The sequence below is a fragment of the Mchenga conophoros genome, linkage group LG2, assembly GCF_057382185.1.
Source record: "Mchenga conophoros isolate Kocher_MC1m ecotype Shallow Benthic linkage group LG2, M_conophoros_male_GT1.1, whole genome shotgun sequence".
Taxonomy (NCBI): domain Eukaryota; kingdom Metazoa; phylum Chordata; class Actinopteri; order Cichliformes; family Cichlidae; genus Mchenga; species Mchenga conophoros.
The window spans coordinates 34,252,540-34,516,446 of record NC_140527.1 but is presented as its reverse complement, the minus strand read 5'-3'; the positions used below and the strand labels follow the sequence as shown (position 1 = coordinate 34,516,446).

General features: G+C 40.8%; 12 protein-coding genes and 4 non-coding genes across 25 annotated transcripts; 7 read left to right on the top strand and 9 right to left on the bottom strand.

Annotated features, from left to right (window-relative positions):
- Positions 1-5,849: 5,849 nt before the first annotated feature.
- On the bottom strand, positions 5,850-15,994 carry tgfb5 (transforming growth factor, beta 5). Its single transcript, XM_085297216.1, has 7 exons — positions 14,492-15,994; positions 12,335-12,498; positions 12,057-12,189; positions 11,855-11,965; positions 10,106-10,286; positions 9,565-9,718; positions 5,850-7,034 (listed from the first exon to the last, which is right to left on the bottom strand). The coding sequence occupies exons 1-7, from the start codon at positions 14,850-14,852 to the stop codon at positions 6,876-6,878; spliced, it is 1,263 nt and encodes a 420-aa protein (XP_085153342.1). The 5' UTR covers positions 14,853-15,994; the 3' UTR covers positions 5,850-6,875.
- A 2,624-nt stretch (positions 15,995-18,618) lies between these two features.
- Positions 18,619-21,843, bottom strand: trmt112 (tRNA methyltransferase activator subunit 11-2). Its single transcript, XM_085297204.1, has 4 exons — positions 21,665-21,843; positions 19,774-19,875; positions 19,149-19,241; positions 18,619-19,040 (listed from the first exon to the last, which is right to left on the bottom strand). The coding sequence occupies exons 1-4, from the start codon at positions 21,737-21,739 to the stop codon at positions 18,939-18,941; spliced, it is 372 nt and encodes a 123-aa protein (XP_085153330.1). The 5' UTR covers positions 21,740-21,843; the 3' UTR covers positions 18,619-18,938.
- A 1,173-nt stretch (positions 21,844-23,016) lies between these two features.
- atg2a (autophagy related 2A) lies at positions 23,017-51,588 on the bottom strand. The gene is made up of 42 exons (XM_085297191.1): positions 51,055-51,588; positions 50,511-50,673; positions 49,918-50,067; positions 46,067-46,169; positions 43,785-43,929; positions 43,077-43,283; positions 42,882-42,981; positions 42,207-42,371; positions 41,662-41,798; positions 41,239-41,317; positions 40,250-40,502; positions 39,794-39,935; positions 39,310-39,408; positions 38,228-38,383; positions 37,581-37,854; positions 37,098-37,170; positions 36,480-36,654; positions 36,237-36,379; positions 35,460-35,581; positions 35,116-35,273; positions 34,676-34,808; positions 34,395-34,579; positions 34,232-34,312; positions 32,190-32,296; positions 31,998-32,090; positions 31,811-31,881; positions 30,903-30,979; positions 29,002-29,172; positions 28,775-28,901; positions 28,262-28,476; positions 27,927-28,156; positions 27,590-27,725; positions 27,242-27,469; positions 26,939-27,040; positions 26,594-26,678; positions 26,227-26,389; positions 25,930-25,999; positions 25,758-25,840; positions 25,530-25,651; positions 25,279-25,433; positions 25,003-25,161; positions 23,017-24,774 (listed from the first exon to the last, which is right to left on the bottom strand). Exons 1-42 carry the CDS (start codon positions 51,223-51,225, stop codon positions 24,538-24,540), a joined length of 6,045 nt encoding a protein of 2,014 aa, XP_085153317.1. The 5' UTR covers positions 51,226-51,588; the 3' UTR covers positions 23,017-24,537.
- A 1,030-nt stretch (positions 51,589-52,618) lies between these two features.
- On the bottom strand, positions 52,619-65,446 carry nxf1a (nuclear RNA export factor 1a). 4 transcript variants are annotated; one of them, XM_085297151.1, is made up of 22 exons: positions 64,989-65,446; positions 63,280-63,339; positions 62,648-62,855; positions 60,903-61,062; positions 60,729-60,812; positions 60,364-60,468; positions 60,060-60,140; positions 58,869-58,938; positions 58,466-58,554; positions 58,243-58,350; positions 57,999-58,108; positions 55,402-55,438; positions 55,003-55,071; positions 54,835-54,890; positions 54,534-54,641; positions 54,308-54,366; positions 54,105-54,220; positions 53,973-54,015; positions 53,798-53,876; positions 53,236-53,418; positions 53,092-53,152; positions 52,619-52,979 (listed from the first exon to the last, which is right to left on the bottom strand). In XM_085297151.1, exons 1-22 carry the CDS (start codon positions 65,041-65,043, stop codon positions 52,941-52,943), a joined length of 1,980 nt encoding a protein of 659 aa, XP_085153277.1. In that variant the 5' UTR covers positions 65,044-65,446; the 3' UTR covers positions 52,619-52,940. The 4 variants fall into 4 exon arrangements, with proteins under 4 accessions (XP_085153277.1, XP_085153295.1, XP_085153286.1 ...); XM_085297169.1 differs by lacking the exon at positions 64,989-65,446 and adding an exon at positions 63,801-63,998; XM_085297160.1 differs by lacking the exon at positions 63,280-63,339 and having other exon boundaries at positions 64,989-65,445.
- A 2,058-nt stretch (positions 65,447-67,504) lies between these two features.
- LOC146582447 (inositol-trisphosphate 3-kinase A-like) lies at positions 67,505-73,707 on the bottom strand. Its single transcript, XM_085248392.1, has 8 exons — positions 73,682-73,707; positions 72,614-73,533; positions 71,335-71,419; positions 70,602-70,815; positions 69,845-70,049; positions 69,651-69,752; positions 68,499-68,570; positions 67,505-68,390 (listed from the first exon to the last, which is right to left on the bottom strand). Exons 2-8 carry the CDS (start codon positions 73,484-73,486, stop codon positions 68,142-68,144), a joined length of 1,800 nt encoding a protein of 599 aa, XP_085104518.1. The 5' UTR covers positions 73,487-73,533; positions 73,682-73,707; the 3' UTR covers positions 67,505-68,141.
- Positions 73,708-73,951: 244 nt separating this feature from the next.
- LOC146582446 (seipin-like) lies at positions 73,952-82,032 on the bottom strand. The gene is made up of 10 exons (XM_085297135.1): positions 80,735-82,032; positions 79,527-79,782; positions 79,372-79,450; positions 78,934-79,077; positions 78,788-78,823; positions 78,103-78,237; positions 77,855-77,952; positions 76,347-76,470; positions 76,177-76,237; positions 73,952-76,079 (listed from the first exon to the last, which is right to left on the bottom strand). Exons 2-10 carry the CDS (start codon positions 79,775-79,777, stop codon positions 75,934-75,936), a joined length of 1,074 nt encoding a protein of 357 aa, XP_085153261.1. The 5' UTR covers positions 79,778-79,782; positions 80,735-82,032; the 3' UTR covers positions 73,952-75,933.
- A 913-nt stretch (positions 82,033-82,945) lies between these two features.
- On the top strand, positions 82,946-85,763 carry rnaseh2c (ribonuclease H2, subunit C). The gene is made up of 5 exons (XM_085297121.1): positions 82,946-83,031; positions 83,746-83,900; positions 84,705-84,817; positions 84,912-85,031; positions 85,532-85,763. Exons 2-5 carry the CDS (start codon positions 83,747-83,749, stop codon positions 85,553-85,555), a joined length of 411 nt encoding a protein of 136 aa, XP_085153247.1. The 5' UTR covers positions 82,946-83,031; position 83,746; the 3' UTR covers positions 85,556-85,763.
- Positions 85,760-91,436, bottom strand: zbtb3 (zinc finger and BTB domain containing 3). Of its 2 annotated transcripts, none has more exons than XM_085297043.1 (3): positions 91,307-91,436; positions 89,665-90,491; positions 85,760-89,319 (listed from the first exon to the last, which is right to left on the bottom strand). In XM_085297043.1, exons 1-3 carry the CDS (start codon positions 91,391-91,393, stop codon positions 88,251-88,253), a joined length of 1,983 nt encoding a protein of 660 aa, XP_085153169.1. In that variant the 5' UTR covers positions 91,394-91,436; the 3' UTR covers positions 85,760-88,250. The 2 variants fall into 2 exon arrangements, with proteins under 2 accessions (XP_085153169.1, XP_085153178.1); XM_085297052.1 differs by having other exon boundaries at positions 85,760-89,316.
- Positions 91,437-91,841: 405 nt separating this feature from the next.
- On the top strand, positions 91,842-96,986 carry trpt1 (tRNA phosphotransferase 1). The gene is made up of 7 exons (XM_085297109.1): positions 91,842-92,159; positions 92,353-92,434; positions 94,951-95,120; positions 96,028-96,205; positions 96,284-96,340; positions 96,433-96,543; positions 96,648-96,986. Exons 1-7 carry the CDS (start codon positions 92,088-92,090, stop codon positions 96,668-96,670), a joined length of 693 nt encoding a protein of 230 aa, XP_085153235.1. The 5' UTR covers positions 91,842-92,087; the 3' UTR covers positions 96,671-96,986.
- Positions 96,987-97,212: 226 nt separating this feature from the next.
- fermt3b (FERM domain containing kindlin 3b) lies at positions 97,213-113,082 on the bottom strand. Its single transcript, XM_085297066.1, has 15 exons — positions 112,896-113,082; positions 111,521-111,645; positions 108,168-108,401; positions 106,016-106,132; positions 105,681-105,849; positions 103,600-103,702; positions 103,380-103,487; positions 103,048-103,182; positions 102,484-102,530; positions 102,205-102,329; positions 100,008-100,114; positions 99,626-99,844; positions 99,277-99,401; positions 98,687-98,828; positions 97,213-98,006 (listed from the first exon to the last, which is right to left on the bottom strand). The coding sequence occupies exons 2-15, from the start codon at positions 111,642-111,644 to the stop codon at positions 97,827-97,829; spliced, it is 1,935 nt and encodes a 644-aa protein (XP_085153192.1). The 5' UTR covers position 111,645; positions 112,896-113,082; the 3' UTR covers positions 97,213-97,826.
- On the top strand, positions 106,249-106,320 carry trnaw-cca (transfer RNA tryptophan (anticodon CCA)). Its single transcript has one exon. It is a non-coding gene; the product is annotated as a tRNA-Trp (tRNA).
- Positions 107,168-107,239, top strand: trnaw-cca (transfer RNA tryptophan (anticodon CCA)). Its single transcript has one exon. It is a non-coding gene; the product is annotated as a tRNA-Trp (tRNA).
- On the top strand, positions 109,607-109,678 carry trnaw-cca (transfer RNA tryptophan (anticodon CCA)). The gene has a single exon. It is a non-coding gene; the product is annotated as a tRNA-Trp (tRNA).
- trnaw-cca (transfer RNA tryptophan (anticodon CCA)) lies at positions 110,272-110,343 on the top strand. Its single transcript has one exon. It is a non-coding gene; the product is annotated as a tRNA-Trp (tRNA).
- An 894-nt stretch (positions 113,083-113,976) lies between the features above and the next one.
- On the top strand, positions 113,977-261,394 carry macrod1 (mono-ADP ribosylhydrolase 1). Of its 3 annotated transcripts, XM_085297086.1 has the most exons (11): positions 113,978-114,534; positions 115,853-115,951; positions 117,170-117,277; positions 196,190-196,219; positions 212,062-212,178; positions 240,732-240,853; positions 244,441-244,471; positions 249,278-249,351; positions 253,364-253,445; positions 256,278-256,307; positions 260,890-261,394. In XM_085297086.1, the coding sequence occupies exons 1-10, from the start codon at positions 114,114-114,116 to the stop codon at positions 256,280-256,282; spliced, it is 1,089 nt and encodes a 362-aa protein (XP_085153212.1). In that variant the 5' UTR covers positions 113,978-114,113; the 3' UTR covers positions 256,283-256,307; positions 260,890-261,394. The 3 variants fall into 3 exon arrangements, with proteins under 3 accessions (XP_085153221.1, XP_085153212.1, XP_085153204.1); XM_085297078.1 differs by lacking the exon at positions 256,278-256,307 and having other exon boundaries at positions 113,979-114,534; XM_085297095.1 differs by lacking the exons at positions 253,364-253,445; positions 256,278-256,307; positions 260,890-261,394 and adding an exon at positions 253,089-253,295 and having other exon boundaries at positions 113,977-114,534.
- On the bottom strand, positions 145,980-186,529 carry flrt1b (fibronectin leucine rich transmembrane protein 1b). Of its 4 annotated transcripts, none has more exons than XM_085297022.1 (3): positions 186,431-186,529; positions 154,207-155,289; positions 145,980-151,490 (listed from the first exon to the last, which is right to left on the bottom strand). In XM_085297022.1, the coding sequence occupies exon 3, from the start codon at positions 151,473-151,475 to the stop codon at positions 149,274-149,276; it is 2,202 nt and encodes a 733-aa protein (XP_085153148.1). In that variant the 5' UTR covers positions 151,476-151,490; positions 154,207-155,289; positions 186,431-186,529; the 3' UTR covers positions 145,980-149,273. The 4 variants fall into 4 exon arrangements, with proteins under 4 accessions (XP_085153148.1, XP_085153130.1, XP_085153138.1 ...); XM_085297004.1 differs by lacking the exon at positions 186,431-186,529 and adding an exon at positions 177,475-178,179; XM_085297012.1 differs by lacking the exon at positions 186,431-186,529 and adding an exon at positions 177,804-178,179.
- Positions 261,395-263,907: the final 2,513 nt, after the last annotated feature.

Genomic DNA, 263,907 nt, shown 5'->3' with positions numbered 1-263,907 from the left:
GCAGACAGAATAAGACGGGCACACAGTTGGCGCACTGTGCAGCAGCAGATGTGAAATGACCTGACCTGAAAGTCCTGAATGAACTCAGCTTTGGGTGAATGTGGGATAAATTGCCTCTTCCTGCTTACTCAGAAGCAGGAACTACTACACGAGGCTATCATGGCATTTTGCCCTCCACCAGTGCCAAAATAAGTAACGGACAGAGTCTACACTCAAATTCAGGCTCCTACATATTCTGTCACTTGTTGACAGAAAGCTGGAAGTAGATGGCTCATAGTGGTGCGCTGACTATGAGCCATCAGCAGTAATGTCATTATGAGTCCTGAGTGAGGACGGATGCTTTTTTAAATTATTTATTACTTTTTCTTTTTGTACAATAAAATGAAGGTGGACAGCAAGGATATTATTGGGCTTTATGCTAAATATGTACATAACTAAACATTAATTATGCACAGCATTGTGCAAAAGCCTTGAACTATCCCTTTTTTCTTTATATTTTGCTTCCAAGGGCCTGACCATTTTCAGAGAATAATTGTTTTTTAAGGTACTTGGTGTTTTTCTGACAGGCTGCTATTAACATACTTTCTTCCCATGCCTCCAGCTGAGTTTATTAGAAATGCCAAAGATAACACAATTCGACAGGCGTAAGATGGGATTGTTACACCAGCAAGGTGATTCCAAAATATATCTCAGCAGTTTATCTTTGAGGAAAGAAAAAAGATTTTTCTATCTACAGCCGATAAACAGTATCTGAACGCCATATTCTTAAGAAACAAAAACAAACAAAAAAACTGGCACAGGACAAGCAAGGTGTAGCTGGACCTTCAGTTGATCCATCTACTGGTCACTGAAGCCTCATCAGAAATGGTATCAGTGGAAGGATGGGCATCACATCTTCAAACATCTTTTTAAAAAACAAAACCCACAGGAAAGATAACATATTTTTTTTAAAGATCAACTTTTGCATATAAATACTTGAAAAATAAATTTCAACTACATTTAAAAACAAAAAACAAAACACACAGCTAAAAGCCTGTTAAAGGCTGTATTTTCGTATGTGATTTAACCCTGTTTTTAAAAATTAGTCTTAGCCTAAGCCTAGTTTTAGACTAAATACTTTTTAATTGTAAGTCTTTGTATTAGTTGAGGATTTGTTTTAATCCAAGGGTGATAAAGTGTTGTGAAAGCTGTAGATTTAGTGATTACTTACAAGGGGAAAAAATAGCTACTAAATCTTTTCTTCTGTTTTATAAAATGTGGCCCACTTCACAAAAAACTCCTGTTGTAATAAATATGACTCCCACAGTCAACACCAGACAAACTGAAAGTCGAACTGAGCCACCCTGCTGTGCAGTTATTGAAAGAAAGCACAGAAACGACGCCCTCGTCTGTTAAAAACCAGAACAGCCAGGCCTCTGTGGGTTTGGCCTTACAGCTGTTTTGTCCCAGCAGGGCCTCAAGTACAGCTCTGCTCTCCAAGTTTGACTGCTCGACGAATATGGCTTCAATAACGCCGAGGCCACAGATCGGTATCTTCTGTTTACTCCTGTGTCTCGTTGCCGCTCTGCTGCTTGTATAACTCTATATTTTGTGTTTATGGTGCCCTGTTGCCCCGAGAGCTGCGTTTTAATTTAACTGGCAGGAATAAATAGGAATGACTTCAATCTAAAGTCTCGTCCAGACCTGTCATGTGAGCTCAGACCATAAGGTGCTTGTGTGAATGAATTACTTTTTTAACAGGCTCTCTTACTTTTTGGTCAGCACGCGGAGGGTGAGCGAGCGTTTCCAGAGGCAGAACCATTAATCATGGCATATTTTGCTGCACGGAGGCAAAAATAGCAGAATATATGAATGTAGGGGTGTGCTGCACTCACACTCTTTTTCTATAGGTCAAAGGCAGGGTGTGTGTGTGTGTGTGCGTGTGTGTCTGTGGGTGTGTGTGGGCAGGGGTCGACATCCACAACAGACGTCCTTCTCAAGGACAGAGGGACTCAATGTGAGACGGAGCAAGGCGCTCTACCGTGGGATAAGTACAGGTTGGATTTAGCAAGGGGTAGTTAAGTGGAAAAGACTAACAGATGCTGGGGCTAGTTTACTCAGGGGGGAGGGAGGCTCACCACAGCTCGAGGACTGACACCCCAACACACACACACACACACACACACACACACACACACACACACACACACACACACACACAGCGAAGCTGTTTCTCACTGCTGCTCAGAAAAACAATTTTATTGTAATCCTCTAGAACAGTTTGTATCTCTTTAAGCTACTTTCACAGCTGGGATTTAAACCACACTGCATTAAAGGACATTAAAGGATCAGTTCACCAAAAACAGCTCCGTGCAGCAGCATCCAGCCATGCAGGCAGTTTTGGGTTTTAGATGCTTGCTTTTGAGAAACTGGATGAATCAAGGGCCTTTGACTGTGCGATAATTCATTTCTTACACTATATATCTATATTTATAAAGTGTAAATAAAAAAGCCAACTTCAGTTGGTTATTTTTTTTAATCTGATTAAACAGACTTCCAGCCTCTAGACAAATAAACAGCCTACTGAGCCAGAGAGTTGTGTGGGAGTAATGACACAAATTATAAATATAGCCTATATGTAGGCTAATAAACACATGGATGAATACACAGATTAAAGGAAAAAGCATTAGTGCTGTCAATGCTATTAATGCCTAACATTTAAACACATACAAAAAAAAAACCAGACTTTTTAATTTATTTTTGCTCAAAAATATATTCTAATAAATTCTAATAAGAATGATTTCATTTTATTTTTCTTTATACTGTGAAGAGAGCAAATTAGCAAATCATTACAAGGACTGCTGCTGGGGAATTAATTATTAGGAAACTTCACCATTTTTTATGTTTTTTTTTTTCATTGTGGCATTGAGCCTCTTACTTTTAACCCTATAACACCAAGTATGTCATATTTGATGAGATTTAGTAAGTTTTTCAGATGTCTGTATCATCAGTGTTATTCCCCCCTGAATAGAAACAAATTAAATAGCACAATAAATCTTTAATTACACAAAAAGTAGCAAATATTATACAAATGATATATATGTAAGTTAATATTTAATTTTTAATCAGACAGTTAAAAAATTAGAATTTTCTGGCAATTATTTCACAGGTCAGGCTTTAGAGGGTTATCGCTCACCACCCAAATGTCATGAAGATGCCACCTGACGACCTCCTCTGTACTCTTAATGATGCGTACAAATATACCTCACTATATATCAATAAAGATGAGGTTTGGCGACTATTAGAACAGGCTCTGGGTTTTCACTAACTTTTGATGCACACCTAGTCATTTTGTTCTGGAAACGGCCTGAAATATGACAGAAACCGTTCTGTTCAGGAACAAGAAACAAGGGTTAGCCCGGGTGTTTTAGGGGAATTTAAAGTAGATTTCACGTTATACAAAACGGTCACATTCATACTCTTGATGTGTGATACCATTGATTTCCTTTCCAAACCGATACCAAGTAAAATTCATTGTGGCATCGACGATACTGATCTGATACTTTGTACAAAAAGTTAAAGTTAAAAAGTTAATTATAACTTCAAAATATTTACAGGACATCAGAATACTTGTTCTTATTGTTTAATTATAAAGAGTTATCATATAGAAATAAAAAACCTGACGTTGTGTGTTAATTGATGCTGTTTAAACACATAGATCTTGACATTAAACATGTATATACTTGCCTGGACATTTCAACAAAAACATTCAACATTCACACTTCCCCTCATTCACAGTAGTCCTGTGCCACATCACAAATTTTGGTATCAGTCCAATACCAAATAAATACAGGGCCAGAATTGCAGATATCAGTACCAATAATTTTAAGTTATTCAGGCAGTTTATTGGGGGAGAGTAGTGTGCCATGACTTATGAGATGAATTCTCAATTTGCAAATTCTGAACACATTTTAATCAGTGCTATATCACTGTGATTGTTACTTTCCACAATAATTAGTTAACACAACACACCAGCTTTTCATGTGTTTTGAAACTGGGTTTTTGGAGACCTGGGATGTAAAATAACTAACACAGTTCAGTGGGCTACATACTAAACTTGAAAGAAGCAAAGTATTGTTACAGTCATGCTAGTATCGTTTCAATACCAGAACCAGTGTTGGTATCGTTACTATCGATATTTGGATCGATCCACCCACCTCTAATTCTTACAGTTCACTCAAAAGACTCTGAAAACAGCTCACTTTGCTGTTTTAAGAAAATTTAAGGGGACCTGTTATGCTTATACTCCTTATATCTCCTTATTATTTGTCATTTACACAGTTAAAGTGCTGGATGCTCACATCCAGAGTTTAAAACAGTGAGGTCAGAGTAGACTATATGAATAAAAATAGTGGGCCACACCTCTTAATCTTTGAGTTTACATGTACAAAATCCAGCACATAGATACGCAGTCTGCCTTTATTAACATTCAGGGGAAAATGGGTCGCTCTAAAGAGGTCACTGAATTCCAGCGTGGTGCTGTAATTGGATGCCACCTCTAAAACGAGTCAAGTTTGTGAAATTTCTTCCCTCCAGCATTTTCCATGATCAACCGTAAGCGGTGTTACTGCAAACTGGAAACGTTTCGAAACCACAGCAGTTCAGCTATGAAGTTACAGACCACGCAAAGATCCAGACCGGGGTCAGCAAATGCTGAACCACCAACGTTTTGCTGACTCAATAACTGCAGAGCTCCAAACCTCCTCTGACATTATCACTGGCACAAAAAAATTGTGCACCGGAAGTTTCTTGGCATTGATTTCCACGGCCGAGCAGCTCGTGTAGGTGTAATGTGTCGGTGGCTCAGTGCTTCTGTCCATATATCTATGTGCAAGTAATCGCTGTGAGCTAAAAGCCCAGCTTCACACTGCACTAAAAACCAAGTTCCAGACATTTTTTTTCTCATTTTGACTCTGCGTGATGTCACTGTGATAGAAGGGACAGTTCACTGCTGTAGGCACAGAAGCCCCACCCCTTTCCTGTTTAAACCCTCTATTCATGAGGGACAGCCAATCAGAAGACAGCTGTCTTAAAACAGCTTGTTTCATGCAAAATAAAGTTAGACCCAGTGTCAAATAAATATGGATTATTGTTAACTGAGACTTATGCAAAGCTACTCTAGTAAAAGTGTAAAGCTGGGAATGAGCACAATGTGTAAACTTTGAAGTAAATAAATGGATTCGTTGAATAAAGCGTCGAAGAAAAAGCACTTAAGCCAACCTGGGGAGAGAAGTTTCATTTAATCCACCTGAAGTGAAACATTCAGATATCTATAAGCTGTCGTGTATACTTTTTTTCTTTCTTTTGTTTTTTACAACAGCACATCCTCAAAGTGTTGACCAGAATATTGTTTGAAGTATCCAGTTACACGATTTTATTGCAGGCGATATTTCCTGTGGAGTAACACCAGTGAGAGTATAAAAACCACTGGCCCGCTTAATACTTCTATAACTGATGTTGTTGTCACAGCCTCATACCTACTGGGACTGGACTGCTTCCTATTCAGCTAAAACTTTACTGTCAAGCAGGTTTTCAAAACACATGCATGCATACATTTAAGAAAAGTCACAGAGAGAAGATCTGCTGCAGATGGAGCTTTTTTGTTGTTGTTTTCAGACACAATCACAATAAAATTCACAATAAAACCTCAGGAATGACTTCTGTGCTATCACGCATGACCTCACTAGCTACATTCACACACAAACAGTGCAGACGTGCACACACACACGCGCCCAGTCGCTGTCTGTCTCGCTCTCACACACAAACCACCGGCATACCAGAGAGTCTATATTTAAAATGAGCCCTGGGGATGTTTTTTTTATTTTATTTTATTTTCAGCTTTTAGACATTCTATCAAAAGTGGTCAACGTGAATACTCGGCTGTAGAGAGAGAGTGAGAGACTCTGAGCGATGATAAACATAGGTATGACAAAATACAACCTCAGCAATGAGTCAACAGCTTTTTACATAAAGATAATGAAGGCACATTCAGCAGAGGAGCATGAGAGTGCGATTATGAAATGTTTGAGCCAGACCCGAATAGTTACAAATTTGCTAAGGCTGCAAAATACCACCTTCCAAACTTGCAGCTTTTCCAAATACAGCCCTATCATCCCACGTCTCATTTTCAAAGCCTCTCTTTTCTCCCTCTCTCCTCCCACCACAAATCCCAGAACTTTGAGCACCAGAGAGAGAGGGAGAGAGAGAGAGCGCAACAGCGGAGATGAGGGGAGCGTTTAAATCTGGCGTTCCGTGAGTGGTCGGGTCGGTGTCTGGAAATCTTTCACATCCTGTTTACGGCAGGCAGATTTCAGCCCGGGACCGCAGAGAGCTGGCGGGTGCCTCTGCCTGGACACAGCTCCTCTCTCTCTTTTCTATCTGTTCCTGGCCTCCTTCGCCTAAAGATCTCAGTCAGCCTGCAAACCTTTCCACACCGCCTCCCTCTCATCAACACCTTCAAACCTAAAGCAAACACGTCAGCTTTGCCCCCGCTGCCCGCGGCCGCAGGAGAACGACAGAGGGGGAATCAAACTCCTGATAAAAAGAATCCTTTTCATGCAGCAGGCGCACAGCAACCCCCATTTCATTTTAATATCAAAGTACGGGTTTAATAGAGCTGAGTTGCCGTATTTACAGTGTTCCAGTCAAACAGAAAGTTCCAGAGCATGAAGAGCAGAAGTTTGGAAGCAAAATCCTGATACTGGAGTCATGTAGCATTAAAAAAATAACATCTCATGAGTCTGAGGTGCGAAGCTTAATGAACAGAGGATCAGTGTGTTCCCCCCTGAGAGAAGCAGTTTGTAGCTTTGGTCCTGAAATCAGTCCGTCTGCCTCCCTCAGCGGCACTTGCAGGATTTCACAACCATGTTGGAGAGCTGCTCAACACGCGGTGTGCGGCCTATGAAGTACATGATAGTGAGGGGCTCCAGGTCCTGAGGAACGCAGCAGGGTGTGGCGGAGGCCTCGGGGTTCAGCTTGTTGTAGAGGGGCAGAATCTGACCCGGGAACAGAAATGAGCAGATGTTAGAGCGATTTATCCAAAGTTTAGTGCTGCGAGTGATGAATGAACATGCTGAAAAGTGTGAAGTTCAGCCCAAGTTTAAGCAGGGCTGAAAAATGAAGCCAATGTGGTAAGTGCCAGAAACGGCAGTCCATCTAATGGCCACAAACGAGCCAATCCCCACAGACTCTCAAGCTGTTTAGGTCTCTTTAAATAATTTACCTTTTTTAACATCTGCGTGGACATGATTTTTTTTCATAACTGACCTGTTTCATTGTATTAAGGATTGCAGTTCCAGGTCTGAGTGACCAGTTAGTGCCTACTTAGCCTTACCTCTGCTAACTTGTTGGTGCCTTTTGGAGCATTTTTAATGCAAATAACTGACAAATAATATGAGTCTAATAAGAGTAATAAGTTTGTGCTCCAGTTTTAGGGAGTAAAATTCTACAACACTATTATTTTTTTAGCGCCAATTAGCATCTCTCTAGTATCTGTGTCTGAGTGCACCCATACAGTCTTTGAATGCACTTAAATGATGTTTGCTGGCATAAGCGACTAACACTCGGGTTAAAGATTGTGGTGGCCATCATGCTAAACCCAAAGCTTCAAATGTCCCAGTGGCTACCTCTATCTTTTAAATGCAGTCTGTCGTCATTTTGCATGATTATTTTGGTACTTTTTAAAAATGTGTTGGCAAATCTGAAATGTTAGTTTGACATTTTGGGAAATTTGCTTATTTAGAGTTAGATGAGAGGTTCAATGGCACTCCTAATATCAGCATCTGGTTAGTTTAGCTAAACATAACAAAAGGTTGACTGATTCTGTTTACTGGTAAAAATGATATAAACAGCACGTATAAAACTAAATCAAGATAATTCAAAACTTCCTGTTTTATTCCAGTTTAAAAATAACTTTTAATGGTTGTTTTCCAGAGTCTCTACATTTCCCTCACTTATCCAACTTTTCAAGTTTAATTCCTACCAGGTCCGTTTTTTAGCTTTAAATCTTCATATTCAGACGTTAAAATGTAGCTTTCTGTGCATTTTATGTGGGGGAGCTCTAAGTAAATCTATAGCAATCAAATCAATTTTGACTTCTTTAAGTACATCCTGTCAGTTTCTCCAAAATACATGCACAGCAAAAGCAGCCAAACTGCCTTAAACTAAAGCCACATTTTGACAGCAGCAAAATGTGTAATTGCTGCAAACTTAAGTTAAAATAAATGTGAAATTCTACACATCTATATTAAAGTGAAGTACAAGAAAGGTGAGAGTCAGTGAGGCTACAGGCCAAGCCCTTCGCTGAGTGAGACGGGCCAGCTGGGTTGCATAAACCTATGTGCTCTTTAACAGGCTTCTGTGAGGTGTCAGCCCATTTATGATGCTGGGGTTAACCAGTGGTGTTTAGCTGCCGCAAACAGCGCGCTCAGGGCTCACTTACGGGAAAATGTCGCCTGCATTTCAGACTTTCTGTACGTTAACGTCAAGCCGAGCGTTGATTGGAGTTCGGTCCAAACCAGAGTGTTTTAGCAGACGGGCTGAGGAGGAGCTGCTCAGATTTTTCTGACAATCACAGATGTTTTCTGTTTATATAATTTGGCCGTGTCTCAGCAGCGAGAAGTCTGTCACTGTTTCCATTCAAAATATTCAGCACTAAAGGTCATGAATCTCCAAATTGGAAAGAAATATATGTTGAAAAAAAGAACACATTTGTCCTACTGGAGAAGGTAATCCAAGTTATTAGTCTGAACTAGGATCTCATGAGATATGGGAAGCTGCTAATATCGAGGTATCCACACATGGACTCGGCTAATTAGTAACAAGCCCAAAAACTGCCTATACCAATTCTGTTCTATTAAGGGCACAGATTAAGTTTAATTCCAGCTACTATGCACTAGTGTAGCTTTGCATGATTCCCACTTCAAAATAATCCTTATTTACCTCATGCTGGGCCTCGGTGCAGCCGCTCCCAGCTGTTTTTGCTGTTCTCCCTTTAGGCCAGTGGTTCTCAAACTTTTCCTGGCATGCGCCTCTTTAACTTCACTCCACACACCCACATTGTTTTTCATTAATCATTAACAATAAATAAAAATGCGAGTTGAAAATAACAATCCCACCTGCAGTGGCTCTGTGCCCCCGGGTGTGGCCTGTCCCACAGTTTGAGAACCACCACTTTAACCCAGCTTTCTTCTGATTGGCTGTCCCTTGCAAACAGAAGCTTTAAACTGCAGGTGGGTGGGGCTTCTGTGCTTACATCCATAGCTGTATATTAGGAGTATCCCCTATATTTTGGTTCACAGAGATTACCTGCACATATACTGATCTTATTATCCAATTATTATTCATAATTTAACAGACATAAAGACATTTTTTCTTAGCAAAAGCAAAACATGTCAAATGACAGCTGTTAACTAACCACAATTATTGATTATTAAAAGTCTTTATGGCAAAATTTATAAGAAAGAACAACAAAGATTAAACAGATTTGGTTAGTAGCCAGGTGACCTTTTGACCCCTGAGGCTCACCATGTTGTAGTGGTTGTTGGCGCTCCAGAGGTAAGGACAGTTGCCGGCACAGAAGTTGGCTTTGTAACCTTTTGGCTCGTGGATCCACTTCCAGTTGAGGTCACGCCTGAAGTCGATGTAGAGCGAGCGCAGGCAGCAGCCCTGGTCCGAGCCACTGAGACACACACACACACACACAATATGTAGTTCAGCTCCCACCCTTCTCTTCAGTGTCATGGGAAAATTACCACAGGTCACCATCGAAGAACCAACCATCACATGGTAATAACTATGCAGGGCTGCCAGAGTTTTCCCCTGCAGCGTGAGGTAGTCTAAATAAAACGCTGCATGCCCGCTGGCCTGCAGTCTAAACACAGGGTCAGCGCTGTTAGTTTTGCCGCGCAATTGTCTGCAAAGTGGGTCACGAGGAAAAAAACAAAATGAAACCGAGTGCTCCCCACAACTAGATTTCAGAATTACAAAACTACAAATCTTGGAGGAGTGTCAGCGCTGTCAGTCAGTCGCACTAAACCACCACACGAGCGGCTGGTCGGCGGCCTACCGGGAGCAGGTTGAGGTGTCGATGGCGGCCGCCCTCTTCTTGCGGTTCTTCCTGGCCGGGTTATCCACTCTGTCGCTGGGCAGCAGGGTGAGGATGAGGTGCGGCGTCTTGGTGCTGAAGTCTGCCTGTCCTTTCACCTGACCAGGCTTCCTCATCTGACGGAGCCGCTCATCATCCACGCCTACAGAAGGAGGAATTTTTATTTATTTTTTTAGGATGAAAAACTAAAACTTTCTGTCTTCCACCAGAGTCTGTGGGCGGACGTCGCTTTGTTTCAAAGCTAATGTGATTTAATTCCTATGGTTTGTGCAATACTCTAAGCATGGGAAATGCTTTCATTTTGCAGCAGCGACTGCTGCCCCTCCCAAAACTCCACGCTGTCTTTCTGCCAGGCCGAGGCATTTAGTTCACACTTTTTTTAAGCATATCTTTTCAATCCAAATATATTTAAATTCCAAGTAAATGCACTGTTAAAAATGCAGAAGATTGTGTGCATGATGTTTTTAAAGTTAGTCAGCCAGCCCCGGTGTGAGTGCCAGAAAAAGTGTTTTTTCATACGCAGCAATAACTACTGAATCTGTCCGTGAAAGGCGCCGTCACCTCTTTGATTCTTACCCTCTAAAGACTCTGTTTTTCTAAGAAGGCAGCAGAAGTAATGTTCTTGTGCACATTTTGAATGTCATTGAACAAATATGACAGAAGTAATATGTAAACCAGATGTTTCCTACAGCAGAAACGATGGTCTGACTCTTTGTCTGACTTCATGGATCGTTTTTTTTGCTTCACTCTTTCTGAGCTACAGGAGCCAGAGCGCTCAAAACAAGCCCCTGCTTGTCTTACATCAGTATCGCAAGTTGAATTTCTTTTCCCCCACGTGTGCAAAAACCTGACTTGGCTCAGTTGAGAGTAAGTCCTGAGGAAAGCGCCATAATTTGGGGGCCTAAATGAAGCAACACAGACAGTCTGGTATTCAGTAGTATCACTGTGTGGAGGAACAGTTTTTCCATTATTCCTGTAAGATAGTGTGTGAGTGATTCATAAATCATTTTTGTTATTTATGTTCACTTTTTTGTGACCTGCTGGATTTTTTTTTAATCTTGTTTTTTTTTTGCTGCGCTCATAAATCTTCAACTCTTCCAAATCTGTGAACTTTGCATTTCGCAACTCAAAAGACTGCCAAGACACAACTGAAGTTTCTTAAGTCTTGCTGGCACGCTGGCTGTCTTGCTTAGTTGTTCTTGCGAAAAACAATCTCACGTAGCTGCAGTACAACTAACGATGAATCCCAAACAGCCATCTAAAAACGAGCATCTGCGCAAAGAGGCTGATTGTGCTGATTTTAAGGACATAATCAGTAACAAAATGAAGCAAACATATGAAACAAGCCATTTTGGCTCTTCTCCTCCTCCTGATTCGCTGCCCCTCAGAAACAGTTGAACAGGGGTGGGTGGGGCTTCTGTGTGGCTCAGAGGACCATATCAGGGACAGCATGTCTCATTGACGTCACTCAGAGGCATAAGTAGCAAAACTGAAACATTTAAATTAGACTGAAGCCTAAAATGTAGTCTCACATGGACTACGTCTGCATCTACCTTTTTAACAATTTATATGACAGAATAAGGAGCATCATCATCATCACTGGGTCCCATCACTGGGTCAGTTCCTGGACTAGAGTGCTTTTAGCGGCATCTGCAGTGCACATAAATGCATGATTATAAAGTCTTTCTATCATAAAAGACTGCAACAGACCAGCAAACAGGGCCTCCAGCTCCTCGCTCTTGTTGGGAACGATGTTGTTGGTGGATGGGACGAAGGTGCAGCAGGGACAGTGGACGCCCAGCTTCAGGCCAAGATTATTCTCTATGGGAGGGAAGAAGGGAAAGAGAAGTGCAAACACTGATGTATGGATCGCAGTGCAAGCTGGTAACGACTCGCTGGTGCTGAAGCTCACCTGGCTCTGACACCCAGTCCTTTACAGTCTCTGTGACCTCCGTAGAGATCCAGGCTCCTTTTGCTTTTGGCTGAACAGTGCGCGAGTCGATGTAACGCTGAGTGGATGTGCTGTCTTCATCCGGCTTTAGCAGCTGAGACAACAAACACACAGAAGGAGCTAGATCCCCATCTCATCGATACATAAGAGATGTTTTTGTGTTGGGTTGAATTATAAATAACAATCTTCTGACTTTAAGATCAAATCAGACTGTCGCTCACTGAGAATAATGGATATACCTGATAGAGCTCCACTCTCTGCTCCGAGGCCCGAGCCTGTGGGTTGGGGGCTCTGAAGATCCTGAACTCAGCCTTGACCAGAGTGCTGTTAGTCAGGTCGACTCCGCTGACGTCAAAGTGGACGACTCTGTAGTGGGGGCTGGGTGCTGTTGGCTGCACCGCATCTTGAGGGAGCAAAACAAAGCACTGTGGATGACTAATGCTCCAACAACATCTCGTGCCTTCACACAATGCTGTATTTATACTATGGGTTAAAACTGCACTGTGGGACTGATTGTCTCGGACGTAATTATAGGTTTTGGTAAAGAGGCTAAATGTGTCGGGCTTATGTTTAATATATGGCTGATTGTTGTGCTCATGGGTTTCCTGTGTGAAACATCCCCAAACACCTAGACAGTTATACAATTATGCACCATGTAATATCAGCAGCACCATTAATCTTCAAATCTTCCAAATAAGATCCATCAACACACCGAGTTTTCTTTCCACAGCTGGTGGATCGACTCCATGAAAGTGCTCTGATGGGGCAGGAAAGCAGAGTGCATTACTGAGGGGCACATCTGGGGTAGTTTTTAGTTTTTAGAAGATGGGATGTGCAGTAGTACAGTGTCTCACAGCAGTAGCTACGATTTAAAACAGCCAGAAACTTCTTACTGACTACTACTACTAACGCTTCTCCTTTTAGGTCCCCCTACTAAGCATGTGGTTTACAGCAGACTACAGAGTAGTTATTCTGTTGTATTTATCAAGAAATATAAATGTTACTTTGTTACTACCAACCTGACACAAAAATACATCGTTTAAATTTATAAAACATAACACAGTTTAACAGGCATAAAATAGCATTTTCGCAACAACAAGATGCTTTTCCAAAGAGCTATTAGTTGGCCTATCTCAGCAAGCTGTGCAGCGTGTCCTTGAAAAACTGAGGAAATTGGACAAGTGGAAGACAAAAGACAGCAGGTCTACAATCTGTCTGCAGGACAGGAAAAAATCCAGCCTGACGTAGGACCTGAGAAACGGACCTGGACCTTCGGTTGATCCATCTGCTGTTCACTGTAGACTGATTAGAAATAGTCTCAGTGGAAGGGTGGCTGTCAGGAAGTGATTTAAAGGAAGGGAAACATGGAAAAAAGGCTGAGTTGTACAAAATTATGAAAGAACTGGACTGAAATTCAGTGGCAACAGGTCTCATGGAGTGATGGATCCAGATCAGACCTCAGCATAATTGAAGCAGCGTGGGATCATCCCAACAGACAACGGAGCAAAAGACAGCCAACATCCAAACACGATCTTCGAATGTCTTTCAAGGAGCCCTGAGAAGCTTACCTGAAGACTGCTTAAATAAATAAAAAGAAAGCTTGACGAAAAGAGTTAAGAATAAAGTAGTCATACCAAATATTGATTTTCAAGCACATTAGAATAAATACTTTTTTTCCCCAAGTACGGTAAAATATAAGGAACTGAAGGGTGGCTCAGGACTTTTGCACAGCACTATGGGTTACAGTAGTTGCCAAAATATATATATTAATTAAAAATGTCACACTTGCTGCTTTCAGCTCTTTTTGTGTTAGAATTTATTACAAATATTTATATAAACTGATAATAAATGGTGCACAGAGAACCTGCTATATACGTAGTTAAAGTTGATAAAAGCAGGTAGTTTATAAAGCTTAGTTAGGAGACTGAACTATTAAACCAAACAGGTTAATCAAAGACAGACTCACAAAATCAGATACAATATTCAAGAACTACTAATCCATCAGCAGTCAGAGAATCGTTTTGTTTTTTAACTTAGATAATTATCAGTCACTGCTGCTATGATATGGGTGGAGGGACTGTTCAGTCTGTTCAGGATGCAGGACCTGAGGAGGTTCAAATAAATCTCTCATGAGGGGAAAACATGCACCTGATTTGCTATTTAAGAGTTAAAAAAAATGAAAATAAAACATGGCAACATTGTTACTTTTTCGCTGTAATTCACTGAGATTCAATTACATAATTAATGCTCAACAACAGCGAATAGAGGCCTCTGTGTTTGTTTTACCCGGATGGGATTGGATATTCAGACGTTTCAAACTAGTACATACTTTCATTCTTCTAAAGTGACCACTGGGGACCCCGGGCCACACATTGAGAACCCCTGTCAGGACTCACTTGTGTCGGTGCGGGGGGGCAGCATGTCGATCCTCTGCACCTCTTTGGCGTAGTAGTCCTCCTCGCTGCTTTCGCGCTCGCACGCGGACTCGGCCTGGCGCGCGCGCTCCTTCAGCAGCTCCCGCGTGCTGTTGTACAGCAGCAAGACCTCCGGGGGCACCGAGCTCGGTGGTGGCACGTCGTCGTCGTCATCTGGAGGGCTGCGGATGCGGAGCTTGCTGAGGATCTGACCGCGCACCGCCTCGATGCGTCGAGACTTCTGCGCGTCCAGGTTGATGGACTGGCAGGTGTTGAAGCCCTCCACCAGGAATACACCGGAGAACCGGAGCAGCAGCACCAGCGCGAGACGGGGAAGCCACATTGTCCGGGGAGGTGCGAGGACGGAGATAATTCAGCGCAGTGGGCTCTGACCAACAAGCTGCGTCTCCAAGCCAAGCGCGCAGAAACGTGTGCGTAAAATGATTTAAACTGCGAGACTGAGGGTGAAAACCGAGCCTTTCTAACTTAGATCAATAAACTATTTTGAAAAATCCAGCTCTAATGTGTTAATTTGGTCAAAACCGCGTCATGTAAAAAAGGAAAACCGCATCTGCTGATTTCACACTTCTGATTTTGTAGTTTTATAACATTTTCATAGATGCGCCAAGCACCAAACACACAAGGACGCATTATTTATTCTTTAAAATCTACATTTAACTTACTGCATCTAAGAATAAACGGCTGTTTTAATTTAAAAAGAAAAATATAAAACTGCAACAAAACACTGTAAAAATGTAAAAATGAAGTGATTGGAAATTTCTCGTGACTCTTCAGGTCCAGTCTGGTGCGCTCGGAGAGCTCTGGTGTCCCTTGCCGCCGTGCGCGCTCTCTCTTCGTGTATAAGTGGCGTTTTTTAACGAAAGTCTGTCCGGAAAGTTAAAACGTTATCTCCGTTTTCCGCCGTCCATCCTCGGATACGCGAACAGCTTTCAGGAGAACAGAGTCGTCACAAGAGCTCAGCCCATGTCGCAAATCCTTCAAACAACAACCTGAGCGGAGCAGTTTACCGAAAGCAACAGAGCTCCCGTGCCTTCACCCCCGAAACACCCATGTGTGGAGCAAAAGACTGTCCCATATCCGCTTCCAGAGAATCTAGCTACAACTTGGAAAACCTAGTGAGGTCCTCCCATTCCCCGTTATAGGTAAACAGTGAGCGGGCTGTACTGAAACGTAGAAAAAAATGTGATTTATGTTGGAAAAAACACGGTGGGCCTGTTAAACCCCTCATATAAACATCTAAACACGGAAAAAGTCAGACGACGTAAAAATACATGACGCAGAAAACATAAGAAAGAAGTCCTTGTGCTGTGAGTTTAAAAAAAAGAGAGGAAACTTTACAGTGACCTGCAGATCCCAAATTAAATGAGCTCCAGCCTGGTGAACGCTGGGCTGAAAGCTCTGCTGAAGACACACAGACCTGCTGCAGGATGTTACTCCATTATTCTGCAGATCCTCTGTGAGAAACTCTGAGACTGAGACAGAGAGAGAAGGAGGCTGGAAGGGAGGGAGGGATGGTGGTGGTGGTGATGGTGGGGCGGGATGCCACCAGAGTGAATGCAGTGTATTATTATGTAGGTAAAAACCATCTTCCTCCCTCCAGAGGAGGCACACACACATAGCTGCACATTTTGCAATTATTTTCTCCACAAAAATTCACCACCCTCTCCCCGCAACTAAACCGCTCCAGAGGAGTAGCTCGGCATTTGAGGAACTAAATCTTTACATTACCTTTGCTTAATATGTGTAAAATAGCCAAATTATACATGTTTATAGTGTACACCTGCCACTTTGTTAGATACACGGTGTTAGTACCATGCTAGACCACCTTTTGTCTGCAGAGCTGCCTTAATTCTTCGGGGCAAAGATTCAACAAGGTGCCGGAAACCTTATTCAGAGATTTTGGTCCATGTTGACGTGACAGCATCACACAGTTGCTGTTGATTTGTCAGTTGCACATCCATAATATGAATCCTGTTCCAGGACATCCCAAAAGTGCTGTGTTGGATTGAGATCTGGTGACCGGGGAGGGAATTTGAGTACAGAGAAGTCGTCAAGAAAACAGTTTGTGATCCTTCTGGAAGCAGCCATCAGAAGATGGGTTGTAAACAGATGGACATGGTCAGAAACAATACTCAGGTATGCTGTAATGTCTACATAACATTCAAAGTGCCCAAAGTGTGTCAATAGAATACCCTCAACACTATTACACCAGCAGCAGCAGCCTAAACTGTTGATACACAGCAGGATGGATCCATGCTTTCACATCGTCTCCAACAAAGTCTGACCCTTTCATCCAAAGGTTGCAGCAGAAATGAGACCTATCAGAGCAAACGTTTTTCTCCATCTTCCATTGTCCAATTTTTTTGAACTCATTTTATTCATAGTTTAATTTTTCTGTTTATAGATGCTCCCTTGCATACCTGGGTTGTAATGAGTAGTTATTTGGGTTTTTGTTGCCTTTCTGTCAGCTCGAAGGAGTATGGCTATATTCTTCTGACATCAACAAGGTGTTCTCACCCACAGAACTACTGCTCATTGGATATTTTCTCTTTTTAAGATCATTCTGTGTAAACTCTGGAGGTGGTTGTTTGTTTGGAGAAAATCCCAGCAGATCCAAAGTTTCTGAAATACTCAGACCAGCCCTAAAACCAAGCCATGTTCAAAGCCACTTAAATCACCTTTCTTCCTCATTCTTTCATATTAAATGAATTGTATTTCTGTGATTCACTAAATAACTATTTGCATTAACAAACAGCTGAACAGGTGTACCTAAAGACGTGAGTGCATGCAAGGAGCTAAATGTCAGTATTACATCTGTGACTCCCACAGAGTGAAACATCACTGGGCTCTGACGCCTTCAATCAATTATTCCTAAAAACCTGTGAAAATGCAGTAAAGTCAAGAAGCCCTGCGTACAGCAGTATCAAAAATACTAAAAGGGAAATGCAAAGTTTAGATTAGAAAAGCGGTGATCAACCACTTCAGTACTCTCAAGCTACGTCTCTAGAAACCCACAGATCCCGACAATCACTAATCCAACAATAAAAACTGTAAATTTAAGAGTTTCAGCGCTCCTGTAGATGGCCATTTGTCACCTGCCAGTAGAGCCAGATGAGAGTGGTATCGATTTCTGCTAAAAGGCCCATTTCCCAAAATGTGAAACCTCTTTTAAATATTTATGCAACATGAAAATGCTGATTTCAAAATGCAGCTTTAGGCTAGGTGTGATTTCAGGCTTTGACTTGTTCATGCAGACTTTAGAGGCTTACTCCGAATTTTATTAAATCACTCCAAAGGCAGTCGATCCCCCGCTTTAAAAAAAATCTTTATCTCTTTAAGCTTTCAATCTAGCGCCTTACATTTCTCTCTGTTCCTCTTCGGTCTTATTGTTAATTACAGCTCCTAACTCAGAGAGGACTATTAATCTGTCAGGGGTGGCTTTTATTGCTGCTCTGCTGCCATCCCATTATACCGTTATTATAGTTGCGGGTAGAGGCCTGTAATTGCTGTAAGTAGAAGGGAAAGGTAGGAGAGACTCAGGCTGCCTTTAGGCTTCTGGTCAGGGCAACCTCCCCCTTCGTCGTCTGTCCTGGCAGTGTTTCTAAAAATGATAACAGCGCCTTCGAACAAACAGGCTCCTGCTCTAACTTGACTGCTTGCCGCTTCACATCAGAAAGAAGACGATGAAAGACGCCCAATTAGTCAACACGGCGCTCAAATCCTCCTGTCAGCGATCTTACAAAGATCAGACATATCACGGACCATCTCAGATCAGAGGAGCATGCCCAGGTGGGGTGTTTTCTCTGTCTGTGTCTGACTCTGTGTGTGTGCGTGCGTGCATGAGAGCTGTAATATGTGGCTTCAAGGACAAAAAAAAAAAAAAAAAAAATAGAAAGACTTCCTCAAAAACAACCTCCAGCCTGCCTGCCTGCCATTTCTGCCTCTTTTTCCTCAAAGCCAAATATAGACAAGCCACTGCCACGTCATCTGGCCCTTAGCAGAAGGCAGGATGGGGTTCAGAGCCAGCCTCTCAGGGTTATATTTTAGCATATAACTGAATCCATATTTCCCACTAATGACTCTGGCTGTCATGAAAATCTGGACAGTTTTATTGAAAAAGGAAAAGAAAAAAGAAAAGACAAGTAAAAACAAGAAAGGAGTCAAAACAGTTACAAAAATAAATACAAATAAAAGCACTGGGGGTTACTCTCAGGGAACGTTTCCATCTGTTAATCGTCAAATCTTCTCCACTGGCAGAATCGGCTGTTCAGATGCCACAACTACAACCAAACCAGTGGCCCGTTTTCCAACTCTGGCCAGAGTCCAGCCTGTCTCTGAATGCACGCAGTCCAGAGTCAGAAACACAGTTTAGGGGTGAGAAGGTGAATGGGAACCGCCGCGGTGCCATCTACACCTCGTCTTCATTCAGCAGCATGTTGGGGATTCCTTTGGAGATCGGGAACTCCCGTCCTGATTCAGGGCACTGCAGACAGCCCTCTATCACCTCCACCTACAACGCAACAGACAAGAAGTCACCACTAGGTGGCACCATAGTGCAAATTCCGCACACATTATCGCGCTCTTAAAAATTTTAAATTGGCATCTTGGAGCCATTTACCTCTAACAGCACTCGGTGCACTTTCTTCAGGAAGTCTTCGTTTTTCTCGTAGTCCTGCACCAGCTCGCCTGGCAGGTCCTGCCGATGACCCAGCTGCAGAGAGAAAAAGGATTGCATCGGGTGTTTACGTTACAACATGCACCCCAGTGAAAGTTTACTGTGGAGCATTTTTTATAAACACAAAGTCCTGTGACGCTTTATGGATCAATTAGATTGATGCAGTATCGCCAGGTTGACAACAACCTCATACATAAAAGCCAGAGTCATAAAAAATAACCTTATTCAGCCTGTGGTCACATGAAGAGGGAGAAGAAATCCACACACACTCAAAACAACCTCCCTTATTATTCATCTTAAGAAGCAAGCGTGCCGAGCACTGATGCTACTTTTAAGGCAAAGGGTGCTCACTGAATATTAGTTCTCCTTTTCTTTTTATGCCACTTTGAATCATTTTCTTAACCACTCATCCAGCTCAGGTTCACTGGAGCCCATCCCAACAAACAGAGTGAGGGGCAGGACACAACCTGAACAGGTAACCAGTCCATTAAACATTCATTCGTTCACACTCGCACCCCACTACAGCCAGTTTAGCATCAACAATGAAAGTCGGTGATGTCTGACTCACCTCCTCCGCTGCCTGGACCAGAGCGCCCCACTCCAGTTTGGGGATCATCCGGCTGACAAACTGAGGGTTAAACTCCACCTCGTTCACCTTCACCTCAGTGGCCTGCACAACAGAGAACGCACGAGTTTAAAATGTTCAGTAACATTTTATTAACACTCATTCAAAACACGCACGCGTGATGTCACACAAGACCAGATGTGCATATTTGGTTTGGGTTTAAATGCAACCCATTAATAATTATAGATGAGAAACATTTTAATGTTTGCCGCAATTATATACTTGTTTTCAATGAAATGTTACACAGCTGATGTACAATGTGACCATCTTCAACATTCCCCTGAGATAATATCCAAATTTCTGTTGTGCTTTTTTACATTTAACTGTATATGAAAAGAAAGAAATAAAAATAAAAGATGTTTATGGGGGAAACAGCAGCAGTAACTATCAGCCACTCTGTCGTGTGTACCAGGAAAAGAATATTTTTAATTAATCGTTACTACTTAAAATCTTACACTGGATTTCACAAGAATAAAATTGGAATTAAGCTTTATTGTCACTGAAGCAGAGGTTAGTGACATTAGGAGTGCTGCCCTGCCATCTGCTGCATAAAAATGTAGATACAGTCACACACGATTCACATAAGCAGAAATCAGACAACGTGATAAAATGCTCAGTGTAAAGTGCATTTCAGTGATTCAGCAACTGTTACAGCGTGTAATGGCAATTTTATTTGTACAGCACATTTCATTTTATATATAAAGATAAAAACATAAAACCTGCGTAGGCTTACAAAGGCTTAACGCCAATTAAGTGTAAACTCGTGTGAACAAAATAAAATTTGTGTATGTATGTACCTGTAACTGATCTCAGATCAGCTGATGTAAAAGTACGAAGGCTCTGCAAAAGAAACTCATTGAGTCTGGATGTGTGGTGATGAAGCTGCAGTATCAACTATAAAAACTTAAATAACAGACTTCATTTCGTGCCAATACTTCTGACTGTAGAAGACCCAGTAGTGATCTTATAGTGCCATTTCATCCCATGCCAGCACCTGGCTCTCAGAGCGCAGGCTGACTTCCGGTTCCTGGAGTTTGCAGAAGAAAAAACGGCAGAGCCTTCAGCACTATACTGACTACCTTTACGATTAGGGCTTCAAACCTCTCATCATCATGAAGATTATAGCTGGAGCTGGATCAGGTTATGCTGCAATAGGCTCAGATTATTTCCACTCTACACACATTTTATCCCACTAATTGATGCCATTAAGTTTTGTTTTCTCTCTCTGATAGTGTGGGTTTTGTCCTCGTCTCTCTGTACTCTCCCTTTATTACTCTCCTCTTACTCCTGACCCTGCTAACGCTTCCTGGATTCGTGTTGGTAATTAAACTGTTCTTAATTTTTGACTTATAACAATATCAAGCCTTAGCAAGCCTATCAAGTTACTTTTCCATATTCTTATCGAGGTAAAAGCGCTCCCTGAGTCTGACATTAAAAATGTCTTTTTTTAATAAGACATTTCTTTATTTTATATATGTCCCCTTCATAAATTATGTTGATTAGAGCCTATTTACCAAAATAGCAAAGATATGAGCCATAAAAACCGCAGAGAAACAACAGATGGCTTCTCTTCCCTGAGCCTGGATCTCCCAACTAAAAGGGAGTTCTTCCTTCCCACTGTTGCCAAATGCAGCTCAGAGGGAAACAGCTGATTGTTTGGGTTTCTCTCTAATCCTTCAGGTCTTAGCCTTACAGTAAAAAGCGAACTGTTAACTGCTGCTGCATAAATCAACCCTAAACACTAGAATTCGGCGTTAGCAGAAACGTGTGTCGCGATAAGCTCGGTGAGCTCTGGTGTTTTAGAATTAGCTTCTGTCCAGGTGTTCGCGGTTACCTTGATGAGCAGTGGGTATCCCTTGGTGACCCCTTTCACGTGAGACGTCAACATGTTGTGCGTGAGGAGCTTCATGTTTACAAACAGGCGCTAAAAAGCCAGAAAACTGCAAACACTCTGACAGCTACACGTAAACCACGCTGCGGAGTTTACATGTGCACCGGAAGTGATGGCGGTACGTCGCATAAAAGATTCCCAAAGCTTCCGTTGATTCCTAGTGTCTTTTAATTTATTATTAGGGGTAAATTTTTTTATAAAGGCACATTTTCCGTACCACAAAAATACTAAAACAAATATTTGTCGTATAAATTGCACAAAAATGTTTCCAAAATATGTAATATATAAAGTAGCTTCTGAACACCCCTCTTTTTTGTTTTTTTTCTCTTGTTCCTACTTCTGCAGTAACAAACTGCAGGTCAAATTACAAAGTAAGTTATAAATCCACCTTTTCTTTTCTTTTTTCTTTTTTTCCATGTTTGTTGTAATGATCCAACCAGTTTAACGTGTTTACATAATATTAACGTATTTTAATATATATACATATATATTGCATAACAGTAATTTTGCACTGCAAGTTTCTGGAAAATCCGTTTTTGGCAGCGAAATTTATATATCCTTTATTTTGTAGATTTCGGTAACACCCATTTAGCCCGGGACAGGAGGAGACAAAGCAGAGAGATGACCAAGAGGAAGAGACATGAACACCATGGGTAGAAGGTCTACACATGGTGACCTTTGGTCTACTTCCACTTCCACAGTTTCAAACCGTTTGTGTGTTTTTCTTAAACACATAGTAGAAAATTACAAAGTTTCTCTGTCTTTTGTTCTTTTGTAATTTCTGAAGTCTAAATTTTCCTCCAAATATAGAATCACCCATTATTATGTATTTAGTGTAAAAATTAAAAAGTGTGATTTTTTTTTGTAATAGCCGTTACCTCACGCAACATGCACAACAATTATCAGAGAAAGAAGTAATAAAAGAGATTAAAAAGTTAAAAAAGTAAATAAATATATGTAAATACACTATTCTCAGTATATTTTATAAAAATATTATCAATACTCAGGATGTGCAATATAATTATTGATGCACCAGTACATACTTACAGGTTTTATTACTGCACCAGCTCACGATTGAGTTACTTTCAGTCTTAACTTTTTTAAACAAGTGAAGATACAATACCGGCCATCATTTTGGATGCAAGTAATTACAAGTAAGTTCCTGAAATGCCACAGTATACAAACTGTACAGCAACAACACTGCTTAAATTACCAATAGATACAATAAATAAATAATAATAACAATAATAAGAATCATAATAATTAAAAATACAATAAATAAAGGCAGACAGCTGTTCGGTTTTTATACTCAAATTTTTTTAATTTTTCTATTAATTTTGTATAATCCTCATCTTTGTATTATACAGATCATTCATACAGTTTATGATATAGTAAATAGTAATTACACGCAAGAGGTGTAACAAGCATCAACCTGTCACCTTCACAGACGTGCATCATGCGCGCAAACACATTTTCTCATCCTCACACATTCACAGACAGACAGACACACACACACACGCACACACAGAGACAGGGACACGCGTCCCTCACACTGATTAAAAACAAACAAAAAAAGAAAATGTAAAACATTTTTAACCCTAATTTTTCTATCCTCCATTTTCACCAGATTCACATACCTCCTTACTCTTACTCTGAAAACAAATATGACAATACTTATGCTTTAACAAAATAATAATAATAATATTAAAAAAAAACTAAGAAGAAGAGACAATTACAAAATCAATGCAGAAAGGCAACTAAAGATGTGGGCAGAGGACTTCTGAGGACATAGTGGGCTAATTGAGATCCAAGGATCTGACATTTAACAGGAGAGCTGCAGTGACGTCAGCTTGGAAAAACGTTCATCTTCGTGAAGCTCGAGCAGAATCCAATATGCTACAAAATTTAGAGACTTCATGTGACCCGTTGTTTCTGTTCAGTCAGGTATGCCACTGTATGTGCTGAGCTTTGAGTAGGGGATGAGGTACAGATCCGAGGAAGGCAACACAAACTAGTTAAAAAGGACACTGTAAGGTTTATGGCACGAATAACAGCACTGAGGGTAGCGGGTGCATAGTGGGAGTCACAGCTAAACCAATCACACAGCTTTGTACCATCTGCAAGGGTGTTAAGCAAAGGACACTTGATCAAAATATTTTCAGTTTCCATTATGAGCACAAAGAGAGCAAAACTAACACATGGCAACCCCCCTCCAAAGACAGGTACCCCCCACTCATCTGCAGAAAGCTCATTAAAGTGAAACTGCTCTCAGTTATAAACATCCCTTCTCAGCGCTCCGTGCAACTCGTGCTTGAAATCGCTGCTTCAAATTACAAACAGCTTCAAGCATCACAGTTCAGAGCACACAAATGAGTGAAGAAACACAGAGCGTGATAATCTTACCTGCCCCCTCTGCCCGGGTCACACTGAAAATGAAGCCGGCAGAAAGTGACGGCGATATGTTTGCACTGACGTTAAGAAGAAAAACACTAGTGTGTTACAGAGAGCGGGAAAACGAGCGAATGCCGAACAGAAAAATGAAGTCTTGCACGTCTATGTATGTGGGAGCAACATTAAACACTGTGCGTCAGGAACTGCAGCAGTAGTTAGTCATTTTTTTTTTAATTTCTTCTTCTTTCCTTTTCTCTTTTTTGCATTGGAGCACACGCTGACTCTTTTTAGACACAACACACATGCAGCTACTCACACAACCCATGGATTCCCACAGAATAGACTTTCCCAGATCATAATCTCATACTCTCGTATACACGTACGCACACACACTTCCCCTCACACACAGACACAAAAAGCTGTCCTCATTCTTGGCCGTCCTCTGTGCGCCACTTGAGGAAATCTTCTTTCCGGGCGTCCGGTTTGATCTGGTTTCTCATGCCACCCAGCAGATTGGAGGTGGCTTCAGAGGCCACTATTAAAGGTCGGACTACAGTGGGCGGGATCTGCCGCAGGACGCCGCCCACGGCTCCGGGGAGACCTTTCTGTTCGTGGCCGCGGGATGCTACATCGCACAACTGTTGGGCCGTGTCAATCACTCCCTGGAGAGCAAAGAGAGCAGACAGTTTAGTCTAAAAATTTTGGGTTTCAACCCCCTTTGCATTCTTGCATGTGGAAGTTTCTACAAGGCCTTTTAACATATAGTTAACCTCTTCTACCAACATAGATGTAGCTGCAGATATTTTCTTTTCATCCTCAGCCCTGGTTAACCCTGGCCTCTAACCCACGAACTCTTTCTACATTTTAAGAGCGTCTATTTGGGCACGTACCTCTCTGACGGTGTCGTAGGCCTTGGCCACTCCTTCCCTAAGGTCTGCAGGCTGGGCGACTCTTCGAGGTCGACTAGAGATGGCCCGGCCCTCGGTGATGGCGTAGCGATTCAGAGGAGGTGTTGGAGACAGGATGTCGTACACGGTCTCTGCTGTAGCCTGTCACAGAGGTACACAGACACCAGAAGAGTTATTGGCATATTAGGAATGTGTGTGCTTTACCTTCAGGCTTTTAACGTCTTTGTAACTAAGAGTCATGATCTGCACTCAGAGTACCTGGATAGCCTGCACCAGCCTGTTGCTAAGCTCCAGAGCAGCAGATGCTGTGGAGGTACCAAAGGACGCTGCCCCCCTCTGGAGACCTCGAATGATGCGTCCATCCTTCCTGTACTGCTCTATAGGCAGCCAGAACAAATCCCTCACTCCGTGGACTGGACAGGATGAAGGAGAGAGGAAGTATGAACCACAATCCAAGCAATAATGGAAAGCAGCTGTAAAAATGTTTGCAGAAAACAAAAGCAACTTACACAGCTGGACGACTGAGTGCATGGGTCCGACACCTCCCAGGATGCCGGGCAGCTGATTCTTCCTGATGTCCGTCAGCCACTCCGTGACGGCGTACTGAATCACTTTGTCGACCCCGAGGAGACTGGAACATGCAGAAAGTCTCAGAAAGTCAAACTACTAACAGCAAATTTAGGGCAAATTACTGAAAAATAACTGAAATGTTTGCTTGTTGGTTCGTTTGTTTTTACCCGTGTCTGCAGCAGAGCCTCTTCAGTTTCAGCTCGGAGCAGTTTAATTGGGCCAGACCGATCAGAATCCCCGCAAACGTCCCCTGAGGAACAACAAGTGTGAAAACGCATCATTTAAACCCTTCAGCTTTTTGTTTGAATTAGTAGACAGGATCTCTGAATGACCACTCACTTGTTCAATGACAACATGCTTGCCATGATAGTCGAGCCAAATAGGCACTTCAGATGTGAAACGAAACTCCCTGAAAAGGGTGGAGACAAGAAGCGGGAAACTTTATCAATCATTGAAACTTTTAGTCTTTGAGTTACTCTATTTAAGCTAATTTGTTAGAGGTGATTTTTCTTTTTTGGAATCTGTAACATAGGAGTTTCCTAGCTAGTAACTTACATCGTCTTTACAGTATTCTCTGCTCTTTCTTTTTTATTCTGTTTCTCTAGATTTCTCACTCTCTTTTCAGTCACTACATACCGGAAGTAGATTGGCTGGTCAGAGGAGGCGCTGGAGCCGGCAGAAGAGGAACTCTGCTCACTGTAGGTAGTTTCCACAGAAGCTGTGAGGTCGGGTCCAAGACTACCTGCAGCAGCAGCCATCTCTAGATCCTCAGACCCCTTCTGGGAGAAATCTGCCTTCACTGAAAACAGAGAAATTACAACAGGTCACAAATCTAGCATGCTAAAAATTCACCTCAGTCATCATTTAAATGTACTCTGTAGCTAATTAAAATTCATCGTGCCACAACGATGAACAAGAAAAAGGCTACAACTCCATAAAAATCAGCTCGGCAGATCTGACATCAAAGAAATGAATGATAGAAAGAAGACCTGGCAGAGCTCACCTTCAGCTGCAGGATCCACAGGCAGGTAAGGATTAACAGAGGAAGCTAGATTACTAAAAAAGTCTTTCAGGAAAAACAGTGCGTCCTACACAACAAACAGAAAAAAATAAGAAAAGACGTGAAGACTTTATGGGAGCAGTACAAACAGCAGAATGAATGGTACTGAATGAATTTTGAGCTACAAAGAAACATCTGTGGAGTGTGAAACGGCTCATTTATGATGATCAAACAGATTTAATACACCTGTACTCAAAATAATTTCTGCAGTAAGAGTTGTTTTGTTTGTGCCACCACCTCATGGACGAGGTTCAAGAGCAGCTCTCAGTATTCAGTCCCAAAAGTTACCTGGTCGATGTTGAGTCTCAGCGGCAGCAGGCTGACCCGGAGACAGCACTCTGGCCCCCCGAGGCCAGACTCAGGACACACCTGCAGGGCCTTCACAGTCAACTACAAAAATGACACACCACATGAGTACTATCATTCAAAGTCTGTTCATCGTGTCCCTAACTGCATAAAGGCTAAGCTAAATAGAAAGTGCACAAAGTAAGTAAAGATTTACAACATCAGGATGGTTTGACTCCAAGTCAGATGCTGTGCACGACAGAAAACTCAGTTTCTAATCAAAGACCCTCCGTCTCTCTGTCTCACCATGTTGGAGTGGGCTCGGCGGGGCATGCTCTCACTAGTGTAGAGGTAGAGGAATTTGTTGATTTGTGAGGAGGCCAGTCGGTCTCGAACTTCCAGCTCCTGGACGATGAACACCTGCCTGGAGAGCGGCTGCTCACCACCGGGACCGACCCCGACCACAGGTGCTGCTGACCCCTCCCCATCCTGCCCCGCTACTGCCACCGGGTAGGACTCATGCTGGAACGACACCTGGAGGACAAAACAGGAGACACATGTTGAGACAGAGGTACAGTGATATATGTCTGTATGCCAATATGTATTTAAAAAAACGTACATTTTCAAACCAGTGATATCAGTGCATTAGTGTACCTTGGTGAGCTGTATCTCCATCAGCAGGCTGTGCTGACGGCCGACGCCTCCAGCCGAGCGCCAAGAGTTCTGCGGTCGAGAGGAGGGGGCGGAGCGAGAAGGTGACCCACGGACGCCAGCGGGCACTGAACGACCTCTGCAGAGAGGTGCACCCACACACACAGGAGAACAAAAACAAAAACTATAAATCTGACAAACTATGTACACAAAAGTTTCAAAAACCTTGTATGGACTGGACCAATCACCATACTAATGTTTCAGTTATTTAATATTTATATAATTAATTATATGATAACCATGGGTGTCTGTGCATGAAAGAATTCATGTGCATTGTTACCTGTTGACGTTCTGAGCATGCAGAGACATAGGCCTGCCTCCAAAGTCCTTTCCCCCGTAAAGGTGCCAGACCACAGAGATCTCCCGTAAAACTACCCTACTCTGAGGCACTGGGAAGCGACTCGGGGCTCGGAGCAGGTCTGAGCTGCCACGTGGCCGGGAAAAATGGCTGTCCTTCACTCTAATGGGCCCCTCGCACAGCACTGTTACCGTGGGCTCCCCATCCCGGGGCTGTAATAAACACACATGTAGACATTTTGTGAGTGAGCGCAGAGTCTGAAATGGGTTCATGAATGAGAGGTGACAGGGAAGTGAAAGCTAAGAGGGGACCCTCACAGGGATGCCCATGCCGGGAGCCTCCAGGATACAGAAGTCGTCATTGTCGGTGGAGCCCTCGGAGCCTTCCTCTGACATCATATCTGCCTGCGCCTCTGTCGCTGTGGCAACCAGCCCGTCAAGCTCCCCCTGAAGGACAGAGGGGCCGTGCTTTGAGGCTTCATCGGGGAACAGGTAGACGGAGACGGGGGAGCTTCTCGGCATTGAAGGTGAACCTGGATGAAAGCAGACAGAATCAGTTGTAAATATTTAGCAAACTGGTACTCTATACAGACCATAATACCTCCTGTTATACAAAGAATGCCACTGTTCCCACTAAAGAATTTTTGGGGTTTTCAGACACTCAAACAATATCATTTTAAAAAAAAAAAAAAAGGAACTGAATTAAGTTTTTAAGTTATCTCCTGTGTGTAAAGTGAAGCATGTCTACACACATGGGAACAGGATAATTTTACCTAACTATAGTCTGTCAGGATGATCCCAGGGGTTATAAACAGAGCAACTCTGCAGTACCTGGTTCTAAACTTTCTTCTCTGTGGCTCTTCTCCGTGTCGATTAAGGCGTCAGCCAGGTCGTACTGGTTGATCTCGGCGGTTTCAGCGGGAGGACAGGGCAGCATAGACGCTGGACTTTCTGACAGCTAATAACACAACATAACAACACAACAACATTGGTATGTTGGACCAATTTATCACATCTTTAAAGTAAACATCATACACTCCACATTTCACCAGCCTTACTGGTAATTTCTGTCCAGCGATTTCAGTGGGCGAGGTGTGCCGTGGCGGCGGGTGCAGGTCGCCCTGAGAGACCAGGTACTGCAGCAGATTGACGAGGGCAGCACAGGAATCTGCACAGGTGTGCAGATGGACCACATTGTTGGAACAACGGAGCTCAAAGAGCGGCTGGGACTGCAGAATAAAGAGAGGACAATGGCAGTGGGAACACAAGAGGGAAGATCATAAGAGAGATGAGAGAACTTTTGTCAAAAATGTTAACAAAATGTGTAATGGTACAGAAATAAAGAGTTTTATTGTGGGCAGAGTTTATTCAGAAACTTCATTAAATCAAATCCTCTTAACCTCTAACATCTTTTAATCCTTAAAATGTATAATTTTTTTATTTACGTATTAACTTAATTTTTCATTGTGAAACCTCAATCTATACATAGAAGAGAAAAAAAATCACAACTTTTAAAAGTCATGTTTATAGAAATACTATAAAGGGGAAAAGGATAGGTGGGGTATAAGAAATGCATATATTTGTATGCATTAGAAATAGTTTATTTCTAATTTATTACCAGATATTAATGTTGTACATATCTACTTTTTTTGTGTATCTCATTTTAAATTTATAGTAAATTAATACAAGAAAGAAAATAAAAGAGATTCCTTTTCATGACATATTTTCTACTTCACATTTTCTCAAATACATCATCCATATCCCCATCCTTCATTTTACTTTCTGGGTGTTTTCCTATAAATGTATCTACTAATTCTATTATTTACATCAGAGGGATTTAGGTTTTTTTTCTGCCGTTCGATATGTTCTTCAGTGAGTCAATAATTCTCAATTAAGACTGAAGGGAGTTTTCTTCCCCAATATAATTTCATTGTGCCTTTAAATATTCTACAAACTTAAAAACTTCTAGTCAAAAATCTATTTAAAAATGTATACTGCATGCAATTTCTCCAGCACAGAAAACCTGAGCTTGGCATAATCAAGAACATGGACAGGTACTTGTATATATAACTTTTCTATTCTAACTAAGCACTCAATGCACTTCCTTACTACCAGCCTCATTCACACACACACACACACACACACACACACGCTTTTGTAAACCGATCATTCACACACACTCCTGGATGCTTCATGGAGACTAAAGAAAACTGAAGATCAAGCTACCGACCTTCTGATTGGTAGACGACCCGGTCTACCCTCCTGAGCCACAGCCGCTGCTGATGAGGTTGTTTGTTTTTTATAGCTGCATTATTATGCTTTGTTGATGCCTTGTTTATCTGAATATTTAACTTACTTGTAATGACTCTTATCCATCTTTTTTTTTCTTGTTCTTTCTTTCTTTCGTTTGTTTGTCTGTATTGCCTGGGGATCTAAACATTTTTTTGTCTAATTACAGCCCATAAAAACTTTAAAACCTTAATAAAAAGGAAAACAATAATTAAAAAAGGGCAAACAGAGCAAATACACCCAAATAAAGACTGAGAATAGACATTTAGAGCATTTTTTAATTGATTTTAAACAGACATTTTTCATATTATACCCTGAATATGTCCTCACTGACCTGGTTATAGGACAATTGCATCGGTGAGGAGGGAGGCCCTGTTTACTGTGGCTGGTTTTGGTTTCCTGCCCAGCTGAAATGGATTATAGTCCTAAATTGCTACCTGGAGCTTTTTATCGTATTTAAACTTCATTATAACAAACAAAATATTTATAAACATGTAGCCTGTGCTTGTTAGTGGTTTGTGAAGATAATTGCGCTAAATTGTGATGTTTTATTTATGCTCACATATTTTGCTGGCAGCAGTAATCTTTTTCTCTTTTTTTTTCTTGCTGTGGTTCACGGCTGCTGAGGGTGAAGGAGACAAAGGTAAGTAAACACACGGTGGGCACTCACCAGCTTTCCCGTATCACTGCCTTTCCATGTGGTGATGGCGAGCTCCAGCAGGTCAATGTCCAGGACACACACGTAGTCTGTGTGACACAAACACGCGGCGGTTTTATTAGGAAACTGCTTATTTTGTAGTCATTTCAACACATTTTTTTGTTTATTTTACTAACAATAACTGCGGGACAGGCCCTTAAACTGGCAAACCAGTTTTCAGAATGCCTGTTTTTGGAAAAAGTACATATTAAGTAACCTTTCTATTGGCCATTCAGCTTCCCAATATTATAGTGGATGTAGCTGTTCTTTTCAGCATAAAGATGACCTTTTAGGCCCAGTTCAAGTCATATTTTTATTTTCTATTCTTGGACCCTACTGGAGCATAATTAACAGTTCAAAATCTTAATCTTTATGTTAAACTGAGCTTCAATAAAGAAACAAACCATTTTAACCCCCTTTTCCACCCTTCAAGATTACTTTCTTCTGATTGGCTGAGGGTACTACCTCCCTTTAACATCATACAGAGCTCACACATACTCTTTTGTGATCCACCACTTTAAAGGCCAAAACCATTCAGAGGGTGGTAAATTACTCTTAAACAGCTCTAATATCAGTCTCACAGGCCTCATGTTAAAAATACTAGACCGCCAAACTTGGGATAACCATTTTCACTGTTCAGTCATCTGTCATTCTGAACAGCATGGCCAATGATTCGGTCCCCTGTTAGTTTCTGATATCGCAAGACACTGATTAGTTTAATGCATGCAAGATAAGAAAAGAAAATGCTACTTCTCATCTAAGCTTCACTGGAGTTCCTCAGCACACAGTCCTGAATAACTCTAACAGATAAAATCCAAAAAGGAAACCCAAACCAAACCCCTGTTTTTACACAGCTCCAAAAGGCATCTGAAGTACCTTACCTCTCCTCAAGTCCACTGTTTCAGTCTCACATTTGTCAGAGAGGTAGAGAGCAGAATCATCCAGGATGAATCTGACCGCAACATAACAAAAATGAACAAAGGTCTCCCAACGATTCATACACTGTGACAAAAACTGACAGCGACGTTTTTGATTATCGTTTTAATGGACAATCTTTATGTCGAGTACCTGAGGTGGAAGGTGGCAGTGTCAACAATGATATTACTGGACAGAGAGAAGGACTCCGCTGTGAATAACACTCGCAGGGGCAGATACAGGGGTCTGAGAAACAAGATATGAAACAAGGGTGTAAAACGAGAAAAAACAAAAACAAAATCCATGCCCACATTATTTTACAAAACCTCTCTTTTGGGTGTATACCTATAGTCAACAGCACAGGTAGCGAGGTGCGTGTGGAGGACAGTGATGACGGCCGGCGCGGTGTATCCCAGAATAGGATCGTCGATGACATCCAGGAAGTCAACCAGCTGGAACAGTTTGCAGGTCATGAAGTAAATTTAGACTTTATCCACTTTATTTGACTTCTTTGTGTAGAGTGTGCTTTTTATTTTTCTCTTCAGTCCAAATGGTTTAACTACCGGTTTAATTACCACATTTACACGTTCTGCAGGATAAAGCTCATTATAGTTATGTAATTTTCCATCTTAAATCATATTTTTTTCCTGTCTACGGTGTAACAACATATACTTATTTATTATTTCTGGGAGCAAAAAGTTGTTTTTGGCAGAGCCGGTAATAGACTAATAGCAGCTGCCAGCACACTCGCAGCCGTTTTCAGGTGTCTGGATCTTTTATTCATTTCCTGTACAGAAACATTTGCAGTGCAATTAATCTGACCTGTATAATCAATCTGTGAAGTCCAAGTTTTTTTTTTCTTTCCCCCACACATCTCCTCTAAACCACATCTACATCAGTGATTACAGCACTTTCTAAATCGCCTGCAACCTCCCTGATGCAGCAATTTAAACGTTTTTTCTTAATGTATAATCGTGAATTATATGTTAACTGCACAAGATAGTGGCTATAAAATAATAACAGCATCAGTGTTTAGACTGATGGTGCAGAAAATGAAGAAAATGAGGGCTTAATTGTGCTTCCAAAACTAGAGTAAGACAGAGCCTGTGTTTTCCTGGTAGCTATTTTCAGCCATTTTCACACAGATTAGAGAAATGCTGGATGCTGGGAGAACCAGAGTAACTGTGGAAACTCAACACAGCAAAAGAAGCGTCCTGTTGTTGTAAGAGCCAATAAAAGCAAAGAGGGAGAGTGATAGAAGAATAAAACTCTTTCACGATGGAAGGAGCTCTGGGACTATAGCAGAGTCTAAACTGACATTTAGCTGGCATTATTTCTACTCAAGAAAGAAAAACTTGCAGTCTGAGCAGGGAATGTTTTTAGAACTGAAAGCAGTCATTTCTTTATGATAGTGTCCCAGAGGGGAGGGCAGGAGAGAAGGTGTTTACTCCAAGTACTTGGAAAAATGTCTCACTAAAAAAATAAATACAATAATAATGTGTTAGTCTAGTTTCTATTCAGTCCTTTTTAACCAGTTCAAAAAAAAAGAAAAAAGAAATCTGTACAGATTTCTTTTTGTAGAATGTAGAATGCCAAAAACCAGCAGTGTAGGAAGAAAAAGATATTTCCTGAATTGCAAAACAGCAAATCTGACATTTTTTCTCTATGACAGCTGAAATTTCTAATCCAAATACTTCAAAATTGAATAGCAAAAACATCCATTCATTTTCTTAACGAAATGTCCAATTCAGGATTCAGGGTTGCAGCAGTGCTGGAGCCTGTCCTGCTGTCAAAGGGGTGAGATGCAGGTAGACCCTGGTCAGGTCGCCAGTCCATGGCAGGGCTAACCCAGAGAACAAGAAGACAAATTCATGCTCATTTTCACACCTGTTGCCATTTTAGAATCACCAATTAGCCTCACATGCATGTCTTTGGACTGCAAAAGGAAGCCGCACGACCTGGAGAGAACTTATTAAGGCATGCAGAGAGCATGGAAACTCCACACAAAAAGCCTACAGAAGCTTGTTTCCCCCCACAGAAAAATATATATTTTTTGCCATCCGCAAGTCAAAATTCTGACTTCCTCAGAAGTTTTTTTTTAAACATTTTAGTTTGATTTAGACAGAAAAAGATAGACAGGAAAGAGACTGGGAGGGGTAACAACACATAAAGAGCCGCAGCAAAGGCTGCTGCATGGATATGGGATATGGTCGCCTGCTTAACCAGTGAGCTAGCTCTCTAGATTTCAAATTCAGCAAAATGCTATTTTGTTTTCAGTGGCTTCCATATCAGCTAGCTGGTGGATTCAGACTGAGGACCTTTTTGCTGTTAGGAGACAAACCATTGCACCGCTGTGCCTCTTTAGCGCGATTCATTCAGCTTCTTACCTGCTCGTGCCAACTGTGGTTAGTCTGCGTCATGTAATGTCGCATGGTGGCACCTTGAAGGCGAAAGGCAACGAGGAACTCCTGTGAAGAGAACAAGAAATAAAAAACCAAAACAACAACAATAACAATCATCATCATCACTATCAGGTATATGAGGACATGCCTTGACATTTCTCTGAGGGTCCAGTGTGATTTTGATGGCTGTGGATAACATCTGCACCTCTCCCTCCCTGCCGCTCACACTGCTCACTCCCACCTCTGTGGGGTAGATGGTGAGGTCCAGGTGCTTTGGGGGCATGAAGCTGGGCATTTCCAACCGCTGCGGGATGGGGGTGTCCTTCAAGACAGCTGTGTTTGTGTGGCATATGAAAAAGTTAACTGCATACTTAGTGCATAACACACACCATGCTGAAACTAAATGTCTTTAAATAACACAATGCGCACCTCGATGGTAGAGCTCCACTCGTCTGCTCTCCAGACACAGGAAACTGAGATTGGGGTCATTTTGGTGCTGCGCTACACTGAATATCTTCCCCCCTTCCAGATCAAGCACGAGCTCTCCGTGACTCTGGTCCTCCTGAATCAATAACATCAGTGTCAGCAGAACAATACATGACGGATACACAGTTAACAATGGAAAAGCATTTTACACATCTTCATGATAATGGTAACTATGAATAGATTTCGATAAATACATTCATTAACATGTGGTTGGATATCTGATTACAACTACTTTATAGTCATTAAATCTTCATCTCCTGACTTGAAAGGCTAAAAATAAGAAGTTCCAACACATTGTAGTTTAAGAGAAACAATCTTGGAAGGTTTTAATAATTAGTATCTGATGCAGTTAAAATTCACAAAATTCACTGTCTTCTGGCCACCTTCTTGTCTGTCCTGGCTTGGAGGCGACCCTTCCCGATAATCACAGTGAGGGAGAGAAGGCTCAGATTGTGGTTGGGACGAGGAGCCATCGGATGCGACTTTCCAGATGATTCACTGGCCAAGTAGTACTGACACTCGTCCTCTTCTGAGTCAGAGTCTACAGCAGAGAGAGAGCATGAGAGAAGACGAAGGAAAAAACATTTTGTCTGTTTAATTTTAGTCATCAGTGAAGGAAAAATTCTCCAAACATAATAAAATACTTAATATAAGATGACCTGAGAGGTTATTATGTCTAATAAATCTACAATATGTTCAAGTTTTCCATCAAATGAGCCAAACTTACCCAGTCTAAAGGCCGACTTGCAGAGCTGGAACTCGTCCTGGTGATGGCGACTGTGGTCGGGGCTGTGGGCTGAGGGGGGAGGAGGCGGGGGAGGCTCCCACATCAACAGATCATTATTGATCCTTGTGGACAGAGGGACGGGTGAGGGGAAATTACTTTTAGTTCTGAGGCAGGATTTAAGACCAAAATAAGGATGAAAATAGGAACAAAGCTGGAAGAGGTATTAATATAACGAGCAAAGTCCGTTTGACACGAGCACCTCAAAGACGGAGAATTGCGTTAACAGTACAGCTCCGAGACGCTCAGAGGGAAATGAAGGAGCTCGTTCTGGGTTATGTGGTGGAAGAAATACTAGCAGTATGAACTCGCTACACAATCAGCTAAAGTCAGTACACTCGGGCTGGACTCCCTCTGCACATATAACCAGCGCTCATGAGCAAACTGTAGGAGCAAGTTTATCTCTGGTGATGCAAAACTTTAATGAGTTACGTTCATCTATAAGTAATGATGCAACATAATTTTTTATCAGCAGTAATATGTTATGTATTAAGTTACTTTTAAATGTATCCAGCACTGGACACTATTAACACCTAAAGCCAGCAGAATCTTTTGTGTGTCAAGACAGGTAGAGTGCATCTGTAAGACTTTATAAGAGTCGTTTGTATTTTGAATATTAAACTTAAGAGTTTAAAAAAGTAGAGTCCATATTTTTTAAGGACACCTGGATTATTCTAAACTGGGAGGGCAAGCAGTGGTCTTGTGATACTTTTTACATACCTGTTATAGATGCTCTGGAAGGCCTGTTTGCTGGGGAGCAGGATATAAGCTAGTGGCATGCTGATGTCCACAGCACACTGACACTGAGCGACACACTGCTCCTGAAACTGACGCATCTCCTCTGGGTCGGCTGGAATCACCATCTAAAACACACAGGGAGGAGAGGTGAGGCGAGGAGGAACATGGATGGCTGAGATGGTTTATAAACTGGGATGTGTCATGTTTTTGTGTGTGTCAGCACACCTCCTCAGTCTCAAACATGGTGCGGTTGGAGGAAAAAGGAGAGCTCGTTTTGTCGTTGAATTCACAGTGACTTTCAAAGAAGGCGGCACCAAGATCCCTGATGAGGCCCGGGTTCATGCCACTCAGACCAGCTGCTGGGCCCTGAGCCTCACCTCCACGCACACGCACTGATATCCTGTTCACAAAGACGTGAGGAAAGCTGACTATGAGTGATGAGAAAGAATAATGAAGAAAATCAGCTTTGCCTTCAGTTGTCTCACGAGTGTTGCTACTCCTCATGGTACTGAAAGAACCAGACTCCTGAACAGTGAAGTTAAAATTAAAACATGTAGTTCAGCATCTCAAATTTCGTGAATTACACATATTGTCTTTTGGCTTCTGTATCTGAAAAAAGGGCTGGTGAATATTTGAAGAGAAGACAATTTGGTCACAGCCTCAAAAGGAGGAAATGCTAATTCAGTTTATTAAAGATCTTGACATTTTTATTATATTTTATAATCTTCCCATAGCTGAAAACACATTTATTGTGTTCTTCTGATGGTCTTCTTGAGCATCATAAGATGGAGTCTGTGACTCCTTTTATGAATCACTGATCCACTGATGATCAGAAGGACTAACCTGGGCAGAGTGTCCCGGTTCTTCCTCACTCTGATACAAGGGAAAGAGCCTCCCTCCCAGCCCTCATATGACCCTGGTGAGACACAAGACATTGGGAAATTAAACTGAGTTCTAAATATCAGACTAAAGGAATTATTAACTAAACTATAATCTTAGAAACCAAGCCGGTAAAAACACAACTTGGATGGGTACATCAATATAAAACGCCAGATATGAAAATGTCTGCATTCATTATAAAAGACACTTGTATATAACATAACTTTATGTACAGAAAGACACGGGTCTCTTTTTTTTAATATAGCGCTAATTTAAAATTAAAGTTACAGTTTATTGTTTCCAGAAGTCCCTAATAACTAAATTTAACACTAAAAGTACATCGGACTGTCTTTGCTAAACAGTGGTCAGTAATCTAGTCATCTAGCTTTGGTTCCTCCTGTCATGAATCTTCACTGAGAGGCAACAACTACTTGTGTGTGTTCCCACCGTGCAGGTCGGTGAAGGAGGCCTCCAGCAGCTGGGTGAGGCAGGGGGCCCACGGCTGTCCCGGTGTAGTCTGCTCACTTTGCAGGTCTGGGGCCTCCTGGTGCTTCAGCTCAAACTCTGTCATCTCCAACACCAAGGTTTCCTGCCGCACCGCCCTCTGAGTTGGAGGCCGACGCTTTGGGAGGGGCTGCAGATCAGGTATGGGGAAACGAAGTCTGAGGACGGCGTGAGGCGACAGGAGGGTGAAGGAGGAGCTGAGCTCGGTGCTGTGAGTCTAAGAGGACAGTAGGAGGAAAAACATGTGAACATGGATTTTAGGAAGCATTTCAACCATAGAGCTTCAGAAAGTAAAAAGTTATGACTCTGAACAAAGCTGCTAATGTTATGTTTTATCTGAATGCTTTTCTGCTCACAGTCTTTTGGAGGCTGAGCCTCAGTGGCTTGTATTACCAACATATTACTATAATTATAAACTCTATAGCCTTTAATGATGTCAAGATTAAGTATCCCCTCAGATCCAGTAACCATGAGGGATTTTTTTAACAGCAGGTCTCTCTGTATGGTCTGGACCTAAGACACGATACACAGTTCGTACTCTCTGGGTGACCTCATTTATTTTTTTCACAGAATAAATCTATTCCACTGACCTGTACGAGTCCTGGTCCAGGCGTCTGATTGGGACAGTAGCTGAAGGCTTTGCTGAGGCTCTCCAGGCGGCTGAGGATGTCCAAATCCAGTTCGGCACTAAGCTCAGCCAGCTCCACTCGCACAACGCTGCTCCGCCGCAACACCTGCTGCTTTCCCTGCAGAAACACATGAACACACAACAGGTTAAAGAAAAAAGAAATTGTTGCTATTCTCACATCAGTTTTTGACATAATGTTTGGTTGATTACGCATGTTTATGTTTGAATAGCTAAAGTAAACTGTAAGGCTTTTAGCGGTCAATCCTTCTGAAGAGCTTCACAAAAATCTGCATATATAAATACTGGAATTGTTACAGTACAGATTTTTCAGGATACAGCTATTAAATATTTAAAAAATTACTTGAACTTTTGAATATTTTAAGACATAAAAAGTTAAAGGGTAAAGTTTTGTTTTGTCACAAATATCTAATTTTATTTAATATGACATGGAAAAAAAAATAAAAGAGGGAAAATCTTTCTTAATAAAACTGTAAGAAACGCATACTTAATGCTTTTCTTTTTAAGCTATCAAAATGTCCTTCCTGGAGTTCACATTTTCATGCAACTGCTTCTTGTCCCGTGTATGATCTCCATTGCAAACACTAATTTCGGCTATGACTCTGAGTCAAACCTATACTGTTTTAACCTCAGCTGGCATTGGGAAAAATACATAGAAATCATTTTGGTGCCAATCTCTAACCATAAATATAACTTATATTTGTTTACAGTAAAACTCATTACGGAACCATTAAACCATTTCTGAAAATATTTCTGAGCACACTGTGGTTTGGTAATTAAAAGGTGAATTGCACTTTATTATCAGAAGATATACTTTTAACTTTTACTTTACCTGATACACTGCTTTTAAAATGTATATTTTGTAAACGATGATGGGTGAACAGAACAGGAAGTCTTGAACTGAATAACCACCATCAGGGTATCCTGGCTCCAATGTGAACCCAGAATAATTTGCAATTTGAGAGGCTAAGTCAGCGGACTACTCGATGGCTAAAAAGACTGGGCCGTGTGTTTAGAAACGCTTACCTTACGCAGGCGTTTTTCAGTGAGGCTGTAGTGTAACTGGGCACACGGTCTGGCTGCAGCTCCAACTGTGAACAGACCAGCTTTCTGGAACTGAAGCAGCTGAAAAGAGAAACCCACAGGAGAGTTAAGACTGGATTTGTAGTTTTTCCCTTGGGGTGGTAAAGAAGCAACAAACGTACCACTTCCAGACAATAGGGAAAGGTCATCTTAAATGTGAAGTTCTTATCTGACATTTTCAACTCTAATTTAAGTCACTTTTCCTTTATTTTACAATAACTTTAGTCTGAACAGCCATTTCTCAAAACCTTAAATATTGATGTTTGTTAAGTATTTGGATGCTCTTATGAAATAACTTACTCTGGACTGTGCAAACACTGACTTTAATGTGAATGCTTCACAAAATTAAATTCTTAGCACGGACACAAGTGTGAACACTGCCTGTTTTTGTTTAAAAGCTCGACAGACTGACAGAGAGATGATCTACCTCACAGTACTCCGGCTTTCCGTCCTCCCAGAGGCACTCTAACATCTCCAGTCTGCTGAAGGAAAGGTCAGAGGTCACAGCCCTGTTTTGGCGTCTCCCACTCCGCATCTCACAGGCGACCTGCACCGCTGCTCCTGTTAATCTGCAGTGAGAACGATAAAGAGAAACAAACTCTTGGTCTCAGTGGGAAAACTTGACCAACTGTGTGTGAATGCAATTTGAGAGAGAGGACGGAAGCAGGACCAACAAAAAGTCGGAAAGAAGGAGAAAAAAAACCCTCCCAAAACATCTGCATCCTCCTCAATACCTACAGACTAACTTCATTAATGTTTGTAGTACTTAAGAAATATATAACTACCATCTAATGATCAATCACAAGCACCTGGTTATGAAAGTGTATTTTTCGTTGTCCTTCCATACAAAACCACAATAAAGACGATGTGTGCATTTTTTAACCTGAGATTTGAGCGTGGGCAGGCTTTGGCGAATCCGCCTCTCAGTTGATGGAAGTCTCTTTCACTGAACATGCTGTCCTTGAAGGCGGTCAGCTCCTTGAAAAACACCTTAGACACCTGAGCCAATGACGAGGCTCCGTCAGCACTGGAGGGTTGTGGATCCTCCAGCAGAAGGGTTAGAGTGAGTCCGCCAAGGGTCAGTCGCAGCAACGCGTCAGGCTTCAGCTGCTCTGCCTGGCCGCTGTGTGATCGTCCTGCAAAGATGAGAGTTCAGCATAGAGACAAAGCATGGCCAGGCTTTCTTGCTTAATATAAGGATATAAGTAAATTTAATTTGCTTTACATTTAGTTGTCATAGTGTTAAGGCACTGCTTCTATTACTAAGTGTAATCATGACACTTGTTATATTAGACCTCCTGATTCTTCTATAGGCACAAATGCCAGGACTCCCTTATTTTAACACCATCTTCTGGCACCCTTCTCTTTTGCTGTTTCTCCCAGAAAAGTCCAGCAACTTTCTTGAAAATCTAACTTTTTTTAATGTGTACATATATATATATCAGACATGCAAGCTTTTTGTGGTCATCTAAAGTTGCAAGACTGCCCATTAAACACAGCCTACATGCAAACTTGTCAACCCAATTCAGGGTGTATGTCTGCAGGTAGACCAATTAGATGCTCCCTGACTTAGTTATTTTTACTTCACCACTTCAGCTCCTTTTATAGCAAAGGCAAAATGAAGAGTAAGACTTGAAAATACTGAAAAATCAATAACTTTGTGGCTTTTGTGAAGCTGAAAAGATTCGAGCTTCCTGAATTAATAGCAGCACATTTTTTCTGAAGTATTCAGGTAGAGCGTGAGCTTCAACCAAACTGTTCAGTCCTCTGGCCGGACAATGTACAACTGTGTACTTTCACCAAAATCATTTTACACATATCCCACCCGTCCCTCTTCCCAACATAAACCCATTACTTAGCACTCCACATTACCTCTACTGCGGCCGCTGGCCTGGGGTAGACTAGATAGACAGCCAGCAACAGGATATCTCCTGGGACAATTCATGACGCCCTGGCAGGAAAAGTCAAAGTGAGAACAAGATTTACAAATTCCTGTTTAATGCATGCTATTCTTCAACATACATAACTTTGTGCTTGCAATTGGTGCTAAAACACATTTTTGCATTTGTTAACAACTGTGAAACGCCCAAAATAAAATAAATGAAATAATTGTTTAAAAAATAAAATAAAATAAAAAAATCATACTAGATATTTTTATACTTTTCATGGCATGAGCACACAATACAAATACAGATCAACCAGAAATTTATTCTGACAGTTTTTGGACCTTAGAACAATCAGGCATCTGTTAGAAATTTAAATATGCGCGCGCACGCACACACACACACTGTGTACCTGTGCAGACAGCGGCTGTGCGAAGCTGGCTAGACTGTGTGTGGAAGACTCCATGTCGCTGTCTGACAGCTCACTGCCGGAGCGGACAGATGTCACACTGCTCGTCATCCCAGCAGGACCCATAGAGTAAAACATTTCTGCAGGAAGACACATACAGACACACCGAGTGATTAATTACTGAAATGTAAACAAACACTTCTTCACGTCATGTTCCTGTAAGAAAAGGAGCAGCAGTTTTACACACCTTCAGGAATAGGACATAAAATTAAAATACCAGACTACTCTCTGTGGCTCACACAATCAAACACCAGACTGGTGTCCTGTATCTTTTTTAAATGACACTATCAAAGGAAACTGTGTATTAATTGCGAGCTAAGATATTGGGAACAAACACCATTTACTATCCCAAAATAAATCAACTCATGCTTCACAATTTACTTGGCTTTTTCTTTTTAATTAAATATGCAGATTCTTAACAGTCCTCCTGATGTTAGGATGCATTTGAAGCAGACACAGTATAAGAGGTCTTGTACTGATCCGTGTACCTCCATTCTCCATGCCGGTGACAAACGACTCGAGGTCAGGCTCAGTTTCCCACTCATCGTCTCTGGGACTGGAGCCGAGCTGCTTACCGAGGTCTTCCTCAATCATTCGCATGTCATCCGAGTCTAACGGACGACTGTGCACTCTGCCGCACTTGGTCTCTGGCTCTGGGTAATAGAGGAGCGAATATCTGATTAAAATGGTTCAAAAGAAAACAGACCATGTGTATAACCTCACATTTAGGAGGCGTTTAAAAATATCTGTGACATTATTGTTTAGCTCCAGGCTGCAGCAGGAGAAGCCAGACTAGTGTAGGTGTTTAAGGACAGAGACGTTATCACATTATGGGGCTGTACAATGTACTGCTTGAATTTGTGAGCCCGTACTACTTTATGGATCATACATTTCAGGTGCAATATTATGAGCGAGGGCAATACTTTTTAACCTACATGACCATAAAGGGGAAACAGAGAAAACTTTAATTTTAAAATCATTTATTTATGTTACTATACCCCCAATTACCTAACTATGCTTCAACCAGTCTTCTGCTTTCACCTAGAGTCAGCTGACAAAAATGGCATTCTTTAACTTATAAAGGTACAGACTATTTTAGGTCATGGCATAATCATAAAACTGGCCATGAATTAGTTTATATCACACTGCCCGTTTTTCTGTACCAGTGTCTATACAGAGGGCTGCCAGCAGGTCTGTCAGATGGGTTATTTGATCAGGAGACAGCAGCATGTGGACACAGCCCACTTTCCCATCCAACTCCAGCTAAGAATCGGAGAGAAAGAAAAGAGAGAGAAGTCAGCCTGAGACAGTAGTTGTGTTTTTGCATTTCTTGGTGTGCATGAGAGAGCTTCGTGCACCTTTGGTCCGGGCAGCATGTCGTTTTGTTTGATCTTGACGGTGGTCTCAATGAAACCGGAGGAGCTTCCTATAAGGAGCGGCTGAGATAGAGGGGCAACTTGTGGCTTGGCCTTCTCCTCTTCCTCCTCCTTCTTATCATCGTCGCCTTCACCTTCCTCTCCCTCACTAGCCATGGCTGAATCTGTGTGTTCCTCCTCAGGAGTACCCTGTCAAATGAAGACAGAGATGAAAGTCAGGAACATTTTCTTCTTCACACAATGCCACTTGTAAATTATAATTCAGTTCTAAAGAAAAAGCAGATCCACACCACTTTGTCCTCCCTAGGTATCACATACCATTATTATGGAAGTTGTACTTTAATACATTATTTTCTGACAACACTTCACATAAGAAAAGACAAATCATCCTGTTTGTAAAGCTGTAACCTAAAAAGTATCCTTCTGAAGTCAGACATTTTTAAAAAGCTGCAGACTTTCTCCAGTCAGATTGTCTGAACTGATCTTATAGTCTCAGTTTAAACATCAGCAGATCATGTCTGTGTCATATCTGCAACGTGTCCCCAAAGCTGTCCACATTTGTTAGTCTGATTACTTGTATTCCAAATGAAAACTAAAAATGTTGCAAAAAAAAAAAATCTAAAGGTAAAAGAAATAAAGAAAATAAAATAGAAAAGATACAGAAATCTGAGGCAGCGTGGTCTCCATCACCTGTACTATGCCATTGCTATCATAGAACAGCTGAACAGCGCTCAGCTGGAGGATCTTGTGCAGGAAGGCGGGTGGCTGGTGGATGTCGACAGGCACGGCAGTCTGGCTGGCTGGATCGCGCACTGCCTCGTCGAAATACTCCAGCCTGGAACAACATGGCAAAATCAGAAATGTACACCATTTATTGCTAACAGCAAATTTAAGTGAGAAGAAAATAACGGTGGAAACAGAGGAAGACATTACACCTGCAAACTGGTTTCAATGTGACAAAACACCAGTCGTGTAATTAATGATATGCTGATAACCAACGTAATATTCTGACCAGAAATACACACTTACACGATCAGTGCCTTCAGCACCAGGACAGCTGAAGCAGAAGCTCCTGTTTAACAAACACTGCATGTGTAACATGCCTCACTTGACCTGAATCAGTTCTGCCCTTGTGGCCTCTGATCACAGATCAGCAAAACTCAACCTGTGCAGCTTTGTCAATATGCCAGGACAACAGAGAGTCATCAGTCTCACAGCAAAATGCCAATAACGTCGTGACATATGAGGGACACAGAAAGACGTGTGCAGGGCATTGAGGTTTAAAAAAAATGAGCATACTGTAATCCAAGTCTATTTAAAGTAATCTTTACCTTCCTTTTCAGATAATAACTTGCGATTGTCAAAAAAATATTAGCAACTATAGTTTAAATAATTTAAAAAGTATCCTGATGCATTCTCAATCATCCAGGAAAGTAAATCTCCAAAAGTTGAATCTATTCATCTGGACGTAGCGTTGTCGAGACTGAAGAAGTCACTTGGATGAGTGACGAAACGTTTCTCCCACAAAAACGCTACGTCCAGATGAACAGATTCAACTTTTGGAAATTTAAAAAGTACTGTGATTTATCCCATTTAAAGTCCAGCCAGCCTAAAAGTAGCCTGAGAGCTAAAAACACTTTCTTGATTATGACAACTTACATCCTCTCCTGTCTTCTTAGGCTTGGATTAAGGATTTTTTAAAGTTATAAGATCTATCTGAAAATAAAAAATTGGGGGTCATTTGTAATAATAAAACAGAAAGAGTATTTTATGCTTTAAACTAGGTTTAGTGCATTTTATTTAACCATGCTTGACTACTGCAGTTGGAAATGGTTCCAATGTTATGTCAACAATGCAGCACGAATACATCAAACTATTAGGAACAGCTCTCTCTATATATAATTCTGGTGTTTCATACGCAGCATCAGTGACTCATTAGTGTCCATAGTCATCAATGAATGTCACGGTCACAGACACTCTATTATTGACAACACCTCAAGCACAGGCTGCAGTTATCTGTAGCCACTGTTCAGCCGAATACTGGTAATGTTACAGTTAGATAGAAGGTTAAAATATGACACTATTGGTGAACACATTTGGAGCTTTCTTGAAGCTGCGGATTACGATCATAGGGCCTGATTTCTGACTTCTGTGGGGAATCTTTGTAGAACCTACGACGTAACTCTGGAAGCGGCCGACGCTGTTGCCACCACTTATCCTTGTGCTGGTGCACTATGTGTTAATAACCTTGTGATTGTGTCCCAGTCTTTCATGTGCCTGGGCATACGCTCTTTGTTGTGGTCAGTTTTGTCCGTCAAGTTTTGCTTGTTCATTCCTCCACATCCATTCTGACCATTTCAGCTATCACCTTCTGTGAAATTGCTGACATTTTTGAGTCCTTAAACTGGTGCTATGATTATTATTCTGTCACTGATAAATGCAAATCTAGGGAAAAAGTCGCCAGAAGTGCACAGGAGGTATCAACAGTACTGAACAGACCAATCACACCGGCTGTGTTGTACCGACACACATCAAAGTGCACGCCAGGTTACAACGTAGGGTTTCAGAGGGGTTTGCAGCTACAGCATAGCTACGGCTTAATTTTCCACTTAAGCATCAATTCCAAGTAAGCCTACTATTATTTCATTTGCAAATTTCAGGAATTTCTAGTGAACGTAAATGTAGAAAAATAAACACACAAACACATATTGCTCCCTTTAATACACTGAATGAAGACAATGTGACTCTAAAAGGCAAGTAAAGTTACTGTCAGGTGAACTACTGAAGCACAAGTTATACATTTATGTGTTTAAAAGTGTTTCCATTACTACTGGAAATGTTGTTACTACTCTAACTGTAGTATCAATGAGGCTGTAACTGTAAGTATGTAAAATAACCTTCAGTGAAAACCAGGTCTAGTTTTTCCTGTTTGCAGCTCATATTCCGTTAGGAAAAAGGAAGCAGGAACTCACCTTTTAATGTGCACTTCTAAGGCAACGCCTGTTTCCAGGTCCAAGGGCTGGTGCTCGATGCGGACGATAGTGTCTAGAAAGGTGACTTTAATGCGACGAAGGACTGAAAAACAGACGACAAAACAGATATGCAAAGATTCATTAGCACCGATCTCTTACATGAGTTCTGCTTTGCTCTGAATGGTGGGATCTAATATGTACATTAACAGTGTCTCTACTGTCTCCCTGAAGCACATCTGCTTAATCAAAGCTGAATGAAGGTAAATTCTGATTTGTCAAAGTCAGAGCTAACCGTTGTAAACAAGAGGCTCTAATTCACCTCCCTTTAAAACAGTGGATATCAAACTATGGTGGAGGCCCCAGTGGTGGGGAATAAAGCCAATTCAGATGGGGCATGAACAACCATGGAAAAATGTGAAGTGTAACAAAGTTGAACTGACATGTTTTCCTGTAAGGAAATTAAAAGTTTTGGAAGCAAAAGATTTGAAGAGCAGCTTGGTGGAATTACAGAGCTGTGTGCCCAAGATGACAATATTAAGGATATGACCTCTCATTGGCATCAAAGCCAAGAGCCAAGTAAGGAACAGAAAGTACTGCCTGAAACTGATCAAACAGAGAAAGAATTACCTGTGCAAACAACAGCCTCCTTATCTGAAACATCAATCATATTTAATATGAGCAGTCACCATTGTAACAGTAAAGTAGATTATGAAAAAGAAGTAGAAGTATAATGGGGGCACTGTAAAGTTACTGTGAAATTAAAAAAAAAAAAAAAAAATCCATGACCAAACATTAATGCTGTTTGATAGCACATTATAAATGTCAAACAACTCACTTGTACTGTGTAACACTATATGTATATGTATGAAGTGTTGTTCAATTATAAAAAAATAAATTAAAAAACAGAGTAATGGTCTTGAGCCACCTTTAATGTCTATGCTTCCAAGGAGCCAGAATTTCCTCTAATTATTAAAGTGGTCTTGAGCAATAGTTCTCCAGGCCTTCTAAATGCTTGTTACTAGCAGCCTGCTTCAAAAGCACATAATTTTGAACAACACAAGAACTTGACTGTCACTAGAATCAGTAACGAGTCTTACAGAGTAATTTTCAATTCACTGTCAGTATATCCGGAAGAGATCAGGAGAGCGGTACTAATTTAAATGTTTACAGCAGGGGTGGGGAACTCCATGCCTCAAGGGCCTAGGTCAACACCCCTGAATCAAATGATTAGTTCATTACCAGGCCTCTGGAGAACTTCAAGACATGTTGAAGAGGTAATTTAGCCATTTAAATCAGCCGTGTTGGATCAAGGACGCATCTAAAACCTGTAGGACACCAGCCCTTGAGGCCTGGAGTTCCCCACCCGTGGTTTATCGCCATCACAGTTGAGAGTCATGGTTTGGGGTGCATTTGAGCTGGTGGTGTTGGAGATCTTTTCAGAATTGATGAAATTTTGAATTCAGAAAAGTACTGTGAGATTTTCATTCACCATGCAATACTATCTGGAACGCATCTGATTGGCAATAGCTTGATTTTTCATCATGACAGTGATGCCAAACATACTGACCATGTAGTAACGGCATACCTGGATAGAACCCCCCCCATCAAATATAATCAATGAGCAAGGGTCTTGAACTCCAGGCCTCGAGGGCCGGTATCCTGCAGGTTTTAGATGTGTCCTTGATCCAACACAGCTGATTTAAATGGCTAAATGACCTCCTCAACATGTCTTGAAGTTCTCCAGAGGCCTGGAAATGAACTAATAATTTGATTCAGGTGTGTTGACCCAGGGTGCTATCTAAAACCTGCAGGACAGGTTTTAGATAGCTGACGGTATCCTTGAGGCCTGGAGTTCGAGACCCCTGCCCTAGAGCATCGACCTCAACATTATTGAAGCAGTGTGGGGTCGTCTTAAGAGAGAACAGAGCAAAAAGCCAGCCAAAGAATCACTTTGAATGTCCTTTAAGAACCCTAGACAACTATTCCTGAAGATTACTTAAAGAAATTATCAGAAAGCTTGCCTGAGAGAGTTCAGGGTGTGATGAAGAAGGTGTTCAAACCTAATATTAACTTTCAAACTAATTATTAATGTATTTTCCTTATATACTTTATTTTCACATATGTTTGGACGTGTTTCAATAAATAGTAGCAACTAGCATCTCACTTTCCTCACAGAATAAAAAATGAGGCGTGGCTCACTGGCCTTTTGGACAGTACTATAGGCCAAAAGAATACTTATCAGTAATGGAGTAAAGGGTAACTACATGAACAAACAACTAAATAAACATAAAAAAGAACCGCACCAATGTGGAGAAATTGTAAATTAAGGTGGCCAACTGTGAGCAGATCACAGGTTTTTAAATCTGTTCCATTTCAAATTTACCCAATATTTTTTTTTCTCATTAGTTACACAAACCTATAAGCATGCTGGATGCAAATGAACAGATTCCCCATCTCTCACAATAATATAATCTCCTGAGTCCAGTCTGCAGGAAGCCAGAGGACGTCACTTAGCAGGGATGGGCCGCCCAGAATAGATAGAACAAGTGTGCAGTGAAACTGTTGACCTGTAGCATGCCCTATATTATATTTATGTAAACCTCCAGAATCCTGTTTTCTTTTTCTTTTCTTTTTCCAAAGAAACATCTACATCGCTGAGGAGCCTCTGATTTAGGTAACATCAGGAGGTTTGGTAAAGATGAACAAAAGCCCCTTTCAACCCCCAAAGTAGGAAATGAACCGTGGGATGATGGGTAACAGCCAGGAGTAACTGAGTAATGATAATATACAGAAGAAGGCTGTCACAGAGATGGCTTTCTATTTGGAATGAGGTGGAGGGATAATCGGGGAGATAGATCATAAATGGTTAAAAATACATAGTTTAAACTATAATTCGTTGAAATGTCAAAGCTGAGACATGTCAACACCACCATGAGGCCAGCAATGATGATTTCCCTTTTTCTTACAGAAAACAATACAAAACAACAACAAGAACTTTGGCTAGTTTTATGGTTCTTTTCCATGCAAAATAAAATATGAGAGTATCAATAAGTGTTATGTGTTTTGAAACAAAGTGAGCGTTAAAGTTCATCCCTCTGTGTGTTTATGTTGGTCACTGAACCATCTGATACACACAGTATCTGGTACACATGAAGTACAGCTTATTGTAAGTTGCAGTCAACCTACCTTAATTTCTCCCCGTCTGGCCTCGGGTGATATGTGTCACTGTTTCTTCATCTGCAAGTGTGCTAGGGTCAACTTGTGTCTGGGTTGCGTTAAGTGTATCAACAGACAATGAGCGAGACGCTTCATGCAAAAAATCTGCATGCCTGCCTTTTTTATGGACTCGACCCAACTACGCATGCGCCCTTCAGAGGACTATTACAGGAATAAGCACTGGTCAGTGGTGTCTGCACCTGTCTGTGTCTGCAACAAAGACTAATCCCCACCTTACTGCACTCGGTTTTGTTTGATGCCCCTCTCACACACACAGTGACAACAGGGGAGATAAGGGTGATGAGAGAAACGAGTGTGACTTTAAATACATGTAACACATGAAACACTCAAAGCAAAAAAGAGCAGATAAATTAGGTCAATAAAGTAAATATAATTTTATGACTTTATATTTTTATTTGTACGTTTTTATCACTTTGGTTTCTTGGGGGAAGAGGTTTCCTGGGGAATGGATGGAAAGTACTGTACTCCAAAGTGATCATAACTGTGATGGTTTGTGGGAGTTCTTGAGAACGCTTGACTTTTCCTCCGTTGCTGTGGAAGTTCTTTTGTCTGCACGCCAACTATCACATTTAGACAAGTGACAATCTGCATGCAGACAAACTGCTTTCACTCACCCGTCTCAATAGTCTGTGCAAACATCTCAAGCCCCTCCAGTGGAGCAGGGGGCTCCTCTGAAGCCTCAGGGGGGTCCTTTAGGCACTCCTGAGCCAGCTGCATGCTGGAGGTCATGCTGGACGACCAACCTTGCGAGTCCCAGCCCCCACCTGATGGCAAAAGAGGGAGCACTGAGTGATTTCTGTACTTTAGCTATTTCAGCATTGGCTATTTACCATTCTTTTAATTTCTTTTTTTTTAGTGAGATGATGTCTAAGTTACACATATGAGACAAGATTTAGCCTGAGCTAGATGTGGACCTGAAAGGATTCACAAATTAGCATCATTAGTTTAATATCTGTCAGACTCAAACATATGAAAGTATATGGCAGAATTATTGCAGTCCTTGTTCACATAAATAGTACCAAATGAATGTTTTCTTATCCTGTTTACATCTTCTGCAGTGTCCTTGAAGATAAATGATGCAATCTTAATAATTATACTGATTTTGTCAAACTGGGTTTGCACGTTAAGAAATGATAAGAACATGAGTTGCTGGCTGAGGCGTGTTCGGTGTCTCAATGAAAAGAACATATACTTTAAGCGAACTTACTGGTCCGGTACTTGGGTCGGCATGTTATCTGAAGACCAGAAACCTCTAAGGTGCAGTGATCAGTCAAGAGAGCCTGCCAAGGGATGGTCACCGTTATGCTGCTCACAAAGCCATCTACTATCTCCAGAGGGGCCCCCAGGGACTCCAAAAGCTCATTGACCGCCTGTTGTAAAGAGGAGGCAGTTAGTAAGCAGCTGCTAAGAAGTAAAAGTAAAAGAAAAAATTGAAATATGCGGTTTCACATTTGCCTCATCACTCTGGGTGTCATATAAAGCTGAGGAAGTGCATAGTTAGTGTACCATGGGCATATATATTTATGCTGAATGCAGACAGAGGTAAACCTAAACTCGTGAGCTAGTGGTGCGTTTCCTGAGAGTGGATTTCCTCGAAGAAATGTGACCTAGGCTGGGAGCCCGACGCTGGAGATTGTTGTTGAATTCAAGCGCAGTTGCGAAATAGTCGAGGGAGCACGAGTCCGACAAAAACACTTGATGGCTGCTGCTCGCGTGCCAAGATCACCTTCTCCTCACGGTTAAAAACTCACCCAAACATCGAGGTTGATATCCTTGATGACACCGCTGCCGTTGTACAAGTCCAAGCCCAGCTGATCGAGGCTCAATCGCTCCTGCAAAAAGTGACCGAGGTAGTGCTGTAAAAGGTACCGACAGGCCCGCTTCTTGATTGAGCCCGACCAGGGGAAAAACCAGCGAGACATAGGGCCAGAGAGAGCGGGGAGAGGGAGCGAAGAGGTGGTGGAGGAGAACGAGTGCGAGTACAGTCCCCTGGAAACTGCATAACAGACTAAAACAAAGTGTGCAAAAACAAGGAATGAGCCACAGCTAGCTACAAGGGGCTAAGGAAGGGGTATACCGTAACTCTAGTTCTCCCTACACAAAAACTACAAAATCCTTTGTGTCAGGACCCAAGAAGCTCCCACGATACTTTTCGAGACTTTACTCCAGCTGACGGTATCCGTCTCAACTCATATTTTCGCCAGCTTTGTGTCGAATCGCAGCGATAAGTCCTCTTCGCGTATCCCTTGTTTCGGGGTTGTTTATTGTTATCATTCGCCAACTGATGGAACGTCCGTGCGTAACTCGTCACACTGACGTAGACAAAAACCGGAAAAGGAACGTATCTATCCAGGCGCCATTTTTAGAAGGTCAGCGTTTTTATTGTAAAACACTGATTTTATATTTTTTCTTCCAGAGTTTTGAACATTTACATATAACTGTATGGAAGGCAAGGCGATATGGACGATCAGAAATCACAAATCTTATCCTTTTATAAAATGTGATATTTTTTAAATTCCGCTTCAGTGTGTACCTTTGTATGTAAAAAATAATAAAATTGAAAAAAAGATCATTTGTGCGTTCTCCCCGATTGTCTCCATTTATTTTTCTTGCAGATCGTTTTCACTTGTTCTTTAACCTTAAAATTTGTTTTGGTTAATTAAACTGGTTGTATCTAACAAGAGTTCTGTAACTCCAAACTTATTTTTTTATAAAACTTTGTGGTTTTATCTTAACTATATTTAATATAATAAACATCACAAGTCTTAGTATCATAGGTAAGGCAAATGTACAGCATATATTAAATCTACCACCCTAAAGCAAATACAAACTTAAGGCCAGCTTCCCTCAGCTGCTCCCTTCAATAACACTTTGTCTAAACCATCTGCTCTCCCTCCATTTCACATGCTCCCACATCAGACTACTCTGTCTCCAAACTGCTCAACCCGAGCTGTCTCTGATATACAAGAAAAATAATAAATTTAAATTAGCCCAAACTTCAATCTGGACAGCCATAAAGATGTAGGAACTAAAGCAGCACTGTAAAAAGTTCCATACTATATTTTTTATGTCAACTTTTCCCACACATTTATATTTGCTTGGATAAAACTTTCTGATAAAAGTCATCCATGAGCAGCACCATTGATCTATTTTTTTACCCCAATGAAACTTAACAATTTTACATCTTTCAATAAGTCACCGTTTCTCAGTTATTTAAAATATTTTGACATTTTTGCTGTAAACTGAAATGTAGTCAAATTATTGGGCATTTCCCCCTCACTTTTCCACTCTTTTCTAATGTAACCTTGAAGAAAATTTATCAGTTGTGACAAAATATATTTTATTGTTAAACATAAACAAACAAAATCAAGATGAGCACATGAATACAATGGACCAATGGCCATATGTCTTTATTCCTATAAAAACTGTGTAGTGATATCTATACAAATGACCAAAAACTAAGGTTACAATAACCAAAAACAGTAGCAGAATGACATTTGGCTGTTAAAACAGTTAACACAAGTAGACTTGATCTACTTCATTCATAATTAAACAAAAGTGAGCGAATAAAAGAACAAAAGCCATAAATAAAAGTAACTGCGCTTTAGTTTATTTCACAGATATTTGATTCCACTCTTTATTTTATGAAAGCTACGTCAGGAATCTTTCCTTCAGCCTGGAAAGAGAAAACAAAAAGGAGATATTTCAAAGCCATGGCCTCACAATAGTGTTTCTATGTTGATTTATAGACAGAACAATTATCATTATTATTATACAATTTAAGTTACCTTCAACTGAGTAAAGATCTGCGCTGCTCTGCTGAAGTCCCATTCATTGTCTTGTAGACACCTGTTAAAGATGTATGTTTAGATGTTTAAATACACAATCATACACAAGACCACAAAAAGATATGTGCAGGAAACAAAACGCACTTCTGTGACCACTCCAGGTTCATGCCAGACTTCTGTGAGAAAGCTGTGAGCATCTCTTGCTGCTGTGCAGTGAGGGTGGGGACAGGGCTGGAAGATGGAGTCGGGGCAGGAGCCACGAAGGCTCGGCGGATCTCCTCTGTTGTGGCCATTCGAATGAAAAGCTGGTCGTTGACAATGCACAACCTGTCACAAAAGAACCACACACAGAAAACATAAGGATATCTGGATGTTTCTGTTATACACAGGAGAAGCTAAACGTCCTTTTTGTTTGTTGGTACAATTTCTGATTAGGTTCATCTGCAATACAGTCTGCTGTCAGGCTCTAGCAGGAGACGCACGCATGTAATATGTTTGATATATTTAACTTGACCGTTATGACTCTCTGGCTCTAACACAGCGTGTTACCAATTTCATGAAATACACATTTTTCTCTAGTGATTGGTGGGTGCCAAGTTGTTGCAGACTGGTCTCAAGACGCAGACTGAAGCATAACAATAAACAAACACTTCGTTATGCACCACAGGAAGATCATATAAACCGCCGGGAGCTCAGTAAAACTCACCCAGAATTTCCTGCTGGGACTGTGATGAAAACTCGAGAGAAGGCCATTGTGGATTCTCGCGATTTCCCATCAACAACAACTGAAACAGACAACAGACAGACAAATTAGTAAAGAAATCAACAGGTATGCCCCTTTGTTCAGGACCAATTCTAAAACTCTGACTAAAACAGCTCACCTTCTTTAAAGACTCCACTCACTGTGAATGACAGTAGTGTATTCTGTAAACGGAAAACATGTTTTGAGAGAATTAGAACAATAAATTGCTTCAGAGGAAAACGTCAAGGTGGATGACAGAATGAAAACCCACCGTGTAGGTGTTCACATCAATCGTAAAGGAGGCGATGTCGTGCTGAGTCTTTGGTAGCTCGTTGAGGAAAGCCACCACGTTCAGTCGTGTATGCTTCAGCAGTCGAAAGCGTATCGCTAAAGAAGTCAAAATTTCGAGAGGGAAAACATGAGGAGACGTCTCAAATCCCGACAACCTCAATTTAGACAGTGAAAGATACTCACTGGAGTCTTTGACTCTCTTCAGGTTTCGACTGTCTTTGTAATACTCTCCCAGACTGCTCCTAAACAGCAGAGGGACAAACAGACTCAATGTTAGGGGAGGACACAGAAAGAGCAACCCATGCAAACATCTTGTCAATGAAAAGCTTAATTCTGCTTTGTTGATGAAAACACCCAAAATATATTAATCAGAGTAGTAAGTTATCTACAAATGTGCTTGTGTCCTCACCTGGAGGGGTTCTGGGTGGAGTAAGGTGTTGTGATTGATAATGATGCTCCATCATGATAGGCATCCAGGAGCGGCTGTCTATCCCCCGAATCATAGATACTGTAGTACCTGCAACACAGTCACAAGCCATGAAGTTAGTTTCTGTGTTTGTCCTTTTCCCCAAAAAATTATTTCCTTAAAAGCTAATTAAAATTAACAAATAAAAACATTAATTGTTCAGTGGGCACATTATCAGTGCACCAACTCTAAAAAAAATTTCAGGGTTTTCCTCATTACTAAAAAAGGAAAAGGAGAAACTTACTGTTGCAAGAACCGAAGGATGTGCGCCTTGATCTCATCGGAGCCAAAACAGCTGCCCTGGAAAGTCACACAGGAAAACATTTGTACAACGCAGATTAAACTAATTCAGTTAACAGTAATATAGACACAATGCTGAATATCAGTGAGTAAAACTATACATTCAGCTAACCTTGCAGGGGGGAATAGTGGTGGGCGTTTCCACATCAAATCCAATCGGTGGAGGGAGGTCATGACCATCCTGAAGTGAAACACACAAAATTATCGTAAAAGTTTGGTTTAACATCAATAAAGCAATACAAAAACTAAAATATGGAGATGTGCGTATCATATGAAAGATAATGACCATTTTAGGGTTTCCCAGGGAACACATGAAACAAAACTACTCTGATCATTTTTCCCATTTTGGCCAAAAACAATAGAAATCAAGAACACCAACAGATTCTTCAGAACATGACATTTATTGGAGTATTCAAAAGGATTTTATAGCATCTTTAGGTAAAAGAACAACTAAATAAAGGAGAATGACTTCAAAGATAGTGAATTTTGAGATATAAATGTGGGAACCTACCAGTCTGAGAAGCCGGGGAAACCTCTGGCGCACAGCACTGGTATGGGAACAAAAACCAAGAGCAGGAACGTTATCGTCACAATCCATACCCATACACACACAAATAATGTTCATTACTGTGGGTATAACTGACAGTCACACCTGCTGATCCACTTAATGTCATTTTGTGCCTTTCAGTTGAATTTTTAGGACACTACACTTTGAGGATGAAATTAAAATGTTTCATTACAACCAGTGTCACAAAGGATTTAATCTTCTGTGTGTACAAGGAAATCCACAAATCAACTTAGCGTTTTCGTCCTTCTCATATTTTTTGCTGTGCTCTTTTGAAGTTTCCCGCACTGAAGTGTACTTACCAGCTGGTATACTCACCCTCTCCCCCATTTTGGTGACATACACAGATCTGACATGGAGCAGCAACACAAGCACACTTTTCTAGGAGCGCACACATACTAACATGCAAAGTCCCATGATTTACGAGACCACACCAGGATCCAGCAAACACATTCATTCTGAAGTATTAAAATAAAGAGATTATGCATTGCTGGGAGAGAGGTGGTTACAAAATCTCTGGCCAAGATGTTGGGGAACAGATGAGTCTACGTCACCAAGAAAACAAAACAGGTGAAGTACAGTTCAGTGACATACTAGCACAAGTAGCCTAACATTCAGAAGACAGTCACTATTCATCATTTGGGTGATTTTCATCAGCGTCTGTGCCCACGATTATCAGCAATTAAAGCAGACCTGAGAAGAGAGCCGAACGGCAACGACAGCAGGTCTCTAAGAGAGCTTAGCCTAGCAGTCCCGCCGCTCATTCTGTACCCATCCCCTGCTGCTAAAGTACGAAATTTACCAGCTAACTTTCTCACTCTGAAGAGTAAATAAACTTTCTCTAAGCTTTTTTTTTTTTTTCCAAGTAAAATTTGGGACCAAACCTCTGGTTAAAGAGGCGTAATCATGACGTAGAGTGATAATCATCTAATAATAATTGAGCTTTTTCGTACTGGTCACAGCCATCAGAAACTGGAAGAGGAAGTGTTTTCATGTTGGGTTTTTTTCTGAACTGATTTCCAGTTCAGAACATATTTTCTTCAGACGTTTTGTCAGGGATATTTGCCAAACTCTCCACTTCATTCACAGACAATCAGAGGCCCATTTTAGGCAAAAGAGATCAGACTTAGTGGGAGTGTTTTCTCTCTTTGGCTCATCACTGGTCATTGATAATGACATTTCCCCCTCCGCCTCATCCCAGCGGCTTTACCCTTGAAGTCCCGTCTTCTTCACTTCATCTCATCAGTGAGTCTGAGCTCACAGGGACTGAGGCCGAGTAATCGTGACTGTGCCTGCCTTAGGTTGTCCCAGGGTTTCGAGGTGGGATCTTACCCGTCATGGGCTATCCAGCCTTCCATACTCGCCTGATACGGGGGCCAAGTGGGCAGGGGTGCTATGAGGGGAGGGGACACACTGGCTGTGGAAATTTTCTTTGTTTCATCCAAAATTTGTCGAGATGAAAATGGCTTGCCCACTCTCCAACAGAGAGTCTACACTTTTACAGTACTGCTCAAAATCTCATTATGGATCCCTGTTTTTGAAATAAATCAATGTGAAATGCTCACTTTTTTTTGCTTTTTGTTTTGTTTTTGTTTTGTTTTTTAAATTAGCATGCTTCTTATCATCTGCAGTGTGACAGTATTTTTACAGCAGCTTATGGGATAAGTAACCACAATGTCAGCAGGGGAATACTAGGCAGAGCGCCGCCTAGAGTGACAACACACAAAGATGAGACCAAAGCTTGAAAGGAAGTGCCACAGAGAAGCTGAACAACCGTCAGAAAGAAGAAGTAGTGCTGTTCACACTGCAGAGGGTTTAAGCAAGCTGAAAGGAAAATAAATTTTAACACTGTGCAAATTTACTGTGGTCAGATGTCCTCTCAGCAACTTTTGAAAGTAAGAAATGATTAGTTTGCAGTGCGAAAAAGAAACGTTAATCATTGAGTGGGAAAAACACGTTCAAACCCCACCCCCCCTCAAAAAAAGCAACGACAACAAAAAACCCCCAAAACATTTAAATACCCACAGATCCTTGATTATTTAACGCACAGCACATAGCTGAATACTTGTGTATGTCACTACAAGTGTATAGGTATAGGCACAACTGCATGGATATTTAAAAGTCTGTATGCAAGTAAATCTGTACATAAATGACAAATATTAATCAGTTATCATTTCCATTTAGGGCGTTTTTAATATTCCTCAACACAGTGACAAGATCAGAAAGCTTATGGTGTATTTAAGTCAACTGGTACGTCTCCTTCAACTTAAAAAAAAAAAAAAAAGATAATATCTGCGAGTTACAGTGTTTCACTCACAGAAAACACAAGTTGTTAAAGTTTTTATGAGTTGGCTCTGCTTGGTCCAAGCGTTCATCCTCAACTCCTGAGCAAAATGGTTTGTTACTTTACAGCCATCTTAAACACAAACACAGGTAACTGATCTTGTTTTGTAGCATCCTGCATCATACTCAGACAGCCACACGCAGTCACTGAATTATTTCTGTAAGAATTACTTTTTCAATCTCGTGAATCGCTGACTGACCTAATGTATGAGGCCTGGTCCTTGAAGACGTCACACAGAGGGTTTCGAGTTAGCCACAGCTCCACCAGCTTCAGGCCTTTCACCTTGTCCAGCTCCCGATCAGACTTTAGCTGGAGAACCACACAGAATCAGGATTTTTTTTTTATTTTATTTTTTTAAATTGCACAAACATACACACGCAACGTGCAAAGGACCACTAGGTCATGTCTGTTTATACTTCTACAAACTGAGTAGTCAGTCTCACCTCATTTTGGGAAAGATTGAGCGTTTTCAAATTGGGCACCTTGGTAACCAATTCAGCTAGTTCATCCAGTTTGTGAATACGGTTGTTACTCAGGTTTAAGGACGTCAGCTGGCAAAATGAGACACAAAATGATAATGAGCACACTTAAATGTGTTCCATTACTTTATAGCAGCTACAGTAGATTATAGAAGTGCCTGTGCTTCTGTCACTGCACTAATGTTACCTCAGGAATGTTTTCTTCAATGATCTTGATGACAGCTTCCATGTTAGTCTTCCTGTTCAGGATCACTTCAATGTTTTGGGACACCAGGTCTGTCATGCAAGATAAAATTAGCAATAAAACACTACACAAACATGTTAAAGTGTTGTTTTACATGGCAGTAAATAAAGTTCTGCAAGGTACAGTTTCACAGGAGGATTGATTTGACTCTTGGTGTAAAACATCACAGGAAGCCATTTAGAACAGGCATTCAATCGCCATTTTGCAGAGATGCAAGTATTGTAATAACAATAATAATCATCATCATTTCTGTAAGGCTGGTCAGAAACTTACTTATAAGTATGAACCGTGTGATCCTGGTAGCAAATGTATGTAAAAAATTTTTTTAAAAGATGCGTATAATCACCTGGGTCTGTTCGAATGTTGTTCAAGTCGAGTGCTTGCTGGGAGGCATCGAAACGTTTTGCCATGCATTGCTGTCAGATAAAAACAAGAATCAACACATTAGCCTCCAAAACACCACAAATGGTCACAATGGCAAAATAATTCTCCTCTGAACTCTCTCCACCACTCAGGTCAGATCACTTCTGTTGAATCAAATGCAAAAAGAGTTTACCAATTTAATAAAATGAATGCAGCGAAGCAGCCACCACTTTACCCGTTTGCTCAATGCGTCCAAATATAACAACACAAATAATAAACTTATGGTACAGTCATATAAAAATTTCAAAAATTTATAAATATTTTATTAAGGTTCTACTAACGCTCCTAATCACTCCCCATAGTTGCAGCTTTACTCTGAAAAACACCTGACTGGGACAATACACATTTACAGTTATTATAAGTAGGGTTTGGCTAGAATATAGCAGCTATTGGTAGTTCAGTGGTCTGCTTGCTTGAGAATTTGACATGTATTTCCCAAAAACACCAGAAGGTGGTGCTTTCTTCCTTTTTGTTGTGTTGAGTGGATAGCTGTACACTCATCAGTGAGTCATTTTATTGTTGATGTTAAGTTCATCATAACAAAGTCCTGAACATTGTGCTTGGTTAGTTTGGGGCGCTTTGCCTTTATGGTTGTGAAACTGAGATGTCGTCATTTTAAATCATACTGCCTTACTACATTTAGCAGTAACGGGTGAAATGTGTATTTAGTCAACTTTGTTTTCTGCAATTTCATTCTAAAAATGTCTCTACAAACAAGACAAGCGCATACTTGGCATTTTTTGACAGGGAGTCAGGTTGAGACGATCGGTTAAAAATGCAGGCTAAAGGCCACCTGTCTCCAACTTCTTAGAGATATGACAAACTTTCACTTTCACTCATGACATGTGCATCACTAAAATGAAAATGCTTTGCTTTGAGGTTCTATAATTCTGTGACCTAAACTGGTAAACTGCATTTAAACGAACGTGCTATTAACATCACTAATAAACAGTTAATATATGTAAGAACGACACTTTAACAGTGTACTTAGTACTAGAACACCATTAGTTTGAGCAACAGACTCTCACAATGATTAGAGAAACTCAAAGACATTTTGAACATTACTTATGAGGCTTTTAGCCACAATCACTGCCCCCACTCAGGTGCTTCCTACCTTCAGGTGCTCCAGGTGTTCAGGCTTCAGGTCAGAGAGGAGGAATGACGGTGGAGCACTTTTGTTGACGTGCACTTCGACCTTGGAGAAACACAGATGGAAAATGACAAATCAATAACTTAAGATTAAGATTGTTTGATTAATGGTTATTCATTATCTTGTTTTCACATTCAAGTAGGTGGATAAACACTCAGTAGCAGCACACCAATGATCTGTGACCTTAAGGCAACAGCACAGCAGAGTACAATAGGCGTGAACAGTACACATGACACAAAAACCTATCGATATTATTACACCAACATACCTTATAACCATCGGTGTCTGTGATCTTATGTGAACACTTGTGTAAAGCACTGGCAACAGAGGAGTCATCCACATAGAAATGGACCCTGTTATGGTCCACATGGTACTGGATAAAGAGGGCAAGACAAGAAAGAAAAAGATAATACAATTAAAATCGCCTTAGACTTACCTTACAAATTTTACTACATGGGTACTGCAGATATTTTCTGAATAATTGTATAGGCATAAAGAATTACATCATTTATTTTATCAGAACACAACATACAGAAACTTAAAAAAGCTTACTCATACATTTGCTACTTCAAGAAATATATAAAAAGGTATTAAATCTGTTTATAACTAGTAATTATAAGTGCTTAAATGCACCTGTATAGGGTGGTACGGAACGGAACAAATGTTCTGGAGAGCTGGGAGTAGCCACTTCTTGTCATATTTTCTTCCATGTGGAATCTGCCAAACATACAAGAAACAAAATATAATTTCTTTATAGATTACAAAGTGGTTTCTTTGACTTCCTGGGGTGACCGTAATGATACACACCGTTACTTTGTACCAGCCCGATTGGTTTTTCCCTCCTCCGCCACCTCGTTCTCCTCCTCTGAAGGGACCACCCCCTCCACCTCTGCCTCCACCTTTGCCTTGTCGCCTGTCTCTGTCAAACCGTCCATCTAATTTCCTAAAAGGTCTTCCGTATGGGTTACTAGGGAGAACACAACAAGGCAGTATATATTCAGGCATATGGCCACACAGGGAAAAGAATCAACGCAATTTTTAAGTTCTATTTCTCAGTATTCTGTCTTTGTACAAGCAGTTTATTTATCTATTATCATCATTGCAAATCATGCCATCTGCCAAAGATTAAGTCACAATTCTGGCATGTGAGGCGCTTTGATAAACTACCAGTTTGTTGTGCCTATCTAGATTTTTGCAATCTGGTGTGTGCAGAGCAGAAGGGCTAAAGGTACCAGTAGGTCGGTCTCAACGTGACTCATCAATCATATATCTCGAGATAGCAATAAGGAGATTCCTGATAAAAACCTCTGTAATTGCGTTGTTTGCCATTCTGACTTGTGTTCTGATTCTAGTTCAAAACCATTTCCATCATTTAGGGGTAGACTGCAGCAAGTGTGGTTATGATATGCACAAGCAATCACCAGTGTGCCAACCACAATCATTACAGGACTTTGCATCAGGTCGACAGGAGTCAGGTTTCAAAATTACACGGATAAATGCTCTGTATTTTTCCTTACATTCAGTGTTGCTTTAACCTTTTGTCAAGGCTCAACACAGCTTTCACACTCGCAGTTCTTATTGTAGTAATGGTAATGGCCTGCATTTGTATAGCGCTTTTCTAGTCCATAGGACCCCAAAGCGCTTTACACTACATTCAGTCATTCACCCATTCACACACACATTCACACACTGGCAATGGCAAGCTACATTGTAGCCACAGCTGCCCTGGGGCGCACTGACAGAGGCGAGGCTGCCGGACACAGGCGCCACCGGGCCCTCTGACCACCACCAGTAGGCAAACATGGGGTTAGTATCTTGCCCAAGGATATTTGACATGCAGCCAGGATGCAGCCTGGGATCGAACCACTGACCTTCTGATTAGTGGCTGACCTGCTCTGCCACCTGAGCTACAGCCACCCCTAGTAGACTTAAAATAAATAAAGAAATAATTACCCTACCCCAGTGTTTGTGAAATAGTCACACGCATGTACTGGCAGAGCATGAGACACAGACAGGCAAACTTATTAAAACACTGCTTTACAGTGGCCTCCCTTTTTATTATCTGGAATATTCTCCTTCATCAACCAGTTTTTCATTCAAGATGTGGAAACTAGAAAAAAAAAGTCACACTGGATGCAGGACACGAGCTGATATTTTAATAATTTCATGTTATAATTTTTAGCTGACTAACAAAATCACTTATTTTTTCTCAGTTCACTTTTACCGTTTCAGTCCTGTTCACTTTTCCTGTGGTATTATTCATGTCAGCAAAGGAACAGAAGTGAAAATGGTCTGGTGCTCTACTTTCTCATCCTGTGCAGGCTATTCAAGATGCAACACCTTTCCTACAGCTTCACATGAAATCCACATCAAACACCTAAGACCTTGCTGTTTATGTGTTACTCACCTTACAAGAAAATTATACATTGTGCAAATGTTCTTTTCAGTTTAAAGCCATTAATTGTTTACTTAGACTAAAGTATTACTGTGAGAAGTTTATCAGACAAACTCTAGCAAATGCATTCAATGAAAGTGTAACTTATTACACTTACAATCTGTTCTGGGAGCTGCTGTCCTGACAGCCATCACTCATAGTTACATCTCCATCAGTATCTTCAAGCCTCGACCGTGGTCCAGGACCTCCAAACCCTCCTGAGTGGTTTCCACGCTGGCGGTCTCTGCGAGACCTGTCATACCGACCCTTGTGAGGGCCTCTGCCTTTACGGTTGCGAAACTGTGGTGCGGTTCTGTCATCATGCTCTGTAACGGAGAAAGTAAGTTAGCTCACAACCTAAATATCACATCTCAGCTACAAAATACAAGCAATAATAACCCCCCAAAAGGCATAGGTTATGAGTTAAATTAAATCAGCTACTGTACATGGACTAGATAAGACTGAAAAGAGCTCAAATGACTGTTACAGATTGCAATGTAAACATTAAAGGAAGCTTACAATTTTAAATACGCACTCTGTAGCAGATTTTAATTAAGCCTACACTTTTGCAAATTATGCACATTTTAAAAATTCCTTTAAATATCCAAGACAAGCCCTGGTCTTGTTGATCTCTGCAGTAACTCTCTGGACTCATTTTACCAGCGAAATAATACAAATATTCATGGCGTGGTACTGGGTAAACATGTGTCACAAAATGACACCTCCGAAATGCCTTCGACATATTTTTACCTCCGTGAACCATGAAATCGGTTCTTCTGACCTCTCTCCTCACCATAAAGTCTCCAAGATCTGTGGAAAGGTCGTTAAAAGTGCAGTAAGTTTAAACCTGCAGTGAACGTGGCTTCTTACCGTTGTAGTAATGCCCGCCGTCCGCCATATTTCTCCAATAGTGTTGGATAACAGCCACAACCCAGAGTAAAACAAAAAACAACAATGCTACTAGTGGTGGTTTCTTTTCTTTGTTTCACGGCACTCAAAGCCAAGGCTGTCGGAGAAACTCCAACATTCCGAGTGGACCAGCGGAAACAAAGGCGACCCCGACGTGACTGTCGGCTCGTAATTAGCAGCTTAGCTTAGCTTCCCCTGCCGAGCCCAAACGAAAAGACAAAGCCGGAAACACAACTGGGTTCTCTTCCGGGGCAAGAAAAGGGAGCGGACAGTTGAAACAAACTACGGTGGGATTATGGTCAAGTAAAAAAAAAAAAAAACAATGTACAAATCAGGTTTTGCTAGCGTTAGCTTCGACTTACTTTTGCGTATATATGCGCAAAACCTATAGCGCGAAGCTTGATGTGGGATATCCGACCACTTAAATCACACACGAACCTCTTTAAAAGGCTCACCAACTTCTGTATTTCCACAAAGATGAGGGATAAAACACAGACAGCTGTCTTTTAAGTTAGCCAACGGGCCGGTCTGTTGTTTTTTCAAAGCTGCGCCAGTATGCAAATGTATTTTTAAAAAAAACTACAGCGGTTTCAAAGGGTATACAAAATGGGGTTGTCTCGTTTAGCAACACTTCTAAAAACTATATTGTTTGAATTTGAAAATAATAATTTCAACATCATGTAACACTGAGACCTTTGATAAAAACAGAATCACATAAGATTCATTTAGATGTGTCATTTCCTAAACCTACAGAAGTTTTTATTCTAATTTCAGCGCTGCACAAATCATATCTCAGTATGTTGTTTTGACCAGCTGTCAGTAATCCTCCAAATAACTGTAAAGTTCCCGTGACATGTGCACAAAAGACTGATTTTTAAAAGTAAGAAAAAAACCCCAGGTTATATTAATGACTCACTTCTATTGTTTGTGCCACTGAAGCATAAAACCAGGAGCACTTTCAATGCAGGAAGGTGCAGCTGGAAGCAATAACAATAATGATGTCCCAATAAGCCCTGACAGTGAACCAGCACGGTTTAATACTAGCAGAAATATCACAAAATGTCATAATAAGCTCTTAATATTTTATTCTGGAATTGTCCAGAGGTGCTTTTTTTTTGTACAAACAGTGCACTTTAATATGGCCTATCAGGATTTAAAAAGGAGTATAATTTGATAATATTTCGCTCAAAGAAACTTTAGGATAGGGTCAGCTGTACAAACTGTGTTTTATCGCAAATCGTGACGATCCTGGTTCTTAGTAACCAAACTGCAACTGAATATATATTTAATTAATATAAAAACATATGCATTTAAAATATTAGCCTGAAGGCTTCCGTTAGCATCACACCATTTAATTCTCTGACCAGGTAAACAATAGCTACACCTTCCTCCTCGGTAGCATGCTTATTTATTTTGTAAATTTTCAATGTTAAGGCAATATCATTCACAATGTCTGTTTAAAACACGAAGCATAAGCAGGTGTAAGCGATTAGACGGTAATGTAAACCCGGGCTAAACGAAGCCGAGAGAATAATAGGAGTCAGACTTACCATCATTCACCACATGTGTCACTACGGCCAGGTTGCGGTAGTTCCTCTGAAACATGATCACTTGGTCCTCTCAAGACCACTTAAACTCCCAGAAAAAACTTACTTTCTCCTTGAAAAACTCCTTTTCAAAACAGCACCAGATTCTTTGTCAGCCTTCTTGAGCGAAATTTGAAGTTTATGCTTTTTTTCTTTTTGGGCAACTTTGTGAGCAGAAGCTAAGGTTAGCTTGCAGCTAGCAGTATCGTTCACGTTGGCTGCCCAGGACCAGTTTCAACATTTACCACTAATTTCTTTTTTTCTTTTTTTACCACCTTATTGGTTTTTCCCCCCATAAAAGTACCGAAAACGTGTCGTTTTAGCTCCTGTCAGTCGGTCTCTCCCGCTCACTTGTCTCCTGAAGCGCCAACAACATGGCGCCACCTGGCGAAACGAAGCTCTAACGTCTAATTACTGCAGCCTGAGCGCTTAAACTGCCACAGTATTAGCATACTTTAAAAAAATATATTTAGGCAAATGTAAAATTTTGTATTTTTATGGCATTTTTTTTAAAATAGATATTTGGCTTAAATAGTTTTATTATTAACAAAGTAATTAACTTAATGTAATTCAGGCATCTATTTGTCAATCAAACACAAATTATTATTAGGTTGTTAAACAATAACAAAAGGGGAAAAATTTAATTTTTCTGCTGTATTTCCTGTTGTTAACTAAAAAAAAAAATACAAAATTAAGTCATTGTCATTTTTAACAATAGTCCGTAATAACAGCTCCAAAACATTATTGCAAACTTCTGCATCATAATTTGTGGTCTCTGTTTTAGACTTGTCACATTTTAATGCCAAATGTGTTTTCAATAGATGGAGCCTTTAATTACTAAAACTATACATTTTCATCTTGACAGTCTACAACCACTAAAATGCTAATTATGATGTCTTAATGTTGGGGGAATATTGTCTCTTGGGCCAGATATTTCTATTTTTCTAAACTTTTGAACACAAAAATGTACTTGAATTTAGCTGAAGTACATAAATCTGTTGAAACCCTAACCCTAGCTCTGAGTCGTAACACTTTGCAGAAAAAAGGAATTTAACAAGTAAAGTTAGTCTGATTATTTTGTTATCCTCTGTTTCTCAATGTCAGTGAGAAACAAAAACACATTGTTATAGCCTAGAGTTCAGATCACCGATGATGTGTTAGACCTCACAGGGTTAATAATTGTAATTGTTTTACTGCTTACTTTTCAGTTATTATTATTTGCCTTACTTTAAATTAAACACTCAGCATTATGTTAACAATACTTCAGATTTGCACAAATCATATCTTTCAGTCTTCTTCTTTCGGCTGCTCCCTTTAGGGATTCCCACTGTGGAAATCTGTCTCCATCTCACTCAACCCTTTGCGTCCTCATCTGTCACACCAACCCTCCTCCATTAATATTTTCCTCCTATTTTTTTCCACTATCCCTCCTCTGCACATGTCCAAACCATGTCAGCCCTGCCTCTATAACTTTGTCTCTCTGATGTGCTCATTTCTAATCCTGTCCATCCTTCAGCTCTGCCACCTCTAGCTGCACCTCCTGTATTTTTGTCAGTGCTAGTGTCTCACTCCCATCTTGTAAACCTTCCTTTTCACTCTCACTGTTCTCTTTCTGTCACAAATCACCCCTGATACTCTTCTCCACTCACTCCACGCTGCCTGGACTCTCTCCTCTCTTGTGCCCCATCTGTTGCTTTGGATGGTTGACCCAAGATATTTAAACATCCACCTTCACCACCTCTGTTCCTTGCAGCTTCACTTTTAGATGTGTTTTCACCTCTCCATGCTCTCTTCAGCCTGCCTCCTTCTCTCACTTCAGATCATAATGTGTAAGAGGTCAGGCAGGAGTCTCTGTGGACTCCTGCCTGACCTCATCAGTCCACCTGCCCATCACCACATCAAATAAGAAGGGGCTCAGAGCCGGTCCTTCCCCACCTTAAACTCATCCGTCACTTCAGCTGAACACTTCACCACTGCCTCATGCAGTGTAATACATATATGTACATTCTGCACATTCACTACTGCACATTACCCAATGTATATACTATATATATATATAATGTTCATCCTCTACCCCCCCCCCCCCCATTTTTGCACACGTCGAGGAGTGTGTCAGGTTACATTTCACTGTGTGTTATACTTGTATAACTATGTATGTGACAAATAAAGAACCTTGAACCGTGACATATATGCTTTTTGGCTGCACCAATCCAGCTCACTGAAATATTTCACTCAACCTGCTTTTTGCAATGATCGAATGGATTTGACTGCCCTGAGATTTCAGCTGTTAAACTCTCACTGCCATTTAGCATTTTATTTATTTATCTACTTTTTTGCATATCACTTGGATGTCTGCAACTCATTGATCATTTTATATAAGATGATGATAATAGTGACATGGATATATAAAAACCCAACAGAAAGAAGCATTCTTATTTTAATTTTATATATATATATATGTGAGGTTATTTATAGCCTATAAAACTGTGAAAAACATTTCAGCTGCATCATGTGTAAGTAATCTAAATACAAACAATATAATAATACAATACAAACATTGTGGCTGTGTTTTCTTCATTGGTATAGCTTAATCTGTACTTAACCCATGTTTTTTACACATACTGTCTTAAAAAAAAGATAGAGCACGAGGCTGTTCAGTCGATGTGCGCATTATGAGATACCTTAAATGAGCTTATGTTGCAACAAAGGTAAGCTGTTTTAGGTTATGCAGACCAACCACATTAAAACAAACAAGACAGGAGCATTTGTAAACAGATCTCCAGCAGAGTCATTCCCAACCCATGCCTCTTCACTGGGCAAGCCCCTGATCTGTAGATGTTCCTTGGATTGTCCGTCTTTTGCAAATGATAAAACAAAAAGGTCTTTGTAACATAGTAGTTTTAACTGTCAGAGTATGTACATACCGGATGCACAACCACATATCTATGGATTTTCAGTACACTGAAGTCCCTTTTTCCTCCTCCTTAGCCCCTGAAGACACAATCTCCATTAACAAATCAAGTCTCTTCCAGTGAATGAAACCATTCCGATGTAACACCAGTCGATTTGTCCATCTCATCCACTTACAATTGTGTAACGACTGTCAAAAATGCACATTCACAGGCTTATTTGCTCCTCCTCACAGCTCTCCTCCTGCTGCCAGGAGGCCACACTGATGGCCTGGGCTAAAGATGCGACGAGAGAGGACAGACCGATGAGGTAGCCGTCCTCCCTGCTACCCTCAGACCACGGGACGTTGTGTCGGAGCTCCTGCGAGTCAGGCAGAGGCGTCGTCTTTCCGAAGTCTATCATCCATACACTGGCCTTGCTGTGGTCGTGGACAAAGAGAAGCGAGCTGCCAATCACCTGATCGATTAAAAAACATAAAGGTATTGTAAGAGTGGCTATGATGAATTCATGTGTTTTTTATTTATCGTACAATTGAACAAGATTCATCTCTACATGTAGACTAACCTCATGAGTTCTGAAAAATGGCGAATTCTTTAGTGCGTCACTCAGGGCCAGGAGTCTGGAGTGGTACGCTCTCTGAGAACACACATGGGTGGAAATGTTTAGCAACAGAAAATGGTGAAGCTATGATAACTAAAACAAATGGGATCTATTATGCTTTTCCTTGTTTTCAGTGTTACAACAGTGGATGCTCATCTTAGACATGGCCAAAGCTTTCAGATAACCAGGTCAGTGTATGTGCAGCCAATTGGGCTGTAGGCTGCACTCAGTGTCACTATCCCTGGGTCTCTTCACGGTTCTGAGTTTTTAGAGTTTTAGTTTCATTTTGGGTTTAAGTATGCTTTAGGTTTGAGTTGTTTCTCATTTTGCTTGAGTAACTTTGTGTGCCTGTTTACGAGATTTTCAAGTTTACTTATTTTGCGTTTTGACTTTTTATTAGAGTCCTAGTTCAGCTGGGTCTCCTCGCTGCCCCAAATACCCCTGTGTGACAATTGTTTCTGTCTCCTTGTCCTCGTGTGTTTTCCAAGTTTTATGTTTGTGTATTTTCAGTTATATTTTGGACTTTGTGGGGGTTTTTTTCCTTTTGTGGATTATCTGCCAACATCTTTAATAAACGGATCATTTTTAGCTCATTCCTGCCTGCATTTGGGCCCACATTCGACAAGTCACGATGACACTTTTTCACTCTTATTTGTAAAAGAAAGACGATGCTTTTAATATGGTCACAGCTCTGCCAGAAAATGCAGGTCTGCTTTCTCCAAAAATTAAGAATGAGAGATGTGAATGAGCAGAAAATCCAAAAGTAATTTTACATTTTCTGATCATTTTGTAAAGTGGTTGGTGTTGGATTATTCTTTCAAAATAGTTTGGTCTGGTAAGTGTCTTTAGGTATACACTGCAAGAACTTTGCACTTCTCTACACTTTTCCCTACGACCATGACAGGTCACAGCAGATGTAAGTCCTCACCAGGTTTAGCTCCACTTAGGGTTTCTTTATCCTCACTTTTTCCACTTGCTTGCTCATTAAGGATTGCATTCATTATCAGTTTTGAAGTTGCCAGTTCTGTTTTCTGTTATCAAACAATTTTTTTCTTACTATGACATGATTCCAGTGCGTTTTCTAAAGGAAAAGTTTTACATGTTAGCAGAACTGACCAGAGTGTGCAGCTGGCTCCTGGTGAAGTAAAGCAGTGCCTCAGTGACCTGAGCTAAAGTCTGAATCTTCCTGAAGTCTCGCTGGATGCTACCATCCTCCATCTGACTCACAGAGACAGAAACAGATACTTTATCAGATGGATACTTTTAATAAACATAAACAGTGCAGTTCCTTCCCTGGCCTTCACTCCTACCATAATGCCCTCTATCCTGAAGCCCAGCGTGGACGTAGAACTGATTGAATCCCTCCACTGAAGGTAGCGCCATTTGGTGACTCCCTTCTGTGCATGTTCCTCTGCTGACGGAGCAGAAGGGTCCATTTTCACCATCTTCTGGTACATATCGCTTCGCAGAGGAGCTTTGACACGAGCTTTGACTAATTCATCCTCTTGGTAGGTTCTAGCAAAGAAAATGTAGATATTTAGTTTTGACAAAGGGGTCATTCAAACAAAAACACCAATATCAGACTGGAAATAATGGTGTGATATACCACAGTGAGTGACATTCAAGGGGAGGTTTAATTCCTGGCCCTGAGCAGAAAGTGTGGTGTTTAGATGCTGAGGTCTCATAAGGTAAGACTCAATTCATTCCTTGTGGACACAAAGACGTATCTGAACCATTCAAAACGACAGTTCCCGTATCCGTCGCTCTTAATGACTATAAGCTCAGGACCAGGTACAAACTGGATGTTCACGTTTTAATGTTTTGTCATTTTTTCGGGATTCGATATAAAAATAACCTTCCATGAGTTAGTCATCATAGCAAGAACATGATATAAACAATTTATTCCCAAATACCCTTTCTATACATTAAAACCAGTGTAGCGTATTATTCATAAAATCTGAAATCTTGACATTTTCTCTCCTAGAAAACTCACTAAGCCCTTCACGTAGCTGAATGTTAATATTCTGCAATCAAGACTTGATGAGTCACCTGTGAGGGACGCCTTACCTGACTCCCATCTTGCAGTCCATGATGACGGGCCTCTTCAGGCCACTTAGCAGATCCTCCAGGCGGATATAGCAGAGCTCCCCTCTTGTTACCAAGCCATGATACTGTGGGACAAAGGGTCTCAGCGGGTCTCTCATCAGGCAATCCAGGCAGTTTGCTTCCACTTCACTGTATAGTTTCAGCACCTCACCTCCTTTACTGACCTGGAAGTTACCTGATGACATCAGCAAACATCAAGAAGAGATGAAATTATTGTTCCCATACAATCAATAAGGCAATAAGTGAAGGAAGCAGAGTGATGGGTACTGCCTAAGTTCAGCATAGTAAACTTTTTCAAGACTGACACCTCAGTAAAGGTAATACTGAGCTTCACTGTCTCCTGGTTTTAACCATCCACTGTTCAATGACTAGCCCACGTCCTAATAATCTTTTGAAACACAAACTAAAACAATGACTAAGTCCATGAAGAGCTGACATAATGTGCAGTCACATCGATATTTACATATGAGTCAATGTGAGTTAATGCCGGCAAGCAGTGGTGATGACATACAGTACATCCTATAGTGACTTCAGTTCATATTTACAAGTCAAAAATGTCCTCTTGGAAAGCTTTGCAATCATGTAAACATCAATGTGTTGGACAGCATCATAGCTAGCATCATTTGGAAATGTGTTCACGCTGATTTCTGAAAGCCTGCACGTGTCTGTGTGGAAGAAACTGTAACACACATGCCTTGATGTCCAGCCAGCTGGACCCAGGAGCTCTGCCGGCTCATAGACCAGTGCATCATGGTCAGGAAGGTTTTCCAGGAGCGGCACTGAGGCATAAAAAGAAAAGCATGTTACGTGAGAGGAGCATTCCTGTCTAGTAGTTATCCAACAACTATTATCTCTAAGGCCAGTTCAGGGTGTGGAGAATACCTTCCATTTCTTTGTTAATAGGTAGGTTACCTATGTGTAAAGGACAAAGACAAACACCTGCAGGGAGTTTGGAGTGCCGAATTTACCTACAACAGGAATAGCAGCATGCATGCAAAAAGAAGCAGGGTAAGCCGGTTTGTTAGTGTGAAGGGCTAAACTTGCTTTGTCACAGTAGGAAAAACAGAGATGTCATTAATAAAATTAACAGAAACTGGTTTGTTTTAAGCGGCAAGTACGTGTGTTTTTACGCACGTTTGCTACCGTGAAATGTCAAAACATTCACAGTGAAATCATAGCTATGGACGCACGTTGAACTTTAATTCTCTGTAATTTGGAAATGGTTCATTTGTACATTTCTTTTGACAAAAGCATAAAATGACTACATAAAATTCTTTGATTTCCCACTTCGGGGAGCCATGTAGTCACGTGGCCTTAACAAACTCTGAAAAATGTACTCCAACAAACAGAACATTCCTCAGCAGTTACGCTCTACTTTGTATATACACAAAACAGTCTCTAACAGACACAGAGGTAGCCAATGAAAAACCTAAACCCAAAAGCAGCTGAAGCTGAGCCAAGCATGTTCAGTAGTGCACTGTTACAAAATGACAGGCTTGCAGTTTGGAGGAAATGTCTCTATTACATCATATTTAAGCTCTTCCAATCATACACGCTTCCATATTAAACGTTACCATGCTGGTTTAAAATGTTTTGTAGGCCTGCTACAGCCGACTGTCTGCTATTCAGTGTCTGACAATGCAAACACACTGTGTTTAGAGCGTGCTTCCTATCATCCTCCCTCTGTTCGCTCTTTACTCTCATATCTGCAGCAGCAGCAGCAGCCAGGCATGCAAACACCATTCAAATCTGACTTTGTCAAAGTCCTCTTTCAAGCCCATGCAAATCAGTAGGACCACAGGTGCACAGAACAGTTGAGAAACATGGTTTTACTTTACTTCCATGGAAAACCAGAGCAGCCAGACACATGAGCCAATGCTAGTGTATCAGCCAGGACCCCCCTCCCCCCAAAAAATGAGAACATACTTTAAAGCTGCATCTGTGTATAATGTGTTGTTCTCAGATATTCTCACCTTCCTGAATGTCTTCCTCTTTGACCCAGCATCCTCTCCTTCACTGAAGACCTCGTCGCTCTCTGCGGAGGAAAGGTTGAGGGAAGAGGAGGAGGAGGTGGAGGAGTGCAGAAGCTTGGAGAGGATAGGATGTGGGGAGGACCACTGTTGTGTTGTGGACCCCTCTGTCACTCCTGGCAGTTCCTCCTCATCATTCCTTTTTGGGGTCTCCCTGCTGCTCTTTGTATCTCCTTCTACTGCTGAAATAGTCGATCTCCCATCTTCGTCTTCCTCCTCTTCTTTCCTCACTTTCTCAAAGCTGGAGTTTCTACCTCTCCAGTGTTTTCCCTCAGCATTTGCACACCCTTCATCATCATCATCATCATCATCATTAAATTCCTCTTTTTTTTCAGTCTCCTCCACCCTTCTTTTCCCACTCCACCTTCCTCTCTCGCAGCTGTCTGCGTCGACCTCAAAGCTTCCCCCCGACCTCTCCTTCCTCCTAAGTTTCCATTTTGCCTTTAACCAGTCCCTTGGAGATCTTGTAGTCAGCTCTTCGTTTCGTTCTGTGCTTTGAAGTTCTTCTGTTTTGTCTTCCTTCACATTTGTGGCATTTGACTGGCAAGCCATGTCTGAATTGTGCTGATCATCCGAGTCCTCGTCCTCTCCCAGTCCACCTATGCACTGACTATAAGGGGGGAAGCTTTTTGTTGACTGGAGACTGGGTCTGGATCTTAATCTGACCACCCTGCAGCTGCTCGACGGTCTTTCACTGATCAACAGATGTTGATGCGTTTTATCCGATAAGGTGGAAAAGCAGTCATTCTCTACAATTTGCTGATTCTCTATCTCCATCTTTATCCCCTCTGTGTGGTTGTCATCTGTAGTGTCCATCTTTGTGTCGGATGTGAGCCCAACATGTGCTTGTACAACAGCAAAATCTTTACAACAGATGCACAGTTTTGAACACGTTTGAGGAAAAGCATTCAAAGAGTCTAAAAATCACTAGAACGACAACATTTTTTTAAAATGACAGAAATTGAAAAAAAAGAAGAAGCAGCATTAAATGCTCACGTGTATCTAACTTACCTAACCCGTGTCCTCCACCTGCAAGTTTTCAGTTACACAAAGCTGTGTGCCTGTCAGTGAGCCACATCCCGTTCTCATTCTCTCTGCTGGTGCCAAATTTTGCATGCAGTGACGCTGTTAAGTTTCCAGAGCTTTATTCAGGGACAGCTGCTGGAATTTGGCCAAGAGTGCCACTGGCAAGAGGACATCCAGGAATACGGTGTCCTCCCTCCAATAATGAATGTGTTTTACAGTGTTTTACTTAAATAGTTACACAGCATTCGAGTGAATAAATGCAAAAAAAGTGTTATTTGTGTAATAAGAAAAAGATGCAAATTTTGCTTTGTTGCTTTTCAGAATTTCTTTTCATCATACAACAAAAGAAACAGCTCCACAGTCCAACATTTCACAGCTTAATGAAAACAGAAATTCTAGACAGTTATTATGTAGAATAGATTTCATGTATATTGTTATAAGTACATATTACTTTGAAATAAACCCATTGACTACTTTGTTAGGAAAGCCTCAACTGCTCATTTTCACAATTATCTAATCAGCCAATCACATAGCAACAACTCAGTGCATTTATGCATGGTAAGGGATGGTCAACATAACCTGCTGAAGTTCACACACTGGTAATTTCTGCTTCAGACTTGCTTAAAATGCCACACCCTATAGAGCATTGTTGCTGACCATATTGACCCATTTGTGACCATAGTATACCCATCTTCTGATCATTGCTTCCAGCAGGATAGCGCGCCGTATCACAAAGATCACATAATCTTAAAATAGTTTCTTGGACATAACAATGAATTCACTGTACTCAAAAGGCCTCCACAGTGACTAAACCTCAATCCAATTAAGTATATTTGGGATGTGCTGGAGCGGGAGATTTACAACTGTGTGATGCTAGCATGTCAATAAAGCACAAAATCTCAGAAGGATGTGTACGATATCTCGTTGGATTAAGGCAGCTCTGAAAAGAGATCCAATCTGGAACTAGCAAAGTGTAACCAATAAACTTTCCAATAAGTGCGTGTTGATGGATGTAATTGTCCCAAGCTAAGGAGACACGGTGTGGCTTTTTTTTTTTTTGCAACTATTGCTTAAAAAACTTGCAGTGGGGTAACCGTTTGGCTCACTGTGTTGAGCAGACAACCAATATTCTGAAAGGCTACTGCAGGAGCTGGGGTTTGAGTCTGTCTTGGGCCATTTCTGGCCCCCAGCTTCGTGCTGCTGATGTTTCTGCTGTTTTATGTGTGGATGTTCTGTTTTAAACGTATTTGTCTTCATACTCAGTTGTCCGCTGGAGTTTCCCCACATTGTTTCGATTCTGGTTAGAGCCAGTTCAGGCTGTTATGTGAAAGGAGTAGCAAACACCAGTGTATAAAAGCATCACTGATTTTGATTTTCGCATTAAATAGTCCTCATTTCTTAGAACAAGAATGCTCAGTTTGAAAAAAAAGGTCGTTTTTTTTTATGGTAATGCTTCATGCAGTCAACCAGCTAAATGAATTACTTGTATTTAAAACCCCTCCCAAAACCAAAAGCAGCTTTCAGCTGATGTATTTGGAAAAGATTTTATCTAAGTGTAAATTAACATAGAAATCTTGGATTAATATGCCACTGAAACACAGAAGTGTGTTTCAGTGGCATGGGAAGTTACCTACACAGCTGTGTAGGTAACTTCTTTTTCTTCTTTCAGCCACGTTCAGTTTCTACCTTTGGAGGTTGCCTCAGGGCGTCATCTGCCTCCACCTCAAACTATCCCTCTGCATGCACCCATTCACTACATCCATAAACCTCCTCCTAGATCTTTCTCTTTTCTTCCTGCTTGGCACCTCCATCTTTGTCCAGTATATCCACTATTCCTCCTCTGCACATCTCCAAACCATCCCGACCCCTCTTACTTTGTCTCCAGACTTTGTCTGTATGATTAGTGTTAACCAGCAACTACAACATTTATGATCATTGTAATTATGTTTTATTTTATATCAGAGCAAATGTCTTTTTGTTTTGATTATAAAGACATTTGCAAGTGACTTATTTGTGGTGCCTATAAATACTCAAACAAATAAAACCATATATATTTTTTTCAGTCTAACATATTCCCAAGAAATGTTTTTCTCATAATGACAGGGTTTCTTTGCGGCTTTTATGTAAAATTGATTTTCTTCATCATTTTCAACCAGATATTGGCCTTAAATATTCATCTTTACATCACATTATCATGGTTGTTCTCTGCACATTTTCCTCCTCCTTTATCAGTTGCCTCAGGCTGCTTCTGTTTCGTTTATTTCTCCCTGACCAATTGTATCTCTGTTTTGCTGCTCTGTGCCATTTCCAACGTGAAAATGTGGTTCCTCCTGTCTCACGTCTGTGGGGTTTTGATGGAAGGGACCCAGCATTTCTGCAGTGCCTGTCAAAGAATTTGTTCCAGCAGTCAAACACAGTAAATCACACTCTTGAACTGATCCAGTTAGTTTAAACATGCATGAACATAAATAATAATGTACCTGCAGGGACAGCTCTTTCCTCCCCTTGCTGGTTGTTCTCCTCTGTCCAATTCATTCTGAACTGTAGGCAACAAGGAACTCAGTGACAGGTAAGCATGACCAGGAAGGAAAAATCTGATAATTCAAGTTTAGAGCCCTGTCTGTTTGCAGTCATGGGTCTCTCTTCTCACCCGCTGTGGTTTCACTTGAAACAGCAGCCTCATGTAGCTGAAGATGAAGATGAAACTGAGGAAGATGAAGTTGCTGGAGACGCCCACAATGGCTGATATGATGGGGAAGTAGTACAGCAAGTATCTGGTGAGGCAACAGGTAAATATTATATAAATCTCAGGAAAAAGTGTCCTGAATGTGTAGTGCAGACTAAACAAAGACCAAAACACAAAAAGCAACAGAAAAACGTCTCTTTACAGAAGCATAAACTGGGAATAAATACTAGGGAAATGTAGCACAGGACCTGGGATATGTTAGGGGGAAGTGAACTGAGGCTCTGACAAGGACAATGAGGAAGACAGCAACTACATAGGAAGCAACAACTCAAAGCAACAAGCAAGGAACACAAACTCCCAAAATAAGATAACTACATGGGGAAAATGCAGACACATAAATATGAGGGACAACGAAGAGTGAAATGATGAAGCTACTTAGAAACTAGGAACAAAACTAAATACAAGAATACATGAAGTGAATATAAACATCAAACAAACCGGGGATCACAAAGAAGAAATAAATCAATACAACTTCAAAACTTCAAAGGTCCAAGAAACTCTGGGTAACCTGAGCCAGAACCATGACAAAAAGTACTCAAACTGTCTGCCAGAGACACCCCTCAAAGACTTAGCAGTAATGCATCTCAAAGTCTGCATGTCTCTGAGTGTGGTCACTGAGACTGGGCCAAAGTCTACACAGTGTCGGGACCTGGGGTCATTGAGTTTGGCAGCTGATTAACAAAGATGAGGATCACTGCTACCTGAATTCAAGTTTTTCAGAGCCACTTCTGAGAAACGTGTGTCCCTTTCACGTCCACATCATATTTCTATTCTATTTATTGTGGCGTTATTGAGCTGAATGTAAGTTCTGCTTCATTCCTCATAAACCACGAGTGAAAGCAGAGCCACTGGTGCCTTGGCTTATCATTGTTATATCTCTGTCAAGTAACCAACCCATGATTTTGAGGAAGATCTCACAAAATGCCATATTCTGACAGTTGGTCACAGAAAAAAAATAAAAAATTTATATTCCATAAATAATCAAACGTGTATTTAATGAGCCATTCAAAATTTTGCCTTCATACTACAAACATTTTCCTGGAAGAAGCCCTCGAGGTACATATGAATGGATCGAAAACTTCTTTTGGGTAAACTTTTGAGCGTCTTTATTCCCACGCAGTATTTCTGGTCGAAACCAATCGCAGCACATGAAAGCTCTCCTTTTTGCCTACATTTCAGTTCCAGGGTAATCTGGTATGATTCCTTCTGGTCGAAGCAATTTTCTAAAATAGTGACATTTTATCATTTGTGCTCCATATGATAGTTTGGATACATCACAGTCATCAAATAGCTTTAGACTGTGAAGAGAACCCTGCAATCTGAGTACACAGAGGGGCCTGGAGGAGGTTTAAACGTTACAACACGTTCTTCTTTTTTCAAGCAAATGTGTGCATTATGTGGGTAATTCTCACCTTATGCCAGTGAAATGAGCATGAATGTAGAGGTCAGATGAATATATCTGCACCTTGCTGGACATGATCTCGATGACAGCCGTGACTGAGGGAGCATACTGAACAGAGAGGGAAAATAAACTTGTTAATTAGGTGTCAGTTAAATATTGACCTGCTGTTTCCGTATTAACATGTGTTCCCCTGTATCCCTGTCCTGCTTATTGCTCCCTACTCCCTTTTTATCTAACATCTATATATGCAGGACTCACTGGGTTGTCTGTGAAGTCTGAGAAGAGCTCCACCTCCAGCACTTGTTTCTGCTCGGCTGCTCCAGTCAAAAAGGCCGGGAGGAACAGCAGCGTTCCCAGCGTCCTCAGCAGGTCTGAGCGGTATCGCAGTATGCTCTGACCACAACAGCACAGCACAATATCTTTCACTTACAGTGCACATATTATTATCCAGACTCTGGGATGAATTCATTTTGCTCTTTTGTTACAAATGTGCAAGTCGGTGCAAAAGGTCTTTAGTGATGAAATTTAAAGAAAGGATTACAGATGCAGGCTCAGACGCTCATGAGTTTATACTACACCCATGAACCAATAGGCTGTTCATGGTGGTTGTGGATTCACTTACCAGGGTTTTTGTAAATTAGACACATGCATCTAAAAAGTATGGAGATGTGTAAACAATTAAAACAAAACTCATATAATTTATTTCTGCTAAATTAAAAAAAAAATGCTTTAGAGTTTGAGTATCGGTGCTGAATCAAACAGTCCATGTCACATATTCATCTTGTATTTCTAAGCTATCATGTCACATCTCTGTCCTGTCATCTCATTAACTTTAGCACTGGGGTGACCTGACACAGTGGAAGACCTGCCATAAGCAGCTCTAATCTGGCTCTGAGCAGGCTGTGTGATTAAAAGGGTTAGCATGCATCAGCACTGTACTCACAAAGCGAGAGCTGGAGGCAGACAGCTGATGTTTTCCCTGGGAAACACACAGCAGTGCAGCAGTGAATCACTGGAGTAGCTGTTAAAAGTACACTATTTGATTGCATGTAGACGCGCTGGTGCTGAGTGAGTATGAGTGCAGCTTACAGAGCGAGCAGAGGAGGCCACTTGCTCTCCATCCTGAGAGAAACAGGTTGTTTTAATCATAAACATCCCCAGCTCCCGATTGGTTGGGGAATCCGGCATCTCCAGCTGCAAAGACATCCGATAGGGCTGGCCGAATGTCAGCGCCTCGATATATATTACAAAAAACATATGAGTATTCTTGGAATGCATATAAATATATACATATATATAATATGAATGAATGTCTATAGGGGAACAATTATGCTTATTTCCAGCCATATATTTTTATTTTTAGAGTCTACTAGTGAGGCTTTGCATGATTCACTGTTTAAAATTAATTTACTGTCTGAAACAAGCCCTTTTTTGTTCCTCCGCACTCCGCTCCCCATTAAGGACCACTTTCTTCCTCTAAAGAAAAGCCTAATAAGTCCCCTGCATGGAGTAAACTGATGAACTTACATGTTTTTTATTTCTGATCAGAGAGATGTTGGCCATAGGGTAAGAGCACAAAAACGAAGCTGGAGATTCACAGTCTGTCCTGGAGATTAAAACATGAATAAATGAGAAAGAATGGACCACAAAAACAGAAGCTGGATGGGACTTGACATACACACCTGTAGTAGTAGTTCACAGGTGCAGAAAAAGTCGCCTGGGGCATGTAAGAGTAGTAGAAAGTCCCGTACAGAAATGCAGCGATCCACAGGAGGAGGAAGACAAATGAGAACACAATTGAGAGCTGTACGAGTCTCTGCCGGGCCCGTGACATCGCAACGAATACAGCGTACTGGAGCTTCACCAGCGCCCAACCAATAAGGACTGATGGTTCTGCATCATCTTGTGAGTGCAAGTTGCTTTGTCGCTCCATTAAATCTAAAAACCAAACAAGTAGTGAAGGTTAATAAAACACATCGATAAAGGTTATTTTATGGAAATAAGGACTCATATGGACTCAGCTAAAGCAGGTTAAGATCCACATTTGTGAGTCTGAAAATGTTTCAGTGTTATCTAAGACGTCATCTGCTTCACATTTTCCTGAAATACAGACACACTGAGCATTTGATTCACTCCCAGACCCTCAGTGTGGCTGATGATGTTATGATGTTTCGGCACAAGCCTTCACATTCATGTTACCGAGATCTGCAAAACCGCTGAATCCAATCACAGTCACATGCAGAGTTCTTTCATATCAGATGACTTCAAACTGTGTCAGCAGTCAACTGCCAGACTGATAATATTCAGCGGTGAATCAAAGTCTGATGGTACTTTTCTGTGTTCATAATGTCATCAGTTTTGATAAGATCTCCAAAACCACTGACTGAAATGCAGCCCAAACCATGATAGAGCCTCCACTGTGATTTACAGATGGCTGTACACACAGTTCTTGTGTAATTTGGCATTCCTCAGCATGTTCCCAATATTTCCCTTCCTTAAGAATGGCTTTTTCTCTCAGATCCACTGTAGTTTTATTTTTTAGGAATGACATTTCTTCTTTTGTCCTCCACTTGTCCAGTTTCCTCAAATTTTTAAGGAGACACTGCACACCATGATGAGATATGGCAGGCTTTTAGCTAACAGCTCTTTGAAAACCCCTTTGTTGTTGCAAAAAAAAAAAATGTCTATGGAACTGTTATTTTTGACATTTTTATAGATGATAAATATAAATGAGGGGTAGCTCAAGAATTTTACACAACACTGTAAATCATAAAAGAAGAAGGGAGTTGAGACTTTCTCTTCACGTGAATCCTGATAAAGCATTCAAGAAAAAAGTAGGATCCCATACAACATGCCTGCAACAGTTATCTGTCCTGCTATAAAAACTCACCTCTTGCTTGCGCTGGCTAATTGTGAGCAGCTGGGAAACGTCTTCTTCTTCCCCTGAAGTCCCCTCAGTGGAGGCTTGACACAGATTTTATGCAATATGAGCAAAACTCCCCCAGGAAACTTCTCCTTAGTGGCTCTCGGACTCACATTGGACAGGATTTAGTCCATCCCACACTAAGACAGATGCTGCTGCCAACTGTAGCAGAGTTCTCAGAACTGAGCAAGACTGAAGTAACACTGCGACACACGTCATCAAAATACTCCGAATGTGCGAGACATTTCAAAGTGTACTATGACATGTGAGATTATTTAGTGATGGTGCTTGAAATAATGCCTACAATATCACATATTCAGTGTTTGAATCCATAGCGTAACAAATGCTAACTCATGATCTAATGCTGCATGAGGTCTAATATTCTGAACTGTGTATTGGTTTTATGTCCAGCAGAAACTGATAATCATATCAAACTGTTTGCTGAACTGATCATTTATTGTTGATCTATTTTGTTTTATCTCGTGGTCCATCGTCCCCAGGGGTTTTTTGTTTCAGTTTTGTGTTCTGCTTCATGTCTTTTTTAATAGCATTATTACTGGTAGTGATAATAGTCTCCCCAGTGTTTCTATCTGTATCATCCTCTGTCTATTTTCTGTTTTAATGCTTTGTTCCCCCTTTTGTTCCTTTGCCTCTGATATCCAGTTATGTGTTAGTATTCATGTTTCCAGCAAGACCAGACTGACCATGGATGGAGGGTTTCACCCCAAGTCCAGCACCCTGAGGCTGTACGCTAAGCAGAAGGAAGGGGGCTGGGGACTGGTGAGTGTCAGCACCACAGTCCAGGATGAGACAACGTACATCCAAGAATACATTGGGAAGATGGCCCCAACTGACCGAGTGCTCAGTGAATACCTCAGGCAGCAGAAACCCAAGAAAGAGGAGGGAGACGAGGAACCATCATGGAAGGACAGGCCCCTGCACGGTATGTACCACCGGCAGATAGAGGAGGTGGCTGATATCCAGAAATCCTACCAGTGGCTGGACAAAGCTGGACTGAAAGACAGCACAGAGGCACTAATCATGGCAGCACAAGAACAAGCTCTGAGTACAAGATCCATAGAGGCTGGGGTCTATCACACCAGGCAAGACCCCAGGTGCAGGCTGTGTAAAGATGCCCCAGAGACAATCCAGCACATAACAGCAGGGTGCAAGATGCTAGCAGGCAAGGCATACATGGAACGCCATAACCAAGTGGCCGGCATAGTGTACAGGAACATCTGTGCCGAGTATAACCTGGAAGCCCCGAGGTCAAAATGGGAGATGCCCCCAAGGGTGGTGGAGAATGACCGAGCTAAGATCCTGTGGGACTTCCAGATACAGACGGACAAAATGGTGGTGGCTAACCAACCGGACATAGTGGTGGTAGACAAACAGAAGAAGACGGCCGTAGTGATCGATGTAGCGGTTCCGAATGACAGCAATATCAGGAAGAAGGAACACGAGAAGCTGGAGAAATACCAAGGGCTCAGAGAAGAGCTCGAGAGGATGTGGAGGGTGAAGGTAACGGTGGTCCCTGTGGTAATCGGAGCACTAGGTGCGGTGACTCCCAAGCTAGGCGAGTGGCTCCAGCAGATCCCGGGAACAACATCGGAGATCTCTGTCCAGAAGAGCGCAGTCCTGGGAACAGCTAAGATACTGCGCAGGACCCTCAAGCTCCCAGGCCTCTGGTAGAGGACCCGAGCTTGAAGGATAAACCGCCCGCAGCACATAACAGTACTTGTTATGTGCTACTTATGTGCTACTCAAAATGTATTTATTTATGTTAATAATTATGTAATAATTACTTTATTATGTTATATATGATATTATGCAGACATATAATATATGTATATATACGTACATAATAAAATACAAAGACTTATATTAAATGAAAACTGGGAATGAACGTGTTTTTAAAAAAAAACAAAACCTTTAAAATCGAAGCAATTGAGTTGGCCGCTAATTTCACTTCAAATAGAAAGCAAAATTACAAAGACAGGTGTTTAACCCCCCACCAAATAAATAAATAAATAAAAAGGATACGCTAACTATCTCATATCTAGAGGTGCGAGTGTGAGTCACAGTTCAAGGGCGAAAACATCGAGCTTCACCGGGAGGAGGCGCTATTCTGGGGCTGAGCAGAAAAAAACCGCCAAAATATCTTCTGGCGTAGAAGAAGAAGGTTTTGTCCAATCACAAGCTGTGTTTGTTGTTTACCGGAAAAGATCCAGTTTAACGTTTCACGTTTGGAAAACTGCAGAAAGGTAAGGGTGGAGATATATGTCTTTTAAATAAATGTAAGACTTTTATTGCATGTTGTATGTTATTTAATAGGAATTATTTTTTTCTCTGGGATTCTTTGGAAAACATGCATGTGCTCACTTTGAGTATGTCGTATTCTGTGTATGAAAAATGGAGAACAACAAATAACTATTCTTATCGAAAGCCAGAAAAAAAATATTGTTTTAAAGTAAGTATTACTTTTGGCTGCTCTCAGATACTCAGGCAGACTGAAAGCTGTCCACCAAAAAGTTTCATTCTGTGCTGTGATGCATGGATTACATAGCTGAAGGTCTGACAGACAGTTATGGTTGACAGGCAATCAGACAAGTAGGCTGGCAGAACAACAGAAAAAGCTGTAAACAGGTGGAGTAACATTAAAGTCACCATGAGTTCTGAATCAACTGCAGATGATTCATTGTTTGTTTTATTTTTGAGTACACTAGTGTGCTGGACATAAGAGCTAAAAAAAAAAAACCCTACTATTGTGAACCTTGTATTGTGACATCTGCAGTTGAAAAATTATTTTAATTGCAGAAAAACACTCAGATTAAAGGCTGAACTTTGTGGCTCAGTTTGTCTCACATACAATTTTTTCCCCTTTTTTTGTAGTCTGTGACTGTGTTTGATAAAAGAGACTGAGGTTAAATTAAAAACTAAAAATGTACTTTCTTTTTTCTTCTGTCTCCTGGCTGCAGGATGTCCTGTAATTCCAGTGTTATTCGACTTTGTACATCATCAGTGGGACAGGCACCGCAAGCTCCAGTCCACCTCATGCCATGTGAGATTGAACACAATGGGCCAGCACAGGTCAACCAATACTTCACTGCTACCACCAAAGATCAGAAACAAGGTAAACACAAAATCTTTTGATATCTGCTAATATGGATGAATCCACAGTGGACAGATAAAAATGTAGAGATAAAAGATCACTAAATGTGTAAATAAAGCAAACAGCTGCCAGTATCCTGGTTTTAAACTATTTTTACTGCTTTTTTAATAACTGCTGTTTCTGATATGATTAATTTGTTTTGGGGGTAAAAGTGGAATGGTTTTTAAGAATTCTTGGGAATTTTTAGTTAAAGTGAGTTGCTATTTAACACTTAAGTAAGTAATAAAAATGTAGCTTTATTGTCCTTTTTGAGACAGAAAACACTAACAAAGCGCAAAAACCAGCATATGCTAAAGCAAAGTGGACACATATGAACACTACCCGAATGTCTGTCTGAACAGATGAGTTTTAAGCTTCATTATAATGGATGCCACAGAGTAAAGGGTGTGTGTAGAAAGTGGTAAACTATTCCCTAGTTCTGGAGGTTTGGAAGTCACTATCATATTTAGTTTTCAAATGGGTTTGCAGAATCACAAGAAGACCCCTACCTAAGGACTTGAGAACACAAGTGGAGTAGTTTGACAAAATATGTGGGTACCTCAACCTGTAAGGTCATAAAAGTGAGACCCAAGATTTTAAACAATTCAAAAACTTTAAAAGTGGGATGTTATGCGAAGACTTATGAGAGTGAGTTAAAGCCTTACAGGATCAGTTTAGACAGACTGGAGGCGACAAGTAGGTGCTTTAGGAAAGAAAACTGCGCATTACACAGCACACATCAAGAATCCTCAATGCTTTGTTTTGTTTTTTCCTTTCACATTGCAGATAAGTCAGTGTCATTCAGGGGACGTGGGTTAAAGGGGCAGGAGATCAGCTGTCCGCAGGGCTACACGGGGCTGGTACTGAAAGAGATCAACAAACCCGGCTCAGACCAGGAGGTAAATACCACTGGAGTTGTGGGTCCAAGAACTATTTCATAAAATCAGATGCGTAGATGAGGTTTTTGTAACTTGTGTTTATGTGTGTTTTCAGGACAGGACAGTGAAAGTATCTTCTGTATTTGACAAAATGACCTACTGGAACCTGGAAACACCTCCTAATTCAGACGATACTATTGTGATGGCAATGGATTGGCCTGATTTGGCTGAGGCAGTGAGTTGTTTTTTCCCCCTCTTGGATCCATTAATCCAAGATCAAACCAAACTTTGTCTCCTAGTAATTAATATTTAATACATTTAACATAAATAATGTGTGTTTTTTTGGTGAAATATGACCCAAACAATCTTGGGATACCCTTGGCTGTATTTTGGAGCAGGTTCATATACTATTCAGTCACCTTTAATCACATCCTACAAAAAATTAAGCATGTAATACCAGTTGTTGCTTGAAGCTGCTGTTCTGAGTTAATTACCAGTTATTTCCTGGATCTATATTACATTTCCATCTGTGGCTATTCAGTACATGTTCACCGGGTTTCATAAATATAACGTTTTCTTGTAAACTCAAATTACACTGCACTGAAAACCTCAGTTGAGGCTCATTCTCTTTGGTGGAGGAACTGTGTTTAATTCAACTGATGAAAATGCAAAAGACACAGACAGAAATATTTTCAGATATTTGCAGGTTTGTCCTGATATTTTGTCTCTTCACAGATCCACGCTCCAGTAGATGACTGAAGAGGCCGCCTGATGTCTCCTCAGCATTTTACATATGAAATGCGCCGCTTGCTGGTTATTCATGATAACTGGTGGAAAGGCTTAAGAAATATTTTCAGTAAGTGTTGCTTTTGCAGAGCAATAAGTTACACAACCTTTGTATATATCTTTAATGACATGTTTTTTTTCTAGTGAACAAAAAATAAATAAATAAAAGTCACTGACCAAAGTGTGCAATGTTTTATTCACTGAAAAAACTACCATGTTCATGTGGCACGTTCTACTCAACACTGTTTATTCACAAGGGCACATTTAGATTCTGTAGACTGGCTACTATAAAACCCTCTAATATGTATTAACTGCAATTATGATATGATAACCGTATGGTAATAACGACACACAGCAGCTGTCATACAAATACACTTAAGGTGGTGCAGAATGAAAGAGTGTTTAACATTAACTTAAAGTTTAAACAGAAGGCAGAAAACTGCATGTGTTCAAGTGTGTCGATACTGTGGTGGTTCTCAGTCATGGTAGTTTCAAGTGCTTGAAAACTATTCATTGCAAATGCGTAAATGACCCTCAGGTCCACCTCCAAGGATACAGTCCCCACTAAGACTCTCAGACAGCTGATGAAGCCGCTTGGATGAGAGGCAAGAAGAACATAAAGAAGTCCAGCTGCCTTCTTTTCAAGCACTTGAGACGATATGCTGTTCTGTCAAATTACAGAAGTAAAACTGGTATGAGATTAATCAACCTGTTAGCTAATCAAGAAATGTTGGCCAGGAGCGTTCAGGGTTTTGTCTCCTTGACAACATTTGATTGTATCTAATGAACAATGTCAAACAAAGTCTGAAATGTGTGGTGATAAGACACAGACGTTACGACCGGACATGCACAGAGCTGGGAGCATAACTTGCAGTAAACTACAATGTAAAATCCAATCCTGTGCAGGTCACTGGAAATAAAAAAGTTAATTTAACACCTTTATCCATTTCCATTATTTTCAGATGCAACTTCAGTATTTCTGGATCAGTTACTTTATGTTCCTCATTTGACACTTACTGCATTGGAGATAAAGAGGAAGGAAATGAAAACGAGAAAGAAACAAGGCAGGTATTGACAAAGTGACTTCAAAACAGTTCGAGCTCACATTTGGGGGTTTAAAATGGCACAAAAATCAACTTTCTGGCACTGAAAGAGCAGTCATACAAATTTAACAAATAAAAAAATAAAACCTTTGTGTTTGTTTTGAGTTAATAAAGCATAAGTGGTATAGTATGTCACATGACTAATATTTTTAGACATCTTTTTCATCTCTGATAATTTTAACAAACATACGTCTTTGATGCAACAATGATGAAGGTATTTAAAATTACAAACTTGGGTGCGAGGTGTCACTTAATATTACAAAGAGTACACAATAGTACAGCTATCAAATCTGTTCCAGGGCTCCAGTAGACAACAGTGAACATTAAACAGATTAGATTTGTGAATAAAAGAAGTACCAATATGTGTGGGTAAGATTGGGATCAAATTTCCAGAAAGGAAAGTTGGGGTATCTGTGGAGCGTTTTTAAAGTGAGAGATATAAAAGTCAGTCAGTGGCAGGGGTGGGAAATTTTCTCTCAGCCACTCAAACATTTAACCAGCCACGATTTTTATTTTTTGTGTGTAACATTTGCAATGTTGCGTTATATTTACTCCAGAAATATAACGCCACATTGCAAATGTTACTGATCGATTTTTCCTCCCTCTTCTAGATCCCCCTTTTCCATTAGTACCTACTCGGATTGATTTGCCACGGGAGTCAACTCAGATCGACTGGTTCTCCATTACAAATCAGTACTACCTAACCTGCGTGGTTGTCATCACAGCAATGCGTCAGAAAACCCTGCAACTTTATTAATATGCGACATGAACACTACAAAAAAAGGTGGACGTTGAGGCAAGAATATACCTGCTGCTCGGTCTGTGGCCTTTCGTCAGACTTGGGGACCACAGAGTTATTTTTGTAGCCATTTCCCCTGCTGCTGGGTTTAAAAAATGGTGGTTTCAATTTTCACGAACATATGTAACGAAATATGTGCAGCAGGCTAAGCGTAATTTATGGTCCCAAAAATGTGTTTGTCAGCGTACATCTTTCCATTCGGGGTGAAAAATACAGAACAGGCAGTGGCTGCAGTTGACAACTTTTTACTGTTTTAACACTCTGCTTCACTTCAGCTCTTTTGTATGTCATATATGCTGTATGTATGCTGATGGATCAACAACAGCACAAGCAAAAGTGGCTCACAGACCGGTTGCACCACATACTTTGTACACTGCCTCCATATGACAACGGAGCTCTCTGCAGGTATACGGGCAACCCCAAAACTGCCAGCGGACAGCAAACATGCTCTCTCTGTTGGATCATAAACTCAGCTTTAGAGTGATTAAGGACAAAGAGAGATGGAAACATACTGATGAATGAAACGTGTGGTGAGCAGATGGAAGGAGTACTTTAAGGAGCTGATGAATTAAAAAATCAGAGAAGAGGACAGACAAAAGATAGTGAATCAGGAAATGCAGAGGATTAGTAAGGAGGAAGTGAAGGCAGCTATGAAGAGAATAAAGAGAGGAAAGGTGGTTGGTCCAGATTACATACTGAACAGTATGGAGTCTTTGAGAAAATGTACATACTGTACATTTTGTTGTGGAATTGAAAGGTGTCTGTGTTAGCTAAGAGGTGGAGGTGGTGGTGGTGGCTGCGCTGGCAGAGAGGACTCTGTGTCTACTTTGCTGCGTTTGGCTGGCAGTGTGTGGTCATGCGCTTTGCGAATGTGTCGGTACAGATCGCCCGATTGTGTGTAGCTTCGGTAGCAGTAGCGACACTCATACGGCCGCTCCCGTGTGTGCACAATGGCGTGGCGTCTCAGGGTGTAGGTGCACGAGAAAGTTTTTCCACAGACACCACACGTTGGTACGTCCTCTACGAAGTTTCCTACAGAGTCCTGGAGCTCCTGGAAATATGCAACAGGGTCGGAGTGCTGCTGAGATGTGGATGGAGGAATGAGGGATGCAGTGAAAGAGGAAGCATCCTGGGAGGAAGGTCCAGCCCCAGAGGAGGAGGAGGAGGGAGAGAGGGGGAAGGAGTAATCATTTGTTTGGGAGGTCAATTGTAAGAAGCCCTGTGGGTGAGAAGAGAGAAACTGAGGGCTGTTCAGATCTTCTTCCTGGATGTCATCTTCAAAGTCATCATCAACTTCCATCACGGGTTCTCTCTCTTTGCTTTCCTCTTTCTCATCCTCTAGCTCTTCATCTGATATAACAATGGCCTCCACTTTGACTTTCACATTCTCTCCATCATTGCCTCTCCTATCTGTTCCCATTAGAGGGTGATTTTTAGTATTAGATGAAGCTCCAGTGCCCCCCTCAGGTCCTTTAAGCATTTGTCTCTGAGGAGGAGGAGCAGCAGCGAGGGATTCTGAGCTCTGGGTTTGAAGCGATATGGCACTCTGAATTCGGATCTGTGGAGGCGCACGCCGGGACAGCGTCTTTGGTGCGCTTAATTGTAAATGTGAGGTCAGAGCTGATGCTTGGATCAACATAACCATCTGCTGTCCTTTGCCTAATGTACTTCTGTCATCAGTGACTGAGGGTTCCCCTAAAGAGCCATTGCGTGGGAGTTGCGGTTCATCAGGATGTGCACTGGATTCTGACTGGGGAAGAGCAACCAGTGAGCGACCAGCAGCCTGGCTCACTGGGACCAGAGAAGAAGATGAGGAGGAAGGCTGCTGGTTACTGCTGAAAAATAAAAAGGAAGATACAAAGCCTTTTGATAAAAAGAAATAAGAATGTTCAATTTCTTATGGTTTAATCTAAATAATGATCATAAGTCCTCTCAGTGAAGGCTGTATTGAAATCAGATTTTACTTTACTTCTCCTGTTATATATATATATATATATATATATATATATATATATATATATATATATATATATGTCCTTACACCCTTAAAAACATCTGATTATGAAACTGAATTAAAGACAACACTAAATAATTATAGAACAGAATTAAGTAATGTATGCTGCCATTGAAGTGTTCTTGTTTTTCCTTATTTTCTGTCTGTAAATCAACAATTTATCTACCTGCATGTCTCAGTGGTGCTACAAGGACTACAGAGTGCTGTGCCTTCTCCCTGATGCACAGCCCCCATCCTGATGTGACCTCCAGGAGCAGGGGCAGACTGGCCTGTGATGAAGCCTTGCACCAGCTCTCCACCTGGGGGCAGAGGAGGGCCATCCATGCCTGGCTGGGTGGTATCGGCGAGATCGGGGCTCAAAGGAGTCTGAACTCGTGCCTCTGATGACTGCCCACCAGTCCTTTGTTCAGACTTCACAGTCTCCACATGGCTCCTCTCTGCCACCATGGATGCTGATAACAGTGGTGCAGCTATGGTGACTGGATTTGAGTGATCTGATGCCATGGCCACCATGGGCTCTGCTCCACGGTCACCCCCATCCTTCCTCCGTGTCTCTATTTCCTTCCTCGAACCAGCACTCTCTTCAGAGCGTGTGCTGTCTGCCTCAGCCAGAGGCCCTCGTCTCTGCAGCCGCCTCTTGCAAACTCTTACTACCTCATTCATGTGTAGAAAGCTTGCAGCTGCCAATACGTCCTCCACTGGAGGTGACTCTTCAAGCTGCAGCACTCCTTCATAGACAAAGTCCAAGAGCAAGCCAAATGCAGCTGATGTGACAATGTCACTGTCGAGCGTGACAGAGCTGCTGGTGCTGTTTCCTCCTGGAGAGTCTGAGTAGAACATATGGAAGAATGGCGAGCAGGAGGCCAAAACAGCCCGGTGAGCCAGGAAACGGGATGAGCCCACCAGGACGGTGCAGTCACAGAGGAAGCCCCGCTGGCGCTGAGACCGCAGGGCGGACAGCAGCTGCTGGGAATGCTGAGGAAACTCCATCACCTGAGCAAAAGAGACAGGGAGAGATGCGTTTAACCCCTACAAGTGAAAGCTTCTGTATGAAACTATACTGAATCACAATACAGTAAAGCAAAGCACAATTATACAAAAAGAGGATCTGTTCTTGTGGGATAACTGTAGGTAAATATTGTGCACTAGAAAATGTTTAAAATGTCCTCAAAGCTGGAAACACATTATAGTTATCACAGTGTGTAATAAAGCATTTATGACATGTCTGCTTTATAGGGAGACAACATGTTACCTATGCACAAAATAAAGCACAATAAACTAAATAAGTTAATTAACTTATTTTCTCTGAGTGACAGTGTGATTTTTTTAGATGTACTCTTTAGATAAATTAATGTTAATGCTTAGATAAACATCTAATAATATTTTATAAGACTACCTGTAGAGAAATCATAGGGGGACACTACAGCTAAATACAACACAAACATTTCCTAATTACTTACACTTACTAACAAAATATATATGATTTCTGACACTGTTCCATATAAACGATAACTGTTGAATAATGACATGTCTCATCTAATTTTGCACCAAGATACATTACTTTTCCAGAACAGACACTGGATAATGCCGAGGTCAGAATTGCTAGTGCAAGATTTATACAGTTATATACAGTTATGCAGTTTTTTGTTGTTGTTGTTTTTAAATCATTATACCAGTAAATAAATGGCTACGGCTATAAATAAAAAAGAGAGAAGCTATTTTTAAAATTGGAAATGGATTATTTGGAGCAAAAAGTTAAAGTGGCTATCACCATATATATAGAGAGAGAGATAAAATAAAAGACTCACGGCAAACTCTTCGTGTTTCCGTCTTTCAGCGCTGTTTAATGGCAGGTAAGACTTTAAACAGCCGTCCAGCTTTAACGTTGCTAACATTAGGTTTCCATGGTGACCTGCTCGAATTCTTCGGTCCGCTGGCAGATCTCTTCATCCACGAGCTCAATCTGTAACATGGGACGTTTCACACAAACAGGAGAAGAAGAAGCACGACTGAAAGCGTACACTTTTCAGAAATCCCCCCCTGCTGCCCAGCCAGAAATTCAGGTAACCCAAGCTCAACGATGCTAGCATTAGTTAGCCAAGTTAGCTCAGGTTCTGTGTTCAGTTCCAGCACCAGGAGTATCCGGACAGTCCCTACTTTAGAGCCTGCTATTTACCAGATAGGTTCTTATTTACCACGGACGGAAACGATCGTTTCTATTCTTGAGTGCGTCATTGTTTTTGGTGGGTGTCCTGAACATTTTCTTACCTGCAGCCACTCAGACAACAGCTGTCTGTCTGAGTGATGTTTTCCTCCAGGACAAAAAAAAAAAAAAAAAAAGAAAAGAAAAGAAAAAAAAAACCCCGCTTTTCCTCTGTGGTGCCGAATTACCGGAGCACTGCCCGTCACAGTGCCACCTGCAAGCGGAGAACGGGAACACACAGGAAGCGAGAGCAAGCCAAAACGCTACGCGCAATGCACTGACAACAAATATTATCCTATGCAACGTTTCGCAGAATTAAAACCAGTGAAATTTATCATACAACAGCTGTAAAACGAGGTCTGAAAAGCTGAGCTGCCTGTGCGTTCATGGACAGTGCCAAAGGAGGGGGAGGAAGTGGCAAAAGAGGAAGAGGAAGGAGAGGACATCGTGGTGGAGAGGTGAGAGTTTGTTGACCCATTCAATTGGGATAATTTCCCGTCTTTTTAATATCTCATAGTATTAGCTGTATGACAGGCAGTATGAGGGTTTTGGCATGGTAAAGTCTAGGTCCTATATTTAAACCACAGCTATAATTAGAACTAAATTTCAGTGTGTGTATGTTACTGAAAGTGATGCCTTTTCCACCACCAGGACAGAGATGTCCGCCTCTCTAAATCCATGTCTTATGCACTTCGCCATGGAGCCAGCCAGATGGGTCTGCAAATGGGTACAGGTGAGCTGCTTACAGTCAGATCTAGGTAACACAGATAATGCAGGGTAGACTGGTAGGGATGCAAATTTAGCAAGGACTCTAAAGGAGTTTTCATTTGAAAATGTAGCAAATTTTCATATTATTACCTGCAATTACACACAGGAAGTTCACAAACACTTATAATGAGCATCAAAACCAGCCTCACACTTACACCTCCAGAAATACCTCGTGATTGTGGTCAGTTAGCTCTATCCTTGTCTCATTTGTGGGACGGAGAGATTTCGCAGGTCTTTCCTCCCCACTGCTGTCAGACTCCACAACAAAGACTTTAACTGAACAAACACACACATCCACACATGTGCAATAACACTAAGTGCAATAATCCTTTCTGGCATCGTTGTATTTTTACTCAGTTGTATATAGCATTCGTATTCTATTTTTATCTTATTGTATATTTTTATTCTATTTTATTCTACTGTATATAGTATATTATTTTATTCTATTCTGTACAGCTGTGTACTGTATTTATTCTTATTGTATTCTAATTTTTGCGTCATAACTTTTGCACTGTCCACTTCCTGCTGTGACAAAACAAATTTCCCACGTGTGGGACTAATAAAGGTTATCTTATCTTATCTTATCTTATCTTATTTAAGCATAAAGCTTTTCTCCAGAAGTCATTTAGCTTGTCCATGTGGGCAGTATAATCATACTATAATCATTCTGCAGTTCAAATAAATCATTAAAAGCCCTAAATCACCACTATTAAGGGCTAAGACAAGTGATGTGTACTGAAAACATAAAGGACCCTGATACATAGAGATAACCTGCATGTAATTAATGTCACCATTATAAAGGACATTTAAGAACGTAGCCTGTACATATGTTTACCTAACAGCAAAATTAAGATGGGCAGTTTAAAATAAATAAAACCCAATATAAACATTTTACTGAGTACCCAATATGACCTTTAAAGAAAATGATGTCATTCACCCAGGTATTTGTAGTATAATACTTTCTTCACAAAGTCTTCTGCTGGATATGCTTACCAATATTATCTGAGATCTGAGGGTGATTTCTGTAAACCAACATAAATTTGGTTTCCTTAACATTAAGAAGCTGCTTTAAACAAGACAATTTGGAGCTCTGACTCAGAGCAGGGTCAGCTGGTACAGTATTATACATTGAGCTACAGCCATTGCTCAGTTCCGGTAATTAGTGTATAAGGACGTAGTGTATCTGTTAATCAGAAGTTTGGTAGTTTGATCCCTGGTTGTTCCCAATGTGTATCTTGCTAAGGCACATTCATCCACTGATGCATCAGAGTATGAATGTGTGTGAATGTTAGACAGAAAAGCACTTACACTAAAGTTGTGCCTGAAATCTGCTGGTCTGCTCGTCGAGTTTCAGGGTTGTTGCTCCTTTTACTGCTGGGATCACTTTGGACATTCTGCATCTCCTCCAGTTGTTGTTGGTACTTCTGTTTTCTTGTGTTCCTTCTTTCTGATATTGCTGTCCGCTGGGATTGCCACATCTATCACAGCTGCAGTGTTCTGCTCCTTGTCAGCCAACACTATGTCTGTTTGGCTGGCCAGCAGCTGCTTGTCTGTCTGGAACTTGAAGTCCCACAGGGCCTTAGCCCTGCCATTTTCAAGCACCTTCAGCAGTGTTTGCCATGAGGACTTGGGGATTTCTAGTCCATATGTGGAACAGATGTTCCTGTATACTATCCCAGCCACTTGGTTGTTTCTCTTGGTGTATATTGTCCCAGGTACCATCTTACCTTTTTCTACTATGTGCTGGAGTGTCTTTGGAGCACCTTTGCACAGTCTTCAACTTTGGTCTTTATCAGCTGTGCTAGATTTCTGCCTCTATGGAGCTTGTGCTTGTAGCCCTTTCTTATGCTCCTAGGATCAGAGCCTAGGAGCATAATGTTTTCCTTTAGGCATGTACAAACTATGCATTGGGAAAGTCTGAGGACGCATAGAGATTAGTACCAACTAACTAGAGGAACCTCTGATTATTATCATTCATAAATTTGATTCATTGTGTTTTGTCTACATGTGATGCTGGAATGCATCCTTAGAAAAACACTCACTGGTGAAATACCTAGAGTTGTCTTAATCACAATCACGTTGCTTGATGTAAACAACAAGAAGGGTAAAAAACTTCAGTTACACCAAAAAGACTTATGCATTCAATATGAAATAAGTAGTGTGAACAATTTTAAGCAATTAGAAAAGTGGGTGATACATATTTCTGATGTCCATATAACAAATTTCACCTATGGACAGATCCCATTTAATGATGTTGTCATAATTTTGATAGCAGATGCAGACCTTAGATTTATTTTTATTTTTATTAATTTTAATATTGAACTTTTTAACATCCTTTTGCTGTTTTTTTTTTTGGATTATTTGTAGAGAAAATGCTGCCAAATTGGATCAGTGCCTCAAACAAACAACTTGTTGCTCACAGGGCTGTAACATCCACAGGGGAAATTTGACCATAGTCATAACAGCTCTCTTCACATATAGACGGCTTCCTGTTTGTGGAGGATCTCCTGGCTCACCCGCAGTTCCACTCGTACTCGTTGGAAGACGTTGAGAGAGTTGTGGCCACAAATGACAAGCAGCGCTTTAAGCTCTGTACCCACCCTGAGGATGGCCGGCTGCAGATTCGGGCCAATCAGGGTCATTCAGTACAGGTAATGAGAGTTACAAAATTGTAAGACATGTCAACACCTGTAAACTCTGAGAAGCTTATACTTGCTGTTGTCAGCACATTGGCTATATTGCATTATCGCCTAGCTAGATGCTGAATTCAGTAAATATTCAGTTTGTTTGTTTGTTCTTGCTGATCAGCAAATGATTAGAAAAATATGATGAAAATGTGATTTATATACTTTTGGGACATAAAACCAAAAAGCAACTCAGAAAATGCAGACTTTGCTTTAGTCATATACCCAATTTGTGCCTAATATACTGTAGATGTGTATGTGTGGGAGAGTGTTAGTGAGTCAAAGACTATTTTGAAGAAGTTACTCTATTTCTTTGCATTCTTGTCATGGAAGAAGTCCTACAACATGGTAAAACAAACTCCATTTTATCCCAAATAATGTAATAAATCAATGTAAATAGAGTCTTTGGAATATCAGCGTATCAGTGTCTTAGAATTAATCCCAAAATTACATTTTTAACAATCTTAAATTACAGGAAAATACACGGATACACAGAGTAGCTGTCTTTAATGTGTACAGACTGATAATGATTATATGTGTAGTCAGGCCTTCCCAAATGCCCCACTGATGCTGGAAAAACCCTGCACGAGCGTTTGCATTTGATGTTAGGTTTAGGCCCAATAACAATGGGGAATATCTTCCTTTTAAATTTTTTGACACTGCCACTGTTGTTGACATTTCAGCTGAGCATGGGATCAGTCAAACTCTCACTGGGCTTGAGTTTAATAATTTCTCTCACTATTTTCTCCGATACTAATCAACTGCCCATGACTAATTACTAAAATAAAGCAATAGTAACCAGAATGCCTTTCTTTACCAGATTTAAGGCGGCTTTGTAAATCTGTGGCTATCCTGGCTGTGTTTCCACGGTCAGGTTGTGGATCTGGAGCTGAAACCGGTCATGGCTGGTTCTCCAGACTGCCCTGCTGAGGCTGTTCATGGCTCCTACCTCAGAAACTGGAGCTCCATCCAGCAGCAGGGCCTGAGCCGCATGAAGAGGACACACATCCATCTGGCACAAGGCTTGCCAGGGGAGGACGGCATCATCAGTGGTATGCTCGTGTGAGTTTGATGGAGAGTAGCTTGTCAGGAGGTTTGTACTACAGCGTTATTTTTTTTTCCCCCACCAGGCATGAGGAAAGATTGTGATCTAGCTGTGTTTATTGATGTCCCCAAAGCACTGGCTGGTAAGATTAAACCCCGATTGCTGCTGTCCAATTATCTACCTTTACTCTATATGTGTAGGAACCAATGCTACTAGTTTTATGTGTCTCTACAGATGGTATCAAGTTCTTCTGGTCTGAGAATGATGTGCTGTTGACTGAAGGTGATGCTGAGGGTAAAATTCAACCTAAATACTTCAGCCGAGCTCTAAGACTGAGACCTTCAAGTAAGAAAAACTCTTATACAGAAATAAAAGTTTAGATTTTATGCTTACGTGGATTTGGGTTCACTATTTCCTTGTTCACTGAGCTCTCTTTTGCTGTGTTCCAGGGAGCATCCTGCCACTGCAGTAACAGCAGAGAGTGCTGTCCTGTCATTGGTCATTACCGCACTCACCTGACCATGTTAGCATCCGACGGTTGGTTGATGCTTATCCCAGTTCCCCTGGCAACACTTGTTTTCCAGCAGCATCGATTTATCAGCAACAGAAGTGTATATTCAGAAATCTCCCAAAGTGGCACCTGATTGGTAAACTTTAAACTGTTGATTCATTATTGAAAGTGAACAGGACAGAAGGTGTATCCTTATTTTTATATGACAATTCAACAAACTTAAAAATACAGAAGCCTTGTTTTCCCCACTTCATGCTAAATAAAGCATTGTACCAATGACTACCAGGATATTTTAACTGGCAGATCTTTAAATAAAGCGTATTGTGCATGTGGTTAGTCACGTGGCTAAGCATGGGAAATGAGAGGATGCAGACATTGAGGTTTAACGGACTGCAGTTTCCAGTAAGATATGGACTGACACGCACAGTGTGTGAGGGAAGATAACTTGTTTGAGGTTTCCTGTGTAAGAAATTGCCAAAATATGTCACAGGGAAAACAAGAGATAATGAAAAGTATACAGCTCTATTTATTTTAGTAAATGTTTTATGTGGTGAATATTTTGCCATTTATCTTATATTTCTCAGTCATATCATTACCTGTAACATTAATTTCTAATAAAAAGTTTAAGTAACACTGGGTCTGGAGCTCTGGACATTCAAGGCTTTCAATTCTGAGCAATGCTGATTACATTTCTTGACAGAGTGAGTTCAGAAAAGTAGTTAGAAGTTAGAGCTGGCTGATTCAGCTGTTGATTTTACATTTCTTTGAGTCTGATTATGACGCCTGCTGAACCTGGACCAGAAGCCCAGCAGATTGGCCCAGCAGCAGTCCATCCTGTAGGGAGGGGGGAAGTCAGCATGAGGACCGCTGGAGTCTTGAACATGTCAGAACATATCAAGTTTAACATCCACTGATGTGTGAATGGAAAACTTGGTGTACTTACAAGTTTCTAACACATTTACAGTAAACTGAGTATCTTGTTTTTGATGATTTCCTTATCTTTTTGTGGCTGCTTGAGTTAAACATTAAGTCTTTTTCCAAGCTGGTTTTCCACTGAGACACAGGAGGTCTGATGGGCTGTCAACCATCCCATTGTCTGGGCTTTTGTGTTTCAGTCTTAGAGAGCTTCGTGGCCACCGGTCAGCTTGTGGAATAGCTCCTCATTGAGCGTTTCGCTCTTCTCCCGACTGCGTGTCGACATGAAAATGTAGCCTCCGATAAACTCATGAACAATTTTGCAATCAGCAGTCACACAGCTGAAGGCAATGTTCACATTCCCTTCAAACTCAATGGCCATCTGGAGTAGACGAAAATTAACACAAAAGAAATGCAGAGCTATTTAGAAAAAAAATATTAATCCAGGGATGAAAAATATCTTCACTACAAATATACATACATATCCCACGTTGTAAGTCATTAGGGCAATAGCTCCTAAATTTTCTTTCTGGTTTTGTAAAAGCATATTCATCAATCTCAGTTTCATTTCAGTTTTTTCACCTGGTTGTCTGTGCCCCACAGTTTCAGAACCATTTCCATTAAAAGATCTGACCAGTAAGAACTATAAATGTCACTTTATTGAAAGACACACTGTCAGCATGTTTTCAGAAGTCTTTAGCGTGCAGCTAAATTCATGCTTGGTTTGTGGGTCTGTCTCTAAACACACAAGCTTCTTTTCATTCATGCTCAGTTATCACAAATACCATTGTGTAATAAGGCATTGTACATCAGTTGTACAAGAAGTAATTATTCTTGCAAGCCTAAGGTTCAGGCTTCAGACTACTCAGAGTTCTCCCTCTTAGACAATTTTCTAAAACTCTTGGTAAAATATGAGGTCAGGACAGCGAGTAGAAGGTTCAAACCTCTTGTCAGAACTATGAATCATAAAAACCTCTGAGAATGAAAACGTGAAGTTGAAAATGAGCATTCTAGACATTTTTAAATTATCAGACAGAAGCCTGTTCAAGATATGAGTCATACCTGTCTAATATCCCAGTTGACGTTCCACTGTTTCATGTTGTTGTAGCGCCAGGTCTTCACTACATCACCCACACTAAGGTCAATACGGATCAAGCGATTGGGAGCAATGCCGAGTACCTCATCCTTCCGGCTGCCTTTGAACCTGTTTGGGGGGGGGGTATATTTTGTTTAGATTCCTCTAAGTTAATTAATTTATTTATTTTAGATAAAAGTCAATCTTGAGTCCTCCATATAAAAATGATTAAACTTCTACAGAACTACGCTTAGTCTGATGACTTTGCACATTGCTGGTGGAAGGATGTTTAAAATTTTTCTTTCTGTCTACCCAAAAAGTGAAAAAAAAAATGTTAGGTTAGTTTCATTTTTTTTAGCATGAACTACATTTCTGCCGATCTTGGGCGTGCATTTCCCTCGACTACAGTCTCTGCTTTTATGCTGTTAAAACATTTATAATGTTCATAACACACAGAAGGAGGATGTTCGAGGTCAAGTGCTTTATAATAACCTTGTCACAGTGAATTTCGGTCTTTGATGTGTTCACTGGCACAGAATCAACTCTCAAAAGCTTTAAATGAAACTTTAAACTTAACCTGACAACAACGTATGCAAGCCCAAAGTCAGGCAGGGCTTGCCAGATCTGCAGGAAGCGCATCAATGCATCTGTCAGGGAGAGCTGAGCCACGTTCTGGTATGCATCCAGGATTCGAGGGGTCAGCTGGAAGAGCAGGCAGAGGGTAAAAGGTGAGATTTAATTATATTTTTGCTGCCATAAGCAGTTGCAGATTTGCACAGTTGCACAAAATTACTGTACTGTAAGGTCATTTAGGTTGGTAATTTGAGCCACACAAAATATATGAGATCAAAAATACTGCTTTGTGAAAACACAAGACAATAAATCTGCAACATTTATCCTTTTGTGGCCTGTTGCTACATCTGTACCTGTTTGGGTTTGTACTTTTTATGGTAACGTGGTGACACCAGACTGTGAGTATTGATGCTTTCTTCGCTGGCATTTGCACTGCTGGAACTGGAGTTGGTCTTTTGCATCGCCAGGAAAGAGCGGATACTCTGGATCTCACTTTGGAAACTGCTGTCGGCGAGGGTCTTGCCTTTGGATCCCAACCGGCACCCTGCCATCCACTGAGCATACTGCTGCTCCTGCAGGGTGAATTTCAAAGACATAACATAGAAAAAAGAGCATGAGAGACAGGTGTGACTGTGGTCAGAGCTGAGATGATGAACTGAAGATAGAGGCATTGAAAATGAAAGGATGTCACACGTAGAGATGAGAAGAGGTGTATGGGTGTGCGTGTGGCCTCACGTTCTCACAGCGAAGATAGACCTCATTCATGCCTTCAGGTGCTGGAATCAGGAGTCTGATAAGGAACTTCTGAGCAGCCACATTAACGTCTGGAGCCACCTCACATCCTGTGTAAAGGAGCAACATTAAAGTGGTATCATTAGGTTCATGGTTAAGCTGTTAAAAACAAAAAGCGTGTAGGAAGAGACTGATATGATCCCCGCTGATTCTCCTCAACCTCCTAAGACCCGAACTCTTCCATGTCATGCATTTTTAATTTCTCTTTGATATTTGGGCATATTGGGACCCGATGAATGTAAAAACAAAGAATCACCACATTTGTTTTTTTTACGCCATTTTTGTTCCTAAGAAAAATGAGAGCCACATATGAGGATATTCGTTTTAAATTTTGATGAAACAGAGGCAGTATAATGTCCTCGTGAGTGGATATCAGGCCCTTGTAAAGCAAAATTTAGTATTTTGGTCTAGACAACCCAAAATGTGATGTCCACATATGTGGACGCCAGGTCCTAGGAGGTTAATTCACTTTTAACTCATAGTACTTATCTACCTTTAGGTGTTCACTTCTTGCAATATATTAAAACTCAGTGTCTGATATGTGATTCCATATGTGTTGGAAGTTTTTGGACTTCTTCACTGACAACATTAACACCAGAAGATCTAAAATGTCACCCCCGCATTTAACATTTTCAGAGAGTCAGTCAACTTCATCACTGTTCTCTAAATATAATACCTGCACACTTCTTCATGGCAGCTTTTGGTCCACTGTCTCCTTTTATTCTGACTATTTACGCTATAATTATTTAGCAAATTGAGTCATTCCTTCCTGTTTTAAAACACAGTCATGCAGCCGTTTCTAAAGAAGCATAAACTTTGCCCATATTTCCTTAGTAACTGCAGACCGATACCAAAGTTACCTTCCTTTGCCAAGATTTTAGAAAAAAATTCTCTTCTCCCAAGTTGCTTTCTAGATAAATACTTTTAACATTTGAACAACAAAACATTTGAAGCATAACGTAGGACTGCAGGGTTTCTACACTGGTTTTCCTCAACCTTTAGTGTCCAAATAGGAAACGGCTTCAGTTTCTACTAACTGTGATATCCCTCAGGGATCCATGTTAGGTCCTCTTTTAGTTTCAATATATTTGTTACCCCTTGACTCTAGCATTCATGAATACAACATTTACTATCACTGTTACGTGATGGCACCCAGTTTTATCTGCCAGCCACACCTGACATTGACCACTCCTTTAAGAACCTCTTCGACTGTTTGAATGATCTGAAATCACAGATAGCCAAAATATCCTTCAACTTCAAATCATAGCATAACTGAAGGTATTTTGCCTTCAGTTAGGTATTCTGCTAGAGTCTTTACTGGTACAAAGAAAAGACATCATGTCACTCCTGCTGTAGATCAGCAGTATGGAAGCTTGTCTCTGCCACATAAAAAAAGTGACTTATATGTCTAAATTTTGGGTTATAATCTCAAAATTCAAACCTCAGAAATCTGAGCCAGTAAGTTGAATTTTTGAGATACCTTACTAACAATATCAACTTAGTTCCCCCTGCTTACAATCAAGCTTCTATACACATGCAATAGCTACCTGTGAAATTTCTAAAAGGTTTTAAAATTGTACTATTTGTTTTTAAAGACCTCCATGGCCATAATATACTACAGGTCTTTTTCCTCCAGGTCCTTCAGCGTATCATCCCAATTTCTCTTAATGTCTCTTCTCAGCTAAAAACAGGTGACCTGTCATTGCCTCTAAGTTCTGGAATAGTCTGGCTTCCCACATAAGAACCTGCTCAACAATTGACAATTTTCATTCAGCTCCAAGACCTACCAGGCCCATTTTCATCAAGTTTGAAGTCTCTCATGGTTTGGTCAAGCTCACTGTTAATGTTTTCTTCTACTGTTTTATTTAACTTCTTACCATTGTTACAATTTAGTTGTTTTTATTCTCATTTTCTGACTTATTTTCCAGTTATTATTTTTATTATATCATCTATTTAGGCAAGTTATGTGTTTTGTAATTGATTTTTGGAGAGTTGGATTGCAAATAAGTGTGCCTGGAAATCACTTTGGGTAAACATCTGTTATTTTAAAATGTGCTAAACACTTACCATTCTGTTAATAGCATGGTGCACTATATATAGCAGAAAAACATAACATAAAAGTACGTAACGAAGTCATTACCTTTGAGGTTAATCATTTGAATGGGCTCTCCTATGCTTTCCTCTTTGCTCTTGAAATAAGAAATGGAGGTATCTTGGAACTTGAACCAGTATTGCTTGTACCCCTTCAGAGTCAGCCTTTTGGGTCTGAAATATACATGTAATCACATTAGCTGATTTCACCAGGGATTTTTCCCCCAGATTCATAACAAGTTAGAAATAAAGAGGAAGGTTACTAATAAATATTTATTTATTTAAAGAAAATGAAATTTATTTTAACCAGTTGGAAACCAGCTCTCACCTAAATATCTTCAGGTAGTCAGTGAGTTCTGGTGCTGTCATATTTTCCTGGATAAAATGCAAGTTTTTCAGTTAATATGTTTTAGCAATAAAACTGTTAGTCAATCAATGTTAGTTTGACATAAGACCAAACATTTAACTCAATGCTGTCTACATCATCAGTGGATTTGGATCCAGGCTAATACTACCATTAATGAAATATCTTAAATCAGGTGTTCTTAAAGCCAATCAGGGGGACAAGGAGGCCCATATAGGAAAAATTCTACCATGAAACACTGATGTGCTGGTCTATATTTTTTTAACCATGAGTCAGGTGCATATCACATTTAATAATGTCAGCTGTACTTGTCAGTGTTAGGAAGGTTAAAATTGAAGTGAAATAATCCCTCTGTTTCATTCTGTGATCAAAGTAGTAAAGTGTACAGTAGCACATATCATCACAGGCAGCCACTGGCCTGCAAGCCACACTTTGAGAAGCCTGGACCTAAATTGTTATAAATTTCTGTTCCCCGTTATTAAAATAATTTAATTTTAAAAAGACTCGGGTGAGACTATTGTATCTGACCAGCAAATCAGATGCAGAGCTGCCTTCTCCCTCCATCTTGACCTCCAGGGACTGCAGGGCGGAATCCAGATCGTCCATGGCTGGATTGTTGCTCATGATCTGGGGCTCTGACTGAGCCACCTTACTGATATGATACTGCATGTAAAACGAGACAGAGAAATGTCCTATTTAATCCAGTTTTATACGACACTGCTTTACTGACGATTGAATAGACCAGATATCTTTGAGGAGTGGGAGAACATTTGAGTCTCTATATTATCTGACATCCAGCGAAATGTACACTTCCATTAGAGTGATTCACATATTTCACTGTCAGCAGATGGATTTTCTACCTGCAGAGCTCCAAACAGCATCATCTCCTCCTCGGTGCAGTCGATGTCTTCCAGCAGGATGGCCCAGCGTGCCTGCTCATAGAGCTGGGTCAGACGTACAGCATCATACTGCAGGGTGGAGAGGAAAGAGAAGGATGAGGTCAGAGAGTTGATATACTGGCAAAGAAATATGCACACACACACACTCTCTGTATTTGTGTAAACACACACACACACATACCTTAGAATCCATATCGTAAGTAGCATAGTATTTGAAGCGAAGCCAGAGTTTATCACTCTCTTGGATGCCCTGCTGCAGAAGACAACGGGACGAGTCCAACCACCTGAGAGGGACAGACAAAGAATATATATGTTTATGATTTCATATTTGTTACATCCATGTTTATCTGTATTTAAAATCACAAGAAAATACTATTTGACATCATATAGACAGCTTGACCTAAACAAAGTAAATTGGTAACATGATTGTTTTTAGAAACTACATCTTATAGCAAAACACAGCAGAATAACAAAAAATGTGCAAAACCTTAAGAAACAAACATATACTTCTATATGAACTATATTCTGTATTTCACTTAATTTTATAGTAGTGTACAAAAGTCTAGGGTGTGATCATTATTATTATTTAACATAGTCTGAAGTGTCTTAGCCAAGCTTTCTTGTCATTTCTTTAAGTAGTCTTCAAAAATAATTCCCCAGGATTCTTGAAGGACATTTCAACCTCTTCTTTGAATGTTGGCTCTCTTTTGTTCTATTATCTGTCAAGATGATCACACATTGCTTCAATTATATTAAAGTCTAGGCTCTGGGGAAATCAATCCATTACTGATGGCATGCTTTTACTCCAGTGTGATCATTGTCCTAAACACACTGTCGTCAATGAGATGCTTTCCAGATGGTATTGCATAGTGGATCCAAATCTGACTGTACTTTCCAATGCTCATAATTCCATTTTTACAAGATCTCAAACACTGCTGGGTGAAATGCAGCTCCAAACCATGGCACAGCCTCCACTGTGTTTTACAGACGGTTGCTTGCCTCCTGCATACATATTCACAACCGTTTGAATGAAATTTTTCAAATTTGGATTCATCACTCCATAAGACCTGTCACCACAGATTTTGTTAGCACACCTCAGCCTTTTCTCCATATATATCTACATTTTCCTCTCAAGCATCCTTCCACTGACACGATTTCTGTATTAAATGGATTAAAAGAAGGGACAAATGCATCTCTCTAGTCCTGTGTCAACTCTTTCCTGGATTATTTCCTATTTCTTAAGGACATGACTTTCATGTACTGTTTATTTTTATTTTTCTGTCCTCTACTTCTAACATTTCCACAAATGTTCTAAGGACACACTGCACACTCTGCTAATTAATAGCTAACAGCTCTCTGGGAATAGGTGCAACAATACAAATTTATGCCAATCAACTGTGTTATCTTTAACATTTTACAAAAATAGAAATAAACAACACCAGTTCATCCCTTGAGTTAGGTGTCATTTTATGCTTGCATGACTCATAGGTGTGTTGAGGGTGTGTTAAAAAGAAAAACAAACAAAACATTCTGGTTGCTAAGGTACAAGGACTGGACTGAAAGTGGGTGAAAAATCATTTAATGTCTGAAGTCTGGCTCCTTGGAAGTAAAATATGAAGAAATGACGTGTGGCTCAAGACTTTTTCACATTACTATATTACTGACTACTTATTATAAAGCTAATGATATAATGTGCTTTATGTAAGCTCACGTATTTGATGTTTTCAAAAAGTATTTATTTGATGTGTAATTATGCAACAATGGCTGAGGCAGCTGAAGTTTAAAGCGGCTTTGAACTTTAGAGAGATAAAGCAGGAGACTTTAAAAAAGCTGCGACTGTGCCTAATTTATTACATCAAAGAGTCTAAAAGCCCTTCAAACAGCTCCTATTTTAATACATTTGTAGGCACTGGCGGTAGTATCTTTATGAACCAGCATGCGCATAAGATAAAATATGTCTGAACTCGAGATCAGAGGAGGCCACTGCTTCAGTAGATACAGCTCTGAGTTCTGGAAACCCCCAGTTTTCTTTATCAGGACTGATAAAGAAAAAGAAAAGTGGCGAGTGATTACACCGGCCTTCTGTATTGTGGGGTAAGAATACTAACTGAGGCAGCATCCCTGATAGCTAGAGGACTCAGTTTGTGGGGAACTTGTTTGTTAAACATCTTGCATTAGTGTGACATGGACAATGAAACTCTATCAGTTCCCCTCTGCGATGTAAACACCTGGTTTGACAGAATGATACCTGTGCACACATACCTGCCATTGATGTGAGCCTTGTCCACAACGCTGGCTGGGCGGTACTGCTTGGCTATGACCTCAGGGGCAGGGGGAGGCTGACTGACTGACAGCATCTTGTAGATGGCCTCCATCTCCGGTGAGTCGGCAAAGTGAGCGGGCATGCCGTTATACAGACAGGGCCGGGATACTGCAAAAGGAGTGGAAATAATAAGGTTGACCTGCATAGTTTTAATTAAAATGACAGCACACAATGTTTAAAATGTTTTTCAGGCCTTTTACATTACATGGGAAATGATTTAATTTAATTTTTACTATGTTATGCCTGCAGTGTAAATAAAATGTGATGCGTGTACCCGAGGAAAGGGGCACCTCGGTCAGGTCGTAGATCTCTGGTGCCAAATTTTTGTCTTTCTTCTTTTTCTTCTCCTCTATGGGTCGAAGGAGGGAGAGTTCCTCAGGGTGACGAATGTCTATTAAAAATAAATAAATAATATGTACAGTAACAGTGCTGTAAAGGTGATAAGTTATTCAGGGGTGTGTTTACTTCTTGTATTAAGCTGATTGTTAAAGCAACACTCAAAGCATAGACTCTGTGGCGCAACGGTAGCGCGTCTGACTCCAGATCAGAAGGCTGCGTGTTCAAATCACGTCAGGGTCAAGTCCTTTAATATCTTACCCTCTAACAAAGCTAGATGCTACATTTATATCCTCACTTAACAGCAATCTGTTAACTGACGATCTTCACTCATAACTGATCTAGGTTCTGCTGGAGCTTTCTTCCTGTTTAAAAGTAATTTTCCTTCCCACTGTCACCAAGTCCTTGTTCGTTTTGATTCTTGATTTTTCGTGTATTCTCTGTATTATTGTTGGATCTTTACCTTACAATTAGCAGATATCTTCATCTTACTGGAGAATTGTTCACAGGCGGATATAATACCAGAATTAGTACATATAATAGTAAGAAACTGTTAATGTCAATGCTGTCATTTTGCCACTGACGTTCCCCCACCTCCAACTTGTCAGTATCGTTGGATTGAAACCTTGCACTGTGAAAGGCTCTGATTGCGCAGTACATGCACTGTTGTCCCGATAAGGATTGGCAAGAGATGAGAATCTGTTAAACTGACAACCCTGGTCAAACGGCTGTAACATGACCTTGTGGTGCAATAGTAGTGTGTCTGACTCCTGATCAGATGGTTGTCTGTCTGAGTCACTTAGGCTCATGGTTCTGAGAATCTCACTCCTATCCTCTAACTAAGAAAGACATTAAAACTAGGGCATTTTAATAAATTAAAACCAGGTTCTTATTAATATTTGCTTGTGTGTGATGTGTTTGTAGTACAGCAGGTAATTTGACATAAAAGGAGATTTTCATAAGTACCAAAAATGGCACATATACTATAAACAAACTTTACTTTAGTATTCTACCCCACCCCAAAAGTTTTCCAGTGTTATTACACTGACACTTTGTATTGAGTCTGACCTGAGAAAATGGCCACCTGTGCGACTCTGTGGCGCAACGGTAGCGCGTCTGACTCCAGATCAGAAGGCTGCGTGTTCAAATCACGTCAGGGTCAATTTATTTACTGCTTAAATCAGTGAAGTGTAAGAGTGCATACCAAAATTATAATTTGGTATTCAAAATTTCCTTTTGTTGAACATTTAGTGCCACTGCAGAGCTGCTTTTATTTATCTCATCTCAGGAAAATGCATTCCTCTTTTCCTAGGTCTGGTCATTTTCCTCTTCCTTATATCAAACATCTGTTGTCTTTATATTACTTTAAAAACGAATTTTATTGTCTATTAGATGCCAACTAGGTGCCTTTATATGCAGTGGTGTGCAACTGCAGCAAAGTGGAATTTTGGAGCATACATACTCCCTACAAATCCTCACATACACCTCTTGATATTGATCCATACAAACAACATATGAAGCAATGTCACAACAAAGGCAGGAAGCAATGCGGGATTTAAAATTAGAAATAAAAAATAAAAGTTTATAGTCAAGAGAATGTCCTCAACATGGATGTGTCTTTTCTGCCAGTACAAGTGAGCTCTAGGAGCAAATATAATTAAAAAGGAACTGCTTACTTCATGATACCAAGCCTTATCTTTGAACATGTGTGTGACATTTCTATAGACAGATGTCATTATTTTCCCCCTTCCGTGCTGCTTTAAAAAACCTTTCCAGTCTGCTGGCCCCTCCCGGGGATTTCTGGTGAGGAATCGAGACCAAGAAGTGCCAGAATTAGACAAAATGAAAGCACAAAGCAGATGGGGAAGGCCCTCTCTGGCAATAGTTGCAGTCACCCTGCGATGTATTAATGAGGCACTTTGACACATTTCACTGATTAAATTATTGTGAACAGCTATATTACAGCTTGAGTACTTAGAATCTGCAACGGGACTGAGAAGGAGAGATGAGAAAAAGAACTTAGATGTGTAGATGTTGCTAGCAAACAGAGAACTAGACAAAAGAGAGAAATGAAAGAAAGAAAATCTTACTAAGCATTCTGCAGATGCCCATCACTGTCTGGAAGACGGGATTGGAGAAGCAGACCCGGAGCCTCAGTGTAATGCCGTTGGGCAGACCCAGTCTTAGGGGCTTGTGCTGGGGCATGAAGACTAGCTTGGCATCAGCGTGGATACCATATTTCTCCAGAGTCCAGGCTGTCCGCAGCAGCCACCGCTGCTTCTGCTCCCACCACAGCGCATGATCTGACCAGTCCTGTTTGATCTCTGCAGAGGACAGAAACAAAAGTCAGAGTAAAAAGAGTTAAACTATTCAAGAAACTGAATCTGGTCATCTTTACTTTAAAAATATTCTAATTTACTTATTACTACGATGATCGTCGGATATTTTAAATGGCATTTTACTTGAAAAATAATGGATTTTTTATTGACTTTTTGTATGGTTAGTTTTAACAAAAGCCATAAAGTGATTTCTTGTCTTTTTTTTCACAAAAAAGTACAACTTAAAAGTTTCCACTGACCATTAATCTTTTGTAAATATAAATGAACCGTTTTCCGCTTATATTAGGCAGCCATACTTGACTGTGTTATGGAAATATGTTTCTAATATTGTCTCCATTCCCATTTGAATGTAACAAATATAAGAAAGGAGTCAATACAGTCTGCATGCACAGCATAACTATTGTAGAACAAACAAAAGGAAATGTGTGAGCTTAAAATTTAGAATTGATGATAGAGCTGTTGTATTGGTCTGCAGCTGCTGGTATTACCTGATCTCCCCCACAAAACTTTGGTTTTCACCTATTCGATACCTGGTCTGCCTCCTCATTTACATTATATTACTAATAAAAAGAATACAGTATTACATTATTATTACTGCTGTTGGCCACTTTACTAGATATGTATGTCACATGTCATGTCCTATCTCTCACTCTGCTCTCGTTCCTTTGCTCGTACCAATGGCTCCCTCTCTAGTTCTGCTGGAGTTTTCTTCCCGTTAAAAAGGAGTTTTTTGTTCCCACTGTTGCCAAGTAGGGGTCCTGCGATTGTTTGGGTTTCCTTAGTGTTTTCACCTTCACAACTTACAAACCATAGCGTGGTGTTTTTTTTTAGTTAAAAAAAATTGTTATTAGTACGTTACACATTTTACGTGTGTGAAGTATTTTAGGATTCGGGGGAGTTAGCGTAGTTAGTGTACTGTATGGTAGCAACAGTGCTTATGTTTGCAATTGCTAATTAAATATCACAAATTCGTTCAATTTTTAATATTTAATTAGTGACATTTGATCATTAAAAATTGTTTTCTATGCTTTGAGCAACACTGCTATGACACACTATATAACATAATTTCTTTGTTTAAAGCTAACCCCAGCTCACCGCATTTGTGACCTAATAATTAACTAGTTTTTTGTTTGTTTTTTCCATTAAGACAGGAAATGGTGTGTAACCATAGTTGGTGCACACACTGTGCAGACTCTGTGGCGCAACGGTAGCGCGTCTGACTCCAGATCAGAAGGTTGCGTGTTCAAATCACGTCAGGGTCAATTCTTTAGTCTCTTACCCTCTGAGAAGTCTCGATGCATGCTCAGATGACTCACTTCAGTCTCGAGAATGAAGAAGTCACCAAACCTTTTTTCCACTGAAAACGCTACTTTTTGGGATACCTCAGTATTACATTTGTATCTAAAACCAGCAATCTGTTAACAGAGGATCTATTCTCGTAATTCATCCAGGTTCTGCTGAACGTTTCTTCCTGTTTAAAATAAGCTTTAAATGTTTAAGGTTTAACATTTAAGAGACTGACATGAAAAACGGTTTAGATGTTTCAGAGGGTGAGAGTGAGCAACGATGTTCATTGGAAATACATCAACATTTTTTCAAGACATTTCAAAATCTCTGAAAGGAGATAATAACACTTAACAGAATATCAAAAAGTACTTTATGAGGGACGATTTCATATCTACTACCCACTAGTGCATAAAAATGATGAATATATGCATTACTCATTTTTCAAGAGGGTAAAAGTTTGATGAAAAGTTGAGTAAATGACGTTATAACAATAAAAAAAATATCAGTTGTAATTTTCTGACTGACACCTTGCATTGACTCATTGACCTGAGAAAATGGCCACCTGTGAGACGCTGTGGCGCAACGGTAGTGCGTCTGACTCCAGATCAGAAGGTTGCGTGTTCAAATCACGTCAGGGTCATTTCTTTACTTATTTCTGCTCCTTATACGATGCTTTACACTGCTCTTATGTGACCACTACCAAACAATGCTAGGCAATAGCCAGATTGTTTTCAGTATGTTCCCACATGGCTCATATTTGTCTGCTAGTTTTTTGTTTTTTCCACACATTATTTACACTAATGTTCCTGAAACACGTCATAGGAAAGTGCAGCCTCTTTATTAACTGGAATATGTTCACTACAGAGTTAAATCAGCAGGACCTTATGGATCTTGGATTGTGAGAGATGCAGCACAACACTGTTACCCACTCTGCATTGATCCTGATGTGATTTGAACATTTTCCTTATTGCTTTTCCTTATTTTCTGTTGTCAGAAGTTCACATACACTCAGCGACAGCTTGGATCTTTTTTTAGACATTGGACAAGTGGTGACACATCTGAATAACGCATCTGGGAACATCCTTGGAATCTACAACTGTTCAGAAATGGCAGCAAGGACCTTCCCAACTTTTCCCATTGTTCTGAACATTGGTCAGTCCAATGATTGCAATCAATTTACTGTTTGTCCAGTGCAGGATTCGTCTGGGGTGGAGTCTGTCTCTGCTGTCAAAGGGCTGTGTAATCTTTTGCATGTGTACAAAACATGTTTAAATAATGCGTGACTGATTTTGATTGAATGCATGCATAGACCTGCTCGCAATTAACAAGTGATCAATTTGCCCGAGCTTTATTTATAGCTTTGTTTCCTCACTTATTCAATGTTTGCTCCTAGGTCATTTACATTCATCCTCTCTGAAACTAAAACAGCCTCATGTGATTGAGCTGTTTTGGTTAGATCTTACTGGTGTCTGCATGATCCGTCCAACCTAATTGGTCTCACATTGACAAAGTACTTGATGAAACATATGTTTAGACCGATGTTGTGTTTCTTGCTGAAAGCAGTGGCGGAAGAAGTGAACAAACTAAAATTGAAAACATGTAGCAGGTGACAAAAGAAAAAAAATTATAAGAGCAGTTCAGAGGACTTGTGACACACTGTGTGCTGAATAATTCATTCAGTTTTCTTGCCTTAACTATGCATTTGTAATTTTGTTAACTGTATGTGAACTCTTGTGTGAATATGTAAATTACGACACTAATTTTAGTCTGAAGTGTGACTGAGAGGAAGACAAAGAGAGGAAGACAGAGCTACCCACGTGTCTTTTCCACCAACTTGAGGATAACCCCTCCGATGTGAAGGTCGGAGGCCACGCTGATGGTGACGGGTGGGGCATCGAGCCCCAGGTCCTCCACCGTGACTGACAGGTCCCACGCCGCCATACTGGAAAAAAAGAGAGCGTGGGATAGTGAGAAAGAAATGCAGGAGACAAGCCTGACAGAGCACAGTGACAGATAAACAGACAAACACGGAGAGAGTAAACAGCTTTATCGCCCTCCTCCATCTTTTATGTGATGGATTATGGGTGACAAATGCCTTGTGTTTCTTTTTATTTGTCCTTGTTGTTACATATGTGACAACGATGACAAAGACAATGGAAGAAGACGTGTAATTAACTTTCCTTTGTTTCTTCGCCACATTGATCAAACTGTGAAAAATCAGCTCCATGAGACTGACATGAAAAACTGTTCAGATGTTTCAGAGGGAGTGTTAGGGTGAGAGTGAGCAACGATGCTCGTTTGAAATACATCTACGTTTTTGCAAGACATTTAAAACTCTCTAAAAGGAGATAAAAACATGCAAGAATATTACAAAGTACTTTATGAGGGATAAGTTCATATCTGAATTATGAATTATGAATATATGCATTAATTATTTTTCAAGAGGGTAAAAGTGTGATGACAAGTTGAGTGAGTTATTTTATAACAATTAAAAAAAAATTAAAAAAGAAATCGGATAGCTTTGGTCATATAACACCTCCTTCTGCTTTTCAGGGCATTTAAAATATTGAATGAGACAAAGGGAGGATATTTGACCTGCCAATCACTCTTCGGCCTATCAGAGAAAACCAACTTTAACCCACATAATACTGCGCAACATGACACAGACACACACGTATAATGGATGGGATGTCCACTTTGATGAGCACTTCCTGTTTCTGACTTAAACTATCACCATGGATGCACACTTCCGCTTTCTGACCCACCCAAAGTGAGAAGTTCATCCCCCGTTAAGACAGTGTCCTCCTGCATATGTATGAAAAGTAGAAGCCCACCTTGAAGATATTGGATTTATGGACTGAAATGTGTCTGAACTTAATTAAGAACTGAAATAAGAGCAGATAGAGACAAAACAATGCATAAATAAAAGTTTCACACCCCCTGCACCTCTACTTAGGCCTACACTTTCCACATCTGTATGAGTCTAATCATAATTTTCCATCTGTGTGACCACTTCATCATTTTACATTTCATTTCATGAAGTGGTGAAAGTAAATACATGACCTCAGATGTGTGTATAACAGAGAAGCTTCGTAAACATGCGCATACACACACGCCCTGTCCTAAACTTGCTCTCTGTCCTCATGCTGTCTCTCTCTCACACACACACACACACACTTTAAAGGACAATACCGTCAGTTTCCCGCGTCCAAGGTTTTGAAAAATGGAAACTGGGGACCCCCTGCGCCTCTGTCAAGATCTCTGAAGAAGTTTACCAGGTTTTCTCCGAGAAGGTTTACCAGTTTTGTCTCTCTTGGGTTGTGGTCTCTGCTACTTGTGTCACTGCTGCTTGTTCCTTTTTTTTTTCTCTGTCAGTTTCCGACAGGCGGAAATGTGAAAAGGCTCAAACATTTTTCACTGACAGACTGTGGGAGTGACACATATATGGCAATTTGGGTGTGCATAAATATGTTATTTTTGTGTGTTGAGTAATCAGCAAAAATGTAACTTTAGGGTGTGAGTTATGAGTTCTATACTTTAGTAGCAGCACTTTCACCTTTTATTGACATATCAGACACAAACCAAAACAATTTCATTTTTATGCTCGACAACTAATAAAAATTGGCGCATTTAAAACCAAAATTCATTGTCTCCTGTCTAACATCCACAAAGATAATAAGGAGTTCATTGTTTTTAATATGGGGAAGATACCTTTATACAATGATAGGCTTGCTGTGACTACAGACTATCTTTTGTTTTTTTGAATCCGCTAGAGGGAGACCAAATACGGACATATTCTTCTGTACGAGCGTACAGTTAATGTTGCTTTCAGGGCTAGATGGCTTTTGAAGAATCGGCGAAAGTGTCGATTTTAAGTCAAGATTACTGCGTAGGGTTGATGCTTTAATTTGTGTTGTCCTGCTACCGCATCCAAAACGACTACTTTCTGGAAACGTCTTGTTAAGATACATATTCGTATTCATTATTCTGTGGGCTGTAGCAGGCCAGCGTGTTCTTATCATGTAACGTCAATGTTTCCGACAGTCATGAAGGCGGCGCGCTCTTGTGGTTGACGGTTTCGACTCTGCTACTCGGGTCGAGGTTTTCGCTGGGTGGGAACTTGTAAATAGAAACACCCTCAGCTGTGTAGTCTACTTATTTCACATGTCACAGCATAACTTGTTTAATGACACCACTGAAAACCATTACAACTCACATTTTTACAGGTACTTATTTGGCGGCAATTAGCAGGCTCCCCTCATAAATGGTACGGTCCCATCTTAACTTCCCAAACAAAAATGGCACATGAGTGTTTGTGAGGTGTGTCGATAACGAAAACGAAACAACGACGTGTGGCCGACACTGCAAACTAGAAAGCCGTAGCAGCACGACCCGTTAGTTTCCTCAGACATGGCACTGCAAGTATCAGCTCGAGTTTCCCGTATCGGGGCTCTCCCGTACTACACCGGCGGCCCTCTGTCCCGTGTCAGTGCTGACACTCAGAGTGTCGGTGTCAAGTTCAAACATATTTTAACTCCTGGAAGCCCCCAGCTGGGAAGGAGGCCAGCAACAAGTGCTCCCCGCAGCCATATTAACGCTGTCCGCCGAACTGACAAGTTCTCAACGACAACACCACTTTGGCGGTCCAGCCGAGGCACCCATTCCTCCTTACCCCAGGTGAACAGAGGCTGGCTGGGCAAGTTTGCCCTCGGTACCGCCTTTGGAGTGAGCACAGCCGTGCTGGTCCAGTCTCTCCACACCGGAGCTTTCACCGCCATGGCCCTCAAAATTAACCTCGACTCTGATAAGGAAGACTGGAAGAAAACCAAGGGTGAGAGAATTCAGTGACAGAGGCGAAGATTTTAATTTAAGTTGACAACGCTTAACCTGCAGGGCCTTTGACGCGTGTGTGCGGTCACGTGACCGCCAGAACCTGTCCAGCTGTTGTCACAGGGATCAACAGTACCGATAAAGCAATTAGTGGTAACAGATCAAAGTACACATGTATTTCATACACATTATACTGTATATTAAAAAAATCGAATTAATAAATTAAACTTAATAAATATGTAAAACACACCAATATTTTTAATTAACTGTTAAATTAAATAATACATGATTAAAATACAGTAACGTTATAAAATTATAAATTATGGAATGAAACTGACTTACTGCTGCCTGAAGTTGTAAGCTTGTGAAAAATTTCATGCACTATTTAGTTTCCTTCATAAGGTTGTGGTCTGAAGTTTACATACACTCATCATAGGCATGAATGTCATGGTAATTTTGGGCTTTAAATTGTATTAATTTTTAAAAAAATTTTTTTATTAACTGTTGTTTTTCCTGAATGAAATGATTGTACAGCATACATCTTTAATGACTTAAAAAATAAATTAAAGAATAGGATGCACAAATTTGAAATGATTTTTGGTTCTCTTTAATCTACACAGGGTGAAAAGTATACATACAGGCTTAAATGGACACATACAGCCCCATTGATATTTGGTTAAATGTCTGTTAGCAAGTTGTACTCGAACAGATGCTTTTGGTAGCCATCAACAAGCATCTGGCATAATTCTGGCCAGATATCTGACATCTCTTCTCGGCAGTTCACTTAACTGGAGTTCATTTAAATTCAATTGTTTCCAGTCATAGAGCTGGAATTGAAGCATTATCTAAAAGTTTTCAGTTGGGTTGAGGCCAAAGCTTAATGGAGCCATTTCTCAACAACTCCAGATTCCATAGTCAAACGACTATATGCAAGAATGTTTTCTGGATGTGTCACCTCCTTTGCAAAGTCTGGAAGAAGATCCAAACTGTCACTCTCAGATGAGAGGAGATTGGTTTGGTACAACCAGGAGTCACAAAGACTCAAGCATGTCATGAACTGGAAACTGCTGGAACACCAGCATGACTGAGTTTTACATTGTCATGGACTTAGAGGGTGCTGACCAAATTTGCTACTGCCTACATGGACAGGCCAAAAGCCTTCTGGAGAAATGTTTTTCTCAAAATCTGCCAAGAAGAGTGATCAAATATTCAGTCAGAAACTCATTGATATCTGCTCAAAGTGCAAATGACAAATACATTTGATGTTATATGTTTCAGATGACTTACTGCCTTTTCTCTTTATCTTACTTTTCTCTCAGACTACCTGCTGTCTCTGAGCGTGGAGGACAGGCGTCAGTACTACTGGACAACTGACTACAAGCCACTGGATGAGATCTCAGTGTGGACTCCCACTGCAGGTCAGACCCTCAGCATCAGTCACAGTTACCATTCTGTTCACAAAGAGTTGAGTGATAGTAGTGGTAGGGTTTTCCAAGAGTCTCAGATTTCCAAGGTTTCAGATCATTAACAATTATTTTAATACTGGACAGACCCCATATGTAGCTGCTCCGTAAAGGTAGGCATAAGATTCAGCTGCTAAAAAATGCAGTCTGATTATAAACATCAATATATTTTCTTCTGAGTGAAAAAAAATGCTGCCCCACACATCTCTGGTTTTTAAGAGACAATGATAGGCAGTGTGCTCAAACGCTGTCAGGCGGAGTCAAGTTTTTAGAAATGAAAAACTATTTTGTTTTGAATTAGCTGCAGAGCTTTCAGTGCACAATATTGTATTATTTAACATTATATAGGTATATTTAGAATGATGAATTAAGGTGGTGATTTCCAATATGCACTAGAGTGGTGTGCAGCAAGAATGACTCAGCATTTTGAAGTCTGAGGTCATGATCCTCAGCCGGGAAAGGGTGGAGTGTTCACTCCAGGTCAGGGATGAGTTGCTGTCTCAAGTGGAGGAGTTTAAATATCTCAGGATGTTGCTCACAAGTGAGGGAGAGTGAGATTGCAGAGTATTAGCTTGTCCATGACCTTCCTCTGAAGGGTGGCTGGGTTTCACACTGAATAGAGCTAAGTCAGATTGTTTGATGGTTTGGGCATCTGCTCTAGGATGCCTCCTGATCACCTTCTAGGTGAGGTATTTGATGCATGTCCTGACAGGAGAAGGCCTTGGAGCATCTCTGTTTGATATCTCCATGGATGGATGGATGGAGGTCATACATTTGAAGGGTCACTGCAGATCACTACACTTGCTTTGATGAAGGTTGTGGAAACTAATAGTTTTTAGTGCTTCAATGTGTTTGCTTTAGATTCACTTTGCTATATAAATGCCTTGAACAATGAAATGACAGATCCCTCTTGTATGAATCTGTATCTCATACTGTAGATGCTTGGCAGGGAGTGTGAGAGTTCTGACAGTCGCTTAAGGATTGAGTGCCTTCCTGGCAAATCATTTCATTACATACACATCTTGTGATCTTCTATAAATGGTGGCAGCCTTTTCCAAGAATTGTTTAGGACATGATGCTTTTTGTATGCGTTGAACTACAGATGTATCCCCTGTGCTGATTTATCAGGTAAGCAAACCTGGTCCTGAGGTTGTTTGTGTCTCTCATCATCAGGTGGTTCGCAGCCAACTGACTACAAGAGGAATGAAAAATTGGACCAGAAGATTTCCCTTTATAACGGCGACATCACCAAGCTTGAGATAGACGCTATAGTCAATGCAGGTATGTGTGTGTGTGTCTATGTTTAAACCTTTGTGAAGTTGTCTATTTTCACACAGGTCAAAATCAAATGTAATTAAAAAATAAATTGATGAAGCTCAATTTTATTTTGCTGTTATTTGACTAAAAATAATGGCTCGCAGTGGTGTACAGATGAAACCTCTGGAAAAGAATAATGTGAAGAAGAGTCAGTCAGAGGGAAACATGAGAAAGGATTATGTTTTTAAAAGCTTGGTGCCAAACTGAGTGCCGCCTCCAATCCGTTTGTGCATTGATGTGCATACATTTAGCAAGGAACACCTGTGAGGGAGGTTCGCGCTGTGATTATGGGTATTATGTTTTCTCAGTGTGTGGGAGATACAGCTACAGGGCTTTATATGGTTAAGAATCCTACTGTGAAGTTTTCTTTAAAGTGGAGTACAAAAAGAATAAAAGAACAACAGAACGGCTGAGAATCAGAAGATTTGCTGAGTCGCTCCCTGGAAACTTTAAAAGTAGACAAAGAAACACAAAAGCAGAGCTAGCATTCATCTGAAGTCTCCATGCTGGAAGAATTATGGACAGACTCCTTTGATATATGTGAAATTCATATGCTTTGTTTGTTTATGTAGCATCCCCCAGCTGTTTGGTTTAAGAACACTGTATCTTTTAATGTCTGTGCACTGCAGAAAGTGATTATTTTCAACTCCAACTGTTGATATGCATGCATGCATCTGCTGGACATCGGAAATGGCCTTGCTGGCTGCAGTTGGCCTATGAGCAAAAAGGTTGACATTTACCCATGGCAGTGGCTGATGTTTATCTGCTGCGTCAGATCAGTTTTGCTTTGGGTAAATGTTCAGCAATAGTACGATGAAGAACTGGGAGAGTCTGAAATGTCTGAGTTACTGGAACAAGAGGCTGAATAAATAAAAATATAAAACTAAAGACAGACAATAAGTGCAAAACAAAACTTAAAAACCACTCTGATAACGGTAATGCTGTTAACCAAATGATTTTTAAGCCATTTACTAAATTGGTTTTTTAAAATTCTATTTAATATTAAATTATTTAAAAACGGACTAGCTCTGGAACAGAAGAGACGAATGTCTTAATTCCAAAACTACTTGCAAATATTGAATTATAAATAATATTTAAGCTATATCTAATCAGCCGACACATATAACAGAAATCCAATGCATTTAGGCATGGTCGAGAAGTTAAAACTGAAGTTTGGACCATGAGAGTACCCCATTCCCGCCATTCCTGTCAGCTCAGAACTGAAACTGAGGGTATGATTCATACAGTCTCACTAAAATAGGATAATAAAAATTTGGAAACTTTTGCCTTGTCCGATGAGTCTCCATTTATGCTCTGAAATTCGGATGGTAGGTTCAGAATTTGGTGCAGACGATAGGAAACCATGGATCTTGTCTGTGTTGTAGTTCAGTTCAGGCTGCTGGTGGCGGTATAATGGTGTGGAGGATATTTTTTTGGCCAATGTTGGGTCCATTAGTGCCAACTGAGCACCTCTGATGAATGCTTCCAGCACCTTGATAAATCTATGCTATGAGGAATTAACACAGTTCTGAAGACAAAAGGGGGTCCAATTCAGTACTAGCCAGGTGTACCTAATAAACAGTCCAGTGAATGTATATCTAACTCTTAAAACATTTTTTGGTCTCATGTCCTCCCATCACTTGTTGTTCTCAGGTTTTAGATAGTAGTGACCATTAGATGGAGCCAGAAGCCACTTGATCCATTCGAGACTTTCTTTTTCCCACAAGGCTGTTTGGGCATGTGGGGGAAATTTAATCGGTGTCTTGGCACTGGTGATGCATCGGGGGAGAGTGAGGCAGGCCAGCATGCCTAAATGATGCTTGATGATGAGGCTTTAGCAGAAAATGATAGATTTTCACTGGCAGCTGACTGTCAGCAGGTGCGCGCTGTGCCAGCATCCAGTGAATATTTTGATCGTTGACTCATAGTTCAGTGTGACTGCTTCTGTTTGTGTGTGCTTGCAAGTAATTATACATGCATCTGTCAATAAATGTTTCAGTAATTATGTGTGTATACAGTAAGTACCGTCTCTGTGTTTCTGGAGAGGCGACTTTGTATTTTACAAGAGCTTTTACAGAGTCGTGGGATGCAAAGTAGCACAGAATTAACAAGAAGAAACAGCTAGTAAAGTGTCATTTAGCGGAGAGGACGAGGCAAGGTGACGAAGAAAAACCTCAGCAATGCCAGAGGAAACATGACTGAGAGATGGAGCGTGAGAGAGTCACACTGAGTGACAAAAAGCAAGAGGGGAGTCTGGAGGAGTGAAAAGAAGAAGATGAAAGAGACACAGGGAGAGGACACAGGCTAGTATTTAAATCTCAGACTGCATTGCCATGGCAACAAGCAGGTACAGGGTACCCTCAAAGGAGCTTTGGGCGGCAGAGTCCGATCATCCTTTCTGCCTGACTGATTGGCTGCCCAGCTGACTGTCTCCGTGGTCATTTTGTTGACTAAGCTGCTGACCTTTTCTCCCAGTGACTAACTGATTGACTAAGAGGCTTTGAGTGATGCCAGTTGCACTTAAAGAAATATGACATTAAAATAAAAGGAAACATCGAGCAAGTTAATTACGCTCATTTTTGAAATTGTAAACTTTCTGCTGTTGCAGCAAAGCTCTGACCAGAGCGTGCGGTTTTTGACATGTGGAGGAGTGTTGTGGATTTTCTGTGGCTGCTTTGAAAGGCCTTGAAGCATCATTTGGCCCCTAAGGCAGCAAACATTCAATTGAAGCCAACTGTGGCCAATTATACGCTATACTGGCAGGCTGGTAGGTAGGTTGGGAGGGTGGGGGCCTCCAGGCCTGGCTGGTGGTTAGCAATTGATTAGACACTCAAACACACGCACACATATATATGCATGAAGAGAGACACTCGTGTACACGAATGCATAGGGACGGATAAATTAACAGGTTTGAACTTCACGTGCTCCCTTATCTTGTTTCATTCCCTCCCTTCCTTCTCTCCTTTCCTCAATCAGCACTCGTTGATCAGGTAAACAGGGCGTTGCAGGGTGGGCGCTGGTTGTCGTTTGTGTCTCTCTCAATAAAGATTGGATTTACAGTAACCCTCAACTCCTCCTTCCCTCCTCCTCCTATTCCTCCCTCCCTCCTTCTTTCCACACTTTTACTGCTCCTGGCTTCTGCCCACTCCTATAAAACACTACAAACATAAAAACCCACAAGCACTTAAGACCCGTCCGGGTGGTGGTGGTGGGGGGCATACTGGGGGAGGAGACGTGGGCAGAAACATCCTCCTCTTTACACCCCTCAATCACTCCGTCCGGAGAAGGGTAGGGAGATGGAGGGGAGGATATATTGTCTCTGATGGGCTAACTGATTAAGATGGATTGCACAATGAAATGTCGTTGGAGTGATGCGTTCTTGGAGTGTGTGTGTGCTGCTACGCAGCAACTAACTTTGCATTAAAACCTTTTTTCAAATTGATTAAATGCAAATTTGTTGAGCTCTACTGAACTGCATTTTTGCCCTGCAAAAGTTTTATTCTTCATTTCCATTTCTACACTTACTTTTAGCCCCCGTAGTGTTTATTATGTTTGACATTAAATGCCATTTATTCTGGCCCACCGTCTTCACTGCGCAGAATAAAATCTAATTGAAAAAGATTTAAAAACTGAACCGATAAGTTCTCTCAGTATTTTTGTGTGATGTCCTTTTTTTTTTTTTCCGTGGAGCTAATTCGGTGCGTTAAAGTAAATGCAGCAGCAGAGTCAGCTGATAAATCTTTCAGGCTAGACTATAAAAAACTGTCCCTAAAATTAAGCCGTGCACCGTCAAGAGATAAAGAATATTCCGGTCCTATCTCAGTCTTCGCAGCTGAACCACTTGTCTTCGTCACAATTTCTGCTTGCCAGGAGTCTTTGTGTGTGTGTGTGTGTGTGTGTGTGTGTGTCACACCTTTACACCCTTATTTAGATGTGCTGTTAAGACTACATATATGTAAGTCTGCATGTGTTCACCTGCTTTTGCCAGGAGCACACATGAACCCAGCTCTAACTGTGTGTACGTGTTTGATGTGCTTTGTCTATGAGTGGTTTGATATGTGAGCAGGTATCCTGTCATGTGCATGTGTGTGCCTGTGTGGGTGGATGAGATAGGGTCTCCCAGGTTTTCCTCTGCTGGTCAGAGATAAAGCTGTTGGTTGGCTCTGCTAACCCACCCACTGTGGCTAAAGAGCCAATAGTTTTCTCGGCCCCCAGGTGACCGACAAGAGGGAGGAAGAGAGAGTCTGTATGTGTAGGCTGGACTTGTAACATCCCCCTGGATAAGAAACCTAGAAAAGGAGATGGATGGATGGATAAAGGAGCAGGGGTGGTGTTGTGAGGGACAAAAGGTCAGGCATTAGACAGGTGAAAGGCACTAACTCTTCAGGTCACCTAGGATTTCCACCCCAAACCGTCACGTTACCGTCAGCGCAACATCAGCTTTTTGAAATAAAAAGTGTGATCGGATTGATGAACAAACATTTCTTGAGAAAAGCTGGGAGATTAAAAGCCTTTCATGAGTAATTGTAGACCGTCAGGGAAAATAGAGATATTCATAGCGTTAACTTGAGATGCTGATCAAAGCCTGAAGCTTAACTCCTCGGGAATAATAATAAAGGTTTAGGTGTGCAGTCGATTCAAAGGTCAGAAGGAGACTCAGCTCAAAGTCAAATCAGCTTGAGTGAGTACAGTTTCAGTATTCTGTTTCACAGAAGAGATGCATCTTTGTTTAGGTACATATTTACATGAATATAGGACAAATCGTCACACTGGAGAAGGTGGAAAAAGCACGAGGCCTTTTTGCTCAAAAGCCCACTGAAGCGTTGGTTTTCAAAATGCTTGAGGATTAATGAATTGATTTCAGGTTTAAAAATATTCAGGCATTATGCAGATTTTTCTCCCAATGGCATCTTTCCTGGTAATTAGTCAATCAACAGAATTAAGTGCTGATCTAAATTCTGATTTTCTTTGTCACATTTAATAGTCAGTTTTCAGCCGTCTACAGCTACTGGTCTGTTTGTTTGGCAAAAAACAAGGAAATTAAGGGTCTTGCTATGGCTTGTAAAAAGATGCAACAGTGATGAGATGATAAGTAGTTTTTTACTCTTTGCTTTTGTCTTGTAGCCTAAATTCTAGGTTGTCAAGAATGACTCGGTCTGAGTGCCGAATAGGAAAAAAAAGTGACTAGTTTAAAAAATAAAAATCTATTTATTTTTTAATAGACCATTTAACACGTAACAGTCAATCTCCTCAAAAATTTCTTCTCTAGAAGGAAATAAAAGGGCAGGAAAAGCAAACAAAATGTTCAAATTGAGACCAAAAATACGCCTCCATTCAGTACAAAAAATACAGCAAACAAAAACTGCATGGCTCTCGAAAAACAACTATTCAGGCCAACTTTCTGTTAGGTCTTTAAAATAGTTTGAAAAGCTTCCCCAAGCCCTTTCAAATGTGTTTGTCTTTCCGCGTACATGTTATTTGTCTGTGTTTTTCCTTTTTTCTTTTCAAAAAAACTGACATTCATTAATGCTTGCTTATTTTTGTTGCTCATACAAACTGAACAGAAGAAGCTTTTGAAATTACTTTTTCACATGTCTCTGCCAAACAGTGTTCCACCAGCCCAGGGATGTCAAACTCATTTCACATTACAGGCCATATGCAGCCCACTTAGACCTAAAGTCAAGTTTAACTACATATTTAATCCCTGGGAAAACGTGCTCCTGTAGTAAATGAAAGAAATCTGTCAGCGTGACTATTTGGGCTTGAATTTTAAGAGATAAATGTGTAAAATTACAGAATAGTTCTGGTGACTCATTTCCCATAATGTCCTCTAATTATAAAACAGAAGGCTTTTACTAAGTCACAGAAAATGCTGTGTACACATTGTTAAAAAAAAATACCTTTCTTAAGTAGGACATGAAAAACAAGAACTTTTCTGTCATTTAATTCATAATCTAATCCTTAATTACTTTCGTGTAGTGTAAATGGCCAATTGAGATGTGTTTTAGGAGTGAAAGCTGAAAAAATTCAGTTAAAAGTCCAAAATCTGTTCACTCACATTTTCCAGAGTTGTCCAGTGGGTCGGGTTGGAGTCTGCACCGAGCCGATTCTGGCCCCTGGGCCTTATGTTTGACACCTCTGCTCTAGGCTTGTACATTTAGTACAAAGGCATTTTTGAGTTCCCTCCCCAGACGCCTTAACGCCCACTACATCCTGGGCCATCTGACCTCAGGAATTCGCATGATAAGTTGGGGCCAGGTTTCACAATGAGCTCACCCGAAACTCTGGCTGATTGGGACCCGCACCCAGTTTCACACCTTGGCTCAGGCGATTAGAGGATCATCAGGGGGTCCTTTGTCCCTCTGTGGGGGGAAACTCCCACTAGGTTTAAATCTGGGACTCTCCACCATTTGACCTTAGAACTGAAGAAGCTTCTCGGATGAGAGGTGAAACGTCTTCAAGCAACTTAAAGAAGTCCAGACGCTTTTCTTTGCAAGCTCGATGACCTGGATGACTGAGAACCTTCACAGACATATTAATGGGGATGGCTGTTCTTTTATTTTTTTTTAACACCAGCTGCATTTATCAGACTCGGGGAGGTTTAGTCTGCTATGAGGGCGGGACTAAAGAGTTGAAACTGAAGATAAATGCTCCCTTGGTCTCGCTCTGTGCGGGCTATATTACAGTTTAACATGAACCGTGGATTAATGAAAAGTACCACAGTGCATTCTTTCAGTGTTGCTCTCACGGCCTGAATAAAATGTTTCTGCTCTCGGCCTGCAGGCCCCACTTTGAGAACCCTGGTCTTAAATGATTAAATGCTTGTTCTGTTAATTGAGAAAATAATCACTTCATTAATAAACAATGAATATAATTGTTTCTTGCAGCCACAGCTCTTTTTTTCTGATGTTGTTGTTGTTGTTGTTAGTGAAGATGATCCATATTTAAAGGCTTGCTCTGCTTGGCGGCACTGCAAAAACTTTGTAATATAAGATCTGGTTCCTGCTCATGATGTAGACTATAGAGCTCGAGTGAGCAGACACAAACACTGTAAATGGCTATTAATGCTTTTTTTCTATAACGGTGGGTAATTTTGAATTGGGCCGTAAACAGAAGTGATACAGCAGAAGCCGCACAAGATCAGCTTAATCTTTTATTATTACATTGTGTATACGGGTGGATGCATGGTGGGAGCATTAATAATTAAACAAAAGTGTTTTTTTGAGCTTGGATGCTTCCTTCGATTGAAATATAAATTCAAGTCAGTGTTGGGGCATCTTTTATTGATTCCAGAGAACTCCATGCTTGATGATGTCCTGTAGCAATAGCAGGGTTGTGGGGGCCTATGGGTTATAGAGGATGAAGTTATTGGGAGTGTTGGGGAGTTATGGATGAGCGGACCCAGACGGATGGACAAGCAGCAGGACATCGACTAGAAAATGCTGGAGGAAAAAGGTGAGAGGGATGTACTCTCTGATCCTGTTTGGTGATTTTTAAGAGGATAAAACAGGCGAACCCTTGGCGCTGCAGGTAGAGCCCCTTACAAGAGCATTACCCTACAGCGTCACACTCCTTCTGCAAGGCTTCTCTGATTCTTAGCTGGCTTTGTCAATGGGGCTTAGTGCCGTGCTTAGCGCCAGAATCAGCCTGGCAGACGTCGCCGTTTTTTTTTCCACGCTGCCGGAGTGTGTATGGGAGATTGTCAGGCCTGACGTTGTTCTAAATTGCTTCAGCGCAGCTAAAATTATTTCTTAGATTTCACCTGAGCTGCACTTTCCTCATTTGACTAGAATGATGGGGGACATTCAGTGGGAATCTTGCATGCTTAACCACTTTATGAGGGGATTTTCCAGCATCAGGCCAAGGATTAAGTTTTCTTTTGTTGTCGTTTCTTTTTCTTTTTTTTAACTGATCTACTGTATCTGGTCCAGCTTCTGGTGCTTAAGCTGGTAATAGTGTAATAGTGTGTTTGTTTTAAGTATGTACATAGTGTAGCTGTTATTAGAGGATAATCAAGTTGTAGCCAGCTGTAGTAATTTTATTTTATTTTTTTAAGCAAGAGGAATGAATGTTTTCAAGGCTTCATAGACACCCTTCGACGTCTGCCAGTTAGTCACCAAGTCACACGTTTTACTCTAGGGAGGCAGCTTGTTGTGATCCACCCGACCTCTCTGGTAGTAGCAGGGGTGTGAGGGGGGAGGATTGATGGAAATCCCAGAACGGACCTAGTCGTGCTGCTGAGGTCTCTTAGGCCCCACAGCGTTCTCTGTTTCCTGCAGTTACCATATATCTAACCCAGAGCACTTGTCAGGTTGTGTTAGGACAGGCTCATATTACAAGATGCAAAATGTCACACTAAGTTTGCTGTTGCTGACAAATATTTCATGCGTGTATGCTTTAGGAAAGATGGAACTCAGATGCTGCAAAATTATAAATGTCCCGTGTGTTTTGATGATTAGGATTTCAATTGAGAACCAATGAAACTCTTCTCGTTGCCTTCAGCTTGCTGGCATCTGTGAAAACTAAGCCAGAGTTGTGCTGTTTACTCTAAAAGTAAAACGAGTCCATATGCCGCTCTTGTGAAGCAGAGCAGATCCCTCATGAAATGCACTGTTTCTCCCTGCTGTAGTAACTGTACTTATTTAGCTCCAGTTCCTACAGCAGTATCCCCACTGCACTGGCTGTTTTGTGAAGCACCGCTAATGGACGCGCTCTTACAATGTGCCTGTCAACTATCTGTATACAAAAGCACTACAGAGTCAAATTGGCATCGCTGGTGTAGTTTCAGATTGAGAGCAAAAATGATGTGCTGTCAAAACTTGGTAACGACACGCTCTCCCCCTCCTCTTTCTACCAGCTACTAAACCGGGATCACTGTGGCGAGGATTGTGCAGACTCTGCCAAATGGAGACATAACCTGCTCTTTTCTTCTTCTTCTTCTTTTTTTTTTTTTTTTTTTACTGTAAAGAGGATTTACTGTACAAAAAACCAATAAAAGAGAAAATCCATCAGAGTAAGATTGAGCTGTATGAAGCGAGTTCAGGCAGCGGTGGTGATCGGCAGGGTCAAAGACGGGGCTGATGCAATGTTTACCCATCATCCAAAGTACTACTATTACAGAGCAGAAGTACATTTAGCTTTGTTTTATTCCTCTGTAGGGTAGAGCAACTGTAATTGATTTAGACCACTACCCAACTGACAAATGATCAAGTTATTTTCATAATGGATTAATACGTCAGATGCAGAAGTATCATCAGCGCCGTCTTGAAATATCAAAAGTAACAGCAGTAAGCAGCAGGGATGCCCTTATTATTGTGTTATATAGTTATGTAATGCTGGATTAATGCTGCCTCTTATTGATTTATGTTAATCAGCTTTTAAATGTTGCAAATTTTAAAACCATTTTTAAGTTGATCAGATTTTTAGTAACTAGTGATTCCAGCTGTCAAATTAATGTATTGCAGGGAAAAGATTAAAATGTACTTGAGTAAAATTATAAAATGTAAATAGTCATTAAATGCATAAATACCTCGAAACTGTACTTGAACAAATGCACTCTACCACTGGTGCTTGTTCCAGACAGGCGGCCCAAAAGGTGAGACAGTAAGTGTTTTCCTCAGCGAGCTCCTTTAAGAGAACACATGAAGATCAAGTGAGGCGCAGGAGAAATTGGAGAGCTGAGATTTCAGGGTTTCAAATTGGCTTCTTCTCCCAAAAACTAGATTTAACACCTTCCCAGTAAAATGTTCTTCAGTGTTGGAGTTACTGTGACACAGCCAATAATCGGTGTCGGGTCAACTCCTTAGAGATGTAATCACAGTCCGCCCACACATTTCAGTTTGACAGTAACACCATAAGTGAAGAGCCTGTCTGTGAACTTCAAGACAGCGGTAAGGACACAACGTGGGCATCGCAGGGTCTCCACAGAAAATAAGTTCGAAGACCTTTTTAATAGCACTCTAAATGTAATTTAAACTTGTGAAGGGAATAAACATCATAACTGTAAAAAAATACTCTTTTTGAAGTAAACACATTTGATGTCAGTTCAAACCGAAAAGTAAGGCCGTGTTTAGTTGAGTTTAAAAAATAAAAAGCCCATTGTTCTTGATCTGATGAACAGTGAAAGAGCTGAGAAGCTGATGTTAAGAGAAATAGACTCATATTGCTATTTTTAATCTATATGACAGGGACCTTAGATATTTAATTTAATATGACTGAGACAAAAGCAGGAAGACCACATTTTAATGCCTCAAACAAGTCACTCTCTTTTTTTCCATGAAAAGATTACACAGGTAATAAATTGATTCAGCAGATGTGAATATTTGCTGGTTAACTTTTATGTTAATCGACTCATAAATGCCGTACAGGCTCTAACCTGTAGTAAAAATGATATCATGCATTTGGTGGACATATTTTTAAGCTTGTAAATGCTTTAAGATGGATTTAAACATTAGGCCGTGCCAGTGGGTTTTTATATTTGAATCACAATCGATGAGAGCAGTGACGCGCTGATCTAAAACCTGAGATGACTGCATTTAACGTGAAGCCAGTTGCTTTCTAAATCATAACTGTCCTCTCATTTAGAGGTTTGTTTTTTTTTTGTTTTTTTTTTTTTGAAGAACACTGGATTTTATTTATCTCTGTAAAAAAGGATTGGCTTTTTTTATAGACTTCCTTGTGCTAAATAAACTTAATTGTCACTAAGGAGACGTGCCATAGTTAGCCTGGTTTGTTTCTAATGGGAGCTTATATCTCAGCGCTCTGTGTTTGTGTTTCGAGGGTTTTCAAGAAAACCCTCCATATGAGTTAAAGACATATCAAATGAATAGAAAATTACTATTAGGCTGCCTCATGAAGTGCCTCATTTTTTTTATGCTACAAGAACTTAAATGATTGGGGGTGTGTTTAATAACTTTTAAGGCTTTAGATGATCTGAAGTCCACCACTGAGAGTAATCAGAGTGTGTGGGCTTCAAACTCATTTAAAAAAAAGGTAGTTGAAGTGATCACAGCTGACATTTTGTTTTATGTTTAGCTACAGATTTCTGCTTGCCTTTTCAAGTCTCTTCTCTTTTTTTTCTGCTCCTTACTTAAATCTCTACTTGTGTCTCCCACTTTCAAGCACAACACTGAAGTTGCGTTACGGCCACTCTGTCCTTTTGTATCTGTGTCTATGCCATGGGTCAAGTTTGGAGGCTGCAGAGACTCGTTGGCTGCAGCGTGGATTTAGACAGTGCTGCTGCTCTAGTTTTTTCCAGTCCAGATCTGTCTGAGTTAATAACGGTACAACTGCCAGAAAGACCACTTTACTGGTCATTCGGGCAGTGACATTAATGCTCTCTGTGTAGTCAGAATTTTGAGTGTTCAAGGTTCAGTGCCTCCCAGTTTCCACAGGATGCTGCAATGTTCAGTTTGTGTCTCAATTTGAGTGGGAAGATGAAAGGAAAAACTTCAGCGCTCGGTTTGTTAGGCTTTAATCCTTTCCCTTCCCCCTTCTTTCCCTCATGAACTCGGGCATCATCGCAGTGCTGTGACCTGAGAGGAGTGAGACATCGGCGCTAGACAAATGGGCCTTAGTTTATAGCCTCAAACTGATTTACACCCTGACATTGAGAAGTTAACATACCCTTGGAGAGTTAATCCCTAATGTTGTCTGGGTCAGTAAATAAACCGAAAGAGAAAAGCCAAATTGAAGGAGTTTGCAGAAAAAGCTCATTCGTGCTAATTATTTCTCTCCCACCCCTCCCTAGTTAAAAGCTTTCCCACCCCTCCAATCAATCGCCACTTTAGCGAGCAGGAAGGGTTGAAGGAAGTGTGAGCCTCATTAGCCTGATTGGGCCAATGTGGGAGATGGAGAGAGATGGACTGAATGAAGGAGTTAAAGAGAAAAGGAGTCAGCTTGATCCTCAGCACTTGGCCCATCAGAGCTTCTGTCAACAAGGCAAGTGCTGCATTCAAATGTGTTGGTTTGTTTTGTAGAGTTGGGGCTCCTAGTGGGATTTGGGTGGATCTGCTGATGGTATCTGTGCTGGATGGGAAGCAATTAATGATGTGTGCTGCTTGGAGTTTGTTAAGGTAAATATTGTCTGTGTCAAAAGTGAGCAGACTGGGAATGTTGCCTTTGTTTTTAATTTGATTGGAAGATTAAGATTAATGGTTGAAACCTAATGGAGGCACGGGAAGAACTTAGACACACAGTTAGGCCCAGAGACACAGTCAGGACAGAGACACATTTTTTTTTGTGGTTTTGCCTTTGTACACCATCACAGTGGCTTTTAAATTAAAACAGTCAAAATGTGATTGAAGTGCAGACCTTTAATTTAACTGTTTAGGAATTACTGCTGCTTTCATACACAGTTCCCTATTTTAAGAGGCTCAAAAATGATTTTAAATATTTGTAGCCAAGTTTTTATTACTTGGCTAAAAATCCTTTGCAGTCAATGACTGTCTGAAGTCTAGAAACCATGGACACCACTAGATGCTGTGCTTCTTCTCTTTAGATCTTTTGCCAGTCCTTTACCGCAGCTGCCATCAGTTGCTTGTATGTGGGACTCTCTGCATTCAGCTTTGCATTTAATACCTGAAAAGCTGCTCTATTGGATTGAGATGGCTTTGCTGTCTGATCAGTTTTGCAGCAACTGCCTGAATCTGAGCAGAGCATACAGCCCGACACACTTCAGAGTTCATCCTGCTGTTTCTAACAGTGATCACATCATCAATAAACAGTGTTGACCCGGTTCCACTGGCAGCCATAAAACTACCCCCTTGTAGTGATGCAGTCATGTAGTTCTTGGTTTCATCGGCCCCAAGAATCTTTGTCCCCCAGAACTGTGCAGCCTCTTTTCGATGTTTCTCGGTAAAGTCTAATCTGGACTTCTTGTTCCTTTTATTTAAACTGAAGTAAACTAATTTTGTTTTATTCAAAGGCTGCATTTAAATACCAGGCAGTTTGGTGCAGGGTGAATTGGTTAGTTAGCAGTATTGGGATAACAGTGAAGCACTATTGTAGACTGGTTATATCAAGGGTTGTATACTGTTTTGTAAGGTATTTAAGTTAATGATGCTGATTAGATTCACTATTTGAATTCTACCTTTTTATAGTGTCTAGAGGTTAGAAATCAGCTGCTCACATCACATATTTTCCTGTTAAAATAACAATGAATGTCAGGGTAGCAGCACAGGTCAGCTGATAACAGTCTGTACACAAAGAAAAATCTATTTGGGTTCACAGCACAAATTACTGTGTGATTTATTTCTGAGTTAGACCTTGCCTTAAGGTGTAGTTACACTTTAAACTACAAATTTCTGCTCTGTGAGTGTCGAGTCTCCTTCAGATTCTTGGTCAGGTCCACACCTTGCAGGTCCAGCTTTAACAAAACAATGTGATGGCCAAAACTCTGACTAATGTGTGACATCTTGGCATCTGTATCCATTGTTTAGATACATTTTTCTTGTCCTGAACACACAGTTTTGGCGTAATCGTAACTAATTAAACCATAAAAAATTTAAACAAAGAGGAGAAAAGGGAAATAAATCATGTCCATGTGTTATTTATGAACTGTCTAATACCAAGAAACTTCATCAGAAGTATGCGGTTGTGGTTTAATCAGATCTGATTGACACCATATTTTTCCAGGGCAAAACAAACAGCACAGAGATCTCTCAGGGGAAGGAGGGAGGCTTTCAGGGCATTTGAAGCCTTCGTGTAGTCATATTAAAGGAGGCAGACGCTGTGCATTTTTATTAAACTCATATGCCGGCATGACTCACACGTCGTGCTTTAATTGGCCTTTCTGGACAGCCGGAATCTGCAAAATTTTCAGACCTGCCTTCAGTTTTGCTCAAAGACTCTTTCAATATTCTTTTTGAGACAGTTGCTTTTGAGTGTTTACATTAGCAGAGGAAAGCAACATTACTCTGCACAATTAAACTGTTAGTAAGACGGAAACGAGAATAGTAAAGATCTGCAGTGGGATGTAAGAAGTCTGTCTTTAATGCAGCCAAGTGAGTTTTATTGCTCAGGACTCTCAGGAAAGACTTTAGCCTCTAATATGTGAAATCTTTCAAAAGTAATATTAAATTTATTACTGATTTCCTGACAGCTGACCAAAATGTTGCTAGAAATTTAAATGATCACTTATCTCTCTCTAGCTGCAATTCCAGTGACAATCCTGCTGGCAGAAATTTGATCTGATCTCAAAATTGCTTGTGAGCTCATTTGGGACAAAAAAAGACCAAGGGTGAAATTGTCTACCTAGCTCGTGCTTGAGGAAAGAAGAGACTAGGCTTTACCATTGTTAAGGGATTACTGCCTCTCAGCCCAGTGGCGTCCACTTCTATGCTGGTGCATCTCGTCCTATGAGGCCAAATGGAAGAATATTGAGTTTTATTTATTTCCTTTCCAATCAAATCAGCGCTTGGTTATGTTGAAAATGATCAAGACATCTAGCCAGTGGGTCAACCTTTCACTGAAGATAGATGATATATGATATGATTGAACGTTTCCAGCTCCAAAATGAAGTTAAACTGAATCTTAGGCGTCCAGCAAACAATCCTGACTTTGCACCAGTGATGCAAGATTGCAAATTTAGACAGTGAGCATGTTATGGCATTATCTGCACATGTAAGATTGTTAAAATCTGTAACTTGTGTCAGACATATGGGCTTTAAATGCCTCAATCCACATTAACTGCCACATATGATACAGATATTAATTGTCGCATGTAATACTACTAATAAAGGACTCATAAGCAAGTTAGCATCACATCACTGAATAGTGAGACTACTGATTATGTGAAACAACGATAGGAGAAAGAACTGGGCACTGGAATATCTGTAGATATAGGTGGCAAACTGCTTTATAGACACACTCATCTTAAAACATATTCCTGGACCTGCTGTTGGAAAAACTTTAAGTAAAAATCCAAACAAACTGGCCTGCTGGGTGAATATTGAAAAATACTGGCTGATTATACCCTCATATTTTGGATTTGTGCCTTTAATCCAACCTGGAAGGAAGTAGCAACAATCATCTCTAAAGGCTTGGGCGTTAAGGTTTGCTGAACTTTTACCGCTCTTTATCTTGGATGTACGCCAGATAGACTAAGCAATACCTTCTGAAGATCCCTCTGGCAACAAGCAAAAAGCCATTAAAAATTGATGGCTTCAGGAAAATTGCCCTACTGCCACATTGTTCGTCAATACTGTCAAACATACACATACTGAACCAGACGACATATTATATACGGAGAATAGAATATGTCGTCTGTGGAGGGAGAAATTGTGCTCTTTAAACCCTTGAAACAAACACATGTCGCGTTGGTGAGAAGCATATTTTTTCATTTACACATACAGTATTTATTTTAAAACATACAATTTTGTATTGGCTTGTATTTCAAAAGTCCTTGTGGGCTAAATTCACTCAATCCATGCAGTGTTTTGCTCTCCATACCTAAATGAATTGGTAGATTAAGGAAGTAACTGATCAGAAATCGTAGAACAGCAAATATGGAAGATCAGAGATGACACACATAATCTCCTCAGAGACTTCTGAAAGTAACCCAGGGTCTCCTCCCAGCCGGGCTTGCCTGGAAAACCTTCAAGGGGGAGTCATCCTAACCAGATGACATCTCATTTGGCTCCCATTAACATGAAGAAACAGCCATTTCAAGCTCCCTCTATATGTCCATGATACTCACCCTGTAGTATGATTTGGATGTGTGTAGCCAGAAGCGTGATGGTCAAGCGGTCATTCCTGTTATGCTTCTTTTAAGTCTGCTTGAGGCACGCTGCCTGGGCTACATGTGCAGTTGGTCAATTGTAAATTCTCTGCAGACGAGTCCACGTGGTCACAAAAATTGGCAAGTCTGCACGGACCCTCTTGCTCACCGACTGGTGACAAAATTTACATAACTCGGACCCCCGCAGACTCAGAGGAAAGTATAATCAATGCCTTAGGCTGAGCCCAGCCACCCTACTGAGTAAACACATTTCGGCGTCTTGTATTCATGACCTCACTCTTTCGATCATTACCCAGATCTCATGACCACAGGTGAGATTTTCATTATGGATGACTGATCGCGTACAGATCCATTGATAAGTACACAAGCACAACTTCTCTAAGCGTGTACAGTATTCTTATACTAAATGGTATTAAATCTGATTTTTAATTAAAGGTTTTAAAGTATTTTCTTTCTTTTGGGAGGTTTTGGAAAAAAGTAATTTTATATTTTCCAATTAGAATTATAATAGTTTGTTACAGTTGGATTTGTGCTATGTCTGTTCTTCTCAGAGTCTTATAGAGGAAAGAAAAAGGAGTAGCAGGGACATTTAAATCCATTTAATGTCTCTTGGGGAAAGCAGTGGAGTCACATATAAAAATCAGAAAAGTACTAACCCTGCACTGCTCCTGAAAAATATGGCACCATTGGATTATTTGGTCCCTGCTGCTACCAGCTCATCAGCTCCTTCTTGACCGCAGACTGGTAACATATCAATAAATATTTCAGTATTTCACTGAGCGCTACAAAAGGGAGACAGCAGGTTAAGCGATTACATCAATACACTATTCATATTTCCTTAATTAGAACAAATAAAGACATTAAATTGTGGAGGATATTAAGCATTCTTAGGTTTTGTATTGTTCTTCCCCGGAAATGGCATTAATGCATATTTCTTTTTAGGGCTTTAAAATGCCTTAATAAGTCTTAAATTGGATTTTTAAAAGTGTACAGTCAGACTGTGTAGGAATAATTGTTTGCATTCCTGGTTTTTCATGACTATAAAAGTGTTCACTTTGTTAAATATTGGAGTCAGACTAGTAATCAGAGCGGCATTGTTGAGACTTTGCCTGTGCATCCAAATGTCTTGTCTTCTTGGGTGCTAAGGTTAAATGCTTGAGCAGTTCCAGCACCGTAATTATGACCACAATCACCTGATGAATATTGTGACTGAGTTTATCAACCTTAGATGACTGCCGTTTTTCATTTAGAGGTTTTCCATTAGTATTGAACCCCGTTTCACTGAAGCAGCTTTGCAAGTAATTTTTTACTCAAATCGAGACTCACAGGACTGAATTGGGGGGGGGGGGAATTAGATATGGAAATTAAGAACACATTGGGGAAGATTATCCTCATTGTAGGCGGTGTTATTTGAATAATAAAGTATAATGCAGTCTGACAATACCCCTCCATTTTCTCTAATCTGCGTAATCATAGTTCAGTGAACAAAGTACAAAGCATGTATCATTGTAACCTCCAAAATGGGCTTTAAAGTATTCCTAAGTCCTCTTCCCTTCTCTTTCCACCAGCCAATACAAGGGGTCCTCATTGTCTGCTCATATGTCCTCATCACTGATGATGCTTTTGTCACATAATTACCAGCATGCACATTCAGAGAGTACAGGGAGTGCACACGGCACACACTGCACACAATTACCATCTTGTAATTGCGATCTATCAGGCGTTGTTGTGAAGCGGTGATGCACACGCTGTCGGCTGTGCTGCATTATCAGAGCTTAGGAAATGACAAGACTATTTATAGGGGCTCTTTATCCACTTATCCTGCTGTTGCCATTGTCCTCGGGTGCAACGGGCAGCCCTGGTTAAAGCTGGACTGACAGACGGGTTGGTCAGTTGGATACTGCGGGACATAAGTGTGTAAAAGTTTGGACTCTATGGTGAAATGAAGTAATAAAGCACCCCCTGCAGGAAACTTGTTGGTCCTTAGCTGCATTATTAGGACTTCTCCTGACTCTTTAAACTCCCAAAACAACAAAAGAGCTAATATTTTATCATGACAGGCTCCTCTAAGCCACTTGCTGAAGGTATAAAATCAGGCTAAATGATGTAATCTAAACAGGTTAAGGCTATAAAAAGATATTAAACTCTCCATTCTGCAATTCCCCTGTCTGAATTATAATTTAGAAATGGCAGTGAAGGGGAAACCGTGGAAGTCAAAACATAGAAAGCTTTAAGATAAAGATTTAAGATAAAACTGCACCTGAGCCGCAAGAGAAATGCCAAAATCAAACCCATGGAGAGCTAAGCAGAACAGTGCACAGTTTATCGGGTTGGGTTGTATGACAACCAGAGGCACAGGAAATACTGACAGAGCCAAATATCATGAATTGAGTCAACAAAGAGGTTGATTTCTGCAACAGGGCAATGATCCAAAGCAGAGCTCAAAATCCACCTTGAACTACTTACAAGAAACATAAGCTGAATCTTTTGGAGCATCCCTCTGAGTGTCTGACCTGCACATCACTGAAGATCGGAAAATCAGTTGGGAGACCTTGGAAGTGCTGTGTGTGCAAGGGGTGCCTAAAAATATCTCAGAACTTGAAGAGATCTGCATGGTAGAGTGGGCAAAATTTCCCAAATCGGGAAAAGAAGGACTCTTATCTGCTACAAAATGTGTCTGAAGGCTGTGATAGCTGCCAGTGAGATACAAATAGCTTCCTTCCAAGTCATTAACATTTGAAGGAAGGCTAATATTTTAATACTTTCTGTGTTTTCAGCACTTTTCTTTACTACTTTAAACTTATAAATTAATTGTTGCTGATTTACTGGACTTGTGTACAAGCAACAGATTTATTGAGCTTTTAAACAGGCAATTTGTTCAACTGTTGCAGTTTTATCTTAATTATTTCAATTAAGGCATAATATTTTGTTTTGTAAGGCCCCTGGCACACATCTGCTTTCAGAGCACGAGCCAAGACATTTCTGTGGTCAATTTACTTTCAACACACCAGTGATCCAGTAATTAAAAAAAGGGAAATATTTATCCATATAATTAAATGTGATGTTTGCCACCTCGTGTAAAGTAAACTGAGAGGAAATTGTCAGTTGATATGCTTTTCAAGAAAAGAAAAAAAAAAACGAGGGATAAGAAGATGTGAAGGACACTGTGATGTATTGGAAGGACACTTGGATCACAATAACACTGAAGTGCTCAGAAGATTTATTACACCCTTTACGTCTTGTGTCTTCTCCAGGATCAACAACCTATAACCATTTCGTGGTCTGCACACTCATGAGAAAGCCAGTTACGTGTATGCATGAGTGTGCTGCTAATGTTTTCACATTATTGTGTTCAGATATGTTTACGTAATGGTGAGGTTCGGGCTCTGGGGAGGCCGTTGTGTGTTTGTTCTATCCAGGTATGCGTTTACAGCATTGGTTGGAGCAGACCTTCCCATAGTGTGGGGCCCGCCCCCTAGGGGGGGGGGGGGCGCAGAGCCATTGCAGGGGGGGCGCGGTGTGAAAAGGGGGAAAAAAACAAAATGCTTGGACACTGCAAGCATGGGGCGCCCACAGAAACGCATATGTTTCCAAACCAACTTCATTCTAAGCCAAAGACTAGAAAATATGGTGAAGCATGTCTTCCCTTTGGTTTCACCTGCACAAGTGCCGAGGTAGGTCTCCCCTGCAGAATTGGTTTTCCCTTTGTTGGGAGCAGCGCTGGGCTGTTTAAATCACGGACAAACAGGATCCCACAGTTGCTTATGTTTTTAAACCCATTTTGCACAGAGAGGCATTTTTTGAAAAATGTATTGATAGCAATGTTGAATATTATTACACATGAAAAAAAAAACAACTACACGTAAAATAATTACACCGAGACGCCTCTGCCTTTCTAAATAGAGGGACATTAACTGCGTCCCTATGTAAGCGTGTAAAACCTGAAGATAGTCAGATTAACATTATTTTGTCTCTATCTGCCATTCTGCAATTCATCTCATGTAAACAATAACGTGAGGCACAGTGTGACGTGAGAAAAGGCACATACCTTTGACGTTGAGTGATGAACTCTGTATTCCTCGTCCACAGGTAAACGCAAAAAAGGAGTTTTAAAAAAATCTCAGTTTTCGGTGATTCGAAACGCCGTTTACGTGTGGACGAAACAGCTGCGTTTTCAAAAATACCCGTGTAGGTGTGGACATAGCGTAAAAGAGTTAGTAGTTTATTTTATTACTACCTGTAATTTATTGCAGATTACTTGTATTTGCTTAATTGTTTACTAAATGTTTGAGGTGTGAAATAAACCGCAATGGAGCAAAATATGGGTGTGTGTGGTTGGAGGATGTGTTTGTGCGTGTGCACGCGCGAGAAGGGGGCGGGAACATTTTTCTTGTAAAACAAAGGGGGGCCTAGCAAAAAAAAGTTTGGGAACCACTGGGTTGGAGTGTGTTTGGGATTACTGTCATCCTGAAACGCTGTTGTCAGATCAAAATCTGATGGTACTTTTCCTGCATTCATAATACATTGTTTTGACCACTGGCTGAGATCGCCAACACCACTGGCTGAAATACAGCCACAAACTGTGTTTCATCTCCTGACCTCCTCTGTACATATTAATGATTTAATCCAATCATTATTTGCAACTCTGCTAAAAAAAATCTTTTCCCGCTCTGCACAAGTTAAGCTCTTATATGTTAGTACTGTAATCCTAAACAAAACAACTATGCACACAGCTTTACCCCTGACATTAGTAAATAAGTACTTAGAAATCCTTGGTTTATTAAAAACCTCTACATACTGCATTAATCTTTCTTTCTTTTTTATGTGACCTGAGATTGCTATGTCCCTTCAAAATAAAAGCAGTTGTAAGAGTAGTATGCGAGGTTTATTAAAGCATGTTTGGTGTTTCTGAGAATGGACAAACTGCATGATGTATCCGATCATGGCTGCAGTGATACAGCATTTCTTCACTTCTATGAAATGTGAGACACATATATGAACTTGATAGACATCCAATTTGTAGTCCAAAGGATTTAATATGATGTTGGTCCACCTTTTGCAGTTGTAACATTTTCCACAAGGTTTCACAAGCAGATTTGTGAGGTCAGACACTGATGTTGGACAAGAAGACCTGGCTCACAGTCACTGCTCTAATTCATCCCAGAGGTGTTCTATCGGTTTGAGATCAGGACTTTGTGCAGGCCAGTTAAGTTCTTCTACACCAAACTGGCTCATCCATGTCTTTATGAACCTTGCGTTGTGCACTGGTTTGCAGTCATGTTAGAACAGGAAGTACCATCCCCAAACTGTTCCCACAAAGTTGGGATCACAAAATTATCCAACATGTCTTGGTATGCTGAAGCATTAAGAGTTCCTTTTGTTGGAACTAAGGGGCTGAGCCCAACTCCTGAAAAACATTTCCACACCATAATCTCCCCTCCACCAAACTTTACTCTTGGCACAGTGCAGTCAGACAAGGACTGTTCTCCTGCCAACCACCAAACCCAGACTCGTCCATCGGATTGCCAGACAGAGAAATGTGATTTGTCACTGCAGAGAACATTTCTTCACTGCTCTAATGGCGTCATGCTTTACAACACTATATCCAATGCTTTGCATTGTGCTTGGTAAGGCCTGGATATAGCTGCTCGGCCATGGGAATCATTTCCATGAAGCTTTGTATGCTTCTTAAACTAATCCGAAGGCTGCATGAAGTTTGAAGATCTCTCCGCAGAGAGCTGACGACCTCTGCACACTATGCTCCTCAGCATCCACTGACCATTCTCATTTTACTTGGCCTACCACTTTGCTGATGAGTTACTGTTGTTCCCAACCACTTCCACTTTGTTATAATACCACCAACAGTTGACTGTAGAATATTTAGTTGCGAGGAATTTTCACGACTGGACTTGTTGCAAAGGTGGCATCCTATCACGCTGATATGCATGAGCGACCCATTCTTTCAGAAATGTTTGTAGAAGCTGCCTGCATAACTAAGTGCTGTATTTTATACACCTGTAATGTAATAATGTGTGTATGTGTTAGTCCCCATAGGGAAATAGTTCCTCTGCATTTAACCCATTCACCCAGTGAATTAGTGGGCAGCCACCAATGCAGCGCCCGGGGAGCAGTGTGTGGGACGGTACCTTGCTCAGGGGTACCTCAGGGTAGCCGTTCAGTGGAGTCGAACCCCCGACCTTCCGATCATGGGGCCACCACTCTACCTACTGAGCTATCCCTGCCCCACTGTGACCATGGAAGTGACTGGAACACCTGAATTCAATGATTTGGATGAGTGAATACTTTTGCTTACTTACTTACAGTGTGTGTGAATGGGTGGATGATTGTGTATAGTGTAAAGCGCTTTGGGTTCCTTAGGACCAAGTAAGGCGCTATACAAATACAGACCATTTACCATTTTGGCAATATAGTGTATCATAATCCAGCCTGTGTTATCTTTTTATTACCAGACAGCATTTTTTTGTACAGAGCAGTGTTGACAGAAAGCAACATGCAACAATGCCCTTTATGCATCTGTTGCATATAAATGATTGCAACTTTTCAAGGCTACTTAATCTGCAGGTTTCTATCTAATTTTATTGTTAATCAGCAGTTGAAGTCTGAATTAAGGCTGTCTGTTACACTGTGCATTGCTGCTGTCATTCTGTGAAGCCTCACTGCTCACACAACGAACACAGCAGAGAGAGAGCAGGTGCTGTGCCAGGAGTGCAAGATGTCATTGTAAAGCAGTATGATACTGTACATGGAGTTTTTGCAGTGCCTTAAAAAAAGAACAGCTGAAGGGGCATTGAAAGTGGCTAAATGTAGTGACAAAGTGACCTCAATGAGGTGAACGGAAGTTTGAGAGAGAGAGAAAGAGAGATGTTGCACAAGCTGAGATTAGTTACAGTTCCTCATTTAACAAGAAAAAAACCCAACAACATATCCAAATCTTAAAATTCAACAACAGACAAATATCTAAATAGCTGAATATTTGGGTAGAGCCCCAGTACGCTTTTAATTTTTCACCTATCCATGCTGAGCTGAGCAATTTCTCCTCAATTGCAATTTCATTATTTTGCTAAATATTTGTTGTTGTCTTAGCGCAGCATTAAATAACGCAGGTTTGAACTGGGCAGTTACCTTTTAAGTTCAGCTGCACATTGTGTGCTACACCTCTGGAATGATCACAATTCACTGTGTGGCATTTTCAACTAAGTAATGAATAATTTACTGTGCTCCAGGAATTCATTTATTTTTTGGCTGAGTTGTGTCTGCCTCTGCTGAAGAAAGGCTGAGAGCCAGTACTCCAGAGAAATCACAAGTTGCCATAACTACAAGTGCTGAGGTCTCTGTGTAGTCCAGAGTATAGCCCCAGAGAGGTGGGCAGTAAGCCGACCATGAATGACGGCTGAGAGCTGTGGAAGACCACATCCAGCAGGAGCCGGCTGCCTGAAGCGCCCTTTAGCCAGAGTCGTTCCTCTGCAGTGTTTGCTCGTGTGGGTTGAATGGCTGATGGGTTATCGTATGAGAAAAAGAAAGCTATCAATTATTCACTTAATGTCAGCCTGGGATAGATAATGAGACAAATCGCACGACGACTACTTAAGGTTGACTTTAATTCTCTAGTTCTCTTGAATTTAGATGCTCTTTTTCTCCTGAAAGCAAGGTTACAAAAGCAATCCTGTGTTTTAGGGGCTCATAATTAAGCTAAACTAAAAGATAACATGCACAGTGATCGGAAATTGAATAGAAGACAATTGCTGTACAAGGAAAATTTGGTTATCTTTTTGCACATGCTTTGAGTGTAGTTACAGCTGAACTTTACTTGGAAGACTTCTTTTTTTTTTGTACTCCTTCACACTAGAGGGGCTTTGCAGTAGCACCAAAGTGTCTCTCTCTGATAGACAGCCTAATTCATACAGTTGGTGTTTTCATAATCCCCCAGAGGCTGTCTTGGTGTGCTCTCTGTCTTGTTTATTCCACTGATGTCCTCTCCACCCACTGCTACCAAAGAAGCCAGACCACTGCAGCCTAATGTCTGTTTGTTGTTGTTGTTGTTGTTATAGCTCTTCATCCCTCTGAGGTATCTCATTGGTTTCTAGGAGTGTGTCGGTATAAAAGATACACACGAGTGTTTTTAATCTGGCCCCCGGGATCACTGGTCCCTTGTCAATTCAGGCTATACAAATGTGTGTCCAATAATGAGAACCTTTAAAATTGATTTAAAACTGCTGTGTTTGTCATGAGTTGGTGTTTGTAAATCTGTGCACGTCTGTTGAGAGCTGTTTTCATATCCTGCAAAGATTTGAGGAAGGCAAGGTCTCGAGAGAGTTTTTGCTTAATGAACAAAAAGTAAAATGGCTTTGTTAAAAAAAATCACACTAAGTGGGGAAAGGTGCTGTTTGGAGTCGAGCTGTAAAATGAATAAGAGAGAAAAGGAAAAACTAAAATCCAATCTTCAGGAAAAAGAGCCTTCATGTTATAGTCACCAACATGTTTTTACTTGAATCATAACTCAAGACCTGATTTGAATTTTTTTTTCAATAAAAAAACATATTTTTTTTAATGTTTGTTTTCTGCTTGTTTGCTGTATACTAAAGCATTTTCATTCCAGTGTGTGAAATAGTTCTGCTCTGTCGGGTACACACGGTGTCCTTGGGCTTTAGGGCCTTGACACATCAGTCACAGTAATATTGGACGCTGAAAGACTGGTTAAAGAGCCAAGTCCACGGTCCACGTGTAACTGAATTACATGGACATGAAAAACAAGTATTTACAGAATACCAAATAATTAAATAACCACCGACACTGAGCTAGAGTATTGCTCAAAAGTCTTGAGCCATCTATTTCTTTATACTTGGCTTCAAAGGAGCCACAATTTCTTAGATTTTTTAAAGCGATCTTCAGTAATAGTTCGTCTGATAACGACTGTGTTGAGTCTGTTCCTTCCCATTCCATGCAAGGCCACCTGGGTTGGCTGGAAGACTGTTTACTTAGCCTAGCAGGGCGAAGCTGAACTATGGACACACATACACTTACACTGATAAGCACACACTCATCCCCCTCCCTTTCCAAACGCCTTCGATGCTTGTTTCCTGCGGGGGAACACGGCAGGTCTGTGTGCCGCGCTGGAATGGTAGCGCTGTGCAGGGCGGCTGCTGTGTTCGCTTCGGATTACTCCTCACCCCCCACCCAATCCCGTGGCTTGTCATGTCTTTCACAAAGTTGTGCTGTGGACATTTATGTGCTTTTTGTGCAAAGGAGTTTTTTTTGTTTCCTGTTCTCATGCTGTCCTACCATGGAAGCACAGCATGAGTAGAGGTCTCTTTTTTTCCTCTTGTACTTTCCCATTGTAGTGTACATTTCAGTGTTTTTCTGTAACGCTACCGATCTCCGACCTGTATCCCCATGTGATGTCTGTGTTGTGTGTGTAAGGTCAGGGGGTCCCATTTCACTGCAGGGCAACCTGCATGTGGCGAATAAAGCTTTGATTGATTGATTGATTGATTGATTGATTGATTGATTGGTTGATTGATCTGGGTTTCTGAAGCTCCTTAAAAGTTTGTGTTTGGAAATTGGCTACATTTTTACCCATTTTCCATCCAGTCCTTATACCTGACCATTGTTTAAGCCACTTAACATTGACCTACGAATCATTCAAGCATAAATAAGGTGCCTAACTCAATGTATGAAGCACTGTTGTCTTCACATGTCAACTAAGTAAAGAACCTATGTTATATTGTATCATTAGGCACTTACAAGCAGCCGACCACAAAAATAGACATTTTGTTCCCATTGCTTTAGTTCCTTGTCAGTGTTGTGTTCAGTTTTTCAGACCTAAATGAAAAGCTGCAGATCTTGTCTTTTCCCTAATTACTGCCAGACTTGTTGAATCAATGAACAATTAAATAGAACCTGTGTGACAGAGTGAAGGAGGATAACAGAAAAAGCAACACATTGTGCAACAATCTAAAGAAACTGCAGACCGCCCCGACTCCGCAGCAGCAGGAAGGCTCCACACTCCAGACCGCAGTCGGACGGCCAACTCCTCCTCCTAGTCCTAGCCCCCCTGCTCCAGCAGGTCGCAGAGAACGGGGGTGAGAGAAGACTCCGAACCTCCCTCCACCCGCTCATTGTAATGTTGATGCATGTGTGTTCTAAGGTGCATTTAAAACCCAGGAGGGCTTGGAGCTACCTGCCAGAGAGCAGCAGGTAAGCGCATGGTCCCTCCTGCTAGCCCTCAATGTCTACGTGTATTTAAAATTGAGAGGTGGGCAACGATGCCAGGGGTGGGGTGTACACCCTGATGGTACTTTGGACTCCGTGTATCGTGCCCACCCCCAAGATCCTATATGTATGTGTAATGAGAGTGTGAGTAATGTGAATGTCTAAGTTGTGGGATAAAATTGAGGCAGAGGCAGCCAGAAGGGGACAGGGGGGGGGGGGGGGTAGCCTCCTCTGCACCCTGGTGACATACCCCTACTCCAAGGCCCTGCATGTGTGGGTGGTTGTGGTGGAGCGGGAAGAGCGAGGCAGCTGGAGATGGGGAGGGAAGGAAGGGAGGGGCAAGTGACCCCTCCCTGGGGCCAGCTCCCCCGCTGACCCCAGTAGGCACCCCCATACTCCGCGACCCGCCAGGGAAAGGGGGCCCAGGCCCATCCAGACCGGGCCCAGTGCAGCAGCGCCGCCCGGCCCCACAGAGCCCGGGACAGTCCACCCAACCCCACCACAGAGAAAACTGCACCCACCCCACCATCCACTCATCTTCCAGACTACATAAGACAATAAACACCCAGGCTGAGATCTTCCTCCACCTCTCCTGTATCTCCCCCTCCTGCAGAGGGAGCTCCTGAGGAGAGGAAAGCTCCTGCAAGATGTGACAATCTCCCCCACCAGTTGAAGAGCCCCCCAGGTGGCTCGACGCACCGGCGGCACCCTGTGTGTGATCATCTTGACAGAGAAAATGTTTGTTTCAAGAAACTGCTGTACCCGTTTTCCATTTCTATAAAGAACTGAGGGCCGGCTCAAGACTTTTGCACAGTGCTGTATTTTTCTGAAACGTCACACTCAGCTTGATCTGGAAGTAGCTGCCGCTGCAGCCGGTGAAGCTGTGGCTGGATCTGCGTGCCATAACAACATTATTATGAGATCAAACATACTGAAATGTGCCAGTTCTGATATGTTCACACTCAAAGCTTAAAGCATTAGGCACAAAAGTTGGCAGAACACCCTAACACACGTTAGATTAGCATTTTTAGATTATATGCTTTACTGGTTGTGGAGCTGTGATAACAAAATGCAGGGTCTTTGACATTGTGTCATTTAGTTTGGCTCTAGCTCAGAGTGAAAGTTCAGTGAATTTTAAGGTTATTTGGCTGTTGATACGGTGCCCTTTTTTGTATGAAAGTAACTCTGGCAATGACCAATGCGAATCTGGTCAGATGGAGAGCATATAAAGCAAAAAAAAAAAAAATTAAATAGCTGTCTGTTGTCCCTGAGATTGTGGCGCTAATTTGGCTTAACAATTAGCCCCTTCCCAAATTAAATGCATGCTAAAAAATGACAGCTACCTTGTGTGTTTAAGTGCAATACCAAGAAGTCATTTATAAGCATTTGTATGTGATGAGTTAGAAGTAAACGGGCAGTTTGACTGTTGCCGTAAAGACAGTGCATAATGGCACCGATGCTAAAGGACACCTTGTGCATATCTGTGAAATGCCAGCGGCTTTGACAACGCAGCAGTATTTGAGGTCCTCTCATGTTTATATGTTGCATCTGTTCATGTTTTTCTCTGCCGTGCCCTTGACTGCTGCGAAGTCAAGAAAGAAAATGTAAACTTACACATTCACCCGTGCAGTGCCTTTTCTTTTCTCAGCTCTGCCTCAGTATTTGTAGAAACATTTGCATTCAAACTATCTGTGCCAAAAAGATTATGTTGTGGATTTGATTCGGTTGACTGTGCATGCATACATGCATTTCCTCAAATGCATGCATTGAGAGGAATACAGTGACCTTTTCACTAAATAAGCTTATAAATGCACGCAAACAGCGGAAGATAACTCGCGTTGCGGCTTTAAATCATCCGTGGCAGCACTGTTGTGAAGAAAATACTGAGCATAGAGTTTAAAATGCAACCGACCAGTGCAAGAATAAATTTAGCCCAAACAGATGCTTACCCCCAGTCTCGGAGTATACATCTTTTTCTTGGGTGTAATGCGAGTTAGGATAATTAAGCTGCAGGACCTGATGTTAGATAATGGACCGCGGCAGTGAAAGGCGTCCATAATGACCGATGAGAACTCGGGCCATTGTTGTTAAGAGCGTGGACGCCAAGATGCAGCCGCACACCGCCAGACGTATAATCACAGATCCTGTAGATAGTCATACGAAGTCATCAGCGTGCGGCAAACCATTTCTGTCTACAGTATTTTTCTTTCAGACTCCTTCCTTCTCAAACACCCATCACAAGCAGTTACTCTAAGATGGACACGTATACACTCCCCCGTTCGTTATATTGATCCATGCTTACACAAGCATTAGCACTCACTTAGAATGAGAGGCATGTCTTCACCCAAACTCAGGAGCACCGAGCACAAACACATCCATACAAATGGACGCAGCCGAGTTTCTCGTGTCACTCTGTGAAATACGCACTTGAACTTGTCAGGATAAAAATATGCGTCCTTCCGAATGGAATCGGAGCGCATAGACGCTGATGTATTCATCCAGTGTGTGTGATTTAACGAGGCCTGCTCCGTCTCGTCATAAATCATGTTAATAATCTGAGCTTCCCATTGATTTTTAGTTTTTAAGCCCTCCCCCCGCCCACTCTGGTGCATTATTTGACATCTCCAGCCTTTCCTTCTGATTTGATGAACTCCACTCAGACGCACGCACACACAGAACTCACGAATCCGCTCTTCCTTTTAGAAGTCTTTATTCATCTGCGTAGAAAAAAAGACGACAGACCAATAAATGGAATAGCGTTTTGCACCCTTTTTTTATGTTTATACATAAGAGTGTTTTCATTATCACATCTGAGGGTGACACTTTTAAAGGAAAAGGATCTCTACACAGAATGAAAGGAAGCTTCAGTGCTTTTAAAAAAATTAAAAAAAAAAAAAAACCAACCCTAAAAAACCCACACCGGAGCTCTTCCAATATTACTGGTACACTGTAACACAGGTTGAAAAAGAGAAAGAGAGCTACACAAAGTAAGACTTGGGTTTCAACACTTACAGGCTCTATCTAAATCACCCCTCTCCACTCTCCCCCTTTATTTTTCTCTCTCTACCTTCTCCTCTTCCTCTTCCTGTTAATCTCTGGCTGTATTTTATTAGCGTCTTCTTTGATGTTCCTCCTGCCTTAAAGTACATTAGTGTGGTCAGCGAGAGGCGGTCAGAAAGCAGGGGGTCGCTCGTTTCCCTGTGGTTGTCTTTGAGTTGAATTGCACAGTGTAGCGGTCAGGCTGTGATCCCAGTCACCAGAACATAGTGTCTATGCTGTGCTAAGGCCTATAAAACCACACGACCTGAGTCAACTTATACGTTTCACCTCCCAGAATGCACTAGATCAGGTGTGATTATACTAGTTGTTTTAGTTTCTCCAATTCAGCTAATCTTTATTATAATACAAGTAAATGAATTGCCTTTGTATATGACAGTGTAAGAGGAAAGGCCACAATTTCATTGTTGATCTAAATTAACTGATTAAAGAGGACCTATTATGCGCTTCCCTATTTCAAACGTGGGCCTTAAAAAAACTAACTTCAAATTGCTCTGTTATTTTTTTGTTTCTACTCTTTGATCTGTTCATATCAAATACGAGGCGATCTCTATAATATGGTCATCACAGGCACACAGCTCTAGTTGTGAGCACAGCACTCCCACCAGTCTGCTGTTCAAACCCTCTGAGGGGCACAGGAAAGGGAGCTGAAGTGGCTCATCTCAGACAGTGGGTGAACTGAGGGGCTGCACCGAGATAAATGACGGTAATTTTGGATTGTAATTCATGCAAAGCAACTCTGGTGCTCGAAGAATAAAAATATGAGGCTGGAAATGAGCAGAATAGGTCCACTTGAATCATCTGGTCCATACAACGTGAGGCAATTGTGGAAAAACGTCTGTCTTAGATTCCTGCACCCTGGGGTAATGTCTTTGAACTGCTTGGTTCATTTAACTAACAGTAAAAAGAGATAAAGATTTTCAATTTACTGAGTAATAAGACTGAGAAAAACTGCAAATACTTAAAATTGGGAAGCTGCAACAGGGAAACATTTGGCATTTGTTTATACAGAGGGATAAAATATTTAAATTTTTAATTTTGGGAGTTTTACAGTTTGGTCAGGTGTTTTTAACTGATTCCTGATTCCTGTCTGGTATTTTTGCTGTAGTCAATCAATATATTGTAAGCCACTAATAGAGGTCTTTATATACAAATCATTCTTACTCTCTTTTTAAATAAACACAGAGAAAAATATTTTCCCCCCGCTGTAGTCGAATAGATTTGTTAAGAGTGGATTTTAACAAAGAGTAATCAGACCAGTGCCGTTCCAACTTCCACCAAAAAAAGTGTCAGCTGCTAAAACTTATTTTTAATTAAGAAGGTTTAGCCATCCTCTAGAAGATAATGGGTTACTATAATAAGATGTGTGATTAGGATTCTTTCACTTCATTTGCAAAGATAATTTAATAATGACACCAGACCACAATAAAAACTGGGTACATGCAGTGCTGAAATTCCAAGATGAAGTTTTTTTTCTTCCTTTTTTTTTTTTTTTACAATAATAGTCGTTCTTGTCAGGCTTGTCTGTTGTCCTGTGGTCTTGGCAATCAGTGTATTTTTTACTCAGATTGTCTCGCCGTGCTTCTTGTCCTTGTTGTTGTCCTACCGATGTTTTTAAAATCCTGAAATGTGCTGTTTATTTTAAAAAAAAGATACACGAGGTGAAAGGTAACTACCGAGAAATGTTAAATTCATCTTTGAATTTCAATGATCACAGGCACCTGAAAACAGTCCTTGAAGGAAGCATGCACTCTGTTATCACTCGGCATGTGCTGAGTGCAGTGGGTACACTGTGGGCAAAAACTTCATTCTTTTTTTTTCTCTTCTTTTTTGGACTATGATGTCACATTATTCCAGTTGTCAACCCTCTTCTTTAACCACCCACTCCCTTCTTGATCCCCCACCTTTTTTCCTCTTTGTGTGCTTTTTTACCTCCTGCTGCTGCATTTGTCACACGCCCTTTTTTCCACTTAGCTCCCCTTTTCTGTCCTCGCTCTTTGCCTGAAGCCAACACACCTCTCTCTGCGTCTACATTCCCCCCAACACAGCTCCGCACCCTCTTTTTTTCCTCATCTCCTTTGATGTTTTCTCCATCCATCCATCCATCCATCTATCCATCCATCCATCCATCACCCCCACCCCAAACACATGCTCTCTCTCTCACTCTCATTAGTCTCCTCGTGCTGTGGTTTGTGTCTCTCGTCTCTGTCAGAACTGTTATCACTGCTGTCAGCTCCCTTGGCGAGAACAAAGTCGTCCTCTGCTCACAGCACCACAAAAGACACAAGAGAAATAAAAGGAAAGAGCCTCAGCTGAAGAAAAAAAAAAAAAAAAGAGGCGGAAAGGAGGAAAAAATTAAAAAGGAGGGGAATAAACCAGAGGAAAGGAAGGGGCTTGGAACACATCTTTTCATGTCAACCATGATGCATTGTCATCTGTGGGTTATAACAACCATTGATTTCTTCCTCTGTCATCCCTTTTATCTATACAGCACAAAGCTTACAGTTGGTTGGAAGATTTGAGACCTATCTCTATACACATCAAGTGCCTTTTCCCCATATTATAAATATATCTCCTTCTAAATCAGCTAAGCCTAGTATATCAACCTCAAATAATTTACTGTGTATTATCATTAGCTGAGAAGAACAGTAGGTTTGAAAGACACTGAGATATCCAAAAGAGAAACTGTAACCATTTATAAGAAGCGCTGAAAGAAGGGCCTACTATAAATTGTATTTATACAGTAGAAGAGTATAGTAGGACTTACACTTCTGTCACTCTAGCAATTGTCCAATTAACATAGCAGAAATTCTCTACTTAACAAACCAATCAGAATTGAACCAGCAGAGGCACAGAGGGTACTTTGGAAACCAAGGACAAAATAACCACTAGCCAACAGGGCTTTCGTGGCTCAGGGAGTGCGTCCCTGTATCATCACGTGTAGGCATAATCTATGTCAGGGATGCCACCCTCTCTGTAGCCACGGTTGGTGCCATATGTAACACGATGGTGGCTGGTTTGGCTGAGGATGGTGCCATTTAGGCTGCCAGCTCCGTGACTGCTCCGGTAGGTCCCGTTAGCTTGGGAGGAAGAGGAGGAGGAGGAGGGGAAAATGGTGTGGATGTAGGTGACATCCTCCAGCTTAGGCTGAACAGGCTGATGGGCCATAGCTGTCATCTGAAACCCTGCAGGAGGGGCCCTGATCTCTAAGATGGAAGTGTCTTTCTTGGTGCCTGACTCTACATAGTCATCATAATGTTTTCCTCCCCGGCCCCTGTTGTATGAGCCCGAGTCCCCGGATATGTAACCTGATCTCTGTCCATACCAGCAGAAGATGCCAAAGATTAACAGAAGGCTCACTAATGCTGTGGCACCCCCAATAATCCCAGCCAGTGGCAGGGCTGTTAATTCTGAGTCTGGTCCCTTTTTATCTGAGCCCTCTTCTCCTGAGTGTGCCAGAGCATCTCCAGTCTCTATCTGTGCACAGGCCGGGGCTGAGTCTTTACTGTCCGTGTCCGTGCTGACAGCTCGAGACGAACCCATGCTGGGGCTCCCAAAGGAAGTTTCCTGTCGTAATGGCAGCAGGCAGATGAGGTAATGGGAGCGTGGGGTGAGCTGGGTTAGAAGATACTGCCTCCTTTCTCCAGGTACCAAAGTCTCTGTTATTGAACCGAGAGCTGCACTGCTGCCCAGCCTCAGCCACGACAGGCGGAAGGAGGGTGCCGGCTCTGGACAAAGCCAACTCACCAGCACGCTGTCTGAAGAGAGAGGTTTTACAGTCAGCTCCAGTGCCTCTCCAGATACGTGCCCTCCTTCACCTGGGGGCAGAGGCATAACTAGGCCTGGCCGCTTAGCTCGCAGGGTGAAAAGAGAACCCTGTGTGGGGATGAGCAGAGAGGTAGTGGTGGTGCTGCCATGGGGGACTGAAGCCACTGCTTGACCCCCTCCAACACCATCTTCACCTCCTCCATCTTTGTCTGCTGGGTTCATCCCTATTCCAGTATTAGGAACAGGAGGGGGACCTTCACACTGCTCCATCAGAGAAGTTAGGTCTCTAAGGGCCTGATCCCTTACAGGCTCAGGCCCCTGACAGGTTAGACCCCTAACTGTAACCGCCGCCCCCCGACCGTGCAGCCAGGCATGGAGCCAGCGAAGGTTGCAGCCGCAGTACCAGGGGTTTCCTCGCAGCAGTAGCAGCTCCAGGCTTTCTGTGTCCTTAAAAAGTCCCCGGGGCAGAGTGGTGAGATTATTCCCCGACAGGTCCAGCCTCTGCAGCCGCCGCATCCCATCTAGCGCCCCCCTCGAGATGTGGGTCATACCATTGTCTTGCAAATGGAGTCGCACAAGGTGAGCTGAAGGCAGGTTGGCAGGTGGAGACTGCAGAGCGTTCCTGACCAGTGAAAGCTCAGTCAGGTTGGAAAGACGAGAAAAGGTGTCATCTGCTATGCGTGTGTTGGCCAGCAGGTTCCCGTCCAGGACCAAGCGTCTCAGAGAGGAGAGCCCACGGAAGGCATGAGTAGGGATGGTGCTGATTCTGTTGTCATCCAGTCGCAACTCTTCCAAGGATGTTGGCAGGCCTGCGGGGATGCTTGACAGGTGGTTCCGAGACAGAAACAGCAGTCGAAGCCGTGGGGTCCCAGAAAAGGCTCGGTCCTGGATGCTAACGGTGGATATCGAGTTATCATCCAGGTGTAAACGTTCTAGTAATGGTAACTTGGCAAGAGCCGACCGCGGTAACGTTCGTATATTATTATCCTGCAAATGGAGCTCCCGTAATGAAGGCGAGAGGTGTATAGGAAATTCATCCAACTGGTTGGCATACAGGTAAATCACTCGTATGGAAGTGCTGCGTTCCAGCGACGGTGGCAGCCCGGCGTTACTCAGGCGGTTGCTCTGTAAGTACAGGATGGCAGCCGTTAACGGCAGCGGAGGAATAATGCTGAGGCCACGGTCATTGCAGTAGACAAAACCCTCGTCGCAGCGGCAAACCGAGGGGCAAACTATGCCCTCGTCTCCCTCTCCCGTCTCCATGGCAATTGCCGCTGCCGCCAGTTCCAGCACCTCAGCCAATAAGGTGAGGCACAGGAGGAGCAGGAAGAGCCAATCGCGGAGTTCTGCAACACTCTCAGCTGCCATGGTGGCGCACAGCTCCTGATAGGAGAGAAAATGGAAAACTGGATCAAAACAAAGTACAGACACTGAAACCCAATGATTCTAAAATGAATGGAGAAAAAAAAATTCATTATATTCAAATAGGGAAGCAAAAAAGAAGGACGAGACAGAGCGAGATAGTTTTGCTGTGGGGTCTATCTCCAAAATTACTCGACCAAAGTGCTGTGTTTTCTACCTGCTGATAAAAGTAGAGTCTCTTTAAATCTCTAAAGTGCAAAAGATTTGGGGATTGAATCATCAGATGCACTTATAAGAAGCTGCCCACTATTATATGGGTCAGGGCGACCAAGCAAAAGACAAACGCACATTTAGAGACAGAGTGTGATGAGGGGTGGATTGACTGGACGAAGAGGATTACGAGAATCGGAGAAAGCAAAGGGACGACAGAAATGGAGAAAATTGGACAGTGACATTTGAAGGAAGGGAAAATAAGTGAAGAGGAGTTTTTTTTTTTTCTTCCACAGAGATTAACTGAAATGGAGTGAGTGACATGAAACTAAAATGGAGGCGAGATCGGGGAGGAGGAAATCAGATTAATTGCCCACAGTCCAGTTGATGGCTCAGAGAGTAGCAGAACTACTAAACTTGTTGTTATTGCCCTATATCTACCCCTAATAAATATATATGATAAAACTGAAGAGAATATAGAAGAAAAGCAGAGAAATTTAGGTTTCATATTGTATACTCAGAAACACAATTTATCTATCAGAGGTCGTGACCAAAACACACACTGAGAAATTTGCTCACACAAATAAACAAATGTACTGAGCACAAAGCATTCACATACAGAAGTCTCAGTACAAGCTGACATGTATAATGCATGGTTTCACTCAGTTGTTATTGTTCGTGAAATTTCTATAAATTATTCAGGAAAGTGGTCCTGAAATCCCAGAAATGTTTTAGTGAGATATTTTACAGAGAAGCATTTTTCTGCAACATTAATAGGTTCCTTGGTCGATGTTTTATGATTTGTCTCCTTGCAAATCCTTGACACCAACATCAATAACATGAATTTACAATTCAGATAAAATGATCTCCGTACGTGCACATTCACGGCTCACTATATTTAGAATATGAAAAATATACAGTGGTGAAAGTTGTGGAAATTGCATTGTGGCGTCCTCGTGTTTGAATCCTTTCTTTTAAGTAGCCCGAGGCTGGAAAATGTGCCCTGATGTGAAATGCCTGACATGATTTGACAGCACATTTGATAAACAAATCCTCTAAAGGCAAGTTTCCCCCCCCCCCCCCCCCTTTCTCCGCCCCTTCTGCACATGCATGTTTGTGCGTGTGTGTTTGTATGTGAACTCTGTGCTACATGTAAAATTGCCCCTTGGCTGCAGTCAAAATCCATGCAAAGCAAACGAGAGATGGCAACAATAGTTGAGAGGCAAGGAGGGAGGGGTGGAGGCGAGGAGACAGATGGACAGTAGGACAGTCAGGAGGAGGAGGAGAGAGGGGGAAATGAGTTCCTGGCAGTGAAGACTGAAGTCACTATCAGCTGGAAAAAGAATAATGGCTCCAAATATTGGTTTGGTGTCATTTTTTTCTATTCTGTGAGATGGATGTAAAAATAGCCGCATTTGTGTACCTGTACATGCTTGTGTGTGTGCCTCTGATGCATGTGTGCGTTTGTGTATGAGAGAAAGATCTGTATCAACAACAACTAGCTCCTGTCTCAGCTCGACACCGGCAGCATTTGATATGTCAGGGTGAAAAAGAGTGTGTGCCACCTAATTCGACGTGGACCCAGACTTGATTTTTCTCTTTTCTTAATAGTATTTTTAGCTCGAATCTGACTATTTCTTTCCCCGGCATGTGAGAGACAGAAAAAGAAAGAAAGAGGTACACATACACACAAGAGGGGCTGTCAAGGTACGAGCTGAGACCATATTGGGATGCTCTATGAATATCAACTAGCATATGTTTCAGTGCCACACTATCCCTGCTTCCCTTTCATAAACATCCTCTTGGCACAAGCTGGCATGTGTGTTTCTTGCCCACATGCCAAGGTTTCCCATCGACACGTTCTTTTAATGATCCTGATTTTTCTCTCGTCTCTCTCCCCTCCCTCGTCCATCCTCTCGCTCTCTCTCTCTCTCGCTGCATCTTTATCACGCCGTGTACCTCTCCAATCCGCCCACCTCCCCTTGATAATCTTTCATTATATCTACTTTCAGGTTTGTTTACAGAAGTGTCCGTGCAGTCATCCTCCTCCTCTCCTCCCCTGTTTCTATCTCTCTAATCCTCTTTTATCGTTTCCTCTTCAGTCGTCCGTTGATTCCTGCACACTGAGATTGGATCAATCGGCTCTCCGCTTCCTCTCCTGTCCTCTCCTCCACTGCAACTTAGTTTCTGTTTTTCATTTAGATGCACCTCTCCCCCAAATCTCTTCCTCCTCCACCACTCCCGTCTCTTTCTTACTCCCTCGGCATTCTTGCCTCGGCATTCCCTTTCCGCTCCCTTGTGTTTTTTTTGTTTTTGACCCCCCACTTCCCACAAACATTTTAATCATGTTCTGAAGTAAAGGAGCACAGAGCTGGTGTGTGTTTTCTAGTGTCTTCCTTCCTATCCTGTAGCTCAAAGCAAGATGTAAGTGTAGTGTTCCTCACTGTGATGAATGAAGTGTACGTGCGTGCGTGTGTGTGTGAAAGGTCTGATCGACCCAGGATGTGATTGCCAAGGGCTTGCTCACCTGTTCAGTGTCTGTGCCTTTCACGCCCGCCGCAGCCTTGTTTTTCTCTATCAAGGATTTGTGGAGGGGAGTATTAGTGTTTATATGGGTTATTGAGGATGTTGCTGTGGATCTCTGCGTGTTAGCACAATTTCAGTCTCCTTCGAATCGTTCAGAAGTGTAGCCTCTTTCCTTCGGGCCGTTGAATCTTCCTCAGCTTGGGTGAATGATGATAGGGATGATGATAGCCTGTACTCCAGGGCTCCACAAGTAGCAACACCAGCATGGCTCAAAGCCGTCTCGGCATCCACATTTGTGTCTTCTTTGTGTGTGTGTGTGTGTGTGTGTGTGTGTCCTGCTGTCAAATTCTCTCTCTCTTGGTAAGGGGCTTTTAGGCCTGCCAACTCAAGTCATCTTCAGCAAGTGTCCAGAGGCCTAATTCTGAAACAGCCACCCCCCCCACACTCAAATGCTACAGTTGGGCAGACAGTCAGAAGATGGTTGTGGGCTCAAGGGTCCTTCTTCGAAGTCAAAAGCGACCCTGGTTACTCATGCAGGCAGTGGGTCATGCAAAAATAGTACTGTACCGAGCGGCACTTGCTTCAAATAGACAGGTAGTGGTTTTAATAGATGATCGGCGTGAGGAAAATGAGAATAAGTACGCTTTTCACAGCTCGGAAAAATCCAACAAAGTGTCCTTGATCTGTTATTAGAGCTGTACTATAACAATTATTACAACATGCACTTCACGGTTCAGTGATAGTAATGAGCACTTTTTAAGGCAGTGATGGACAGGCTGGCCTCAGTAAGAGTGCCGACTGTATGAGCAGGATTCAAGGGAAAAGCTCCTTTCTCCTTCTCCCTCAGTTTCAAGCACTCTCTCCTCTGTTAAATGTTTGATCACTTCCTTCTCAGTTCACACAGATCATCTTCAGCAAAGCCAGATGACAGCATGTATTGTATACCGTCCGCTTTAAGGAGTGCTGTGATGGGCTGGCTCAGTGTGAAGAGTTGGTGGAAATGGACAGCCTTTGTATCCTGAAGGTAGACTTCACTGGTGTCGACTTCAGCAGGACAGCTGGCTGAGTGTTAGTGAGCGCCGACCTGAAAAGAGACAGCAGGCAAGAGTAGTATTAGAGGCTTCATTTGGAGATGCATTTGAGCAACGAGGTAAAATCTGTCTGATACAATGGGCCATTTGTAACACATCAGACGTGAAAAGAGAGTGCACAACAAGGAGGATTAAAGGTCACTGATTCAGTTCACGACACTCTTTACAAATTTTGGATTACTGTATGATGCTAATGGAACCAGAGACATTATAATAGAGAGCCAGAGAGACGTGGCACAGATTTTGATGGAAGATCGCTTCAAAAGATGGATGGATGGACAGTGCTGTCTACAAGCCTTTTGTTTCAAAATGTAACATGCAAATGCATGCGCAACAAATGTAGCTGCATAAATACAGCTTAATCAAAATAAGTGAGCCGCGTGATAATGATGATGGTGACACTTGTAGAAGTTATGCTAAAATATTTCAAGATGTGCCAAGAATTAAGACTGAGTCTTCTGAAGTAACGTGTCTTAGAAGCTGCATAAAATACATTATGTCATTGGCTTTGGGGCCAAGCGAGTCACTTTAAGTCATTCGTGTATCTACATTTTAACGAAAGCCTCTTAAGTTTGAGTCGGCTTGTAGTTTTTACTCTTATTTTAAGCGATGTTAAAAGCTTCATTTTCTTAACCACTGGAGCTTGTCACAGCTGTTTTTGGGTGAGAGGTGGGGTAATAACCACTCTATCACAGGACACAGAGAGACAGAAAACCATTCACACTTAGACATATGGCCAGTTTAAAATCACCAACCTTAAACTAATTTAAAGAAATGGATTCTGGTTAATAAAGGGGAATTGTTCTCATAAATCTGTTGTGGTAATGATCATAGAGTTTATTATATTTCCACAAAAAGAATATTTTAAATATTGGCTTAATGCTTAATGTGCCGTAAATGAAACATCTTCTAATATATCTTCATTTGTTACACCTGTTTTGTGTAAATGATGCCACCATGTGCTGTTGAGTCTTAATGTTGGCACAATACAGAATCCTAAAAGGTACAGGCTAAATAATTATCCCCATCTGAATGGTTATACCTCTTAAAATTAAGTACCTCGTGAAAATACTTCCTGAAGGTCACCACTGCATATGCACAGCACTGTGCTCCCAGTAGACACAAACCTCCCATTAAGGTAACTCCATATTTTATATCTGTGTTTTTTTTGTGTTTTTCTCTTCAGACAAATCTTTTGAGCTTTTATTAACCATCACGCACTAAGTGCCTGTATCTTATGTGCAGAATCAAACCCCCAGTGAACACTGGTTTTAGAGATATAAGGTTTTCATCAGGCATACTGAGTGTACAGAGACAAATTCATCAAGGCCATTAACTGCTCTGCTGCTCACATTCGCCTCTTCACTTCATCCCAAAGTAAGTAGACTACATCGCCAACTGGGAAATTATTATCCAGTTTGCTTAAACACAAATAGAGACAAACAAAGGCGTCCTCATTTTCATTTTCAAAGGACACGCGCTGCAGCTGAGAAGAACTTGGTCAACAGGCTTATGTCTGTACTCCTGTACATCCTCGAGGGCTGTTAAAAGCTGTGCACTCAGGGCGATGGTGTACAGGTTTTTGTTTCCCATGTGATGTAACTGGTTCCACAGATGGAAACTGGATGTGCAGTTCAGTGAGGTGTTTGGCGAGATAAATGATCCTTTTTATAGGACGTCTTCAGATTGATATCCAGTTGATGCCTAGTAAACTTATTCATATGTGCAGACTGTGGCTAACTCGCATAATGAAAATCAAGCGACGTGGGGCAGAATGATAAAGAGGCAGTGTTTTTGCCAAATGTGTCGACTTTGTTATTGGCATTAAGGAGAAATGAGATAATGGTCTAAGCAAGGACTTGGTGCGGCACTCATTGTTATTCAGTTCATTTGTAATTTGTTAAGGTCTAACAGTTTGCATTTTTGGACTTTAAAGTAGCTACAAAAATAAACACTAATTGGATGTCATCAGTCACGTATTAACAGCAGATGTCACCTTTAATAACGTGAACTGTCATTTTAAAGCTAGTCGCTTTACTTAGCTATAATTTCTGAGCCAACTACTCTTAGACTCTGCACTAATCTTTGCATACTGCAGGCAAAACGTCTGCCTGCACTGGACAAGAAGTGACTATTGAGCATCAGCAGCATCTCCACAGCTCACTGCCATTGGTCATTAGACATCAATATGTGAAGCTCTATCTGTGTGATGTCAAGGCTGTCCTTAAAACTTTTTTTGATGGAAGCAAGCCTAACTAGTGGGAGTGTGATGGGAGGACAGCAGACATAAGGAGCATCTATCAGAGCAAGGAGCTTGGAGGCAAAGTACATGCTAGTCATTTGGCAGAGTATGAAAACGGCTGTTTGTCAGAGTTTTGAGGAAGATTAGAGAAAGTTTCACCAAGGTAATGACTTTTGTTAGTCATAACTGCTTGAGAACATTAGGGAAATTGCAGCACTTTTCAAAGGAAATCCGTCTAAAAATAACCTTGTAGAAAGATGTTACACAAAACACGAATGGACACACTTTGACATGGAGTCACAATGATAAAGAAGTTCAAGTGTTTTCGTTTATTTCCTCTTTCATGTGGTTTCATTCCTCTGATGTAAACATTTTCTAGAAATGCACTAATTAGTGGTAGAATATAAAAGTATGATAGAAAAGAGAGGTCAGCTGTTTCACTGTTAAGTCATTGAATGATATGAGGTGGGATCAGACCTTCAATATCAGGCAATGAAAATGGAAAAATGAAAACTACTCTTCGAGTGATAGTGAAGGTTGAAAAGGTCTGATGAAAACAAGTAAGCGAACGTCAAATAACAAGTTCTACCTTACTGAAATAACCATCATGTTTCAAAAGGGACTGCGTTTTCTTTGAAGGCGAAGGTGTCTAGTGTCAGGTTTGCATATCGCTTTTCTTCTTGGTCTGCAACCACTCTCCAATCAGTTGATGAATGCACATTTTTCTGTTGTTGATGGCGGTTATCATGGGGTCACTGACTGGTGACCCTGGAGACTAGGATTTGGCAGTAGATTTTAGAATGACTGCCAGCAACTACTTGCAACTATTCTGGGAGCATTTGTTTTTCCCTAGCAACCGGTAGTTGCCAGGTGGTCTACAACTAGTCTCTGGATGAAACACGCCTTAGCTGATTAGTCAAAAAGTTAATTTAAAACAAGGTGGGGGTTATAGCTTGCAAAGGGGGAACAATTATTATCTTTTCTTAATCTTAACTGATAGCAGATTTTGAGTTTAGGACCATTTGTTGGATAAAACACTTCAAACCATATCTGATATGCTCATTTCCAGTTCCATATTTTCATTCTGGGACTCTACTGAGAGGTCAAGAAAGCCCAAATTATCTTGTGCTAAGCTGTGGTGCAGCTTACATTCTTTCCCTTTTAGCTATTTTTCTTCTAACTAGCTACCCCTTGTACACCAGAAGTTTGTAGGTTAAGTGGGTGGCGCTGTGTTAATATAGGTTTTAGGTTGCAGTTTACTAAATTTACAATTACGCTTTATTTCATCAGCTTTTCGCCTGTAGAAAGGTTATATATAGAAAGCAAACTGATGTCTGCTATCGTAATATTATTTCTTCTAATGTTATGTCATCCTCTTTACATAACATGTCACACTGTCACTGAAACAAAGAAGCAGTTAAAAAGAAAGCAGTAATCCATATCGTGTGCTGAGGTCAAAAACATTTCTGACTGACCCTTCACTCCATGTTTTTTCTGTTGTACTCGATTTTTTTTTTTGTCTTTTTGCATAACAGAGACCGGAGAGAACATCTCGTTCCTCAGGGGGACAGAAGTCACTCAGCTCTTGTGAGCCAGTCTACAACAACTGTGTAGCCTACAGGCAGGCAACAGTATGTGACTTTCACTGTGGCATCTGTGCTGTTCAGACGCTCTCACTCCTCTTTCCTTTGTGTAGTAATAAGCAGATATTAGTGTTTTATTTTTCTTTGTTTGGTGCAGAGGCTTATAAAGAAGGCTAGAGATAATAAAACTGCATAAACCAATAAGTGTGATTCTGTACAGATACTGCATCCACATCTGAGCTCAGAGCGACTGAAGACTACAACAAAACAAATCTTTTTACGTTGTGGATACTTTTATGTTAAAGTAAAGTGTACAGATGAACAGTAAAATGATTCGTGTGACTACAGATGTACAGATGGTGGTAACATATGTGCATGAATACAGCCAGAGCATTCGCATGTGCATTGTTAGTGGTCACCTTGTACGATTTGCGGTTGGAAGCTATAACAAGTGGTACTACAGCTGTTTTTGCTGGCATATTCATTTGTACTGACATGAGGTTCGCAAAGAGGAAATGGTGACATTGAGGCTAAGTAGCATGATCAAAAAAAAACAACAACAACCTCAAAACCTTTTCCAAATCCTCCTCCAGATGACCTTCTAGCTGCACTGTCACAAATCTGACACACTGTAGTGGGGGTGGCAGGAAATTGACGATATCAAATCTCCATTTCCATCCACCCTTTGCTCCATCAGGCTGATCAGAATAATTGGGAAAATGGAAAGCAAAGAAAAGTGACAGCTGTGATACTTGGCAGTTTGCTCGCTCTGTGCGCCGGAGTGAGCTAGGACAGAGGAAGTGAGGAAGTAGGAGTTAGGGATTAATAGTTGCGGGGCTGGGGACCAAAGTCTGAGTACTTTGTAATCATGTGGCTGTCTAACCCCAGTGTTAGCGAGGTTGATGAGCATGTGTCCCTGCTGACACACACTCTCTCCATATCCACTCTGCTGAATATTAATATGGAAAAGAGAATTCCTCTGAGCCCCATTGTCAGACGGCCTATTGTTCTCTGCTGGCCTCCGCCTGGGCGCGCGTGTATGTGTGTGTTTTAGTATTAATGCGTAACTTGGTGTCTACATTGTGTGCTTATGCATATTAAGGCCATGTATTCATTGCAAGCGTGCGCTGGCTGCAGCAGAGCAGCCGTTAAAGCGGCAGTTGGGGAGATGAGGGGTGTGTTTGCGGCCCGCCATGGCCAATAAAGACAACTGGCCTGAGAACACTTGGACTAGCCATCAGGGCCCAACACTGGCAATTATTTCACCTAGAGGCGCTATCAGTAAAATGAACACTCTCATTAAAACCGTGTCCACATGTGTGTGCATTTAAATGCGTGTGCGCACACCCAAGTCAATTTAGAGACACGGCAAATATATGGCAACACAACTGCTCGTCTTTCAATCAAAGGGTAATGTGCTGTTTATGATGTTTTGACTGCGGTTGTGTGCTTGCGCACATGAGTGTTTACATACTGAGTTCTCTCGGCGTGCCCATGTGAGCACACGCGTGAGCGTGTACGTCTGTGTTAGCTGTGTGTATGCATCTGTATGGATTTATGTGTGTGAGTGTGTGACTGTTTAACTACCCCACACACGTAACCTCCCCATCTCTGCCTCCCCGTTTCTCATTTACTGAGCCAGCGCCAGTGAGGAGGAGTGTGGGGAAACGAGAAAACAAGTGATAGGAGGGGGAGGAGAATGAGAGATGGTGAAATAGAGGCGGAGAGGGAGGTGAGGAGGGTATAGGTTTATACAGGGAAAAAAAAATGAAGTGAGGCTGGAGTAAAAGGGAGAAAGAGAGCAGGGACGGCAGAGAAGAGGGGAAGATAGAGAAGCAGGAAGATGGGGGAAAGAGAAAGAGGCAGAGGAGGAGGCAGCAGATTTATGAAGCCATTGGAATGTAATTTGGAGGCAGAAATTACTGTCAGCCTGTGCAAGGTTTAAAGTCAGTGAAGCCTGAATCCAGGCCCTGCCTCTGTGTGTGTGTTTGTGTGGCAAGTATCAGACAAATGGATAGCAAATGTGATGCAGAGTAATACCACAGAAGCTCCGCAGTTACTTGTCATACACAATGAATGCAGCGTGTAAGTGTTTATGCACACGCACGTTTTTTACAACTACTCCATGCATGAGTGACATGACTGTATGGCATCAGAACACAACCCAGCATTCATATTTAACAGCTCATATTTCATCGATGCTTGAAGACACAGATACACCCCCGCACGCAAACGCGCACACACACTTGCACAAACACAGGCGCTGAATTCTTGTCGGGCTCCGAAGGCCATGACTCCGGCAGAATCAGTCGAGGGTGTCGACGTGGACAGAACGAAGGCTGGAGGGAGCTGAGCGGGAAAGAAAAAGACAGAGAGCGTGTCAAGGATAGACAGAGAGAAAGGTAGAGGTGGGAAATGAAAAAGATGGAGGGGGAGAGAGAGGGAGAGACTCTAAGAGGAGCTAAAAAGAAGAGCGAGAGGGATGTGACTAGCTTTCTAACGCAGCAACACACAGCTTCCATTTAGCATGAGAGGGAGGGGCGGAGAGGGAGAGAGATGAGGGAAGCGACAAAGCAGGAATAATCAGCAAACATCTAAAGGGAGGGAAAGGCTCAATACAGTATATTTTTTCTGATCTGGCGTTACTTTGACAGTTGGTTGTAATGCACACACTTGGGGTTGGCTCTATTTTTGCTGCTAATTTCTACACCGACTTCTCATCGATTAGTTGCAGTGAGCACAAAGGGCAAGCAGTTGAGGCTGGAGTTATTTTTGAAATATTATCCTTTTGACAACACTTTCCTTAAAAAAGAAAAGAAAACCAATACAGTGTTGGTCTGCCCCTCAATGCTTCCTGACCTCCTTAAACTGCCTGCGGCTCTCAGCCCAAAGCCCATTTGTTTGTACTGAAGAAGAACATCTTTAAAACTGCAAATAATTAGTGCATTTGCTGAGGATTACATGGCAATGTATGCGCTTCTATTGAGGGAAAGCACTCTTTATTTTAAAAAGCGTTACCTCCAATAGTATTGTATTTGTAATAATGAGGATCGTTTATTGACATTGGAATGATTCCAATCTACCTCCTCCTTCTCCCAAATTCATCTAAAAAAAGAAATTTAGAAATAAAAGAAAAAAGCCTCCCCTGGTAATATTGGAAGTCCATTACTGGCTTGATGCAAAGCTTGGTGGGCATCCCTAGTCTGAATAGATGAAATGTGGACTTGCATTGCCTAATGCTGCAGTCACACTTGGGGAAAATAGTGGTTAGAGACCACAACATGACAGAAATTATTGTGACCGTGTACAATGAACTTAAAATCTCTGAGTCAGTCTCCAGTCTGAGATCGAATGGGGTCACAAACAATTACGTGGAATCTGTTTGTGATAATATGGTGATTAGCTGTTATTAATACAGCAAATATGGCAAATCTGTTGCCGTCAGTGTTGCAAATGTGTTATTGTCAGATATTAAATTTCATATTAACTACCGGAAATTCAGAAATTGCTCCACAAATAGTGACCTAGCTGCTGCAGGACGACGGTTTAGCTGCAAAATTAACTAGGCGCTCAGTAACCTTCCTTTTATGCAGGAATACAACCAGAATACAACTAGCTGGCAACCCACTGAGTCGAGCCTCCTGTAGATATGTGTGGCAGATACTTTCATTGAACTCGGATTGACTGCAATGTACTGGATCAGTTCAGTTCAATGTATTTATTTGAAAGGGAAAATGCAGTTTAACGTAATTCCAGAACAGAGCACATAAAACTGCTGTGCTGCACATCGAATTTAAGTCTGCTACTAATTTCCAGCACTTGTCCCTTGTTGGGCTTTTACATTAGTAATGCACAAGCAATATTTACAACTTTCAGTTAGATAAAACCATAATAAACATGTAGAGATGGTGATGGTCTGTCTGAGAGTCTAAGTTGGACTGTGATTGTTTAGCGACCTGTGCAAACACCTTGTGATCAAAAGTGGCTGCCGCAGCGATTTGCAATTGGTTTCCGACAGCAAAGAAAATCTGACGCAGTCACCCGACAATTACAGATTTTCCTCTAAAGGCAGGAAGTTACCATCCTCTCTTTTACTTTAGTGAGACTGAGTCACAGACTGGAGCTTTTTAGGACATTTTCCAGATATGAGGTACAAAATGTAACTAAAATTCAGAAGGTTCAGCAATAACATGAAATTGACTTGTTTCATTCACTCAGAAATGGAACAAAATGTTTGTACAGAGATCCAAGTGCAGTAGTTTAGCGCTGTGATACAAGAGTTTATGCGTGACAATAATGAAAATCTCAATTTTATTGCTTACATATTTGATTTCTCTTGTGTAACAAAACTTATATTTTCTTTGTTTCTTCTTCTGTTGTTGCAAAATGAAATCGGTGAAATGTCAGTCTTTCTTTGTGCTGCTTTTTGTTTTGGCCATTTCAAGCTGAGGACTGAATCCCTCACTGCATAACTGCAGGAATGTGAAGCAGTGCTCTGAAAATTCCAACACGTTTGTTGTTGCACACATGGAGAAGGGGAAAAAATGTCACACTTCTGATAAATGTCAAGACAAATGTGTTTAACACAGTGACTGGGTAAGATCAGCTTCTTAAAGCAGATCAGTGCTTGGGTGGTTTACGCACCACCCAGCTGCTCCCCTAAAATGGATGCCTCTGAAACACACAGACACACAAAGTTCTCCAGATCTTTTCCACACTTTCTGAAACGAACGTCGACACCGTCACCCTCTCAGTCTCTCTTCTTGCTCTTTTGGCCTGTGGACTGACTTTCTCGCTGACACACAACGCATCAGCTCTCTATTCTTTTCTCCTCGTTGCCAGTGATAACGAAAGCAGCACCATTATGCACTGTGACAACACTACCTCCCACTTACTCTTCAAGGCAGTTCATACCACAGTACAAACTCTGTTTCTGTCTCCGCCTGCTTCCCTCCATCTCTCTCCTCTCACTCAGAATAGTGTTGAGGTCAATTAGCTCTGAATTTGCTTATACACTTGGCTGACTGCTTCAGGATGCTGGAAGGTGTTAAGGAGCATCTGTAGATTATTTAAAAGGTTTTCAAACAGTTTTTTTTCTCTGACATTCATCCCCTTTAACACCTTCTCCTACTGTTTGCTATTTACATGTTTCTACATTTTTTTTTTGGTCTCTCCCTTTCTTTCTTTATCTTAGATTTTCTCTCTTTGTTAAGTAAAACTAAACTTTTTGCATTATTACTTTATTACAACAGATGGGTAAAGTTATTGTTATGTAAATGAAGCAGTTTTCTGCTAAAGTTTCAACACCTCTAGATTAACTTTGAAAAAAACAAACAAAAACCCCCAGATTTAAGTTGATCTATCTTTGTTTTTTATTTACAGACGATAAATTGAGTGTGATCTTTGAGTTATCGTGGTTTAGTAGTGATGCAAATGGATAACTTGCCATTTGTAGGAGTTTCATAAATGATGAAAACTCCACCGATCAATCACGATCGTCACATTGTTATCGCCACAGGCCAAAGATGGAAAAGCCACCAGCATCATTAAGGGGACAAATTATGCTGGCTGTCTGGACTGGTCCAACCTCAGTCGTGTGTGGCTGTGCTGAGCGGGGGCTATCCCCTCACGCCTGAGAGGATATGTGGCCGAAATGGTGCGTTATTTCCAGTTTATCCTTCAGAATATAGTTTGGACAGAAATATACAAGGCAAGATAATAAACGTTGGATCTTTGCATAACTGCTTGACTGTCTTGGTGTATGCCTTGGTGGTGTATACGTTTTGTATGCCCCATCACATTTGTTGATACTAATTAAAGTTGAAATTTAGCCATTTAAAAAAAAAAAGTATTTAAGTTATCTTAAAACACCATATGTAAGGTACAACATACACTAACATATTTTTTTCTCCAGCGTCACTGGAAGATGAGGATCTTACTGGCTCAGAAACAAAAGCCACCTTAATTACTTAACATTTATATAAATATATGCTAGCTTAATCTATAATAATATAGCATTTAATGTATCAGTAGTTTTTTTTTTATTGTATTGATCCTTTAAATCTCAAAAATGATCCAATAACTAAAGCTTTAAGGGAGTAAATGCTGCTGACCCGTGCATGCTGCAGGTAACCCTGTTGTCTGCCTTCAACAAAGGTAAAAAAAAAAAAAAGTTTGTGGCAAACTGGATAAATGATATTTATTTCAGGGTTAGGGTTAGGGGTTAGGGTTGTGCTGTCACTGGGTTTGGGAGCAGGTGGAATAGACTGAATTTTCTTCACAATTTAAAAAAAAAAACTCAGCAGGTGTTTTCGTGCACTTTTATTAGCACTTTAATGTGAAAATACTGAGTGGAAATAGAAAATACTCATCAATGAGGCTTCAGTTCGCCTCACCAGTGAACACGATTAATGGAAACATCATTAACGGCCCTAACAGACCAGCAACTTGCCCAACAGATTTTTCTTTTTTTTTCCCCCCCTGACAGATTTAAAATTTCAAAGACCGACAATGATGTTATTGACAACAAAATTTAAGAGGTTTAAGTTTTTTTTTAAAAATCTTAACAATAGTCTGTACACATAATTAATCTCGTATCGATTTAAGGGCTATAAATCTAAACTAATCTGGCAACGTATCGCCTGAGTAGCCGAGTATTGTTTACTCACAACTTAACTTAATTACATTTTTAGTTCATTATTTTACTTCACTTTTGTTTATGAATCAGCTATCAATTATAGCTACATGTCTGCAATTCTTACATAGAGGAAATGTTGTGTAATTTTTTTTAATAAAGCCAGCAGCATCCATCTGCCAAGTGTCCGTGATATTGGCGAGGTGAGTTGTCTGCACTGAGTCCAGGGGGTACTAAAGGGCCACAGCTACCCTGGTGTCTCTAAAGAAGTGTCTGCTGTTGTTGCAGTAGACGTGGGAGCTGTCATACTTGTGAAAATAAAGCTAATAATTTTGTTGGGGTGATTTTGTTAGTACAATAAAGGAACTACATCCGAATTTCATTATAGGATCTTTGGTTGCATTATGATTAGTGAAATAAATCTCATTCTATCAGCATTGATGTCTTTAATATGGGTCAGCCCTACCTTTCATGTGCAGGTCTATTCATTTCAGGCCAGGTTATTGATGGTTTATTAGGTGGGATGTTAGTAAAGCGTGAAAATCGAAGACAAACTTTCTAAATTCAATCCTTTGCCGTCTGTGTCTGTCTGTGTGTGGTTAAAATGTTTCTTGCTGTGCATTCTTTCCTTCCCTGTACGACTCCTCCTCTGCTTCTTCTGAGCAAAAAGGACAAAACTCCAGCGGTGATAAGCTACTGAGAGGCAAGCAGTGCAAATGGGAAATTTCAATAGATGGGTCCCAAAACCTTCTGTTGAGAGGGAGAGAAAAGATGGAAAAAAAAGGAATGAAAGGAAGAGGATAAAGAGGAAAGATGGAAGAGGGGGAGCGTCGATGGAGGCGGACAGGGAGACAAAGTGAACTATAGAGTTTTCGCCCTGAAGGAAGCCGGTATCCAAAGAGAGAATGAACGGCAGAGGAGGCAGTAAACAAGACTTTGAGAGAGAGCGCTGCTGAAGAGGGGAAAAGAAGAAGAAGAAGAGGAGGAGGAGAAGTTGGGTCGCGATGGACTAGAGAGTCTAGGAGGGGAGCTGCAAAGGGACGACAGCAGTGGAGATGAGAGACGTGAAGAAGATTGGTTAACACACACACGCACAAAAACACACACACAAACTCTCACACGACACCCAGAGTGAAGGTGTTTTGCATAAATATGGTGCGAATAATGAAAACGCTGGCGGGTTCATTTTAAACACAGCAGCTAATAATTAAAGCAGCCAGACCTCACACTATGGGGCTACAAAGACAGCACACAGATTTTTATGCATAAGCGGTAAATAAACTGTATTATCTCTCTAGGGGCTCTCTGAGGGCTGCGGCCTTGGGTCCTTGCAATATATTCACATCGCTGTGAGCTTGAGCCCAGCTAATTCACCCACCCGCTCTACCTCCAATTAGGGTTAGACAGATACGCAGCCTTAATGATGAGTTTTCTTATTCCCTGACTGAAGTTGCTCCTATCCCCAAAGTCCTAGCCTTTCAATTAAAATTTGATCATTTTTAACAGCAAAGTGAAAACTCAGATTTCAAATGATTCACAGGACAGAAGCCTTCCATAACTGTAATTAGACGGCGATACACAGAAAAGCCAGTGAAAACCTCACAGATGAAGGCTTTTAGGTGGGTTGGCAGCTCCTTAAGGAAGGGTGAGGCAGGTTTCATTGCAGGTTTTTACAGACTGACACCCTTGAAGCTATGAGTAACATCCTCCCACGCCATGTTGGAGTGATTTCTCTGCTCAGCCATCTGCAATAAAGCAAAAATATTCCTAAAAACATATTTAGACCGAGGCCTCCGTCACGTCGGCAGTGGACGATGCGACCTGGCTGGTGCCTGAATGAAACATAAACAGCTTTAATACCGGCCTGTTACGCTGGCCTAACACTGTTCTCTATCAGCACAGGAGGAATGCATCAAATTTATACGCTCAGAGAAACTGCACACCCATCTGCCTGCAGTATAATGTGCCAGGAGATGCTATGATATACCCCGACTCTCAGCAAAACACAAAATGCAGCCCTGCATACACACACATCGTCTTGTGACAGTACGTGGATAAATTGTGCCATTAAATATGATTGAGGGGTTTTCCGTCTCTCTCTCAATCTCTTCCTGACTGTGTCTCGCTCAGAATGAGGCATGCACAGGAAACACCTACAGATGGGTAATTTAAGGGCCGCACACCCTCTCACACACTCCACCAGAAGGCACTCTTAGATAGGTCACTATTACTCTCGCTAGATTGAACTTGGCACTTATGCCTTTGGAGGAGAATCCCCGGAGTCCTCTGTGTGTGTGTGTGTGTGTGTGTGTGTGTGTGTGTGTGTGTGTGTGTGTGTGTGTGTGTGTGTGTGTGTGTCGGACAAAGCAAGTCATTTTTAATCCACTAATATGTGATGTACATGTGGCCTCCTGGTGGCGGGCTAAAGCTCAAATCCAGCTGACAACCTTTCCTACATTTTGCCCACCAGTGTTTTATATTACTTCCTGTCACTCTCCATTTCATTATTATTCTAGGGAAGGGGAAAAAAGGGAGCTAAACTTCTTAAAAAGAGGACCAAAAAATCCCCCCAACTTGCATGTGAAAAGGCGCTGTTGCTGAGTAAAGAGGCTGAGCTGAAAGCACTTAGAGTCTGCCAGCTGTCTGTCGTTCTGTTTTCGCTGTGTTTATCTTTGTTCCTAATTGTAAACAGACAATGAGTACACTCCAGAGAAGCTATAGGGTAATTATCAATTCTTATTCAAGATCAAAGTCTAGTGCAACCCATGCATACCTAAGAGATCTATTGGCATTCTATTCATCAGGTCGAGCACGTATTCCTGCCACTTGTCCTTACGCTCATGCACCATCTTGTCTTGCTTTGCAGAAAGAGGAGCACTTTCTGAACATTACTAGGCATCATGACTGATGATTTCAAAGAGTGTAGCACAGTTTGACTATAACTCTTTTCTGCCATAGGCGATTAGACATATAAGGCCTTGTGCACCTTGTGTTATAATGCAACCAATCTCTGCTCTTTCTGGGAAAACTGGTCATAAAGTCATTCACCAATAAAATGGAGGCAAAAACATCACTAAATAAGGGCAATTTATGCAAGCAAGCATGTAAAGGATAGAAATCAGATGTTTCCTACAAACTCACTTTTATTTTAGAACACTTACTGTTTGCCATTAAGCAACGAGAAACCTCGGGACAAACCTGCCAGCAAAAAAACACAGCTGGTGCAAATCTCAAAATCGAAAATTAAGCTTTTATTTTTTTAATCTTTTTATTTTTTTTAAGTTCCAAGTAAATTACATGCACCACATGTCATTGCAACACTAATTTCTGCTGCAGGCAGAGCACTCAGACTGTTGCAACAGATGCAAACTGTGGTGCAACTAATACGAAAGTGGAAAACGTAGACAACATTGAGCTTTTGTAACACTCGTACCTTTACACATTTTGGGTTCGTGTGAGGTATTCCTTTAAAAAAAAAAATCATTTTAGATTCTCATTGATGTCACATATTGTTACGTGTTTTGAGTAATTTGCAACACACACAAAGAAAGACTCACAGAGGGGGAAAAAAATGGAGGATGTCACCCATCATGAAAATCCCATGTTCAGAAATGGGATGATGAATGGCTCTTGATACTCAAAGTAATCACTAAACCCTGGCCGTAGGTTCCTGATTTATTCATTAATACTTTCATACCTGTCCCTCTCCATTAGCTTTCAGAGCCTTTGATCCGAGAAGGATCAAAAAGAAATCCCTCTTTGCCTCGACTGAACTCCTCATCCAGACGATCACATCTTTGGTCTTTGCGTTTCCTTCACCACTGGGCTTATTTTCTTTACAAACATTTTCTTTCTACAATGATTTTTGACACGGTAACAACCACAATTTGTCAGAAACTTCAGCTCACAGTGATGCAGTGTGATACTTTCTAATTACCTCCCATTAACCTCCAGTAAACACGCTTAATCACAACAGTTCATCTGTGGTTTTCTTCAGCATGAGGTGCTACTGCTAATGGTAATTCTGGAGGTGTTTAACGCAGTAAAAACAGCAGAGGTGAAACCTTTTTGGCTAATTTGTTGATTAGGCGACCCACAGAAAATTATTGGCATAATTACTGTGATAATCAATTAATTGCTTCAGTAATTATGCAGGTTAAATGGCTGGATATTTGCTGGTTTGAGTGGCTGAATTGTTAGAATTTGGTCGGTTAGTTCAGAATGGGGCTTCTGGAAGTGTATCACTCCCAAATCTCAGTTTCCTGCATTGGCTTTCAGTAAAATACAGAACTGAATTCAAAATATCGCCAATCGTTTATAAATCACTAGACGGCTAGGGCTCTAAGATCCCAGTCACCTAGAAGGTTCACAGATCTGAACCTAAACAGGGCGATAAGGTGTTTTGCCTCTATGCTGCTCAACGCTGGAACCAACTACCCACTGAGGTCACATCATCTCCAACACTAGCTATTTTTAAAAAGAAGATAAAACAGCTTTATCCAGGACTACTTTACTCCAGTGTTAATTTTGTCGAAGAATAATTAGTTTATATTTTAGTCATCATCTAATTCACAAGGACAGAAACTGTGATGAAATGTATTGGATGCGTTCTTCAATAAATAAAAACAATATGAAAATGTTCTGGAGAGACGAGATCCAATGAGAACTGAATAGGTTGTGTAGAAAGGCGGGACGAGTTTGCACGTGATCCAATCAGAAGTAATCTCCTTGTCCAGTAAGGTCAGAAGGGCACATTTGATCTGATGGTAGGGCTAGCTCCCACACTCCCTGTTTCTCATAATGACGCGACAAAATGTCAGCGCTAGGTGGAAGAGAAGAGGAGACATATGGACGCATTTTGCATTGTAGTAAAAACAAGATAAACTTTCACACTTTTAACTTTTAGTCTGCTGAATCTTTAGATTTGAAAATTTTACATTTAGTCTATAATAACCTAAAATGATCTAATAATTTAAATTATGATTAAAACTAAATCAAGATGAACACTGCTTTTAACTAACCAGATTGCTGTACCATCATCATTATTAATTTGATTATTTTGGTGTTACTCCATCTCTTCTTTTATTTTTCATTTTAATTTTGTCTCATAAGGCACCTTGAATGACTGTAGTGTTTGAAAGGTGCTAAATATACATTATAAACTTGCCTTGCCTCATTATATATGATAGCTGATTTTCAGTATTGTGTGACTTCAGACTGTTAGACGTCAGCTAGTGTAATATAAACTACACGTAGGTGTGCGTAAAACAAATTGCCCTTATTTTTTAAAAATGAGTCATTTTCTCTTCCATGTCAGAGGTTATTGTTAACGAAAGCCAAAGTTTAGACTGCATGTCTGAAAACTCTCATTAAAAAAAGAAGGCACGGCTCCATTTATTGACACCCTTTGTCAAACAGCTTCTCACCGTCTTCCATATGTTCCTTAAATAAAACATCAGTGAAATTTTTACTTTTTAATAAACAGCCAGGGTTCATTGGTGCATTCCTGTCACGTCTGTTCACAGTCTCTTTATGCATAAATGAGAATTTTAATGGAACAGAACGTAGCTTATTTCTTGTTTTCTGCTGTTACTCAGCTCATTCTGCCGTTTAATCACAGGTGCCAGTATTTCTGGGGGCGCCTTTGGCTGGTGTAAAGCTAGGTATGAGAACAGTGCGGACGCTCTGAAGTCATCTCTGCTGCTCAAACAAAAGCTCATCTCTGAACTTCCCTCTGCGTGACTCCTACGCTCTCTGACCCGCCTGCATCTCCCACACTCTTCCTCTGCTCCAACAAATAGACTGACGCACATACTCAGACACACACATGCACATAATGCAATATAACAGAGAATAATGCAAGGCCACTGTGTTTTTGTGCGTGTACGTTTGTCTGAAAGCATCCCAAATTGTCAAAACCTTCCCGTGTGTAATGCATCCAATGCACTGCTGTTCTTATCTGGCATTTCTGTGAGACATACAGTATTTATTTCAGGTTATCTGGGATTTGTATTTATTATGCCTTTCCAAGACGGTTTCAGCCAAAACATTGCATTACTGGATTGTTTCAGGGCCACATAGCCTCCTACAATAGCTTGCATAGAGAATAAATGGATATATCTTGGAACAACATGTGTCTTGAAACCAACATATCTAGTTCCTGACCTTCCTGGTGTATGTAGAAAGCAGTGTTTACTTCATTAACCCTCTCTCTATATGTGTGTGTGTGTGTAATTTGATCACATGTGATTGGTGCGGTGTCTAAACAGCCCACAATCTGTCATCAGATTTGATTCACATGCCGTTAAATCCTGTCTGCTGTACTGAAACATTATTTTTTGACTAAGTGATAAAAGGGAAAGCAGAAGAGGGAGGTGAAATTAAAATTTTAGCCACGCTGTGAATGGTAAAATAACTAATCTAGGCCTTTAAGGGAAAACATATAACCAGCTAGTTGAAAGTTTACGTTGTACTAGCTGAGTAGTTCTACCGCCAGCTCCTGGTTTTGTTGTGATAGCTTAGATTTGATCTCAGTTCAGGCAAATAGTGAGCATGCTTATCATCACCAGGTGTAAACAGTGCTACAGTTCAGTACAGTCTGTACTTTTTGAAGTTTTGAGGTCACAGCTCGGCACAATTTTCAGGAAAGCATCACAAACAAAGAAACTCAAAGAGCACCTCGATCAAAACGCCGACTGAAAGACTGAAGCCAATCAAAGACTAACACAAACATGATGAAAATCTAAATAATATGGCATCTCATCATTAAACAAATTAAACTAGACGGGCACTCAAATGTTATTGATTTATCTGGCAAATTTACAGAACGTTATCTGTAATGGGCTTTTGCTACACCTCTGCACTTTCATGAAAATCAGCCTGGCAGTTTTTGCATAATCCTGCTGGCAGATGAACACAAACCAACCAACAGCAGAGTTAAATTTACCATCAAGACAAAATTCTAATATACATCAACACCGCCTTACTTTTTGTCAACACTGATCTATCTGTTTTGAATAAACTTTATTAGAGATGTTGCTTGATTAAAATTAACTGGAGCCTTGATGCTTCTGTTCGAGGTAAGTTAGCACATTATACACGACAGAGTTTCTGCTGCTGTCATTCGTTTTGCGCTCAGTTGTTTACTACAGTGACTTTAGTCATGCTACCATGAGTCAGGAAGCGCACGTATTTATGTTCAAATAAAGCTCTTTTAGCCCAGTTGAACTCTAAACAGCATATCTCATCTTTATGTAATGAACTTCAAGAATCTGAGTCAGTTTGGGACTCTTTGATGTTTCGAAGCATCAACGTTCAACCCCTACACAAGATTCGAAGCGCTGCATGAGCATTGTATAGCTGAAAGACGACAACATTTCCAAAGTGGAACTCGCTCTCTAGATTTTCTTTTATGTGGATATTATCTTTTATAAGCAAAACTCTTAAAAACAAGGAATTGGATTTGATTAAGGTGATGCAGATAACAAGTTAATACCTGATTAATGCATGTGGTTTTTCAATTAGCAGCTTTTTCTAATCAACGCTGTTTTTTGTTTTTTGTTTTTTGTTAGCCTGGGACAAATATTTGCACATATGTGCTTCTGGCATGAACAACATGAGGGATCTGTACAGTACGATTGGTTATTCTGACTTCTAAAGAAGGAGCTCAGATCAGAGTTATAGATTTTTGTCATCATCAGTTTGACTGTTTACATCTAAATGAGCTTTGTGTTCTCCTCCTCGTGTTAAGAGAAGATAAAATGTGCCGTAATCATCAGTAAATTATCCTGGGTGCTGTCTCAGTCTGAGTCTCTGTAAAGCTGTTCAGGGCAGGGTTATGAAATCATTGTTTCGGGGGCGGGTTAAACTCTAAATCTGGCTACAAGTGCAGTATTTCCCACACATGTGGTGTGACTACAAAACACTAATGTGCAGGTATATGTGGAAGGCCATATATAGCAGACAACACTCTTCTGTTGGGTTGTTCTGTTTATTAGTTAAAGAAAGTGCATGTTTTAGTCCCACAGACTGTACCATTACATAAGCTTTTAAACTGCTGACAGGTGATGTGAATAACATCGATCATCTCACTAATAATAGTTTGCTGGTGTTTGTGGATGATGCCACCCACCAAGCACCAAGCACAACATCATGTGGTCCACCATACCATAAAGACTGCACGCTAGCAGGTCAAAGAATACCACAAACATCCCAAGGCATGCTCAGATAGTAAGATCTGCAGTAGGCCCAGGCATCACAGCACACCGCCAGAGGTCCCATGACTGGGGCCTGATGGGTCAGAGCTGGTTTAGAGAGGGAGCGAAGGGGACTTGCACAATATTAGACATTTACTTTTAATCTTGTAGCTGTCAGTATTGGTATATCAGCAAAAATACTGAGCTCTGTACTGTTTTTTTCCCCCCATTTGTATTCAATGACAAGACAATTTCCGCTCTTGCTGATCAATAAAGCCCAATTTGATCTGGTTCAGTTCATCTGGTTCATCAGTTTAACTTAACCATTTACCATCCTGAGACAGCAAAAGGTTTAACATAAATAAATAAATATATAAATGAACTGTCATGAAAAGGCCACAAGCCAGCGCCGGTCAGCATGGACATCATCCATTTACTCCAATTGGGTATTGATTTGGACGGGTACCAATTCCAGTATTGAATCATTAATAAAAGGAAATGTTAACAGCATGCCAGAGTCACTCAATTATTTACATTTTGCCGTGAAGCATTAATGCTGAACGTCATGATTTTAGGCTTGGAAACAAATCGACGGACAGCGGTTAATAGCGATGTAAATCTCAGTAGATGTAAGCCACAGTGCTGTAATAAAGACGATAAAGGTCGGATTTAAAAAAAATAAATACAGAATCAGAGATCATCAAAGTAGGCATGTTAGATGTGATGGTATAATAGCCCCAGGACAGCAGACATATTACTGAGATACATGAAGCAGAGTTTTGCCACAGGGAACCGACCCAGTGCCTTGAACGTGAGCGTGCAATCACTCAGTGGTAAACTGAACAAAGTGCCACCAGGGAAATAACGTCACTCCTGATCAAAACTGTGGGTAGTTACAACCCCCAAGGTCATACTGCTGGGGTTTTATATTTAACAGTACAGAATACACTGACTGCATATTGCACAGTCTAACAAGGACGGAGTAAAGTTTGAAGGAAAATATATTACATCAACAATTAAAAGAAAAGAAAAGACTGCATGTAATATTAACCTACTAAGACCTGAACTCTTCCACAGCATGCATTTTTAATTTCTCTTTGATATTTGGGCGTATTGGGCCCGATGAATGTAAAAACAAAGAATTACCAGATTTTTTTTTTTTTACCTTAATTTTGTTTTTAAGAAAATAAGAGCCACATATGAGGATATTTGTTTAAAATTTCGATAGAACAGTAGCAGTATAATGTCCTCGTAAGTGGATATCAGGCCCATGTAGAGCAAAATTGAGTATTTTGGTCTAAATAACCCAAAACGTGATGTCCACATATGTGGACGCCAGGTCCTAGGAGGTTAATGGAGTTGGAAAGCCAACAGAAGATTGTAGCTCTGCAGTTCTTCCCATCCATGTGAAACCACTCAGAGCCTTTCATGTGATTGTTGCGGTCATGCTTTGCTCTGATAATCCCGCCTTCTCAGCGCCACGCAGAAGACAGACAAAGTTACTGGTGGAAAGCTGAGTGTTTACCAGCTAAAGGCTCAGATGTTTCCCACCCTGCTGACTAAAGGTGAACCAGAAGAAGAGGGAATTTTGGACCTAAACTCATCAGTTGGCCAGAAATCAAGTAAATGCTCATGTTGCTTGGTGTGTTTCTTTAATACACTCTATTCACCCAGTAAGTTTTTTGTTCATTTCTTCAAACTTGTTGCTGTGCCCTCAGTGTGACCTGGAAAAATATGTTAATTCTAAAAAAGCAGACTTGTTGTTTTCCGGTAAATCTAATTAGCTTTATACAAATTCCCCACTGAGCCTCAACTTAATAAAGGTCTGCTAGAAAAGCCTTCACTTTAAACAGTTAATATTCAGTGGGATAACATCTAATACCCTATGTGTTGTTTTAAAGCAGGCTCTAGGATCATACTTTTTAATAATGTGTTTTATTTACCCAATAGTAGCATCAGCAACCCGATGGCACAGCTTAGTCAACATTGCTGATACAAGACTAAAAGCTGCTTTAACATTAATCTGTCTGGAGCAATTCTTTGAGTTCAATTAGGGCTACAGAAGTGTTAACAAAAGACACATGCTGTGCAGAGCGCACTGGCATTAACATATCTTTTAACACATGTGCTGCTGAAATTTTAACAAATCCTTGGCTGAGTTTGAGGATTTGGAACAGCTAAATCTAGTTTTGGAGGTGAAAGCAGGGTCTCTTGATAGGTTGAATGATGCCTGTAGCAGATTTCAGGGAAATGAAGAATGCTGCCATTCAGGCATGGGGATGATACTAATGTCTGCCAGGCTGAGGATGCACATCTGTTCCCAGGTTTTAGATTTGAATGTTTTTTTCCTGTAATTTCCCAGTCTAAAGTGTTTTTTTTCCTCCAACCCCTTGGTTTATTGTGCTTTTCAAATGGGGGGTTATATAAGCAGCGCTCCCCTAGTGCTTTCAGATGGGTGAATAAGAGGAGATCAAAAGGGAGGCGATAGAGGAAGAGTGTCTGCTGCCTTCACCTCGTCTTTATTCTCGCCACATTCTGCCAATGCCGTTCCTTCTAACTGCATGACTTGCCCTGGATTCTCTTTCTCTCTGCCTCTCTAGGACATTACACTTTAATCTCATGTTCTGTGCTTCTCTCTCTCTCTCTTTCTCCCCCTTTGCCTGTCACTGGCCTCTTTGCCTCTCACTCCCTCTCCTTGTTCCCCTTCCATCACTTCATCCATCCATCTATCCATCTCTCCCTTTCTTCTTTAATCCCATGTTCAACTGCTCTGGCCCCGAGAATCTCATTCTAATCTGGCTGTCTCGATATGACTGCTAATCCCGTACTGTACATGCACATGGGTGTGCATGCGCAGATGTACGTTTATGTTTGCACCCAGTTAGAGATGTTAGTTAGTTTTAATGAGACGAGTTACATGACGCAACATTTTGATTGTGTGTTTTAGTCTGCTTGGTGTCCTGCGCATCATGGAGCATCAAAGCACAGAGAGCCTTGAGAGACACTGAGTGTGTGTGTGTGGGGGGGGGGGGGGGGGTGAAGGAGATGTAGACGTTGTCATGTAAGAAGGGCATGCCTGTTGGGAGACTTGGCCTTTCTGAAACACACACACACACACACATAAGCGCAGACACACACACAACAGCTCACATGGGGAATGCAGGGAGGGAACAGGAAAGAGCGATAGGAGGGATGAGAGAAAACATACAAGCGGGAATTCTTTCTCTTTACAAAGTAATCTATGGCTTTAATCTCCCTCTGCCTGTTAACTCTCCGAAGCCCTGCTTCTCAAATCTCGGACTTTTTTTCTACTTGTCTGCAAAAAGCTTGGTCCAGCAGGTAGCTGCACAGATGAACACACACGCAAACACACATTTATATAAACGAGGGCAGGCGTACGTATTTGCAACACGGAGGGAGTCTAAAGCTGGTTGGCATCAACATGTAACCACGATGACAGACTGACAGCACTGAACGAAGCGTTTCCTCTGCAAACGCAGTCACCAACACGAACCACATCATACCTTTTGTTGCCCCTTTTTCCGCCTCTCTGGTGCTCGCTCCCCTCAGGGCATCCTTGTCCTATCATCCCCCTCAAGTTAACAGATTATTTCTGGGTGTCCGGTAAGTCCCGGCCAGCGGTCTCTACAGCCGGGGCGAGCGCGCCGCAGAGGAACGGGGACGCTCGGTCTGTCCGCACCGAAGCTCCGCGATGTGCACGAGTTATCTCCCACCCTGTTGTTTCACTCTGAGCTCCGCTGTGGTTAATGTGTTTGGAGTGTGTGTGTGTGTGTGTGTGTGTGTGTATGTGGAAGAGAGAGAGAGAGTGTGTGTGTGCCAGAGAGGGGCTAACCTCGAATAAAGTCCAGTTTTTCCCTCTCCAGCGTCCTTTCGCTCTCACTTCTCGCTGTCAGCCAACAACCAAACGTCAACTTCGCTACTTCAACTCCAAAACGGCATGTCATAACGTTAATACTACACAGTCTCTTCCTCTCTCTCTCTCACTCTTTCTCCTCAAAAGAGGTCCGTGTCTCTCCCTCAGCGCAAAACAGCGGCAATAGGTGCGACTAATCTCTATTTCCACCTCGCTTTGTCCCCCAAGTCCTCAGGGCGCCTCCGTCTTTTTAAATAAACCAACTGTGTTCAGTAACGGTTTGACAGGTGTCGCCTCCAGCGCACGTTGTGTCCTCCTCCTCCTTCGCCTCCTCCTCTTCATCATCTAGAGCCGAGACTGCGCGTGATGTTGTTTTCTGTGTGTGTGTGTGTGTGTGTGTGTGTGTGTGTGTGTGTGTGTGTGTGTGTGTGTGTGTGTGTGGAGGGGGGGTACTCTTTACAGCGTACAGCGGCTCTCTGAGCTCCGTTACAGGGGTTCAGGAGGTCGCAACGGTCCAGCAATTACCGACAACTCACCACGCATTAGAGTGACAGGTGCACAGACACACACCCACGCACACACCCATACACTCACACACAGGCTACACAAAGCACCGGAGACTTTAGCTGTTGGGGCTTTGGGGGCCCCCTTAGATGGAAAATGAGTGGATTAAAGCCCTCGAGGAAAAGGAAGGAGAAAGGTTTCTCACACTTGAGAAAATGAAGTAATACATATTATTTATATAAGTCTGAGTTTTAATTTGACCCTAATCATAAACATAGAGTCACTGGCATCATTGTGTGTCAGGACGAGTCAAAGGCAGGGGTCCTTGAGGCATAATGACTGTGAATCAGCTCGGGGTTAAATTGATTCTGATGTGTTTTCTGACTCTGTGACCAGTGAGTTTTATTTTCCTAAGAGGCACACCTCACAATTAATTTGCATTTATTACCTTTGCGCTGTTTGCTCACTGAGGAGTCGCCACAGCTTAGGCTTTTATTGAATGCGAACACAGCAATTTTAAATGTTGCTTTCCCTGACAGAAGTTGGTCATGCCAGACCGAGGTGCAAACATTGGCACACCTCTGTCCTCTTCAATCACGCACCCACACACTCTGCAGCTCATTTGCACACAGAGCATCTGTACAGGGCCTGTGTGGGCCCCTTGGGGCTCCAGGTGCAGGTGCAGCTACACCACCAGCACCCTCTGGCGCTGTTCCAGAGATGCGGTAGTAGGACTTAGTCTGATTCATTTTGAAAGACTCTCATAGTCAGACTCACGGAAACAATCAGAGGGACTGGGGCAGATTTCCCTAGCAGTTATTTTATCTGCTTAAAAAATGTTATTTTAGAGTGTGTCTGCTCTAATCTACCACTGTGTCATACTGTATATTTGACCCACACAGTGCAACCCTGAAAAACGTCTTGATTTCCATAATACTATTATTATATGTTTTTAATGTCATCTCGTGAGACTGTGTACCCGAACACTGACGTTCTTAATCAATACACGAGTCCATCACAGTGAGCCATTGCTAACCAAACCTTGACACCCATCATGGCCACACAAACGCCAAAAAACCCCAATTTTACCCTCACATTAGTAAAAGTCTAATCATAACATAAGTACTACTAAATTAATTATTTGGAAAAGTGTAAGTTGTGTTTTTCTGCCTGTGAGAACAAAACCGTTTACAATCAAAATCTCTGTGCAGGAGGCGCTAACAGAAACCAATCAGGAAATGAGCAAACGAACGTGCCGTGAAACTATCAGTTGCTAGGGAACAATGAGTATTCCCTGACTGATTGCAAGTGGTTACTGGACGTTACTGGCTGTTGCTGTTGAATTGATTTCTAACCCATATTCATGTAGGCCAAAAGACCGGTCAGTGACCTCATGGTTACCACTGGTATTTTGTATTCCAGACCAGTTGTTAAATGATTGCAGGAGGTTGCTGATTGTCGCTAAAAGAAAGACCTATATGGTCCTGCATCGGAAACCTTGTGATTGCAGCATAATTTGTATTGAAGATGCCAACTTGTCTGCAAACAGTTGCCAAGTGGTTGTGAAAGTACAATGCAAACTGCAAATGGACGATATTTGCCTTCAAAGTAAATGTTTGGCATTTTGAAACACATTGATGTAATAAGGTACAACTTTTATTTTGAATGCAAAGTGTTTCAGTCGAGTGTTTGCAGACCTGTCGGCGTCTTTAATGGAAACCATGAGCAGTTGCCAAGTTGCAATCTGATATGCAACCAAAGCAGCTATACCCGAGAACAACTGTCAATCGCCCACAATCAGTCGACTTATTAGATGACACACATTTATCGTAGAAACCAGAGATTGTCAGAGGATCACCGACTGGTCTCTAGGCTTGTGTGGCTGAATTTGTGTAGACCCCTGAAGGTATTTATCCATAATAGATATTATAGCGTCATCATAATCTAGCAACCATATATCAGCAGGCTTTAGCATTTATGCACTTGTAACACTTTATAAAACAGTTGATCATTCTAATTCAATTACATCTAATTTAGCAAATATTATTAAATACTTCATATGTCTAAATTGTCATGCTTACAGTGTCAGTATCACTTACATCATGTGATATGATAATTTATGAAGTCAAGTGTACTATAATTATGGAGTGTAGCAGTCTCTAGTAATGGTCGTACTTATATATTCCTTCTGTTTGTGCAACTCTATTAGATAATATATTTACAAATATAATAGAAGGAAAGATAAAAAGTGGGCTGTTAATCAATGATATAAGTGACCATTTACCAGTCTTTGCATCGTATAATTGCCATTATAAAGTGAACAACGATGGACATAAGATTATTTACAAAAGAATAAGAACAGAGAAGACCTTAAATTGTCTTAGAAATGAACTTTTAAAGCAAGATTGGAATATTGTATATGAACAAACAGAAGTTAATAAAGCTTACGAAGGATTTTTAAGAACATTTAACACATTACTTGATAAAAACTGCCCAGTAATTGAAATCAATAGGAAACACAACTATGCAGGAAGACCATGGATGACAAAAGGACTACAAAATGCCAGCAAAAAAAAGAATACCCTGTATCGAGAATTCATAAAAAAGAGAATAGAAACTGAAATGAAGTATAAAACTTACAAAAATAAATTAACTAATATAATGAGATCCTGTAAAAGAGAGTATTACATTAAAAGGTTAGAACACAATAAAGATAACACAAGAGATATATGGAATGTATTAAACAGAATAATCAAAAATGAATCAAGGAATAATGATTACCCTGGGTACTTTATAGAAGGTACAAGAAGTATTAATAACATGGAAGAGATAGTAAATGGCTTTAATGAATTCTTCGTAAACATAGGGCCAAAACTGGCAGAAGAAATAAAGGTTGATGGAATAGAAAGGGACACTGGTGAAAATATTGAAAGGAATAGTAGCTCAATGTTTTTAAGAGCAGTGGAAGAGAAAGAGATTTATGACATGGTTAGAGGACTTAAGAACAAAACCAGTACAGACTGGAATGATATTGATATGGTAACGGTAAAGACAGTTATTGATGGTATCGTAAAACCATTAAAATATATATTCAACTTGTCGTTTCAAAAAGGAGTTTTTCCACAAAAAATGAAAGTTGCTAAAGTTATTCCCATTTACAAAACCGGTGAAAGACATCATTTTACAAACTATAGACCAGTGTCAATACTCTCCCAGTTCTCTAAGATACTGGAAAAACTCTTCATAAAAAGATTTGACAGTTTTGTGGAAAAATATGAATTAATGACAGATAGTCAGTATGGGTTCAGAAACAACAGATCAACAGCTTTGGCACTGATAGATTTAATGGAAAAGATAACGGAATGTATGGATAATAAGAGGTATGCGCTCGGAGTTTTCTTAGATCTAAAGAAGGCGTTTGATACTGTTAATCATGAAATTCTATTAAAAAAACTGGAAAAGTACGGGTTTAGGGGAGTGGTTTTGGAATGGTTAAAAAGCTATGTAGGGAATAGGCAACAATATGTACAAATAAATGAATATAAATCTAATTTGATGGATATAGCTTGTGGAGTACCTCAAGGTTCAGTACTGGGTCCAAAAATGTTTATTATGTACTTAAATGATATCTGCAGAGTATCGGAGATTTTAAAGTTTGTAATATTTGCCGATGACACAAATATACTGTGTTCAGGTGGGGAATTGCCACAGGTTTTGGAAATGATCACACAGGAATTAACGATATTAAAGAAGTGGTTTGATATAAATAAATTATCATTGAATCTCGATAAAACCAAATTTATGTTGTTTGGAAACCAAAAGAAAAACATCGAAGTAGAAATATGTGTTGACAATGTATATTTAGAAAGAGTAAATGAAATAAAATTTCTTGGGGTGATCATTGACCACAAGCTCTGTTGGAAGCCACACATTACTTATGTTCGGGGGAAATTGGCACGGGGCATTGCCGTCCTGGGAAAAGCAAAGCATATGTTGGATCAGAAAGCACTGCACATTTTATACTGTGCTTTACTACTGCCATATATGAGCTACTGTGTAGAGGTCTGGGGAAACACATACAAAAGTAACACACAAACAATAACTATAATACAGAAAAGGGCCATTAGATTAATAAATAATGTAGGGTACAGGGACCATACAAATGCACTCTTTGTCAAAATGCAAGCTATTAAATTCCAAGACTTGGTGAAGCTTAAAACAGCGCAAATAATGTATAAAGTCAGAAATAAATTGCTTCCCAAAGAAATCTGTAAATTGTTCATAGAAAGAGAAGGTGGGTATAACTTAAGAGGGAAATGGAATTTAAAAATACAAAGTGCTAGAACAACTTTAAGAACGATGTCTATCTCAATTGCAGGAGTTAAATTATGGAACAGTCTAACAGAAGAAATAAAAGACAGTCAAAACATAAAACAGTTTAAAGTAAAATATAAAAACCTAATTTTAAATAAGTATAAGAATGAAGAAAACGGGGTTAACCCAGGATGGTAATGTTGCTGGTAATGGTGTTGCGGTTCTTTTTTGGTTGTTTTTTTGTTTTTTTGTTTTGTTTTGGTTTGTTGTTTTTCCATAACTTGTGTATCTGCAAATATACACATTCTGTATTTTTCATATGAAAGAAACTATACTGTGGTGGGGCTTGCTAATTTCTCGTTTTTGATTTATGTATGTTATGTTTTGTTTTACTTCATATGTTTATATGTTTCATATATTGTTTGTTTAATTTAAGACAAAAAAAAAATTAAATGAATGAGAGGTAAAACTTGAGGGGGTAGGGACAAATAAGTAAATACTTCAGCCTACTCCTTTTCAAACAAATAATGGAATGATATTTTGTAATGATTGTGAAGGCACATGTTTGAAATGTTTGAAATAAAAATGAACTGAACTGAACTGAACTGAACTAAATGAGGCAGTGGGACGTGATGCTGGATAATTATTGCTTAGCTATTTAAGTAGTCTGGTACTATAATAATGCTAACATTTGACATTTTATGCAGTTTTATTTATTTTTCCACATATAGTATAAGCAAAATATTAGGATAAAGGAAAGTGTACAATATTGTAAGTCTACTTGTGGATTGACGCGTTGTGTATGTTTGAAACATCCACATTTAGCAATCCAGTTCTATATATTCTTCCCCCTGTCTTAATACAACAGGGTAATGTTGACTGATTTATCATTCTCATTCTGTTTTATATTGTCATATAAAGGAGCTTGAACCTGACTTGAGAACCTGAAGTACAATACAGTTCAGTTCAGTTCATCCTGCTATATTTACAAAGATTACCCTTGATTTTATTGATCTACATCAGGGTGTTTCTTATTGTGTTTTTTTCCCTCCCATTTTTGTTGAAAATGTTCTTAAATAGAGGGAACTTATTACAATCAGGTTACTATTTTTTCTGTTTGTATTATGGCATTTGTAATAAGAAAAATTGAGTTATTCCTGCAGGAACTATTACTGTGTCTGTGTTAAATCACTGTAATTTATGGTGGATTTATCCCTCGTGGTATCTGTTTAACACCCCCGTTCAGGCAATTATTGTCTTAAGTAAAAGTAGGTTAAAGGATTAGCTGCATGTTCCCCTTCAAATATTAAAAAAACAAAAAAGTTGTAGCCACAAATGGCAAACAAAATGGCCCAGATTATACCAAAACAAATGATACACAATCATTTCAACTCACTGATATGTAGATTTAGCATGATTGATGAAATTGCTCTCTGCATAATAAAAATTGCATTAGCAGCTGCTTAATGCTTAATACTTAAAATCTGAATATTATCTATATTTACCAGTGCAATTTCTGCACCAATAATTGTTGGTTTGTTGTGCAATATTGTGGTCATTCTGCACTGGCTTAGCCAATCAATACTTAGATGCTCATCTCTGATTGTTTAGACCACAAAAAGCAAAACAAACCACTCTTCTTCTTCAGGCTTCCCTCAGTCTCATTGTACAGACTTTGCATTGCCTCCTGCGTGACACATTTGCATGTTGGTTATATTCAGAATGGGTTCCCTGTATGTTCATGCTAATAGCAGTGATGGCAAGCTCAGTAATTTTCTGAGAGCACTACTAAAGATGATATCAGCCTGTCAAGTCAGACAAAGCCTTGAGCCAGTATTATCTACTGTGCAATAATTTTAATCTAAAGGGGACCATAATTTATAAAAAATAACATTGTGCTGTATTACATAAGATTTGACACTAGTGAATGACACGAGAAACACGTGAGCAAAGTGTTTGCTGAGGTTATATATAAGAAGTTGGGAAGCTTTTCATAGACCTCTAGTATCGCCCCTGCTGGCCATTATAAAAAATAATATTTAAGGCATTTCCACATTGGCCTCACTTTTCAGTAAGAGGCTACATCTCTTCAGTAGAGATTAAAATATAAAATATTGAATTTAGTAATTAAGCATTTATGGTATAAAATAGTGTAAAATGATAACAAATGGCTTTGTGCAAACTGGAAAAAGCCCAAATTTATGATTTACTTGCACAGTCTCACCAGAAGCAAGAAAGCAAAACTGGATCAACAGATGTTCTCTTAATTAATTCAAAGATCATTTTAGAATGATAAAATATAAATATTTTGCCAAGCATGCAATGCACTCTCTATGGTAAAGGCAAAAAAAGAGCTTTCTCTGCATCATTTATCTTCGCCTGTTGTTAATGTTGCCTCACTGATTGCAGGCATTTGAATTTCTACTATAAAGTTGTTGAGGAAGTACGCGGGCTGTTGCCAGCCGTTATAGTAACTGTAGTCGGAGGAGGATTTACGACAAAAAAATGTAAAGTACCCTTAAATACTTCTACCCTTCAGCTGGCCATTTCCCCAATGCATTACTGCTCATTTGCATAAAGTTGAACTCTGGTCAACTTCCTCCGTTTCCAAGTAGTCTGAGAAACCTGCTCTTGTCACGCTTCATCTTATCATTAATTTAAAGTTACCAGCTGCTTCATGTCATATCGCCACTGCAAGTGTGAACTATGGTAAGAATGCACAAGCAATTAGCAGTGTTGGGATCCTCACTTATAAATCTATGTTAACACTACATCAGTGCGTACAAATGCACATTTTGGAGTAAGGTGTTTGTTACACACAGGTGGGAACAAGACTTTGTGAAGCTTAAAAACATATTTCTAGTAAGTAAGGTTTGCCAAGAGGCCAAGGAAAGCCTATAAAGCAGCGTAAACACAGGTGCAAGAAAAGGAAACACAATAACACTATTTCTTTTAACCCAGTTTGCTTGCATTACTTGTTTAACTCAGTTTAGGTTATAGTCCACCTGTACTGATGCTCAGGGTGGAGCAGGACAAGTTAAAAAAATAGATTATTAACGATTACTTAATACAACAGTTGGAGTGTTTGTCATTAAAGGCAAATCCTCTTATGTTATTAATTACAAGATCAGATTGTTTTATGTTAAATTTGTCTTTCTCGGTTTAAAAGGTGATGGTAAAGAATCAAATCTGCATTTATCCTGCAACGTAGCTCAGGCTTTGTCCTCTCTGACACAGGGACAGCAGCAAACTGATTGACATTCTCAAGTGGTCCAAATAAATGATGGCTAGAAATTAAATGACTGAAAGCGCTATAATGGTGTTTAGGACAAGTGGGTAGGAGAGAGAGAGGCAAGCGGGAGAGGGAGGAATACACAAACAGGTTGCACTGGGGCCTGGGGAATAGGAGGGAGAAGCCAGGGAGAAAGGAGAAAAAAAACTAAAATAAGATGGAAGGCCATTTAAAGGAAAGACACACACTGGCAAAGCTGGTTTAACACAGGGCTACAAAGTAAATGTTACCCTGTTTTCATCATTATCATCATTACCTCCGATTTCTAACACAGTCCCACAGAGAGAGAGAAACATTCACACACACTCATAAACGCGCAGGTGATTACACACAGTGAGCCAAACACAAAACGAGAGCCCATTGCCTCTCCTTAGTCTCACTCTTACAGCCAAATTCTTTCACCACCACCTCCTCTCTCTGGCCAGGTTTTAAGGCATGTAGCTCCTCACTGATGCATCAATCAGGCCTCTTTCTCCCCCTTTCTCTGATTACTTACCTCCCAAGAAAGAAGAAGAACTACACTCCATCTTGTTGTTTTATGTTCCCGGCAAATTTAGCCCTGTGTCTCCCTTCTCCACCCTCAGGTCTCTTTCACTTTGTCTCTGTCTCTCTCACTCACTCACCTCCATCATCCCCTCCCTCCCTCACGCTCTCTCCCCCCTCCTCCCCGAGCCTTTCCTCTGTCCCCTGACACCTCGCACTCCCCTCCTCCACCCCATTCTCCACTCCCTCCCTGTCAACCCTCCCTCCTCCCGTCTCTTTCCTTCTGTATGTAGTTGTATAACTTATCACCCTGATCCCTTTCGTGCGCGATAATTGGTGTGTCTCTGCAGCAGATGCCAGCGCGTGTTATTTGGCGGCTAAGCATTAGCTCTTCCAATTAGTCATCTAATACCAGTAAGAAAAAGAAACTCTTGGCCTCTGCGCTTTCAGCACCACAGGAGCAGAGAATTGTGTGTGTGTGTGTGTGTGTGTGTTTGTGTTTGCTCATGCAACAACTGTGGCCAGCTCGTGCACACACAGTTACACTGTATCCACATACGACCGGGCAGAGGGTACATGTGGGTTTTAACAGATGGCGAAACACTTTCCCTCGAGTATCGACATTACTCTCTCTCTCTCTCGCCCTTACTCGTTCTAATTAACTAGGTTTCAGTAACAAACCTTTGGGCTTTGCCATCACCATGGTTACCCAAACACTGACTGTCTGGATTTGTATATGTGTGTATCTGTGACTGCTTGAAAGGGTGGTGTATGCGCATGCACGTCTTGGTGTTCAAACCCCTTTTCCTCCTGCACCCTTCTGCGTATGTGTTTGTGTGCCTGTGTGCGTCCACGTATGTGAGCGTGTGTGTGTCCACGTCTCTGCAACTGCGTGATTGTGTATGCACATGGGTATTTTGGTTGCTTTGATGCCTTTGTTCCCCCCACAAGGGAAAACAAAGGCATCAGACCAGAGGCTGGTTCAGACTCAAGCACCTATGTATCTACACAGAGAATAACAGGATTATATGGGATAACTGAAAATGTGTCAAAGATTTATACATTTATACATTTTTCATGTAAGACTATCTTAATAATTATATAATTCAATGAATAAAGATTACAAGTTGAGATTTTTTTTAAATGGTGAGATGAAATGAAAATCATTTTTGCATTTGTGACAGGAAGGTACAAGGTGAATTTGAATTTGAACTTGGCTCCCCTTCTTTGAAAGGCAAAAATAAAATGGAAATAGGATGTTGGAGTGCATATTTTACATCTTCAGCTACCTGGGCAGTCGGTACAGTGTAGCTCTCCATGCATTGCCCACGTGTCATATATTACCTACAAAATAGCAATTCTGTGATACTCGGTGTAGATAATTAATCAGCATCCTTGTATACTTGAAGAATAAGATAGCACTTTCCCTGCACTGTGGTGTCACAGTGTGCGTATATGTATTATTATTATTAGTCAGTTGGAATAATGTGTCTGATTAATGTGTCTGATCTAACTTGCTCTCTAATTTGCTTTCCCCTGCTGTCCACCACGTCCCCCCTGTGAAGTTCTTATGCTTCACTATAACTTAGTTAACTTCCATTGATGTTAATCTCATTTTATTTTGAAAGGCACCACCTTAAGGAATTGGTAGTGGGATCCATTTTTAGCATGGTCTCTGTGTTTTTAATAAAAGTGTTCATATTGCCAGAGTACTGAAAACGTATCTCAAAATGAAGTGATATGTAATATCACTTCATCTTTTCCTGCGCGCTGTTCCAAATATTTTGCCAAGAACGTTAACAGATACAGGTAGGTCCACAGGTTTTTGGCCAAATAATAAAAATAAAAAGATTAATTTTTACCCCAGTTACTTTCAAACCTCTGAAAAATCAGATATATGACAATGCCAGTGAGTGCAACACTTTTGTCACACTCCTTGCACTTCAGTCAGAAACTCATTGTATGATTTAAAAATGCACAGTGGTGGATTACAGAGAGAAAACTCAAGAAAAATATGCCACTGTCCACAAACTTATGGACCTAACTGAGCAGAGTATCCTGATCCACAGATGAACTCCCGACTGCAGCTGGTAGTCCTTGTTCTGCTCTGAAGCCTCCGTGAGCTTGAGCATTTTAACCACTTTTCCACCTGCCACAGGTTCTCATTAGAGTGTCCCTGCAGCTTGCAATGGATCTCTGAGGCAGAACATGGGCTACTGTCACCAGCTGCAGTCAAAGACTGTCGATGGAGCTGAATGATATTGAAAACCTCCACATCAGTGATCTGACTAACGAGTCAGCCAGTCAGGAAAACACAAGGCAGGGAAGGCTGGGGCTAGCTAGGGGATTCTCCAATAGTGGACTGATCGTGGATGGAACCTTTTTCTTGGAGTCTTGATGCATTCAAGTTGATTCTGTTCATCTGGACGCTGGTTTGAGCGCGGAGTCAAGGAGGCCATTTACGTGAAAAGGGAAAGACCATCTCTGAATCGAGGAGGGGCCCTAAGGGTACATCTTTCGCCATCTTACAATGCTGTGATTGCAGAAATTCCCCAACTCTCTGTGAATGGTACTCATGGCCATTGATCAGTGGTCTTTGATCAGTGGGTTTTGGTCAGTGGTTGTTGATCAATGGTCATGCAAATTTGCATAATTAAGATTAAGGAACTGACCTCCCAGCCCATTGTTCCTTCAGTGGGCTGGTTTCAGTCATTATGCAAATGTACTGTTTATGAGATCGGGGAAACCTGCAGTCAGCTGAGACTGAAGAAGTCACTTGGATGAGTGACGAAACGTTTCTCCCACAAAACGCTACGTCCAGATGAACAGAATCAACTTTTGGAGACTTTTTCTTGGAGGTATTTAAATATGCTAAAATGAGTTGCCAGTTACACTCTGACTAGTCTGCCCCACTAAAGTCTCTATGTTGGGAAATTCTACTTTGCAGCCGATACTGAAGCAGAGAAATATGCTATAACTTTGAAGGAAGGATAAGAAATCAGTCCCATATAAGTATTCAGCGTATTTTTCAGGTGGTGCAGTGAAGTAAAGGCTAATAAATAAACAAAACAAAACACTGCTATACTTTAAATATCTTTCAAATGAATTAGGTCATACAGAGTGTTGTCTGTTCATGTCTGAAGGCAGCAGTTTTTATACTGGTCATCAGCTTCCTCTGGGCTGCATCAGCCTGCCCCCACGATCTCTCTCCAAGAACTCTTTGTCTGCTTTTGTGTGTCTTTGTCATCTTGTAGCTTCACACACGAACAGTGACGGAAGAGGGAAGGGGAAAAAAAAAAAAGAAGTGCTTGAAAGAAAAATACACATCCAGCCTACTCTTTTCCCTGTACGGACATAACTCGCTGCTATCTGAAATGGTAGTGACTGCCATCTTATTAGTACTTTTTTTTTTTTTTTTTAAATTTCTCAAACAGACATTATCATGTGGGAGTAAGACATTTCTGTCAGCTCTAATAGAGCAGCCGACACAAATCTCAGCAATCTAAAACATCAGGTTTTAGTGTCATTCCCTCAGAAAGAAAGAGGACTTAGTGCACACAAATAACAGCCGTAGGGTTCCAGAGGGTAATGGAGTAATTAAACACGTTGTCATCGTTGCATTGTTTCTCTCGACTGCCGGAATTTCATTATCACTCTCTGTGTTTACTGTGTCTTATTGTGATTAATGGAAATGTTTGGACATTACCTGACACTGATGTAGCCAAGGCATGCGGCAGGAGAGGAGGTGAATAATTTGCTTCCAAAAATCGTTAAGTTACAACTGGTCCCATTTGACATGCCTAAACACTCTAAATCTGTTTTTACAGCTACTAATGCAGTCATTAGCGATGAAGTAGCAATGGGATTTGCACTTCTTTGATGACACTGGGTGTGTTTTGGATTCTGTAGATTGACACATGGTGACACCTACCAGTTCAAACTTGTTTTTACTCGGTGTCTCAGCTGTTTAGCTTTCTGTCCTCCCAGAAAGCTAAACAGCTAAAGTTCTCTGGAGCTAAAGAGGTAAAGGATAAGAACAGAAAAACTATTTAAGAAGAATGCTTGCTATTGGCCAGTTTAGTCCAGAATTATGTTGAATACAAAATTAAAATAGTTTTTTTAAAAATCTGTGATGGAAGAGTTTAAAAAAAATGTGGTCAACATGTCAGACCGGATACTTGTTTAAAACTCAGTTTCACAGTAATATGTATTCCACACTCATTCTGCAGTGCATGATTATTATTTGCTGTTAAACTATATCTGTCATCGTATCCACACTTGATGCAGACAAAGTAATATCTATAGTTAGGTGTAATAGGGTTTGGTTCCCGTAACTGTCAGTGTCAGTTTCCTAGCAACCAATTTACCCATTACTAAAGTTAGACAGTCAGAAAGACGATTTTTAAAGTCTGTAAAATATCACGCTTTCATATGCTGAATTTATCAAATTACAATGTGTGAAACAAATCTCTCATAATGATGCTCATTTTGCCTTTTATTTGATAGCTGCAGATAGCCAACAGGAAATGTGGGAAAGACAGCAGGAAATGTGATGCAGTGAAAGGTACACCTGGTTGGGAGTTGACCTGGAACATTGTGCTGTTTTGCATTGCACTTTAAAGTTTTTGTTGACCCGCAGTGTTGTCGTCTCTTTGCTTTTGGCTACAGCTGGCAGATCTACAATGCAGTTGTGCTTTGGTGAAGATAGTACAGCATTTAGCTGCTATACAGTTAGGTAATTAACCATGGATTGGTTAGAGATTAAAACAAAGGTAACGTCAGTAAATATTGGTCTTGGATTCAAAAGGGTGGAAACGGACAAATTATAGGTGATTACTTTGCTTGGTAACTGCTCTGTGTCTTGCTAACAAGTTCACCAAATCAGCCTAAAACAAGTGCTGTAACAAGTTTCCACTGTGGGTAAACAAAATCAGTTATTCCAGCAAATCCTGATGTCACAGTCGGGCTCACCAGTTCACTTCAGCACCAGTAAAACACCGATAACTGTAGTTTTGGTCCAGTTCTCCCTGTCAGAGCTGCAGTCTGTCTCCTTCAGGCAGATTTGTTTTTCTTTAGAAAGGAAGCTTTTCACTACTCAGGAGTCCTGGCTTCAAATTTGCTCGGGGCATGTTAGTCGACACAGACGAGTACTAACAAGACCTAGTGTGTGATATAAGCCTTATGTACAGCCTGCAGCTAATCAGCACATGATGAACGGGTGACTTAATGGAGACGATTTATCTGTCGGAGGTTTTCCATCTGAACGAGCTTTATTCAGGTTCATCATTCGATCTATCAGCTCTTAGACAAGCTGTGCACCTGAGACAGTTTCACACTGTCACATTAAACTCCTTTTTTTTCCTAAGAAGACTTGATAGAGAGTAGAGAGAGTCACTTTGGGAGATCTTAGTGAGACATATACAGGGAAGTGTGCTGTGTTTAAAGGGTGAAATTAAGTGGTATTTACAATTAATGAGGCAATGGGGGGTGGTGAAAACGGCGAAGACTAGAGAATCCTCGAGAAGGAAAGACATCTGTGGGATTTAGCTTCTCTTCCTCGCTCTCTTAAAAACCAGCTTGCTTCATGTACAGTCTCAGTGCGTACCCAGTTGGCACAATGCCTCCTGGCAAGGATTAGCTAAAATGAGAGCTGTCCCCTGTGTGTTCATACGTAACTTTGAAACTGTCCCTCGCAGAACGATTATGTGCTTATCAGATTATCCTAACATGTTCACAGCAACCAAAATAGGATGCATGAGCATAGGGGGAAAAAGAAGAAACTTGATTTGTATGAGTTTATGGTACGGTTTCCTGGAAGCGCTGCAGATGTCCTCAGGCTAACACTGCTGAGTCCACACGTTCATGGATATGCGGGTGAGAAAAACACTTGGGTATCACATATGTCAAAAGCAGCCACAGCCAGCATTATCACCCTGCCAGCAATTTACACTTACAAGCATGTGCAGTGACTTGATTCGAGTAGGGAATGATTTGGAGCATACTGGCCACTCATAGATACTAGTATTTATTCAGCATTTACCTTGCTGCAAAAAGAGCTCATTATATTCTTACTTTGTTTAAGTTACAGTCACCTCCTTGTTATCCAGGTTGGAAGTCGCTGTATGGTCTCCTTTTTCATAAGTGAAACACAAACTGAACCACATTACCTGTTTATTTTTTGTCACAGGGTAGCTTATTATTCTTTGGACTGTAGCCTCAGCGTGAGTTTATTTATTAGCTTCGCGGGCCGTGAAGTTACTCGTTCATATTGTGCTGTGCTTCTCAGCCCTCGCTGACGGGACTCCGAGCCTGCTGGTTCTCATTCTATCCGTCTAATCAGGGACCGAGTTACACCTGCGATGCCACGTGGATGCAATTAACTGACTGGCTGGGAGATAGTAGCAGCACTGTAAGCCCTGAAAACACAAACTGAGAGCCACTCGTGTGAAGAATTGCTGACACCAATAAACCTTTTTTTTCCCCCCCAGAAGGACAAATATCAAAACACCTTCCCCCCCCCCCTTATTTTTCTATCTTCACCTAAATGAAGATTCATTTAAATATAGAACTAGGAATTAAAATTAGAATTACTGTTGAACAAGTAGCTGAATGAATTAATTCAAACTGAAGCTTGATACTCACTGTGATGACTGTGAGGTTGTTCAGATCACCAATCATGAGGTGAAGCATAAACCGATCAAAGACTCTTGTTTGCACACAGAAGCCTGTTTATAATGTCAGCAAAGCACTTGTGCAACACGTTAGCAATGTAGCTAGTCATGCTTGTGTTATTTTGTAACGTTTTTGGTTGTAGTATCAACTTGGTGTTAGATTTATGCACAAACTGTAACTCATTTGTAGTTTTTGAAGTTTCCAGTGTTACTTTAAAGGGTATTTCTTCATTTCTTAATAGCATTGTCATTATTGTACTAATGAAAATGGATATTATATGAGCTCTGTCTTACTGTCACTTTGAATGAAGATGTGCTGTACACTTCAATGCAATGAAATATCCGGTTCTTCCATTTCCAAACTTGTAGAATGAAAACTGAACCAGTCGTCCACAAGCAGGAAATGGAGACAGTTTGCCTTTAAAGTATCAGTTGCACCTCTTGAAACAAACAGCATTTAGGCAGGGTTATTGAAGAAAAAGCTCTCCTGCATTAATATACACTCATCACCCACTTTATTAGATACAAGTTGCTAGAACTGGCTTGAACCTTGTTTTTCCTTCAGACCTGCCTTCATTCGTCATTAGAGCAGGGCGATATGACCAAAAATATTTATCACGATATACATTTTAAATTTTGCTATAACGATATAACTGACGATATAATTGGCACTAGACAAAATACTTTACAACTCCACAACTTTATTAGTTCACTTAAACAAGCAGCTGTTTTTTATGTGCATTAAAGTTATATAAAAATTTAACAGTGCAAATGCAAAATCCTTGCTGACAGTTTAACCAAAAAGCATTTCCAGTGGAAACTGGCTGACATATCCTCAGCATAACCATGTATAATATCCACAAAACTTAAAAAGAGGTTATACACATAATACGGTAATATCATGTTGAAGCACAGTACGTATCACTCAGCGAGGCTCCTGCCTACGATAGCCGTAATGCTCCGACAATCCATCAAGTGGTGCAGGTTCGTAGCTTAGCAAAGTCGTACTAAAACATTTGACAGATTTCCGAGCGCCGTGTACGACATAAAATCATTTCGAGGTCAGTAAACACAACCAGAATTCATACATAAGGCACACGGGATTATACGTTTTTTCAGAAAAATCAAAGGATTGATTTTAAGTGTGCTGTATTTTCCAAAAACATGGTAATATCGACGGCCCGCTAGCATGCACTACCAAAAATAGTGCTTTGTTGTGTATCTGACGGACGAAAGTTAAACCAGTTCCACACCACTGAAGCTGCAGCATTTTTACAAACCAATTCTGGTTCATCCGTTTCATTCAACAATCCGCTTTCGCCCTTCTCATTCTGCGCCGCCGCCATGCTTTTTCCGCCATGTGTGTATGAAAACAAAGGCACTGCGCATGCGTGTTTTACCCATAATCTATTGCGATATTTCATTTTCTTATCGTTGCCCAACATTATACCGGTATTACTGTGAACGGTATGATATGTTCCGGCCCTATTTGTCATGACATAGATCCAAAAAGATGCACAGCACTACACACTTGCTTCAGATTTGTTAGCTGCACATTCATGATACAAATCTCCCATTGTACCACAAATGAAAGCTCTATTGAATTGAGATCTGGTGATATGAGATTTGTGACATAGTGTGTTATCTTCTGGAAGTAGCCATCAGATGATGTGTGGTAAAGGAATGAACATGGTAAAAAGGGGCCCAAAACATGAAAATTCCCCCCACACCATTACAGTCCTACTACCAACCTGAACCGTTGATATAAGGCAGGACTACTGGTGTGCTTTGACGATGTTTACACCAAATTCTGACCTTACCATATGAATGTTGGCGCAGAAATATTGACTCATCAGATCAGGCAACATTTTTTTCAGTCTTCTCTTGACCAGCTTTGGTGAGCCTGTGCAAACTGTGCCCTCAGTTTTCCTGTTCTTGGCACATCCCACTTTTCAGTTATTTATTTGTAAAAAATGTTTGGAATCATGTATGATTTTCGTTCCACTGCTCACGTGTACACCACTTTGTGTTGGTTTTTCACGTGGAATTCCAATAAAATTGATTCATGTTTGTGGCTGTAATGTGACAAAATGTGGGAAAGTTCAAGGGGGCTGAATACTTTTGCTATTGTAGCTCATCTGTTTCAAGGTTTGATGTTAATAGATGCTCTACTGCATCTTCCTTCCCTATTCTGATGCTCAGTTTGAACTTCAAAAGGTTATCTTGACCATATCTACATGGCCTAAATGCACTGATTTTTCTGCCATGTGATTGGCTAATTAGATATTTGTATTAATGAGCAGTTGATCAGTTGTTCCTAATGAAGTGCGTAGTGAATGTACATTTTCATTAGGACCAGTTGGACACTAAAGTAGGAAATGTCTCCATGAAATGTACTACTGTGCACAGAATATGTTCTAAAACCAAAATGAGGTGTTTCAAATCATAGTGAAAAGTTATGCAGAGGTAAGGCAGAGAAAGCAAGTGTTAAAACTACTTCCTGTTGGATGAGGTGCCATCAAATGTATTGTTTGTTTGGGCTTCAGTTTGACATTTAGGGGTAATCGGTTTACAATTAAAATAACTGAATAATCATAATGGGAAAAAATGAAATCTGCTCATTGTAGTAATTGGAGTTTTATATCACCTGGATGTAATGAGAACGTGATTGCACTATTCATCACAGACCTGTGTAACATTTTATATTAGATGTGATGAGGGCTGCAACTCATGGGTATTTTTGTTATTGATCTGTTCAGGTATTTATTCAGTTTAACAAATAGCAATCACAGGTTGGTATGGTCCAAAAAATTAAAAGACATCTTCTTGTTCTTATTTCAGTCCAACCCTCAAATATTATTTGCAGTTTAAAATAGAAATCTAATAGCTAAGTGTAATACTTAGCTGTTTATCTGGCTAAATACATAGCCATAAATTGAAAAGACATTCTCGCCATATATACACTACAGACATTTTTGCTTAATTTAATTAGTTTTGTGTCCTCCGACTTTTGAATTATTGCTTGCTGTGACAGTTTAAGCCTTATTAATTACGCTTCAGTTGTATTCACAATCATTTCTTTTTTCTTGTCTCTCTTTTAGCCAACAACACTCTGCTCGGTGGAGGTGGAGGTAAGTTACCACCTGTCTGATCCTTTGGTCGTCTATGTTTGTGTGCCTGCCAAGATACGTGCAGGCCTCAGCTGTTATTAATGGCATGGCTTTGTGGTGCAAATGGTCGTCTGTGGACACCAAATAATTTAAAATTGTCGCACTTCTTTTAATCAGATGATGCAGTGCAATTTACGAGCCAAAAAGAGCGAGCGAGCGTGCGTGCGTGTGTGTTGGTGTACGTGTTTGCGAGTGTTTTATGCCCCATGTGTGGTGTCTGTCTATATTTTTCTTTGTGTAAGGTAGCAGGTAGCTCTTTGTTGTGGCAGGTGTTCAAGGTGCTTTTGCATGCAGCTCGTGAGGGTGTGTGCCTATGTCTGTGTGTGTGTCTGTGCTTTTTACGTGTTTGCAGGTGTGAAGTCAATAGTTCGTAATTTATGGGTGTGGAGTGCTGTGGAAATAAACATTTTTCAGTGTATTGTTGACTCAGTGCTTTGCTGCGGGTGTGTGATGTTTGACGTCCGTGGGTAATCGATACTTGCAATAAATCTGTATTGCTAATGCAGTAGCCAGATTCACTAAAACATGTGCGCACGCACCTTACTCAACTTGTGTGTGTGTGTGTTTGTTAATGCTTGCAAATTTGGGTGCTGGTGCATTTGCCTGTGGTCGTTTTCTTTGTCTTCATTTGGCCAAACAGCTTTAGCCTTTCAGCCCGGCTCGCTCACACTGCCGTTTTTAACCTTCCTATTTGTATGTTAGTCTGCATGCAGCCTTTTTCTTTGCAGTCTCTGTGGTGAAGTATCAAGTGGTGCATCTGCATGTCTGTATATTCGCGTGTATGTGCATTCGTATGTCAGCTTACAACCGTGCATCTGCTTGCCTGAAATGATCTACTGAAGTCCTGAGTGTCCATATGCACACATACACGACACACACACACACGGGCTCCACCTTAACTGATAAACACCAGCTGAGGCTCAAGCCACAAAAATGGATGCCACACTCTTCCTGTTGCCACACACACACACACATGCAGTCAAGCACCTCGAGATCTACAGCGTCGTTTGATGTTGTCCTGAGGTCTCTGATGGCTTTACAAAGACAGATGGTTTCTAGAGAGCCCTCGAACATGTGAATGCGTCACACTGGGTGCATTAGTGCCCGTGTAAAGCATGTTTATGTTGATCACTGTGGTTTAGTTAATGTTTTTATTCAGTTAAATTTAACCACAGCAGCTGTTTTCATTGTAAACATTTCCACCGACCAGCTGAACGAGCCAACATTAAGAGCCACCATCTGAATCTGTCTATTCTCTCTTTCTGTGCCACTCTGCACCATTTCCCCCCCCCTTGCTCAGTTGATTTCCCTCATTTCTTATTGTATGTATTTTTCTGTCTCCATCTCCCTTTTCAGCTCTGTCCTTTGGGGTTTGCTAAGGCAGATAGAGCCTGGAGTAGGTGTTAATTAGAGATAGGTAAGGGTAGTGACAAGAGGAAGAATGGAACAAACAAGAGAGAGGGAGGGAAACGATGCTTAGAGAAAGAAGACGAGAAAGACGAGAGCGATGACGGCCACTTGGGATCGACAGATGCAAGCGGAGGGCCAAGTGGGGAAAAAACACACACACAAAAATCATTTACTATACATCTACATTTGCCAGGATCACACTCTGCACTGAGTAACCATGCATTCATTCATTCAGCTTTAGTGAGTTGTTTTTTCCATCAAAGGTGAGGCAACAAAAGGTCTTTACGGTTCTTTACCTCTCAGTCTCAAGGGTACCTGGGTAAATGTCATTCAGTTAGATCAAACGCACACCTGTCGACATTGTTTTTCGCACTTCAATCTGGAGGAGTGCTGAGCTGATGCAGTGCATCAACAACAAACTCAAGGGCAGGAAATTAACCTTTTTTTATGTCCACTGGCTGCTGTTGCTCATTTATTCCTGAGCTTATCTGCTATTTCAACATTTCACTGCTTTGATTGATTTTCTAAATGGAACAGAAAGCCAAGATGATAGAGGTTTAGTCAGCCAGACAGTTACCATTATCTTTGTATAAACATTTATTCATGTAGACATGAACATATATCAGTTTAATCTCTGAATGGATGCTGTTAAAATTGTTAGAGCCAACACAGATTCTTCTTCTAGGTCACCATATGTCAGTGCGTACCTTTGGGATGAATGGCACGCTAAAGTGTTTTTTCACTGGCATGTGGCCTCCAAGAAGTATCAGCTTTCACTGATACAGCGTGCAGCTGTTTTCTGCATTTCAAGACATTGTAAACAATCTTTAAGGATGAAAACTACAGTTTCCTTATTCATTTAGCAGGGTAGCCATGGGGTTTTAAGTGCAGTTTAACACATAAGTCAGCAGTTCGTGAACAGTGTTGTCACTCAACAGTAATTTCATAGCTTTGATACTATATTTTCAGAGCATTTTCATTCCATGGGGGGAATTTATTTCCTTATCTATGAGCATTCTGCCTTCATTCTGATTTCAACTGCACACCTGTGAAGTTTCCCGACTGGACTGTACACCTTTATGCTCACCGTTGTGGCCCTTTTGAACAGCGACAAATACTGAAAGTGACTTTAATCACTGTATCACTTTGCTTCCTGTTATAATTTTTTCCACTTCTGTATCAGTGATAATGCAGAGGATTTTTTTTGAGTGGGGACATCTGTTGTTCAGGAGGAGACTGCCGCAAGTCCAGGAAACATTGAGTGCCAGTATGAATGGTGACCAAGCTGTGACGACGACACAGCGGGCATGCAACACAATAAATTACCTTAAAAGGGGATTTAGGTGATGTAGGAGAGACGAGCCGTGATGTAGTGACAAGATTATATAGCTTTAAAATTATATAGCACTCTTCTATATATTTGAGCATTCAGAACAACTTGTATTGCATGGCACACTGGCTTCCTTTTTCAGCTCTGAAGATTGCACGTTGGTCACCCACCACACTTCTATTACAATAAGCAGTAAAGAAAATTGGTATCACAAGAACCAAACCCCTGAAACGAAGTTTGTGAACCCAGACGCAGGTTGCCTGGTTGGTAATTTTCCTGTTACATGCAGAGCAATCACAGAAGCCAGCAAAAAAACACTTTTCAAGTAAAAATCGTCTATGAGCAAAATATTAAGATAGAAATTGAGATCTGGAATTCAGCTTTAAGCACTTGTCAAACCAAATCATGTGATCATACATTCAAAACCCTCACTTGCTGTGATGTTCCGGTTTCATAATAACAAGTTACTGATCAAACAGAGACACAGTTACAGACACACAGACAGTTGCTGTCAGAGATCCTGCTCTGGGTCTGTAGGGACAGATTGCACAGGATGTGAGCCAGCCACAAAGACACTGCCGGCTTATGATTGGTTTAGGTTTTAAGACCGTGCACAATAGATGAGCACAGTCCCAATTAAAATTTCATCCACTTGCATTTTTTCATTTCGATGGGGAAACACGAAAGAAAATGTTGCACAGCTAAAAAATTCAGGCTGAAATTGCATGAGATGACATCTGTAATCAATCCTCAAGAACAACGATGGAGTTTGAAACCCGGTACTGGAAGTCTCTCGGCTCTCGTCCTTGTGTGTCTGCAGCCCTTTTTGGGTTTTTTTTTTTTTTTTTGCTTTCTCCTTGTCTGGATGGGGAGAAAAATACAGGCGGAGAAGAATAGGCTTGTCTGCTTGGCTTTCAGAACAAATGAACAGGAGAGCATGTATTGTGAATGAAGGGAGAGAATTTTGGAGCATGGAGATGAGACTAGAGACAAAGAGCACTTAGTGTACCTTCCGCATGCAGACAGTGCTGTCAGCCGCATACATAAATTCATCTGTTTCACTGCTGTTAGCAACACTCATATATGCGTGTGTGTGCGTGCGTGTCTGTGTGCGCAAGAGTTCACGGTAGTAACACTTAACAGGTTGCGCTGCATTTGTTTGTGAGTTCAAGTTTGCACATATACACAGGTGCCTATACAGAATCGTAGGAGAGGCAGCGTGCATGTTTGTGCGTCCATCCACCACCAGAACCATCCTTAATGTTGCCTTGGCAACAAGCTGACTGAAGTAAATGAGTGTCCCGGCTCTGCTGAGGGATTGTGGGAAAGCAATATGCCAGCGTTCCGCCCCATTAGTTTGACAGACAGCCTGTTTGGCCTATAAGAGGTCAGCTGGCAAGGGCAATCGTATTAGTATTCCATAGGAGAGACTTCAGGATTGGTTTTACTCTTATGCCAAGCTACCCATGAGTGTGTGTTTTCTTATGTGTGGATGTGTTTGTTGAGGGTGGGCGGTTTGAGGTAAAGCTTGTCGTGGCACAGAACAATAGCAGAGAATGTGTGTGTGTGTGCGAGTGTGTGTGTTTGTTTTTGTGCCCTGCTGGAGGTTGCAGGCTCCGCGCCAGGTAAGCATATCGCCAATTATCACTTCACAGTCCCCCTACATCCCCTCCCTCTCTCCCCCAGAGTCAGTCAATACAGAGCCTGCGAGGGAGATGTGATAACACCTAAACTGGTCAGCCGCCTGTTTAACAGGGTAAAGAAGCCAAAACACTAATTTCAATCCTTCCTGTATTCATCCATGCATTGCATCCTTTTAATCTATTCCTCTCTGGAACCCTGCTTAACATTCATCTCTCCCTTCTTTGTTTTTAGTCTCACCCACTCTTTTCACCTACACACCTTTTATTTATTTATTTGTTTTACACTTGATCCCCTTCCAAAGCCATTTCTTTTTGTCCAACTGTGCTCTCCAGTCTCCCGTCTCGTCGTTCTCTGTCTGTGTGTGAGTGTCTCTCCATTCCCCATTGTTTTTATTTATTTATTTATTTATTTTTTTGTTTGTGCACTCCATCTCTGATTCCCCAAAAGACCGAGCTTCAATAGCAGAAAACGGTGAAGTGATATTTAGTATGATAATAAAGGCTAAATTATGAATTTTGCATGATTTTTTTTTTAGGATGAAAATTAATTTGGCATATTTCATGTTTTGTGTGTTTTTGTGTGTCTAGTGATATAAATGTGTTCCCTGGTTATTGTGTTATAATCGGTTGATGTCTATTGGTTGCATTAGGTGTAGCCAATTAAGACTAATGGTCGAGTAGTTCACATGCTTCATTTGCACAGAGTCAGTGGAGTATGAACAACAAGTATCCTTTGACACCAAACTCATTGCTCGTTTTAAATGACTCTGTGTCTAAGTGGCTTATAAAGACCTGATATTGGTGGTATTTTTTATTAAGGCAATGTCAGTTTGACTTTTTTTGCTTCCCAAGAAAAGTGATTTTCATTTGTGATGAATTTATTTATTTTTTACATTCATAAGCATAAACAATACAGACAAACAGCCTTTACAAAATCCAGTTCCTATGCAATAAAAGACCAAAAGGAAATCAACAGAAACATATAAATTACATAAATCAATTAGAGTGAGGCTTCAGACTGCTGGAATATTATTGTTGTGTCTGAAATCCCTGCCTTGTACTAGAATTGTACTAGAGAAGACAGTATCACGACCAAAATGTTTGCAATAAATTCAGTCAGATTAATAATAATATTGGGAAGATGAGAAGTTCAGTCATTCAAGAGGCTCAGAGTAGCGCCACTACTCCTCTATGTCAAAAGGAGCCAGTTGAGGTGGTTCGGGCATCTTATTGGGGTGCCTCTTGGCCGCCTCCTGGGTGTTCCTGGCATGTACCACTAGAAGGACCCCCCGGGCCAGGCCCAGGACATGCTGAAAAGATGTATTTCTTGACTGACCTGGAAATGCCTCAGTGTTATTGTAGAGAGACACATAACAGACAAGTTGTACTCTTCAGCATAGACTGACTAAGACTGATTTCAAGGTATTGGCAGTCTGCCTGCGTTTATAAAGTAGGCAGCAAAGGTGAGGAATAATTGCTAATCTGTCTGAGAGTGGCTGCATCAGATTGGAGATCTGTGCAACTGCCTCGTGATCAAAAGTGGTTAGCCAGAAATTGAGGGTGTTACAAACTTAATCTCTGGGGAAGTTTGTTACTAGAACTACTTGCAATTGGTCTCTTACAGCAAGAAATTTCAGTGCAGTCACTGAGCAAACACTGGTTATTATTTTTGAACCCCCTACTGGCAAGGATGCTTCCATGCTATTGTTACTCTGTATTGGGACTGAGCCATGAGCAACTCAGGTTCAAGTGCTGTAAAAGTTACAAGTTAATGTAGTTAGAATCAAACGCATCAAGTCCCTAGAAATAAAGGAGGTCATGAAATTCACATTGATCTATCCTGGGTCCTATATTCAGATCAGTTAAAGACAGCAGTCATGAAAAGTTTTATTTTCAACATCAGTAGAAGTGGTTGCAGCCTGCTTACATCATAAATCTTACTGACATCTGATATTTTCTGGAAATCAATAATAAGCCTCCTAAAAGAGCAACAATAGAGAGCAAGAGCTCCACGGTGAAAATAGACAGTAAAAAAAAGTGAAACCTCACAATTCTCTCCCAAGTGCTTCTCTTATAACACTCATTGTTTTCCAACTGTGTATGTGTGTGTCAAAGAACGGCATATTTCAGTATGAGGGCGTACAAAATTACAGGCATACTTTATAGTACTTGTGGTGAGTAGAAAAAACTTCCTACCAGCTCCTCTGATTATTAATCGTGTATAAAAAGTTATAAAGTAACCCTTAGCTATTAAACAACAATGGATGTTAAAAAGTTTTAGAAAAAACTTTTAATAGCTAACTTGATCAACAGGAAGAATACATTATAAATGTGAAAGAAGCCATTTCTGTTGTGATAAAGTCACCACCTGCGCTGTAATGACATTTCTCTGGTGGCCTGCTGAGGCTAATCTACCGAACACCTCGTCACCATATCAAAAACCACTCATTACATTACATAATGGCACCTAACAGGCTCACCGTTAAATAGGTTATTATTGCACTTGATCACACTAACATTAGTCTGTTATGCTGGTAATTCATCTTTAGGTAGGCATAGATTTCTGCATCAAATTGCAAAGAATAGGCAATAGTTTTGTTTTGTTTTTAAATAAAACTTAAAAGCACTCATTACAGCTTGCTGGTTGTACTAGAGGAAGTCATTAGACTTTATTCCTTGGGGACTATAAATGAACAAGTTGTTCTCACCCCCAGATTTTCATGTACTGAAACTTGACCACAACCTTTTGGCTTTAGATTGCGCTGTTCTGGCTACCCATCCAGCTTCATTTTCAACCTGCGGTGCAGTCCAGTCCAGTTCAGTACATCTGAGCAACTGCTGTCATCACTGCTGGACATGGGTAACCATGACAGCCATGAAACTAGCAGAGAAGTTTGTTGTAGATGTGAAAAGTTCTTGTTACTGCTACATGGATTGATATTTATATAGCGTTTTATAGCTTAACAGAGCAGTCAAAGCACTTTTTAAATACAATCCACATTCACCCTTTCACACATTCATACAGCATCTTATTTTATACTTTCAATAACTTTCTAACTACCTTACACACTCACACTCCAGTGTATCGCAGGCTTTTGGGGGTTCAGTATCTTTCAACATGTGGGCTGAAGGAGCCAGGGATTGACCCGCTGACCTTCCCATTGGTAGATTACATCCTCTACAGTAGATACTAGCTGTCCTCCTTTGTTAGGCGAGAAACTCAAATCAAACATTAGCCATAGTTGTTGTTTAGTCTGCGTATTGTTAGATGTCTGGAGGTCCGCATGTCTAATCTGCTACCATAAGAAATTGCAACAATGTTGGAAATAAAAAAGCATATTTATGCACGTTTCGTGTGTTAGAGTCATGACTTTCAGTGAGGAGGAAGAGGGTGACATTTGATCCAGATACAGGTTGCATGGTCTCTTCCACCTGTGCTTTCATTTCTTTGATCAAGGAGACTCCTTCTTAGATTATAAAACTTAGGTATTTTCCTTCTTCATATCTTGAGTTTGAAGGTGCAGACAAAAATTTAAAATTGCCTCCGCTGCAAATGAACAGTTGGTATGATGCTCCATTTCTGAAGGAAAAGACTTTTTTGCCGTTTATTTCTGAATACCGTATATTTTTTTTCTCTGTGAAATAACCTCAAAAAACAACTACCTTTACCCTTAAAATATGACAAAATTTGATCTGTACCCTGCCTCTTGCCCTGTGACAGCTGGAATAGGCTCCAGCACCCCCCACAACCCTGAAAAGGATAAGCGGCAGCGAATGGATGGATAAATGAATGGGTCTCAGTGAGAATCGGCTGGTGTGAAATGCGTGGCAATACATCCAATAGTTGTTCAGATATCACATTGTGAAGTGAGTTGACCACTTGGCAGCTGTTATAGCTCACCAAAACCACAAGTACATTATAGATGCTGGTCTCAAATTATATGTGTGGAATACTAGTATAATACTAATAGTGGTGGAAACTCATAGAAAACACATGCAAGACAATTCTTTTGTTCGCCTTTCTACTATTTTTAAAAAAAGGCAAATATTTCTGGCAGAAAAATGATTTTGGTCTAGAAACTCAACAAATCCACTCATATTGTTTTCTAGAGCGATATTGGTGCCCATAAGCGACTCTTACATAGCCGTCTGCATTGACAAGGTACTGCTGGTGCCGCTTTGCTTCAAGCACATCTTTCATTTGCTTCCCCCTCTGCTCATGAGTTCTCCCCCTTCATATTTCTGGCACCATTCAAGTGACAGAACAGTGTCTGAATCTACTCAGTAGCATGCAGTGCTCATGCTGGGCTATTACACTGGCTCCCATGGAGTCAGAAGTTACTGTAGACTGAAAGAAAGCTAACATGGTCTGTGTTCAGTGAGTGCAGTGACAGGGATAGCTTGTCTGTGTTAAAGAGGTGGGAGTCATGGAGTGGTTAAATAGGTGTATGGATATTTATTAACCATACTCACCAGGTTCAGGTTCTTTTGTCTGCCTCCTATCATCTCCATTTAGCAAGGAGCAATCTAATTTAAACATGATAATATCAAAGCTGCCTTTTGCTAAATGGAAAAAGCAACTCATGTGAAAGAAAATATGTTGAGCATGACATTAAAATGATCTTATTTGGAGCTAAAAGGACAGGAAGTGCTGGTTTCTGGGATTAAAAAGTCATCTTTTGTGTGTCTCCGTGGGCGTGTTTCTTTCCTCTTTGGTTTTTTTGTGTCCCTGTGTGACTCGCCACATAAGAATGTGATTGGTCACTTCATAGAAAGGCTTTAGATCTGGGGACTTGAACTCAGAAGGCCTGCGCAGTCATTCATCCATGCCAGTAATAGGCTAACACCTTAGCACCGGGGATCTAAAATCAGATTTTGGCAGCCCCCTTGGCCCTGCGCCTGATGTAAGGGGTCATTGTAACAAGCGGAAATCAGCAGTTCGCCATCCATTAAACTCCCAAATTAAATGTATTCCAAACAGTGTTTCTGTGCCAGGACACGTGTTCCTTAATTTTGGCATTCAGCTGTATTTAAAGCTGTATGTGCACCCATGCATATGTGCTCTAGAGTGTGTAGCTGCATGTGTGTGTGCAAGCCTCAGTGTGGATGTTTTTCAGCTCCATTCGCAAGCTTGTATTACAGCTGTGTAAGAGTGAGGGCAGGGCAGTACTTGGGTCAAAAAGCACTGCTGTAGCTCAAGGCTATGCAGTCCACTCATAAAGACTGGAGGGGAAAAGGCCAGTTTGCACTAGTAGGCACACAGAGAGGCACATACACATTTGTGTATCTGTCAAACATGCAGCAACGAATGGAAAAAAAAAAAAAGGTATTGTTGGTTTAATTTCCAAGTCAGTTCCTTTTCTTTTTTTTATGTTGTTTTTCTTGCTTGTTTCTTTTTCTCCCTCCAGACTATTTTTACATCTGCTACTCTTGCTTATTCCCCTCCCCTCCTCCCCTTCTCTCCTTTCCATCTCTCTGTCTTATCACACTTGTTCTCTCTTTCAGAGTTGGCCTGCTTCAAAGTTGGTGTGCAGCGTATTTTTGTGTCACCTCAAGGACTCATCACACACACGCCACACGTACACTTGAAAATACACTCATAAATACAGTGTCCACAGCTGCACATATGCTTTGACAAGGATATACACACACAATATATCACTCACATGCGCATACACACATATCTAAGCTAGTTTCTGAGCACCCTGAGGAGGTAGCCACTGTTCAGAACTTGTTTGTCACACCCTCGCACTTGTGCTTCGCTCACAGCGTGGCCCAGTTCAACATGGCACAGCATGACATGGCACACCACGGCTCAGCGCCGCATGCGATATGCCAACTTAACACAATAATGTTCAGATAACACCAGACCCCTGCCTGGAGCGCCTCAGTTTGGCGAAACACACCGCTGTAACAGCTGGTCTGTACGCAGAGAGACAGATAAGAACCACAGGCCAATGTGCTGAGCTCTGGCATATGGATTGATGCTATTGAACTATTTTGAACCAGTGCTGACAAGTGTCACAGTGCTGTGACGAATCCATTTCTGACATGTGCCTGATTCTGGGTTGATTTAGAATCCAAACTTTAGATTTAATATTCTAGAAAAACGACATGTTGCTCATACACGACGACCAAAGATTAATTGAATTAAAGGGATGCTTTTCATTAACACACATGAACATGTTTAAATGTCTACATATTTACTGGCAACCTATCCAGGATGTACTAGTCCTTTCAGCAATATGCCAGCTTAACACAGATAACATCAGGCCCCCGCCTGGAGCCACTCAGTTTAGCGAAACACACCGCCGTAACGTCTGGTCTGTACACAGAGAGACAGATAAGAACCAGACCTATGTGTTGAGCTCTGGCATATGGACTGATGATATTAAACTATTTTGAACAAGTGCTGACAACTATCATAGTGCGCATGTTTAAATGGCAACCTGTGCAGGGTGAACCAGTCCTCCTTCCTCGCGTCAGTGCCTGACCCCACAACCCTGAATTGTATAATGGATGGATGGATGTTTTTTCCATTGGTTGGTTATTGCTCAATTGATCAAATATAACATTATGATCACTGACAGGTGATGTTAATAACACTAATTATTTCTTCACCTGCTACAAGGTGGGATATATTAGGGAGCAAATGAACATTTTGACCTCAAAGTTAATGTGTTAGTAGCAGAACAAATGGGCAAGTGTAAGGATTTGAGTAAGTTTGACAAGGGCCAAACAGTGATGTTAGATAGCTGAGTCAGAGCATGTCCAAACTGCAACTCTTGTGGGGTGTTACCGGTCTGCAGTGGTCAGTATCTATCAAAAGCCGTCCAAGGAAGGAACATTGGTGAACCAATCACAGAGTTATGGACACCCAAGGCTCACTGATGCCCGTGGGGTCTTATCCAACAGAAGAGCTACTGTAGCTCAAAATGCTGGTTCAGTAGAAGAGTGTCAGAATACACAGTGCATTGCAGTTTTTTGCATATGGGGCTGCATAACTGCAAACTAGTCTGAGTACCTGTGCTGACCCCTGTCCACCGAAAAGTCCTAACAAAGGGCATGTAAGCATCAGAAGTGGACTACGTAGCAATGGAAGCAGGTGGCCTGGTCTGATCAATCGCGTTTTCCTTTTTTTTACATGTCGATGGCTGGGCGTGTGTTAGTCACTTACACTTAAAGCATAGTACACCTCGCACCAGGATGTACTATGCTTTGGGCAGTGCTCTGCTGGGAAACCTTGGGTCCTGCCATCCATGTGTTACTCCTACCTAACCATTGTTGCAGACCATGCACACCCTTTCATGGAAATAGTATTCCCCGATGGCTCTGGCCTCTTTCAGCACAATAATGCCCCCTGCCACAAAGCAAAACTGGCTCATAAATGGTTTAAGGAACACAGCAATGAGTTTGAGGTGCTGACTTGGCCTCCAGATTCCCAGATCTCAATCCAATCGAGCATCTGTGAAATGTGCTGGACACCTCGAAATTTACAAGACTTACTGTATGTGTTACTAACACCTTGGCGTTAGATATCATAGCACATCTTGTGTGATCTAGTGGAGTCCATGCCTCAATGACCATTGCTGTTTTGGCAGCAAAGGGGAACCGACACAATATTAGGCAGGTGGTCATAATGTTGTGCCTGATCGGTGTGTATTGCTATTTGGTGTAGTCTGTTTTTAGATAGGATAGTTTCTCCTTACATGTATAATTGATATTAATAATCTCAATCTACTATATAATTAGTAACTGCACTCTAAAATAAATGTAGTGAAAGCTTCTCAAAATGTAGTGGAATAGAAGTAGAAAGTAGCATGCTGCTAGAATCACTGCTATAGAGAGAGGAGGGCGGCTGTCTGTAACAGCGCTTTCTAGAATCTGGCAAAGCTGGAAATTGATAACAAATTAGGCTCACAGTTAGTCTTCACACATTGCTTTCATTTTAAAATGTTTCTGGCAACTCATTTTAGCCTTGCAAGAGAGCTGTGGCTGTGTAAAACAAGCCAAAAGTGGATGTTAGAGTAGAAAAGATCACTTTAGTACGAGCTGGTAGGGCAATGTGTGTTATTAACCCACAAAATTTTATAGTTATAGTAATTAGAGCAGTTGTTAACTCTAGAAGAAGTTGTGCTTGACTTCACCTGAGCTCAAGGTCTCCAATACATCGGTGTATCTTTGCAGTGTGTAGGTGTGTGTGTGAGTGGGGAGGCTGTGCCATTGTCATGGATGTTGTGTTGCAGACCTTTGTTGGGGGGAAAATAAGATGCTGCTCAGGCTGGCTTTTCTAGTCTTTCTTTTGCATGTGTTCCTAAAAACACATTCACGGTTCAAACAATATTGTTCCTTACTTGTAACTGTGAGTGAAAGGCTTACCTTTCATATCACCATGGCCTTCCTCCACCGTGGTGAAGCTAAGAACCTGTTCTTTCTTGCAGTACATCGAACTGATTTTACTTATTTTCATATGAAACTTTTTCTTGGTTTAAAAACAAACAAAACCTAATTTTACATCCATTTACAGCCCACTTTGAACTTGAGTGGACCGGACGAGTGAACCTCCACTTTCTCATATCTCAATATAAGATAAAGAAGTGCAATTTCAACAGTGCATCTTAGTTTTTCTACATGATGAATGGGTAAAGTTACAGTGTTGCATGTTTTTGTTTTATAAAACAACAAAGTGTAAAATTTCTAGTAGACATTGAAAAACAGGAACTTTTCTGTCATTGAACTATTTAACTCAGGGGTGTCAAACTCCAGGCCTCGAGGGCCGGTGTCCTGCAGGTTTTAGATATCGACCTGGGTCAACACACATGAATCAAATGATTAGTTCATTACCAGGCCTCTGGAGAACTTCAAGACATGTTGAGGAGGTAATTTAGCCATTTAAATCAGTCGTGTTGGATCAAGGACGCATCTAAAACCTGCAGGACACTGGCCCTTGAGGCCTGGAGTTTGACACCCCTGATTTAACTAATACCTACACCACCAATTACTTTGGTGTAGTATGAATATCTGTGGGGGAGGTCTTTATCTGCAGGAAAAGCTGTAAAACATATAGAAACACAGGGTTTTATGTTTTACACACCTGATTTAGAGTATACACCCACTGTACACTTTATTAGGTACACCTTGCTAGTACTGGGTTGTAACCCTTTAGCCTTCATAGCTGTATTAATTCATCATTTATTCAACAAGCTGCTGGAAACATTCCTCACACATTTTGGTCATTTTTGACATGACAACATCAGACAGTTGCTGCAGATTTGTGGGCTGCATATCCACGACGTGAATCTTCTATTCTACCACTTCCCAAACGTGCTCTATTGGATTGAGATTTGCTAACTGTTGAGGCCTGAGTGTAGTGTCATGTCTCATTGGCATGTTGAGTAAACAAGTTTCGGATGATTTTACCTTTGTGACACGATGTGTATCCTGCTGGACGCAGCAGTTATAAGATGGGCACACTGTGGTCATAAAGGGATGAACATGGTCGGCAAAAACGCAGAGACAGGCTGTGGTGTTTCACTGATGCTTAATTGGTGCTAAGGGGGCCAGAGTGTGCTGAGAAAGTCTCCCTTACCTCAATTACACTACCAGTAGCCTGAGCTGTTGATAAAGGCACATGGATTAATGTTTAATGGTGTTCATGCTAAATTGTGACCCTGTCATCTGAATGTTGCAGCAGAAATCAAAACTCATTAAACCAGGAGATAGTTTTCAAATCTTTTTAGTCTTGGTGAGCCTGTGTGAATTGTAGTCTCAGTCTCCTTTTCTTAGCTGACAGTGGTTACACCCGGTGTGGTCTTCTGCTGCTCTACTCCATGTGTTGTGCAATCAGAGATGCTCTTCTGTATATCTAGGTTTTAATGAGTGGTTGTTTGACTTACTACTGCCTTCCTATCAGCTTAGAGCAGTCTGACCATTCTCCTCTAGTATCAACAGGGCTTTTTTGCCCAGAGAACTGATTTTCACTGAATATTTAACTTAAAAAAACAATATTTTCTGTAAACACTAGAGAGGGATCTGTGTGAAAATCCCAGCAGAGCAACAGTTTCTGAAATATTTGGGGCAGCACGTCTGGCACCAACGTTCAAAGTCACTTTAATCACCTTTCTTCCTCATTCTGATGCTCTCTTTGAACTTCACTGGATTGACCTGACCATGCCTACGCACCTCAAAGTACTGACTTGAGTACAGTTATGTATCACAAGGTTTGGGACAACTATGTTTTAAAATGTTTGGTAAAAAATAATGAAGTGATTTATAGTCAGTAAATCAGGTGAGCATTTCCTGAGGTTTTCCTCACTCTTGACTTTTATCTAAGGATAATCGTGATCTTTCCCAAAATCATTAGAAAGCATAGAATAGCATTAGTCATCATTATTCAAACAAATGAAATATGTTTTCAGCAAACAGGTGTTTTACTTTCATTAAAAACCACCCGTGGGTGCTCTGTTGGCCTCGGCTGTTAAGCTAAAGCCCGTGAACCACAATGTCCCAAAAGGTTTCACGATATGTTAATAAAAGAAATGTAAAAACGCCACAGAAGAACCTGAATGCTGAAAAATGGGAATATGTAAATGTAATTTCTGGAAGACTTGGTTGGACCTCCAGCTTATTCCTCCTCTTCACCCCAGCTGATCAGTGATCAATGAGTCAATCAAATCACAGAAAATCTACGTTATTACGGTTACTGTTATAGTGTCTCTGTGGATGGATTATTGTTTTACATGATTTTAAAAGCTCATTTGTTGAAGTTTGATATTTTTAGTGCTTTTTTTCCTTGAAGTGTGAATTAGACGCATTAAATTCTTCTTTCTCGCTTTCATAATGCTGCAAATCATAATAATAAAACTGTATCAAAATGAACTTTGAAGAAATAAGTCTGACTGCAAGGGGTGCATAGATTCTGTCTGAAAATGTAATTGGCACAGCTGTAAAATTGCTTCAGCCGCATCATTGCCCTCCTGGAAATGAACACAGTCACGGTCTTTAGATGTGGTGGGGATCAAAGACAGATACACATTTATGAATATTATGTAGATTTATGAAAATTTAATTAATAAAGAGTAATTGCCCAAAAAGTCAAAGTCAGCTGAGTCCTTAATAACACATTAAATCAAGTAATTAAGGAAGGCAATAGCCTTAAAATCCATTAAATAGACTGACATGTAGAGAGACAGATGCAAGCAGGATTAGGGGTGAAAAGTTAGTAACCTGCAGAAGCCTGGAAATTCAAGCGTTCACCGCTAATACCAACATTATCCAGGTCCTTTTAGCACTAAGCCTCGACTCCAGTAAAAGTGTCTGCTGGACTTCAAACCACACTCTGGCTGCTGTAATTAGTGAGATTGCAGGGGATTCACATAAGTAGGCCAACTTTTTAAAATCTCCTGTCGTCTCCTTTCCAGTGGACGGAGCGATCCACCGCGCTGCTGGTCCCATGCTAAAAAAGGAGTGTGCTTCGCTCAACGGCTGTAAGACAGGAGAGGCCAAGATTACCTGCGGCTACCGCCTTCCTGCAAAGTGTGAGTATAAAGTGTTTGTGTAACTTCTAGCAGCTCCGGTGAGGCTGCTTCCATGTGTTTCTGCTGGACAGCTTCCAGGTGTGAATGTGTGGGAAAGTGTAACAGGGATGCAGGATGATGTGGAAAAAGAGTTGCACTGTTGAGTCTTTCTAGAAAAACGAAGGTTAAACTGCTTCATGAATTTAAAAAATGGCTTTTAATAAGGAATTGGTGCTGTCTTAATATCAACAATTTCCTCTTTTAACGAATTAGTTTAAATAACTTGTGCATTTTTTCTCTTAGAGAGGTCTTAAAGTAGCTCAGTTTCCCCTCTTTACCTCAAACCCGAGCAGCAGCACAAACTCGGATGTATCACTGAGTTCCATTTATAGCAGAGTAAATGGAACTCAATTATTAAGTGGCACTCCACTGCTGCTTGTGTAATGTGATGAAACTGTAGGGTCAACATGACAGGAGGCACTTTTCTAGGTGTTCTCCTCCAACTTTCTTCATATCAACAAGACATTTAATTAAGTAGGAGATCAGAACTCTGCATTTACATAAATCACAAAAGCTGACAGTCACTTTATTTTATTTTAGCCATTTAATTTTATTTTAAAAACCCTGAAAAACACAGTTATTGGGACATAAATAAGCCTCTAACTATAATATATTTATTTGTGTTATTTTTTTGCTATAAAAATACTCCCTTAAAGTTTGGAGCCAGTCCTAATATCTTTATATTTTAAGCAAACCTTTGTGGGGATACAGTATATAAGCCAAAAATCTGAGTTTCTATCATTTTAACAAGCTTGATCGTCAACACAGCCTGAACTGTCTTAGACGAGCTTTTTTGTGATAGCTTGAAGTACGGTACTGTGCAAAAGTCTTGAGCCACACCACCCCTTTCTTTATATTTTCCTTCCAAGGAGCCAGACTTTCTCTGTTTCTCTGGGCTTTCTGAAGTTCTTTTTACACTTTTTCACCACTAATTTTTGGTTTTCATGGGAATTTTTGCTTTTTTGGTAAACCAAATTGACCCATAAACCATTCAAGAATAAAAAAGGAGCACCTATCTTACGCGTTGTCCACATATGACAGACCATTTTAAATGGTATCTTTAGGCACTTTGTTACAAGCAACCTGTCAAAAAAAGCATAATTTGTTCCCATTTCTTTAGTTGAATTTGAGGAATAATACAGACTATAAAACAGCTTGACAGACATAAAATAATGTTTTTGCACCAACAAGGTGATTCCCAAGAGCTATTAACTGAAAACGTGGCATATCTCAGAATGTGTCCTTATAAAATGAGGAAAAATGGACAAGTGGAGGACAAAAGAAGAAGTGTCAGGTCTAAAAAAAAATATCCACAGCAGATGAAAAGTATCTGAAAGTCATGTTCTTAAGAAAGTCCTGACACAGGACCTGAGAGACGCATCTGGCCTTCAGCTGATGTGTCTACTGAGGTCTTACTGAGATGAAATTATTAGCATAACAGAGAAGACAATAAGAAAACAGACATATAGTTAAGGGACAAGAATAAATCTTGCTAAATTAAAGATCATTTTATGGAAGTTTTTACTAAAAAAAATATAGAAAAAGTTTGTTGATCGGTGGTCAACAGCATCTTCAGACATTGAAGATATATACTATACTGTACATGTTTCAGGCTACTGCGTGCATTTAGATATAACCACATACTGTACAATAAACACATGAAATATTACATTTTGTTTCACAAGAGAACATTTCTTTGCACAGATCAATTTACATGCATACACAGTGCATCATTACCAAGAGGACCAGTCACAGTTGCTCGTATCTTTCTGTCTGGTTACATTTCTGCGAGGCGGAGCAGGGTAATTTGATATAGAGTTATTGGCTCGCTGAAAAACCCAGGCGATTCAGGTGATCTCCAATAATCTCTCTCTAATATTCTTGCCTGATCAAATCACAGCCTTGAATGTTAAAAATGGCAAAAAAAATTGATGGATTATTTCTCGGTTTAGTGCACGTTTAGTGTGTTAGCATTGCTTAGCTAATAATTGGGCTTTTTGCCTCAAAGCCAAACATATTTACCTTCTTCTGGCTTTAGATCAAGGAGTGTTTTTGGGCCATTTTGCTCACAAATGTCAAGAGGTTTACCGGCCACTATAGACAAACATTCATTTAGTTGTTTTCTAGGTTGGCTCACCTGTTCTTTTTAGAGTCCTGCCTCTTTACCAGTCTTGCATCTTTATCAGCTTAACTGCTTGAAACACCAAAAAACCACAAGTGAAACTCAGATTGGCAACTAATTGGCTAATATCAGCTCTGCGTGGGACTATAGTGCTAAAGGTTTATGCAAAAGATGACAAAAACTAAAAGTGTGGCAAAGAGAGGTAACTGTAATACCTTCATTATTCTAAATGGGATATTTTAAAGGAGAACTCCGCTGATTTTTATCACAGTCTGTTCACAGCTTTGGGGGACTACTGCTAAATATGGAGAGAAGGTTGGATGTGTTTGTGGCTCAGGAGTGAGCTGAGGAAAATCTGATAAACTATCTTATAGTGATGACATCACTTGAGGCAATTTAGATTGAGGTAGGGGGGGAAATGAAAGACATCTGGGGGTGTGGAGCTGCAAAGGAGCATGACACTAATAGGTATGGAAATAATGCAGTAGCCAAGCTTTGAGCATTATAACGGCCACCCAGGTGTGAGCGTGCGTCGGTGTTTTTTTTCCGAGTGAGATTAAAGCAGCACTGAGGCTGTGTGATATCAGCTTCTGGTTCTACTGAGAGTTTAAGTTCACAGTGGCAGAGAAAAGGAAAGAAGAGAGGGGGGAAAAAAAGGAGAAGAAGCGCTGATAAAGGCGAGCTCAAGGCAGAATGGAGCGCAGGAGTAGGAAAGATAGATAAGGAAAGAGTTGGAGAGAGGAAGAAATAAATGAAGTGGCGTAGAGGAGAGGAGAGATGTGAGAGGAGCTGAAGACTGAAGGGAATTAGGGGGAGATGAGTTCTTACATTGTCTGTTCTCCTTTGTTGGTTCACTTGTTTAACTTTGAGGATGTTAGCTGTCATTTTTGTGTGCGTGTTAGCGGATGCTTGGCTGCTTGTCACTGGGTTTTTTATGAGTGCATATTTATGTGCAATTGTGTGCATTTGTTTTGCTCTCCTGTACTTAGTCATACAGCCTGTTTCACAGGCTGCGTTCGCTCATGTGTTGGTGGATACGCTGTGCCAGTGCAGTATATCCTTGCACGCGGTGGGGTCTGCCTGTCAGGTCCTATCAGTCTGGTACCTGTAACTCTGTCAGCATGAGATCTGTGTGACTGACAACTTTCTGACTCACTGACTCACTGACTAACCATGTGTGGGTGTGTGTGCGCGCACATCCACGCACACACCTTCTCGGTGTTGCACTTATGTGTGCGTGGCCTTTACCCAGCATGTGGTAAGGAGGCTGGTTCTCCCCTCCCAGACAAAATATTAAGTCCTGAGAATAATTCAACGTGCGTCTGCTCCAATGCTTAAACACTCACAACAGGGCTTGATTACCTCTCAGCAGGAGGGCGAGCGAGTCAAGACAGCAACAACAGAGGGAAAGCAAAGGAGGGATGACAAAGCAGGCAGAGGAATGCGTGAAGGCAGAGGAACAGCTGAAGAGAGAGAAATGAAAATGAAACTCGACAGGAGATTGAGAGATGGGCTCGGTCTCAAAGGCAGCACTTTGATCTTGATTTGTATGGGCTTGCCACCAGATGTGGGATTTCAAGAGCATCTGACTCACAAGTTGCCAAATGGTCCAGAAGACCTGCTGTCAGCCCTCTATGCAGAGTGTCCATCGATGATCCCGCAGCCACTTAGCCATCAGCAGCCTGGTATCGTAACCTAGCAACACCCAGAGTGCATGCCACACTACTGCTGCTGTTTAGCAACAGTTGCGTGCAATTCGGGGAAGCTGATAAATGACAGCTGGACCAGGTCGGAGTCAAATCTCAGCCAAAATGTAAAGGCAGTTAAATCAGAAACTGTCAGCTTTGAGGCATATGAGCCACTGTAATTAGGACTCGATTAGGGGAGGAGCCTCCTGTTTGTGTGCGCTGCTCACTTGTGAGCCCGTTAGATGCTGTAAGATGCTTCTGCACATGTGTAGGTGTGTGCAAATGTTTTTTTTCCTCTCTTTTTTCTTTTGCCTTTTTCTTCTATTTATTTATTTATTTTTTTTTGCAGTTGCCAGACAAGGGAGCCTGGGCCAGCGTGTTGTCTGGGCGACTCATGGCCCTGAGCTCACCTGTGTACCGATAAACACAGCTGTAACCCTGCTAACTTGTTCCCCAGCCAGCTCTACTCCCAAACACACAGAGATACAGCACTGGGGACAGAAGGTGCAGGAGGGTGGGTCAAAAGATAACACAACTGGCAACTTCCCCGTTAGAAAAAGCACCCCTTGGCTTTAGTGATGTCAATAAAGAGAGCTAGAGGCTCAGACAGCAGGGGTTTTGGGCACATTTAACCCTGATTCACTCCTGTCAACGTTTGGAGGAGAAAACTGCTCTGAGACTCACAGACACCGATGTTCAGCCCAGATTATCTGGTAAAGTGGAGGGTTTTTACAGAACCACTCTTAAACCTCCCAAATTGTTTGCAGATTAAAAAAATAAACATTTTTGACATTTGGAGTTAAGATCTGGATGATTATGAAATTACAAAACAAGACTCCAAATAAAGACAACAAGCAGCCAGCTCTACTGTCTAATAGCTTTCTGTGAATGTAATGTAGCGCAGTCTGGGCAGCAGAGTAATACAATTTGAAAGGGGAAAAATATATAAAAATGTCAGACTGTGGAAAATCACCAAATAGTTTAATGACCCAGGCTGAAAGCAAACAGCTGTGCAGGTGAAGAGTAATATCAGCGCCTTTTACCTACCTGTAAACATCAGTCTGAGCACAGCATACTTATCTGCAGTGGCCTCCTACATTTTTCAGTTGAACTCACTTTGAGTTGTACTTCTAGATAAAATGGCAGCTTCTGTTTGTTTCCCACTTGTATCTGTTTTCAGCAATGTTTCTGTGTTCCCAGATCTCAGTGGTAAGTGCCATGCTATCACAGCTAATACCTGACAGTCCTGTTTTCCTTTGAGATCAGTTGAAGCAGTGTAAATGTCCAATAAGTAATTATTTCAGAAAACAAGCTAAAAATGTTAAACTGTATTTCTTATTTTCACTCCAGTAGGTCCAGAGCATCAAGATTATTTCAAGATGAGCTGACCTGAAGTTACAATTAAGGCTAAAACTATCTTGTTTATTGTGGAAAGATGCATCTTTACTACATGTTAAACTGTAACTGTTTAGCAGCTGTTTGGGTCCAGCAGGCTAGAGCTAGTACCAATGTAAGGTCTCAGGTGCACAGGTTTAGAAACCACTGATCACTGGGGAAAAATGTGTCTTCTCTGACAGTGGGAGACTGCTGGCTGTTGTCAGTAACCTCCAACACAAGCACTAGCAGATGGCTTCAGTCACCTGTACCTAGCAGATGTTTGCGAACTACCCACGAAGTGGAAGTAAAACTAAGAAAAGTGTGACTTTAACTAGAAATGTAGAGCGTTTCCCTGAAACTAAAAGTTGTGTCTTTTTGAAATGTGTGGTGATAAAGAACAACTTCTACTTAAAAGGCAATTTTTTCCAGTATATCTCAAGCTAGTGAGTATTTGCAGACAGGTCACCATCTTCCATGCAAACATGGGCAATTTGGTAATCTCCTAGCAACCAAAGCAATCACAAGGAGGTAGATGCACCTGATTTCAACAGGTGACAGCCAGCATCTCCAGCAACCACTCATCAATTTATCCAATCTTCATGTGTAGAATCATTACAGGTGAAACTATATGCTTTTCTAGCTACAAGACAGACTCTTACAGTGTTCAAACCTGAAGGCAGTGTAGCTCACTGTGGCTTGCTTCTCCACCCCAAAATGAAAGTTCAAGGGTTGCTGGAGTGTGCACTGCAAATGCACAATTGGAAACGGCCAGAATGGGAGAGCTTAAATTGGTCCAGGACTTCATAAGGAGACAACCTCAAAGGAGTTGTCTGCCAAATTGAAATCTGCTACAGCTTTAGATTTTTAAGGGTCGAATTGTGAAACTTATTGCAACTTGTACAGGTGCAACTACTTCCTGTGGAAACACTATTAACATACATTTGTAAATATGAGCCTGAATTTGCACCAAGTTAATCACAGAACGGCTCATTTTAAATGTAGGTCCTACACATATTTATCACACCTTTTTTTTCTAGATCCCAGCCCCTCCCCCCAAATAACACTTTTAATGTATCCTGCGCCTCAGTAAACCGTGGTAAACTTTTTAGTATTACTTGCAGATATTACTTTCTGGTGTCTCTTGTGCCAAATACAGCACAGTATATTGTCTTGTGTTTTGGGGAAATTGGCTGAAAGTAAAAGATACTGTTTGGGGAAAGTGGGAATCGCACAGTTGGAGGTGGAAAAAGATGGAGGGAGAGTGAGATGGATCTGGAAAAGATCAGACAGAAAAAGGACTGAAGGAAATAGAGAGGCATAAAGCAAGAGAGATATCACTCTGTCAAAAACTGGCTGTTATGCACCCCTCTCTTCTCTTCCTGCCTCCCGTCTCCAATTTCTGTTCCCTCGGTGGCCAATTACCGCTAATTAAAATCCTCACTGCAGCTCTCCCGGACTCCCCCTCTTCTTCTCCTCTCAGACCTCCATCTTCTTGCTTCAAATGTTGCCCTGTCTGTTTCTCTTTCTTTGAAGATGCGGTGCTTCTCCCCCGTCGTGATCAACAACTTAAACACCTTGTTTCCCTGCGCTCTTCTCATCGTCTTTCTCACCTTTATACCTTTTCACCCTTCCTCTTTCCCCCCTTTTTCCTCACTCCTAAATTTGGTTCTTCTTTTCGTCCTCCCTCCGCCTTTGCTTTCTCCTCCACATCTCACCTCCCCCTCCACTGTTCCTATCATCATCAGCAGTAAGGTTTCTTTAGTAGTGCCAAGAGACTTGACAAGGCTCTGGGCTAAAGACTGTAGCAGCCTGACTGTGATACCTTGCTACTTGATGAGTGGTTTTTTTCTCCTCTCTTTTTTGCTTTTCCTGATAAGGTTGCCGACATCTTTGCTTCTTCCTGCCTCAGTGTCAGCAGTGCGATCCTTATAGGTGTTAAAAAGCTCCGTCAAAACTGCTGCTGATGAGGAGGAACGCGATGATGATGATCACAGCAGCAGCCGCCTTGGTGTTAATTCATTCAGTTAATTCATTCGCCTTGAAGGAGAATAAGGGAAGGGAAAAAAATAAGGCTCCAGTGTTGCTTGGCTCGGGGAAGGGAAGTTGGATAGTGGGAGTGAAAAGAGTAAAGAACATCTTTGCTGCTGCACTTTGATGAAGAGAATTATGTCCGCTCTTTTAAGCATCTGCATCTTGTTCCCCCTTTTCCATACACTCTCGTCCTCCTGTTTAGAATAACCGCCCCTCTGTCTTTTTCAGGGAAAGGTGGAAAGAGACAGGGAGAACCATAGGGCCTTTTACAAGACCTGAGCCTTCCTATTGTGCCAAAAACCCAGGCCTGGATTTAAGAGCTGTGTCTGCTTGGCTGAGCACAAACTGAGGCCGGGCACACAAAGGACCCGCTAGCCTTTTTCCTGCCTCCTGCTTTAAAGGCAGATAAAGAAAGGCGAGGGACAGATGGAGGTATGAGAAGAGGGAGTGAAAGGGGAGGGGAGGTAAAAAGATGGACGAATGGGTGGCTGTTAAGTATGAAAAGCAGAAGCAGCGACTCGTGGCCTCCCAGGTAAGAATGGTGTGAGGCCACAGGAGGAGAGAAGGGGAGGGGATAGAGACAAAGCCAAAAAAAGAGGAGGGTGATGGCAATAAGCAGGAAAAAAGCTGGAACGGTAGACAAAAAGAAAAGCGGGTGTCACCGGATGGCACTCAGTCAAGTTCTCTTAAGGCTTATGCCAGTGTAACGCCCACTTATGAGAGAGAGCAGGCACACACACACACACAGTCTCCCGCTGCATCTTTGCAGGCTGAATTTGCAAGGCGCATGCAAAATTTATTTAGCTTTTCTTCTCCCGTGTTACTCCCCGCTTCCCATCCTACCTGTCTGTGCCGTTTCATTTCATTATGTTGTTCTGTCACTTTATTTTTGTTTTAGCAAAAAGATTCCACGGTGTGACAGCGCCTTTATAAAATAAGTAAAGCGGTATGTTTCATAAAAGTGCCTCGGGAAAAGGCTCTTGTATTATAATTAGGTCAGACAGAATTGTGTTTTTACATTTTGATGAAAGTAGCTTCTTAGCATCGTATTCTAATTGATCTGATAAGCGCTACAGTATTCTCGGGCGGAAAATGAGATAAAACCGCAGGAACATTGGCGCTTTGCAACAAGAGGAGCCTGCTGAAACCATCTCCGACTTTGGAGACGGTTTCAGATGCAGCACTGATTAAATATTGTTCTCTTAAAGACAGCATTTGTATTTCAAACCAGTTGCATTCATAAAGAAGTGTTTTCTTTTTTTTATCCACTGACCACTGTGGTTACTGGCTCCTTAACAAATAAAGATTTTACAGTGAAACTATGTTAATCATCAATGCCTGGCTCAAGGCCAACAATAAAAACAAATATTTCAGATTTTTGTTTGTGTTATTCACGTCACAGTAGATGCATATAAAAATTGACATTTTGTGATTTCTAATTAGGAAAACTTCCACTTTCTGAGCTTCCGGCTGCATCGTGGGTGCTCATGAATGAATGGAGCCCTATGGAGCTGTAGCCCAAAACATGATGAAAAAAATGTGTCCTTTAATTACCTAAACCAAAGCGGTTATGTATTAACTAGGGTTTGTATGTGTGTCATTCTGTCTGTGAACACAGTAGCTTAAAATGTTTGAAATGAATTCTCATAAAACTTTGAAAAGTCTAAAGTTGGCATCGTATTGTGTAAAGACACCTAATGAAGCAAACACACAATACGTCACTGGAATGCGTAGCCACAGGGTAATGACAGCCATTAATTCACATTGCATGCCTAACATTCATCTGCAGGCAGTGTTAAATTTCTTCTTTACATATCATAAACTAACGTGTTACACGCTCAGCGTGTGTGCATGTTCTTGTAATGACAGTTTAGAGAAATTTAACCACTAGCAAGATGATAAAATGCGGCTGTTACATCCATTTTTTCGCACTGTATGCAGACGCTACAGCGACGGCTGATGTTGGGTAGACGGGAAAAATGTTTGTGCAGAATCAGCAAGTGTCTCCCTCATTAATCAACAGAGCCAAACTAAAAAAAACACAAAAAAGCAAAACTTATCTAATGAGGTGGGAGTAATTTGATTGCATCTACTCATTATTCTGAATAAAATCTAGTCTTTACTGTTACTGTAGCAACTGTGCATAATTACTTTCAGAATATATCTGAGCATACAGTAAATCACAGCTCATGATTATGTTTTGACTGTAACTTGGATCTAAACCGAGGTGGCTGTATGATTGGTTTTTTTTATTCTGTGATCTGGAAAAAAGTTGGGGATGGATTCACATAAAAAAATTTTATCACAGGTGGGAACTGGACCAACTACCAGTGAATGTATACTTCTGTAATAAATCAGTGTTTCAGGTACATTCTAACCACAGATCTTTCTGAAGCAACCTAAGGTGTGACCTGGCGTGCTCCTCTCTAGAAATGTAAGCAACCGTTGATATTGATGCAGCCTGCACAGATATAAATGTTGACCCTGGCGTAGGATCTTCATATATTCACTGCAGAAGTATAAATTAAGTGTTAGAAGTAATTAACTTTTGAAGTCAGTCTGGATAATTATTCTGATGAAGGAAGGATTCTCTACTATTTTGAGGGTAAATTGGACGTTTTTCATCATATATCAGTCTGGAGAAAGGAAAATTCGGAGACATCTTGATGTTCTCAAAAAATATATACTTGTGGATCCAGGAACTCCATACGTGGAGGATGTGGGGGGGATTTTTTTTAGCCTTGGCAAAGGAATGCTGTCTCAGACTGCTCTTCTTATTGTTGCTAACATGCATGTTATGCTCAGTTCACTGAAGAAAATAACTGTTTATTTAGTAGTGCAGTTCAATAATACAGATCATTTCACTGTTGCACAAAAGTATGCGAGCACTGCTGTTGTTCTGGAGCTGTTTTTTATATTTTATCTCTATCAAAGCACAGCACATACACTAAAAGGCAATCAGTGGATCTTTTTCAGGCAGCTTGAAGTTTTTGCTACCATCTTTTCTAGCAGCTACGAAGACAAGCTTGACATATTTGTTAACACCTCCTATGCTCGAGTGACGTGTGTTGATATACAACACTCATGGCGCCAGTATGTATAACAGGTGAGGGGTTTCAGTGTGTAGGAAACCTAATTACACAGCTTTATCAGCAAGTGCAGCTGGAGAGGAAGAAACTGCATCCCAAAGAGTTTGTTAAGATGGACAACCTGGAAACCTGGAAGCGCAAAAGTGACGTGTGAAGGATGAGTTGGCAAAGATGAGGCACAACGTGTGGCCAAGAAATGGCACAGGGACCTCAAATTGGCCATTAAATCCTCAAGGGACAAATAGGATTAAGTAATTGGATAAAGTCACATGAAAAATAAGGTTTTCACAGTCCTGAGAAAACCTACGTAGAACTTCTAATTCAGTAGCTTATAAATGCCTCCTGCAGTAACTTAAGAAAATCCTTTTTTTATCAGTCTTTTGCATCATGAAGTAATTTTTTTCCATTCTTCTTTACAAGGTTGTTTCCTTTCATTGAGGTTTGCAGCTGTGCCATGTATCATTGTCCCACTGCATGAACCAGTTTCAGATGAGATTTAGCTGTTAACAAATAGCCTTCTGTGACTGCAAAACAAGCCCAAATATACAGAGTTTAGCTTTTGCCAAAAGTAGTGCTATGCATTATGTCCAGAGATCTCCACCTTGGTCTTGTCTGTCCAGAGGACATCGTTCCAGAGGTCCTGAGAAGTCGTCTTCTTCTTAAGATGCAGCTTTGCAAACCCAAGCTGTGCTGCCATGCACATTTTAGAGAGAAGAGGTTTTATCCTGACATCCCTTCCAAACAAACCAAACTTGTTCAGTCTCTCTCTGATTGTACTGTCATTGAGTTTAACATTGAACATACTAACTGAAGTTTGGAGAGTCTGAGATGTAGCTTTTGATTTTATTTGCTCTTTGTTGCATCATCTAAACTTGAATTTGCTGAGATGTCCACTGCTTGGAAGATTGACCACTGTCTTGTTTTCCACTAGTGAAAAATTGTTCTCACTGTAGAATGATGGACACCCTTTTCAGATTGCTGCTTGCCAAAAACTGCCAAAACCTCTGCTTTTATGGAGATGGTTACACCTGCTGATGATCAGTTAATCAAGTGCATTTGATTAACAGTAGCTGGCTGCTGCTTAACCGTAAAGATGTACTCAGTGTTTCATGTGATTGTATAAGTGGTAGACACTCCCGTCCACAGCTAGTTCCCAGGTGACTGTTGACGTGTCATGTTAATGTTTGTTTTGAATGGATACAATGTTTTATTTTCCACATTCTTTTGCATGTTTCAGACGTGCCCGTTTTTAAATTAACAGACAGAGGATTCAAAATCCCTCATCTGTTAGCGAAACCAAATGCACTCACAGAAGGCGATTGTGTATGGTTCTGAATGTTAAATACACGCACACTCTCTTACTGTCAGTCACACACACTTTCAGAAGACATATCCAATTTGTCTTTTTAACACTGCTCCTCACACGCGCACTCACATACGCTCCAAAACGCACTATCCACCACACTCTTTCCTTCAAACATAAATCCCTCGCACATCCTAACATGCTTCGCTAGCTTTCCATCTCCACACCACCACCACCTCCTCCTCTCTCCCTACCATCCCCTCCACTCTGTGTTTCAGAGTAATGTGAGCCAGCAGCCGTAACACTGGGGTGGGGAGTGTGGGGATGTTGATGTATGGTGGAACTAAAGCAACCCTGCCGATCGATAATGTAAACAGGAGCGAAGAGAGGCGGTAAATAAGGCCAACTCCTGACAGAACTGTCTACCTCAGGTGACGGAGAGAGTGAGCCGAAGGAGGGGAGAGAGCGAGAGATTGGGAGCAGGGAAGAGGTTGTGAAGGGGAATATCTAATACAGGGACATGGGGACAGACAACGATGTAGGGCTAAAGAGGATAATGGAGGGATGAGGAAAGGGTGGAACAAATGGGGCAAGAAAAGCGAGGCATGGGAGGGATGAAGGGACTGAAAAATATGAAAGAAAAGAGGTGGAGAAAGACAGGAGCTGATGGAGGCACGGAGGAGCAAGCAGAGGTTGAGTGGATGAGGTAATGGCAAAAGAGGGAGGGAGGACAAAAGAGGAAAGTGAAGCAGAAAGATGGAAGTGAGGAAGAATGGATGGAAGCGAAAATGGGGAAAGGAGGGGGGAGACGAGTGGAGGAGACGACGGCTTCAGCAATGAGGATAAACGGCCACAGCAATTATAGATTACAATTCAATTTTAGGAAAAAACAGTGGCGGCATCTGCTTGCAAGTTTGTGGTAGCAGTGACATTTAACTGATGACATGCAGATGGATGACCAGCAAGTGACCTACTGTTGAACCAAATCGGGACGACACGTACAGTACGACAAAAACACACACACATGCACACACACACAGGGCCGATTTGTGATCCTAGTCACCGCTGGAGGCTCCGTTGATGCATTGGCGTGGCTGAACAATTCTTTGAGAATACCACGCACTCGCCGCGTGCCGCTACGGGACTAGTGGGTAAACACACGCTCACGACAACGTCAACAATCGCACAGCCCGTGCACAAACACGCGTGGCGATCAAATGTGTGCCTGACTGTTTTATTATGTTTGCATTGCACTCCATTGTGTTTGTCGTTTTATTTCCGGTCGTGCGTGTTTAGTAATTAAACAACAGTGTCTGTGAGCGTTTCATTTTAACAACTTTGCACTTTCTGATCAGTCTCTGCTGGGATTTAAAGAATTATCTGCAGCTTTCTCAAACACTATAAATTGCCCACCAAGTGATGATTCACAGTGGCGATTCATCATATAGCCAATTCTTGGGAGCTCTTGAATTTGCAGTTTTAATGACGTGCCATTTCTCACATCCGTGCATAAAATTATTATTTATTTATTTATTTGATATTATATTTTGCACTATCCTACTGTATATTACTGCATACTTGTATTCTATTGAACATATTGTATATCTTATTCCTCTGCTCCTCTCTCTTGCTGCATTGAGCATGTCCCAACAGCTCAATGCAGGGTATTTAAGATACAGCAGTTAGTTACATAACATTTTTATGCAATCGTAATGTTTTAAACAGTGCACAACAACAGTGGCTTAAGTTATATTTTATTAAAAGTTAGAGTCGGATTTCGTTATTTCTCCAGGCAGGTGCTTGAATTCCTGAATACAAACACTGTCCCCATTAAATTTTTTTCTTTACCTGGAAATAGAAAAGGCCATGAAGAGCACTGAAAGTAATCAATAAAGTAATTCTAAAATTAATTCTAATCTATATTGGGAGCCAGTGAAAAGAGGCTAAAGCGGGGCTGATGGAGCAGTGTCTGTGATGAGCTCAGAATTCAGATGAATTTTTACATCAGGCTTTTACTGAGAAAAAACAGAGATAAGGCTTGTAGAAAGCCTGATAAACAACAAGTAAAGCTGATTATTGACTTTCAGCCAAGTGATAATGTGATGATTTGATCTCATCTTATTATTCTTCCTGTTTGTGCTGTTTGAACTAATAATTTTATGGAGGCTGTGATTAACAACTGTTGTATTTTTAGAGCTTAAGCGGGAAAATTGGGGGGGGTTTTGGTTTTTTTTGAAAACTGACAAGTCAGAACTGTTTTGATAATTGTTTTATTATTTAATTCAATTATTAGGTATCACAAATTCCGTGTTTTAGCCCCTGAGCCTCTGTTTGAATGTTTTCTGCTTTTCTTGGCTTTTTGGGTTTAAAAATAAATATCATCTTGGGCCCGGGGAAATTAAAAGAGACATTTTTGATTATTTTATTTTTCTGATCTAATGACTCAAATCATGGATAGCAAATAGGGTGACACATTAATGCAGTGCTTAACCGCACACTGTTTTTAGAATCGGTTGGATTATTTGTGATTTTCCACGCCTGTGTTGTATCATCATGCTTGTCAATTTAGCTGACGCTTTGCCACGACATCAGTGTTTATTGTGTTTACAGCTTAATAAGCTGACTCCTGGCCACTTTATTAGGTATACTTTGCTTCTACTGAGTTTGAACTGCCTTAATTCTTAATGGCACAGATTCAACAAGGTGCTGGAAACATTCCTGGGACATTTTGGTTCACATTGATGTGAAAACATCACACAGTTGTTACAGATTTGTCTGCCGTTCCACCGCAAAGGTGGTCTATCGGATGGAGATGTGATAACTGTAAAGGTCATTTGAGTACAGTGAACTCATTGTCATGTCTAAAAACTGGTCTAGGATTTGTTTGAGAGTTTGAGATGGTTTGATGTTTATGGCATGGTGTGTATCCAGCTGGAAGCAACTGTCCATAGATGGGCTGGGACTTATATGGTGTCTTTCTACTCAGTTGAGCACTCAAAGCACTTTCTGCTCCTCTCTAACTCTCAAATTCTGCCACAGAAATTTAAGTTCATCACACCAGACAATATTTGTCCAGTCTGTTATTGTCCAATTTTGGCGACCCTGCCTGAGTTGTGGCCACAGTTTTCTGTTCTTAGTTGAGAGGAGTGGCACCGGATGTGGTCTTCTGCAGCTGTGGCCTATCTGCTTTGACGTGTTGTGCATTTCAGAGATGCTCTTCTGCATACCTTTGTTGTAACAAGTGGATATTTGAGTTACTTTTACCTTCCTATCAACCCAAAGCAGTCAGGCCATTCTCATCTGACCTCTGACATCACAAGCTATTTTCACAGAGAGAACTGCCGCCCAGTGGATATTTTCTCTTTGTCGCACCAACCTCAGTAAACACTAGAGATGGTTGAGTGAGAAAATCCCAGCAGTAGTTTCTAAAATACTCAGACCAGCATGTCTGTCACAGTCAGAGTGACCCGAATCACCTTTCTTCCTCATCCTGATGAACAGTTTAAACTTGAGCCTAAATGCATTGAGTTGGTGTCGTGTGATTGGCTGATTCAGTAGATAATGCACTAACAAATAGTCGAACAGGTGCATCTAACAAAGTAGCCAGTGAGTATACAGTACAGCATGTGATCACAATAATGTGACTGTTCTAATATTAATATGTATTTTTATATTAACCGCTGACTGTTAATTAACTTTAATCAGTATCAGTGTCTAAGTCGAGCCCTTTGTCCTTCTCCTGGGAGTCTTTTTTTAAACTTTGAGATGTCGTTCAGTTCAGTATATTGATGACTGCTTTGCTTTGTCATGCCTCACTGCAAGTGACACTTCTTTTTAAGAGGCTGACTCGCTTTCAAATAATCTGTGGATTACCAAAGTTAAATGTGTGATTTTTGCCTGGGTTTTCTATCGATAGGCTGGTGAAGACATAATGTAGAAGAAGTATAGCAGAGTCCACAGAGCATATTGTTGTTGCTGGCTGATATTGTGGTACTTAACAGCTAATGGGCCTGCAGCCGGTGCTTATTGAAAATACTGCAAACAGTGACTGGCGGGGGATTAACTCTGGAATGAGCTTCAGCATCGTCTCTGAGCTGAGATTTGGAGCAAATGTGGACTGAGAGGAAAGATGGGCGGGAGATGTGCAATCATCAGGGTTATCAAGTTTAATCCTCCCTTTGCAGATTACAGATGTTTGTATGAATTAGCCCCACGCCACCTCTTGAAGGATCATTGCTGCCGAGAAGCTGCGGTAATGATTTGTCACTCGCACAAACACACAAAACATTAACACTCGAGCTCTTGCTCTTAAACAAAAGCCTAATGTTGCATTAATGCACCCTAAAAACCCAATGAGCCGTAGCTCGAGCTGTTAGTGTCCAGAAGCCAACATTAAAGTGTTTCTGTTGCTGGTGTATTTAATAACCACCTTAAATTTCAAGCAATATGTTGGAAGTGATGCACAGTGGTGACTGTAAGTTTGACAGCTGTTCAAATAAAATAATTAAATGATTTAAAGAAATGAAATGTTACACTTAAGAGAAGAGAAACGTATCCATTTATAAAAATGATGCAGTATAACATATCTGCAACAGGGAAAAAGTATGGCAACCTTTCCTGTGACCTCTTAGTGCAACAATAACTCCAATCAGACATTTCTGGTTACTGCTGATCAGCCCTGCACACTGGTTTGGAGAAATTAAGGGCAATTGTTTGATATAAACAGCTTCATCTATGAGATGTTTCCTCACTTGAAGTGATCACTCCACACCATTTCTGTTGAGTGAAGATGAGGGCTTGAACTCTGCCAATCCAAAAGTTTATCGTTGTTCTTCTCTAAGCTTTCTTTGATTAAAAATAAGGGCTGTCATCTTGGTGCACAACTCTCTTTGTTTTGAGGTTGAAGGCACAGAAAGATGTCCTGATGTTGTTCTCTAAGATTGGTTTGTGTAATTCAGAATTGTTCTTATCATTGATGTTGGCCTGAAACTGGTCAAACCAATGAGATGAACTTACTGGGTCCAGTTCTTATGCTGGAGAGGAGCATTTTCATTTCTTTTTTTAAACATAATACTATTTTAATTCTCTGCCCCACCCTGAGCCTGGTTCTGCCGGAGGATCCTTCCTGTTAGAAGGGAGTTTTTCTTTCCCACTGTCACCAAATTATCATCTTAAAGAAAGAAAGAACACTTTAAAGAAATCATTAAAAGACAAAAATTACCATTAACATGTATAAACATTTCGGACCACAACTGTACATCCATCTTTTATACTATCTGTGATTCACACACCTGTCTTGGTTGTTTTAGTGGACCACAAAATGGTTTTGTAATGGTTTCCAACCTGAGGAGCATCAATAACTCTTTTTCCAAAATCCCCAAAACTCTAATTTTTCATGTCACCATAAATCTCCACTAATGTGTCACCTTCAAATTTACTGCTAAACTTGTGGGCAAAAGTACTTGATCCTCTAACAAATTTGTAATATTGGCAAATTTTCCTCAGTAAATAAATCACTGAGTATGTCATGCTTTCTCTCAGTTGTTTAGTTGGGTTTTCTTTAATTCTGTTTTTAGAACCTTTGTCTTTTGGTTTATAAAGTAATTTAGAGAAACATAAAAGCTTGACAAACTTTGAAGTAGCACTATAGCTTTATCCTCTGATAATCTATGCAATAGGAGAATATTGGTTTATAATAGCCATGGTAATACATAAACAGGCTTTGATTGGAGCACTTATTATTCCTTCTGTGTGGGTTCATGCACTCAGACTAAGTGATTTCTCAGGGACTGCACTCTGCTTCATTAGTGAGCAGTTTGTTGAAGGACTGTCACGTTACTCAGACAACTCTCTTTCATTCTAGATCTGTGGAGTCCACTGCAAGCAGGACTCCCATATCAGGCTGTGGTACTTTCATCCACACGCTTCTGGTCTTCGGGGCACACGGAGGCATCACAGCGTTCAGTTTTTCATAAGTTGCCATAGCAGTAAAGCTCTTCGTCTTCAGCTTAATGATTGCAGGAGGAGTGTAGTCTGCTGAAACAGTTGCACAGTTCACATGGGCACGAAAAGGCACATGTTTGAAATGTTGCCTTTCAGGTACAAAAAAAAAGAAGACACAAAGCAAATCAAAACACTGACAAAACCTTCACATACAACAGTGAACATATTCACACTGCTTGCCTAGAATTGAAAATCAATCTTGGTATAATCAATACTTCATCAAATAAAGCCTGGTTAATATAAAAGGGGCTCAATTAGCATTTTAGCCTCTTTTAGCTCATTGTTTTGGCTTTGTGGGTTACAGCTTTGCTGTTATGCCCCACTTTGACCATTTATATAGAGCCATTTTCAGCTAACACTAAAGGCTGTTGAAAAAGCATGCTGTACTATATCTGTCGTGCTTTAAACATTGGAGTTGAGCTCTTTAACATAGGGAGTACTTAGTAGCTAAAGAACCACATATTTCCCCCAGGAAATGATAAAGACCTTAACAGAGCTAAAAGAAAAGCGGATACTCAGTAAACAAATCAAGTGAATGTTAATGTTGCGCTTTATCTTCAGGCTTTGTAAAGAGGTAACTTTTTTCTAACACATGAAACTTCTGAAATTATTTAAATACAAACTCAGATGAACAACAACATGTGGAATATTAGTGTAAGCAAAATGAGTAGGCAGTGTGTGTTAAACCAAGTATATCTCATAATTCAGTAGCTTGTAGAAACACCTATAGCATCAATAATTTAAACTTATCATAACTACATCAGTTGTAGCAATTTTAACCCCCTCTTCTACTAGTTGTTTCAGCTCATTGAGGTTTGCAGCCATTTTTTTATATATTGTCTAACCTTGGGATGAAATTGTTGGACGTCCACTCCTGGGAAGATTGACAGCTATCTAGAATTTGTTCCACCTGTAAATAACGGTTTTGTAGAATGATGGACTTCAGTTTGTTTTTTGTTTTTAATGGCCTTTAACCCTTCCCAGATTGATGGGGAGTAATGATTGCCTCTCCAAAAATCATTCCGATGTCTTTCCTTTTTGGCATTGTTGTAATGCATATCTTACTGTTCCAGACAAGCAGACTTGATGATCATAATCATGTGCATTTGATTATCAGGAGCTGGTTGTTTCTTAATCTCTTCATTTCATATTTTCCCCATTTTCCTGTATGATAAATGACTGTCATTGTAGCTCATCTGAGATTATATTTACCTAATTTTAAGAACTGCTGAGGGCCAGAAGATGTTCTGATAACAGGTGATATTTTATTTTTATATTTTATTATATTTTAGGTGCCATTTTTATACCTTGTTGCTCTTCCTCCAAATGAAGAACAGTTAATGCAGCTGTGTCAAATTAAAACTTAAGGGGTAAATAATTAAATAAAATGACATGTAAATGCATGTTGATATCTGATAATGGAAATATAAAATTTCATTTTTTTTAAATTAATGTAATTATGAAATATATTTGTTATGGATTATTTAAACTGTAGATTATTAGCTGGCTCTATTGTAGGGTCATTATAAAGCGCCTTGACCTTACTGTTAGTGTTAAATTCAACTGTATTAAAATTCAGGGTTTTTTATTCCTTATATAGCTTTTTAAGTTCCATTTTAGTTACTTTTACTTCCAAAAAATATATAGATTTTACATTTTCTGTATTTAGTCATGTGATTTCTACATGTTTAGTTTTTTACATGATATAAAATAATAATAAGCACAGGCGCACAGATGTTCACAAACTTCACTGCACTAGCTTTTGTAGGCTTAAGTCCCTTAATGCTCTTCAGATATGTGAAAATAAAAATTATTTTCTTTGTTTCTTGAAAAAAACAACCCTTTTTTTTTAAACCTTTACATAACATTTTTTTTAAAAGGAAAAACACGGTAATAGAACAAAATTACAAGTAGTACGACTTGCACAGGAAGTCTCGGTCATAATTCGGTATGTTGAAAATGCTGAACCAAAAAAGTTTCTTGTTTGTTCTTTGATTTAAGTCAGTGGATCAAAACTCCCACTTTCTGACCTGTATGATGAAGTACAAAGATGCTGTATATACTTCAAGGCCTGAAATCTGACAAGTTTGTGCCATGCTGCTTCTAATCTGGCCTGCACCCAGCTAATCAGTCACTCTGCCTGATATCACACATTTCAGTTCATGCATTTGCACTGAGAAGCATTAAAATGAGTGACAAAAGGGTGTTTTTACATCACACCCCATTTAATATACCTTCAGGCTTCAGAATGTTTCCCTCTTAAAAAAAGTGGTATGAGATTCAAATCAGCTTGCGCCTCTTTCCCTGCAGTTTCCTTCTTTCTGGAAGGCTGAGCTCCGTTCCTCTGCCTGCGAATAATGAACAGATCCTGCATGACTAACCAATCCTTCACTGATGTTGGTTAGCTGTCGATGGATACAGCTACAACCATTTCTAACCACAAATAAGTCTGTAGAGGGCATCGGGGAAATGGGTAGAAGCGCACATTTCATTCTTCTGTTATGAATTTCTGCTTCTGAAAAAAGATCACGAGATCATATTTCAAAAAGTCACAAACACTGTGTTAAATCGTTCTGCCTAATGGCCTCCAATCCTCAGAGGGTCCGATTAAAGAGGTTCTGCAGGGCTTCCTCTGTGCTCTGCAATCTGTGGCTTGTTTTGTGTGAGTGACTGAAGCAGCATTAAGGTCCATATTAAGTCGCTTAATTATTAGACTCATTTTGTTTTGAATCGTGAAAAGAAAAGTCCAGCACGCAGGAGTGAGTTGATTTTTGTTTTTGTTCTCGTTTGTGAAGTTTTGTTCAAGTTTTCAGTGCCTGATGAATGAATCTAGAAATAAATCATAGAAACTGCCTCTGTCTATAATTAATTAATAATTATAAAATATAATTGATCTTGTTACGGTTTTCTTTTCATTGGAGTGAGAGGACTAGCCAAGTCTTCCAATTCTACACGCTTTTTATTCTCCCTTTTTGACAAATGTGAACAAATCCAGGCTCAAGAAACATTCAGGTTCTATATTTGGATTCTCTGAGGCAACTATAGGTGTACCATTGGCTCTTGTGACAAATATCTAATATTCTTAAAGCACACAACTGCACAAAACATCATGAATAAATTGTTAGTTTTCCGTATTAATACTTCCTATGACCTCATTTCCACCAGAAATCTCCTAAAGACATGTCTGTGTTAAATTCTGGTTCTTTTGGATTCTTTCAGGCCAAGAAAGACACGGCTCAAAAGTGGTCCTTTTACTTTAAAAATGATCTTTATTGTACATATCTGGATATGGAGACCTGAACACAAAACACACTACCCCAGGTCTGAAGCACAAACGGAAGCCTAGTTATTTATATACTTGCTCTCTACGTCACACCACACTTTAAGTTTCGATCAAACAGCCTAGTTGGTTTCAGTTTCACTGCAACCTAATTTTACACTGAAGTCTGGGCCTCTCATAAAACACACTAGTCAGCATTCAGATTATATATTTTATTTCCTAATATCTGTCAAAAGGAACCACAATCCATTTGCACAATTACCGAATGATGAGAGTGACACGCATCAAAGGTCCTGCCTCGGAGTGAAGTGGAGAATGGATCCCGCAAACCACAACCAGTGCCATCAATCCAACACCTGAAGAAAACATAAATGAAAAAGCCACTTTCATTGGCAGTACTGTGTAAACTGCAAGTCTTACAGTTGTGTTTTTACAGTACTCTATGCAGTCCTGTAAAAAAACACTAAGTAATGGTTTTCTGTCTTCAGCTGGACTGGGTCTATTTCACATGTCAGATGACAAAAATTCACTTTCCATGGATATGAATTCAGGAGTGTCTTGAAATTTCGGCTTGCCCTTTGGCGTGCTTTGAGTGCAATAAGTTACTCACTGAATCAATGGTAAAATTAGACTGTTTAAGTGCACTTTTTTTTGTTTTGTATTGATTTATACCTCTGTCAAGTCTAAAGCTTTACATCTTCTTTCTTTTCTTGTCTCTTAACCACAAAACCTGGAGAGAATTTTTAATGATTTTGGGTTTGTCTAAAGCTAAACAATTAGGAGTGAGCGTGGCTGTATGATACCGCTAATCTTGTTTTTAATGCCAAGTAACACCCAAGCTGATATCCCCATTGCCAGTAAATGTTTAAAAAGTTTTAAAAAAATATATAGACTAAACCCATTTAATTTTAAATCATCTTGTTAGTGTAGGTGCTCTTTACCCTGGGCTGGCAGACAGACTGAACCTCAGTACACGGCATAATAAAACTAACTTATATTTGCTGTACCTCAGTACACTGATTCAGTAAAAGGACTAGGTGTTACAATCCCTGATAATGCATTGCTTTAAATGGAGAAAATCTTGAGGGATGGCTGTTATGAGGAAAGGCAGCCCAGAAACGTTACCACTGGCACACATCGTTGTGTGCCTCAACTTTTGGTCTTTTACCCAAGCTTATCTGCCATTTTTTCCTTCCTTGGTTAGGTTTAGGGATTAGAGCTCTGATGTGGATTATCATATTAAAATTTGGGACACATCGTCAGTATTTGACCTTGGATTCATCGGGTGTTTCGGACATTATCACAGGACACCCTCATCCAGGGAGGACCTGCCAGGGTTGATCAGGCACCGGAGTGTCACTGGTTTATGTTAAATTGTTATTTCTCTTCTTCTTTCTTCAGTTTAGTTTTCTACTGTTTATTTTCGTCTATCTATTCACTGCAACTGAGAAGTAATACTTACCTCTTTAACATTTATGGAGCGTCCAAATCTGCACTAACTACTGTAAAAGATCAGAGGAGAAAACACAGGCTTGGTTTTTAATTATATTGTATTATAATGAAAGAAATGCATGATAAAATAAGTAAATAATGCCCTAATGAATATATATACAGTACTATACAAAATTATTAGGCACCCTTCACTTCTTTTATATTTTGCTTGGAAAGCTAAATATAGTGATTTCTCGAAATATTTGCAACACACTTAAAACACATATCCGTGAAAAGACAGAAAGTAAAGGTAATAACATTTTTATGAATTTGAAAGTCAATATTTGGTACAAGCACCTTTACTCTGGAGAGGACAATCAATTCAATTCAGTTCTTTTAAAAAAAAATTTTTTACCCTACATCATATATTGAAAATAAATTGACCCTGATTCGCAACACATAAAATGCAACCAAATAAAACAATCTTGTAATATCCCCCAATATTGCTATAGGGTTGAAATTTTTAAATTAAAGGGTTAATAATGACGGGAACATTAACTCATAAAACTGTAGCCTGGATAGACACAGATTGCTTTGCTGCAGTCAGTGATAATTGTTGCTTTTTATCAGCCCTCTCTGTGTTTTTCCTCACTCTCTCTGTGCGGGCATGAGACCAGACTACTGTACATCATGAACAATATGTAATCACCCCTCACCCTCCACTGACCCCAGCACCCACCTCCGCCCCCACAGGCTGGTCCCACTGGATGAGTTAGAGGGCTGAATTTCTTCCCCAGCACACAACTAAATACACATTTATGTCCAATTACTGAGTTTAGATATGGATTTTTTTTTTTTTAAATTAGAATTGATTCTAAGACAGGAATCTCGGGATTTGGAAACGTCAATATTTCAGTATCAATCCACCCAGCACAGCCAGATTGCAAATAGACAAGCAGACCTTTATATTATATCACATTGTTAGTGAGGGCATGTGACAAATAACTTGTCCTAGATGGATGTAAAAAATAAATAATAATAATAAAAAAACAGGGCCCCTTTTAATGAACAGTGAACATGTTTGAGGCTGTGATTGAGCTGTCTGGTGTGAGTGAAATCTGCAGATCAGTCCACACTTTATTCAAGACTCAAGTGTCAAAACTGATCTCAGGTGGAAAAAATCAGAGATTATTTCACCTCATGGGAGCCTGTTAAGAAAAAAAAAGGTGTCTCGTGGTACTAGATGGAAGAAAAAAGCCTTGTATTGTTGAGATTCTTTTCAGTTTGTGTGTGTTCTCGTGTAGAGGCGGTGGTCCAGCCAGGTCTTATGACACCGCTGAGATTCAAGCTGAGCAACATGCTGAGCCTCATCAGAATGTGTGGTGGTGTCGGCGTGGGCGTGTAGAGGCCGGTTAAACCGCAGCTCACCGACAGCAGTCTCTGTTCCTCACTTGGTTTCTGTTTACTAGTATTCCTGTTTTCTCTGCCTCTCCTGTCTTTCCTCAACCTTCACGTCAGTACGCTTCAGTTTATTTAGCCTTTATTTAATCAAATACACAAATTTAAATATTTTTTCTGAGACCATAGAGTAAAACTGCAGCAATTAACTTGACAGAGACAGTATCAATTAGTCGAGCTACGGCTACATGACTGAAAAGCATGAAAAAATATTTCACACAAAACAAATTGGAAACAGTGAAAGATGGTGTTGCTGTGGACTCGCTGAGAGGACAATGTAAAAAAAGTGCTGTGTACCGTTTTCGGTTTGGTAAATAATGGTAGTACTAAAAACTGTTTTCATACGACACCATAGGCTGTGACAAACACCCAGAAAAAATGATTTGCTTGCGGCATCAAAACCAGTGACAGCAGTAGATTCAAAGCTTTCCAGCTCTGTAGTTAAAATCAAATGTTAAACCCTCTGGAAATTTAGATTGAAATAGTAAAAATGCATTTGTGATCTCACAGTTCAGAGCCTCATTAATCATCACAGAAATCAAAGTGAGGGGAAAAAAGTCCAGAAATATTGAGAAAACCTAGTTTAAAATCGGCTTATTTTACTGATTTAAAGTGCCTACATAGCAACACTGGATCACCTTAAATAGACACTCACCAGCCACTTTGTTGGGTACTCAGATTCAACTGCTTGTTAATGCAAATATCTTATCAGCCATCATTGCGTGGCAGCAACTCGGTGCATTTAGACGTGTAGACACGGTGAAAACAACCTGCTGAAGATCAGAAACAGGGAGCAAGGTGATTGAAGCTGGTCTGAATATTTTAGAAAAAGTTGATCTGCTGGGATTTTCCCACACAACCATCTCTACAGGGAGTGCAGAATTATTAGGCAAGTTGTATTTTTGAGGGATAATTTTATTATTGAACAACAACCATGTTCTCAATGAACTCAAAAAACTCATTAATATCAAAGCTGAATGTTTTTGGAAGTAGTTTGTAGTTTGTTTTTAGTTTTAGCTATTTTAGGGGGATATCTGTGTGTGCAGGTGACTATTACTGTGCATAATTATTAGGCAACTTAACAAAAAAAAAAAATACCCCTTTCAATTATTTATTTTTACCAGTGAAACCAATATAACATCTCCACATTCACAAATATACATTTCTGACATTCAAAAACAAAACAAAAACAAATCAGTGACCAATATAGCCACCTTTCTTTGCAAGGACACTCAAAAGCCTGCCATCCTTGGATTCTGTCAGTGTTTTGATCTGTTCACCATCAACATTGCGTGCAGCAGCAACCACAGCCTCCCAGACACTGTTCAGAGAGGTGTACTGTTTTCCCTCCTTGTAAATCTCACATTTGATGATGGACCACAGGTTCTCAATGGGGTTCAGATCAGGTGAGCAAGGTGGCCATGTCATTAGTTTTTCTTCTTTTATACCCTTTCTTGCCAGCCACGCTGTGGAGTACTTGGACGCGTGTGATGGAGCATTGTCCTGCATGAAAATCATGTTTTTCTTGAAGGATGCAGACTTCTTCCTGTACCACTGCTTGAAGAAGGTGTCTTCCAGAAACTGGCAGTAGGACTGGGAGTTGAGCTTGACTCCATCCTCAACCCGAAAAGGCCCCACAAGCTCATCTTTGATGATACCAGCCCAAACCAGTACTCCACCTCCACCTTGCTGGCGTCTGAGTCGGACAGGAGCTCTCTGCCCTTTACCAATCCAGCCACGGGCCCATCCATCTGGCCCATCAAGACTCACTCTCATTTCATCAGTCCATAAAACCTTAGAAAAATCAGTCTTGAGATATTTCTTGGCCCAGTCTTGACGTTTCAGCTTGTGTGTCTTGTTCAGTGGTGGTCGTCTTTCAGCCTTTCTTACCTTGGCCATGTCTCTGAGTATTGCACACCTTGTGCTTTTGGGCACTCCAGTGATGTTGCAGCTCTGAAATATGGCCAAACTGGTGGCAAGTGTTATCTTGGCAGCTGCACGCTTGACTTTTCTCAGTTCATGGGCAGTTATTTTGCGCTTTGGTTTTTCCACACGCTTCTTGCGATCTTGTTGACTATTTTGAATGAAACGCTTGATTGTTCGATGATCGCGCTTCAGAAGCTTTGCAATTTTGAGACTGCTGCATCCCTCTGCAAGATATCTCACTATTTTTGACTTTTCTGAGCCTGTCAAGTCCTCCTTTTGACCCATTTTGCCAAAGGAAAGGAAGTTGCCTAATAATTATGCACACCTGATATAGGGTGTTGATGTCATTAGACCACACCCCTTCTCATTACAGAGATGCACATCACCTAATATGCTTAATTGGTAGTAGGCTTTCGAGCCTATACAGCTTGGAGTAAGACAACATGCATGAAGAGGATGATGTGGACAAAATACTCATTTGCCTAATAATTCTGCACTCCCTGTAGTGTTCAAAGGGAAGGGTTTGAATAGAGAAAATATCCAGTGAGCTGCAGTTACTTTGGTGAAAAAGCCTTATTGATACTAGAGGTCAGAGGAGAATGCATTCTCAAATAACCACTAGTTGCAACCAAGGTTTGCAGAAGAGCATCTCTGAATGCTAAAAGCATCGTAACTTGAAGCAGATGGGCTACAGCAGCAGAAGACCACACCGAGTGCCACTCCTGTCAGCTGAGAACAAAAAACTGAGGCTACAATTCAGGCTCACCAAAATTAGACAACAAAAGATTGGAATAACCTTATTTGTCATGAGGTTTATTGATTTCTGCATCAGCAGGTGGACGGTAGGGTTAGAATTTGGCTAAAACAACGTGAAAGCCTGCCCGAGTACTGCTGCTGATCATGCCGATCCCTTTATGACTGCAATGCACAATCTTCTGATAGTTCAAAAAGTTCAAATCATCTCAAGCTGGTTTCTTGAACGTGACAGTGAGTTCACTGCACTGAAATGCCCTCCACAGTCACCAGATATGAATCCAGCAGAGCACCTTTGGGATATGTTGGAACAGAAGATTCACATAATTCATGTCAGTTGAGTTTCTAGCACCTCGTTGAATTCATACCACAAAGAATTATGGCAGGTCTGAAGAAAAAACTTGGTACCAGCAAGGTGCAACTTACAAAGAAACCAGGAAGTGCAATTTATTAATGGCATGTTTACATTCTGCCTCATTTCCAACTTCATGTTCGGGACTCAGGAGGAGGGGAAAGAAGGCGCAGCTGCAATACAGATAACCTTGCATAATGTATACTTTCCTGGGTAAAACTATTTAATTGGTCTTTGGTTAAATGAGTATGCCAAGAGTGGGAGTTTTTTCTTTTTTTTAACGATCGTCCACAAAACATGAATTCCCTGCTGATTTTCTATGTAGAAAATAGAAATAAAAATAAAAGACTTGGGTCAAGTAGAGGTAAAAAATGTAAACAAAAGGCCGACATGTTGTCAAACTTTAATGGCTAATGTGCCATCAGAGACAGCACAATCAATAACAGTGGGGCAAGGAAAGAAAAAAGAAGTGTACAGTTTGGTGACAAAAAATATATCCATATAAAATGTTTTATGCTTTTTTGCTATCAGCTCAAATGCAACTTGACACTGATTTTTAGTTGATGTATTTTAAATGTGTGTTAAAGCAAATTTTGATGACTATCGTGTACAGACGAGCTGGATTATATAGACGGAAGGCATCTGAGTTTACACTTGCTTGAAGTGCGATCAGTGCACTGTGTGAGCTGACAGAGAAGGTGGTTTTTTGAAAGCTTAATACATCCAGCCGGTTGCCTGATTGATTTATTTTTGAAGTTATGATGAATAAAACGGTGATATTGGGAAACTCTGCCACGTAGAAACTCTGTTTGAAATGTGAAAAAGTAGACTTTGTTTTGTTTTTCATTGTGCTCATTACTTAAGAAAACCATCCTGCAATGTTAAAATGAAGGTCATCTTGTGTTTTCTGTTTTCCTAACTGAAAGAAAGAGACTCCTCAGTAGAAGAGTACAGCCACAGACATGTTGCTCTATAGTTACAAGCTTTTGGATTTGCTTAGAGCACTTAAATAGAAGCTGTTTGGAGTCCAGAAGCAATGGCTAAAATACAAGAGGTGTTCCATTTAGCTGCGTCAATTAGACTTATGGTGTTACTGCCATGTTCCTGTACATGAACACAAAGAAACATTCAATATTCATTTGGAGCACGGCTAACCTGCATCACCTGGAAGGCTGGTAATCTTCTTCAAGCCCTCGAAGCCCACTCATCGCTTCATGTAGGATGTTCACGGTTTATTTTATCCGGAAATAAAATGGATGGCAATTTCCAAAATTGCACCTCTATGCTAATTAGAATATCAAACCACAAATGTATCCACTGTTGGCCTCTTGGTGTGCACCAGCAGTTCTGGTCATCCACTCTACTGATGATGGGCACGTTTTATCATACTATCAACATGGATAGATCTAAAGATTATAGTGTTGGTGCTAGTTGGCACAGAAAGTGCACTACTTTTCAGCTGATCAGGAACACTGTTTACAGTAAGCATCATTTTTCAGGCTTTTGTCAGGGGATATAAAACATGTTTTATAAGGACTTTAATGTTAACAGTAGAGTTTATTAATAATATTTAAAATAGTTCCCTGATAAAAACTATAAATTTTAACTGTATTTTATTTGCAGTTGTCCTGTTACCTTTATTTCACAGTAGCTTCATACCTTTGACACTGTGTAAAGAATTCTTTCTTCCCATCTCTGCAGATGTGATTCACACAGTGGGGCCGTTTGCACAAGGCGGAGTTGGAGAGGAGGAGAAGAACGCGCTAAGATCGTGCTACAGAAACAGCCTCGAGACGGCGACCGAAAATGGTGCTCGTTCTGTGGTGAGAATGAATTTGAGACAGCAATTTGAACTGATGCTGAAAACGGGGTAAAGAAAAAGAAGCACTGAAGACTGTGGCACACGAATAAAGAAGAAATCAAAAGAAGCGAATACAAAAGAAGCATTGGTAGGAAGAAAAAAAGGACGGGTGAAGCAGTCATGACTGTATGACAGGGTGCTATAGTTAAAAAAGAAACCCAAGCCAGAAAAAATTATCGCATTGGATTTTTCAAAGAATACAGTGTTCAAACTGAGATGGATGGAGGAAGGGGAAAAGAGGTAGGAGTGTGAGTTGTAAGAAGGTAGCATGAAACACACCAGGCAGGAGGTTTCACAGAGAACGAAGTGTTAAAGCCAAAGAAAAGCACCAAAGCAACATGAAAACAAAGTCAGAGGTGCAATTGAAGAAAACAGGAGCATGGAAGCAGTGTGAAGATTCATGCAGAACATTAGTAGCTTCGCTAGTAAAGAACAGGATTTGAAACAGACTTAAATGCATCAGTTGCAGGATTTTTTTTTAACCGAAGTTTTCATAGCAACAGCAATTTTCACAAAACTTCAAATTATTTGTTTATTGTAGGTGTCAGAGAACCTGTGAGGCATAGTTGCCTTCACCCTGAGTCTTAAGCTGTGCAGTCTGGTTAAATGAACAGATCTGGAGACCTGGGGAGCATCCAGACATCTGCTTGTGCTGGCATATTTGACAACAGGTTGGAAATCTGCCAGACTTGAAGTTTACTGGCTGCTTGACTCAAAGGAGAACCAGTGGTGTTGCACAGACTTGGCAAACACGGACCTCACTGACTAACAGTTATAATCCTTTTGATTTTTAATATGTATTTATTTCTGTTAATAGCTGCATTTACCTTCTGCTGTGGTCTCTTCTTGTCATTGTTTTTTCATTGCTGGTGAGTCTGCCAGCAATGTAAGCAAAATCACCTACAGTGCAGGAAATAATGCATGACTTAAATGTAACTGTTGGCTCTGCTGCAACTTTATACTAAAGTACAAGTCGACATTGTTCCAGTCTGTCTTAAAAACATCCGCCTGCTTATGCTTGTCTGCTTGTCCAATTTAAGAAAAAAAAAGTTTTTGGTTTTGGCAGTTGTCCTGCGGTCCAAAGCAGCTGCAAAGACATGCCTCTTTCAATCAGATGCAATCTAAGTACTGCGGAGACAAAATCCCCAGTTGTCTTTGTGCTGTGAAAAAATGCTTTCAAAGCTAATCTGAAGCGATTAATTGGGCAACTTGGAGAAACTAAATCCAAGGTTAAATACTTTCAGTACCAAATTACCTCTTTTACCTTGCCGAGATGCAAAAGAGGGAATGTGGTGCTAAATAGACTTTAAACAATTCCCTCGCTCACATTCGCTTTGTCGGGAACCTGAAATAATGAATCTGCTGCAGATTTTTTGCAGCTATTGTTAATAATGAGTGCTTTTACCTGTTTGTCCTGTTGTTTGGGAAGGATCTCCCACTCAATCACAGCATTGGTGGGGAAAAAAGCCCATTTAGCGTTGTATTAAACTAATATGACACAATTACAAGCCCACAATCTGTCTAGCACTGCAGCAAGTCTTCCATTCAAAGCTTCATTTTCACCAGCATCATTAAAAAGTAGCTGTTGCAAAAATGCACCAATTCCACAAAATCGTGGACACAAGAAGTTTTTTAAGTTCTTTTCCTAAAGTATACTGGTAATAGCTTACGGTATAAAGTGATTGTTTCCTCAGTGGCTGTCTGTATACCCACCATCGTAATTACTGTAATGATGTCTGATTAGTGTTATTAGCACGGCCGAAGCTGACGGAAGAATTCTTCCCTGCTCGGCCTCGTCAGCAAAGGATGATCAACAGTTTGGTCTTTAAATAGATGTGAAAGTCAGAGGCTGAAGAAAGGCTGCCATAAAAAACAATCAAGAGAAAGACTCCATCGGGATCCAGCAGAGAGTGTGATTTCTGTGCAGTGCTACGTGTGTGTACGTGTATGGCTGCCTTTGTGAGGACCAGTTTGTTGTAGACCTTGAAAGTGAGGAGATTTGGGGAAAGTTGCTTTTTGACACATCGTCAAAGGTTTAGACCCGGATTTAAGCTTCAGGTTTAGCGTCAGGTTTGAGTTATGTTAAGGGTTGCTTCTAGGGCTTTGGTTTATGCTAGTTAAGGTTAAGTAGAGAGGATAGGCCATGCATTATGTCACCGAGTGTCCTCAGAAGGATAGACATACAGAGAGTGTGTGTGATGATGATGATGAGCTCTTCAGAAAGTTGTCAGATCTTTTAAAATTTTCCCCATTTTGATGTGTTTCATGCTCTTCTTCAGTTCATGTTCTCTCATCAGTCTGCACACAGTACTCCACAATGTCAAAGCAAAAACAAGGTTGTAAAGTGTGTGTATGTTTTTAATTAAAAGAGTGAGTCTTTTTTTCCATTTTGTTTGGAGCCTTTGTCATGATACACGTAATTAAGCATCCCACGTCTATCAGTGATCCTTGAAATGCCTACAGCATGATCTGTCTTTTTGAAGTCATTGGACAAAATCAGGAAATATATACACATACCAGTTAAAATAAAGTTTCCAAAGATCTGCGAGATGGGTTTTTGTTTTTTTGTCTTTTAAATGATCACTTTTCGATGTAGTTTTTGTGCTAAAGCACTGTCAGGGTGCATTTGGTTGAATTTGGTTGAAAATGAAAGAAATCTGGAACCACCAACACTCATCCTGTCAAAATCAGGAATAGGGGAAGAAGGCATTGCGTGAACAGGTAACCAATAATTCAAAGGTCATGATAATTAGGATCCAGAGTTCCTTTATGGAGATTAGATGTGTCTAAAAGAAGGGCAGCCTTTGATGATGCGTTCTAGCTGTCAGGCCTTTATGGTGGACAGACTGCTTTGTCAGATACCTGACTCTTATACTTCTGGTCTGATGAAATAAAGATTGAATTCTTAGGCCACAATTCCCCACGCTTTGTGTGCAGGAAACCGGACACTGAGCATCGCCTAATTAATACCATTCCTACAGTCAAACACAGTAATGGCAGCAGAAGATGGATGCAAAAAACACAGAGCAATACTGAGTGAAAACCTTTTCCACAATAAGATTTCAGACTCAGGCAGAAGTTTACATCTTAGCAAGAATATAAAGCACATTACCAAGTAAACTCAGCTCTGGTGTGGGAAAGTCAACCAAAAGTCTGGACCTGAAGGAGCATCCCAGGAGACACTTGAAAACGCCTGTGCACCACTGCTTCCCGTTAAGCTTCACTGAGCATGAGAGATTCTGTCAAAATGAAAAGGAGCTTTGGAAAAGAAAAGCATGCCAAATTTGTGGGATTATTCCCAAGAACTCATAATGCATTGCTGCAAAAGGTGATTTAGCAAAGTACTGAATCTACTGTCTGAACACGTATGTAAAAGGAGCGTTTGATTTCTAAATGATTTTGCTTCATCATTATCATGTGTTGTGTTTAAATTGGAGGGTGGATTGATTGAATGCATTAGAACATAACAGAGTGACACAAGGAGCTGATAAATGTTTTAAATGTGACCTGCGGCACATTGTAACTTGGTTTTTCCTCTTCACTCTGCAGGCTTTCCCTTGCATCTCAACTGGAATCTACGGTTAGTGCCTTCATGTGTGTGTCTCCTCTGTTCCTACACTTTGTGTTTGTGTGTCAGTTTTCTATCATTTATTTCACATTTATTGATCACCAACAACACTTCCTCTCTGCTGTCTTCATTCACTGTACACGCTGTGTGCTCTCCATCACACGCTTGTCAGTCTGCCTGTTTGACCAGAGCGCCGAGCCTCCGGGTGCCGCTTGTCAAATGATCTCCCCCGACCCAGAGGTGGTTCTCAGATTAACGCCTTGGATTAAGAGCGGCAGATTAAGATAGATTAGGCCGGAGATTGTGTTATATTGACTGTAATCCTCTTCACGCTGGCAGGAGAGAGTCAAGGATAGTGCTTAAACACACCCCAGGGTGGCTTTGCTGTGAGGGCTAGTTGTTGACACCTCTCTGTCATTGCTGGAAAGAGGAAAAGGCTAAATTCCCAGTTGACTCCAGGTTGTCTTCCTCCCTGTTCTGCTTGTTTGTCATTGTCCCGCTGTTTCTTTCCTCTTGAGTGTTTTGTAGGTCAGGGTGTTGAAGCAGTAACACAAATTATGTAACTTTAGGAGGTATAAGCAGCTTGTGTCTCTACAGACAGACGGCTGCAATTGAAAACAAATCTGCCATCTTTAAGCCATAGTTCCACACAGAAAACATACCAGCGTATGAGTATCATTTTTAAAGAATGGTCTCATATTTTAGAGCTGTAACTTAATTCCTATTAAAGCATTAACTGCTCCTCATCAGTGTTTTATACACTCTGTAATCTAACGAAATTGGGAAAAACAAATGTGCCTGGCAGGCAGTCACACTAGTAGTTTGTTGTTTGTTTTTTTTTAGTAGTAACACAGATGATGTACACCTCTTCCCAGACTTTGTACCACTATTATAGCTGCACTTTAAGGCCCTGCAAAGCTTGCTGGTGTTTCAGTCAATAAGGCTGAGCAGACCTCATTACAGCGGAGGTGAGAAGACCTCTGCTGGGAAATAAGCGAAATAGTTTACTTACTTTACTAATAAGGACGGTAAATACATTTTTGGAGGGAATATAATTGCATCCTTGATTATGTTCATTAGCAACATTTTTCTCCTCAGATTGCCTCTTGCGTCAGATATGTGGTAAAGTAGAGATTACTAAAACACTCGAGTTAAGGTTGGAGGAAAGATTTTGGTTTTGATTAAATATTAAAAAGGGAAACGTGTTCCACGCTGTGCTTCACATCCAGTGGTGTGCAAGTTAAGCTCTGAGATTAAATCGGTGCTCGCGCTCAGTTTTTGCACTAAATTTGTGGTACCGAAATAAACCACTTAATGTTTATTTTCCTGCATTTTAATTTTATAAATGAGCTGTTTTTTCAGTAGAGCCCCCAATCTTTGAAACTGCCTGCCAGGCACATTTGTTTTTCCCAATTTCGTTAGATTACAGAGTGTATAAAACACTGATGAGGAGCAGTTAATGCTTTAATAGGAATTAAGTTACAGCTCTAAAATATGAGACCATTCTTTAAAAATGATACTCATACGCTGGTATGTTTTCTGTGTGGAACTATGGCTTAAAGATGGCAGATTTGTTTTCAATTGCAGCCGTTTGAAACTGAATAAATCACTGAACTCTCCTACTGCTAAACCAGACAGATTACTTTTACATGCAAAGAAAAACAAAAGTACCAATCGAAAGCTCAGACACACCTGAGGGCAGATATGTTTCTAATTATTTGTGCGTCACAGTATCAGAACATTTTATGTTTAATAAGATAACGTGATGCACAAATGCACAAAATTACACTCTTTTGATTGTTGTACAGAGTGAGCATGAAGCCAGTGTGATTAAAAAAAAAAAAAGTAAATTTCTTAAAATATGTTGAAAATTTATGAGAATATCAGTGATGTTTGCTTTGGAAGATCAATCGTTTAGTGGCTTTACAGGTGCGTCTGTGGTTTAGTTTTCTTCTCACTGGCTATTGATGATTCATCGCAATCGTTTATTTACTAGTAGAATAATCCAGGACCCCAATACACATATGTGGTACAATTTCCTGGATCAGCATTAGAAAGAAAGCTCAACCTACTGTGTTGTAGGTCACTGACGAATTCAGCAGATGTTGTTTTGTTTTTAAAAAAATGTAGAAATCAATTAAAAATAAAGAAATGCTCTTCAATGATTGAGTGTGCCTAAGCTTTTCACTGGTATTGCATGTAAATATAAACCAATCAGTAGAAATCAGGACAGACGTAATTCAGCTCTACGGGACTTTTTATGGGCTGTTTCCACAGGATCTTACACTTTTCATGACTGATCCTTTGTGGTTATTACCAAAAACTGCCCTGATCCTTTAAGTCAATTTGACATTTCAAATTTGGTGCTTATTATGTTGACATTGTGGCTTGTTTTTCAGACCCATATGGACACAAATTACATTAATTTGACACCCAGCAGCCACCTTGTGAATCCTGTGTTGCATCCTGTTTTGTCTGCATATCAGTCATAAGTCTTTGTGCCATAGATCCAACAAGGTGCTGGAAACATTCCTCAGATGTTTTGGTCCATATTGACATGATCGTATCACACAGTTAGTGCAGATTTGTTAGGTACACGTCCATGATGTCAGTCCCTCTGTTCAACTACATCCCAAAGGTGCTCTATTGGATTGAGATCGGAGAGCCCCTGCGAATTGTAGTGTGAGTTTGCTGTTCTTTGCTTGCAGGAGTTGTGGCATTTCCACCCAGAGAACTGCTGCTCACTTGATCTTTTCTCCTTTAGACCATCCTTTGAAAACTTTAGCGATGGTGGTGTGGGGAAATCTCAGTAGATCAGCAGTTTCTAATTCTAATGCTTGGTATTGAACTTCAGCAGGGTGTCTTCACCTATAAAGCTAAATGCATCGAGTCGCTGCATTTACATTGACTGATTAGATATGTGCTGAACAGATGTACCTAATAAAGTGGCTTAGTTAAGATAAGATAAGATAAGATAACCTTTATTAGTCCCACACGTGGGAAATTTGTTTTGTCACAGCAGGAAGTGGACAGTGCAAAAGTTATGACGCAAAAATTAGAATACAATAAGAATAAATACAGTACACAGCTGTACAGAATAGAATAAAATAATATACTATATACAGTAGAATAAAATAGAATAAAAATATACAATAAGATAAAAATAGAATACGAATGCTATATACAACTGAGTAAAAATACAACGATGCCAGAAAAGATTATTGCACTTAGTGTTATTGCACATGTGTGGATGTGTGTGTTTGTTCAGTTAAAGTCTTTGTTGTGGAGTCTGACAGCAGTGGGGAGGAAAGACCTGCGAAATCTCTCCGTCCCACACCGTGGGTGCCGCAGTCTCCCACTGAAGGAGCTGCTCAGTGCTGTCACAGTCTGCTGCATGGGGTGGGAGACATTGTCCAACAGGGATGACAGCTTAGCCGCCGTTCTCCTGTCACTCACCACCTCCACTGGGTCCAGAGGGCATCCTAGAACAGAGCTGGCCCTTCGGATCACCCTGTTCAGTCTCTTCCTGTCCCCAGCAGAGATGCTGCCACCCCAGCAGACCACACCATAAAAGATAGCAGAAGCCACCACAGAGTCATAGGTCTTCAGGAGTGGGCCCTCCACCCCAAACGACCTGAGTCTCCGCAGCAGGTACAGCCTGCTCTGCCCTTTCCTGTAGAGGGCGTCTGAGTTATGAGTCCAGTCCAGTCTGTTGTTCAGATGAACACCAAGGTACCTGTAGCTGTCCACAGCCTCAATGTCCATACCCTGGATGTTCAGTGGTTGCAGTGGAGAATGCTTGTGCCTGCGGAAGTCTACCACCAGTTCCTTGGTTTTACTGGCGTTGGCTGAGCTTTTTTTTTTTCCTGTGCGAATTTGCACAGATTTGCTCAAAATCATCCTCTAATATTTAACAGCACTGCTGTAAGCTGCACATTTTCTCTGCCTCCTCCAGCACTAGCACTAGCCTTGCTGACAACCTGTGGTGCTGTTTACATCATATGCAATGAATGCACTCAGTGGAAACTATTCAAAACAATCAGTGTGCTCAGTGAACAGCTCTGCTCACGCCATTGTATTTTTCAGTCTTTATTTCAGTATTTTATGCGTGGATGTAACATATACATTTAAAATTAAAATTATAAGGGTTGAAATATTGAATTAAAGAGTGACGCAGGTCTCAATCGGTCCAAATAAACAGAAAAAGGAGTGAAAACACCTGTGCAGATGGAGTGAGGCCACTTGAATTAGATGCACATGTCAATCAGTAAAATGTTTTATATAACAAGCCATAGTGGGCACATATTAACATATTATATTACATTTTCTTCAGTGCATTTGTTTCAGTGCTCTAACAAATTGTATGTTGCTAATTTGTACCGTCGCGTATTCCCCTGTGCTAACACGCTGAACCATCTCCTAATGTATAATCACATAGTGTTTGTTTGGGTTGAGCAGTTTGACCAGATGATGAGTTTTCATTGCCTTTGTGCTGCTTTACCAGCGCTGGGTATAATTTTCCAGCAGTGAAAGGTCTCAGCTGCTCAATGAATATAGAAGAAGAAAAGCAGCCTTTCTCCATCTGTCTCCTCGTAACCAACAAGTGTGTTGTGTCTGCGTCTCGCTGGAATAACTGAGTCGGGATCAGACAACGTGAGAGGAGTCAGGACGGGGAGTGTTAGAATAGTGGAAAGAAGAACAGAAAGCACCGAAGACAACAGCACAACGCAAGCACACAGATCTCTCTCTGCACCTGTTCTCGAAAACTGTGTGTGTATTTTTGATGTCACTTGCGCGTGTGTGTTTGTGTTTCTGTAGGATATCCATCTGAGCGGGCTGTGCACGAGGCGTTAAAAACTGTGAGGGACTACCTCGATGCACATCATGACAAGGTGGGTATGTGTTTGTGTTTGCGCCTGCATGATTGGCAAATTTTCCCCTACCCTTTCCTCCAGGTATTATTTCTCTCACAGCTGTTGTTTTTGTTTTCGGGCGATACGAGGAAAAGGGTGCATTGAGAAAACACACACAATCAGACACACAAAAAATATTTTTGAACACACACCCAAGTTCTGCCTCTCTCATGCTCATGGCCAAGTCTGCGTTTTAATTGGCTCCTTGCGGGACCAAACCCGACTAACACAAACACACAGGCACGCACACACTTTCTCTCTCAGGAGAAACGCCAAGCGGAGAAAAGACAAAATGATGGAATAGATGACTGGAGGGGAGGGACGGAGGAAGAGATTGGAAAAGGCGGAAACTTTCCAATCAGTCATTGACAAGCCCTAAACTCTCCTCCCTTTTTCCCCTCCTTTACTTCTCTGGTCTCCTCCCACTTCTCTTTTTCCATCTTTGAAGCCTCGCTGTTACCGCCGTCCTGACATCTCCAGAGTCTCTGTAGCAATACCGGTCGACTGATGCCATCAGCCGCTCTGTGCATAGCAAATGAACTCAAATCATTGCATTTCTCACCAGACTGGACAACAGACAGCAAGCCTCGAATGTCAGTAAATAAGACCAGAAGGCCAAATCAACAAAATTATTTATATTCTGCCCACAACTACTTCCACTCTGCTTTTAAGGGGGGAAAAAATATTGAAGGCGACCACATAAATATAAAGAGAGAATGTTTACCAGAGGAAATTGGGTTTATTCATTAATTGAAAAGTTTTATGGGGTTTTGTTGAGCGTGTTTTGGCTCTGAGCGCTTTAATGTTGAAATGAAATTGAAAACTGCAAACATAGTAAGGTGCAAAATGGACTCAAGACACAGGTCAGTATGCCTACATTCTGCATCAAATGTAATAAAAATCGAATCATTTATGTGCAGAAAACATACCAGTTTTAAAATGTAACTGCTGTTGTTGTTGTTTTGTTTTTTGGGGGACCGGGGGGGTCTCGAATTAGACTCAGAGTCAACTAGAGAGTCTCATCAAATCCTTTTAGCAGCTCTTCTGGCTTTTTATTCATAATCACGAGCTTCTTCAGCAGATTGAGCTTTTTAGTTGCATTGAGCTGCAAAGCCCCACCCTACTCTTACAATTTAATTACACTTCTGCATTATGTCTATGGGGTAACTTGCGTCATAGCTGGAACCCCATTTTAACCCTACGCCGCAATCTTCTGCATAACCTGACGTGCACCTCGCTAGAAATGTAACCACGCGTTGGGTTGGGATCAAAGGAGCTTCCGGTTACTGCACAAGTTAGGATGTAAATTTCCCACAGAAGTCTAAATTAAACGTTAGCAGCAGTGTGTGATACTGCAAAACCAAGTAAATACAGAACCAATATCACTGATATTTTTAAACTCTAAAGGCAGCTTATGTACAGGAGAGCAGTACAAGATGATTTATGAATTTAATGTACCAAACTTGGAGAGAAACATATTAAAGTATCAGTCCTATCACATCATTAGGGATCCAATGTCAATGTTGGCATCAATACAATCGATCTGCTCTCCCCTAACTCTTGGGGTGTCGTCACACCTGTAACGGTTTTTAATCTGTTCAAATCAAATTATTCCCCCACTTGGTGCCGTTTGTTTCTGCAGCTGTAAACACAGCAATCACATTCAGACACAGACCAAAACAACAACAGTTCTGGTTAAAGTTGGTCTCATTATAAATGACTTCAAAGTGGTTCCTTTAAGGACATGGTCCAGTCCAACTACCAAGTGTACACTGCAGGCTTCAACACCTTCCTCTCGCTGGGTTTGCTTTGCATTCTGGGAATAAGCAGTCCCACAGATGTACTGTAGCAACTAGCCTCCTACATACAGTTATATGCCCAGGTAAATATAAATGCTAGGAGAAAACTCTTCACGTTATCTACTACTCCAGGACCCAGCACCTTCTCTCTGTGTTTATTTTTGATGCTCGCACTGCTGATGCATCTTGCCAGTAAGCAGACTGAGCATTCTCACGCGGTTTGTAGTGACACGTTTTGGTCCTCCATGTGGAAAGAAACCTAACCAAATGAAAAATCTAAAAGTTTACAAGCTCATCAACTGATCGGTATAGCTTTACATTCTCTTAAGTGTGCAATACTTTCATGGAATGTATATCAAAGAGGCCACTCATTGGTTTCTGGTCATCTCTGTACTATTTTGTTGAACAACTTATCTTCTAACACTCTGAGTTGGTGAGCAAACTCCATCCAAAAACTTTACAGAAAGACATATCTGCTAATTGGTGCTAAATAACAGACTAATAAAAGGAAACGGTAGAACTCACTAAAAGTAAAGCACAAATGTTTTGAAGAGACTGCACCATGCTGGTCCAAAAGGGGAGCCTTGATGTACAAATTCTCTCTTGTTAACCACAGTTAGCCAATTTTTAAAATTTTTTTAAAGCAGATCAAACGCAGCTTGGTGTGAATGAACAATCATTTTCAGGATGAGGTTTGGCTAATGATCAGTGTGACTTTCAATCTCATCTGTTAAGCAGTATGAAATCCTAAAACTCTAAATTAATAATTTGACTAGTTCCACAATTGCATTATTTCTGGACAAGTTGCGCTATGACTGAAGTCTTCAGAAAATCTACTAAATAGACATCGTGGTGAGAATATTGTTTTAGTTGCTGTCGAGCCTGAAGTAAAGCTGAAAAGCACAGTATTATATATATTTTTGGATGCGTCGTTTGTTAAAGGATATGCATTTTCACAAGAGCACAAAGACTAATGTAATTTCCACAACAGTTGACAGGTTTTCTGTTTGAGAGGGGAATATTTACAGGTTGTGTAACGTGTTTCCATTAACAACAGGCTGTTCTCATAGAGCCATTTACAGTGACTTGCTGTTATTGTTAGCATTAGCATCTCTAGGCTCGCTGCTGCAGTAGTGTGAGAATTAGTTCCCACTTCTACAGTTTTCAAGTGGAGCCACCTTCGTGTGGAGGTTAGAAATTTCAAACCTTAGCCTAGGGGATCTAGTTACATTTCCATATCTTCCCTTTTAGCTTCCATGCAAATCCTGGTGAGTGATGGTAATTGTACAGCAAGCCGGGGCTGAAAAACATGGGCTGCAGGCTAGCATGCTGCTGAAATGTCTCTTTGAAAGCACTGAGACTTAAACTCCCACACCAGGCTGAAAGAGATGGAAACAGCCTGGCTATAAATTGCACTGCCTCACCCAAAACAGAGAAATCAAAACCTTTGTAGAGACATTAGGGTGGTAATAATGTTTGTCAGAGTCAGAGCAGAGTAGAGGTTATATCCCTAGAAGCATCGTTTTACTGTAGCTAAAGTAACTTTAATCATTACAGGCTACATCCACAGTGTGTACTGTACTCCGTCCAGATATACAGAGCATAATATAAATATTATAGACTGCAGAGCTGGGGTCTAAACAACATAGGAGCTCGGAGCATAAAGATTCTTTGTCATATACTAGCTGCACACTCTCAGCCAATGTCTTAATATTGTTTGAAAGCTACTGTATTATGTTTATGGCTTTGTGTGTGTGTGTGTGTGTGTGTGTGTGTGTGTGTGTGTGTGTGTGTGTGTGTGTGTGTGTGTGTGTGTGTGTGATGATCTCTCTAACCCCTTTATTTCTGCCTCTGTCTTTTTGTCTTTCTCTTTATCACACACATACCCACTCTTTCCCTCTCTTTGCACATTTTCAGCACTCTGTCCCCAGCACACAGAGTAATAAGCGCCTTGTCGTGGCATTATCATAATAGAGAGCTAATAGTGGAGTAATGGACTGATGCATTAGTGGCATTCTCCTGATATTGCCACCGCACAGTGTCACACATTTTTACATTGTTCCCTGCTGCAACTGATGGATTCAGAGTTATTGCATATGCTTGCAATAAAGGTCATTTTGTGTGTGTGTGTGTGTGTGTGTGTGTGTGTGTGTGTGTGTGTGTGTGTGTGTGTGTGTGTGTGTGTGTGTCAGCTGGACAGAGTCATCCTCTGCGTGTTCTTGCCGAAGGATCAGAAGCTGTATGAGGAGAACCTGCCACTCTACTTTCCTGCTGGTGAGTTTCCTTCATATATATGTGCAGCTACACGTATCAGCAACAACATTAAAACCAGTGACAGATGAAGTGAGGAATACATAATGCAATGTGTTGGGAAACCATGGCTCCTGACATATATACAGGATCGGGATCACACATACAAAAAATAGCCATATATTAATGCAACCAAACAGCTTTTAACATTGATTGATTTTGAGAGGTATTCCAGGCTGATGTGTAAATGGCTCTGTGAGAGAACAAGTATAGGGAGGGAGCAGCATGTGTTCAGGGCCTGCAGAGAGAAGGAAAATCCATCCATCCATGAGCTTGTGTTAGTTTGTTCTTATATACATATAGCATTTTAGCCCCAGAAAACCAAGATGGATGCAGTGAGATTGGTATAAAATAGCTATAAATGAGTCCTGAACTCTAGAAATGAGTTAACATTTTGCACTTGACTCATGTCAAGTTTTTTTAGACTTCAGTCAGACAGCCCTAAAGATTTGTCAGCGACCCCTAGGAACCACAGGTCACTGGGGAAAAATGTATATTCCACGACTGGTTGGTGAGTGGTTGATGCTTGTCAAAACACTGACTTGGTGGTCGTGAAATTTAAAGGAACTGCGATACAAACAGCAGATGGGAAGTAACAAAGTGCAAATGCTTTGGTTCTGTACTTAGTAGAATTTTCAGGTATCTGTATTTTACTTGAGTATTTATTTTCCTGACAGCTTGTCTTTGTCTAGCTGGAAAAAACAACTTTGTTTGTATGACACGCCATATTGAAATTATATTTTTTAAAGAAAACATTTTTTTAATTGCAAAAATGTATAAATAAACTCAAGTACAGTCAAAGGCTAAAGTCAAATAAAATAAGATATATATGCGAGCTTAAGGCATAAATAATGTACCTTTGTCTTCTTGGAAGACTTTCTGATGTTAATTGGAGGCAAGTTTTTGTTCTGCTGAAAACAGACATTATGATTGTGTAGACATTAATTAATATTAATGATGATTCAGTGTCCAGTCTAACAGCCCTCGGGGTCAGTGGCTCAGCGTTTAATAGCACTTGTATATTTTTATTGGTTTGTGGGGTTTTTTCTGTTTATAAATATTAATGCAATTTAATTAATAAAACATTTGATATTATGTCACTCAGGGGTTTTCCTGAGTGGACATCAGCGGGGTGGGAGGAGGTGTGTGTGTGTGTGTGTGTGTGTGTGTGTGTGTCTGACATCATAACAATCAGATTCAGTGTTAAACCATCATGTTTCAGTCGGTGCAGCTTTAACTTTTGGTTTGTGTCGCACTTTTTTATAATTTCACTGCCACTCAGCGAGCAGTTTTTCGAGGGTTTGCAGACAAGTGGAGATCTTCCATGCAAACTATTGGCGATGCACACCCGCCAGTAACCACAGCAATCAAAAAGAGGCATTTAGCGTAGCTCTTTGCAGCTATTTTCACCTGGTGACAGCTGGCAACCTACAGCAACCACTAACCGCTTGGGATTACACACTTTCTCCTAGCAACATGTGTCTTCCAGGTCATCAGTAACCACTGCCTAGGCCTGCATGAATGGAATCTTAGATGCATAGCATAAAGTCTGTGGTCAACACTCGCTTTGGTCATTTTTATGATTTGTTCGATAGTAGTTTCAAAATTCATAAACAGGTGCGTAAGCGTGTTTAAAGAGATCAATTATAACTTCTTGTACTCTGTCTTATTCACCATTATTTTATTAAATCACAATGTTTTGGTCCAACTGACCTTCATTAGATAGAAATTATGGCAATCATTTGTTCAATAACAAAAAAATAAATGCCCCACTTGCAAATTTTAAGCTTTATGTGTGCTAGAGAAAGCAGGTGGTTAATAAGTGGCTAAATAAGAGTAAGTTGTTGAAGACATTCAGCATCATCACATTAACCATTTCCCCCATAAAGACAACATTTGACGACCTCCCCGGTACCCTTAATGACGAGCCTTGACACCTCATTATATATCAATAAAGACACGGTTTGACCATTAGAATAGTTTCTGGGTTTTTCCGAGGGTAGCCGCAGAGGCGGAGACCACCCTCACTAACCTGCAAACCCAGGCATTTTCTTCTAGAAGCAGAAATATGACAGAAAGCACTCAAGTCAGAAAAAACATTGCAAAGGTTACTCCTAGTGGACTTTCAAGGGGTATAGAGTTAAACACAGGAACTTGATTTTGGTCACACAGTCTTGATTTATAGCCTAACATTATTGTGGTGAGCTACTTTCTTTTGCATTTAAGTTTCAAAAATCACAAAAAAGGGTGTCAGTTTGTAGAGATTTGCTGAACCAAACATGGTGGCATTAAAGCTTTCCCACAGAGCCTTTTTTTCTGATACTCATAAAAAAAGAAAAGCCTATTGATAACTCCCACTGGCATTTTGTCAAGCAACCAAGATGATGCCCGCTTTCAGTTTTTTGCCCTATAAAAAGCATAGTCAGTGTGGCACTTTATGGATAACACGCAGGTTGTACTTTCATCTCTGATCACATGAGTCACCTGAAATATGAATGAATGTTACAAACAATCTCTACGCTCATGAGCTGCCTTATTATAAAAGTTCTCACTGTTGAGCTTCCTTTTAACAGGAAGGACCTTGAGAGTAATGGCTGTGTGTGTGTGTGTGTGTGTGTGTGTGTGTGTGTGTGTGTGTGTGTGTGTGTGTGTGTGTGTGTGTGTGTGTGTGTGTGTGTGTGTGTGTGTGTGTGTGTGTGTGTGTGTGTGTGTCCTGCAGCTTCTTTGTTTTGTATTTGATACAAACATGTCTTTTCATTCTGTATCCTGCCTTCATTTCTTCGTCCACCACTTTAGCCTGACCTGTGGCAGCGACCCGTTGTTCAGGTAACCATCGTGGTGTTGTGCGTCAACATGTGTGGTTTCTTCTATCAACTTAACTGCATTCAGTCTGTTTGTCGACACGCAGTCTTAACCCCAGTGCAAAATGTAAATTACGTGTCACGGAGGGGAAACTCTGACATTTCCTTCAACCGGCACTCGTCCCATTTTGCAAATAAATTGCTCATATTTAGACCTCAGTTAAATGAAAATGGCATTCTGTGCATTCCTGAGTACAACGGCTGGCCTCAAGCTAGTTAGTGTTCGAAATGATGCAAGGAAAAAAGAAATGGGCTTTGTTTTTTTTTGTTTTTTTCCTGCAGTGGTGAAAAGGGTCTGATTTAAATGAAAAATAACAACCACTTTTTAAGCCTCCAAGGTGCCTTCTTGAGTCATGCCTCACCTGCTTTCCAAAACAGACTGAAAGGAAAGTGTTGTGCCATCGCTACAGATTGATCTATTTGGTTAAACGAAGTTTTGTAAATAAGTAAAATGTATTTAATGTTATGTTGGCTTTAGCTGTGACATGATGACTTTACCCATTTGTTTTGATTACACTTGTGATTTATGGTGTTATATTGCCAAGCAGTCTGGCTCCTAAGCATGATCAGTCATTCACTCAATTATTCAAATTAAGCATCGGTATTACAACTGCAGCCTTAACCCCTAATGTCTTGCTTTACCGCTGCTATAAATCAAACTCACCTCTTGCCTTCGGAACATTTTGAGAGAGAGGTCTTAACAGTCGTATGCTTTCTGGTTTTGTAATTGTTAATGGGTGTTATGTGGCTTGGGACGCAGGTGCTACCAAAGCTGCTGAAAAGAAATCCAACAAATTATCAACCGCAGGTCCTTTGTACGAGTGAAGCCGTGCTTTTGGGTTTGACAGAATTTAAATTTAAATGAGAGCTTCAGATGGAGCCGGGTCACTCTAACACTCATAATAGAGATGCATGGCAGAAATATTAGTGAAATTAACTGAAATCAGGCAAACTTAATCACCACAGAAAAAAGTGAACCAGAGCAGGATTGCAGTGTTTAATTTTAAATGAAAATGAGACCATGAAATTGTCTCAGCGCAGGAAAGTCAAAGCAGAGAAATGCTGCTGGCGCTGGAATATATCACCCTTTGTAACATTAATATGCGTTCTGCAGTTCAACAGTTCAAGAAAACATACAGCATACATGTCATTTAACATTGTTTTCTCACCTTTGAGTGCTTTTAGACGTGTTGGCAGCAGCTGAGTTCTACATAAAGAAACAAATGTAGACACAGAGAGAGTTTTCTGTTTTTCACAAACATGGCCTGACAGCCAAGGCGTTAAAGAGGAGTGGGAGAGAGAAGAGAAGAAGCCTGCTTAACCTAAGAGGAGAATCCAATCAACACTGCAGCCTTATCTCTTATATGAACTCACACACCGGGTCAAGAGTCTTAATCTTTTTTAAAATCTTTTTTTGTGAACAGATTTGACCACTAGCCCCCCGAATCTGAAAGTATTTTTCATTTATTACAGTTCAAGGAGGATCAATTGCTAAAAATAATGAGATCTCAAAATGTGATGAACTGCTTTTTATAAGCATTCACTGGCCACTTCATTAGGTACCCGTTGCAAGCACTGGATTGAACCCTTGCTTTCGTTCTTGGGAGCATAGCGTGAACAAGGTGTTGGAAACACTGCTCAGAGACGTCACACAGTTGTTGCAGATTTCTTAGATGCACATTGATGACACGTATCTCCTTTTCCATAACATCTTAATGATGCTGTATTGGATTGATATTTGGTGGCTGTGGAGGCCATTTGAGTACAGTCATTGCTATGTTCAAGAAGCCTGTTTGAGGTGATTTCAGCTATATGACATGACACGTCCTGCTGCATCAGAAGCCATCAGAAGATGAACTCAAAGTGCTTTCTGCTGCTGTCTAAGTCTCATTCACCTAAGCATTCATACAACAATTTTATCTGCGCCTAAGCTCTTTCTATTGTTCACACATGTTCACACTCCAGTTGATGCACTGGAAGCAACTCTGGGCTTCATATCTTGCCAAGGATACTGTAGCATTTTGACTGCAGGAGTCAGGGATCAGGGAGCAATGCTTGGGCAGACTGTGATATTTGAATGGCACTCATTCTATACTAAGGGGCCCAGCACACCTTTACACCACCAACAACAGCCTGGAAACCAGGATGTATACACGATTTAATGTTGTTTTTGAGCCTACCATGTAAATTTTACAGAAGAAATCAAGAATCATCAAGCATGACAAATTTCGGTGCGCTCATGTGAATTGTAGCATCAGTTTCCTGTTCCTATTTGACAGGAGTGGCACCCGGTGTGGTCTTCTGCTGCTGTAGCGCATCCATTATGGGTTCAGAGATGCTCTTCCGCATACCTTGGTTGTAACAAGTGGTTATTTGAGTTACTGCTGCCTCAAAGCCATTATTCTCCTCTGACATCTGGTATTAACAAGACATTTTCTGCCAGAGAACTGCTGCTCACTGGATATTATCTTAACTTCAAACCCCTCTCTTTGAACACTAGAGATGGTTGTGTGGGAAAATCCCAGCAGATCAGCAGTTTCTAAAATACTCAGACAAACCCCAAAACCCTGCTACGCTCAGTGACTTGAATCACCTTTCTTCCTCATTCTAATGCTCAGTTTGACCTTAGCAGGGTCACTACATGCCCAACTGCACTGAGTTGCTGCCATATGATCAGCTAACTATCTATTTATGTCAACCCTCAGTTAAACAGGTATACCTAATAAAGTGTCCGGGGAATGTAGATACAAAATATACAAAAAACAATGTATTTGCAGATAAAAGGGGAAGCAGAAGTGGATACTTCCTGCTAAAACGTTTAATGCGCAGGTGTGAGTTTATTTTGAGAGAATCCCACATACGCCCTTACGCTGACTAATACCCAGTAGAGCATCATCAGTGTATTTATCCACTGCTGAAAATGGTACCCAATAAACAAACTATTTATTCTTGTTTGAGTAACGTTTGCTAAAAAGCTGTTATACATTGCCTTTAAAAGTAAAACCACAAGACTAAATATATATGACTATAACAGGCAGTGAACAGTAGTCAGAGTACTGAGCAAAAAGCACCGACCTTCCGCCTCAGCTACCTATGTAGAAAAATAAGCTACAAGGTAAAATCACAGCAGCCCTTTATTTCTGTTTGGCCGGAAGGAAAATGTATTTTTATGTCTAAATCCAGTTTGTCATCAGTTTGTGGATATGTTTAGAGAGACGTTTAGTCATCAGCCACAACAAATCAAGGCAGAAACTCCAGTTCACTTCAGGCCAGTTTCGAAAATGAGTCAGTTCTCATCGACTCCTGTTTAAAATAAATAAATGAATAAAAAATGTTCTGCCTAAAAAAGGAGCAAAAAAATTTTTGGTCATTGTAGCTTTGAGAAACAAGTAGGTGGCAACAAAAGTGGCTGAAGGCACTGTCTTATAGCGATCACTTTTAAACCAATTGTTTTATTTTGGAGCATTTTAATGCAGTTATCTGACAAATAATATAGCCTGCCCAAGTATTTTATTTCAAAGCTAGCACTTTTTTAGCATGTATCTCTTTGTTTGGATGCATCAGCTTGTGTCTCAAATATAAAACATGACAGCAGCAGAAACTCAGAGTTTAAAAAGAAAACTCCACAAAGTAGTGGTGAATATTTTTATTTGCAGTCTGTGCACCAGCTATTTTCTCCCTGAGTAGCTAAATATTCTGCTAAAATACCAGACGAAAGAACAAAAATGGATAAAGACTGAATACGCGATTCATATTTTCCAAATATTTTCCATTTTTTTTCCTTTCCACCTACATTTTCACTTTGATGACCTTGTGAGGTCAAATTATATCACTGTGCTGTTTACAGCTTGTTCCTCTACCCACAACTGGCCAACAAATATGTAGTTATTGCTTTACAGGCTAAGTGTTAAAGAATGATCAGTGCGTACAGCTCAGAGCATTAGAGGCTGTTTTTTCTTCCTATTTCTTGTAGCAGTAGCTTCCACTCAGCAAGCCAAAGTCTCAAACTGCGGCACAGCCGGTCAGATGCCTGAACCATGAAATCAGCACTTTCACATCTTCACCCTGGGTCAGCTGACCGAAAAGGTTATTTTCCCCCCAAAAATCCAGGTGTGCCCCTTTAAAAAAAAAAAAAAGTCTGAGCGAGCTGCTGGTGTCTTTCTCCTCTAATGGATGTGCAGCAGATTTGGTAGCAGTAGTGGTGCTTGGCTGTTAGATGGACCGGAACTGTCTGTCAGTGTGACAGAGCTGCTGCAGGCAGGCCTCCAAGTCTCCACTATAAACCTTATGTGTCTCCAACACCTGGCACTACCTACGCTGGCTGTCTGTCTGATGTGTATGATTGTGTGTTTGCATGTTTTGAGTGCGTCCTTAGCCATGTTGGGCTGAGAGTGACTAAGCCTCGCTAACAGATCCCTCTGAAGCAACCAGACGCTCCAGAAGCCAAAATGCTTTTAACCGCTGCATGACCAAGGTAAAATGTTCCCCCCACCGTGTTTTACATGTTTCCATTTCCTCTCTCCCTCTCTCTCTGTCTGCTCCCACAGAGGCCACAGTCAAGAGCAAACTCTAAGAGAGTGGATTTGTCAGATTTGGTTGCCGTGGATACACACCGCTACACTCACATCCAGATTCTTTCTCCTCCTCCTCCTCCTCCTCCTGTTTGCCATTGACGCAAATCAAGACCATCTTCATCAGGAAGATAAGTTGCAAATGGGTGATTGCCTTTTTGAAGTGCTACGGTTCTCCTGCAGATGTTGTCGGAGGAGGTGGTTTTCTTTTTCTCACTTCTTCCCACTAATGGCTGAGGTTAGGAGCGGTGTTATGATGACTGTGTGAAATGAGGCAGATAATTCTTATGAAAAATGGACTGTGCGTACTCGTAAGCTTCACTCTACCTGTGATCAGCGGCAGCTTCGCATCAGGCTTACGTCCCCCACCCTCCCGATTTCTCTCTTCCCTGTACTACAGCATTTGAATATTAAAATATCAGCATGTGTGCGTGATTGTAACACACATGACAAAAGCTTATTAAAATGAATCTGAGCTTTGTGTGAGCGCAGTGATTATTTCTCTGGTTATGAAAGAGTCGATGAGTCAGGGCGCCATTCGAGAACACTTCACACCAGTATTTCCTTCTCCACTCTCTGGCAATTCTTTGTGAAAGAGATCGAATAAACTGGAAGATGAAGTCAAACCTTTCTGGAGGAAGTGTGTGCTGCTACTGCCATTTGATATGTCCTGCCGAGAGAGCGCAGAGTGGGAGACTTTATAAATACCCTCTATTTTAAACGTGTGCAATTTTTTTTAAAGGCAAGCGTTCAGACACCCTTTAAAAGATTATATTGTTATAGTCTAGCCTACTATACTCATATACTCTAGTAAGCAAGCTCACAGTTGAATACCAGTTGAATACTGGAAGGAAAGACGGAGCTTTTCAGCCTGCAGCACCAGGGCTCTCGAACAGCCCCCCCCCCCTCCAGCTGCGTTTAGCTGACTCTTTAGAGTCTTTAAAAAAAAAAAACTGTTCTGTTTAATCTTCTACTGAAATTCTTTTGTTTTTTAAATGTATTTTTATTCTATTTTAACATTTAGTTCCTTAGAATTATCTAATATCTCGTCCCTAATTCATAAGTTTTGATTATGAATATTCATCACACAGCAAGTTCCTTTTCTGAGGACGTGTTTGACACTTTTTTGAGCCTCTTATTGAGCTCGCTACAGTCTCTGTAAAAGCTGAAACCAAAATTCCCATCAACAAGTGATTTGATGAATCTGTTCCACAAGTTATCTCCAACCTGAAGATTGGGACCCACTGTGCAATCTTAACTCATATTTTAAACACAGAACATATCTACATATCAAACGTTAGTCTGTTTAAGTTACATGAAGGCAGAAGCTGATACATTTTAAATCATGGGTAATTTTTTTCTGATAATAATAAAGACTAGCAAATGTAGGAAAAATCATGAACGTCAGTGACTCGTGTTTAATTGAAATAGCTTCACTGAATTAATCTTGCAGAATGTCAAACGGTGCTAATATTTAATTATCACAGAGCCCTTTTTCTCATGAATGACTAACCAGAACAAATTTGACAAAAATATTTCACTTGGTAATCATACAGTACTGTGCAAAAGTCTTGAGTCATCCCTCATTCCTTTATGTGTAGCTAGAAAAATGGAAACTAGGTGCTGAAACATATGCAAACGGGGATGGAAATACAGTAAAAACAGTCTGCACAAGTCTATCGAGCTTGAAAGCTAATAATTGTTCTCAGTTCTCAGGTCCAGGCTTCTTGAAAGACATTCAAAGCTCTTCTCCAGATGTTGGCCTCATCTTTTTCTTCAAAATGATCCCACATTGCTTCAGTAACTTTGAGGCTCAGACTCCAGGGAAGCCAATCCATGACTGATAGTGTACCACTGTAAAAGACTGAGTCGACTACAAATCAGTGAAGCCGATCGCGAAATGCCTTAAACCTGCATTCTTGCTAAGCAGAGCCGCCAGAGTACGACTCCACTGGCGGAAAACAGAAGTCTGATTAAGTTGAAGCCTGTGACAAATACTCTCATTTTCACTTAATTTATGACCTCAGATGATGTTTTCCCAATAAGTGCTTTTAGTTAGAAGTTTCTACAAGTTCAGTTTAATATAGCAAGATATTTACTTTACACGTTGTATATACACATATATATGTCATGTTTATGGCCATTACACAGAAAGTATGTTGCAAAAAAATACCGAGACAAAATTCAGAATTTTCCAGATCCATACTTGCCATGTCAAGTGTACTCTATATAAACTGAACGTGTTTCTCAAGAAAAGATCCACTGTGTGATCGAGATGATGAGCTCGTCCTGATGTTTCTAAACAAGAAAATGGTTTCATTCTGGTTTCATCGGATTCTCACAACAAGGCGGCGGCAGCAGAATTTCATGGTTTGATCCAGGAGTTGAATCACCGTATCACAACTGCTTTCAATAATTTCACAGAGCCGACTGACCCAAAGTAACATACAGTACTGTTATTTGACTTTTTCCTTATCATTCTATATTCAGTACTGGTGCTCTTTTGAGCATCGAGTTCATTTGTTGCAAATGTGTGGTGTCCCTCAGTTTCCGGTCAGACTCACGTGTTGCTCATGAAATCTCGCTCCAAAATCCCTGGTAAAACTGGTAACAGCCACAATGCTCGGGATCTTGTCACAATGGTCACATCCATCTCTTTTATACAGTCTGTGCTCTAAAGGTGCTACATAGTCTTCTCTGTAAGCCAGCTCCCTCTGTCTGATACTGAGCAGGTAGTCTGCTGTTGGCTTTCCATTTTCTCTGAAGGTTAGGGAGCTGCTAAACCTCAAACTGAGGTTGGTAAGCGGTGAAGACAAACTGGTCGCTACACAAAGAGATGAAACTAATAAAACTGCAAAATAAAGCAGTGCTACAAAAGTATACAATAATTATCTGAAGGTTCATCATAAGTGACCACTTTCTCATTTTCACATTGTTTTTACACTATAACATTTGATAATTGCTGCTGTGAAACTGCAGATAATTTAAGGTCCT

What these genes read in the sequence shown, in the direction of transcription:
- tgfb5 (XM_085297216.1), bottom strand. Translation starts at nt 14,852, where the DNA reads ATGTGGCTTCCCCGTCTCGCGCTGGTGCTGCTGCTCCGGTTCTCCGGT. An exon ending in GGACTGGGTGTCAGAGCCAG is followed by an intron (nt 11,966 to 12,056) that starts GTGAGCTTCAGC and finishes TCCCTCCCATAG; the next exon opens with AGAATAATCTTGGCCTGAAG. An exon ending in CCAACAACCACTACAACATG is followed by an intron (nt 7,035 to 9,564) that starts GTGAGCCTCAGG and finishes TTCCCGGGTCAG; the next exon opens with ATTCTGCCCCTCTACAACAA.
- trmt112 (XM_085297204.1), bottom strand. Translation starts at nt 21,739, where the DNA reads ATGAAGCTCCTCACGCACAACATGTTGACGTCTCACGTGAAAGGGGTC. An exon ending in GATACCCACTGCTCATCAAG is followed by an intron (nt 19,876 to 21,664) that starts GTAACCGCGAAC and finishes TCTGTTGTGCAG; the next exon opens with GCCACTGAGGTGAAGGTGAA. An exon ending in TGGTCCAGGCAGCGGAGGAG is followed by an intron (nt 19,242 to 19,773) that starts GTGAGTCAGACA and finishes TTCTCTCTGCAG; the next exon opens with CTGGGTCATCGGCAGGACCT.
- atg2a (XM_085297191.1), bottom strand. Translation starts at nt 51,225, where the DNA reads ATGTCTCGCTGGTTTTTCCCCTGGTCGGGCTCAATCAAGAAGCGGGCC. An exon ending in TTAGAAGTGCACATTAAAAG is followed by an intron (nt 43,930 to 46,066) that starts GTGAGTTCCTGC and finishes ATGTTGTTCCAG; the next exon opens with GCTGGAGTATTTCGACGAGG. An exon ending in ACCTGTGCTGTTGACTATAG is followed by an intron (nt 32,091 to 32,189) that starts GTATACACCCAA and finishes CTTGTTTCTCAG; the next exon opens with ACCCCTGTATCTGCCCCTGC.
- nxf1a (XM_085297151.1), bottom strand. Translation starts at nt 65,043, where the DNA reads ATGTTTCAGAGGAACTACCGCAACCTGGCCGTAGTGACACATGTGGTG. An exon ending in ATCCTTCGGTTCTTGCAACA is followed by an intron (nt 54,642 to 54,834) that starts GTAAGTTTCTCC and finishes ACTGTGTTGCAG; the next exon opens with GTACTACAGTATCTATGATT. An exon ending in AACCTGGAGTGGTCACAGAA is followed by an intron (nt 53,153 to 53,235) that starts GTGCGTTTTGTT and finishes CATCTTTAACAG; the next exon opens with GTGTCTACAAGACAATGAAT.
- LOC146582447 (XM_085248392.1), bottom strand. Translation starts at nt 73,486, where the DNA reads ATGGACACTACAGATGACAACCACACAGAGGGGATAAAGATGGAGATA. An exon ending in CCAGCTGGCTGGACATCAAG is followed by an intron (nt 70,816 to 71,334) that starts GCATGTGTGTTA and finishes TGATGTCATCAG; the next exon opens with GTAACTTCCAGGTCAGTAAA. An exon ending in CATTTTTCAGAACTCATGAG is followed by an intron (nt 68,391 to 68,498) that starts GTTAGTCTACAT and finishes TTAATCGATCAG; the next exon opens with GTGATTGGCAGCTCGCTTCT.
- LOC146582446 (XM_085297135.1), bottom strand. Translation starts at nt 79,777, where the DNA reads ATGGAGCGACAAAGCAACTTGCACTCACAAGATGATGCAGAACCATCA. An exon ending in CTGCCTCCAGCTCTCGCTTT is followed by an intron (nt 78,238 to 78,787) that starts GTGAGTACAGTG and finishes TGTTGTGGTCAG; the next exon opens with AGCATACTGCGATACCGCTC. An exon ending in TTCAAGTGAAACCACAGCGG is followed by an intron (nt 76,238 to 76,346) that starts GTGAGAAGAGAG and finishes TGTTGCCTACAG; the next exon opens with TTCAGAATGAATTGGACAGA.
- rnaseh2c (XM_085297121.1), top strand. Translation starts at nt 83,747, where the DNA reads ATGTCCTGTAATTCCAGTGTTATTCGACTTTGTACATCATCAGTGGGA. An exon ending in CACCAAAGATCAGAAACAAG is followed by an intron (nt 83,901 to 84,704) that starts GTAAACACAAAA and finishes TTCACATTGCAG; the next exon opens with ATAAGTCAGTGTCATTCAGG. An exon ending in AACCCGGCTCAGACCAGGAG is followed by an intron (nt 84,818 to 84,911) that starts GTAAATACCACT and finishes GTGTGTTTTCAG; the next exon opens with GACAGGACAGTGAAAGTATC.
- zbtb3 (XM_085297043.1), bottom strand. Translation starts at nt 91,393, where the DNA reads ATGTTAGCAACGTTAAAGCTGGACGGCTGTTTAAAGTCTTACCTGCCA. An exon ending in GGAAACACGAAGAGTTTGCC is followed by an intron (nt 90,492 to 91,306) that starts GTGAGTCTTTTA and finishes TCTTTTGCTCAG; the next exon opens with GTGATGGAGTTTCCTCAGCA. An exon ending in AGCACCACTGAGACATGCAG is followed by an intron (nt 89,320 to 89,664) that starts GTAGATAAATTG and finishes TTTATTTTTCAG; the next exon opens with CAGTAACCAGCAGCCTTCCT.
- trpt1 (XM_085297109.1), top strand. Translation starts at nt 92,088, where the DNA reads ATGGACAGTGCCAAAGGAGGGGGAGGAAGTGGCAAAAGAGGAAGAGGA. An exon ending in TGTCCCCAAAGCACTGGCTG is followed by an intron (nt 96,341 to 96,432) that starts GTAAGATTAAAC and finishes GTGTCTCTACAG; the next exon opens with ATGGTATCAAGTTCTTCTGG. An exon ending in TCTAAGACTGAGACCTTCAA is followed by an intron (nt 96,544 to 96,647) that starts GTAAGAAAAACT and finishes GCTGTGTTCCAG; the next exon opens with GGAGCATCCTGCCACTGCAG.
- fermt3b (XM_085297066.1), bottom strand. Translation starts at nt 111,644, where the DNA reads ATGGCGGCGTGGGACCTGTCAGTCACGGTGGAGGACCTGGGGCTCGAT. An exon ending in GACTACCTGAAGATATTTAG is followed by an intron (nt 102,330 to 102,483) that starts GTGAGAGCTGGT and finishes TGTATATTTCAG; the next exon opens with ACCCAAAAGGCTGACTCTGA. An exon ending in TCTATCTTCGCTGTGAGAAC is followed by an intron (nt 99,845 to 100,007) that starts GTGAGGCCACAC and finishes TTCACCCTGCAG; the next exon opens with GAGCAGCAGTATGCTCAGTG.
- macrod1 (XM_085297078.1), top strand. Translation starts at nt 114,114, where the DNA reads ATGGCACTGCAAGTATCAGCTCGAGTTTCCCGTATCGGGGCTCTCCCG. An exon ending in CTACCGCCTTCCTGCAAAGT is followed by an intron (nt 212,179 to 240,731) that starts GTGAGTATAAAG and finishes CCATCTCTGCAG; the next exon opens with ATGTGATTCACACAGTGGGG. An exon ending in AAAATGGTGCTCGTTCTGTG is followed by an intron (nt 240,854 to 244,440) that starts GTGAGAATGAAT and finishes TTCACTCTGCAG; the next exon opens with GCTTTCCCTTGCATCTCAAC.
- flrt1b (XM_085297022.1), bottom strand. Translation starts at nt 151,475, where the DNA reads ATGGCAGCTGAGAGTGTTGCAGAACTCCGCGATTGGCTCTTCCTGCTC.